Raw genomic sequence first — 288,358 nt, 5'->3', positions numbered from 1 at the left:
TATTATGGGTGATCTAAGGCTTATCCCTATGTGTTTAAGGCTGGAACACTTAAATTTTAGGGTTCCGGGGACCTTAATTCTTCAGAATAGTGGCAGCTTGATGTTTCCACATGGATGTTCAGTGGAATCAGTGCAAGAAGGTCCAAGTTATTCAATCAATCACAGTTACTGAGCACCTACTGTGTGCATAACACTTGGGAGAGTACATTAGAATTACTGTACTTGATCCATGCTCTCATAAAGTTTATAATTTAGCAGGGAAGAATTATGGTTAAAAGCAAGTAGTAAAGTATATATGTACAAAAGTAATAATTATGTTATTTGTTAAGCACTTACTATGTGTCAGGCCCTGTGGGGTTATGATTACTAAATGCTTAGGTGGAACAGAAGGTCTGAAAGCAGAGAGATTAAAAATTAACGGAGGGCAGGAGCAGGACAGGACAGGACAGGGCTCTCCTGGGGGCTCCTGTTTGAGGAGATGTTCTGTTGGTAAATCTATATCTCCTATGCTAAGATTCACTGTTCAGTAAGTAAGGGCAACACCATGGCCTTGTAAAAGCCAGGTAGTTAAGAGGACCTGGATTCTAATCCCAGTTCTGCCACTTGTCTGCTGTGTGACCTTGGGGAAATCACTGCACTTATCTGTGCCTCCATTATCTCATCTGTAAAATGGGGATTCAATCCTACTCCGTTTTTCTTAGACTGTGAACCCCATGTGCTTGGCACATAAGCATTTAAGAAATACGATGAAAAAAAGCAAATTTACGAACCCTACAACTGTTTATTGCACACAGCAAGTGCTCAATAAATATGGTTGATTGAATGATTGATTGATAGGGGATTGTTCGCTGATGTTAGGAGAGTCCTTCACATAAAAAATTGTTTTTGTTATAGTTCTGAATTAGCTCATCTGAATATATTTGATGTTAAAAGCAACTCTGATATCTCTACAGAAACCTCACTACTGCAAAGAAAACAGTGAGGGGAAAGTCTAAATAGAATGATCAATTCACTAAGTCTTTCCGGGAGTTTTCAGTAATTCATTCTTTACATATTTATTTGACAAGACGTTGGTCAATGAGGAGTTCTAGGGCATCTTTTTTTGAAGGGAGTGTTCCATTAGTTATGACAATTCTCTCTTAGTTGGCACCTGTATGTAGAACAAAAGCAAACATAAAATTTTAAACATTTAATTTTCTATATATGGATAATTTTGTTTCATGCCATATTAATTTGTCCCCAAAAAATTACTAAGTCCTTCTTTCTAATTCAGTTTACCTTACTGAGACCCTTCTTTGGCACCTAACCAAAAGAGGTTCTTGAATGTTTACCTGGACTGTTGACCCTAGGCTAATGGATTTTTCAAATGCCCTTCAGAGGATTTTTAACCAATAGTATTTTTGAGCACTTACTGTGTGCATAGCACTGTACTAAACGCTTGAGAGAGTAAAATATAACAGAGGTGGTAGACATGTACCCTGACCACAGCAGGCTTGTAGTCTAGAGAGAGAGACAGACATTAATATAAATAAATTACAGATATGTACATACATGCTTGTGGGACTGAGGGAGGAGTAAATAAAGGGTGCAAATCAAAGTGCAAGTGTGACCCAGAAGGGAGTGGGAGAAGAATAAATAAGGGCTTAGTCAGAGAAGGCCTCTTGGAGGAAATGTACTTTTAATAAGGCTTTGAAATTATATGTTTTGGCAAAAGAAAGCATAAAGGAATATATTAATAAATTATTGTTAATTAATTAGTCATATATCACATATAGTATTATGTTATTAATATATTTGAAGAAAGAGTTCCAAATATGTTCTACCTTTCGTAGTCATAAAAATTTAGTCTTTTAGGAAAAATAAAACCTTTTTAAAAGCTATGAACTCCAAGAAAGCAGTTTTTGTAAATATCCAAATAGAAAGCTATCAAATCATATTCTTTGGCTCAGTGGAAAGATACCAGGCTTGGGAGTCAGAGGTCATGGGTTCGAATTCCAACTCTGCCACTTGGCAGCTGTGTGACTGTGGGCAAGTCATTTAACTTCTCTGTGCCTCAGTTCCCTCATCTGTAAAATGGGGATGAAGACTGTGAGCCTCAAGTGGGACTACCTGATTACCCTGCATCTACCCCAGCGCTTAGAATAGTGCTCTGCACATAGTAAGTGCTTAACAAATACCAACATTATTATATTCTTAGAACTTAGAAAAGTGTTACTAGAACTGGGCCCAGAATTTTAAAAATGAGGATATTTGGGGGGGGTTCAAAGTAATTATTATTATGGTATTTGTTAAGTGCTTACTATGTGCCAAGCACTGTTCTGTTTATTACTGTTTTATGTATAGTTGATGTTAATAATTACGGCAGCTGAAAATATTCCAAAATAGCAGTGAAGAAGGGCCAGAGCACACATTGTCCATTTTTCTAAATTTAAAGACAAGAAAAAAAGGCCCTCTGGAACCATTTAAACCTGAAATATTTTTTAAATTATTCCTTATTTGTGTGTATCCACTTGAAGGAAAATAATGATTTAAATCTGTTGTTTCTGTAGAGGATAAGGTGCTTATCCTATTATATGCTGGGCAATCTGACTTCATTTTGGATGCTGAGAGTTATAGTTTTTATAACACTATAACAAAGCATTTATGACCTAAGCGCACAGAATTTGGTTTTTGCTTGGCAAAAAGATCAAATGGCTGTTGAGATGATTTCATTGTTAGAACATTCAAAATTTTTAAAGCAATTTTTCATCATCTAAGCAGTAAAAGTTTTCCATTATAATGAGTGCCTGGGTTAGATTAGAACACGCTTCTTGTTTCTAGAAGGACATAGAAGGAATTTACTTTGTTACAGATTAATTTCTTTGCCATTTATGTGATTGATTTATTCTGTTAGTAGCAGAATTTTATTTAACTAGCTGATCTGAGATATCGTATTTTTAGCTCCTTTATCCCCACATGAGCTTAATTGTTATTAAATAGAATTAAAACTCAGAAAAAATGAGGATTTAGTCTAAAATCTGCTATGCCTTCATTGCTTCATATGTTTAAGTTTCTTTTCCTATCAGCACCACTGTGTGCCAACAGATGGAGCACATTTTATCCCTTTCTCAGGTCAGGATTTTACTCTGCTGAAGCTATGACTGAATCAATCAATCAGTTGTATTTTTTGAGTGCTTATTGTGTGCAGAGCCCTGTACTAAGAGTTTGGGAAAGTGCAATCCAACAGAGTCGGTTGGCATGTTCCCTGCCCACAACAAGTTTACACACTGACTCTAATGCCTGCACTATGAGTCGAAATTCTTTGTAATTCATTTTGTCAGGTGCATATCAGCAATATGTGGATTGCATTTTTTCTAAATGGATAAAAGATTATGGTCTTTTTTTTTCTGTTTTTAAACCTTTCCTTAACAAGAGCTTGCTTTTACATTTACAGAGGAGACCAGTATTTTTATTAGTTATTTATGTTAATGTCTGTCTTCCCCTCAATTCATGCAGTCATATACTGAGTGCTTACTGTGTGCAGAACACTGTACAATGCCCTTGAGACTGTAAACTCATTATGGGCAGGAAACCTGTCCACTAATTCAGTTGTATTATACTCTCCCAAGTGCTTGGTACAGTGCTCTGCACATAGTAAGCACTTAAATACCATTAGTTAATTGAGTGATTACATCTTTAAACTAAAAACATAACCTGGAGTCTCACTGACAATTTTTTATCATAGACAATTGAAAAGATTGATATTGAATGTACAATTATAAGTATATCCTAATTGAGATTATTATTTAACCATTATTAAATTCCAGTGAGAGGTGACTATTTACTGTTAGTCTTCATTTATAGTAATAAGCAAATATCAATTAAGCAATCAGTGGTACTTATTAAGTCCTGTGTGTAGAACACTGTATTAAGCACTTGAAAGAATATATCAGAGGTGAAAGACAAGGGAGTGCAATCTAATGGGAGAGACTGGCAAATTATTGACAAAGATCAATAAATAATTGATATCTGTATATATATAAGCATTTGAGGGTGGGTATAAATTCATATATGCTATGAATGGCTGTTGGCTTGATGCTGGGGAATCTACTAGTGGAGGAGGTATTTTTTGGAAGACCCTAACGATGGGAGAGCTATGTGGCCTGGAGAATTTGGAAGAGAGAGTGTTCCAGACATGGAGAACTGCATGAATTGAGAGCAAGGTTTGTTTAGAGGAACAAAGATCACGAGCGGGGAAGTAGGAGGTGAAAGGGTGGAAGAAGAACCAGTAGGATTTAGCACTTGGTTGAATATGATTTGAAAGACTTTGATTCCCATAAATTATTTTAAAATATTCATTAAAATGTTTTGGATGGTTAATTCATTACAACAGACTTTTGATTTCAAGAAAAAAGAAAACTATTGTTAATCCCATTTGACTCCCTTGGCCAATTTGAGCATGGCATTAAGACAAGGTTTCAGTCTGTGTTTTCCTTGCTGAAGTAAGTTTAGTCTATATTTTCTTTGCAGCAAAGGCTGACAGCTATAAGAATAAATGCTTTGTAAAATTTGCTTTGCTGTGACATATAGTATTGCATGTTTTTGGAGGACATTGCATCAAAAGCATATAAAATTTGGAAAGCTGATGTTTGGAAATCCACCCAAGGAGTCAAAAAATACCATTGATTGATTTATCGATATCCCATGTAGATGCAGAAAATGGAAAATAACTATACTGTACTTTCTTGTAGTATCCTTATTCACTCCCAAGGTGATATTATATGATATCTTATTCTAAAACAAAAGCAATTGTATTCCAAAACATCAGCAATGTTGGTATATTTTAAAGAGAACATGCAGACTTGCTATCCTACCATAAACAGGACAACTTTATAAGAGTATAAGAAATGCCACAATTGGCCAAAACAGCGGTCCCTCGGCCCAGTGTTTTGCTCTGACAATGGCAGTGAGCTAGTTGCCCCCTTTGACATCTGACACTGTGGTTAGAAATACACCATCTAAAATCCCTACTATGTTCCTGTAATAGATTTTAACATCCCTAAATTAACCTTTTAATAATCTATATTGAGCCTCTATTTAATGAACTTATCTAAATCCTTCTTAAACTCCTTATTCTTACTATCCACTGGGTAGAAAGATATTTCCTTTTCTTTGTTTAGAATCCACATTGAACTTCACTGATTACCACTCTGCCTTGATGTTGCAGTATTACCCCTCTCTTCCTTTCTAGCTCTGTTTTGTCGTTACAAGGATATAGTAATTAAACTTGCCCACAGAATGCCAGGTGCAGATGTACTTGACAGAACCATGTTTTTTGTTGGGTTTTCTGTGTATTTTATGATGATGTCCAGCATTTTGAAGGCCTTTTGCTGTTTTCGCTTCAAAAGTATCTGATGCTAGCCAGCTCTGTGTAAATTTGTATGTTGCTACCAGTTTGTTTTTTTTCGATATTTGTTAAGCACTTACTGTGTGCCAGGCATTATAATAAGCACTGGGGTAGATACAAGTTAATCAGGTTGGACACAGTCCTTGTCTCACATAAGGCTCACAGTCTTAATTCCCATTTAACAAAAGAGGGAACTGACAGAAATTAAGTGACTTGCCCAAAGACACACAGCAGGGAAATAAACCAGTCATTTTTAGGAGTGAGCTGCCCTGTGTGAAGTAAAATATGTGCCAAAATGATTGGGGAAATAATAATGTTGGTATTTGTTAAGTGCTTACTATGTGCAGAGCACTGTTCTAAGCGCTAAGGTAGATACAGGGTAATCAGGCTGTCCCTTGTGAGGCTCACAGTCTTAATCCCCATTTTCCACATGAGGGACTGAGGCACAGAGAAGTGAAGTGACTTGCCCACAGTCACACAGCTGACAAGTGGAAGATCAGGGACTCAAACCCATGACCTCTGCCTCCCAAGTCCATGCTCTTTCCACTGAGCCACACTGCAAATGACAAAGTAACACCATGTTAGACATACTGGTTGGGTTTATTTTATAAGAGAGAATCAGGTAGCCATAATTCAACTTCTAAGTGCAGCCAGACCTGAACTCCTAACCTTACCTCCAATTCCCAACTAAAGCACACATCTTTGGAATATGAAAAGCAGGACTGTCCAGGAAGCAAATACATAAACTGTTTTATAACCAGTTGTATAACTAGTACTTACAAAACAGCCAGAGTCGTTACAAAACAAGTTCAATAGTCCTGGGGGAAAAAAAACCTGGGTGGAGTACAATATGATTAATAAACCCGTAAAAAAAAACAGTGTTCTTTTAGGATATCTCTTCAAAAGCACAAGGCTACTCGGGCGTGTTGTAATTGGGATTTACAGCATCAGTGCACCACCTACTGTTCAAAGGCCAAATTAAATTCTTGTTATTTGGAGCATAATAAAAATGAATTTATTGATTTATTCCTTCATTCATATTTAATAGGTTCCTACTGTGTGCAGGGCACTGTACTAAGCGCTTGCGAAAGAACAATACAACAATAAACAGTGACAATCCTTGCCCACAACGAGCTCAGAGTCTAGAGTGAGGAGACAGACATCAGTGAATAAATAAAATTACAGATTTTATATATACATAAATGCTGTGCGGCTGGGGGAGGAAAAGGAATGGGCTAGGGTGATGCAGAAGAGAGTGGGAGATGAGGAAAAGTCAGGCTTAGTTTGGGAAGGCCTCTTGGAGGAGATGTGCCTTCAGTAAGGCTTTGAAGGGCAGGGAGATGGAGGCCCAGGGAGAAGGCTAGCACCAGAGGAGAGAGATGTGTGGCTGGGTTGTAGAAGGAGAGAATCGAGGTAATGGACTGCTTTAAAGCCAACTGGTGAGGAGTGTTTGTTTGATATGGAGGTGGATATGCGACCACTGGAGATTTTTGAAGAGGGAGAGTGACATGTCCTAAACATTTTTGTAGAAAGATGATCCAGACAGCAGCCTGAAGTATGGACTGGAGTGGGGAGAGAGAGGATGTTGGGAGGTCAGCTAAAAGGCTGATGCATTAATCTAGGCAGGATAGGATGAGTGATTCTATTTACCTGTTTTTACTACTTTTAGAGTATATTTTTATAGACCCTTTACTCTATGAAGATTTCATCTCTGTCCAACTAAGTCCCCTTTTTTCTGTTTTTTAAAAAAAGAGAATGTTGTCCTTTGAATTCAAAGGTGGATGGTGGGATTTTAAGTGAGTAGAGCCGGAAAGATTGACACCTGACGGAAAAACCGATATAGACAATATGTAATTAAAGATTGTCTGTGTACATACTGTTGCATTTATCACTTGCTGTGACTGGTATACATTTCTATTTTACTTCATGGTGCCATAATCTTCAAGCCTCTATTCTAAGAAGGTCACTGCATTCTTAACTGCTGCATGCCTAATTGATAAGCTGGATTGTCTTTAAACAATGATCCAAATCTCTTTTTGGAGAAGGGAATAAGAAACTACTGGGAAAAGAATCTCTTTGAGCAGTAAATGTGCCTACCAACTTCATTGTATTGTACTCTCCCAATAATAATAATAATGTTGGTATTTATTAAGCGCTTACTATGTGCAGAGCACTGTTCTAAGCTATGGGGTAAACAAGGTAATCAGGTTGTCCCACATGAGGCTCACAGTCTTCATCCCCATTTTACAGATGAGGTAACTGAGGCACAGAGAAGTTAAGTGACTTGCCCACAGCCACACAGCTGACAAGTGGCAGAGCTGGGATTCAAACCCATGACCTCTGGCTCCCAAGCCCATGCTCGCACTTCATACAGTGCTCTGCACACAGTAAGTGCTCAATAAGTATTACTGATTGATTGATGACATTTTCCAAAAAACAAAGGGGCTGTTTCCTGTCCTTAAAGAGAAACTAGAAATAGAAAAGCCTCCCAGAATGGTTTGGAAACTTTTGCTGGAAGCCCAATCATTCATTCCCTTCTCTGTTTTCTCTTTGTGTTACTGATAGCTTGACTATTTCCTATTGCTTAGTTTGTCACTGGAATAGACTTTACTAGGCCCATATCATGGTAACTTTGTCTTTAACCCTTTTGAAAATGCTCTGTGAGAAAGCTTGAGCCAGAGAAAACCAGAATTTTTTTCCATTGGCATTTATTCAGAGCATATACTACTTGCCAGGCACTGTACTAAACTCTGGGGTAGGTGCATGATAATCAGGTTGGTCATAGTCCATGTTCCACATGAGCTGGTATTCTTAATCCCCACTTTACAAATGAGGTAACTAAGGCACAGAAAAGTGAAGTGATTTGCCCAAGGTCATACAGCAGAGAAGTGGCAGAGGAGGGATTAGAACCCAGGTTCTCTGACTCCCAGGCCCATGCTCTTTCCACTGTGCCACGCTGCTTAAACTTTGGGCTAATTTCCTCCTTTTGTTTTTTGTTGATGTATATTGAACATTGTATTTGTTGACCTCCTCTGCGAAAATGTATACTGGTAGTTTCACAGCTGCTCCAGAGCCACTTACAGAGCTATTTTCAGAGTCTTAGAAAGACTGAACAATGCAATTCTTCCGCATATATCTCGGTGAAGTTAAATTTTGATGTATAAGACTTTTTAACATGATTATCCAAGTCTCATCATAGCTCATTGCTGGAATTTCCTAGCTATTCACAGCTATCCCATTTCACCTAACGTTTTGCTTTTTTTTAGTGATTCTTTGTTTACCTCACACATAGAAATAACCATCCACAATTACTAAAAACACCACCAGTAGAGAAATTGAGGCAAACCAGGGACAAACCAAACGACCTCAGCCCAAATGGGTTGACTTACTGCCAGCATTATCCAGGCACAATATCTCAAAACCAGAGGGCCACACCAAACTTGTGGAGGACTGAAATAGAAAGCCTCTCTTCCTCTGTCAAAGGAATCTAGTAGAAAGAACATTACACAAGTAATCAGAATACCTAGATCTTCAATCAAATATCTTTATTGAATGCTTTTCTGTATGCAGAGCACTATACTAAGTGTTAGGGAGAGTATAATAGAATTGGAAACACGTTCGCTGCACACTAGAAATTTACAGTCTAGAGAATTTTAGTGACTAATTCCTTTTTTTCTTAGTTCTTTAAATTTATGAAATGACACAATTAAGGAACGTCGTTCCACCAGAGCACATCTTTCTGGATACTACCTGACATGGTATTGGAAGAAACCGTTGTGCATGAGCATTTATCAGCGCTTAGTACCGTGCTCTGCACATGGTAAGCGCTCAATAAATACTATTGAATGAATGAATGAATGAATGAATGAATGAATGAATGAATGAATTTTTCAGCTTTAACCACGGGAAGGCAAAGGACATTTGATTGAAAGAAAATTAGTTTATACTGCACTCCGGCCAGGATATTGCAGGGGCTTAAAGGATTTAAACCCAGTGGCTTCCGCGAACCCACAAAACCGTGCCCCCTCTCGACCTCACCAACATAGTCGCTACTCGAGCTATTTTGAAGATTATCTTCTTTTTAAAGTGATTACCCCCAAGGCAGTCTGGCTATAAATTGCTGGGAATCGGGCAGTGAGAGAGAGGAATCTGCTTGTCCCCAGGAGTTCCTTTACAAATCTCCCTAATTAGTCCCCTGTCATGGCTAGTGATTAACACAAAGAGGTGCTAATACCGGTGTTAATCACTGTCACCCCACTCCAGCTCTTCTTCTTAACTAGAAATCTTGTTGATTCCTTCGTGGGAGAGGTCATTAAGAGAATAATGGATAGAAAGGGGAAAAGTGGGTTTGATGTTTAATCTGATTAGCGGTGTGGTGCAGGCCCTGTTTTTCTGTGTGTAAACCTGTGTTTGTATGCCTGTGTTTTCTCATTAGAAGCAGAGGCAGGAACACGGGTTTGGAAGTCAGAGGACATGGGTTCATTCATTCAGTAGTATTTATTAAGCACTTACTATGTGCAGAGCACTGTACTAAGCGCTTGGAATGTCCAATTCGGCAACAGATAGAGACAATCCCTGCCCAATGACGGGCTCACAGTCTAATCATAGTTCTGCCATTTGTCTACTGTGAGACCTTGGGCAAATCATTTAATTCCTTTATGCCTCAGTTATCTCATTTGTGAAATGAAGATTAAGCCTGTGAACCCCATGTGAGACAGGGACTGTGCCCAACCTAATTACCTTGTATCTACCCCAGTGCCTAGAACAGTGCTTGGCACATAGTAAGTGTTTAACAAATACACAAATACCATAATTATTACTATTATTAGAACTCTGACCCTGCTGAGGGTGTCACTATGACTGGAGGGGAAGAGGGGTAGCAGTAGAGGAGAAAGAGGGGACACTATCCACCCCCTTCTTCCTCCCTCAGGCTTGCAGCTGCCTGGTTTTCAGAAGGGCAAGCCACAAAAGTGAAACGTGGAGAGAGAGAGGGGAAAGAGGCTTTTCAGGAAAGCCATTCCATGATGGTGGGGGTCCTCCTGACTTCAGTCTCCTTCCCTTCTCCTCCATGCTCTTTCTACTAGGCCATGCTGTTTCTCTGGAAGTGAATAATTGGTACAGAAGTGCTGAGGTGTTAGGGGGAATACAGCCAGGGGGAAAACAGAAATAAAGTGAGAAGGCCTCTGGGAGATGTCATTTCAGAAGGGCTTTGAAAATGAGGAGAGCTGTGGCTTGGTGGATATGAAGTGAATGTGCCAGGCAGGAACAAGTGGGTGACCAGGGGGTCAGATGTGGAAAGACAAGAATTCATTCTTTCAATAGTATTTATTGAGAGCTTACTATGTGCAGGGACTGTATTAAGTGCTTGGAATGTACAATTCAGCAACATATAGAGACCATCCCTGCCCAATGACGGGTTCACAGTCTAAACGGGGGAGACAGAAAGCAGAGCAAAACAGAACAAAACAAAAACAAGACAACATTATCAAGATAAATAAAATCAAGGGGATGTACACCTCATTAACAAAATAAATAATATATACAAATGAGCACAGTGCTGAGGGGAAGAGGGAAGGGGGGGAGCAGAGGGTGGGGGGAAGGGAGGGGGAATGAAACAAGTAGGTTAACCTAAAATGAACAAAGAGTGAAAGTTTGAGTATAATGGGAGAAAAGAGTGGAAAAGTAGTGGGAGAGAGCTGAGTGCTTTAAAGCCAATGGTAAGGACTGTCTGCTGTGTGACCTTGGGCAAGTCACTTAACATCTCTGTGCCTCTGGATGGAGAGAGAGGAGGGATCTTGGAAATATGGTTGGAAATTGACAGAAAAGAGTGACACGACCGAATTTCGGGTCGGAAGAGGGAGCAGCCACCGTTAGACTTGAGAGATGGGAAAGATGGTGGTGTTATCTGCTTTGAGAATGTCCTGTTATGGGAAAGTTGGTGCTTGAAGACATTTCCCCCTTCACCCCTTTCTAGAAAATCTCGCCGTTACCCGCCTAAAAGGAAGAAAGTTCATTTTAAAATGTGGCGTTTGATCGTAACGATCTGTAGATACTGCGAGTTACACTCAGCCCCAAGACGACGCCTCCCCAGGGCCATGGCAAAGGTCCCAATTCCCCGGCTGGGCCGCCGCCCCCGGGCTTGGCGCGCTTTGGGGCGAGTGCGCCTGCGCACTGCGGACTCCCGCACCGCCCTGAAAAGGCACCTCAGAGGAAAGAACCCAGAACGCGCGCAGAACGCTGGGAGCTTGGGCTGCCGGATGTGACGTCATGAGGCAGCGTCCGGGCCGTCTCCGCAGGGTGGTTTTGGCGCCTGCGCAGTAGTCTGCCGGTCGAGGCAAAGTGGCGGCGGTAGTGGCGGCGGCGGCGGCGGCGGCGCTGTTTTTCTTCCCTAGGTCTTCCCAGTGCCCGCCGGCCGCCGCTTATCGGCGTCATGAAGATCTGGACGTCGGAACACATCTTCGAGTACGTTCTCGCTGAAATCCTGGGGTCGGGGGGGGTGGGAGGCGAAGGGAGGGGAGGGCAAAGAAGGAACCCAGATACCTGACCCGACGACCTCACCGTCTTCCCTGTCGGCGGACACGGGAGCGCGCGGGAGCGGGCGCCCTGGCGGGAGCGCGCCGCGCGCCCCGGGGGGGGGGGCAGAAGGACCAGCCTGCCAGCCTCCCGTGGGCAGCGGAGCCCGGCCCAGGCCATGATGAGAATGATAATAATACTAATAATCATATTGGTATTTGTTAAGCGCTTACTGTGTACCGAGCACTGTTCTGAGCGCTGGGGTACATAGAGGGCCATCAGGTTGGCCCACAGGCTTCATCCCCATTTTCCAGATGAGGGAACAGGCACCGAGAAAAGTGACGTGACTTGCCCAGCTGACGGGGGGGCGGAGCCGGGATTAGAACCCATGACCTGGGACTCCTAAACCCGGGCTCTTCCCACTCAGCCACGCTGCAATGTGTATAATAGTATAATTATTCTGTTTATTGTGTTAATAAGGTGTCTCCTTGGTTCTCTTGATGATGTCTTGTGTTTGTCTTGCCCTGTTTGGCCTTGCTGCCTCCCCCGTTTCGACTGTGAGCCCGTCATGGGGCAGGGATGGTCTCTGCTGCCGAATTGGCCATTCCAAACGCTTAGTCCAGTGCTCCGCACATAGGAAGCGCTCAATAAATACGATTGCATGAATGAGGACAGACAGAGGCGAGCAAACGGCGACGTCAAGGTCACCGTCAAGGTTTCTCCAGCTCCAGGCCTACCTGTGCGCCCACGGCCCTCCTTAATGGTGGTATTGGTTGAGCGCTTACTCTGTGCAAAACACTGTCCTTGCCCCTCTTCCCGGCCCATCGCCCGACTCGTGAAGGAACCCGGGCCTACCCAGACACCGCCCCCGCAGTTCACTGATTCATTCAGTTGTATTTAATAAGAATAATTGCGGTATTTATTAAGAATTAACCATGTGCCAAGCACTGTTCTAAGCGCTGGGGTGGATTCAGGTTGTCCCACATGGGGCTCGCACTTTTAATCCCCATTTTATAGGTGAGGTGACTGAGGCACAGAGAAGTGACTTGCCCAAGGTCACATAGCAGACAAGTGGCGGAGCCGGGATTAGAACCCACATCCTCTGACTCCCAAGCCTGTGCTCTTTCCACTGAGCCACACTGCTCTTCTTGAGCACTCGTGTGCAGAGCACTGTACTAAACTCTCGGGAAATGCAGTACAGCAACGAATAATAATAACGAGGGCATTTGTTAAGCGCTTACTATGGGCCGAGCGCCGTTCTAAGCGCTGGGGTAGGTACAAGGTAATGAGGTTGTCCCACGTGGGGCTCACAGTCTCTTCATCCCCATTTGGCAGATAAGGTAACTGAGGCACAGAGAAGTCAAGTGACTTGCCCAAGGTCACACAGGTCATCAGTGGCAGATCCGGGATTGGAACGCACGACCTTTGATTCCCAAGCCTGGGTTCTTTCCACTAAGCCACGACAATCCCTGCCCACACGGGCTCACAGTCTGGAAAGGGGGAGACAGACATCAAAACAAGTATATGGGCATCAGTAGCATCTTTATAAGTAAATAGAATTATAGATGTAAATACATCATTAATAATAGAATTGTAATTATAAATTAAAAATATGTACAAATATATACAAGTGCTGTGGGGTGGGGAGGGGGGGTAGAGCAAAGGGAGTGAGTGGGGTCGACAGGGGAGGGGAAGGGGAGTGCAGTCTTCATTCCCATTTTACAGATGAGGGAGTTGATGCCCGGGTGAAGTGACTTGCCCGAGGTCACAAAGTAGACAAGTGGCAGAGGCGGGATTCGAACTCAGGTCTTTCTGACTCCAAGGCCCGGATTCTTTCCACCACCTCCAAACCCGGCGCTCGGGACGTCCAGGAAGTTCATCTGAACTAATAATAATGGTATTTGTTAAGCGCTTACTATGTGTCAGGTACTGTGCTAAGCGCTGGGGGGGATACAAGCAAATCAGAGTGGACACAGTCCCTGTCCCATGTGGGACTCACAGTCTCAACCTCCGTTTGATGGATGAGGGAACTGAGGCCCAGAGAAGTGAAGCGACTTGCTCAAGGTCACACAGCAGACAAGGGGAAGAGCTGGAATTAGAACCCACGCCCTCCTGACTCCCAATCTCTACTCTAAACTTTTGAGGGAGTACAATTCAGAGTTGGTAAACACGTTCCCAACCCAGAATGAACTCATAGTCTAGAGTCCAGGACAGACTCTAAATCTAATGAAAAAAACTGGCCATTTTAGCAGCTGCTCATCTAGGGTCCCATGGCAGGGTCTTGAAAAGGATGTTCTGTTTGATAAATTAGTGAAAGTTATTTCTCTGCATAAAGTTACAGCTGCATACAGTTTTTTTGTTTGTTTGTTTACAAAACCCGATGCTTATATGCCTTCAGCTTTCTGAATGAGAGATTATGGTGGACCCTTTCTTGCAGAACTACTCTAGCAAGATCGTTTAATGGAGAGTTGGGCTTTTAAAATTTTCAGTTTCGCCCTATCTCAGTGTGCCCTGACAATTTTGTAGATTTCCTTTTAGGCAGTAAATTCTTAAAATCTAGGTAAATTCAGTAGGTGGGGGAGTGGTTAGGTAATTAATTTAGGAAAACAGTTCTAGCCTTCTGTTGAATAGTTTAGAGTTAAGGAGCAAAATTATATTTTTAGTATGCTTCCTGACTATTAATAATTGTAGTATTAAGTGCTTACCATGTGCCAAGCTAAGAAAGTCAGCTTTTAAAATTTGTTTGCAAACAACTGAAACTTATGCAGCAGTTAGTACATTCTTTGAGAAAACAGCCATTTTTCCACTTGACCAGTATGAAAATGTAATTTACTGGAAAATTAAAGAACTGTAATTATAGTAATCAGTTTTGTGGAGACACAGCTAAATAATGTCCTGCAGACTTCCAATCATGTTCATATCTAGACCGATGGGAGTAACATCATAAGGCTATTTGAGTTTTGAAGGCTAATTTAGAACACAGTTTTTGTCATTTTTGCTTTACATGTTAGAATTAGGAATGAATGCTGGGTGGGACAGAGTGATGTTTAATACTGGGTACACTTGACCTTACTGTGTTCAAAATTGGTTGGCAACCCTGAGTGTACTGAGCATTATATAATTTCTAAAAACTTCCCTCTTCATCGTCACCCTAACGCTTCTATACACATACAGTTTCATTAATAAAAGAAATCTTCAAAGCCCAGGTAACCCAGAACCTTAGAGGAAATGCCCAGTCTCCCACCACCAGAAGAGAGGGGTTGCCCAAAATCTCAGGCCGTCCCCATCCTTCCCCACTGCCACTCTGAAGGGGAGGCTTTAAATTAGTAAGGCTCACACCTTGGAGAAACCTCATCAGTTAAACTATTGCCACTGCACACCCTGGAGAAAAAGCCAACAGCATCCTGATGTCTAGAATGTTTGGGAATTTGTGACAGTTTGAATAGGACAGCCTGGACTGGAGCAGGGAGGGGACAAAGAGTGACCTCTCTTTTTTATTTTCACTTTTGATTTTGCGTAACTTGTAACTTTTAGACCCTATGCTTACCTTTCAGTTGAGCCTTCTATGGACCAGGGGCCATAGGTTTAGGAAACTGACTTCTTAATAAATATTGACTGTTTAACTTACTCCCTGGGTAGATTACCGAGCATCCAGGATTCATGGCTTTTTTTAGGGGGAAAGGAAATTTGGACATGAGGTCTATGATGATGATGGAGTCCCATATTGAAATCCACAGCTGGTTATTAAAGGAAAAGTTAGGGATATTGGGGGGTGAGTGTGGTTTTAGGTGGTGTGGCCCTAACCATTAGATGAATGTCATGGAGGGCAAATAATTCCTTGTCTCTCTTTCAGGAGGATTGTATAATTTGCAGGTCTAAATTCTAGCAATTAGCATCTTTGTTTCCTTGTTTGGTTCACAAATAGAATTAGAATATGAAAATTTGGTGTGATAAAGTGTGAATGTTTATATTTATGAAGTTCAATAGGAATTATCATTTAAAAGTGCATTAGGGTATGCTTTTCCCCCATAAAGAATATATGATAACCACAAACAACTTTTTGTGTTTATTTTGCAGCCACCCTTGGGAAACAGTCACAACAGCTGCTATGCAAAAATATCCAAATCCTATGAATCCGAGTGTAGTTGGAGTAGATGTATTGGACAGGCACGTAGATCCTAATGGGAAGTTGCATAGTCACAGACTTCTCAGCACAGAATGGGGAATGCCTTCCATTGTAAAATCGGTAAGTAGGCCTCCTTGGAGGTGATGGACACTTCCCAGTGAGCTGTATTTCTTTTGGTTAAACACAGATTGTTTGTTGATTATTGTTGGTGATTGAGGAGCACTGTGGTCTAATGGAAAGAGCCTGGGCCTGGGATCACAGGACCTGGGTTCTAATCCCAGCACTGCCACGTTTCTGCTGTCAATTTCTCGGTGTCTGTTACCTCATCTGCATAATGGCGATTAAGACTACGATCCCTGCATAAGGCATAAATTGTGTCCAACCTGATTAGCTTGTATCTACCCTAGCAATTAGTTTAGTGTCTGGCACATTTCATTCATTTATTGATCATATTTATTCTAAATGCTTAACAAATATCATTTTTTTAAAAAAATCTAATTTTAACAGCTGCTCAGTATCATAGTTTATGAAAGACAGAGTTTTTCCAGCCTGGAAGATCCATGGTCTTTATTTTTGTTAGGCATCTTTAAGACAAAATATCTTAATACATTTCAGTCCTAAGATGTAATGAATTGGGAATGTTATTGCAATTTTCATGATGACTGCTATACCTTCTATAAAAAAAGGAATAAAGCCAAATACAGAACTTACTGTTAAGTAAACTCTAAGGCACCAGATTTTGATATATAGTATTGACACTGGAATGAGTTCAGTCTTAGGCAGGAAATAGAACAATTTAGGAATAATGGGTTGATTATGGCTGTTTTTTGAGGCAGGCAGAAGGCTTTCTTTCATTAAGAAACTAAAGTAATCATAGGTTTTAGATGGTATATATTTGCAAAATTTTTAGCCTGTACAAATTTTGAATTCCTCATATAAAGCAACACATTTGGTTTATTTTTAAATAATTACAGCTTTTGTTATTGTGAATGTTTCCCATAGCTAATTGGTTCATCAAGAACAAAAACATATGTTCAAGAACACTCTGTAGTTGATCCTGTGGAGAAAACAATGGAACTTAAATCTACCAATGTAAGTTTTGAGTATTGTTTTTATTTCCAGCACAGTCTCCCACTTATATTTTTTTCCATTTTTCTTTTGCAAATACTTTCATGACTCTTTAATGTAGAAAATGAACGCTTGTGACAGTAATACTTTGACATATTTCCCATTTCCCTTTGCCCTTTCCTTTATGTTGTTAGAACTTTGCATCAACAATATCCTTTGCTTCTGAAATTTGACAATCTAGGTAATTGAGAGTGACCCAGAAAGATTAAATTGAGTACTTTCAACTTCTTAGAGCTGTTTAGCTAATTCTGAATTAATCAAAGTGAATTTGAGTTAAAGATGAAAATAGCATTCTTAAGGAACAGAATGTTTCATTTCATTTTAGAATACAACTTTGAGAATTTTCTCATTGCTTATGATTGGGATTTTTTTTAATTTCATTTATAGATTTCATTTACAAATATGGTTTCAGTAGATGAGAGGCTTGTATACAAACCACACCCACAAGAACCAGGAAAGTAAGTACAGTTTTGTCTTTTTCTAAACCAAAGATTTTTTTTTAGTGTTTAAGGTTCTGATTTTTCTAAGGATTCAAAAGTGGTTAATCTTGATCAAACTACAAAATTTATTTTTGTTTAGAACTGTTCTGACTCAGGAAGCAATAATCACCGTGAAAGGAGTCAGCCTTAGCAGTTATCTAGAAGGATTGATGGAAAGCACTATATCTTCAAACGCTAATAAAGTAAGTTGTATTTGCACAGTACATTCTTTATTGGCTTGAAGAATATTGGGAAAACTTTAAAATATGATTGTCCTGTATTTATTCCAGTACGTAGCACCTAATAAATTCATAATAAATAGCACATTTATTTGACTCTCCCATTTTCGAAGGACCCGAGGATTCAACTCCCTTAAAATTTCTTGGGATAAGGATGGTAAAATACAAAATATCAGTATATCGTAGCCCATAATACCTTGTGAACATAAAATTTTTGCTGCTAAACGTGAGACGTACATACCAGCTCTTGACCTAAACCCTCCCCACCTGCAGGTCCTGCGGCTAAATTTTGCAAGTCAAGCTGAATAATTTTTCCTTTTTGTGGGATCTGGATGGATTTGGTTGCTCTGTGGACACAAGACAAGCCTAAATTCTTGTACAGCTTGTGCTAGTGTAAATTAAGAATCAAGATCATGTACTTTTTTAGAAATGCATTATTTGTCTGACTAAAGTTAATTCAGTTTTTTTTTTTAAAGTATAGTGTAAAATAAAAGCAAAATAGCTTTAACTTTTTTGGGGAAAATGTCGGCTTAGCTACGTGGGTAATTTCAACGTAGATTCAGTCAATCATATTCACTGAATACTTACTGTGTGCAAAGCACTGTACTAAGCACTTAGCACTGTACTAAGTTTCATCTTTGTAAAAATAGGCTACCTTGATTTTTCAGTCTAATAGGTGCTCTCTGGGTTCTTCTGGATTTGTAAATGTATTTTTTTTTTTTTTTTGCATATTGCAGATAAGAACTATGTTTAGTCCTAGAAACTGAGGTCATCACATGACCTAGCAAAATCCAAAAAAGTCACCTCTCCCACACCTGTTCTTGGAACCAAAGTTGGTCCTTGCAAAAAGTGGTTTTGAGTCTTCCACAACAAAACTGGATCCATTATCCAATAGAGAGGCCCATTCAGTTCCTGGCAGTATCCAGGCTCACATGAGTGATCTCTAAGCTTTTAAACCATGCCCTTTTACCCTGAGAGTGGTAAATTTGGGTCCTCATATGCCTATTTAAAAATCTAGATGTGTCCTCCTCTAGAACTGTGCAGCAGTGTATGTAGAGTGGGTGACAATCTAATAGAAATAGTGAAAGCAATGAAGAGAATGTGCTGCATTTTAGTGGGAGTGGTGGAGATAGGTGTTCCATGGTGGATTAGGCAAAATTTGAATTATCAGTATTCAGAAATTATATTAGGTGAACATGAATTTTAATTTAGTGGGTGTTTCCTCTGTACAGTAATTTTTACATTAAGGAAGATATTGAGACCCTTTAAATCCAAAATAATCTTCATAGGGAACAATACAGTAAATATAAATGGGTAATATGTTCTTATATTAAAATCCAAGCCACTTAATAAAAGCATTTTGTGTAGTAAATAACTGAGATAAGCTCACAGTCTATTCCATTTGTCCTTTTCCACTCTGGGAATGCAAAATGCCATTAATTTGTTGTGTAATGATTTTCAAGGGCCGTGAAGCAATGGAATGGGTAATACATAAACTGAATGCTGAGATTGAAGAATTGGCTGCTTCGGCAAGAGGGAGCATAAGGACCCCAATGGCAGCGGCGGCATTTGTGGAGAAATGAAAAAACGTTATCAGTGTAAAAATTTATAGCTAGGTCTACCAGGGTCTCTCCAAGCTGGTATTGTATTTATTCATATTTGTTATTTAAAAGGCATATCTGTATATTAGGTAGGTTTTGAATTGGAGCTTGGAGAGAGGCTGCAATTTTTTATTAAAAATGAAATGGGCTTCCCTCACACATGGGATCACTTGGAATAAATGTTAGTTGAGAAATAACATCTAATGTTGCGAGGTCCAGTAATTATATGACCAATTAGGAATACCTTAAAAGTATAACTTGAAATTGATTTTGGCCTGCAGAATTCCACTTAGTGGAATTTTATGGCATTTGATTCATGAAACCCCACCGGTTTTGGACCAACTCTAAAGTGAAGATCACCTCCTTTTATAACACGGATTGCCTTGTTGCATTTGGTTTGAGCTGTTTGTGTGATTGTAACTTTTTTTTAATAGAAGGAAAGTGTTATTTGAAATCTGAGATGAAAAGTTATTTATTCGTGCAAAGAATTTTGCTGTGATAAACCACCATAAAAAAGTATGGCGTTTTGATTTGGTTGCAGACCCTAAAATGGTACTCTAGGATTAAACACTATGCTTAAAGCAGTATAATGGCTCGTACTTAAATGACATTTTATTGTAGAACAGTCTACTGTACCATTTGCCAAAGTATAATTTGAACTGATACTTTCTTTATGGGATTAGTACTTCCAAAGAACTTGATATTTTAGAATTCACAAATTGGGGCTGGATAAGAGAATGTTAAAAATTTTGGAGAGAAACCTTGGAAGCAAAGCAGTTATCTGAACTGGTAGCACTATATAAAGTTATAAACCACGACAATGGTGCATATTTTAAAACTTTTTTTATTGCGTAGTTTATACAAAAAATGCCATGTGACTAAATCATAGTTCCGATCTCTAGCATGACATCTCAAACTAATCGAACGTATTTTAAATCGAATAACACTTAATTGCTTGCAACATCGTCCTATTTAAGTAATTACCCTCGAACAAGTTTCTATTTTCATGAAGATGCTTGAATTTTTGACTAAAATTGTGTCATGCTGTGACAGATTTTTGGTACTTAGCTCTCTCTAACTTTTGGTGCCAACTACAAAGGGATGTTGCACTTCAGCTTTTATTAGTGGGAAATCCTTCTTTCTGGGGCCAGATGGCCAGTGGAATTGGGGAAATCTAATCCTATAAATACTATATTTAATTTTTTAAAGGCAGGTGAATATCACCTGTGTAAAAAGTATTTTCTGATACTTGATTTTTTTAATATTGAAGCTGTGTATTGAGTGTTAAAAGGCAACTAGATTGTCTTGTTAACCTTAATATGTGATAACACCCTCTTCAGAAATGGTTTAAGTTCAAGTTGTATGTGTACGTACATAAAGCAAAAGTGGAAGTTTACCAAACTATAAAAATTAATATTTTTTCTACTTTACAAAAATTTTTGTTTGGTCTGGGATTTTAGTACATTTGTAAAAAGCAACTAATATCCATTAAAATTATTGAAATTTTTTTTGTAACCTCAAGATTGTTTTTAAAAGAATAACATTTCAACTAAACAAAATGGTAAATGTTAACACTTGAAAAATATTTGCCTCTGAATAATTTCTGTCATTTGCGCTTGTTGGGAAAAAGGTACAATGCTCAAACTAATGATAAAATATTTCTGAACTGTGGTATTCTGGACTTGTTCATTTTTTAAATCTAACTTAATTTTTTCCTTTTAAAATACCAGCTCTGAACATTTTTCTTTAGAAAATTTTGGTTTTGTCCCAGGTCAGCAAGCAGCAAACCTCATGTTTAGTTCCAACCTATTATTTCACCATTCAATAATTATCAAGATTTTGGAGTCAAATACCCACTTCTGCCAAGGATGGGAAACCTGTATCAATGGCAGCATCAGTTAGTGAACTCCTACTGTGAGCTGAGCACTTTACTGCACACTAGAAAAAAAAAGGCAGAAAAAGTTCTGCTAAAGAGCTTGCAAGGGAGACAGCTGCCTAATGTGCCATGGTTAAAAGTTAACAAAGGTATGTGAATAAATAAACACATCTGAGATGAATGAAGGGGTAGCCTTCCTTGGAAAGTCACTGCCTGATTGACAGTCTGCATTTCTGGCCACCTTTTATGCTGTTTTTGTTTAATGGACCTCTTGAACACTTCCTAACTCCGCAGTCCAAGCTGCCCAGTTAGAGGATTGCTGTACCAGTACCTGTATATTGCAACCCAGTAATTTAATTCCTTTTGTGTTGAACTGCTGTAAAAGTAAATTCCAACCCCACCCCCTTCTAGTTTTACTTGGCCAGGCCTCCTCAGTAGCCTCTGGTGTGGGGAAAATGAGGAGGCCTGAGGGATTGGATTGATGTCTTGGGGGTGGGGATGAGAGGGAAAGCTGCTGGATTACTCTTGCTTGTAAATGCTGGGGTGGGGTTTGACTCATTTTTACAATTGAGATAGGCTCAATGTGGGCAGGGAATGTGACTAATTCTGTTTTATTCTCCCAAGTGCTTAGAACAGTGCTCTACACAAAGTAAGCACTCAATTGAATAAAAAGTGCTCAATAAGTACTATTGATTGAGTTGGGGAGGTAAGGGGAAAAGGGATCAACTGCCCAAATCTGGACCCATCCCTAGGGAACTAGGACAGTCCTGGGTTGGGGAGTTAGGTTGCTCTGTCATGGCTCCTCTAATACAGCTGTAAGAGTCAGGAATGGACAGGTTACAGGCTGCACCCCAGTGTCTTCCAAATACAGAGAGAAAAAAACTCAACTTTGTCACAGTCGAGCCAAACCAGGCATGATTGTGAAGCATTTGACTGAAGTTCTAGGAAAGTAGGTATGGTAAAGTTAACATCTGACCAGCAATTGAAAAGATTCTAAGGTTTCATGTTTTTTCTCCCCTCTAGAATCACTTTGCTGGAGTCTCATTGTGCATTATAACACTGGCAAAATCCTCAAAGACCCATCCTCTGAAATGTGGCTTTACTCACAGTCAAAAAACAACATTTCAATTTGTGGAAGTTAACTATTAGAAATAGGTCATAGACGATCCATTTCATTTATGCTACATTTGGCAAATATGCTCAAGAGGATGGTTTAGTTGAGAAAGCTTCAGTAGTGAGCCGTGTTAACTAGCTCTATTTTGAATAGGGGTCTATACTTCAGAAACCTTAGGGTTTTAATGTAGACTTGACTAAACAGGATTTCGGTGTGTTAAAATGTTGAGTAATAGGGTATTTTTGAAGGGCCTACTGAGTGATGGTATTCATCAATAGAGTATAAACTGGATCAGAACAACAGGAAACAGGATAAGTTGTTTTTAGTTTTTGTTTTATTTCACTGGCCTGATCCAGAAAAGAAGACTTCTAGGGAGTCAGTTTCCTCTCGCTTTGGTTTTTTTTTTCCCATCCTATTTCTTCATTTACTACACGTGTCGCTTCCATATTGCATACCCCATGACTGGGACAGTGCGTCATCCAGAAAGGTTGACTTAGTTTATAGCACTGAACTGACTGAACGTGCAGGTGACAACTGAACATTGGGCGAGACTGGATAGCCTGGTGAAGGTTGGACTCTAATCCCACCTCTGCCACTTGCCTGCTGTGGGATTTTGATGCAAGTCACCTGACTTCTCTGTGTGTGTTTCCTCATCAGTAAAGTGGGGATTTAATAACAACTGTTCTCTTTCTTATTTAGACTGTGAGCCCCTTATGAGTCAGGGACAAGTGTTTGAAATAACCAGGGTTTAGTGGTAAATGCTTAGCAAATACCATGATTTCATAACTCATGAATGGAGTCTAGCGCACCTTGGTCCGGGGAGGTTCTTCCTCTTGGGAGTGGTAGCCGATGAAGGCAGAGAGTGTTTGCGGACACAGTTGTGTGGATCGGGCCTTTCAGGGAAGCAGCGTGCCCTAGTGGAAAGAGTGTGGGCTTGAGTTCTGATCCTGACTCTGCCACTTGCTTGCTGTGTGATCTTGGGCAAATCACTTAATTTCTCTATGCTTCAGTTTCTTCATTTGTAAAAGGGGGATTAAATAGCAGTTCTCTGTAAGCCACAGATGGGCCAGGGCTATGTTTAACCTGGTAATCATTTACCTACCGAAGCACTCAGTACTTACACTTAGTAAGTACTTAAATACAATTCCAAACCTGCTAAAAAGGTACAAGGGACTGGAAGCTCTTCACTTCCCTCAATAAAGCAACAATCCTTGTTTGCCTAAATCCTGCTCAGCCTGTTTTTTTTTATGGTATTTGTTAAACACTATGCGCCAATCACTTTAGTAAGCATTGGGGTAGATAGAAGGCAATCAGGTTGGTCACAGTCCATGTTCCACGTGGAATGGTATTTTAATCCCCATTTTACAGGTGAAGTTCCTGAGGCACAAAGTTAAGTGACTTGCCCAAGATCACTCAACAGAGAAGTGGCGGAGCTAGATTTAGAACCAGGTCCCTTTATTAACTCACTCTGGGTGAAGGTACTGTGGTGTCACCCAATGTTGCAGTCTTAAACCTACTTCTTCAGTAATCAGCCACTACAGTTGCTCTCCTCCCCTACCAGTCAACTCATGACTCACGTGTCGTGACTCATGAGGGAGTCAGAAGATCATGGGTTGTAATCCTGGCTCTGCAACATTCATTCAATAGTATTTATTGAGTGCTTACTCTGTGCAGAGCACTGTACTAAGAGCTTGGAGTGGACAAATTGGCAACAGATAAAGACAGACCCTGCCCATTGACAGGCTTACAGTCTAATTGGGGGAGACAAAAACAATAGCAATAAATAGAATCAAGGGGATGTACATCTCATTCAGGTCATGGGTTCGAATCCTGGCTCCGCCACTTGTCAGCTGTGTTACTGTGGGCAAGTCACTTAACTTCTCTGTGCCTCAGTTACCTCATCTGTAAAATGGGGATTAACTGGGAGCCTCACAGGGACAACCTGATGACCCTGTATGTACCCCAGCGCTTAGAACAGTGCTCTGCACATAGTAAGCGCTTAAATACCAACATTATTATTAACAAAATAAATAGGGTAATAAAAAATATATACAATTGAGTGGATGAGCACAGTGCTAAGGGGAAGGGAAGGGAGAGGGGGAGGAGCAGAGGGAAAGGGGGGGAAGGGGGCTTAGCTGAGGGGAGGTGAAGGGGGGGTAGAGGAGCAGCAGAGGGAAAATAATAATGTTGGTATTTGTTAAGCACTTACTATGTGCAGAGCACTGTTCTAAGTGCTGGGGGAGATACGGGGGAATCAGGTTGTCCCACATGAGGCTCACAATCCCCATTTTACAGATGAGGTAACTGAGGCACAGAGAAGTGAAGTGACTTGCCCACGGTCACACAGCTGACAAGTGGCAGAACCGGGAGTCGAACTCATGACCTCTGACTCCGAAGCCCGGGCTCTTTCCACTGAGCCACAATGCTTCCTGAAAAGGGGAAGCTCAGTCTGGGAAGGCCTCTTGGAGGAGGTGAGCTCTAAGTAGGTCATGGGTTCGAATCCCCCCCCCACCACCACCACTTGTCAGCTGGGTGACTGTGGGCAAGTCACTTGACTTCTCGGGGGCCTCAGTTCCCTCATCTGTCAAATGGGGATGAAGACCGTGAGCCTCACGTGGGACCACCTGATGACCCTGTATCTCCCCCAGCGCTTAGCACAGCGCTCTGCACATAATAAGCGCTTAAATTCATTCATTCAATAGTATTTATGGAGCGCTTACTATGTGCAGAGCGCTGGACAAAGCACTTGGAGTGGACGAATCGGTAACAGAGACCGTCCCTGCCCTTCGACTGGCTCACAGTCTAATCGGGGGGGACAGACAAAAACAATAGCAATAAAACATTATTGTGTGTGTAGAGGAGACGGACTTTTTAATGACAAATTGAGGCTACTCGAGTGTCAAGGGCGGGTCAGTGGTTTTGAGTCAAGGCCGGTCCCTCGTGGCTGTGAGGGTTTGGGGCTTCGCGGGCCCCGGCGGCCGACGGTTGGGTGACGAAGCGCTTCGGCGGCGCCAAGTCTCGCGATGCTTCCGGCTGAGCTTCCCCCCCCCAGCCCCACCATTGGGCGCCGAGAAGGTTCGCTGGGTGGGCGGGGAAACCTTGCGGCGAGAGACGGGGATTGGCCGCGGGAGGGAGGGACGTGATTGGCGGAGGGGGGCGTGATTGGCAGGCGGAGGGCGCTGCCCGCCCCTTCCCTTTCCGGCCGCTGACCGAGCTCGGGGAGGCTGAGGGCGGCCCGCACTGCCAACATGGTGGCCTACTGGCGGCAGGCCGGACTCAGGTAGGCCTCGGGGGGCCGGGGGTGGGGGGGCCCTGCCTCAGCTTCCCCTCCCAAGGGCCCTGTGCCCCCCCCCCCCCAACCCAGACACCCCGGGTCTGGGCGTCGGAAGGTCGTGGGTTCCAATCCCGCCTGTGTGTGACCTTGGAGAAGTCACTTCCCCCAGCCCCCCTTTCCTCCCCTGTAAAATGGGGATTAGTCCTTCGAGCCCCACGTGGGGCAGGCGCTGCCTCCAACCCCATTTTACTGTGTGCCAAGCGCTGGGGTAAGTACAAGCTCACACAGTGGACGAGTGGAGAAGCAGCGTGGTTTTAATGGCAAGAGCCCGGGCTTGGGAGTCAGAGGTCATGGGTTCTAATTCCGGCTCTGCCACTTAGCTGTGTGACCTTGGGCAAGTTACTTAATAATGATGGTGTTTGTTAAGCGCTTACTATGTGCAGAGCACTGTTCTAAGCGCTGGGGGAGATCCAGGGTCATCAGGCTGTCCCACGTGAGGCTCACAGTCTTCATCCCCATTTGACAGATAAAGTTACTGAGGCACAGAGAAGAAATAATAATAATGTTGGTATTTGTTAAGCGCTTACTATGTGCAGAGCACTGTTCTAAGCGCTGGGGGAGATCCAGGGTCATCAGGCTGTCCCACGTGAGACTCACAGTCTTCATCCCCATTTGACAGATAAGGTTACTGAGGCACAGAGAAGTGAAGTGACTTGCCCCCAGGCACACAACTGACCTGTGGTAGAGCCGGGATTCGAACCCATGACCTCTGACACCCAAGCCCGGGCTCTTTCCACTGATCTTGGGCAAGTCACTTAAGAATGATAATGTTGGTATTTGTTAAGCGCTGACTATGTGGAGAGCACTGTTCTAAGCGCTGGGGGAGATACAGGATCATCAGGTTGTCCCACGTGAGGCTCACAGTCTTCATCCCCATTTTCCAGATGAGGTAACTGAGGCCCAGAGAAGTGAAGTGACTTGCCCACAGTCGCCAAGCTGCCAAGTGGCAGAGCCGGAATTCGAACCCGTGATCCCTGACTCCCAAGCCCAGGCTCTTGCCACTGAGCCACATTGCTTCCCTGCGAAGTGCTTCACTTCACTTCTCTGTGCCTCAGTTCCCTCATCTGTGAAACGGGAATTAAGATTGTGAGCCCCACGTGGGACCACCCGATTACCTTGTAACAGTCATCCCCAACGCTTAGAACAGTGCTTGGCACATAGTAAGGGTTTAACAAATACCATAATTATTCATTATTAAGTGGAGGAGGCAGGATTAGAACCTATGTCCTCGGGCGCCCGACCCCACGCTCTTTCCACTAAGCCAGGATGCTTTGCTTAGTACAGTGCCTAGCACAGGGTAAGCACTTAAATACCAGAATTATTATTATCCTGAGGGCCGGGCAGCGAGGCCCTGGGGAAGGCATCCGCCTGAGGGGCTGGGCTTTCAACGCCCTGCCCCTTTCGAGGAAAAGGTTATAAAAATCAAAATCTCAATTAACCCCGTCTCTTCATTCTCCTGCCTGGCAGGGAATCAACCTTCTCATCCTGGGGTTGTATGTTCATTCAGTCGTATGTATTGAGCGCTTACTGTGTGCAGAGCACTGAACCAAAATGTCACGTGATTCGAATGTGGTGGTGGGGTAGGCAAATAATGCTAGAGACTGAGACTGCAGAATTATTCTCAAGTCATCTGTATCTGTTTCCCTCAAAAGACGCCACATGATAATCTGAAGTGGAGAGCCTTGTATTTTGTCCACAGAAGTAAATGATTTGATTTCACTTCTTTATATTCTGTTTTTTTAAGCTACATCCGTTATTCTCAAATCTGCGCTAAGGCAGTAAGAGATGCATTGAAGAATGAATTTAAAGCAAATGCCGAAAAAGTGTCTGGTGCCAGCGTAAAAATAGTAAAAGTGAAAAAGGAGTAACAAGTAAGTATTTGGTTAAAGTATTTTAAATACTTTACAGTGCTTTAAGTTATTTGCATTTTTGGTGTATTTTCCTACCTAAACATTTGAAGTATCTTCAATTCTAGACTTTCACTCAGTGTTTAGGTAACTGAAATGAATTTAAGAATTCTTTGCTGCATATCACTTGGACACAGCAGTTCAGGATCTCATACAAATTATTTTTTAGGAGAAAGAAACGGCAGTTCAGGACCAGTAGGCTATGTTTATCTAGCCTCCTATCAATCAATTGTAGTGACTGAACATTTCCTGTATGCAGAGCACTGTACTCAGTGCTTGGGAGAGCACATTACAGCAGAGTTGGTAGATAGATTCCTTGCCCACAGCAAACTAACAGTCTTATTCTTCCTCATATTCTTCGTTTGTTGTGCAGAAAACACATGCTCCGAGAATACCGTGGACCAATTCCCACATCCTCCCCGTGCCCTCACCTACCATCTCTCAGTAGTAACAAAGCAGTGTGGTGTAGGTAAAAGAGCCTAGGGCAGGATCAGGGACCTTTGGGTTCCCAGCTCTGCTACCTGCTGTGAGACTTAAAGCAAGTCATATAGCCTCTCTATTCCTCATTTGTAAACTGGAGAGATAGTACCTTCCTCTCCCTACCTCACAGTGTTGATGTGAGAATGAAATGAAATAGTTGATGTGAATAAAAGCACCATTATCTTGTTTTCAGCAGTGGGATGCAAACGCTCGGAGTCTGTGAGCCCAAGCTCCAGAGTGAGCCCCTTCCTTTGTCCCTCTGGGATCCAGGAGATCAGACCATCCTTATTTGGAGTGCTCCTCCTCTGTGCCTCCAAGTATCAGGAAATTAATTTACATAGTCTCTTGTTTGCTGCAAATCTGTATTTGTAAATACTACCGAAGAAAATTTGTAAATCTCCCTGGATTTACCCAGCAGTGCAGAGTGTAGGAGGTGTGCTCCCTTCCGTGCCTTGGTAAGAGGCCCTTGGCTGTGGAGGTTAGGTGTGTGGTTGCGGCATATGCCCCTGCCATTATTACTTTTTTGCTGGCTTTCTGTAGAGACGACAGCCTCAAGGAATCCAGCAAGAAGTAGAGAATGGAGGTAGGTGCCGTAAAAAGAGAATCTGCTGCTGCTGCAATCCTCATCCTTATACAATCAATCCATCTTCACCCCCAAGTCACAGAGCTTGTCAGTAATTGAGTCCAAATGAGAAGCCAACCCCCAATCATATGCTTTTAATAGTTATGAACCAACACTTCTATAAGGTGTGAAATTGCGTTGGTGGAGTTTATGTATTTTAGTTTGCCAAAAATGAAAGAAAGCAGCAGTGGCAGGAGCAGATGCTGTGACTACCACCCTAACCCCTACATTCAGGTCGGACTTTCCACATTGCTGCAGTAAAATTTGGCCTTATTGTATGAGCCCCATCAAATGACATGGAAGGACAGCTTTGCTGGCTTTCCCAACCAGGTCTCTTCTGCTTCCTACTATTCCATTCCAGAGCAGAGTTCTTCCCTCTCATACTTCGGTTGCTGTTTGAGAATTTCAGGGTGGATGTTGACTTGTCAGAAATACCTGATACGTGCAGCCGGGTTCCTTTTAACAACTTAATAGTGAAATCCAGAACTAGAGACTTGTTTCAAGCCCGGGGTTTAACTATGGAATATAGCTGAACTTCTGCAGGATATGAATTGAGATAATATGGTATGTTGGCCAGAGTAAGAAATTTGTATTATAATGCAAAGAGATTGATTTTTAAGGAAATGTGAGGAACTTTAAGCAACTTGCATTCTCTCTTTTTTCCTAGGACTTGGCTTGTCCTTGAAAACTTTCTTTTTGAAGTGAAGATGTGTTGGGCCTGTGATGTGGTAGTTTGGAAATGGTTTTGATATGTATTTGCTGAAGAAAAAATGCCTGCTATGTATAAATTGATGTCAATAAACTGACTCTTGAAAAAAATGTCCATGGTTTCCAACTCAGTTTTTATTTTACAGTACCTGGGATTTCTGCACAATTATGAATGAGGTGACCACTTAAGAAATACTCATAATTTAATCCAAAGTTTGTAGTGATGGGTAATACAAAGATGTGTAGAAGTATCTCAAAATAGCCAGTTTGGTTTTTCTTGAAGTTTATCTGTGTATGAAATTTTACATTGTCATTGAGGCTTCACAGTTGTCTTTTATCTTTCTGTAGCAGAAGCTCTTTTGCAGCTAAAGAAAAAGCTTTGTCACTCCCCAAATTTTTGTGTGGAAAAGTTGTATTGCTAGGTGTAGTGGACTGGCCAGTGATTAAAGCAGTTCAAGACATGTTTGAACTAGAGTTCAATGTTGTAGTAGCCTAATATATACCACATGCTTCCTGGATTTTTTTTCTGAGGGGAGATAAGGAATGTGGGAAGTAAAGAAGAATTTAAAAAGTTAAGAGTCTGGTACTGAACTCCTGTATGTTAGGAAATAAACCAGAATCTGTCTCAAGGATCACATGGGCTCATTTTTGCTTACCTCCCATTGAGATGCCTGGCCTATCTGGAGCCCTGAGTCTATGGTGGACTCAAACCCCACTCCAGGGTTAAAAACTGGATTTTCAGATACCAAACGTCTTGTTTTTTGTTCTGTTTTTAAAAAGCAAAGTGTGAAGTGTTCAATTAAGTAATATTAATTTTGAGGCCCTTTAAAAAATGCACCCTGTGAAGCAGAGTATCACTACATACAGTGACAGATTTGAGACAAGATGTTGATGTCCCAATTTTTTTTTTTAATAGCCTTTGTTAAGTTTTTACTGTGTACCAGGCACTGGCTTAGGTATAAGATAATCAGGTTGGACATAGCACTGTCCCAGTCTCCCTTGTAAAGATGAGGTAAGGGAAACACAGAGAAAATGACTTACCCAAAGTTACAGCAGACAAGTGGCAGAGCTGAAATTAGAACCCAGATTCTGTGACTCCCAGGCCTACTGTCTTTCATCTTAACCATTTTAATTTATGCCAAGCAGCTAAAGAGAAATAGTGCAGCTGGAATCTTAACTATTTAAAAGAATAAGCCACTTAAGAGAAAACAATATGAACTTTTGACTTGGCCAGGTTTCAGTGTCATGTGGGAAAGGGAATGTGTCTGACCCGATTGTATCCTGGCGCTTAGTACAGTGCTTGGCACATAGTAAGTACTTAAAATTATTTTTAAAATCCCATTACATTACAAATTCAGAGCTGTCAGGACACGAAAACTATCTTCAAGTAAAGAAAAAGTTCTTGTCTAATTTAAAAGCATTTATTTCCTTTAATCTTTATTAATGCAAAAAAAGTTCTACAGCAATTTAAAAGTTGTCATGAGTCATAGCAAGTATATAGACACACACACACACACAGCCCAATATCTTGTGTAGTTGTGGAGTTTAAAAGGTTTTTCTCATGTTCAAGGAAAATGGATAGAAAAATACCAGCATTTGGACTCTGGGGGCAAGTTTGCAGTAGAATAAATTATGTATATATTTCAAGTGCATCTTGTCCCCATACATTCAAAGTAAATTCTTAAAGCCATTAAATTTCTGCACTTAAAGAGTAGGCAGTGATGATGATGGGTTCCTTCACTTCCTCAGTACATTTTATCCGCCTTTTCTTTCTCTTCAAGGTTTTCCTGCCAGCTCTGTGGATGTTGTCTATGTGTGATAAAAGTGAATATAGGTTCTGGAAAACTACCACTCCCCCACCTTCATGTCTTCTGCCATTCGTGCCACTTTTTCTATTAGTGCAAATAGAAATTGGCAAATGAAAATCCAGTTGCCCTCCCCAAAAGCTAAATGAATTCAACTTGCACAACTAAGAGGTAATGTGAGAAAATTTAAATCTTTCCATAACTAAAAGCAGTAGTAGTGGTGTATGGCAGATAAACTCGAACTATAGAATTGTACTGTTGGTGAAGGGCACAGTGATTTGTTTTATGTTCTAGAATGTTTATTCTTGCTAAACTATTACCAGGATGAATATAGAACAATTTATAGTTATTTGGGTAAAAATATAAATAGTTAAGATTTATGCAGGAAGCATAATAGTTCCCTGGAGAACATTTCCTCTGTAACAGCTTTATATAAGTACTACTTTCCTTATCAGTACATTTGGGATTGCTGTTTTTCCTTTCGCAGCAAGTAAAGTAGCTTATGGTGTATGCTTCCAATTTGGATACTGAATTGAGTACAAAAAAACCCAACCCTGTATAAATAGTCTTTCCTAAACCACAGAAACCCCTTAAAAATTTTTCCTAAAAGTAAAAAAAGTTTCTCAGAAATGTCAACTTCAGAATTTTTGAATTACTCTTTGAACCTTTAAAATTTTCTGGAAATCCTGCCCAACTTTTTCTGAATTGCTTTTCCAGCTAACGTAGTGATTTGCTGAAGCGACATTTGCCGTTGAACATCCCTTCTCTCCATAAATGTTTCAGTAGAGACAAAGGCACACAGCATTTAAGAGCTCCAAATCCCTGGTGTTTTTGGCCATTATTATCATAGGATTTATCAAGTGCCTGCTTCCTTAAAGACCCTTCTAGCCTGAAATATCCAAAAGATACACAAAAGATTACATTTCAGTAGGTATGTTGGGGTAATCTGAGAAATAGAACATCAGTGAAGTGTGCTACTCTTTTGAAGAAAGGAGGGAGGTAGGCAGGCAGGCAGATCACCTGAATATGAGTCCTGCTGAGGGGATCCCAGTGCATCACTGGACCAGGACCATGCCCCAGAGCAATCTTTGTGTTGGTGCTCCCCCTGGGACTCCTTGCAAACCCATGGCCCTAACAGTATAGCATTATTCAACGCTGCAGTAGATTACTAATTCAGGAAAGGAATTGACATTGAAATACTAATCCAAGCTATTCCATTAGAAGCTCTTAAAATTAGCAAGTTCCATGCAAAGCCCATATACTATTGCAAACTTAATGCTTTTTCAAAAACCTTCCCATTTTCACCCTCTAATCTCCTATGCCACATAGAGAGGAAGATTAGAATATTCATTTCAGCTATTCACTGTACTGAGAGGTAGGGAAGGCTTTGACTTGGCAGAGAGGAAAAAAATTAGAGGTAAATCACCCACAGGTGAATGCCTTCACCCTTTTTTAATGAGATTCACCCTAAATACTGTTCTTATGTTTACTGTTCTTTCTCCTTTTCTCGTTCAACTTCCACTTCTCCCTCTATCTCTTCGTATTCCTCTAGATCCACTTTGGCTTCTTGATACTGTTGATATTCAGAAACCAAGTCGTGGGTGTTACTTTCAGCTTCCACAAACTCATTTATATCCATCCCTTCCCCGGTGTACCAGTGGATGAAAGCTTTTCTTTTGAACATAGCTGAAAACTGATCAGAAACCCTAGTGAAGAGCTCCTGAATGGCGGTGTTGTTGCCTATGAAGGTGGCGGCCATATTGAGCCCCCGTGGAGGTATGTCACACACGGCCACCTTGACGTTGTTGGGGATCCACTCCACGAAGTAGCTACTGTTTCTGGTCTGCACGGCCAGGAGCTGTTCGTCCACTTCCCTGGTTGACATCTTGCCCCGGAAGATGCAGGCTACTGTCAGGTAGCGACCCCGGCGAGGGTCGCAAGCAGCCATCATGTTGCGCGCGTCGAACATTTGCTGAGTGAGCTCTGAGACAGAGAGAGCTCTGTATTGCTGACTGCCTCGGGCTGTGAGTGGGGCAAAGCCAGGCATGAAGAAGTGCAGGCGGGGGAAAGGAACCATGTTCACGGCCAGTTTCCTCAGGTCGGCATTGAGTTGACCAGGAAACCGCAGGGAGGTGGTGATGCCACTCATGGTCAAGGACACTAAGTGGTTTAGATCTCCATAGGTGGGAGTCGTCAGCTTTAAGGTTCTAAAGCATATATCATAGAGCGCTTCATTATCGATACAGAAGCAGGCGTCAGAGTTCTCAATGAGCTGATGGATGGAAAGCACAGCATTATATGGTTCTACCACTGTGTCAGAAACCTTGGGGGAAGGCATGATACTGAAGGAGTTCAGGATACGGTCCGGATACTCCTCTCTAATTTTGTTCATGAGGAGCGTGCCCATACCCGATCCCGTCCCTCCGCCCAGAGAATGGACTATCTGAAATCCCTGCAGGCAGTCACAGCTCTCACTCTCGGTCTGGACCACATCCATCACATTTTCAATCAGTTCCGCCCCTTCGGTATAATGGCCCTTAGCCCAGTTGTTGCCGGCTCCCGAATTACCTGCAGACAAGGGACAGTGCGCAAGGTCAGCGTAAGCAGGGTGGGGAAGACAAGTGACCCACAGAGAAAGAGCAGGCCTCCAGTATCTGTTGGTCACATTTTGACGGTGCCTACCGTGGATAAAGCTGTCGGGTTGAAAGAGCGTTCCCATTTTGCTAGACCGGAGGCTGTCCATTGTTCCAGGTTCCAGATCCACCAAGACTGCTCGAGGCACATACTTCTTGGCTGCTGAAAACAGAAAAAGGTTAGCAACTTGTGTTTCCTTTATGGTTGTTGCTCAAATCGAAACTATTATCGTGGATATTCATGCAGATTCCACTGGGGATCACCAAAAATAGTCCTCCGAAGGGACTTCAGAATTCTATCCTCAGTGTGTTGGAGAAACGTTTAGTATCCAAGTCAAATTTCTCATGTGTCCTTAACCAATTCCTAATTCAAAGAAGGGCATTCCAGTACTTCCCTGTGGGGATTGTTCAAGTTTTGATCTGCCCCCCCAAAAGATGGACCAGCGTTTGATTAAGCTGTTTTTTGGCTGGAAATTTGGGCCTAGTTTCAGCTACTCTCTATCCCCATCCTCTTTTATCTGGAAGCTGGCTAGTTTCTCTGAGCATTTTTGAAACTGCTGCCCTTCTATTCATTCATTCAGCCTGTGGGATTAGGTCTAGCCGTCCTTTGCCTTTTCCTGGTCATGCCTCAGCTTGTCTCCTGGAACCAAGACAAGGTCCCAGGAGATAACGTACAGTAGGCTTCGTTGTAATAGACGTTGATCCTCTCAAGCTGCAGGGCAGAGTCTCCATGATAGTTTCCATTGGTGTCTATTCCGTGCTCATCACCTATCACTTCCCAGAACTGAAAGAAACAGGAAAAATTGGGGGGTGAAACCAAGGGACAGTGGAGAGAGTGGTTTAAGCCTGGATTTGGTAATTGAGACGTTCAATTGGTGTATTTACTGAGCAATTTCTCTCTGCCGAGCACTGTATTCAGTGCTTGGGAGAGTAGAGTTGCTTGACACACTACCTGCCCATAAAGTGCTTACAATGTAATGGGAGTTTTTAGCAGAGGACCCTTAAGGTTCTTTTCATCTGTTTCTAAATTCCTTCCACTTCAACCAAACGTGGATATGCATCATTCTTTTAATACCATTTTGAGTTTTAGAGATAAAACTGGTGTTATGTATAAAATATGTCTCATCAAATTCTGGGAAATAGACACTATTAATTTTAGTTTTAAGTTTTAGAACTTAATATTAGAAGTAGGCGTCAATCAACATTTATGCTTGTATAATGTAGAAAATAGCAAAAATAATTATTTTGCTAGAGTCAAATTCTCATAGGATTTCTCTGTAGTAAATACTCTTGCTTGTGTGCAGAAATCTGCATTACTGTGCTTGTATCCTAAATGGTATGTATGTTTCTTTTAAAGGCAATACATATGATTCACGTCACTCAATCGATGGCATTTTTTAAGCACTTACTGAGTGCAGAGCACTGTGTTGAGTACAACACTGTACAGTACAACAGAGTTGACATACCCATTCCCTGTGCACAGTGAGCTGTAGAGTCTAGAGGGGGGTATTAATATAAATAAATAATTTATAATACATATACTATATGTAATATAATACACTATTATAATACATGATACTGATAGCTCTGTACCGTAGTGCTGTGGGGCTGAGAATGGGACAAATACCAAATACCCAGAGGTCACAGATCCAAGTGTATAGACGAACGGAAGGCAGAGGGAGCCTGGCTTATTTGGGGAAGGCCTCTTGGAGGAAATGTGACTTTAATATTTTCTAAAGTACATGAGCTATGTGTGAAACCACCAGTTGAAGAGAGGTGCACATGCTCTACGCTGATCATTATGGGCAATATATATATTTTTTCCCTCTAGCAATGCTCTGACTGAAAAGACATTTTCTTCATTAAAGTTCACATTTTTAAAAATTCTTTTTCATATTTTATAGACTGTAGTATGGCAATTTTGATATACCAATTGCAGGATGTTATTTTTTCAAAAACTGAAGAGGAACACTACTCTTCCTGGGAGATAGACATACCACAAATAAAAGTGCAGAGCAATAGCCAGTCCAACGCTCTAACCACTAGACACACTAATGTCAAAAAAGGAACAGACCTATCTTTACTCTACAGTCTCATTTCCAGTCCTGTGTTCTTTTATCTATAGGCCACACAACAATGAGTTTAAGGAAGTCATACCCCCTGAGTGTCTATATACAAGTCATTTAACCTGAATTCTCTCATGATTTTGGCTGAAACATTGAACAATTTTACAGCAAACATATGATATGTTTTTCATTTAGAAAAGTCTGTCAACAGGAGGCCACATTAAGAATCCTTTAAAAATCCCAATTCTAACACTTATGTTAGTTTTAAATTAGCAGTGAAATAATTAACAGTAGCCTCTGCAGTTTTGGGTGATTCTCTTTAGGTTTGCTCATCTTCTAAATGGGCATTTGTCATCTTCAGCCCATAGCCTGTTTGCTATTTTGTCAGTTAAATGGCCATTTTTTGATGAACTTGACATGTTAAACAAGGGAAGAAAGTTTGGTTTTCAGGGAGTTTTTTTTGGGGGGGGGGCTAAAAATGTGCTATTTCAGGTGATCCTGCCATAAAACAGAAATTTCAAATTTCCCATGGAATTCTCAGTTGGACAGTAATAGGAAAGTATAATTTATTTTACTTTATAATTTTAAAAATAAATACATGAAGAAAAAATGCTTTTAAGAAATTTAGTGCAACTTTATCACTGTCCTTAGAAACTCGTTTTTGTAGATGATATTCCTTCACAAAGGATCAGTTATCAGTTCAAAGCAAAACTGACTGAATATTTGATTTGAGGGTGTGTTGTGAAAATTTAATTATGAACGAGATTATCTCTAAGTGCCACATTTCTTCTGAACCCAACCATGTCAACTGTTGATCATTTTTTTACCTCTTTCTAATCATTCATCTCTCCTACATACTAAAGATGCAAACTTTCACATCAATTTATACTTTTCCTATTGATAGATTCTACATCAATGGTTACTGTATAAGTAATCAAGCTCTTCTTACCTTGGCTCCAATCTGATTGCCACACTGGCCAATCTGAATGTGCACAATTTCACGCATTTTTACTTCAGACTGTAGTCAGGAGACCCAAACTTGTATTTTTCAGATTCTGGAAGCTTGCACATCCACCCTCATCAGCTGGCAACAACTAGAGTCATTTCAAGGGCAGGCTTTATATTGACAGTTGCCTGTCAGAGAATAGCACCATGGGCGTGTCCTTATCCAACCCTCTTCCTCCCTCAGCTATTCCTCCTCCCCCCACAATTTTCTGCCTATCTTACCCCTAAAGAGACTGGGTAATTTTTTTTTTCCTTTTTGGCTTTTACTGTTGCATGAAATAACTATCCAGTCATTTCTGAGGCTGAACCGAAAAAGCTACAGTGGATGGGTCTAGTATGTGCTCAATAAGTACGATTGATTGATTTGATTGATTGGTGGGCCTGATGTTCATTCAATCGTATTTATTGAGTGCTTACTGTGTGCAAATTGTACTGAGCATTTGGAAAGTACAATTCAGCAAAGGATAGAGACAATTCCTACCTAACAAGGGGCTCACAGGCTAGAAGGGAGAGACAGCCAATGAAACAAAACAAGTAGGCAGGCATAATAATAATAATGACATTTGTTATTGTTGTTGGCATTGTTGTTTGGCATTTGTTGTTGAAAAGGAGGCTGCTTTTGATGGAGATGCTTTCCCCACACAAGGTGCAAGTGCAAAGGGATCTTCATCTACCCAAGAAGAGGTTCTTTCCCAGCTAAGGAAGTCTGCTAAATTCAGCGCCTTAGCTGCCAGAAACTCAGTTCTTAGCTCCCACAGTGGTCTTGCTATCATGAGGCCAGTGCTTTACTCACAACTTTCTCAGCCCCAAAAGGGAGTTTTTCATATGTGATGGTTTGATGGTCAGGAGCTGAGAAAACACATTTTGTAGGTGGAATAGCCAGTCTTGGGTAGTAAAAATCTACATGCTTTGACAATGGAGAAGAAGGTAGGGAACAGAGCTAACAATGAATTTTTGACTTACTTGAGAGGTCCCAGATGTGTAGGGAAATGAATCAAGAGCAGCACCCAGTCCTTCTCTAGAGTCTTTTCTTAACGTTTGAAAGAAGAGAGGAAATGTGTTGACAAGCACCCACAATGTGTGAGGATAACAGTACAATGATTCTCCAAAATCTCAAAGGAAAAGCAGCACAGCACACCGGGTATGCAACTAAAATGCTTCTTTTTCTCTACTTTTTTCTTCTTCCCCACTGAGAAACTTGTGACCTCAGTGGTGTTTGAATACTAGACCTCTATGTTCATTTTGAGCAGTTTTCAAGAGAACAGTTTAGGAGAGCTACCAAGCAGCTCCTATTGTTGATAGCAATTTTGTTTTTCCTTTGCAATCCACTAGGCTACATAAACCAGCCTCTGCTTCCCTGAGGCTGACAACAAAACTTTTTCCTTTATACTTTTAGCCTTTCATCACTGCCAGGGTCAGTTGTGACTGAGGAATCTTGGCTACTGTGCAAGGATGACTGTTTTAGAACGTTTGTTAATAAAAAAGAATCTCATGTTCACAAACTAACCCCAGGCAATTTAATCTTATCTGCATCAGAAGGAAACTGAAATAGAGAAGGGAAGAATTATGACCAAATATTGACCTGAAAATCAGGCCCTTTTTTCCCTGTTAGGGGATTACAAAGAAAGCAGCCATAAGCTTGGTTTGAAAAGCTTCAGGAATTGAAAATGCACTGCACACTGTGACCTTTCTGAGATTCATGCACTCAGTATTTACTGAGTACCTGCTCTCTGCAGACCATTTGACTAAGTGTTTGGGGGAAAAAAACAAAAGTAAAACACACAGTCCTTTCTCTGGAGGAGTTTGCAATCTAGTGGAGATTTGAGTGAATCCTGGGAAGCAGATGCTGTGTGGGTCTGTGACATTTTCTTGAAAGCAACAGCATCTTTATTCAAGGTTTCAAAGGCCACATTGCTATGGGGTTGGTGATGGGGGGTCTTTACCCCCAAACAGCTTCACAGAAAGCTCACAAGACTGTAGAAAGCCTTCTGGACTGTAAGCTCCTTGTGGGCAGGGACTGTGTCTTCACCTCTGTAATATTGTACTCTCCCAAGCACTTAGTGCAGTGCTTTGTGCTCAATAAATACCACTGATTCATTGATTGCTTTGAAAGCTTTGAGCAGGGGCACATGGAAACTTCCATTCTCTCATCTAGCTTGGGTTCCGGGCCACACATCCCTCTGAACATATCCCATTTGGTCTGTCTCACAGTCCAATTAGGGCTTCGAAGGGTCCTTTTGAAGAAGGAATGCTGTGTGAGAAGTGGCTTTAATAGTTGTGTGGGCTGTTGGTCACCCCCACAGCACAAGAAATGGGTATGTGGTTTTGGAGCAGGTGAAACTTGCAAGTGTAGACCCCTCACTGGGTCCATGTACATTAATTAGATACTGCTAGTTGTGATCAGCAAGAGGGCACCTGGAAAAAAGCGGAAATATTAACCAAGGAAGGAAGACTAAGTCCAGGAAAACTCAATAGAAACCTCTGTTTTCAGGCAGGGCACTGAAGATGTTTTTCCACTTGTCTAGTTTTGGTTTTTTATGAGATTTTTCTTTAGCCATGTGGCTCCTCAATCTCCAAGGAAGGGCCACCTCCAGGAACGGGCCACACCAGACACAGCTCGGCCAGCAGCAAGTATGCTTAGTTCACAAGCAAGGCCTTTGGTCAGTCAGTCGATTGTATTTTTTGAGTGTTTACTGTGTGCAGAACACCATACTAAGCTCTTGGGAGAGTATAATACAACGCTAAACAGACACATTTCCTAGTTCAGCGGCAGGTGGCCCTGGGTCCAGGCAGGGGATGGCTCAAACTCTCTGTGTAAGGGGGGGAGCGCTTCCCCCCCACAGGACACCGGGACGCTGGCTCCCAGAGGAAGCACCAAAGTCCCCATAGCCTTGTTTTCTAGTTGCAAAAGCGGTCCTCAAGGTGACCCTCAGGACTGAGCTGCAGCAATTGATGAGGTCATGCTCTCGTTTTATGTTGCAAGGCTGTTTTCACCCTACAATTGCAAATAGCTCCAAGGGACCCACTTCTAGCTCCCGGGGCAGAGTTTAGAGTGGAAATATTACACTAAATGATAAAGTCCAGGTGTCCCATTTCAGCTTTAACTGAGATAGGGGCTTGTTTACTTAAAGATACTGAGATTGTTCTTTGAGTAGTAACTGAGATCCAATGACCAGAAGAATGATGGAGTGCTGGAATCAAGTGAAATACGTTGTTTGGGTAAACCTTTTGATGGGTCTTATGTGAAAATGGTATAAAATTAAAAGACTAAAAAATTGTAAATTCGTGAAATCAAAAATAAGCTTATTCTAGATTTCCCCTTTGGACTTTCCCCTACTAAAAATATAAGATCAGAGAATTCCATCCAGAAATGCTTACCGTGACATTACCTGCCCCTAATTTTCCTCTTTTAAGAGTATCAAAATTCATTAATAACTCTGATGATGATTACTCAAGTATGGTATTTTCTTAAGGCCTTTAAGCAGAGATTTTTTCCGTGTGCTTTAGCAAGATGATGTCCCTTCCCATGTGACTGGATCAACTGAACACACGCAGGATTACCCACCAACTCTTCACAGGATCTTTAGTTTGCTTCCATTGAATGTGAGTACACTACAGTAATATTACCAACAAGATGGTAATATTGGTAACAACACTCTGCCCAAGCTACCAATGATCTAGACAAGAGCCCAGGACATCCTTTCTATAGGAGCACTTTGCTTATTGAATATCATGGATTGAAAAAATCAAATTTGTTCATGTTTATTTTGACATTTGATGAGAACTTTGCAAATTGTACACAATAGACAATATTTACTTGCACCTTTGGGCTGGCCTTGGGTATTACTACTTTGTACTATTCCTTGGATTTTTAAAAAATGCCTTTCCCCATAGCTTCTGAAATTATAATCTAGGCTTTTTTAATATTTCCTTGCTCTGAACTGCCCTGTCTGTAAGCTATTGCCCAGCCCAATGAGTTTAAATGATTTGCTATTTAACTGAACTAATGTTTCCATGACTATGGTTTTACATGTCTGTCTTTCAGTCAATCAGTAGTATTTACTGAACAGAGCACTGTAGTAATCTCTTGGAAAAGAACAATCAGAGCAGAGTTGGTAGATGTGATCCCTGCACTGTGACTTTGTTCTCAGGGTCTCTCCATTGTCTGATTCCCTTTATTCCAAATCCAGTGTTTGGCCTTGTGACAGCATGGCCTTGTGGCAAGAGCATAGGCTTGGGAGTCAGAGGTCATAGGTTCTAATCCTGGCTCTGCCACTCCTTGTCTGTTGTGTGACCTTGGGCAAGTTACTTCTCTGTGCCTCAGTTACTTCATCTGTAAAATGGGGATTAAAAGTGTGAGCCTCATGTGGGGCAGGGACCAAGTCCAACCAGATTACCTTGATCTACCCCAGTATTTAGAACAGTGCTTGGCACATAGTAAGCACTTGAATACCATGTTTATTATTATTTTACACTGAGAAGGTGATGTGAGTTCATGGACCATTTGCCTTTAGGCCAGTGCCTCTTTGCCTTCTGATAAGCATTTTGTTTTGACTTTGTGCTAGTAACCTGATTAGGTTTCTGTCAACATCAGTGGTATTTATTGAATGCTTAGTATGTGCAGAGCACTGTACTAAGCATTTGGGAGAGTACATTTATATAACAACAAACAGACTCATTCCTGCTCATAGTCTAGAGGGGCAGATACGTTTCCTGTCCACAGTGAGCTTACAGTCTAAAGATCTGAAGCAAATTCAGTGCACATTTTTTCCCGCATCATGTATTTAGTTGACTGAAGGAACCAAACGATCCTGTCAGCCGATGGAGGAGGTGGTCGCCAGGCTAGGGGAGTTTGGAGAAAGTATGGCAAGGGGCTGGGGAGGGACCCAGCCTCCCTGCTGAGCAACTCTGCCACTTCCCCAACCCCATCAGATCAGTGGCTGTCTTGGTTCTGGGAACATCAGAGGATTGCTCACAACCTCTTCCTTGTTGATCGATGTAAAGTTAGCCCTCTTCCCTCTGAAGGATGTAAACCAAGCCTTGCCTGTCTCCATCTCCATGGCTTTCTGGGTCTGTGCCCTTCTCTAACTGGATTCTTGTCATTTATTCATTTTTTCCACAGCATCAATGCTATTAGATCCCACTCTGTTCCACACTGCTTCGGTTGCTACTTTTCCTAACCCAGATGCTTCTGCAGCTGGCAGCCCCTGCTTCTGGGGTTGCAGAGCCAGGGCTACAGGGCTGTACTGGGGTAGGAGAGGGCGGGGTTACTTCCTGATGAATTTGCAGGAGTAGAGATCTGGGCAGCCTGCAATCGTTTTTGAGGGGGAATGATTTTTGTCAGAATGATGTGGAGCTGGTCAGACTATTGAATGGCCTAAAATTTGCATCTCATGCCTTGTCTGGATTGTGAGCACTTCAAGGCCAAGACTACTATCTTCCCTGTGTTCTTTGAACCCATTCTCTTCCTGATGTGTATCTAGCCTTGCAAGAAAATTAAATATTTATTGGGAAAGTCAGACCTGTAGAATTTGCACAGGTAATTGAGGGGAAAATCCACTATTGCTGAAATTATCTGAGTAGTTCAAAAAAAGTAGGAAGGTTTTTTTTTATTTGTTTTTGTTGGCCCATTTTTTTTTTGTATTTAAGCACTTAATGTTTCAAGCACCATTCTAAGTGCTGGGGAAGGTACAAGTTAATCAGGCCAGATACAGTCCCTGTCCCACATGGGACTCTCAGTCTAGGTAGGAGGGAGAACAGGTATTGGATCCCCTTTTTGCATTAAGGAAACTAAGGCACAGAGAAGTTAAGTGACTTGCACAAGGTCACACAGCAGGCAAGTGTCAGATCCAGGATAGAACCCAGGTCCTTACACTCTCAGACCCATGTTCTTCCACTAGGCCACGTTGCTTTTTGTCTCAAATACTCAGATAATTGTGACTGACCTAAAAAAATCCTTGTCTAAGCTTAAAGATAATATGGTCTGATGGAAGACTTGACTCTCTAGTCTTAGCCAAGCCCTTGATTCACTGGGTGACCTTGTGCAAGTTACCAATTTCAGGGGTCAGTTTCCCCATTTATAAAATAAGAATCCCTTCCCCTCCCTACCTCACAGGGATGAAACCAGGATAAAATGAGATGATAGATGCAAAAGTCCTTTGAATTCTTAAGAAGAAAGGGTGCTCTATAAATACATGGCATTGTTATTAACTCATTGCAACATGGAATACCCTGGAGGGTTGTGTAGCAAGAGTGATTATCCTCACTTTCTGCTGCAGGAAACTGAGCCTGTGTTACCTAGTGCTTCAGTTATAGCAATAACAGAATTTCCTGCACACCCACTCTGCTAAAAAGAGAACACATGTGGTCTGTGTTATCCAAAATAATACTAGAGTTAATTCAACCTCAGAGAATGTTAAAAGTTCATCTTCCCCTTTTCTTGGCCTTCCCTGTCTTCCTCCCCCAGTCGAAATTCTTTTTTAAAGTCATTGGCTCTTTTTGGCACTGTCTAATGATTAACTCTTTTCTGGAGCCCAAAGTGAGCTAATTATCTAAATAAAACAAAGTAAAAAGGAGGCATAAAAAGATTGTCTATCTTGTCTCTAAGATGTCAACAAGGACTGTGGCTTTAGCGCAATGCCTGGTACGGTCTAGTAACACCTTAAATTCTGTGAGTTCCGTACAGCCAACTCACAGTTTCTCAGGAACAGATTATACAGGCCCCTTCCCTTCTTTTCCTCCCACTCTTCTTCACTGTCCTATCTATGGTTACCAAATCCCATTGGTTCTAACTTCCATCGGCCCTTCCCTCTCCATCCAAACTGCTATCAAGCTGATCCCAGAATTAGTCATATCCCACCTTGACTACTATAACCTCATTGCAGACCTCTTTCTCCTGTCTTTTCCCACTTCAGTCCTTTTTTCACTCTGTTGCCCAGATTATTTTTCTAAAAAAATGTTCAGTCCCTGTTGCCCCACTCCTCAAGAAGCCCCAGTAATTGCCCATCCATTTCCATATCAAACATAAACTCCTTACCATTGACTTTAGAGTACTCAATCAGCCTTCCCTTTCTACCTTACCTCATTGATTTCCTACTACAACCCAGCTCGCACACTTCGCTCCTCCAACACCAACCCTGTATCTCGATTTCATCTACCTTGCCCACATCCTTCTTCTGTCTTGGAGCTTCCTCCCCCTTCGTATATGCCAGACCACCACTCTCCCCACCTTCAGAGCCTTATTTAAAATCACATCTCAAGGAGGTCTTCCCCAAGTAAACCCTCATTTTTGCTTATTCTCTCTCTCTGCATTGCCTATGCACTTGGATCTCTACCCTTTTAAGCACTTAATATTCACCATACCCTAAGCCCCACAACACTTATGTACAGATCCATAATTTATTTTAATGTCTGTCTCTCCCTCTAGAATGTAAGCTTCTTCTGGACAGGGAATATGTCTATAAAATCTTGTTACATTGGACCTCTCCCAACTGCTTGTTTTAGCACCTTACACACTGTAAGCCCTTGATACATATCACTCATTTATTGATTGATTGCTTGAAAGTGCTGTGGATGAGAAGGGGGTGAAAGTCCCCAGTGAGGAGATTAGCTAGTGAGGAAAGACCTGAACTGAGGTGCAGGCAATGCAGAAGGGAGATAGAGTAGGGAAAATGAGGACTTAGTTGGGGAAGGCCTTCTGGAGGAGATAGGATTTTTATAATTCATACATTAATTTGTATTTATTGAACACTTACTGTGTGCAAAGCACTGTACTAACTGCTTGGGAAATTACAATATAATAAACAGATACATTCAAGCTTTGAAGGTGGAGGGAGTGGTGGTCTATCATATATGAAGGGGGAGGGAGTTTCAGGCAAGGAAAGACTTAGATAAAGGGTTGGCAGCAAGATAGATGAGAATGAGGTACAGTGAGTAGGTTAGTGCTGGAGGAGCAAAATGTGTGTGCTGGGTTATGTTAGGAAATCCGCAAGGTAAAATAGGAGGCAAGTTGATTGAGTGCCTGAAAGTAAACATTAAAGAATTTCTGTTTGATGTGGAGTTGAATGGGCAACATGAGAGGGAAAACATGAACTGAATTTTTTTTAGAAAAATGATTTGGGCATCAGAGTGAAGAATGGACTGGAATGGGGAGGTCAGCAAATCAAGGTGGGATATGAAAAGCGCTTGGATCAGCACAGTTGCAGTTTGAATGGAGAGGAAAGAGTAGAATTTAGCAACATGAAGGTAGAACTGACAGGATTTGGTGAATACATGGGTTGAATGAAAGAGCCGAGTTGAGGATACTGCCAAGATTATGGGCTTGTGAGACAGAGAGACTGGTGGTGCTGTCTATGTACAGTGAGGGAGAATAGGAAGTTTAACATGCAAATACAAAGAGATATAAATGAAATTACCTTGAATTCTATTCTGGTTGGCAGTCTGAGCATAGAAGAACTTATCAGTGAATGTGTGGTTTTTATTGAGCTAAAGAACTGTTAGCTCCTTCTGTCATAATGTTAGCCATAGATGAATGGGAAAGTTGAGTGCTGTTTCCTTCTGCTAGGTCAGTGCCTGTTTGGAGGAAGAAGGTCTGGGGAGGGGACAGTGGCCTCTAGCCATTTCTTAGCAACAGCAAAGCCTCAAGGTCAGATAGATCGCAAATGGGTCTGGATGGAATTCAGCACTGCCGCTGGATAATTCCAAGCACTATTGATATTTTTGGGTTCTGGTCTGGAAACACATTTATCTAAGTGAAAAATTTTGAAATGAATTTTGGCTTCCCTTTCTTCAGTTCCTCAGTTCTGCTTTTAAGGAGCCCTGTCAGCGGAAAAAATGTTTAAAGAAGCAGCAAGACTCAGTTAATGATTGATAAACAGAAACCTACAAGAACATTTGAGGATGTTAACTCCTTATGGTCTGGGTCCATCCAACAACTCTGTACACTCCCAAGTGCTCTGCCCACAGTAAGTGTTCAATACCATCGATTGATGGATCGGGGCCATACCCAGGTGGCCTTTTCTGAGATGGTGGTGTCCCGCTGGCTCGGCGGAGGGCCCTCACTAATATCAAAGGAGTGGACACACCCAGAAATGGGGATCATGCCATGGGCACTCCCTTCGGTTCCCTGCAGGGCCCTCAACCCAAGCTGACCAGAGACCAAAACCCAAGCGTAGAGGCAGTCTCACACCACAGGTGATGTCTCTGAAGACTGTCCCCAACACATCCTAGCTCAGCACCGGGGCGGATGGAACATGGGTTGATCGCATGCGGGCCTAGGCCAGCGCCCAAGTCCTGGGTCCCTAAGATGCTCTCCGGGCTCCCCCGCCTGGGTTTTAGGGAGGTTAATCACCTGCCAGGGAGAGACAGTGTGGAGAGGCACAGCCAACCATGCTTAATGGGGTCGTCTACCCCTACATGAGATCCCCCTCCTGCAGGCAGTGGCAGTAAGGGCCTCCTGAGAGCCCATCTCCTCCGGGAGGCCTTCCCAGACTGAGACCCCCCCTTTCCCTCGGCTCTCCTCCTCCCACCCTCTCCTCTTCCCCTTTCCCTTCCCCTCATTACTGTGCTCATTTGTACGTATTATTTATTACCATGTTTATTTTGTTAATGAGGTGTATATCTCCTTGATTCAATTTATCTTGATGATGTTTTGTTTTGTTCTGTTTCGCTTTGCTCTCCGTCTCCCCCGTTTAGGCTCCGAGCCCGTCACTGGGCAGGGATGGTCTCTATCTGTTGCCGAATTGTACATTCCAAGCGCTCAGCACAGCGCTCTGCACACAGGAAGCGCTCAATAAATACTACTGAACGAATAAGGGCCCCGCCTAAGGATTGCAGTCGGGGAAATCCGGCCTCTTCCTGCGGGAAACCCTGACTGGGCCGGCGTTTGCCTCGGCGGCGACTTGAGGCCGTCCCAGGCTGGCTACTCGGCGGTGAGCAGAGGCCCGGGGCTACCCCCCGGGCTGGGGTCGGGGGGTCCGGGGTCCGGGGGGCGGGGTCAGCAGAGGGTCCCGCCCCCTCCCCGCCCTTAAGTAGCGGGGCCGCCGAGGCAGGGCAGCTGGCTAGACGGGCGGCGGCATGGGCTGTGTCGGTGCGGTGTTGCGGCTGCTCCTGCTGTGCGGATGCTGCTCCCTGGGCTCGGCCGGTCTCTACTACCGGGCGGGCCAGTCCTGCTTCAACCCGCTGGCGGGACACCGGCTCCTGCAGGGCCGCAGGTAAGGCCGGTGCGGAGGGACCCGGGGGCTGCGGCTGCGATTCCATGGCTCCCCCTCCGCTCCTCTCCCAACTCCGGCTCCCTCCCCGAGCCCCGGGGACGGCGAGCGTCTCCCCGCTCCCGGCGGCAACCCCTGGCCCGACCCTGCTCTGCTGGTCCCCTTTTGCCCCTCGTCCCCTTCACCCCCCCCCCCCCCGCTTTCTTCCCCCGCAAAACGAGCGAGGGAGCTCCCCCCACCCCGGGACCTCCCGCCCCGCAACCTCCATTTCCCCGCAGCCCCCGCCTCTCGTCGCTGCGCCAGGGTTGCAACACCGCTGATCCCAGTGGGGTGGGTGGGCAGAAGGGGGGAGGGGTGGGGCCTGGTGGGGGCTGCTGAGCCACTCTTCTGTGACCTCGGACGGAAATTGAAACTTGAATTCTCATCATCTCATTCACTCATTCATTCATTCAACAGTATTTATTGAGCACTTACTTTGTGCAGAGCGCTGTACTAAGCGCTTGGAATGTACAAATCGGTAACAGATAGAGGCAGTCCCTGCCCATTGATGGGCTTACAGTCTAAGCGGGGGAGACAGGCAGACAAGAACAATAGCACTAAATAGAATCAAGGGGATGAACATCTCATTAAAACAATAGCAAATAAATAGAATCTCGGCTGTGGGAAGGCAAAAGACTGTGTGTGTGTGCGGGTGGGTGGCCTGCCTTCGGGGCCCTAGGCCCTGCTGGGGCCGGGGAGTGAGCCCACTTTGTGCTGCCCCCGGTCCAGGACCTACCCCAGGCCCCATGAGTACCTGGATGTGGCCCAGCTACCCAAGAGCTGGGACTGGCGGAACGTCAACGGAGTCAACTACGCCAGCAACACCAGGAACCAACACATCCCTCAGTACTGCGGCTCTTGCTGGGCTCATGGAAGCACCAGTGCTCTGGCAGGTAGGACCTGGACGAAAGTGGGAAGGAGGGGCGAGGACGTGGGTTTGCTCTGAATGTGCAAATTCAGCCCTCTTTCAACCATCACGGGTTAGAGAGGGCAAAGAGGGCGTCGATGGTTGAAATGTAGAAATAATCCCAAACTTCCATATAGCTAAGACCTATCCCCTGCTAGGGGTGGAACGAAGTTGTTTCTAACTGGAACACCCCCGACACCACCCATGTTAGGCTGGACACACAGCATAATGGTTGAACCGGGGCCCCGTGCCCCAGCACCAGCTTTGCTGGTCAAACTGGGATCAGAAGCCCTCGGGGAAAAGGGCCGTCTCTAAAGGAAGGGCTGTACCCCAGTCCACTGCCATCTCCCGTGTACCCTGCCCCAAGCCTGGTTTCTGGCAGCAGGGAGAGGATGTTGCAGAGTGGGGAGTTTGTGGGAGTAGAGATGTTGGCCACGAGGTCCACCTCCAACGCTGACCGTAGGACCTCTCTGCTCCAAGCAACCATATGATGAGAGGTCTTCGGGGGTGGGACTAGGTACAGTATCCCCTCCCTGGGCCCCCAGACCTCCTTGCTGACCTCAAGGCCCATCACAGTAGAACCATTTTCAAACCAGAACTGTCATTCTGGGATTTTTTTCATAAATCAGAGTCAGAATGTGGCCTGCCCCCTACTGATCCTCTTAATATTTATTGAGCACTTGCTTCTTGCAGATAACCGTATTAACTGCTTGGGAGAGTACATTTGAGTACTGAGTCCCTGCCCTCAAGAACCTTACAGTCCTAGCTCTGATAACCCACTTGTGGGTCTTCAGGATTTGACCAAATGTGAGGGGTCGGGTCACCAGTGGCCACCGTGAGCTGTTGGACATATGCGAGTCAGCTCCCTGGCCCGAGTTTAGATCCTTCACTGCACCATATAAAGCTCGGGCCAGAGCATTTTGTTCACGGACTGTGAGTGATCGAGGGCCCTGGTAGTGGCCCTGGTTGTTGGCCACTGGCTTTGAGGACCTGGGGCGTGGCCATTCTCTTTTACAAATAGGCTGAGTCTCGCCCAGTCTGATTGAATCCTGAATTGTTTAGGGCAGTCTTGACAATCGGGATTAATATGAACTGCAGTTAACCTTTTGTTGGCCAAGAATCTCCAGTTTTTAGTGCTTTCCCTCCGGGCTAGTGAAGCAGATGATTCTTAAACAGATTTATTGTTCTAAATCTAATGCAGCCCTCTTACTAAGCCAAAAATGCAGTGTAACTGCCCTTACTGCTTTTGGGATGTTGTTTTGGGGACTCCTTACTAAACAAATGAACCACCTGTGTAAACTAAAACTTTTAATTTCAACTTTTAAATATTTGAAGACCCTCAACCCTTACTGTTGCTACATTTCGATGATTGAATGCGGCGGACACTTTGCTCACCTAGTGCCTTGGTCAGATTGCAAGCCTTCTCTATGATACAGCCACCCACCATACATGCCGAACACTCATGAAGCCTGTCCTCAGCATTCATTCCATCGCTGCCTGTAAATCAGTTCCTCCTCCCTGGTCCCTACAGTTTTCCTTTCCCACCTCCCTGGTGTGGAGCAAAGGAGCTGGGCAGCTGCTTCTTGAAAATGTTAGAGCAGACACCTCAGCCTGGAGACAGATTGGCATCATTAGCCACAGAGACTGAAATCTTAAAGATTCCTCTGAACAGAAGGCACTTAATGAGCTGTTTTGAGGTTCTAGGAGTAGTAGCAGACACTCACTCTTGGTGAACAGAGTGAGGCTAAGTGGAAATACAACCATTGCGTATTTGGCCTGGGAAGTAGAGTGGGTGTAGCTTTTTCTGTTTAGCACCGAACCTGCTAGTGGCCTATCCCTTACAGTGTCTACATTGACCTTTAGCCTTTGAATTCTGATTTGGTGGTTTAATTTTTTCTCCCAACATCCAGACAACAGTTCGGCAGATCTTATTCCCTAAATTGTTTGCTTTATAATTCAGGCTGCCAAGTGCTAGGGCTGGATGATTGGAAATGTTCTGTTTCAATGAGGTTAGTTTCTTTTGGAAATGGCTGGCATTTGGTTGCAGATCGGATCAACATCAAGAGGAAAGGGGCGTGGCCATCTGCCTTCCTGTCTGTGCAGCACGTGATTGACTGTGGCAATGCAGGCTCATGTGAAGGGGGAGATGACATGGCCGTCTGGGAGTATGCTCACCAACACGGGATTCCCGACGAGACCTGCAACAACTACCAGGCAAAGGACCAGCGTACGCAGAACAACTTTCTAACTGTTCATGGTCACACTGTTAATTAGCACTCCTTTTTTAATGTGTATGTTCCTCCCGGCCCTGGGTCACCATGCTTCACTTAATCTTAAACTCAATTGCTAGAGTGATGTTTTTGGGTGGTTCTAGGAAGGTGACTTGAAAATGTGCCCTCAAAACTTTTCTACATTTTGAAGGGATGTAGCTTTTCTCCAAGGCTGTAGAACGTTTTAAAATAGGCATGCAGACAAGAAAACTTGGGTGAAGATCGGTGCTGTTCATTTGATAATAATAATAATGGTATTTGTTAAACTCTATGTGCAGAGCACTGTTCTAAGCGCTGGGGTAGATACAGGGTAATCAGGTTGTCCCACGTGAGGCTCACAGTTAATCCCCATTTTACAGATGAGGTAACTGAGGCACAGAGAAGTTAAGTGACGTGACCACAGTCACACAGCTGACAAGTGGCAGAGCTGGGAGTCGAACCCATGACCTCTGACTCCGAAGCCCAGCCATCCAACGTACAGCCAATTTGGTGGCTGTGCCACAGCCCAGCTTAAGTCTTATTTTTTCGGTTGACATGAAAGTAAGCACTCCAGTCTCTTGCTAGGGTTGTGGGAGTGTCTGACCTTTCTCTGGGGGGAGGGCTTGCTTTAATGCAACTCATCTACACTTCACCCCTGTGTGCAGACTATGATTAGAGTCTTCTCTGATACAAATGCAGAGGAGTTCTTTATTTGCACTCTGTAAAGTTTTGGTTGCATCCTTTGTGTCTCGGGGTGGCAGTGAGAATGTTAAAACTCCCTTATGAGTTCTTTGGGTTTGTAGGTTGAAGTGTAGAAACCCTTGCCCTGGCCCATCTGGGTTTGAGAATCTGTTTTAAAAAGATACAGGAGCAGAGGGAAATGGGGAAGGAGGTATTAGTTTGAGGGCCTCTTTTCTAATAGTCCATCTTGGATTAGGTGCTGTGTATAAGGACTGCAGTCACCTTTTGCATAGAGTATCAGTGTTGGACAAAGGGCCACATAAAATCCCCTCCGCCCCCCATTTACCCAGACCCCAGAAAATAAAAATTTGGTCCTTCCAGATTTTCCACCATTAATGATTGCTGTTGTTTACAGAGTGTAACAAGTTCAATGAATGTGGAACGTGCACTGAGTTCAAGGTGTGTCATGTCATACAAAATTACACCCTTTGGAAAGTTGGAGACCATGGCTCTGTTGCTGGAAGGGATAAAATGAAGGCAGAAATCTATACAAATGGTCCAATCAGGTAAAGAAAAATCTTTGGATTATTCCTAACCGTTCCCTTTCCTCCTCCTTCGGCAAAGGTTGGTGCAGGGTCAGCAAGTGTATAGCCATGTCATGACTATCGGGGCCCAGCTGAGAGACAGACACACACACACACACACTCACCGCCCCCCGCCCCCCCCCCCCCCCCCCCCGGTGCTTGAGCACATGGATGGGCTTCCTACTGCCCTGTGAAGATGGAGGGAAATTCTAACCTGCCTGGTGACTAGCCATCCATTTGTGTGGCTCTGTCTTCCAGACAAGCAGAGGGATTCCTAGTTGCTAAAACCTTTGTTGACGATTTTGAATGTAGATCATCTGAATGACTTTTTTTTTAAAAAAAAGTTTGTGTGCTTTCTTTCAGCTGTGGCATAATGGCGACAGAAGGCCTGGATGCTTACACTGGAGGAATCTATTCTGAATATAATCAGAATCCCCTTATTAACCACATTGTATCTGTGGCTGGTTGGGATGTAGACAGTGATGGAACAGAATACTGGATTGTTCGGAATTCTTGGGGCGAACCATGGGTAAGTTCTATTCACTTATTTTAAATACTTACAGTTAAAAACCCAGAGCTGGCTAACCAAGGGACAAGAGTAATTGGACCGAGGCCTTGAATGTTCTGTAAGAGCCTTGAAAAGTGTAGTCTCATCTGGAGTGGGCTGTGAGAGGAAAGGGAATGATGTTTCCTTTGTAATAGGTCAAGCCAGTGACTCAGCAATATCTCTGGTTTAAGTCCTATGGTGGAGGAAAAAATGTAGATGTAAACAATTTTAACTATAATTACATTGCTAGGGCCTGATCCTTAGAAAGAAATAACTCCCTTAATCTCTTTCAAGGGATTTGTAGGTGAACAAATAGTTTGGGAGGGGTCAGATTTTAAAATAGCCAATCCACAAAATAGTCTTCAAGGTTAGGAAGGTCATAATTTTCTATTACAATTGAGTTGACTTGCACAATGGAAACTAGTTTGGCTTGTTCTACCAAATTAGATGGAATTTAATGGAATATATAAGATTTATGTTGTAGACTGGATGGAAAGGGAAACTCGAAATGCTATGGAAAGAAAGCATGTGGTGGGCACAAGAAGTGTGGAGGAGGGAGAGAGGCAATGGCCCAGGTTGGGAGGCTTGAAAATGCTGCTCCTTTCCTTTAGCCACACTAATGTCTACCATTTTCCACAGGGAGAGAGAGGCTGGCTGAGAATTGTGACCAGTACGTATAAAGGTGGAAAAGGAAGTGACTACAATCTTGCCATTGAAGAAAGATGCTCCTTTGGAGATCCTATAGTTTAGTCGGGAATGTTAAAGAAACTTCCCTTGCAGTTATATGGTCCCAACTTGATGCATTCTTCCTATTCACATTCCCTTCCTCAAATGCTGAATTGCTCCAATTCTACTTGAGATGAGCTGCTCTTGTTGGGTGGCTCTTTTCAGACATTTAGCTCAGCACTTCCAAAAATGGAAATGAGTCAGCTTTTTCTTGGAAGTCAGAATAAGGAGTATTATTACCCAAGGCTACTGTGCTGAACTGTGGAGGAGCCCAAAAACTTGAAATATGATCTATAGCTAATGTGCTATTTCTGTCTGGGCAGTATGTATTCTGTATGTTATATCACACAATGCTTAAGGCATAAGAAAGTTTAGTCACATTAAGCTTTTGTACTTCTTGCACTTCAAGAAGGATGTAAATGTGATACTTTGAGGAAGAGTATTTTCTACTTTTGCACAAAATTTTCATACAGGAGTGGCCTTTTACATGTGCTAAAAATGAGACACTGACTGTGAAAGTGATTGCTGGATCACTACACCAGGAGCCATAACATTTCAAAACTAAAGATTCTCCCCAGAACCATTTCAACTCTCACTGTTTTTAATTAAAAAATTAAATACAAGAAAGTCTCCGACAGTATACTAGCAGTTAGGTTGCAGGGAGACTAGGGTGCAAGAAGAAAACGAACATTCAAGGAGTTGGGATGTTTGTTTTCAGGCTTATGTGACATTCAGTTTCTTCTGCGGCAGCAGCCTCTCTGGTCTAATTTACCATAATGAAGTTCGATTTACAGTGAGCTTAAAAACAAAGAAAGATTGTTATTCCATTTTGTCAAATAAATAATATAAGATGGTGAAAGCTAGTCACATTAACTTTACCTATAAACTCTGTAACTGGGTCATGTTCACCTTCAGTCTTAATAGTGCCCACAATGCTGTCATTTTCCAGGATTGGAAGGAAAAGCTGCACAAAGTCAGAGGTGTAGGGAGGAGCGATCACATCCAGCACCTGCAGGGAGAGTCCATTATAATAATGATGATGATGGTATTTGTTAAGTGCTCTATGTGCCAACCACTGTTCTAAGCACTGGGGGGGATACAAGGTAATGAGGTTGTCCCATGCGGGGCTCACAGTCTTCATTCCCATTTTAGAGATGAGGGAACTGAGACACAGAGAAGTTAAGTGACTTGCCAATGGTCACACAGCTGACAAGTGGCAGAGCAGGGATTAGAACCCATGACTTCTGACTCCCAAGTCCATGCTCTTGCCACTAAGCCACGCTGGAGCTGATCTAATTAACTTTTGTTCATCCCAGTGGTTAACACAAAGTGCTTAATAAATACCAATTAAATTCCAAGGGGAAAATGTTGAAAGTGGTAGTATTCACACAGATTTAAAAGCCAAATTCCATCCCTGACAACAAGCCAACTGCAACCTCATCTTTACATCTGCTATTGACACCTAGCTTTTGCTAGTTTACCATTCAGCTAGTGAACCCTGGGTGAGGTATAAATTGCTAAAAGGATAAAAAAGACATGCACTGACCTCTGTGACAAAGTACCTAATGAGAGAAATGTCAGTATCCAGCTTCTCCAGGCACTTGCGGATATAACTTACAACAGGCAGCACATAACCTCGACTGAGTAGGTGAACCATCCTGTCCAGCAGTGTTTTTTTCAGCTCAAGCTGAAAAGAGGAGGGGACAAAAAAACCCAACAAAAAACAAGTAGTTCCAACTATAATGCAACACTGGGCTGGATTAGTTCCTTGTCAACAATAGGGATAAAAGAGGACAAACCTGTTCCATTACATCCAGCTGGGAATGCTCAGTCTCAAAGAGTTTTACTAGGAGCTGTAGAACCTGAGGATGGAGAAGCTGGTGGCAGGTGCTAATCTGCAAACAAGTGAGCAAAGAGCTTCATTTTTATTTTATTTTTAACTCTCCCCGGGTGTAATTTCTAGGGTAACCTTGATAGGGTAGGAGGATGGATGGAACGTTTCCCCCAGACAGAACTAATGAGAGGGAACTTTTGAATTCAGTTCTTAACACTGCCAAAGACCAGGGCATGTAGCATAATTTTGGGGTACTTTTACAGGTGATCTGGCAAATGAATAAACTCTCTAAAGGAGAGCTTCTTATTACCTTACCTCATCTAGTAATGCCAAATGCACTGGTGTGTGGTCCGTCTGAAGCTGAAAATAGCGGGGTTCTGACACAGTCCAGTCCACCCACTTGAGCACACCCATAGCTACCACAGGAAATCTAGAAGCCAATAACACATCGATACCTAACGCTTTCCAAATAATAATCTGAAAGTTCTCAAAATAGTATTTGGCCTGGTATTAAATAACACAAGACAGAAAGGGTTTTTTCTTTCCATTTGTTTGGCAAGTATAAAGACCTAGAATGGTGCTCCCAGATTAATACTCTGAAAAAGGTAATGCAAATTCCTGACTTCATGTTTCAGTAATCCTCTGGTTATAAGACCTGAAAGAACTTGCTCTCAGCATCAGATGACTGGACTGGTAGAGAACATTCGAATATTCCTCTTTTGACAATATGGATGGTCTAAGAGACATTTATCCAAAGATTATTCTGAAAATGTCATGAACAATTGTTGCTATAATCAAAATCCATTCTGTGCTCCACTATTTAATTCAGTTAAGTAGGCAAATTCAAGCTGTTTCCTCCAAAGGATTGTCTATCAGAAATAAGTTGTTCTGCTTACCTGATGCACTGATAAAGAGTGCTTAACTCTGCCACCAGTTCCGAAGCCCCCTTGTTCTCATTGCAACACAGATTGTGAACAGTTTCAACGGCTTTAGAGGTTGACTTCAACTCGTCTTTATTAATGCTCACTCTCTTGTTCTTTAACAAAAAACACACACAGCTGTGTCCTTAATTCTAGAGGCATGATGCCTTAGTATTTTTAGATTGAGAGACTCAACTTAGATTATCTAATAAACTGAGATAAACCACTTCTGTAAAAATCAGGTTTCCCCTTCTGCCAATTACAAATGTCATCTCCGTGAAACATTTAAGATTTTTATGCTAGTTGGCACAAGTGGTACTGATATCAAGTTCCTTTTCTGAGACTTGATTTGTTCACTTTTTGCAAATTGCTACTACTCTCTCTCTTGGTCCTCCTGGCCTTAATGTTTGTGTCTGCTTGTCTCCCTCATTAGAAGATAAATGCCCCAAAAGCAAGGATCATATTTCCACTGAACCCTCCCCAAACTGTAATACAGTGCTCTGCACACAGTAGGCATTGAACCAAGATTTCTTGTGTCTGGGACAACCACCCCTACCATAGTACCACATGCATAACTTCTTTGAACATTGTGACAACTTGTATCCAAACAGGTTCATAGGGTCAGACACATGTTTCCTAACTCCCTATCACTGCTTGAGCCAAATCATATAGTGAAAATATGCATTTAGGCAGAACTGGGCATATTCTCAAACGTTTACCTTTATGATTACGTTTTTGGGTTTGTTCTCCCCAGTTAAACAGTAAATCACTTGGATATGAAAAGTAGTTCTCAGTGTTTAGTAAAATGCTTTAAAGTCCTCCATAAACCCAACTGATGGTAAGGATGGAGCAAGCAAGGTCAAGCTCCCAAACCTGACTGCTAAAGCCAAACCATGTTCGTATATTCCCCTGTGTCTACCCCAGCGCTTAGAACAGTGCTCTGCACATAGTAAGCGCTTAACAAATACCAACATTATTATTTCTACAAAACCTCAAACTCATAAAGAACATATATTACCTTCTTCCAGGTCTCCACCACACTGGCTGCATAAGCCAGTATGTGGATATACTTATGTTTGTGGTCTTGGTTTATCTTAGCACCTGGTTTAAAGAGTGACTGCATAAATAGGTCCAAGAAGGCTGGCACTCGAATCTAAGGAAAAGCAGAGTATAAATCAGTCAAAGGTACATATCAATAGCAATAATAATTATGGTATTTGTTAAGCACTTACTAAGTGCCAGGCACTGTACTAAGCCCTGGGGTGGATACGAGCAAATCGGGTTGTTCACAGTCCCTGTTCCAGGTGGGGCTCTCAGTCTCATTCCCCATTTTCCAGATGAGGTAACTGAGTCACAGAAGTTAGGTGACTTGCCCAAGGTCACAGCAGAGCTGGGATTAGAACCCATGACCTTCTGACTCCCAGGCCCTTGCTCTATACACTATGCCAATGAGTGCTTACTGTGTGCTAAGCACCGTACCAAGCGCTTGGAGGAGTAAAATACAATAGAGATGGTCGACAATAATCCCCATTTACTGTATACAGGGGAAGACAGACAATGAAATGAATTACAGATAGGGAAAATGGAAGAGACTGAGGACATGTATATAAGTGCTGTGGGACTGAGGGTGGGGTGAATATCACGTGCTTAAAGGGATACTGATCCAAGTGCATACGCCATGCAGAAGGGAGGGCAAATAGGGCATATGAAAGCGTAATCCGGGAAGACCTCTTGGAGATGTGATTTTAAGAGGGCTTTGAAGGAGGGAAGAGCAGTAGCCTGTAACATATGAAGGGGCAGGGAATTCCAGGCCAGAGGGAAGATGTGGGAAGGGGTCGGCAGCAAGACAGGAAATCGAGGTAGAGTCAGTATGAAGTTTAGTGGCAAGAGCATGGGCTTGGGAGTTAGAGGATATGGGTTCTAATCCCCGCTCCGCCACTTGTCTGCTGTGTGACCTTGGGCAAGCCACTTCTCTGTGCCTCAGTTACCTAATCCATAAATGGGGATTAAGACTCTGAGCCCCACGTGGGACAACCTGATTACCTTGTATCTACCCCAGTGCTCAGAATAGTGCTTGCACATACTATGCGCTTAACAAATACCATTATTATTATTAAAACACCTAGTAGTGTATTTCAGGGGTTGTGTTGTTGCAGAACCCCCATTAAGGACAATTCATAATGTAGTGCTCCCCATGTCTGATGACCATTTCTTCCAACCTTGTGTCACACTGACCCAGACACGCTTGCGTTGTCTGAAGGATGTTCCCTAATTCTGCTACCATGAAAACACATCTGGCAGAATAGCGTGTTCATGAAAAATATAATTAATAAATATTTGTACAAGCTTTTCTAAATACCAAAACCCCCTGTTAAGGACAAGAAGGGTATTTAGGGTAATCACCAAAAGAGTCAATAATTACCAATTCCACAGGAGGAGGGTCCATGCTTGTAAACATTTTGAAAAGGACGGTGATGTCTGCTGGATTGAGGGCTCCCTTTGACAACATGGCTCCAAGAGCTTGGCACGCTCGGGGGTATGAAGCAGCTGTTCCCAATGCTAGAGTTATCTGACTTGCATCATGACCTCTAGTTGCAAAAAAAATACAAATTTAGATACATATTTTCATCTTAATGGTGAAGTGACTATCAAAGTTGAGTTTTTTGTATTTAATGACCAAACTCGGTTGTAAGCTAGTGATATCTGGTTCTTACTTTCTTAAGCTGCTAGTCAGTGGCATATATTTATCAATAGATATGACCATTTTTAACGTAAAGTGGGTTCATTTGGAAAAATATGCAGAAGCTTTGAGGGAAAGCTCACCCAAAGCCAAAAAAAAGAAGCAAAAACAAAACAGACGTGATCCTTAATATATTAGCAGTACAAGAGAATAATGTATTCTGTTAAAGTTTGTACTGGAAGGTCACCTGAATCTGATGACCATATATTGGCAATTATCCATTTTTTAATTCAAACAGAACCACTTGGGAATTTTCTTTCTGGTACTGGAAGGCCAGGGCTTTTAGCAACAGGCATTTGGGAAGAGGGTATGTGTTGGGGAAGGGCTGTTTGGCTTACTTCTCATGGGCGAATCGTTGCACTTCCTGGGCAATTCGGCGCACCGCAGATCCACCTTGCTCTTCCTGGGCCAATATGGACATCATTGACTGGGCAAAAAGGTATGTGTGTTCTCCATGGCACACCATTTTCTGAAAGGCACACATTGGAGAAAAGGAAATCATCATGGCAAGATTTTTTAGCCAGGGGCGAGAACAACTGGTTTCCTTAGATTATGTAGCAAGAGATAGACAGAATGAGGGAAGGAGAATGCGTAAAGGCTATGAAATGTGTTGTAACACTCCTCACACTCTTGAGTGAATACAAAACAAGGGAGAAAAGGTCTTACAGCAAAAGGAAAAGGTCTTACAGCAAACTCAGGGAGATTTTTTTCAAGGTTTTCTTCTCCTCCATCTAAAATTGTAGCCAAGGAAGTTCGGAGCACTCGCGAAAACACCTCTAATTGCTGACAAGCTGTGGATACACTGGTTATTTCTCCTTGATATCCAGCATCAGAGATAAGCTAGAATGTAAAAACAACTTGTAGATGCCATAGTTTACATTAGCATTTCAAAAACTAAGCTATGCAAAACCCCGCTGCTTCTTCAGCATGAGGGCCGATGAAAGAGACAATCAATAAATCAATGGAATTAAGACAAAAGTGAGATAAAGCTTTTATTTTCTACAAAATGGAAAAAGAAAATCACTTAGCAAAAATTAGGATGTGTAATATGAACTCCTGCCATGGGTCAATCTGACCCATGACAAAGGACCAATTAATTTTCATGAAAGCAAACTTGAAAAATTACAACCAGCTCTCCTTCTTAGTCCGTGAGCCCCATGTGATACAGGATGGGTGCTCAATCAGTTATCTTGTATCTACCCCAGTGCTTAACACAGTGTTTGGCGCAAGCGCTTAAATACCATAATTATTGATAAACAAATGAAATATATCATTTCCGCTGTTACATATTTTCTTGCACTTCAGGGTTTCTTACCTTGACAGTAAAATTAAGCATCAGACAATCGGGATGTGCTTCTGCCAATTTGTAGAAGAGATCTCTCCATGTAGTATGTGCAATCATTTGTTCAAGCCAGGCTGGAGTCTATGAGAATTAAAACTAAAGTCACGATCTAACTTAAAAGATGTTACTGATTACAACTAGTAGAACAAACAAAATGTATATGGAAATTGCTTTAAAGCATTTTTAAACTTGAAAGTTATAATAGATTAGGCCCAGACTTACAAGTTGTGTGACAAACTGCTTTCCCCGATCATCAGAACCAGAGGATCAGGGGCAGATGTGCCTCCAGTGAAATTAATTTTGTAAGTGGGAGGAAAGGGAGAGGAGGAGTGGCGCAGGGACAGACATTCCCCATTTACTCTTGGTCATGCTACCTACCGATTTTCAAGCTGTTGACCCAGCTAGGTGTTTCTCAGTCTCACCTCTGCTCACAATCATTCCTGTTCATTTGTTGCCCTCGAGTGCTGCCCCAACCTGGCTATTATCACCACCCACAACTTTAAGTGACAAGCCTGATTGATTTTAGGATATTAATTATGGCAGCAGATCACCTTTACGGAGCAAGGGGCCGGGGTGCCCAGAAATATCCAGACTGCCCCACAGCCTCCTGCTTGAGGCTGTTTTTTATGGCAGGGGTCTGGCACTACCTAGTAGGATAAGCTGTGCTTTCACCCGTGTAGTGGATCCTTTGGGCTGGACCTCTGTGGGGACTGTGCACATGTCTAGATCTCCTTCTGACTGGGCTGGGGCTGGGTCACCACATGCAGGTTCTTTGCCTCACAGGGTATCAGTGGTCCATAGACCACAATTTTGAAAGTCTTTGGGTTAGGCCAAAGAACTTGAAAATACTTGTGATTAATATCTTCTCCTTACCTCTCCTTCTTCAGTAAAGATAGAATCAGCTTTTCGAGGGTCGAAGTGTTTGATCAATAAGCTCTTCAAGTGGTTTTCCACCGTTTCCTGAACCTGCACTGGCTCAACACCTGAAAGTAGACAAAATTTGTGATGTAGAAAATTTCTCTCGAGTACCTGTTATGAAGGAGTCAAATTACTCAAATTAGTCAAATACAAGGTGTAATAAAAACTAAAACAGGATTCTGGGGGAGGGAGAGGAGAAGGAAGGGAAACAAAGAAATGCACAGGAGAGAATCAGACATTTTTTATGAGATTTGATGCAGACCTAAAATACTGAAACACTTATCTGAACCGATGCTGTGACCATCTAAAGATGGCCTGGAGAAGCTACAGAAAATGTACAAACATCCATTTAAGAATCTCTTCTTATACAGAGAAAGAATACCAGAATTTTCAAAAACTTGTCAAGGATATATTTGCATTTTCAAGCTCATTAAGTAAAGACAGAGGGTCAAAGAAGCTAATAATAAAAATATTCACCCATAAGAGCAACTATTTCACAGCAATTATAACTACTTGCTGTGACAGCGTTTCAGACTAATTCGTTTCTGAATGGCAAATGATCTATTTTGCATCCAGTGTATTAATAGTATCAGCATATTCTTATTATGCAAACTCTGAATTACCCCTTATTTACCTCAGATGACAGTGTAGCTCTTTAAATGGATCATTCATTCATTCATTCAATCGCATTTACTGAGCATTTATTGGGTGCAAAGCACTATACTAAGCACTTGGGAGATTACACTACAATGACAGTCACATAGTGAGCTGCCCATAATGAGGTTGCGGACTAGAGGCTAAACATACACTGCATGTGCTACAATTCTACTATTAAAGTGCTGAGCTCAGAGGAGGCAAATTCAGAGAAAATCATGTTCATGGGCTCTTTGGGAAACCTCAGCCATAAATGGTAACTAAAAGCAGAGAAAAACAAATATGAAGCAGTTCTCATCTATGCATGGCTCAAAAAAAAAAAAAACCCGTATGTTGGAGAAAACTACTATCTTATTTTTTAACCACATTGGAATGGAGTCCACAAAATAGGGAAAGTAGTATTAACCAAGTAGATTAATTTCCCATTGCAGTTAACAATACTGCAATTAGCCTTAATGAACTCCCTTCAAGTCCTAAAATGACAATCAAGGGGCAGGGCTGCTTTAACCCCTGGGCAAACTGGAACAATGGCTCAGGTCTGGGGGCTTCAGGGATGTCTCCCCACCATGACCAACTGATCTCATCTACATCCTCCCTACTCCTACCTCTGCTGCGGACTGAGGTTTCAGGGAAGAAAGGATATGCGAAGAGCCAGGGCTGAATGGGGACTCTGGGTGGCTTGAGGAGTCTTCTAGACCCCTCATTCTGTGCTGTCAACGAGCAATGTGGGATGACCATAAGATACCTGTTTGTATGAGCCATTCGGCTAACAGGTTCACTGTCTGGGCTACAGCAGTGTAATTCTCTGATAAGAGCTGGATCACATTCTCTGGAGAGCCGCCTGCCTGAAAGTACCTGAAAAGTGTCAAAATTCAGCAATTACACAGGTTAGAATGCAGGAGAAAGGTCTCACAGATAAGATGATCAATGTCATTCCAAATGATATCCCCTTAATGTATCTATAATTTTAAAACAAAATAGTAAAAACCACTGTCTGGATCATTTACAAGAGCCCTGACTGGTCTGTTGATGGCCTAAAGAGCACCTGGCTGGAAGGCTCCAGCAGCTGTCTCCCAGCATTACAGGGCTGCAACAAAAGTGAGGTGGGGGAGAGTGGGCCTGATGGCCTGCTCTGCCTCTCCTACTCCCACCATCTGTTTTTACCATTTGACCACAGGAAACAAAGCCCCCCCCATGATGCTCCGCTGCAAGGGCCAATGCCTCCCTAGTGGGAAAACTACCATGCTTCCCTGACTCTCTGCCCAGCTCCTGTCCTAGAGAGCAAAACCCCCACAGTGGGAAATGCCCTTCCCACCCCAGGGCCCTTTACCCTCACCCCTCTGACTATCCACCGCATCCTCTCCTAGATTCCTGCGGTAGGAACCAGAATGCCAAACATTGCTTGACCAACTTCCCATTCAACCTCGCCATCCCCATCTTTCCCACTGCTTTTATGGTATTTGTTAAGCGCTTACTATGTGCCAGGCACTGTTCAATACCAGTGTTCAAACCTGCAGTGGGAAACACTCATTCCTTCCCCATCCATGACCAACTGCTTACCTAATGTCCTCTACTTTACCTTCCTAAGGTACATCCTCCACTATAAGGTGGCCCTTAAAAATTCTTCACCTCTCCCCCTCCACCCAAATCCTCACCATCTAACTTTCCTATCATCACTGACACCATTACCACCCCGCCCATCTCTGAAGCCTAAAACTTGGTACTAGCTTTGACTTCTGCCTCTTTCAACTCCCACAATCAGTCTGTCGCCAAATCCTGTTTATTTTTCCTCCACCACATTTCTAGAGTTTACTCCTTCCTCTCCAGCCAAACATCCACAATGCTGGGCCGGGAACTTGTTACATACCAGGTTGCTAATGCCATCGGCCTCCTCAATGATCTCCCTCTCCCCTCTCCAATTTATTCTTCACACTGCTGCCTGGATCATTTTTCTGAAATGCCATTCTGCATGTCTTCCCTTGCTTCAAAAATCCTTGCCTATTCCTCTCCACATCAAGCAAAAAAACTCCTAAACACTAGCTTTAAGGAAATCAATTCTCCCACTCCTATTTACCTGTTCTCTTCTCCCATTACATCCAGCACTTACTCAGTTCCTCTCAAGCTAACCTACCCACTGGGCCTCATTCTAATCTCTCCCACCACCAATCTCTTGCTCACACCCTCCCTGCTACCTGGAACTGCCTCCGCTTTCATAAATGACAGACCACAGTTTTCTCCATTTTCTGAAATTACATCTCCCCCAGGTCTTTTCTGATTAATCACACCAGTTTATGTCCCAACTGCTACTCCAACATTTCAGCACCACCTAAGTCATAAACTATCTTTGGCTCATCTCTGTCATTTGACCCATACATCAATCAGTGGTATTTATTGAGGACTTACTCTGTGCAGAACATGTACTAAGCAACTGGGAGTGTATAATACAATAGAGTTTGTAGACATGTGCCTTCCCCAATATGAGGTTACAGTCATATATTCCACCTGTTTACCAAACCCTGTCGGTTCTACCTTTACAACATTGTCACTAAATCTGCCCTTCCTTTTCCATCCAAACTGCCTCCACATTGATCCCAATACATATCTTATCTAACGTTGACTACATTAGCTTCTTGCTAACTTCCCGGCCTTATAGCTCTCCCCATTCCAGTCCAAACTTCATTCTGCTGCCTGAATCATTAAAAAAAAAAGTCAGTCCATGTTTTCCTCCTCCTCCAGAACCTGCAATGGTTGCCTACCTACCTCTGCCTCCTTACCGTAGACTTTATAGCACTCAATCACCTTGCCCCTCTTCTATCTTACCTCACTGATTTCCTACTACCACCCAGTACGCTAATTTCACTCCTCTAACACCAACCCAAATCACTGTACCTTGATCTCATCTATTTCTCTGCCAATGCCTCACCTTCATCCTGCCTCTGGCCGGAACTCTCTCCCCCTTTGTAGCCAACAGACTGTCGCTCCCCAATTTCAAGGCCTTATTATAATTACATTCATTCATTCATTCGTATTTATTGAGTACTTACTGTGTGCGGGATACTGTACTTAGTGCTTGGCAGAGTACAACAAATATAATCCACATTCTGTGCCCAGGAGCTAGCAGAGGGGACTACACTTCAACTAAACCCTCATTTCCCTTACTCCTCCTTTCTGCATCACCCTTGCACATGGATTTATACCCTTATTCACTCCAACCTCAGCCTCACAGCACTTGTGTCTTTATTTTAATGTCTATCTCCCCCTCTTGACTGTAAGCTCCTTGTGAGCATAGAACTTGTCTACCAACTCTCTCATACTGCTCTCTCTCCAGTGCTTAGTACAGTGCTCTGCATACAGTAAGCACTCAATAAATAAAATCGGTGGATGGATTTTTGAACATATTTTGCTGTAATATGCATTCCCCCTACACACTTAGGCTAGAATAATGTTAGGGAGTTAGTAAACTTTCATCTGACTCCAGGAGCCTATTTGGATACAGCAAGACAAAAACTCAGAAAATATGGTTGAGCATATGCACATGTGGCGTGCTTTGAGTACTACAATGTGAGTTGTCCTTAATGTTGAGGTTTTGCAAAAACACAACCCCCACAATATAGGAAATAGTGTATCCGCATGTCTCAGTGTAGCTGTCAGTTTGATGGGTCTCTTGCCACCTGAAAGGTTTTTTTGGGGGCATGTTAGTTTCCTTTTCCTCTTACCTTTTGAGAGTGTTAAATATGGAAGGCTCCATTATGTAGTCACGGGTGGAAAATTTATGCAAACATTCTTGCTGAACCTCTGCATCATCTTCTCCCTCTCCATAATCATCATCTTGCTGTTGGCAAAATTTACAGTCAGCGACAGACCTTCACTTTTTCATTTCATCAAATGCTTCCTTTCCACTTTGGAAACCTTCCATTCTCCTGACATACAAGCATTTACTAACGCTTGATCTGTCATTTTCCTTAGTTGTTAATCCTGGTTGCCGAATGGAGGCCCAAGATTTAGAAACTGAAGATATTTGAATCGACTATATTCACTTAAATAATAATAATAATGTTATTTGTTAAGTGCTTACGAAGTGTCAAGCACTGTTCTAAGTGCAGGGGTAGATAGAAAATAATCAAGGTGGACACAGTCCCTGTCCCACATGGGGCTCACAGTCTTAATCCTCATTTTACAGATGATGTAACTGAAACATGGGGAAGTTGAATGACTTGCCCAAGGTCAAACAGCAAATATGTGAAGGATCCGGGATTAGAACCCAGGTCCTCCTGACTCACAGGGTCAAACAGAAGAAAAGTTAGAACGGGACTCCAGGTGGAAATGGAGATGGGGCAGAAACAGTTTACAGGTTCATCTCGACCCCACTGAAATGAAAATCATTTATTGACGTATTTTAGGATAAAAATGATCTGACAGTATTTTAGGATTCCTTGGGTGCATCCTTCCATTTCTGGGGCACTTTAGGAATACCTCTAAAACTTTTAAGCTTTAACTCTCAATGGGGGATGACAAGAAATCTGCTGGCCCCCTGGGGGAATGATTTAGTGTCAATCTCCCCCATTGGACTGTGAGCTCCTGAGGGGGCAGGCCTGGGTGCCAAGGCTTGGTGGGGGAGAGGGACAAGCCTGGGTGCCAAGGCTTAGAACAGTGCTCTGCACATAGTAAGCATTTAACAAATACCAACATTATTATTATTAAGGCTGGGCGGGGGGGAACCATAGGCCTGGGTGCCAAAGCTGGGGGTGGGAGGGGGAGGGGGCAGGCCTGGGTGCCAAGCCTGGTGGTGGTGGTAGGGGGATGGAGGACATTAATCTTGACCTGTAACTGTACTGTGCTCTCCCTAGCGCTTGGTACCCAGTAGGCGCTCAATAATCCCTAGCAATTGATTGATCCATCCATGGCCCAGTGCGGGGATGGGACAGAAGCAGCGTGGCTCAGTGGAATGAGCCAGGACTTAGGAGTCAGAGGAGTTGTGGGTTCTAATCCCAGCTCCGCCGCTTGTCAGCTGGGTGACTCTGGGCAAGTCACTTTACTTCTTGGTGCCTCAGTTCCCTCATCTGTAAAATGGGGATGAAGACTGTGAGCCTCACATGGGACAACCTCATTACCCTGTATCTACCCCAATGCCTAGAACAGTGCTTGGCACAGAGTAATACCAACATTATTACTGTGCGAGAGTGGCACCGGAAGGGCTGGGAAGTGGGGGCCTGATGGGGAAAGGTGGGGCCACTCCTGCAGCGTGGCTCAGTGGAAAGAGCCCTGGCTTGAGAGAGGTCATGGGTTCAAATCCCAACTCTGCCACTTGTCAGCTGTGTGACTGTGGGCAGGTCATTTAACTTCTCTGGGCCTCAGTTACCTCATCTGTAAAATGGAGATTAAGACTGTGAGCCTCATGTGGGACAACCTGATTATCCTGTATCTATCCCAGCGCTTAGAACAGTGCTCTGCACATTCATTCATTCAATAGTATTTATTGAGCGCTTCCTATGTGCAGAGCACTGTACTAAGCGCTTGGAATGTACAAATCGGTAACAGATAGAGACAGTCCCTGCTCTTTGCCGGGCTTACAGTCTAATCGGGGGAGACAGACAGACAAGAACAATAGCAATAAATAGAATCAAGGGGATGAACAGCTCATTAAAACAATAGCAAATAAATAGAATCAAGGTGATGTACATTAACAAAATGCACATATTCATTCGATACTATTTATTGAGCACTTACAAGCGCTTAGTACAGTGCTCTGCACATAGTAAGCGCTCAATAAATACTATTGAATACTATGTGCAGAGCACTGTACTAAGCGCTTGGAATGGACAAATCGGTAACAGAGACAGTCCCTGCCCTTTGACGGGCTTACAGTCACAAAGTAAGTGCTTAACAAATACCAACATCATTATTATTACTGAGAACTCACCTCCTCCAAGAGGCCTTCCCAGACTGAGCTTCCCCTTTTCCCTCTGCTCCCTCTCTGCTCCCCCTTCACCTCCCCTCAGCTAAGCCCCTTTTCCCCCCACTCCTCCCCCTCCCCTCGGCACCGTGCTCATTTGTACATATTTTTAATACCCTATTTATTTTATTAATGAGGTGTCCATCCCCTTGATTCTATTTATCGTGCTTAAGTTGTCTTGTTTTTGCCCGTCTGTCCTCCCCCAATTAGACTGTGAGCCAGTCAATGGACAAGGACTGTCTCTCCCTGTAGCCGATTTGTCCATTCCAAGCGCTTAGTCCGGTGCTCTGTTTGTTAATGAGATGTCCATCCCCTTGAGTCTATTTATTGCTATTGTTTTAATGAGATGTCCATCCCCTTGAGTCTATTGCTATTGTTTTAACGAGATGTCCATCCCCTTGATTCTATTTATTGCTATTATTTTTGTCTGTCTCCCCGATTACACTGTAAGCCCGTCAAAGGGCAGGGACGGCCTCTATCTGTAGCCGATTTGTGCATTCCAAGCGCTTAGTCCCGTGCTCTGTTTTGTTTTAATGAGATGTCCATCCCCTTGATTCTATTAATTGCTATTGCTTTAATGAGATGTCCATCCCCTTGATTCTATTAATTGCTATTGTTTTAATGAGATGTCCATTCCCTTGATTCTATTTATTGCTATTGTTTTAATGAGTTGTCCATCCCCTTGATTCTATTTATTGCTACTGTTTTGAGATGTCCATCCCCTTGACTCTATTGATTGCTATTGTTTTAATGAGATGTCCACCCCCTTGATTCTATTGATTGCTATTGTTTTAATGAGATGTCCATCCCCTTGATTCGATTAATTGCTACTGTTTTTGTCTGTCTCCCTCGATTAGACTGTAAGCCCCTCAATGGGCAGGGACTGTCTCTACCTGTTGCCGATCTGTCCATTCCAAGCGCTCAGTACAGTGCTCCGCACATAGTAAGCGCTCAATAAATACCATTGAATGAATGAATGAATACTACTGAATGAATTTCATCCCACGGGCCGCGGCCTCGGGGGATGGAAGTGGGATGGGGGTGTCGTGTCGCCGTCCCCCCTCCACGGGGACCGCTTCTCTCCTTCCTCCTCCTCCTCCTCCTCCTCACCTGGCCGCCGTCGTTGTCGTCGCCCCACTCGGCCGCGCTGCCGAAGTAATCCTCGTCCATGGGCTGCGGGTGCCTCAGCGAGCCCGCCACGGAGCGACGCGGGGCGATGGCGATGATGGCGGGGGAGGGGGAAGGGAGGGCGCGCGCCCGAGGCCTCGGCGACGATGGCGGGTGGGGGCGCGCGCGCCCGAGGCCTCCGCGACGTCGATGGGCGGGCGCGCGCCCGAGGCTTCGGCGATGACGATGGGCGGGCGCCCGAGGCCTCGGCGTCGATGATGGGCGGGCGCGCACCCGAGGCCTCGGCGATGACGATAGGCGGGCGCGCGCCCGAGGCCTCGGCGTCGATGATGGGCGCGCGCGCGCCCGAGGCCCTCCGGCGGCTATGGCGGGCGCGCGCGCGCCCGAGGCCCTCCGGCGGCTATGGCGGGCGGGCGCGCGCCCGAGGCCCTCCGGCGGCTATGGCGGGCGAGGAGCCGGGCGATGAGACGCCGCAGCCGCGCTGTGGGCAGCCGTCTTGACCGCCCGGACGGGGAGGGGCAAGACAGAGGCGCTTCGAGGCCCGCCGGGACACCAGCCGCGGGGCCCCAGCCGGGGAGCCGAGGTTGGAGCCGTGAGGGACGAACGTGGGGGCGGCCGCGTCATGGCCGCCCTGAGGCCCGGCCCTGGGTAGGACCGGCAAGAAGCCGGGGCTGGGAGCCCGCGGGATCGGCCTTCAAATGATGCCAAACTAAGGCGATGTTAGGGGAGGAGATAGCGGAGGCAGGTCGCGCTAACTCGCTCTATTATTCATAAATTCAGTAGTCTGTATTGAGCGCTTACTATGTGCCTAGCACTGGACTAAGCGCTTGGAATGGACGACTCGGCCACAGAGACCGTCCCTGCCCCATGACGGACTCACAGTCCAATGGGGGGAGGCGGACAGCAGAGCAAAACTGAAACCAGACATCATCATCATCAAGAGGAATAGACTCAAGGGGATGGACACCTCATTAACAAAATAAATAGGGTAATTAAATAATATAAATGAGCACAGTGCCGAGGGAAAGGGCTGCTTCTCTCAGGGGAAAGAGCCCAGGCTTGGGAGTCTGAGGTCATGGGTTCGAATCCCGGCTCTGCCACTTGGCAGCTGTGTGACTGTGGGCAAGTCACTTCACGTCTCTGTGCCTCAGTTACCTCATCTGGAAAATGGGGATTAAGACTGGGAGCCTCATGTGGGACAACCTGATTATCCTGTATCTACCCCAGCGCTTAGAAGAGTGCTCTGCACATAGTAAGCGCTTAACAAATACCATCGTTATTATTATTAACAGATACGGCATTTTGGGGCACCTGAGTGCCAGACGCTAATAGACGTTTAGGAAAGTACTATTCCCAGGGCATGAGCGGCTCTCAATTTAATGGGAGACAGACCTACAAAGAATTTACAAATAATGGGAGCAGTATGAAGAACAGGGGATAGATAAGGGGTAGAACAAATATGCCAGGATGAACCGGAATAAATGAATGTACATATGAATGTAAATATACAAATATTTATAAATAAGTGCCGAGGAGGGTATAAATGAATAAGGATGGATGTAATACGTAAGTAAGGAAGAAATTCCATGGTCTAGGAAAGAGCATGGGCCTGAATATCAGAGGATCTGGGTCCTAACCCCAGTTGTACCATTTGTCTGGGGTGTGATCTTGGGCAAGTTCTTTAACGTTTGTGCCTCAGTTCCCCCATCTGTAATGCCCTTTCTCGCTCCTTCTTAGACTGTGAGCCCCATTGGGACAGGGACCAGGTGATCATTTTGTATCAACCCCAGCAAGGTACAGGGCTTGGCATGTAGTAAACCCTTAGCAAATACCATAATTATTATTCAGCACACTTTGCCAAAGATCAAATTGGTAATTGTATATGAGGGTATATAAAGTTGCACCCTGTAAACTAAGTAGTTAGTGAACGTCTATCTAGTTCATATACATATATAAATGCAAGTGAAAATTTTACATTTGCACAGCCATGGTTTAACTTAGACATTCTGTATTTATAGTACAGCGCCTAGATTCAAAATCCAGATGCTTTGGCAAATTATATGGTCCAGGCCTCAAAAAACGGTTATGGGGTTGTAGATTTCAGAAAACACTGAATGGAGCATTCCAAATTATTTGTATTAAAACAAGTGCCCTCAAATTGTATAAAAATGTGTTGTTTTTTCCTAAGGAGGAACTAAGTAATTTTAATTGATATAAAGGATTCCCATAAAATATTTGAAATGTTTTTCCGAGAGAAGTTTAAGCTTTGAATTATGCCACCATCCTTGTTACGCTGCCCAGCCTCTGACCTAGAACGCCCTCCCTCCTCAAATCCGACAGACAATTACTTTCCCCCCCCTTCATAGATTTTGTAGGCACATCTCCTCCAAGTGGCCTTCCCAGACTAAGCCCCACTTTTCCTTATCTCCCACTCCTTTCAGTGGCACCCTGACTTGATGTCTTTGCTCTTCCCCCATCCCAGCCCTCATATACATATCTGTAACTTTATTTGTGTTGATGTGTGCCTCCCCCGCCCCCACCACTGCCAAGACTGTAAGCTCGTTGTGGGCAGGGAATGTCACTGTTTATTGTATTGTACTTTCCCAAGTGCTTAGTACAGTGCTCTTCACACAGTAATTGCTCAATAAATAAGATTGAATGAACGAATGATTTTGCATTCCTAAGTTCCTTCTGAATTTTTTTCTGCACTAACCAAAGTATTACTAAAATAGGTATCCAGTGTCCTCAGGGGCACAGATTTAAACGAGACAACTAACAAATTGATATGGCCAAATAATTATCTTTTTGGTGAAATTGATGGCTATCGTTAAAATGTGCAAAAATGCAAAATGGAAGTTTACTTGGTCTGCAGAGCATCATTCTGAACTCGAATTGGCATTACGAAACATATTTAATTGCAAAATATACATTTAGAATTTGAGACCACTGTCAAAAAACCTCTCATTTCCTTTATATTTTTTACTTAAAAGGAAATTTGGACTCCTAAAATGTTTTACTTACGTGTTTGTGTCAAACATAATGAGTGTCATATCTCAAGAATGCAGTTAAAACTTGCCGAGACTTCATGTGTAGGTAGTAGACGTGTCCAGGTGGAAGATAACAGTACATCACGGATTGCATGTATTCTCCCACTCGTCTTGTGATATGTGTAGCTGGGCCTAGGGAGACTGGGCAAAGCGTACAGAGAGCTCAGTGTAAATCATTTCATGCACAGGACTTCAAAGTCAAAGAGAGGCAGAAAATTGGGGTAATGATCCAGACGACTCAGGCTACAGCAGATCACCAGACTAATTCTCTGCTTTGACCTAGCTTCAGAATAGTGTGAATTCAATGCTTAGGAGAAAACACACTTATAAAAAGGTTCCTTTCGGATGGCTTGGCATCCACAAATCATGAAAGGAAAGATCATTCAAATATTAAGTAAAATGATCTTAGTAAAGCCAGCAACATGTTTTGGGAAAAGTCTTCTGAAATAAGTGTAACAGTTAGCTCATTAAGTGATGGCACTAGAGGAGGGCCAAACTAAATGAGCACAAAAGTTATGTGAGCATGTTCCCAAAGTCACATGGGGGACACAACCTGCTGATCGTAACCATCCTGCCTTGGATTTGCACATAGAGATGGATTGGAATCAATGTAGTATTTCTGTGGCCTGTAAGTCCCGGAAATCCTTTAGGATAAATGTATTCTTAGCCAGCTCCCCCCAGCCTTCCATATCACACAAGATCCCTTTGGCTACTCTGGAAACTGCTTCCTGGCCTATGGGACTATAGCACAGCATCAACATTACACTGTGGCCGGGACCCTCGGCTGCCCCATTTGCTGTTTTCAATGGTGGGGTGAATTGTAGCGGCCAAACGGAGTCTCCCTTCCCTCTTCCTAATTCCCAGCTGTGTACTGTCTCTCAGTGCTTAGTTCAGTGCTCTGCATATGGTATTTCATAAATACTCCTACCAAATGAGTTTGTATGTCAAGTCTTCGTGTGCACTTTTTCACAATGTGATTCACTATTTCTACTTGCCCCAGCAGAAACGTGACTAACAGGGATGAGAACGTGAGAGTGATGCTGTGCAAACCACGAGCACAATAATCAGTTCCATTGTGCAGGTTCTCGGTCCTGACGTCTTCGTGACAGGGACCAAGACTCATCTGTCGGTACTGGTGGGAGATTCCATCGTCGTACATTCCTATGTTTAGGGATATACGTACACGGGTCCATTTTAATTCCACCTCTGTTTTCCTTCTAACTTTTCATTTATAAATTTAGGTACCTCTGGGGAAAAACTGGCTCTGTTCTCTTCATGTTATAATTAAATTCTGCAAGAGCAAAATGAAACTTTTGAGAAATGAGAGGTGAGCAGACTGAGTGAGGAATATGGCTGCATCAATATACAGTATTGTACTTACTTCTGATTATTTCACCAAGGATGATAAAAGATATGCAATTTGTCAATTAAATTATTCCAAATGAGATTCTCCTTTGGAAGAACACTCATTCGCTAGAATGGGAAGCAAGACACCAATGTTGAAAATATTGAGTTGCATCATCACAGGGTTTAAATCACCATATCTTAGGGAGAATTGAATTAAGAAAGTAAGGTCCACTTTGACTTACTCTGCCAGGTTTCACCAAAATACCAAACTAGTTTTTACAAGTCCATCAAGTACTGAAATCTAAAAATTAATTAAAATCCCCAACTTTGAGGGTATCGACATCCTTGAGAATTGATGGGGCCTCCTTTATAATAGTTTGGATGAACTTCAACTCTCCACTCTTAAAGGGTTACTCTGAACACCAGTTTCAGTACAGCAGAACCTCTACAGATTGACTTAGCTTTGTAGATAGGATAAAAGAAAAGCTCTATATTCAAGACTAGCCAAACCCCCCAAAATATGAAGTTATAATTCTGCATATATTCATATTTCTTTATTTGATTGTTATGGCAACATAAAATAGATTCTTTTGCTTTCTTATAGATAAAATGAACAATACTCAAAGCCTTTACTTCCTAAACAATTTCTTGGAGGAAACAGGGGAAAAAGGGTTTCACCACAGAGTTGAACCTTAGCTGAATAAACCTTCATCTTCATACACAAAAAAAGCAATTTCTAAGTTGTTTTTTTACTATTCATGAAAAGTAAAAACACTTTAAGGTAAATGCTGAAATAAGACTGCAGCTTTAATTTATTGCTTAAACTGATCTAAGAAATATCTGGAGCCTATCCTAAAAAGGTAATCTCTAGTGAAAATGTTTACAGTCTCAAGAGGAGCAATTGTGGTGTTGCAAGAGTATTCTTTTCAACAGGCTTTATTTACTGTTCATGACTTTATGGTTAAAGGCTACCTTATATGTTATGATGCATGTGCTGCTTATCTGAATTTAGCCTGTACCGTCTGTTCCTTTTTTTTTGGTTTTCAGTTACTAATTAAGGAAAGTACCTTTTGATTAAAAAAAAAATTGTAATACTAGATCACATATGTTCCAAATGACAAATAGGAATTTGTAAACATGAGGCCTCTGTATTGAAAGCAGTTCCTTTATCATGAAAAAAAGCTATCTAAAAACAACAAAATGTATCTCTTTCCTTAACTATTTCCTTAAACCTAACTCATATTTAAGCCCAGTTTTCCACTCTCCCCCAACATATTCCTGGATCTATAACATTTTAAGGCCAATACATTAGAAATATGGTACTAAATAATTTTTAGATCTGGAGTTAAAAAAAAATTAGCAGCATTTAGCCTTACAAGATCTGGTTGAAGAGTTTCTCAAGCTCCAAAAGCTTAAGATAATGCACATTTTGACCTTGAGAGCCACAACAATAGCACAGATTTGTTATTCTAGACACTGTAACATGAAGACACTGCTTGGTAACTGGGAGTTTGGGACAAAACAGAGGGAAAAATCTCGAATAGTCACTGATTACGAAACTAAATGTAACTTTAATGACTTCACACTATTGCTAAACACTATTAAATTATATTTACAAACAGTAAAATACTCAATAACATAACCTTACGTTTTTACTGATACGTTATTCTAATTTCCAAAGGCCATCTTTATGGAAACCCATATTCCCTACTGATCCACAAAATAATAAAGTACCAAATAATCAGGGACTAAATGAGAAGGTACAAAGAATACTTAACCTTTACTCCAGTGTTAACTTTATGCATGTGTGCATGTTTTCCACGATATTTCTTAGTTCACAGCAACCAAACTTAATGCAGTGTCTTTATTTTCTTTGAAATATTGATCTAAATAGGGACACTGATTTTGGAGAGTATGTCTCCATAATTATATCTCTCCTCTAGGAGGAGGGTGAAGTCTATTTTATCTCCAGTTTCCATTTAATCTTCCCCAGATTGACTTGTTCAGTATCCTAACAGCTGCTGTATTGTACCTGTGTTTCAAAACATCCATAGAAGTAGGAAAGTAGCTGGGGAAGATAAAGTAGCCTTGCCCAATATTTCTCAGAAGACCAGAGCACGGTGGTGGTTTGTAGGAATGTGGTACTGAATCCATTAAGAAAAATGGAGATTGCCACAAGTGGTCCCTCAAAGAGAGATCAGATTTTCTCGTTTTGTTAAAACCAGATGTCCAATGCCTTTTATCTCAAACCCTTATAGCTCAGCCCCACCCTTAGTGATTATTCCACAAATATAAAGAATGACTGCAATGCTTCACCACAATTTGTTCTATATTTTGGTGAAAACCCACAGTTTAAACCACTGAATCCGCTTCCTGACATAACACACATTTGTGAATATATAAAATTGTGTTCCAAAGTGTCTTCTTTTGTGTGTGTGAGGGGTGGAGTTAGAAGCAGAAAAGAGAAAAACCTATCACAATGCTTTTGATCAATCCTAAGGAATTTGGATTCTTAAAAGATATTCTGAATTAATTTTCCACAGAAATGCACCTAAAACACTGAAAATAAGAACAGCAGGAAAAATTAATGTGGCTAAACATAATGGCAGTTTTTAGAAGTGAATTTTCTTTATCAAAAAACCAAGATTAATTTGGCTGTTCAGAGTTCATAGTAATAATCGTGGTTTTCGTTAAGTGCTTATTATGTGCCAAGCACTGTAGTAAGCGCTGGGATAGATACAAGATGATCACAGTTCAGACGACAGAAATCCTCACTTATCCTGTAAGTTTACTGCAATACGTAATCATTTCAGATGGTAGAAAAACCGACCAAAGCCATTCGGAGTTAAAACTCCTACATATTTTGAAGTTCACATAGGATTCCTGTCCAAATGTACACTTCAGAGGCTTTAAGATGTGTTAGACCCATAATACTATGAACATTCAAAACAACACCTAAATGCTCTCCTCTGCTTACACTCAAGCCACTTTGCTCTATCTCATTGACAGTTGGGCCTCAAATTACTACTGTGATCTGCTTTCAAAATCAAGGCAAAATAGAGTGGATCAAAGTCACTAACTAAGCCACTAACTTTTGTCCTTTCTTACCTTCAATTGCTTGCTACCCAAGCTTGCCCCATTTTCTTTAAGGTTAGCCCCGAGTACCAAAAGTTATCAATGATAATATGTTCTTTTGAGTATGAACTAGGAAACACATTTAAAAACTACAAGGAAGTATAATATATTCCTAACTCCCAAACCGGTGAGATCTTTTTCGTGAGTTACTTAAAATGAAGTGTTGGGAGAGTCAGGTGTAAAACATTTGGGCTGCTAGATCATGCTCAGTTTTGTAGACCATCAGATTTGTTTGAGACTCCTACTGCTTTTCAGAAACTTCACATCTTCAAAAAATTTCAAAACTGGCTAGAACCTAATACCTGCTACCCTCCAAACATATATGAACTAGGCTGTCTGTGAGTTTAAGACCTTATTCTTAGCTTGCAAATTTGAAATAAAGATAACAAAAAACTTGTCTTTGAGATCAAAATTCAGCTTGATGTCACAAATTCAAGTAATTTAACTCAAAGTTCATTTTCTAAGAAATTTAATGTAAGAGGGTAAAAATTTTTTAAAAAACCTTTTGATAATTAATTTACAAAATGTTGGTTCAAAGTGGGTACTAACCACCCTATATTTTCATAGTATGTGATTATTTTTCCACACTGTCAAAGCTGTTCAGCACTAAATGTCAATTTACTCAATTCTGTATTTACACTTTGTAAATTCATTTCTGGACAGAATGGGTAGCAATATATATGAGGAAATGTATACATTTTGAAATATTTTAACATAATAGAAATGGAGTTTATCAAGCTAGTCCAGCGAATTAATATGCTTTAGGAGATTTTTTGAGGCAATCATAGCCATTTGGACCAACCTATAAAAATACTAAGGCCAAAGATCATTCTCCCTTACCACCACCCCCCCAACCCCCACCATCAGATCTTGAGGAAGTTATCTGGCTTAAAAACATGCAAACTTAAGCTTTCATTACAAAAGTCCCTTAGAATCTTTTGGCTGAAATAAGTTACTGCAATGCAGAGTAGCTGATTTTGAAACCACAACATCTCTACCATTTATTATTTTACAAAATACCCAAAAATGAGCAGACCATACTAATAGGTAACTTTCTTGCCAAATGTAAATGAAGAGATCCAAACCGTTTTTGAGTTATACAAGTGTTAAAAAAAAAGAAAAGAAAAAAAAGCAACTTGGAACCAGTATTTTTTTAAAGCTAACCCCTAAACAACAAAATAGTTGAATAACTTAAAACTGAACCAACAGTTTTTGTTGAAAATTGGCATCCATTCCCCACTCCAAAACAAAAACAAAAACAAAAAAACAGCACATCAAATGACTCCTGAGCTAAGGCCTTATATTAACTGAATTTTAATTTAGGGCAAACCATTAAGTGCCAAGATATTGAGAGACCACCTATGGATTCCAAATGGAAATGTTGACACAACTTTAGACTCTAGTGATGCAAATGTGCCCCTAGAAACACTGAATTTTTTATTATTAATAAAGTGGTAGTGTTTACATTTGCGGATATCTTACACTTCAGCATCATGAATACTGAATAAAATGAGTAAACTCTTGGCTGTTTGTTATTCTCAAACAGGGTATTGAGACACAAAAGTGAAAGTCCTTGATTTTGAAAACAAAAAGTTAAAATAAATAAATAGAAAAAAAGGACAAAAACTATGAAAATCAGAGAAAGTAGAAGATTTGGAATGGTTCAAAAACTGCAGATTATGGTCACTAAATTAGTGACAAAAAAATGACCAAGTTGCTAAAGAAAAAGCTTTGAAGCTTCACTTTTTCATAATAAAAAGGTTATCTTTAAATGACTTGGGTTTACTGGGCAATCAAACGGTATGACTAATGTAAAGACTAACCAAGAATTGAGGCAGAATACACTCAGCCTCCCAACCTTACTGTTGGGATAATGTCTTTCTCCTTCCCTCAAAAAAGTGCCTCAAACACTGAAACTTTTTATCAGATTTATCCCCCGTGTGTTTTTCTTTCCCCCAAATTTCATTATCTTGGGCATTTTTTTTTTAATGACAGGTGTTTTCCTTCACCACATCCTGGCAAGTATTCTTCTTCAGCTTAGTCTCTTTTGGTTTGTCTTTCCTTATACTTAGTGATCAGCCTTAGACACACATCCATAAATTTGGTACGTACAGCCTTAATACATGGGATAGTTTTAAAAGTTTGGCACTATAATCCAAGGTTTTTGGCTGTGGTAAAAAAAAAAAATTAAGGCTTATTTAAATTTTGCCTATTAAAGTTCCCCTATTCTGAAAACTACAGGCACTGGATACATTCTTTAGTGCAGAGCAATCCATACATCAGAATCTTCTGTCACTTTCAGAGATTCACGCAGCAGCTTTTCTTTGAATTTATAAACTACATAAACACAACTTTTCAATGCTCATTAGCAATCACAGGCATACTTGTGGGCAATTTACCAACAGCATTTTAATATTGCCCTGAAAGTTTCCAAAATTCATAATTTGAGCAAATGGGGCGCGAGACAAACATCACCAAGTTCAGACTATCTTCAGTCCTGGAAATGGGCTGGGACAGAAGGTTAGAACAAAAAGCAACATAGGCCACCCCATTTTAAGTAGCCAGAGCTTTCTGAAAATCAGTTATCTGGTACCTGTAGCGAAGCTACTCACAACAAACACTGACCAATTCCTGATTCTCATGTAACTTGGACTTCTTTCTGAGAGAAACTATCAGCAGTTTGTGAAAAAGCTAGTGTGTTGGCAAGGAGGCAAGTTTTAAAATTCAATGCATTAAAATCCAGATTGGTTGGGGTTTTTTTGAGTAATATAGGCTAACACTGTTCTAGATCTGATATTACAACTGTAATTCTTGACTTTGTACAGATTGTACACGGAAGTTTAGACACATGAAAAAGTAACACACTCACAGAGACATAAAACACCTAGGTATAAAATATAAAGCAGTGTAGTAGTTACTAAAATTACATGCTTTCTTATTGCTACAGTGATTTTTGCTCTTTTTTTCTTTTTACTGTACCACATGTTGTTCTAAGCATATAATTTGCATAAATTATTCAAGTTTAAGAAAAAAATCCACACATCTTTCACTTTTAAGCTACTTATATAGTTAATATAAAACCAAAGTTTCTAAGGTATCTCTTTATTAAAAGAGAAATAAAAATGTCATTTGCAACTGGAATTCAGTGGCCAAATACAAGGGCTGTGTACACCTGGTCATTTCCATAATATTTTGCCCATACAGTTAAGTGAAGGTTGGTGGGAATTCTGCCCAGTCTACAGATAGTCACCATACCTGCACGATGCCTACTGGTTTAAACTTTTGTCTTGTTTATTTTTTTGCAAAAAGGACTATGAATGACCAAAGACTAACATTTATAATTTGTAGCAAAATTTGGTTTATGTAGAAACAAGCCATGTTTTGCATTTGGATAGAGATTTAAATGAGTTAAAGCTAAAATTAAAAAGCATGATGCTGCGACATCTGGTCACTTGTTGAAGACCTCACTTTTAAAGTGGTTAAGTTCGCACAATTTGTACTTTTTTTTTTACTAAACAGTATTTTTCCTTCTTTTATAAACCAGAAAAACTAAACTACAGATAAATTTCCCCTACCGTGAGCTAATGCTGCTGATAGGGTTGACAAAGCTGTACAGCGCAATCAAACATACTTACATCTTAGCTCATTTTACAGGTACAGCCATAATCAAGGCACAAAGATCTTCTACAAGTTATTTTTTTCAGTAAAGTTGTACAAAATAATACATTTTACAGTCTGTACAAGAATAATAATCCAGGAGTAAAATAAAAAATGAAGGGAGGGAGAAGAGGAGAAAGAAGAAAAGAAGGGAAGAAAAACCTGTTAGGACAACTGTCCAATTAATGATTTTCTTATCAGGCAAGATCGTCAGTGGACAAACTGAAAAACAGTGTGTGGTTAACTCTTTCTGCAATCACAGGCCATATGCAGTTCAATTCTTAATGTCCGAGACTGGATTTAAAAACACCCTTGTGAAAGGTAGCGATAAGTTTTTGCATTAGGTCTGCTGTAGAACTGTCAGGATTTCCATTCAAAGCCAAATTACAGTCGAAGAGAACCAAACTCAGGGGTCTCTTCAAACGTGGTCTGTAACTTGGCACCATCTTTCATTTGATGCAGTATATGGATTCAAAGTTGAAATCATGGGTAGTATGCATTTGCCCACCACAGTGTTAAATTACCAAAAGTTTCTCTCTTCATTTTTTGTGTTAACTTTTATTATTCCCCAATCTTCTCTGGCGCGCCACACATTCAGGGCTTTTAATTTGTTATTTGTATCTGTTGCTGTTGTTAATAACATTGAAGTTAAGGAACCCACATGGAAATAGCCATTCTGTTCTGTTGGCTGTCTTAAACTGTCCCAGGGGCCGGAAGCAAGCTACAAGTCTGCTATCGTCCAGCAAGGAAAAAGGTGGGGGTGCAAACTGGAGGGAGACTGCATCAGTTCTCTTTCACCCTTTGTGGGCAAGTTTTTTTGTGTGTTTTTTTCATGAGGAATAAGGAGTCCAGAAACACAGAAAAAAGTGCTCTCCATCACAACAACTCATATTGACGAAGGTGCATCCGCTGAATAATGTCCCGACAGTCATTGAAAACCCTCCGGATATTTTCTGTATCCACCGCACATGTGAAGTGAGGATAGCAATAGTGCCTTCCATCTCCACTTGCTGTGCTGATTCTCTGGAAAAAAAAAGCACAAAAATACTTCGTGAAAGGCAAGTCAGCGCAGAAAATTCACTACCGGTGAATTTTACATTTTTTGGGTGCCTCTACTTCCTCTCCCATCTACCTTGCCCCTTCTTGTTGCCAGTTGTTAGCATGATTCAGTTCTCCCTCCACTTACCCACAAATGCCACTCCGGCCCTGGGTTTCAACCCTCTCTTCATACCTATCTGCCTGCTCACCTGCCATCACAGTCAGCAGGCTCTGGTTTTCCCCTCCCTGGGTGTGTGTCTCACCATCCGACCCTGGGTCTCATACTACTGTCACTGCAGGTCCTACCACTCTGTTATCCATCTATCCTCTACTCTACTTCCACCTACCTGGCCATGCTCATATTCTGCCCACACATGCTCACAAAACATCACTACAGTGCTCTGCACACACTAAGCGCTCAATAAATACAACTGAACAAACAAATGAATATGATACATCGTAACGGTTTATATTTTAGTCAATATTGGGCATTCCTAGATTTTCTAGATTCTACGTTTCCTGGGGTTTTGAAAGTTCCTAAGCCTTTCGATGCTGCACCATATATGTAAACAATCAAACCCCGCCCCTTTCACAGCAGCAAAATTCCAGGTACTTCATATTTTTATACTGGAATTTAGATTTATATTTTAATTTCTCCCTTCTAAGATCTAAGATTTAATCTAAATCTCTCCCTTATAAGTTTTAAAGGCACTTCACCTTTTGCTCCAAAATAATGCCTTTGGCTGGAAAACACATACTAACCTTCTAATCTATCCTAGCAACTTCTATTGCAATTCATTGCAAAAACATGATTAGAAAAATGACATATTAAAAACACATTTAGGAGTAATCAAAATCTCAGTGGGTTAAAGCTAAATGAAAATAATCTGTTGCCAAACAGTTTTTCAATTATTTTTTTCCTTCACAATACAAAATAGCTTACCAGAGGTTATTCATAGTCATGGGTCCTTCACTGCCTCTACTGAACCCAAATTGAAACTATACTCATTTGATAAACTCAAACTGTTGGAGCCCATACTAACTGTAGGTGAAATGAAATTAATGGAGTAGCAATTTTATACCAACAAATTTATTTCAAATAAATTTCCAATGGAGAATTAGGTAGGGGAATAATGAGACCCCACCAGGAAAAAAAATACTTACAAGAAATTCATCTCTAATAAAATACTTGGCCCTTGTAACTCTGGGATCCTCACCAGGTTCAGGTGTTGCTAATTAAGGAAACAACAAGCATATGGTTAAATTAGAGTAATGCAAGAGCAATGTGGTACTAGAACTTCAAATTCAAAATCTTTCTCAGACCTTAGATTCTATAAGCTATTTATTCTTTGCTTCAATTAACAAAAGATTTCTTAATCAGGTTTAGCCACAAGACATTAGGACGTTCTGTGTAAATAGAGCCACTTCTTTCTAATGAAAAAGACTGGGCTAAAGATCGTAATAAATTTACTTCAGGAAAGAAAATGAATGGGATTGAGATATCAACCAATCAACCATATATCGAGAGCCTGTGGGACAGGAACTGTACTAAGCACTTGGGAGAAGACAATAGAATGGACAATCTTGGCCCTCAAGGAGTTTAAAACTAGCAAGGGAGACAGACATAATAAATTACAGATAGAAGGAAGTAATAGAGTATAAAGATCTTTGTAAGAGTCATGGGGGTTGCACATAAGTACTTAAGTGGTATGGAAGTGTTGAAATAGCAGTTCAGGGATATGAGGTTAGAAATAACTTAGGGAAGCTCTGCTGGAGGAGTTTTGATTTCAGAAGGTCTTTGAAGATGGGGAGAATGGTGATTGCTGGGTGTAAGGGGGAGGGAATCCCAGGCAGGAGAGAGGGCATGCACAAGAGTTTGGTTTTGGGGGGGGGGGGGGGGGAGGGAGGTGGGTAAGGAGAATGAGGCACAGTAAGTAAATAAGCTTGAAAGAATGAAATGTGTGAGCTGGGATATAGATGAAGCAGAAAGTAGATAAGTAGGAGGGAGGGAACTGTCTGAGTGCCTTAAAACCAAGGGTCAGCGGTTTCCACTTGACATGGAGAGGACTAAGTAAATAGAAATGGGAAGATGATGGCAGAATGACATTTCAGAAAACGATATGGGCAGCAGAATGAAGTACTGACTGGAGAAGGGAAAAACTGGAGGATGGGAGACCCGTAAGCACCCTGATGCCGTAGTCAAGCTTAAAGTTTAGAGAACTGAGAATACAATTCTTGAAGATTTAAAAAAGTGAAGCCACATTATTACTTTGAAGTTCTCAACTGTTGATGCTAAGTAAATGAAATTCAAATGTGGACAGCAAACTTGCAATGTTAGAATTTCAGTAACTTCAGCAGCAATCAATGAGAACCCCCCAGTTTTGCCACACACATACCTTCATCAGTCATTCTGGATTGAATGCTTTTAAGGACTTGGGAAATGTGTCTCTCACCACGCAAGTTACTCTACTTACTGCATGCAGAGGACTCTCCCAAATGCTTAGTACAGTGCTCTGCACACAGTAAGTGCTCAATAAATATCACTGACTGATTGTACTAAGTGCTTGGGAAAGTACAACAGAGCTGGTAGATGCAGTCCTTCCCATAGGGAGTTTTGAGTATACAGGGGAAGAGAGTCTTTAAATGTCTTTTAAATAGAATAGAGTCGAGTAGAGTAAAAGAACATTTACATAAGTAAGGTGAGGCTGGGGTTAGTATCAAAGTGTTTAAGGAGAACACAGCCAAGTGTATAGTTGATACCGAGTAGAGGACAAATGGGAAAATAAAGGGCTTAGTCTCGGAAGGCCTCTTGGAGATGTGATTTTAGGAAGGTTTTGTATCAATCAGTGATGTTTACTGAGTGCTTACTATGTGCAGAGCACTGCACTAAGTGCTTGGGAGAGTACAATACAACAGAATTAGCAGAAACGTTCTCTGCCCAAAATGAGCTTACAAGCTGGGGAGAGTGGTGAACTGCCGAACATGAAGGGGGAGGGAGTCCCAGGCCTGAGAGACAGAGTGGTAAATGAGTTGGTGGTGGGATAGACAAGATCAAGGTACAGAGAGTAGGTTGGTGTTAGAGAAGTGTGCAGGATGGGTTTATACATTGTGTAATAAACACAAAGTACTGCAGTTCTGCCACGACACATGCCTTCATTAGACATTTTGGAAAGAACATTGTTAGGCACTTGGGAAACATCCATCTGACAACCGCAACTGGTTTGGACATAGTACACTACAGTGGTATCAGAATGCATACTACAGTGGGAGTTCTACCTCCTTCGTCTGTGTTTCTGATCCCATCCTTTCTTCCCTCCCTGACCACCATCTTCAACTGCTCACTTTCCAATAGCTCCTTCTCAGCTGCTTTCAAGCATGCCTATGTATCACCTACTCTAAAAAACCCCCCTTCCCTTGACAGTACCCCACATTTATCGCCCCATCTCCCTCCTACCATTTCTCTTCAAACACTTAGAGCGATATTTCGACATTCACTGTCTACACTTCCTCTCCTGAAACTCTCTCCTCAACTCCCTGCAATCTGGCTTCCACCTCCTTCACAACCATTGGCCACTACTCCATCCTATTTCTCCTTGATTTTTCTGTTGCCTTTGAAATTGTGGATGATCCCCTTCTCCGCTAAACTTTGCTTCACTGACAGTCACTTCCAGATTCTTCTATTTCTAGTTGCTCCTTCTAAGTCTCTTTTGTATCTAACCATGGAAGTTCCTTTAAGATGCAGTTCTGGACCCCGTTCTACTTTCCAACTACACCCACTACCAGGGAGAGCTCATTTGCGCCTCCACAGCTTCAACTATGATTTCTAAGTGAATTATTTCCACATCTACCTGTCCAGACCTAACCTCTCCTCAGCTGTCTCACATTTCCCCTTGTCTTCGGGGCATCTCTACTTGAATGTCCTGCCAAAACCTCAAACTTAACATTTCCAAAAAGAACTCATCTTCTTTAACCAAACCATGTCCTCTTATCGACCTTCCTATCACTGTAGACAGCACCAACACTCTCCCTATCATACAGGCTCATGACTTTGGCATTCCCCTAGACTCAACTCTCATTCAACCTACACATTCAATCTGTCATGAAATCCTGTTTCTACCTCAGCAACAGCTCTAAACTTTGCCCTTTCTTACCCATCCAAACTACTAGCACGCAGATCCAAGAATTCATCATTTCCCATCTTGACTACTGCATCGACCTCCTTGCTGATTTACCTGTCTCCCATCTCTCCCCTTTCCAGTCCATAATTCACTCTGCTGCTCAAATCATTTCTTCTGAAAAACCATTCAGTCCATATCTCTGCACTCTCAAAATCCTCCAGTGGATAGGCACATCCACCTCTGCAGCATGAGAAACTCCTTACCATTGACTTTAAAACACTCAATCAGCTCTAATCTTCCTACCTAACCTCTGTGACCTCCTACCGTAACTCAAACCCCACACTTCGCTCCTCTAACATCCACCTATTCCCTGTACCTTGATTTTGTCTATGCCACCACCGGACCTCTTGCCCATGTTCTTCCTAGGGCCTGGAACGTTCTCCCCTTTCCTATCTGACAGTCTTCACCTACAGAACTCTCCTAAAATCACATCCTCTCCTCCAAGAGTCCTACACGGAATAAGCCCTTTATTTGCCCTCTCTCCTCATTGTGTAAACTCTGAATTTGGCTGTGCACCCCTTAAGCACTTTGATATTCTTCCCAGCCCCACAGTACTTCTGTAAATATTCTTATACTCTATTATCTCCCCTATCTGCAACCTATCTTAATGTCTGTTTCTCCCTGTAGACTGTAAACTTCTTGTGGGCAGGAAGTGTGCCTACCAACTCTGTTGTTCTGTTCTTTGCCAAATGCTTATTAGAGTGCTTTGTCCACAGTAAGTGCTCAATTAATGCCATCGACTGAGTTTTAATTCCATCGACTGTTTTCCTTAATGGTAAATTTTACAGGAATGCAATGCCTGCATTACAGAAGGAGCTGTAAAATTATTTAAGGATTTAACAAAATTGCCTTCTCAGTGTAACAGAGTAAATGCTAATAAACACCTTCGTTTTTTTATCATTGGAATTAATTTATAACACCACTTAAAATATCCACAGAGCACTAGCAAATTTTCATTTCAAATGAATTATCTGCAAGGAAGATCACTACGGGCAGAGAATGTGTCTGCCCATTCTGTTGTATTGCACTCTCCCAAGGGCTTATTACAGTGCTCTGCAAATAGTAAAACACTCAATAAATACCACTGATTAACAATTAAAAAAATTGAAATCCTGATATTAAAACTTGAATTTCTATACAACTTTCATCAGTTCCCTCTGAATATTAACATCAGAATTTAGAAATCCTTACCATCATCTGGTGTAGTGTAGCGAGCAAATTCTGGAAAGTAGTCCTCAATTTTAGATTTCCCTGCCAAAACTTTATCTGCTAACAAATCCTGTTTATTCAGGAATAGGATTACTGAAATGGTCCGTAGCCACCTACAGAAAATTCAACACAATGGTAAAAGTTAAATGAGAGAAGAAAGACTAACATTTAAATAGTTAACTTACTGGAACAGACCTCACTTATTGAATAATAAGTTAATGCCTATATTTAAGGTTTACTGTAAGGTGGTGGTTGTTTTTTTAATGGGCACTATTAAAGTCCTTCAGATTATTGTGTATTATTCATTACAAGGTTAAGTAAAGTGATTAATAAACAATTACTGATTATTACCAGAAATAAAATGTATCACATTTTCACAAAAGTTCAATTGTATGAATGCTATTATGACACAGTAAAGAAATGAGCAAATTTCAGTTCAGACACCTGTTGTTCCAAATACTCTTGAAGAGGTTTAGTGCTTCTTGAAGCCGATTGGTCTGATTGTCCTCTCGAATAACCATATTGTAGCTACTGCTGGCCACCACAAATATGATAGCAGTCACATCTAGAAGAAGAAACATTGAGGAATTACGATCAGCACCTCTATAAGATCTCTAAGAATGTCAGAGTTCTTTGTTTAAGTGATCAGGAACAAGGATGTAGGAAGGAAGAAGCTGACCTTGTAACTATTTCCTGCTTTTAAAACTAAGAATTCAAGAAGATGTACACAAAAGTCTTGAAATAATAGCAGTGGAAATGAGAGAAAAATAGACAAAAGTAAGGTGAGAAAAAAAAACACAGGAAGAAAACTACTAGGTTTAATAGGCAATGAGAAAGAACTCTGCCTGCCATTGTTCCCTTTGCTGCTTTACTTAATTCCTGGCATAATAAAGCCTCCCCATTTAGGATTGCAAAAACTATGTAAAAAAGTGGGGCAATTATGCAAGCAAATACAATATTCTGAGTCCTCCAAAAGGCTGTACTCTCTGTTTGGAATGCCCTCTTCACAACTTATTATGCGTTTTTAGAGTCAACAGGATCTAATGTACTAAATTTCTTTTACCTTAACATGTTTATTCATCATATGATTATTTGATTCCTAGTTTACTTACCATCATTTTACAAATACCAATCAATCAATGAATGATATTTATTGAGTGCTTACTGTGTACAGAGCACTCTATTAAGCAACTGGGAGAATACAATGGAGTAGGTAGACACGTTCTCTGCCCACTTGGAGATTACAGTTCGGAGGGGAATTTACAAATACAAACTTATTCCTTGTACATAATGAGATTCTCCTTTTAAAAAAAGTTTTGTTTATTAGCATGGGGTTGGATAGAACAAAGGTGATGGAAATTGGAGATTTTTTGTGTTTCTAATCCTTTTAATTCTTTAAACTTCACAGATCTTTTTTTAGACCCCCTTTGAAACAGGCATTCCTCTATTTCTTTCCTAGACTAGGGATTTTGTCAAATTATAGAGGGGCAGGAGAGCAAAAATGTGTTGGGATACAGGTGTTACAGCTGAGGGGAGTGGTGTTGGGGTGTGTGGAGGATCCACACCTGAGACAGGTCAGTTTAGGGTGTCTGGAGAAGATACAGAAGGGGAGGGAGAGAAGTGGGGCTTCTTTCTGGCCTCTTGTGCTGCTCTTTAAGGAAGGTGGCAGGCAGATTCTGATTGTTCAGTAACTTCTGGATAATCAAAAGGAGCTTCTGATAAGCAACCCCCAGTTTTGCTTCGTTAAATTTACATTTCTGTCCACATCAATGTCTATCTTCAGTTGTTAAACTTCTAGAGACAATGACTGTACTTGTTTATTTGCTTTGTATAGTGTTTAGCACAATGTCATGGGCAGGCAGAGAATATACTCTTGTCTTGTAAAATACTTCAGAAAAGGATGCAGTCTCATTGATTTTCATGGCAAAAAAACAATAGGTCAGTTTGAGTTTCTGGTCTCTTTCCAACCCAAAATGTGTATTTAAAATAAGAGAAGATAGTGCTTCACATTACCTAGACTCCAGATCCCTTACACTGTCTTCCAAGCAGTGTGGGAGCAGCATGGCTTAGTAGAAAGAGCACCACCCTGGGAATCATGAGCCTAGATTCTAACATGGCTCTCCCACTTACCTGCTGTACGACTCTGACCAAGTCACTTAACTTCTCTGTGCCTCAGTTTCCTCATCTGTATAATGGAGACTAAATACCTGTTCTCCCTCCACCTTGGACTGTGATCTCACATGAAGCAGGGCCTGGGTTTGATCTGATTACCTTGTATCTACCCCAGCACTTAGCACATAGTAAGCACTTAACTACTACTACAACTATTATTATTATTACCATTCCTAGCCTTTGAAAGTATCCTTACAATTTATTTCCAAGAAACACTGCCCAGTCAGGCCACCTTGCCAGATCAGGTCACTAAACATTACTGCCACTGAATATAATGATGAATTTTTTACACCCAAATAATTGCCAACTTTCTGTAGTTCCCACAAATAGGTAATGGTTTCCCACTTCAGATTATATTCATGTCTGGGATGAAATTCAAAAGCTGTTCAACAACCTGCCCAACATACCTCAAACTAAATAACAATAAAGGTCACAAAAGAATCTGCAAATGTAACTGTAAATGGAAAGTTTAGGCTAGAATACAGTTATTCCAACTCAGCATACTTCAAGGACTGAAAAAATACATCTGTTAACTTCAGTGACTAAAACTGAATTTAACCCCAGAAGGCAGAAGATAAAATCGTTTTCTGAAGCACTAACTGAATGCTGATTTTGAAGAGACCTATATACTGAATTCCCAGCCTTGAGTTCCAGTAAACAGAACTGAGCTAAATCGCTGCTACTGAAGTGTTTTCCACATCCTTATTTCTGAGTATTCAAGTGGCATGCCTAATAGGTGAGATAAAACAGACTTAGTTTGGAAATGAACAATTCATCATTCGTAGATTGTAAGCTTCTTGTCAGGGATTATGCTTACCAACTCTAATGTATTGTAGTCTCTCAAATGCTTGGTATAGTGCTCTACGCATAGTAAGTGCTCAATTAATACCATTGACTGATTGGTCAGAGTTTGCAAAATTGATCCATCCATCAATCATATTTATTGAGTGCTTGCTGTGTGCAAAGAACTGTACTAAGTGCTTGGGAAAATACAACTCCATTGTTAGATACCTAACAACTCTGTTGTTAGATACATTTTCTACCAACAAGGAGCTAACAGTCTAGAGGAGGAGACAGACATTAAAATAAATTCTGAACAATCACATTTAGCGTATTTTTGTTTCACAAACTGCTCCATATTTCAACTCATCAAAAATTCAGCTGTCTGTCAAAGCTACATTCTGATTTCCTATAAAAACCACAGATGCACTGAGATGAAAGGACTAACTCTGAAACCAACTCATACTTCACACTGAATTTCTTGTTTTTAACCCCCTGCCATCAGTATTAAGCTCACCAAGGAATGGCCCATTAAATCTGCCACTGTCTGGCACTACCCATTTCAAAAGTCTCTGAAGGCAGACTAGAAAGTAAACTGATGCATAGACAATTTTATTTTGCTTCACCTTTTGCAAATGTTAAAACTGCAAGGAAGAGCTTGTTTTTCAATTTACTGTTTTAAATCGGGCTTAAAAAAAAGCAACTTTTAATGGAGATTTTCACAAGCATCGTCCTTAACCTTCAACCCTCGTCCTTAACACTCACCCTTCCTACTCAAAGCTGAGGCAAGATGGTGCTTTCTCTAGCTGATTTTCTGGGTAAAAGACTTCCTGTTCCAGCACATGACGATGCCCTTCCTTTGGAAAAAGTCATTTACAAAGGAAAAAAAAAGCAACTTAAAAGTAACCTTTTAAACAAGTGGACCAGTCTCCAAAACCCTTTCTTTTCCCACGGAAAGCATAAAAGACAAGCAAATTAAGCTGACTTGGCACTTTTCAAGTCAGTTCTCCTGAAATACCCACTACTGAGAAACTCAACAGACTTCACTCCATTAATATGATCAATCTTCTGAAATTAGAAGACAAATATCATTAATCCAAAATTAGTCAGGAAGTCTGAGGTACTGAGACCAGTTAAATTATTTCAACTACGCCTAAGGTCTATGTCCAGGCTGCCTCACATATAAAGCAACTCCAAACACTTTTATATTCATAAAATTAGATGGAGGATCCAGTTCTGAAAACTGTCATTTACTTAAGCATGAGCATTAGATTCTACACTCTTTTTTGAATTTTTTGCTATTTCCTCTTGCTATGCTCTTACGGCAGCTTTTCAATCTATGTCGGGATTCCAAACAAGGGGAACAGAGTGGGTAAAAGGAAGTAAGGTGGGAGAGTTGAGAGCAAGGTACAGCTAGAAGGCTGGCTTGAAAGGAACAAAGGGAAGAGAGTTGGGAAATAGTGTAATATAGGGTGAGTTGGGAGGGAGCCCTGAAGTCAATTCAGGACTCCAATAAAAGGTTTGGAGGAGGGGAAGAGAGACACAGGTCAAGCAACACCTCAAGAACATGATCCAGAGAGCAGCAGATTGGAGGGGGGAGAGGCTGGAAGCAGGAAGACCAGCAAGTATGTTGATGCAATAGTCACATAACCGTGGCATAATCAGAACCTATACCAGATGGTAGCAGTTTGGGTGGAGACGGAGAGGTAGATCTGGGAGATGCTATGAAGGAAGAAGCTGCAGGATTTGGCAGTATACTGAATATGAGAATTCAATAACAACATGGAATCAAGAATGACAGGTTGCAGGTTTCTGGGACAGGGAGAATCATGCTTTATCAACTCTTTCAAACTTCACTTCTCTCAAGCTATTCTCTTCACTGTGCTTCTATGTCCCTTCACATCTGACAACTTCAAAACCCTCCCCATCCTCAAAGTCCTTCTGAGATCACATTTTCTCTAAGAGGTCTTCTCTGAGTAATTTCTTATTTTCCCACCTTGTGTCCCCAAACTGTCCCTTAGGTCTTTCCACACCACAGCAACCCTCTTAGCACATATGCCAATATCATACATACTCTATTTCCCTACTATCTATAACTGATTTAAATGTCTGTCTATTCTGCTGGATCAGAAGCTTCTTGTGGATAGGGATAATAATGATTGTATTTGCTAAGCATTTATTTTATGTCAAGCACTGTACTAAACCTTGGGTACATTCAAGTCAGGTCCCACATGGGGCTCACAGGCTATATAAGAAGGCGACCAGGTACTGAATGCCCATTTTTCAGCTGATGGCACTGAGGTACAGAGAGGATGAGTGACTTGTCCAAAGTCATACATCAAACAATTGGAGGAGCCAGGATTAGAACCCAGCCCTTCGGACTCCCAGGCCCACACATTTTCCACTAGGCCATGCTGCTTCCTTAGGGATCATGTCTTCTAATTATAATTATGGTATATTTATATACCTTCCCTCACGTCTCCACCAAACACACAAACATGTCTGTTACCTCATCCATTAAACTGTAAACTTAAGAAGAGGTATTACATCTTTCATTTCTTTTTCATAGGACACAACAGATGCTCAAAAATTCGGTTGCTACTGGATATCCTTTTTAAAGACCGTGGCATATTGGGTTGAGGCTGGGCTGACCATTTACGGTACTTTTACACACAGGCATGCACTGCTTTTCCACAGTTGTCCTTGGGTGTTCTCTTGCCGTGGGAGTGAAAAACAGGTACCCGTTCAGTGTCATTTGAAGTTGGTATCCACAGTTCTGGTTTGGTGGTCTTGAGCTGGATCCAGACCAGACTGAATTTTGGGGCCATTACCATATAAGTTTAAAGGAACTATTTACACACTCATTTTGGCAAACCAGTTTTTAATCACTAATGGTTAGCTCCGGTAGATAAACTGAGCAGAAACAGCATCTCTAGGCCTCTGATTTGCTTGTTTTTGATCATGGTTTCGGATTCAAGGCATGAATGGATGTATTCTGAGTGTGGGCAAGATAAAAACCATTCAAGGGGGAGGAGGGGGGACAGAGAAGAGTTTGAGGAATTGAGGAGTGGTTTTGCTCAGGAAGACTTGAGTATAGTTGCTTCTCTCAACGTCTCCTTTCCTCCTATCACATTTTGCCTACCCTCCCAACCCATATCATTCCCCAAACAGAATCCGAGTGTTTTCTCTTTGGAAACACTAGAATCTACTCAAAACATGGCTTGCACTTTAGGTTTCTGCTTGAATCTGAAACACTTTGGATGACTTATGTTAGTAACAGAGTGAGGTTCAATGACATGTTCTTTCAGCCAAATTTTCCCTCTGACATGTATTCTTGGACTTCTGATGCAGATCAATATTAGTTTCAATTAAATAAAGTAACAATGTAAAATCTACAGAATTACATTTCAGATATAAGTGTCCCAATGACCCCAAATTTGACTATCAAAAAAAAGACAATCTAAACAGATTAAAGGAATCCTTCTCAATGCAGAAACTGGGATCACACACATGGCAATATAGTCACGTTATTTTGCACAGTCATGACGAACATCATAGCAATTACAGAAATACAAGGATACTCTAGAAAAGTTTCAAATCATACCATTGAAACACTGGATCCATTTTCTGCGTTCATCTCGTTGCCCTCCAACATCAAACATACTAACAAAGAGAGAAATATCAAGTTAGTGAAACAACACGGAGAGGAGCTGAGGAGAAGGGTAGTATTTGAACCTAAGAATGACTTGTTTTCTAGAGCTGAACAACTAAGGTCACTAAGAATTTAGGGTTTGGGAGTAATTTCTGTCGTGAAGATATAATTATGCATTTCTGAATATCTTAAGGTTTTGTTATCACCCAAATTGTTTAGTTATTTTTTACTACAAAGATGTTTAGAGCAATTCACTAGACTTCATTAGTTTCTTACTTTTTCTGAGATTCCCTCAATGAGACTATTCCTGGAATTAGTGCAGGAAGATGTCTTCTTGAAAGAACTTCTAATGTTATGACAGTTATAATTCTCATAACCATTTTCATTTCTGTATGGGATGGAATGTACCTATATTTATCAATGAAACTTGGGATAGCTTCAAGTTGATGTTGATAATTAATTCTTGGTTAAGAAGAAAATGGTAACCTGATTCCCTGGAGAAGCTGAACAAGAAAAAATGGTTCTCTAAATGACTAACAACAGAGGAACTATTTGAAGATCAAACAAGCAAACACAGAAGCACATGGAGTGCAGTGAAAATGAAAATGTGAGAGAATTCAAGGTATGTAAATGAGTTTTTGAAAATTGAAACGGGGTTATCTTCGCTCCTCTCCCACTACAACCCAAACCACATACTGTGCTCCTCTAATACCAACCTACTCACTGTACAGTGTTGAGTGTTTAATGTGTACAGAGCACTGTACTAAGGACTTGGAAGAGTACAATAGAATAAGTACACATGATCCCTGTCCTTAAAGGTCTTAGAGTATGGGGAGATGGACATTAAAATAAACTATAGAAGCCAAACATAAAGGTTTTTTAAATAAGTTCGCTGGGGTAAGAGGTAGGTGGTCGGGTGAGTATCTAACTGCTTAGTGAGTACGGACTCCAGTGCATGGGAGACGTAGTAGGGAGCGATAATAATAATAATAATGTTGGTATTTGTTAAGCGCTTACTATGTGCAGAGCACTGTTCTAAGCGCTGGGGTAGACACAGGGGAATCAGGTTGTCCCACGTAGGGCTCACAGTCTTCATCCCCATTTTACAGATGAGGTAACTGAGGCCCAGAGAAGTGAAGTGACTTGCCCAAGGTCACACAGCAGACAAGTGGCAGAGCTGGGATTCGAACTCATGACCTCTGACTCCAAAGCCCGTGCGATAGAGAACAGAAGTGAGAGTCAGAAGGGCCTGGGTTGTAATCCTAGCTCTCCAATGAGTTTTTGTCTTTTTCACCATGAACCTTTTGCTCATGTCCTCCCTCCTTCCTGGAACTCCAGCTCCATTCACATCCAACAGACCACTACTCCCACTCATCTTCAAAACCTTTCTAAAAATCACAACGCTTCCAGGATGCCTTTCCTGATTAATCTCTTATCTCCCCATCCTATTTTTTTAAAATGGCATTTGTTAGGTTCTATGTGCCAGGCACTGAATTAAGCACAGGGGTAGATATAAGCTTATAAGGTTGGACACAGTCCCTATCCCACAGGGGGCACACAGTCTTAATCTCCTTTTTACAGATGAGGTAACTGAGACACAGAGAAGTAAAGTGACTTGCCCAAGGTCACACAGCAGACAAGTGGTAGAACTGGGATTACAACCCAGGCCCTTCTGACTCCCAATCCTGTACTCTATCGCTCCCTACATCTACCGTGCACTGGAGTCTGTACTCACTAAGCAGTTAGATACTCACCCAACCGCCTACCCCCTACCCCAGATAATTTATTTAAAAACCTTTATGTTTGGCTGCTGTAGTTTATTTTAATGCCCATCTCTGTAAAATCTCTGAGGACAGGGATCATGTCTACTTTTCTGTTGTACTCTCTCAAGTGCTTAGTACAGTGCTCTGTATACATTAAAGCACTTAATAAATACATAACTCAATGTCTGAGTTAAAATAATAGCTAAAACAGGAGTTACTTACTGAAAATTTACTTTGTCCACTTGAAACTTGGTTTCAAAAATGCCTGATGTCAAAACTCTGCATCTGAGAAGGTCCTGAAGAAAATAAAAGCCACTGTTAAAGCAATACGTTCAAACACTGGAGGAGGACCCGAGGTTCCTAGCAACTCATAATACTTAAAACCTGGGGACAGGCCCAACGCTTTTCGTTGTTGTACCCCAGATTATGGAAGGTCTGCCCCTGATGTAACATCTAATCACTAAAGGGAAGTCCATTTCCCTCTCCTCACCCTGGCCTTGTCTTCGCACATCCATGCATCCACTTTTGCTGACTTGAACTAAGTGGTTTGGTTTTCTGTTTATTTATTTTGCCTTGAATTTTAACCTTAGTGGCAGCCACTTGCCCAACCCTCCAATGCTTCCCACTTGCTGGTTTTTACAACCCTGCTTCCAGTCAAGACCAGGGATTGGAAGCAGTGACTGGTTGGATGGGTTAGGATGGGATGGGAGGTGAAGATGGGAGGTGACCACTGCCACTCCCTCTCTCCCTACATCCTGCACTGAACTGTTAATGACTGTGGTATTTCGTAAGTGCCTATTATATGCCAAGCACTGTACTAAGCTGTTGGGGTAGATAGAAGATAATCAGATCCCACATGGGGCTCATAGTCTCAGTAGGAGGGAGAAAAGGTATTGAATCCCCATTCTGCAGATGAGGAACCTGTCAAATGAGAGAAGCGACTTGCCCAGGGTTACAATGCAGACTAGTGACTGAGTTGGAATTAGAACCCAGGTCGTCTGACTCCCAGGCCCCGTGCAGTTTCCGCTAGGTCACACTGCTTCCCTGTTGGGAAGTTGTTGTTGGTTCTCTTCCCATGGCCCTGGCCTTTATGGGGAATCAGCACTGCAGGGCAGAGAATGAGAAGTGATGGAGATAGCTCCTGCTTAGGTGAAAATTAAAGGTGAAAGAACCCCCAAACACTATATAGCACAGTTTAGCATAAAGGAAGTGAGAGGTGGGGGGGAGGGGGCCAGGGAGGAGGAAGGGAGGGGTGGTAGAAAAGTAGCTAGGGATAAAGGGGTGGAGCAGGGCAGCACCATTCATCTAGTCTGTAAATACATCCAAAAACAGCACAAAAATAATCACTGAGTTATGGCATGTCATCTTAGTCTTAGGAGACTGCATCTCATTATTTTGCTATATATTTAAATGAATACTGGACAATAATCTGATGCTGAATATTAAGTATACAGCAGCTATATTTCGTATGATTTTTCTAGAGGTTCTAGAAAATTTGTAACATACATGTATGCAGGAAAACATCCCCCATTTAAAAAATGTGGCTATCATGGTTTATGACTGTACTTCAAATGTAGATGTGTTATAAAGGAAAAAAAATATTATGTGCTATGCATAATACTTATTTTTTCCTAGGGGATAGTGACAAATTGAAATCCGTCACAAAATGAACTGATTAAATGAGTTGACGGGGCATATTTATTGGACTAATGAAAGCAAAATCAGTCAGGTCATGGAAGAGGCTTGGTGGATTGAATGACTTGAAGGTTGACTGAGAAGTTTAAGTGCCAATTTATGATATATGGGGCCTAGGTCTTTGCCACCCTAAGTTGGAGTTTGAAGAAATGATGAACAAGTTTTGGAAGTCATAATTTTTAAAGACTTAACAGTTCATGAATTCAGAAAAGCCTGCAACAAGGACTATTTGTTGGGCTTTTTTAATGGCATTTGTTAAGCACTCTCTATGAATCGGGTACTGAACTAAACACTGGGGCAGATACAGATTAATCAGGTCTGACACAGTCCATGTCCCACATGGGGCTCACAGTCTTAATCCCCATTTTACAGAAGACGTAACTGAAGCCCACAGAAATTAAGTGACTTGCCCAAGGCCACACAGCAGACAAGGGGCAGAAATGGAATTAGAAACCAGGATCTTCTGACTTCCAGGCCTGTGCTCTAGCTACTGGGCTACACTGCTTCTTAGAATCAATAAACATTCAGTCAATCAATCGTATTTACGGAGTATTTACTGTGTGCAGAGCACTGAAGTAAGCACTTGGAGAGTTGGTAGACACATGACTTCCTGTTTTAAAAGGGTAACTAAGGACAGAAAAGTAGAACCCAGTCTAGGCTAATGGTCCCAGTTGAATTCCAAAATGATGGGGCCTAGAAATACCCTGGCTCTCGGTGGGGACCATAGGCAACCTTACCTCACTTCCTAAACTGGAGAAGTGGTGGAAGGGAAAGAGAATAAAGCACTATGCCTGCCCAGCAGCCAGACAGAACTACCGCCCACCCTTTCAGAAATAGAGAGGGGGAATGATAATATTTTTTAACAAACGTATAAGCTTTCAAAATAATCTGGAATTGTCATGCATTAACTAACCAAACACAATGATTTCGGGTTGGCTGGATTTGGTAGGTACAAGGCAAGCTGAGTAGTGTGGACATTACTGAGTATATGGGGTTCCCTGGACCTCCTAAGGCTTAGCACCATAACCAGATGTAGATAATCTACTCACAGTAAAAACAATTTCATTATAATTCCACAATCAAAGTTATGTTGCTGAAAACCATACTGAATGAGAAGTGACTTAACTGTACGCTACGGTTGGGTAAGGAGTTAGGGCTACCTACCTATTATTTCTGAATTCCCTTAAATTGTCCCAAATTTGAGGTATAGTAAATCTTTGGGTGACACCTTGCCTTTCTCCTCACTGTACATTTTAATTCAACTGTGATAAAGCTAAATCAAACTCCAGGGATTTGGGACACTCCCCAGGACTCTCGACTGACTCTGCTGCTCCTTGGGCTCTAGGAGCACCAGAAGAGGTTTTGGGGAGATTTCAGGGAGTATCTGCATCAAAGGGGGCAGTTTCCAGGGAACCCAAAACTTCCTTCCCTCAGGCAGGCCTTCTACACAATACCGCCAGCTGGAAATGGACCAGAAGCACAACTTCATGGAGTCATGCCACTCTCCTGTTCCTCACCACCACTAACCCATGCCTGGGTCACTTTTGTTGGGCAGGGCTATCATAAAAATACACAACAGCATAACTGGAATTTATGATATTTTAAAAGTATTCCCCAATATTCACTTTTTCATTTTCATCTCTTAAAAGTGACCACTTTAGTTAAAATAACTAAGAAGTTTCTTCTCGATACATTCGGATACAGCATCATATAAAGAAAAACAGTATTTTCACAGGAACATATTGAGCATTTTTAACACTGAGTTAAGATGAAGCCAAGTATACCTTTTATAATTTATCTTTGGTTGCATGAGGTAATTGTATATTATTTTTAATCACAGTGGTTTACAATAAGAGTTACAAAATAACAGAGAAGTAGAAGACAACTATGCAGAATTTGCTCTTGAATCACATTTATGGTTAACCTTCCTCATTTTCCTCAAGTTAGGCAAACAAAACAATTGAGATTTTCTTTGGCTCTCACACATTATGTAAGAGTCACAAGCTAATACCTGAACTGAATGTTTGGCTGCCAAGTATATTTTCATAGTTTCATACTTTTTGGAAACAATGACTTAAGCCATGTAGATTTTCATTTCCAAATAAAATTTCGAATAAATACAATATTCTGAGAGGATTGGTGACATTTTGGAAATTTCAAAGTCAAAACAAAATTAGCCTAGATGTCATTGCAGATTTGAAAAATATTGCTGAAAAACCTTGACCTTCAGAAGCCAACTAATTCTAATTTCTAATGAACTAATTCAAATTAAAAAATATGTACAACTCAAGAAACCTTGATAATCCTATAGTATTTAATTACAAAGTCTTAAAGATTTATTACTAGGCTCAAATCCATTATTATCTATGCATTAAATACACTTTGTGAAATAGAGTAAATGTCAGGTATTGGTTCTGGGGTCCAGTGCCACCATGAGTAGGGATTTAAGTGATTTAAGGAGTAGAATTACTGTAGTGGGTAGATTCACTCCTTAAATTCCAGTCAGCACAGGACTGTGAAGAGCCTGTTTGACAAACTGTGCTGAGGAGGGGCAAATGAAACAGACAGAAGAGAGGGCACTGCTTCTTAGAGAAGGGTAGGACCCAGAAAACATGACCTCAGGCAACTGTCTATTTCTATTTCCATCAGTCCTGCTGGGACTTAACAGTATTCCCATATATTTCTACAGAAAAAAGGAAATTTTTGCCAATCTGGGTCACTGCGGCCAAGTACCGCAGTTGACTTACAGTTCACTCCCAAGAAGAACTGTTGGTTCCTAGTTACTGTATGGTGAAGATGAGAGTTAGGATGTGGAGAGCATACAAGTAGTTCCCATGCTCCAGCGCTTAGAACAGTGCTTGGCAAATGGTGAGTGCTTAACAGATACCATCATTATTATTATAACTCTTTCCAACAGCCCTGCTTCCCAGAGGAGGGAGGTCATGCACACAGAATGACTCTGTGACAGGAGACCATCACCAGCCCCCTTTTCCTCCAAGTGTTGGCTACCACCATATCCCCAGACCTGGCTCCTGCAAAAGTGGACCTGGGTACTGGTCAAAAAGGGTGGGACTCGAAAAGGTAATGCTTTTAGCTAGGAAGACTTGATGAAGGTAAAAGCAGTGGGAAGCCCATTACCTTATGGAGTTGCAGAGGTAACGCAAGATAAATCTCTCCCTCCATAAGTCCATCTTCTCTCAGAGTGTCAAATTCCTCTTTTCTCTCCTCCCCAAATCCCTCTCTCTCTGAGCTGATTGCCACCTTTCCCTAAAAATATTTGCTGAAACACTAAACATTGCCAATTGTCCCCAGGAAGAAAGAAGACTTGAGGCCATTATATATAATCCCAGATGATTTTAAGAGAGTTTGTAAAGCTTTATGTTTTTTAAAATGGGTTTTACTCACTTGGTCAGATGGCGTGTATTCATTTTGCTTGACTATGTCAATCTTGTCTAAAAAGCTGAAACAGAAACGAAGTCATTTAATTTTGTATGCAGTTCATATCAATTTGCTTTTCTATATTATAACCATTTAAAAGTTTCTGAAAAAAAACTGCCAGAGTGCCAGGGATTTTTTTTTGCAGTTATAGTGTACAATCAATTAATGTTATTTACTGAACACCTGGCTGGCCAACAGAAATTTTGTCTAACAGCAATTACTCTAGCTGTGTGCCTTAAAAATGCTACAGTGAACAAAGGACAATTGTTGAAACAAAAAAAAACAACTTTCAAGAATATACTTCCAATCCAGAGATAACTCCTCCAAAATGAAGTGGACACCTACACCACCATGTTTTGGGGCACAATGGATAGCTGAATTTAGCCCACTCTGCCCCTTGGAGATGCAAAGGGATCAGAGGAGGAGCCAAGATAAGGAGGATTTCATGCTTAACCCCTGCTGGCAGGACATGGCCCCTGGACTTGAGGGGTTCCAGTCTCCCTCAACGGGTTGTGGGGCTTGATGAGAGGCCAACCACCCCCTGCCCCAGCTCCCAACTCCGATACTGGCAGGGAAGGGGAGGTGAGGGAGGAGGGTAATACATCATGGGGCTGTCCACCAAGTAGAGGCAAAGGATGGGATGGAGACAATAAAACAGGGAGAATACATTATTTACTGAACATCTAACTCTATACTAAAAGCTAGGAAGAGTTCAAAGAAAATGCTATCCTCTATCTTCTCCCCCTCCTCTTCTCTTTTGTAACTCCCTTTCTTCTTCCTCATTCCCTCTTTTTTTCCTCTCCTCTTTCTCCCCATATTTTTCCTTCCTCAGCCCCTCAAAGTTCCATCCTAACTTTGGCTCCATGTTCAAAAACCATTGAGGAGCCCAATTCTAACACCATTTTTAAACAAAATAATTTTAAATGCATAATTTTGCTTTGACCCAGACCCAAGAGACCAAGAATACTACAAGTATACATATGCATGCAATATATATGTAATATAATTCTTGTTCTGAGAAACATTTAAATGTAATAGTAATGATTTTATATAGTGTTTTGTATTTCAAAGTGTTTTCACGTAATCAGTTTTCATATCTTTCATAGCATCCCTGTGGGTTACGAAGAAATAAGCATTTGCAGTATTTTAAGTTGTGCTTAACTAATGCTGTTAACTAGAATACCTTTAACTACCTTGCAAATGATCCTATATAGTACATTTTAGAAGGTTATACCTCATGCTGTTGAGACACAAGGAGGTTAAATGCTTTGCTCAAGGGACCACTAATCGTCTCCTCCGTTTCCTACTCTAGAAGGACCATTTAAAAAGTAATTTCATGTTCTATGACTATTATACAAATACTTTGTGATTTGAAAAAACAATTCAAATTGGAATGTTTTCACTTTGCAGCACGGGTATGACATATAATGCATAGTCTACAAAATCTACATAGTAGACAAATGCTAAGGCAAATTCTAGCAAGATAAGTCAATGCTCCAGGAAAGACATATTTCACAAATCTTGATTTTCTACAAAGGACACCTATTAACTGTTGGGCTTTTTCAGGTATATTATCATACTTATTGAAAAAATAGATTCTTAGGAGACAGTTATGAGTTGTAGGTGAACTACAGATGAGTGGCAATGTGTCCATGAACTCAATACCCCCACTTTTGACCTTTAGTAAAAAAAAAAGGGAAAAATGTTTTGTTATGGTAATGCAATTTTTCAACGAATATTTCGTATCGAACCATTTTATAAAGTTACTTCTATTTTACACAACTTTATTTCAAATGAATTCTATTTAGTATAACTACTTTTGCAGATACACACTAATCCAGAGTACCAGGGATAAATATTAGAAGTGATTTCTAAGTCAGATATTCAGTAAACTATGACATTTCAGTAAACTTCGATTGAGGCTATTCCCATAGCCTATCAAACACATTTTCTTTTCAGGTTGTTCAGTCTTTGCTTCTCTCTGGGACTACACAGATGGGTGTGCTACCTGGGTCCCCAAAAGCTTCTGCAGGCTGACACTTTAAAAGCTCTGTCTATAGCTTAAAATAGTACATGAATGGTAGGATCAGTGCTTTTTCAGATCTTTGGTCAGTGTAGCTTCAATGATGTCCAAGGCAGGAACTGAGTGGGTGGCTGAAGAGAGACCTATTTTCCTGGTACCCTTTGCTGAACCAGAGAAATTCAACCTCAGGGAGTTTGGCCTTTGTGGGCCCCCATTCATTTGAGGTCTTTTCCTGAATTCCTCGCTACCCTCTTCTAGCTCTACAGGTAGAAAGACAGGACAGAGATAATAAATAATAATGACTGTGGTATTTGTTAAGCGCTTACTATGTGCCTAGCGCTATACTAAGCTCTGGGGTACAGTATATGCAGATGGAACATAGTCCCGGTCCCACATGAGGCTCATGGTTTAAGTAGGAGGGAGACCAGATATTGAATCCCCATTTTGCAGATAAGGAAACTAAGGCGCAGAGGTGGTCATACAGTAGGCAAGTGGCAGTCAGGATTAGAACTCAGGTCCTGTGACTCTCAGGCCCATGCACTTTACACCAGGCCAGGTAAGTAACATCTTTTCTGCATTAAAATAGTAAATAATTAGTCTCTATATGACTTTAAAACTCAGAATACCAGATTCACTCAACATTTACAGTACATTTATACGAGCAACAGTTTTATACTAATAATAAATTCACTGGCTTTTGGATACTCTGACAACCATGAAATAAAAAGATTTTAAAACCCAGAACTGAAAGTACAAACCTCTTAGGCTTGTTTATGTAGACTATTTTTAGACCTCTAATTTCCTTGAAAAACACCAGCTACATACTGCAGGAGGAGCCGTTCCGTACCAGAGAATTATTCCAATAGCAAATAGATCTGGACAAAGCAATCAGGTTTGGACTTCTATATGCTATAGGGGCAGAGCCTCTCGAGGACAGGGCCAAATCATGACAGATGCAGACACACTGAGGCAGCCACTATTAGAGTCAGATACAAAGATTTGTAGGCGGGGACACACACAACCAGAACCGAAGCATGAGCCAGGGCCCGAGCCAAAGCCAGAGGCTACAGTCCAAGACCAAGTCGGTGCCGGGGCGACAGCCCTGAGCCAGAACCAGAGCCACGCCTTAAAACCGAGCCAAAGCTGAAGCCACAGCCTGAAACTGAGACGGAATCACTGCTTGAGACCAAGCCAGTACCACCAATTGAGCCAGAGCCACAGACCAAGAGTGGATCAAAACCAGTTCCAGAGGCTGAGCAAACACCTAACAAGACTGAAATGGAGTTTGAGAGAAATCCACTAAAACACTGAGCTAATCAGAAGCTGGAGGAGCGGGCAAGAAACTGCAGACACTGAGGAAGGCCATTTGGCTCCTGGTTTTCTGGAGTTCTTGTCGTGTCTGCCAGCATGGGAGCTGGTCAGGAGAGGCAAATACCGGCAGTGAATGCTTAGGAGAGCTGGTGACTGCCTCACTTACCTGCTGCTGCAAGGCTCCATGATGCCCACTGCACCCTGAAACTCCTACTTTTGCTGCTTCTAGATAGTCAAAAATAGAATGTTTGACCATGCTATAAGATGTAAGTGTCTTGTCATCAGTCAGAATGGGCATATTTGTGCTCCCTGTATAACTGTCCCAGCTACTGTGGGGTGAATGCCCGAGTTTGGGGCTAAGCAGTGTCCTCCATCCTTTCGTAGAAATGGGGAAATTCCAGCATACTTACTGTTAATAGTAAAGCTGTAATCATTTCATAGTTGCCAAAAACTCAATGGTTGTTGAAACATTATTTTGAGAAAAGCAAGAAATAACAGGTGTTAAAATTCAGAGCTTTTCTGTCCAAGTCTTAGTCTTGTTACAGAACAACCAAAGCCTAAAATCATACACATAATTAGGCATATTTTAAGGATTCAAGATAAAGTGATTAGAGTGGTGGGTAGTTTCAGCTTGAAAAAAGGCAAAAATATAGAGGAAAAGTTGATCCACCAGTCCTCTAGCTTGCTGGAAGAACCGATCTGTAAAGGTGGAGAGAAAAGAGTTTAAAGATAGCTTGAGTTAAAGGAGTGCCCTTAGGGGGCTTGAGGACAAAGCAAAGGGGTGGGGATTAGATGTGCAAAATCAAACTGAGATGGCTGTGATGTGACTTTTGGGAAGCAGCAGGGTCTAGTGGAAACAGCATGGGCCTGGATTCTAATCCCAACTCCACCACTTGCCTACTGTGTGATCTTGGGTAAATCACACCTCCTCTGTGTCTCAGTTTCCTCATCAGTAAATTGGGAATTCAAGTCCGGTTCTCCTTCCCACTTAGGCTGGGAACCCCATGTGAGACATGGGACTGTGTCCATCCTGATTATCTTGTATCTACCCCAGTGCTTAGTACAGGGCTGGGCACATAGTAAGTGCTTAACAAATACCATTATTATTATTATTTGTGCTCACTCTTCCTTCCCTGACTGCCATCTTCATCTGCTCACTCTCTTACAGCTCTCTCTCCAGTGCTTTTAAACATGCCCACAACTCCTCACGTCGTTCTGACATCACTCAGCTACCTCCGATCTCTCCTACTATTTCTGTCCAAGCGCCTCAAATGGGTTGTTACTCCCGTTACTCCATTTTCTCTCCTCCAACTCAACAACCTTCTACGATTCAATTTTCGCCCCATTCACTTCACTGAAATGGCTCTCTCCAAGGATACCAATGACCTCCTCTTCACTAAACTTAGATGGCTTTACTCGGTTCTAATCCTCCTTAGCCCCTCAACTGGTTTAGACACTGTGGGATTCCCCTTTCTCCTGAAAACACTATCTAAACTTAGCTTCTCTGATATAGCCCTCTCCTGGTTCTTCTCTTTCTTTGATGATTCCTTCTCACGACTCTCTCCTCAGACTTCCTCTGCCTTTCACCCTCTAACTGTGGGTGTCCCTCAAGGTTCAGTTATGGGTCCCCTTCAATTCTCAATCTACATTCACTCCCGTGGGGAGCACATCTGTTCTTAAAATTACAACTACCATCTTTAAGCAGAAGACTTCCAAATCAACCTAACCAGTCCCAATCTCTCCTCTGCAACTTCACATAACCTCCTGCCTCCACATGGATGTCCTGTCAGCAAAGCAACTCAACCTAAATATGCCCAAAACAGAATTCCTCATCTTCTCTCCCAAATCTTCTCAACCTTTCTCATCCCAGGTGTCAACATCACCATCCTGCCTGCCTCAAACCTACAGTCGGGGGGGGGGCGGGGGGCATTTTTCTTGATTACTCTCTTTCTTTTTCAACCCTATATTTAGTCTGTCACTAAATCCTGTTGGTGGTTTTTCACAATATCTTCAAAGTCTGCCACTCTCTCTGTATCCCAACTGACACCACCATACTGGTCCCAACACTTGTAAGAGATACGACTGTATCGGCTTCTTCATAGACCTCTCTGAATCCAGTCGTTCCCCACTACTTACTGCTAAATTTTTTTTCTAAAACATTGTGCTGCACAAAACCTCAGAAATCTCCAGTGATTGCTCATTCTTCCCTGCATCAAGCAGTAACTCGACCACTGGCTTTAAGGCATCAATTAAGCAATTTCTTCCTTATTTATGTTTGCTCTCCTCCACTATACCCCAGTTTACATGCTTTACTCCTCTTAAATCAATCTACTCATTGTGCCCTGTTTTGTCTGTCTAACCTCTTGGTCACACCCTTCTTTCAGTTTGAAACTTTCTTCCCCTTCACATCTGGTAGAGAACTGCTCTCTCACCTTCAAGGCCCTTCGAAAATCACCTCTCCTCCAGGAAGCTTTCCGTGATTCATTTTTCACCTTCCCACACTATTTCCATCTCTATTACTACATAAACACTTCTGCATCCCTAAACTCTTGGGCACTCAATCCCATCTCCTATCCTCCCCATCCTTGGCATCCGACACCCCCCTGGCCCCGGGACTTACATACATATGTCTGTACTCTACTGCTTCCTCCCACCTATAATTCACTTTAATGTTTGTTTCCCGTTAGATTGTAAGCCCTTTGAAGGTATAGATCATGTCTACTAAATGTACTGAACTCTCCCAAATGCTAAACATAGTGAACTGCACAAAATAAATGGTCAGTCAATTAATTACTGGCATTTATTGAGTGCTTAATGTATACAAAACACTATACTAAGCATTTGGGAGAGTAGAATACAACAGAGTTGGTAGACACAAGGAGTTTACAATCTAGCTCAATAAATGCTATTGATTGATGACTAATTTCCCTACTTTCTATATACCTTAGAATTCTTTTGCACTTATCCATTGTTCATTTACACTATTTTCTATTAATTTAACTACCAATGTTTATTACTGTACAATGCTCCTGTCTATATCACCCTGAATTTCTCCCTTTATTCACCCCTCCCCATGCTCAGCCCTACAGCACTTATATACATACCTGCAATTTACTTATTTATATTAATACCTGTCTCCCCCTACCTCACACATACCACCCTCCTCCAGACTGTCAGCTTGTTGTGGGCAGGGAATGAGCCTGTTTGTTGTTACACTGTATTCTCCAAAGGGCTTAGTTCAGTGCTCTGCACACAATAAGCACTCAATAAATACATTTGACTGACCTTTCATTCTTAACTACCATATACTTTATGGTTCTAGGACAGTGCTCTGCATATAATGAATACTCAGTGCATGCAAAGTGTTATTAAAATCGCATCTCCTCCAAGTGGCCTTCCCTGATTAAGTTCTCAAATTCCCCTACTACCTCTCCCTTCTGTCACCCTTGCATCTTGGATTTGTACCATTTATTCACCTCACCCTCAGTCCCACAGCAACTACGTACACATTCAAAATTTATTTTAATGTCTATCTTTCCCTTTAGACTATAAGCTCCTTTTGGGAAGGAAATGTGTCTACTCTCCCAAGTGCTTAGTAACACTACTCTGCACCCAGAAAGCACTCAGTTAATACGATTGATTGATTGATTGTTGATAAAATAATGTTAACGGTTGCCGACCCCGGGTTACCTGAATGGTCCTGAAAAGTAGTGAGAAAACTGCAGAGCTCCAAACAATTGATGTCATGTCTTTGTTTCACACTTAGTACAGTGCACTACATTAAGCAGCCGCACAATAAAAACTACTATTAAAATTTTTAAATGAAGTAAGGATTATGAGGTGAAAATTTGAGTACTGTACTAACTCAATATATTTCCCCTAAACTCGGAACAACAGAATTGTTAGACATGTTCCCTACCAATAGAGCTTATAGGGTAGAGGATCAATAGTATTTATAGAGCACTTACTCTGTACTGAGCCCTATAGTAAGCCCTAGGGAGAGTACAACAGAGTTAGGAGACATGATACCTGACCCCAAGTGGCTTACTATATCCTAACATTTTCTTTAAAATAAAAATTGTAAAAAATTAATGAAAGGGCAATTTGTTATAAACTCAGGTGTGAAGCATTCCGTTGATGAAATAATCTTTAATGTTTCAAATACTTAATAAAACAAATGGAGCTCGGGCCTAAAACTCTTTTTTTTTTTTAAAAAAAAGAGACACCCTGTTGTGTATTAATTACAGGAAAAAAATTATAATTCCTAAAATTTCAAAGGGAAAAAAGTGCTTAGCCTAGCCAGGAAACAGAAATTTATAATGGAAAAATCAGTAAAGGTGTAATTTTAAATGAGATTTATTTTTAAAAGGAAAACAGCCTCACTAAAACATATATTTAAGATAATGTTAGAAAAATTAAAAATATACCTTTTAAAATACAACTAACTATATCCTTCCACAACTTGACATCACAAGATGCATGGACGGAAGATGAATTTGTGAGTCAGTTTCAACTGAAGAATAACCTTAGAACATTCTCACCACGTGGAGGCAGAGGGGCACCACTAGGCAAATTTCAATCAAATAATGTGAAAGCTAAAAAAGTATGACTCCGTATATTTGGAATCAACTTGCGGTAATCAAGGTTACAATTCCTTATATGGAATGGAGAACTTCAAGCACGAACAAAAATGGAGAATATTAAAACCACGAGCTATGAAGAAATACAGCTATCATTAATAAAAGTGTTGCTGTTTAAAAAATTTCACTGTAAGAATCTTTCTTTCCATAAATAAAGGATATTCTGTTAGCACAGGGAGCTAATTCGACTATATTATTAGGGATACAAATTTGAAGCACTAGACAATCCTAACAAATTTAAACATCATTGAATGTGAAATATGCTGGGACCACAGACTATATAGCGCCAGAAAGAGCAATTATGAAAAAACAAGAATAAATAAAATCTATTTAAAGAAATACTTTAAGTCTTTTTTCTTCCCTCTACTAGTCTAAAGTTAGTCTAGCTTAAAGAATACACTCACTTTCCCAATCAGCTTTACATTACAGCAGAGGGACAGAAATAGCTCCCAGCCGCCTTGGCCTCTAGCATGGTTGTCATGACAATGGAACCACAGTTCTATAAATAGATCATCAACACCAAATCTTGAGAGAGAGAGAGAGGAAGGAGAGGGAAAGAGAGAGAGAAATGGAGAGAGAGGGAGGGAGAGGGACAGAGGGGGGCGGAGGGGGGAGAGAGATAGAAAGACATCTGGAATGGGGCCAGTCAAACCCAGTTGCAAGTAAAAATAGACACTGGCAGTTTTGAAACTGAAAGGTACAATGCAGCTCTCAACCCTTAAGCAAAGCTAACCAGAATTAAAAGAGAAATAAGTTCCTTCTCTTGCAATGCAGGATCACATTTTGGCAAATAGTTGTAAAGTATGTTTAAAGGTCATTTTAATAAAGTAAAGCAGTTGAGATTTTGCTGTTCCGTATCTCAGTTGTTTTCACAGATTATTTAAACATTCCTCTTCAAATCAATACATAAAAACTGCGGATTTTTACATTTGGGTAGAATATAAACTTAGTGTTAAAAAAGTGAAACTTGACAGATCAAGAATGAGTCAGGTGGACATATGATGTTTGCTAATCCATTTTAATCACATTAACTGCATCTCTGAAGCATCCACTATGCTTGCTAGATTACTGCGAACACCATAAAGGTTCTATGAAATGGCCAAATGTACAACAAGAAAATTCCAAACACTATAAAACTTCTATAAGGGCAAATAAAGTACAGAAAATATCTAGATAATGACCTAAAAATTAATCTTCCTTATGACAAGTCAAATCTAAACTTCCCTCTAGAGTTAACAATTCTATTAAAATTCATTGCATTACTTGATTCCACTTCCTCTATTACTGCTATGTAATAATAATTTTCTTTCCCTTCAGTGCCTGGAAGACTATTCTATTCTAACATTATGCTTTTCCTCAATCCATTGAATTATGTCCAAAATAATCAATGTAGATAGGACTGTTAAACAACCGTATAGTATTTGTCAATACTACTGAACCAACATTTTTCATAAAAATGTATGTTTATTTGAGCATTTTATTGCTAATGAGTATTGTAACTTGAAATGTTCAATTCACAATTATCAGCTCTTTGGAGGCAAGGTCAACTTGAAAATTACTAAACTTCAATTTTTTTTCAGATTATATAATGCCTTTGAACAATCATATGAGCTAGAATTTGACTCTTTCTTAGAAGAGTGAAAAATGTAATTTGACGATATTGAAGTGAGTGCTTAACAAATCACCAATGTTAGAAATAGTAAATTGAGGTGCAATAACCTTTAAAGATGTATCTATTTTAAAGCCAAAAAAGAAAAATAGATGTAAAGGAACCATAGACACCATTTTACAAATCCATAAAACTAATTAAATTGTTCTATATTGCACAAGTGCCAGTAGTGCATTAATACACAGATTCAAACTGCACTGCACCATCGGTCCCTAGGATTCCTTCAGGTTTCACTGATATCTCATTCCTTTCTCACCATCTAGTCTGTAAACTTCTTGTAGGCATGGATCAGATTTACCTACTCTATTGCAATGTACTTCCCCAAGTGTTTAGTACAGTGTTCTGCACACAGTAAGCATTTATTAAATACCACTGACTGACTGATTACAATTGCAGTTTCTCTTCAGCCAGACAAATGGCATGCTTTGCTTTCACTTGGTAGAAACTGCTGTTCAAAAGTAAACTTCTGAGGAATATAAAGTTCCTCATAGTACACACATTATCTGAAATTCATAATTATAATTTTCAACTAAGGCATTGGACCAAATGCCTCCTTGTTTAATGACATAAAATAGGTGAGGCTGATTGTCCCTCTTTATGTACTTGGGAAAACCCTTTCAGATGCCTTGGTAAAAGGTGAGAAGATTAAAATGCCTCAGGGAACTCTGTGTCTTGTTTCTTTTTTCTTAACAATGATAATACAGCATGGCTCAGGGGAAAGAGCACAGGCTTAGAAGTCAGAGGCTGTGGGTTCTAATTCCAGCTCTGCCACTTGTCTGCTGTGTGACCTTAGGCAAGTCACATAACTTCTCTGTGCCTTTCAGTTACCTCATCTGTAAAATGGGGATTAAGACAGAGCCCCATGTGGGACAACCTGATTACCTTGTTGCTATCCCAGGGCTTAGAACAGTGCTTGGCACACAGTAAGCTCTTAAGAAATACCAACATTATCATTATTATTATTATTATTTTTCTAACACTGACAATGGTCTGTGCTAAGTGCTTACTATGTGCCAAGTACTGAAGATACGGGATAATCAAATTGGAAACAGTCACTGCCCCACATGGGGCTCACAGTCTAAAGGAAAAAGGACAGATATTGAATTCCTACTTTACAGATGAAGAAACTGAGGCACAGAGAAGTGACTTGCCAAGAAGTCAAATGACAACTGATGGATCTGGGATTAGAACCCAGGTCCTTTGACTCATTTTTCCCCCAGGCACATCTGGGATACCCTAACCCCTAGGCCACGTCTGTCAGAGATGAAGCAGTTAACAGTATCCAGTACGGTAATTCTTAGCGGGCCTTGTCCACATAAAGGATCCTGGGTAATTGATCATTGGGGAAGAAGTTCCAAATGTCACTGCTGATTTTTATATTTGTGAACAGAAGTTCCGGTGCACTTGATCTTCTGGTCTACCATGTCTTCTTGAAGCATGGAATCTGACTGAGGGCCCAGAGTGGGCGCCATTGAAGTCAGCAAATTCCTCTTGCTGATGTTTTCACAAGTTAGAAACTTGATTACTGCCTGCTTGATTCTGGGAGTGGGTAAGAATGCTTTCATTTATCTGGCATGGATAAGGGCTCCAATGAATATCATGGTTCGATTGAGTAATAGGATTTCACGATGAGAATTAAGACTCCTCTGAGCTGCTGATTAATCAGCTCTTTATGAGGCAATCATCCAGACATGAGAAGATGTGCAGTTCCTTCCAACATAATCACGCTACCAGAGCAACAGAGTACTCTGTAAATTATCTGAAAGGCTAAAGTTAACCCGAGGGCTAGCACTCTGAACTATATACGCCTGAGGTCGTCATGGAACCAACCAAATCATCTTCAATTGACTGTCCATCAATGAAAGTAAAATTCTTCACCTGGAGAGTGCACAGCCAGTCTTCTGGCCAAATTAGTGGGAAGATCTTTTGAAATGATACTATTTGAACTCTGTCCAATCCTGTTGCCAGTCACAATATGAAGCCATTTCTATGAAAACTGTTATGGACAGTGCCCTATTTGCTGATTTGCTAAGATAATGAAAGCTGCCAATTTTGGATGGATAAACGCCTTTTGTGGGGGCAATGATCTCTTCATTACAGCAAGAAAACTAACAATTTAGCAAGTACTGATATTATTTAGTTCTAAAGTACTCCAACTAGCCTTCCAAATCTTGCACCTGTACTAAACTTTTGACTTTGATCCAGAATGTGAGAGGCGAACAATTCCAGGATTTCCATTTGTTTTCCATTGCTATAATTAGTGCTTCCAGCTTTCAGTTTAAACTTCGGAGAAAATCTAATACATTGGGGAACAAGGAGTCATGTGAACTTAAGATGGAGAATTGTTTTTGGCTTACTGCTATCTTCACCCTGAATATTAAATTATACATGGAGAGAGGCTCTCCCAAGTTTAACACTACTTACATTTACGTTAAGTCCTTTTTTCTACCTAAATAAACAGCCTATCTTATTACAAGGTTCTGACGGACTTGAAATTCTTCAGTCAATACCCTTGTTCTTCCATCTGTGCATTAATGCCAGATGTATGTCTGAAATGCCCCTGAATCTGAAGCAGCAGTTGTATTTATTGTCCTTAACTACCCTATGGATCTCATTCTATGGATCCTAACTTTTTCCCATTATCCAGCATGCTTCCCCTACATTCATATTTATAAAGAAATACAAACACATATATGTATATATAAAAATGCTCCACACCCATATCTGGGCATCATCCCTGCAGTGATTCTGCTACTTAGCTTCTGAACAAGCATAGGCAAATGGACTTTGTAATGGAGGAGGTCCAAGTGGGGTGAGCTGTATTTCTTCCTTCCAGGAAAATATGACCACATTTTCAAAATGAATGTTTAAATCCCAAACTAAAGAACTCTGAACTTTGCTTAAATGACTCTGTATTTGCAGCACACTTGGTGGAGAGACTTAAGTAAATTTTGTCTCCTCTTATGCTGTAATATGGATTTTAACTGAAAAACCTGATTTGACCATGTTTGAAAGATTTTGCTAACAAGTCTACCTGAACATTTTTTATCTTTGTTTTCTTCTGAGTAAAATCATGCCTAACTGATGTTTACTACTGCCCTTAAGTGGAAGATCTTCATCCCAATGTCAGTTATTAAAGTAAATAACTGCTTCAGGACATATTTTCACTAAAGAATCTTGTTCATTTGGAAGAATGAAATAAGAATAATAGCTGATTTCTCACTCATAAATGAGCTCCAGGACCTTTAGGGACAAAGTAGCATTTCAGAAGCTATGAAAGTACTAAATATAAAATACGAGTGAAATGAAACAAACTTTTCAATACCCATGTACATATGTTTTAAGCTTCTATTTCAAACTTAGATAGACACTTATTGCCAGATTAGGGATAATTTAAGATCTTTAAATTAATATGATAGCTGTTAATGGCTACCCTTTTTCAAATGATAAAATACTTCCCTTTTGTTGTTGAGTCAAACACTACCAAATTTAAATCTGGAAAAATAAAATTAAGTTAAGAACAGATAGCTGGGATGGCTAATTATTTAATTCTGTTAATTTAATTCTTTAATTCTGTTAATTCTTTTTGGAGATCAGGGTAACTTGGTAACATCTAAATGGAGTGAACCAAGTATTTGATTTCATGAAACAGCAACGAGGCACCATCTCCAGTTTTCTTCCATGCATAATTTCACTCAAACTACCATTATTTTGGGTCATTTTCATTAATCAATAGTCACTGTGTACCTCAAAAATTGTCTTTCATTTTAATGATTGCATCTATAGATATGCTGATATAATAGACAGCATAAGGATATAAAGAAATTGTAAAAAATACAGTTTCAACTGTGACATCAATTACTAGTGAAAGCAGAGGCAGAAGGGGTAGAGGAAATGGAAAGTAATACAAGTATGAGTAGGGTGGCCACTGATGGCCTTCATAAATACTTGAGAAGGAAACGTACAGAACGTCTCAAGGGCTATGCCAGGCACACTGCAAAAACAACGATATCATAAAGTGCCATTTTGTGGAACTCTATCGGGGGCCACCTGAACCCAGGGGGACCTCAAATACTTTCACTTATTTCAGTGCCCTTGAGTTCCTTTCCCAGATTCCCTCGAACAAGAGTGCCTCAGCCCAGCTGTGAAACTCGGCTGCAGGGGCCAAGGCAGAGGAAGGATACATGCCGAAAACAAAAAGAAAAGGTGTTTGGTGCCAAATCTGTATCAGAGAGGGCACAGACCAACTGAAAACCAGAATATCCAGCATAAAATTTGGTATCTGGCCATACTGAAGACAGATGAGGGAGCCAAGCATGCTGATTTGGTAGGCAAGCAAAGTGATTAATCTATACTATGAAAATAATAGAACAAAGTATTTGTAAAGTTATCTGTAATATAGTAACATGTAAGAGAAGATTTCATGGCACTTTAGAATAAAGCCTTTGAAAAAATGTTTTTAACTTTACAAATATAAGATGTGGCAAAGCTGCTCTTAGACCAATGAATTCTGATTTTTCTTTCGTATTTTAACCACAAATCATGCTTCCACCATAAGAGTATCTTTCTAATAGCCAGAGGAAATCTCTACCTGCTGTTAATAAAAGATCCCCAGAAAGAAGGAGCTTATTTTGCATCATAACATCCTTTCACTTGACTATTGCATCTACCTTGACTACTGCATCTGACTTCTCGCTGACCTCCTGGCCTCCTGTCTCTCCCCACTCCAATCTGTATTTCACTCTGCTGCGCAGATCATTTATCAACAGAAACCTTGTCTATGCCTCCCCATTCCCCAAGAACCTCCACCAGCTGCCCATCCATCTCCACATCAGACAGAACTTCCTTACCTATGGCTTTCAAGCACTCAATCAGCTTGCCCAATCCTACCCCACCTCACTAGTCTCCTACCAATGGCCCAGCCCACACACTCCTCTACGCAGAACCCGTTTACTTACTGTGCCCCAATCTTTTCAATCTCACCACTGATCCCTTTCTCACATCCTCCCCTAGCCTGGAACTCTCTCCCCTCTGCATATGCCACTCTGTTCACCCTCAAAGCATCAAAAAGGTCATATCTTCTTCAAGACGCTTTCTCCGATAAAACCCTCTTTTCTCCTGCTCACTCTCCCTTCCATGTCGTCTATGCACTTGGATCCTGACCTTTGGAAATTAGATATTTGCCCCACTCCCATCCCACAGCACTTATGTACAGATCTTTAAATTAATTATACACTATACATTATTTATTCATTCATATTAATATCTGTCTGCTCCCTAGACTGCAAGCTCATTAAGGGCAGGGAACGTTTCTGCTAAGTCTGTTGTATTGTACTCTCCCAAGTACTTCATACAGTGCTCTGCACATAGTAAGTGCTCAATAAATACCATTGATGGATTGATTTCACTTGCAAACTAATAAAAAGATCTTTCATTTTTAAAATATTTGACATGTTCCTGACCTGAATAAAATATTCAAGTTGTTGTTTTAAGAGCAAGTTTGTTACTACTTAGCAGTAATCAAATCAAACCCCTAGCATCTAGTTTTAACATAATGAATAATTTATATTTATTCAAGACTCATGAGCAATCACGTATAGAGCAATCAACTTTCACCTCTTCTAAATGGGCTTGAAAACAGACTAAATCAGACAGTCTATACAATCCTTAGGACAGAAACACGTGCAGAATAGGTTTAAAAATCATTTTAATAATGGTAATTTCAATGACTTAAAATGCCCATTTAAACAAAATGTGTCTCTCTTTCATAAAATAGAACAAGTTAGTATGAACTCTTATGGCTAAACACATTAGCACACTCAAGTCTTCCATTCAGCTAGAGGAAAAACTTATCACTTATTCCGATCATGAATTTGGATGCAAGTCAGTTTTTGTTTAGAGTGAAAGCAGTTTTGTGGTTATAAAGTCCTGCTTTTTACATGGTTTTCCTTCTCTCTATCCCTAAAACCATTTCCACAGACAACTAAGAATGCTCCAGAGTTTTCAACCAATGTATTCAGATTGTGGGTAGCTAATGAAGAACGGAATGGTAGTATACTTAGCAAACTACTTCTGGAGACTGCTTAAGATGAAAATATTTTTGGGACCCAAAATAATTATTCCCCAGTGGATCAGAGTTAAAAACAAAGTTGTCTAGGAAATGGTGACATGAGAAGAATTTTACTGTAATATACCCCCTAAAAAAATAAATGTGACTATGCAATTCAGAGTCCATGAATTTAAAGTCCATGTTACATTCATTTGGAGACAAGCAAATGCCATTAATCATTTGTGATTTTCAATATTGCAAATGATAGAATTAGGTCTTTTGTCAAATATAATTAGCATATATTTAGTATTTAAATTTATGCTATCTACCCTTCCCCTGATTTTACTACATATACTTAATATTAAAACAAAATTTTATTTACAATTTAAATAAGGCCATTCCATCCAACTAGTGTGCTCCAGGATAGATTTTTCCTCTCAAAAATAACTGTACTATGAATAAACACATCATACTCCTGATGAAATGTAACCGTCATTATTCTGGTCAATTTACTGTAAATTAAAGGCAGAAAAAATCCAAAATGTCTATGTCTGGGGTATGAATTTTTGAGGGGGGAAAAGCCTCCCAGAGTTCAAGGGATCATTGTTTATTTTTTTTTACAAATTTGTGCAAAAAATGATTCAAATTTTGCTTTTAGCTTTAAAATTCACATATAGGACCTTACTAGAAAGAAATATTTCTCTTCAGTGGAATTTATAAATGTCTGAATGAACACCTCTCACAGCTATATGTTGTTATGCCTGGCACTGTTATTGGGCTTCGCATCAACCTCAAATTAACTGGTACAGTGTGCAGGAATGGGGCAAAAGAAGTTATTACATTTCCATAAGGGATAAGGAAAAACTGCCCAAGTATTTCAGTTGCACAAGAAACACCAATATTTTTGGAGTGGGGAAAGGGAAATTCCTCAGGGGGGGAAAAAGATATCAATCAATGGCATTTATTGAGTTACTATGTGCAAAGTACAATGCTTTAGTGGATACATTCCCTGCCCATAATCAGTTTACAGCCTAGAGGGAGAGATGCATTTAAAAGTAAGCATATCTTTTATTATTTTTATGGCATTTGTTAAGTGCTTAATATGTGCTAAGCACTATTCTAAGAGCTGGGGTAGATACAAGGTAATCAGGTTGGAAACAGTCCCTGTCCCACATAGGGTTCATAGTCTCAATCCTGATTTTCCAGATGAGGTAACTGAGGTCCAGAGAAGTGAATCCCAGTGCAAAATAACACCTGAGTCTTAGCTACAGTGATACTGTTGCAATTCAAATCAATTTTGCATGAAAGTGTTAAGAAATACTTGGACAAAAAAAATTTACTTCTTTAGAAATTAAATTTTTTAAATGACTTGTGGATAGAAATTGATGTAATCAAGTAAAACCTCAAATATCCCTACCCTAGGTATGGTGCACATGTCTTGCAGGTTCCTGTTAACCTTGAGGGGTTTGGAAAATTCCAGAATTATTTTAATGGCTTCATTCAAAAAGAATTTCATGTTCAAGAAAAATGGTTACAGAGCTACGGTTGTTGCGAGGTTCTGATACTTGAATTTCTGATACTTGAATATCTGAATACTACCCTATAGACAGTATGTTAAACAAAAAAACTATATTACCTTCGATTGTCAAATTTTAAACAAAGAATATGGCTCTACAGCTAGCACTTTAATTCCAAATCTTAACGACTCCATTTTTAGCATTTTAAAATGCTCACAGACACACTGCAGCCCTCTCAGTTCTGTAACAGCTGGTTACAGCCCTAGCAGGGACTCTCCTATTTGAATTGCCTTCCTGCATACCCAGAGTCTTTCCCTTCCCCCAAGGCAGCCGCTTTGTTAAAAATAGCTCTTTGCTGGCTTTTGCTGTGTTGGTAGTTTACATAAGCTCTTAATGGGGAAGGGATCCTTGCAGTGGCTCCAAGGTACTCCGACTAATAGAAAGTTTCTGGATATGAGATATACTTCAGGAACAAGCTAGGAGTATAGATATAAAGTAGAAGGGATTGTGTATTGTGTCCACCAAATGTATACCTCCATTATTTGTATGGCATCTTATTTGTGATGGCAATGGAAAAAAAAAGAGTTCTCAACACCAAAATAAAGTCCAAAAAACAAAAGGTTAAATCCCTATGCTGTTTCTCGGATAGTGGGGTATTTTTTACTCAACTAATTGTACTTGTATTCAATCATACTTTTCATACAAAGACAACCTGAAGGGAACAATATTTTTTCAGAAAATAAGATTAGGGGATGGAGAGAGCCATGGACAACGAGCAGAGTGCTGGAAGGGCAAAGGGAATGAGTATGGAAGGAGCGAGGGAAAGAGAAATGGGATGAAGCAGGAAGGGGATAAAGAGAGGAGTGAAAGGGAAAGATTGAAAAAGGAAAGGGGGGGGGGGGGGGAGGCCCCAAAGAGAAAGAGATAGAAAGAGAAAGCAGAGAAGGGAAAAGAAATGAGGTGGGAAAGGGGAAAGGATAGAAGGGGACAAGAGTTAGGAGGGAACTATTTTTTCTGCAGTTCTCTGCCAACCACTTCCATCAATGCTGTACAAGCTGGAGTCCCAGTTACTTTCCAGATGACTGGGGCCTGCCAGCAAGCCACTGTGTTCCAGGCAAGGGAGGATTTGTTGCCCAGGCCATGGCCTGGATGGAGTTGGGGGTTCCCAGAATGTGTTGGGTAAAGCTCTTATGGGAAGTGACATCACTTCTAGATTGGCATTGGTTGGAAAGAGTTCCATGTGGCTGGGGTGAGAGTTCAGTAGACATGGCTGCTGGCACTAAGGCTTTGGGGTCCATTTCTGCCACCTAATCAATTGTGGGTTTTCTCGTGGGCACTTATTGCCAGAGGCTTTTCAAGTGGCAGGATGGAACTCTAAAATTTGGTGCTGTTTCCACCAAATGCGGCTTGTCTGACAATACCATAGCACATGAGCTTATAAATAAAAGTACAATAATTCTTGTAAATTATGATATATCCCTACTTTCACTTATCTCTATGTCCATATATAGGGATTTTCTGTGGGTTTCCTAATGTGTTTGTTTTACACAAAGGCAACAAATTTTAAAAAGATTGAGGTCTACCGAAATCCCATGGCTCTACTGTGTCTGCTTTCAACGACAATTTTCTCTTGTTCCAATTCAGAGCTTTTCTGTCCCACAGTCATACTGTTTCCAACTGTACACAACTAATTTACAACACCTTGAGAGTATATTTACAATGTATGTAAAAAATGAAGGTGGGAAGGGGATGTAAGATGAATGCAAACACAACTGAGTCAAAATGATGAAAACATGCCATAATATATTTTCTTTTTTACTATAGGTTCAAATTAAGAATTTATTGGACCTATTCTTACTTCAGACATTAATTTCTCAAAACTCTTACAAAAATACTCTTGATATATTTTCATGGTGATATTGTTGTGAATTCTATTTATTTGCTATTGTTTTAATGAGATGTTCATCCCCTAGATTCTATTTATTGCTATTGTTCTTGTCTGTCTGTCTCCCCCAATTAGACTGTAAGCCCATCAAAGGGCAGGGACTGTCTCTGTTACCGATTTGCACATTCCAAGTGCTTAGTACAGTGCTCTGCACATAGTAAGCGCTCAATAAATACTATTGAATGAATGTTTTATATATAAATCAGCTGTCATTACCTACTACAAATTCAAAATACAACAAGGATCTCACAAAATGTTTCCTCTTTTGTAGAAAAGGTGGGGTAAGGCAGAAAGTATGATAAAACTTCAAGATGTTTTCGTGGCATTTGTCAAATGCTTATTATGTGTCAAGCACTACTCTAAGTGCTGAGGTAGATACAATTTTCTCAGGTTGGACACAGTCCCTACACCATATGGGGGACACAGTTTAAATAGGTGGAAGGAGAATTTAATCTCCTTTTTACAGATAAGGTAACCGAGTCATAGAGAACTCAAGTGACTTGTCCAAGGTCATATGGCAGAAACGTGCACAGCTGGAATTAGAACTCAGGTCCTCTGACTACCAGGCTCTTGCTCTTTCCACTAGGCCATGCTACTTCCCATGAAATTATGAAATAAAGTTAAAATTTTGACATTGAATAACTTTTTAAAATTCCAACAGACATTTTTTCAAACTGCATATTGTTTTATAGTACTGGCAAAAGGCTCAAAAATCTTCTAAAGAAATGTTATTTCTTCATTAGATGAAAATATATTTCATTTCTCAATAAAAATGAAGCGATACTAAAAGCAAATAATAAAATTCATGGTACATATTTTAGCAAGGTGTTTCCCAATATTTTTTAAAATGTGAGTTTCAAAGGGAAAGTAGACTCTTCCAAGTGCTTAGTACAGTGCTCTGCATACAATAAGTGCTCAATACAATTGATTAACAAAAACCCCATGGATGCCTGAACAAATGCTATTCCTTATATAATCCTTGTGGGCAGGGAACATGTCTATAAGATGCTATATTTCATTCTCCCAAGTGCTTAGCATTGAGCTTTTCACACAGTGAGTGTTCTACAAATACTACGTGTAGTGGATACAGCATGGGCCTGGGAGTCAGAAGGTTGTGAGTTCTAATCCCAGCTCTGCCATTTGTCTGCTATGTGACCTTGGGCAAGTCACTTCATTTCTGTGTGCTTCAGTTTTCTCATCTGTAAAATGGGGATTGAGACTGTGAGCCCCACGTGCTACAGGGACTGTGTCCAACCCAATTTGCTTGTATCCACCCCAGTGCTTAGTACTGTCGCACAGTACATGCTTAACAAATGGCAGATTTACAATTATTACTGTGGTTTGAGTGATATTTCTTTGAAAAAGAGAGGGAGGGGATAATGGGGGAGTTTATACTCACGGCTGCTCAAGCTGTACTCCCGGACCTGTTCATCCTAGTTTTCAATCTGTGTCAAAATCGTAAATTTGGGGCCTGTTTTTTCTTTAAAACTGTTCCCTCCCAGTCCTCATCCCTCCCCTTTCTCTCAAAAATCCTGTCCCCTTATCACCCCTGCACTCACAATGAAAGGTTGGTAGCAATGACCTGAAATAACATTGAAATATTATTGCAAGCTAGCACTTGGTACAGTGCTCTGCACACAGTAAGTGCTCAACAAATATGATTGAATGAAATATTCCTATTGGGCAAAATGTATTTTAATACCTTATTTTTCAATTGGGAATGATGTTATATCAGCCACATCATTTAGAACAATGATCATCAAAATCTTCATCAAAATCTATAACTGCTTATGGAAAATGGGTCTTTCATTATATTATCTAAAGAAAGGGTGTGAGGTTATGCAATTATTTGTTTTCTACAATTAACAACATTTTTTAGGATTCATCAAAATTTGTAATAATTTTATTGCATATAGTTAGCTTTAGGCTGAAAGGTTAATGAGAAATTTTAAAATGCCAAACATTCATTTTCACCCCCAAAATATTTCAGACACCCCTCCTCTTTTACATATCTGGTATTTGAAACATTGGGACAGTAATTCAGAGATTCAGCATTAATTGGCTACAGAGTTTCAGATCACATCAAACTGAGTCCCTACAAATCTTGGTGTGTTTTTTTTAAAACAGTTAGCGATTATACTAGCACATTTTATTTATCCTACGATATTAATGTTAACTAACTGGTAAAATGAAAAATGCAACTGCTGCCTATTTTCTAACTTCTCCATGAAGTTTTCCCTAATTAATTCTCAATAATAACAGATATTTCTACCATCTGTTTCAAAAACTTATTGCTGACAGTCAGAAAAATAACATTCTAGCTTGAATGACAATTTTATTTTAAGAAAGTTTTGAAATGAACAGTTCTTTCTCAGTGTTGATTGGCTAGTTGGATGTCACTGATGCCTGGACTAACCTCGCTATTGCTCTAAGTCTTCATAGCACTGGCAGCCAGACATCCACATTCATGCCTATCCCGCCGTCGACCCCTGGGTCACGTCCTCCCGCGGTCCTGGAACGCCCTCCCTCCTCACCTCCGCCAAACTGATTCTCTTTCCCTCTTCAAAACCCTACTTAAAAATCACCTCCTCCAAGAGGCGTTTGAGCTCCTCTTCCCCCTCTACTCCCTCTGCCATCCCCCCTTCACCTCTCCGCAGCTAAAGCCTCATTTTCCCCTTTTCCCTCTGCTCCTCCACCTCTCCCTTCCCATCCCCACAGCACTGTACTCGTCCGCTCAACTGTATATATTTTCATTACCCTATTTATTTTGTTAATGAATTGTACATCGCCTTGATTCTATTTAGTTGCCATTGTTTTTACGAGATGTTCTTCCCCTTGACGCTGTTTATTGCCATCGTTCTTGTCTGTCCGTCTCCCCCGATTAGACTGTAAGCCCGTCAAACGGCAGGGACTGTCTCTATCTGTTGCCGACTTGTTCATCCCAAGCGCTTAGTACAGTGCTCTGCACATAGTAAGCGCTCAATAAATATTATTGAATGAATGAATGAATGCCAGCAACATGAGAAGCAGCATGGCTTAGTGCAAGTCAGAGGACCTGGGTTCAAATTCTGGCTCTACCAAGTGCTTGCTGTGAGACTCTGGGCAAGTCACTTAACATCTCTGTACCTCCGTTTCCTCATCTACAGAATGGGGATTAAACACCAGTTCTCCTTCTTTCTTAGGCTGTGAACCTCATGACAGGGACTGTGTCCACCCTGTTTAATCTGTATTTCCCCAGCATTTAGAAAAGTGGTTGACACATAGGAGTCCTTTAACAAACAATACTTTTTAAAAAATGTTCATTCTTGAGGCAATTCTCGTCCAATCTCTGATTACCAACCAATGGACCAACTAGTTTGAAAGAACAAGTTGGACCAGAAAACATTTTGTCTGCACAAAATGGATATCATAAAGACCTGTTTTTCCTTTAGCATGGCTTTTGCCAATTTTGCTCCCCTTGCCATCAGTCCTACCTACAGTCTGGGTATAGGAGGGCACATGAAAATTCCAAACAGCTCCTTGTGGGCTACTGTGCTCTCCTTTAGAGTTTAGTACAGTGCTTTGCACATAGCACTCAATAAGTACCACTGATTGATTTAGATTGAAATGGATCACCTTTCTTTTGAAACTTCCTTTCCATTAGAAGTACTTTTAAAATGAATGTCCCTAATTGAAGAATGGATATATGCAAAAATTGCATTATCCTTGCCTCCTGAAAATGTCTTGATGAATAAAATAATTTACAGTGTACAGGAGTTTTATGTATAATTTTTTTCTCTCCAAATGGGATGTAAACTGCAACCAAGTTTTGACCCATTTTTCAATTCCACCAAACACTAAATTTTCTCAAAATAGTAATTGGAACCAGCAAATCTAAACATCGACTTTGCCATCTCAACTCCAATAACACCCAGTTTAAATAAAAATGCCTGGAATCACCTTGTCTACTTCAGGCTTTCCTGTCTCCATGTAATTAATTCCTTTTAAAGGGAAAACACTTTAGCCCTGAAATAATTTTTTCTTAAAGAGAAAAGGCTTTATTCAAGCATTAGTCATCCATGCTCAACTTTAGAACAATGATGTAAATACCTTCTATTAAATACTAACGGTCTTCTAATTATGTCATAACTAGTTGATGAAATTTTTCTTTATTATTAATTCACATGGGGATCTTCTATATTTCTAATGCCAAACATGTTTTCATGGGAAACAGCATGGCCTAGTGGATAGAGTACGGGCCTAGAAGTCAGAAGGACTGGGTTCTAATTCCGACTACACCCCTTGACTGCTCTATGACTTTGGGTGAGTCACTTAACTTCTCTGTATCTCAGTTACCTCATCTGTAAAGTGGGGATTAAGACTGTGAGCCCCATGTGGGACGGAAACTGTGTCCGACCTGATTAGTTTGTATCAACCCTAGGTCTTAGAGCAGTGCTTGACACATAGTAAGTGCTTAAATACCATCATCATCATTTTCAAATCAATAGTAAATTAAAAATTATATAGCAGCATCAGAGAAATGCTCCCCAATGTTTTGACTCAATGCATAGAATTTTAGGGCCAAATCCCTATGGCAGTTTTGAACAAGGTTCCACCCTTTGTAATGTAACTTCGATTCATGTAATGACTTAACTGCAAGTGCTGAGTTGAACGTTCAATGTACATGACTAAGCAGCGTTTCATTTGTGCACACAAAAAATTGGTTTTCTGTATAGATTCTTCATGAGTCAGAATCTCTGTATTTATCAATTTATCTTGACTTTCAAAAACCAAACACAATTGCCTTAGAAATATGTTACAATTTAAGTTATGTGCTAGGCAGCAAGGTCACAGCCCTGGTAGGACAAATTTCCCCACAGGGTGCCGCCTGAATCATTTGGAACATTCCGGGAGAAGGTTGGCTTCTCTGCCAATAGTGGGAGAGCTCCTCTCCCTGGGGGATGGGGCCTTTAAGGAAAAATCAGAGTTGGGAGCTTCCTGTTGGCTGGAAGGTGTGCTCCTCTCCTAGTTATCTTAAGAAACAGACAGAAGAGTGGTAAAGATGGGATTTTACTTCTCTCTACCCTAAGCTACTGTTGGGGTAAAAAGGAAGGTAGAGTAGGTTCACTACATCATGACCTTACTTTGGGGGTTATCTCTAATTAAACCCTATTTCCCATCCGTTTCTTCAAGCCTAGTTCTTAGTCCAACCCATGGCATCTGACTTCTACCAATCGAATCCTCATCAGCTTTGTATATTACCTTAATTTCAGTATTTTTCTGGGCTCACCATTGGGATCAGTGTTTCCCGAGCAATGGAATATGAAGACAGGAACTTGGGAAGGAGGAAGAGGTTTAGAAGTAGGGAGATGGGCTGTGCAGCATAACTTTCCAAAGGCAAGAATGTTTCCTGGTCTTCCGCAGTAAGGGTTCATGCTTTATAAAAGGAGGGGAGTCAGGTTGGTGACAAACTGCTTTACACGCTCAACTCCAACCCCATCTGCTCACTCTTCTCTGTCTCTTTAAAATTTCCTTTTCAACTATGCCAGAGCAAGCCTGCAAACACAAAATCTCTGTACCTGGATCCTTTTCATTAATTCCTCTATCCCGAACATACTATCAGAAGCTGACCAAGGAGTTTTATCAGTTACCCTGGCCAGTACATAATCAGCAACTGTGCACGCATTTTTCTTGCTTGGGATTCAGAAGGTTAGGTGGGAGAGCTTTCTCTTCCTGCTAATCCACATATCTATAAATATCTATATCTATATATATGTCTGAAGTGGTGCTGCCTATCTATAGTTAACTGTGTAAAATAATCATAATGACTATTTCTCAGATTAATTTTACTGCAAGTTCAATATCCAACATTCTTCTACAAATCTTATTCTATACTGGCACTTTTATATTGGCTTATATGTCCTTTCATTCAATAGTATTTATTTATTGAGCACTTACTATGTGCAGAGCACTGTACTAAGCACTTGGAATGTACAAATCGGTAACAGATAGAGACAGACAAGAACAATGGCAATAAACAGAATCGAAGGGAAGAGCATCTCATTAAAACAATAGCAAATAAACAGAATCAAGGTGATGTACATCTCATTAACAAAATGAATAGGGTAATGAAGATATGTACAATTGAGCGGACGAGTACAGTGCTGAGGGGATGGGAGGGGGGAGGAGAAGAGGGAAAGGGGGAGAAGAGGGTTTAGCTGGAGAGAGGTAAGGGGGGGATAGAGGGAGCAGAGGGAAAAGGGGAGCTCAGTCTGCAAAGCCTCTTGGCGGAGGTGAGGTCTTCTTGGACAGTGACAAATTTTAACTTCATTCACAGCAACTGCTAGTCTGAATTGCTGTGAGTGATAACTTTCCTACTTTCAAGACCTCAGTAACGGTTTCATCATTAGTATTTTTTAAAAAGACTGAGAGCCCTACATGGGACAAGGTCAGGGAATATGGTCCACAGAGGCTTGCTGTTCTCAAGATGTACAGGAATTCTCTTCTGACACTTCTCTGAGATACCACCAATGAGCTTTTAAACTGGTATTCCTTAGGGCAGTCCCACTGCCTGTGAAAGCACTTCGATTTTGCTGGGCACACGGGGTGAGCAGTGTATATGTGCTCTGTATGTTGGACTTACAAAGGCCCCTTGCCCAATACTAACGCACAGCTGTCTTGCATTGTAGGTACAAGGAGTTATCCTAGAAAATGTGAGGGTTGTATTTTTGATGAAACTTGTTTTATGAGAAAATCACTTTAGAGTAACGGTCACTGATTTAATGGGAATTAGATGGTTTGAAGATACTTTGATTGACTTCTTTGATACACACTCCCATATTATTATTTCCACCACCAGCAGGAAGAATTGAGGAACGCTCCTCCCACAACATGAGTCTGTTTAGTTATACCACAATCCACAAGTTGGTGCAAATAGATTTAGTGTACCATTTGTGACATTGGTCGAGGTGTGATGTGGCTACATTTCCATATTTTCCTGCCTCTGCCACAGTTTCATTATGCATACCTTACAGTATCTTGTTTTTTAATATTACTTTATGGACGATAATCCTCAAATAATGCAACATAGTAGCACTCTACAGGGGAACCATGCCCGGCATGGAGCAATCAGATGGCTCCTGGATTACTGCCAGATGTTGCAAATGACAAATATTGCAGTAACTTAAGACTGGCACTCGTCTGGTTATTTAATAGCTTGTTCTTGTTTTTTAATCATTTCTATTTTTGCTCTTAAATGTAAGCGTATTATCGATTTGGCAATTTGTTTCCACTAGAGGTTCTTCTTAGATTTTGAACTCCCCAGTGACAGGGACCATAAAACAGTGAAAGTTTCTCCAATGCTTATAAAGTGTTCCGAATGTAGAAAAGACTCAATAAATGCTAATCAGAGTGTTGATGCTTGAACCCCCATAAGCTTGAGATCCCATATCACCATACTTGAGTGACTTTAAGCTCTACAGTGTCAAATTCTCTAAGGCATTTGAGGCACATACCATAGTGATGATTTGGTATGGCTCTTCTTATATTTACACATACACAGAGAGACTCAACACCCACCCATGATGTAAATCCTGATATTCAGTTTTTTTAAAAAATTCCTTCTCCTACTCAGAGACTGGATTAGGAACCAGGCAATCTCTCCTGCCCGGCAGCCCTGGGCTCTGTGCAAGGTAATGGGATAAAACAGAAGTGTGAGTATCCCATCTGGTGTAACAGAAAGCCTCTTTCATCACTGGATAGTCAACCATCATATTCCAAGATGACACCACTGATGGTGAACTTTACCCATGTGTAAGTATGGTTGAATAGCCCAACACATGCCTGAAAATCTTCTACATCATGTCCTGTACTGGCTGTCCCAATTTGGAATGATATTTTTGCTATTTTTAGCACATGTTGCTGTTCTTGGTTTTGCCTGTTAGTCTTGTGATTCTCCCAAACCCTCTGTTCAAATCAGTCTGGTATGTCTGCTGTTGTATCTCAACAGTCTGCCATGCTGCAGGGACCGAAGCTGTACTTCTCCGCATCCTTGAGGATTTTTCCCTATTTCAGGCTGCCAAATAAAAGCTATTTAGGGACCCCCAAAGTCACCTATTCTAAGCACATATCCCATCTAATGAGGTTATGTTTCAATGGGAAGCAGCTTGGCAGGCCTGGGAGTTTAGAGGACCTGGGTTCTGGTCCGGGTTTCACCACATCATAATAATGTTCACTTACTATGTGCCAAGCACTCTACTAAGCGCTGGGGTAGATACAAGATAATCAGGACCCAAATAGAGCTTACAGTCTAAGTCAGAGGGAGAGCAGATATTAAATTCTTGTTCTGTAGATGAAGGTACTGAGGTACAGAAAAGTTAGGCGAATATGCCAGAGGTCACACAGCAGACAAGTGGTGGAGCTACGATTATGTAACCCCCAGTGTAACTCCCAGGCCAATGCTTTTTCCACTAGGCCATGCTGCTTCTCACAGGTCTGCAGTGTGACCTCGGGCAAGTCACTCAACTTCCTGGTGCCTCAATTCCCTCATCTGTAAAATGGGGATCAAGACTGTGAGCCCCACTTGGGACATGGACTGCGTCCAACCTGATTTACTTGTACCTGCCCCAGTGTATAGTGCCTGGCACATAGGAAGCACTTAAGTACCATTAAGAAAAAAAAAGAGCTTAATACTCGGCATTAGACTCTCCATTAACCTGTAAACTTGTTGAGGGCAGGAATTATGTCTACCACCTGTACTGTACTCTCCCAAACAGCTCAGTGCTCTGAACAAAGTGCTCAATAAATACCACCAATTGATTGGTAGGTCATGCGTGCACCAGGTTCGTTGTATATGCACAGGCCCTTGAGCAACATACGGTCCTCTCCTGTCACTTGTGGAAGTCAATCATCTCTCCTAACTCAACCTCTCCTTCTCCCTCGCATTCCCTTCTTCCCTCCCAGCATCACGCCATGGAGAGAAAGATATTTGGCTGCAATCTCCATGTCACTCCTGGCACTAAGAGCATCTGGAGGATACTGTTACACCTGCTTTTAGCAGGCATATGGGGTATTAATCGGGCAGGACGTGAGCCAGGTTCCTGGTGTAACTCTAGCAGTTAATACTGCTTTTAGGTTTGAGCTACTACAGTTGCTCTGGAGTTTCTACACCGACATTCTGGAACTTGCACAGTGCTTGCAAGACTCTACAGTGGTAGCACTGCAGCGGAGGCAGACACTTACATGACAGAAGACAAGATGATGGACACCCTTCCTTCCCCATAAGATGATGGACACCCTTCCTTCCCCATCTGATGTCAGTTCCTCTAGAGAAGGGTCTATATCTTCTTACTTTAAGTATATACTTCTAAGCGGTCTTCCCATAGAGGGTACTCAGTTAATACTGCTCCTGCTGATGATAATGACTTTGAATGGCTAAAGGCACACTGACCCTCATGCTGGGAACTGCTGTCACCTGGGTTACAGGCTACCTCACATTCAAAATACACAGTCATCACAAGGATTCTTCCTTGTTCGTAAGTTCCCAAAGGGCACTGGAAGCAGTGTGGCCTAGTGGAAAGAGCACAGGCTTGGGAGTCAGAAAACTTGGGTTCCAACCCCAGCTCCGTCACTTGTCTGCCATGTGACCTAGGGCAACTCCTCTGACTTCTTTGTGCTTCAGTTACTTCATCTGTAAAATGGAGATTGGGACTGTGAGTCCCATGTGGGGGACAGACTGCTTCCAAAATGGCTGTCTTTAACCTAAGTTCACATCTTCTCCAAGTGGCCTTCTCCAATTAAGCCCTCATTTCCCCGGCTCCCTTTCCCTTCTCAGTCATCAACGCACTTGGATCTGTGACCTTTGGACATTTGATACTTGCCCGATAGTACTTATGTACATATCTGTAAATTATGTTTAAAAATTATTTATTTATATGAATGTCTATCCCCCCACTCTAGTCTGAAAACTCATTTTGGGCAAGGAACTTGTCAATTAACTCTGTTGTACTGTATTTTCCCAAGTGCTTAGTATAGGGCTCTGCACATAGTAAGCACACAAATACCAATGATGATGACCTCCCCCAGCGTTTAGTACACCCCCTGACACATAGTAAGTGCTGAACAAATACCATTAAAGAAAAAGTTGAGTCACTAAGTAGCAGGAAGAAGCCTTTTATTGTTAATACCCAAATGTGAAACATGCTCAAAGCTGCTGAGAGGCAAAGCAGGAGGCTTCTTCCTAATAAGGCTACGGCTCATCCCTCGAAGCTGCCCATCCTGTACCTAGTCTCAGAAAGCAAGCCAGAATTGGGATGAAGCAAATGTAAATCTACCCAAGGGTGTTTCATTAGACAACATCTTCAGCGTTACCTGGTAAAATCCTTATTCAAAAAGTTAAGGATCCTGACTTTCGAAAGCTAAAACAGAAGTAACTGTCTTATACCATCTCCCTGGTCACCAATGAAAAGGTAATAACACATTCCTAATGAATTTACTTTTGAGTAATATGTTGCGTTGTAGAAACATAGGAACATGGGCAACCCAAACAACAGCACCTAAGAACATATACCTTGTATTAAGAAATTTTTTTAAATATTGAATTTATATTCTAAAAATACGTGGTCACGATATGACCTTACTTTTAAACTGCACCTCTTGTATCAGGAGTGCTTAGCGGGAACAGAAGTTAATTTAACCTGATTTGGATGTATCCACGGAGCTACTTACATTTAACATCTCACATTTAACAACTAAACCCTAACAAAATAAAATGTTTTAGGCTCTTTAGGTCTAACTACACAGATCTTTAAAAAGAAGTTTCCACCTCCATTAATGGTACAGATAGAGACCAGCCCAAATTAGCCAGAAGGCTAGATCAGTCATCTAATAACCTGAATTTGGAATCAATCACGAGAAACACAATGAGGTTATAAGGATCTGAGTGGGCTGTGCCTTCAAAGCCAGAACAAAGTAAATCACTGGGGCAACTCTGGCAAAAATATACATTCGTCTGAAAATTGTAGATAAGCTATTAATGCAGTATGACCAGTTTCTAAGCAAGTTTAGTTTATCATTTGAAGAGCTGAACATATTTTTCTCAAACTCTCTAAAGTTATAAATTTAAAAAAAAATCTAGCAACAAAAATCAGAACATACCTCACTTTAAATGTACAAAACATTTTGGGAGATAAATCAATCAACGGTACTTATTGAGCACGTACTATGTGCAGAGCACTGTACTAAACTCTTGGAAAGAGGTACAATATAATCCAAGTAGATAAACGTCCCATATTAATACAATCTCAATTCTCAATGGACATTAACTTGGGACTATAGTAAAACTTAAGTAGGTCAAGATTTGAAAATAAGGTCGTTGGGAAAAAAGGTTCCACTAAATGATCAAATAAGAAAATTTTTTTTGGTTAAAAAGCAAATATTACAAAAAACAATATTCCACTAGATGGAGCATGATGGTAAAATCATCACCGAGACAACTCAGTTTGATTTCCACAAAATCAATGACCAGAGACTGTATTAACTAAAAAAGTACAACAGAATTGGGGACTGGGTTTTTGTTTCTTTTTAAGTGGGTCGATCTGACAACTACGTATAATAATAGTGCTGTATTACCATCATGACATACAAAAGGAATAAAATACTTTAGGAAAAACATCACTTGGCTCCTATTATCAACAAAATAAGGCAAAAGCAATCAAAATGAATTTTTTATACCATCTAAGATCTTTAAATGCCTCAAGATCAATTCAACCAGTTGTCCAACCAGGATGATGCATTTCGATTTATTTTACACCAAGACATAATGTTAAACCAATTTTAAATGATCCAGCTACAGTTATATTTTCATTATGTGCCGAAAAGAAAAGAGTGCATTTCACTTACGTAATATACCTCACTCAAAACACAAAAGGATTACAGAAACAAACTTAATTCTAAGAGGTAATAATTACTTTAGGTCTAAGAAAAAAAAATAACAAATCATACTTATGAGCATGAACTGAACACCTATTACTTTGGTCAAAATAAATCTTTTCATACCTTTATGAAATCATTTGGAAAATTAGATTTTGCTGAAGAAATAAAAGAGCTACTTACTATTGGGCACAATCAATCAACTGATATTCATTAGATCTCTCGTAGCAGGCTCTCACACCTTCATCCTGCCAAAGTGTTTTGGTATGTTCATAGAACTCCTAAAAGTGAAACACACAAATATAATTTCAATAAAAAAGTGACAATAAAGTGTCAACAAAATGATAGAGCTGACTTACCATTCCTTTAGGCCTACCAAAAAAAAGCATGTGGAAAGAAGGATCACATGCTCTTTTTCATCTTGATTTAATGCTATTTTCACCACTTCACCTTAACTTTGTCGCCATTACAGTTGCACCATGCCAATGGTGATTTGGATGCCTAGGCAATTTATTATTTTTTATGGCATTTAAGCGCTTATTACTCGCCAGGCAACTAAAATGTACTATTGCAGGTTCTACTACCAATTTATTAGGCAATCTTATGGAAGCAACACATTCTGAAATGAATATAATTCTGTGCCTTACAAGTATGTTATTAGGATTAATAAATTACGTTTTACAAAGCAGTTTGTGATTGCTAGAGCTAATACTTTATAAATACAAAATATTATAAAGAAAGTGTACCTACAAGCAACTTCTCTGAAGGTACTGATTATAATGGACTCACACTTTTGGTTTAAGTTTTAGGCACAGGATTCAGAAGCTAACAGGATAAAAATAATTCAGAACTCTTAGGGGGATTACTCGCCATATGAACTGAAGAATGCATAGAACATTAAACCCTCTTATTTCTACTTCCTTTCTAATTAAAGAAAAGCCAGCCTAGAGAAATCAAAACTCAACAAACACAGGAAGGGGCGGGAGGATGAAATCCTTTAAGAATTATACCCCAAGGCAATTAAGATCAAGCCCTGAATATAGAAAATATGCAGAAGAACCAAAAATTAAAACTACTTGTTGAAGGAGATGAAATTTGAGTTGAAAAGAGGTATAAGTGTGAGTCCAGTTCAATCAATTGGATTTACTATGCACTATGTACTATAGTAAATGCACTGTAGTAAATTCTTGGGAGTACAATACAACAGGATTAACAGAAACATCCAAAGATTATGCCTTTGCTATTTCAAAGAAACTATATGGAAGAATGAGCGACCAGATATGAACAATTTAGGGGGTCCCAAATGGGATCAGATAGCCAGAGCCTTGAATTTTAATCCCACTTTGTCTCAAATGGCGACAAGCCAGTTCGGTTTGACCAGGCCCCATTCCCTCTTCCCATTCGGCTCCCCAGAAGTACTCTACCCTTCGTTACCTGCCTTTCAGGTTTCCGAGCTTCCAAATAGCCAGGAGCATCCCCAGCTGTGATGAGACAGCGATTGCCCCCTAAGTCTTGTGGCTGCAGTTGATGATTGGGGAAATGGGGAAAATGGAGGTGCCGAATTGATCTTATCTCGCTCTATGCAAGGCGGCAAAAAATCAGGACAGTGCCTCATCCGGGCTACCTCCTTCCCACTTGAAGAACCTCATCTACAAGTCACTGATTTGAAAAAGGCACATCGAGGCAGGGGAAGGGAGGGAGCTGTCCTCCCTTCAGTGATTGAATGTTAGTAACACTGGGCTGGGGGCTTACAAATTCTGGGCTTTGCCAGCAATTAGGACATGGTACATCTCCAGATTTTATATACTGTGATTGATACTGATAATTTAGTTGGAGAAGATTTGTGGGAGGTGGGATTTTCAAAGAGCTTTGAATAAAAATATGGAATGCTTCATGAATTTGCATGTCAAGAAGTCCTCTCTGGGTATGACTTTTCATATTTTGGTTTGTACAATGTTTCTGGCTCCTCAGGGATTCACGGTTCATCAGGGCACATTAGTGACATAAAAATTGATGGTTTCAAGTTCATATTTTTAATATAGATTCTGAAACACAAGACCAGGTACCAATTGTCAAAGACATTTGAGGCAATCCTCAAAAATAATGGGTTTCCAGAGAAACAGATTTAGTATTCTGTCAGACATGCACTAGATCACAATGAAAATATATTTTTAGAAATAAAATGCAATTTTGCCCATTAACTGACACAGGGAATTTGGGATGGTTTCAGGCTTTTACTAGATAAAGAATTTCCCTATTCAATAAGGCGGTGATGGTAGAGCTTCCCATAAAAAACTACAGGACTAGCTCAGTCCTTAAGCTCAGGACTGAGAACCTGTGCCATGAAACTAAGCTATGTTCTGATTTTTGTGATTTTCATTGCTAGATGTTTTCTTGAAATGTACAGTGGTGTTGGCAACTAGATAAACAAGATCGAGGTACAGTGGGATGGTTAGCATTAAAGGAACAAAGTGTGTGGGCTGCTATCTGTGAAGTGCTTACTATGTGCCAGGCACTGTACTAAATTCTGGGATAAAATTTCCCAGAAGTAAAAGTCAGGCAGTTAATTCCTGCATGTCACCATAAATGAATTTCTTGCTTCCATAACACTGATTCATTTGCTGGCATATGCTAACAAAGCACCCTGGTATAGGCTCTTCCTATATGAATGTTTCCAGGAAGAAACAAATCACTCATTTTATCTGTGGAAAAAATATTGGAACAAATAATCCCAAAATCAATTTTTAGGCATCAAGGACAAGAGTGGTTCTGATTTTCCACATCTCAGACAGACAAATCAGTTGAAATACTGAACTGAAGGTTTTCCAAATATCAGAACCATGATTGGGGGAGCCCTGTCCCCCCAATTACTCTTGTTTTTTCCTTTATTATCTCTGAAGACTTTGCTGCTACTCCCTGGCTAAATAATAGAGGCGATCAGACATGAACTACCCAGGGTGCCATTCTTAACCCCAATCCACAATCTCCTTTGAGAGAAATCTGGGAAAGAGTCCAATTAACTATTTCTTTTATTTTGACTCTGGGCACTATCCCATCTTGCCTATTAAAAACAATTGCTTCTACATTTCTTCCTTCTCTTGCTGTTCATATATAACCTTTCAATCTCTGCTGGCTCCTTCCTTTCTTTTTTACTTTCAAACCCTCTCCCATATTAAATAAGCTTCTAAATCCCACTTCACCCTCCAGTTATCACCCCATCTCCCTGCTCCTATTCTTGCCCAAGGTCCTTGAATGGGCTGAATACACCCACAGCCTTCATTACCTCTCTACCAATTTTCAGTGATTAACCACATTTACAGTTAAGAAGTTATTCTGCCTAATCAAGCTCTTGTTATAAACTTGGAGGCCATTTCTTTTCTGTCCCTTGAAACAGCTCATGATGTTCCTCATTTTTAATTCTTAAGTCATTACTTAGTCATCTGTTCTTTGATGGATTAAGCGGCACTAGCTCATTTAAGTCATCTAATTTTTTTTGTTTTAATCTTGTTGCTTTTTTCTGGATCCTATCTCGTCTTTCCCATACTGCTCAGAGAATCAAAATGGGAAACAATCTTAAAAAGGATCAAATCCACAGCTTAGTTTTGAATGATAGTATGGATCATACAGAAGTAGAGTGGGTCTTTTGGTTCAGGGGTGACACAAAGTGAGATTTCATTCATGAGGGTGTGCCTTTTAAAGTGTTTCTTCTTTTCTGGCCCCTAGAAATTAGGATAAATTCCTAATAATTCTTGACACATCACAACCACTTAAATGCCACTATTACTATTATTCGTTAAATGGTTTATCCTGTTTGCTGCCAGGCCCCAAAGATTAAGCAGCGTGGCCTAGTGGAGAGAGCACAGGCCTGGGAGTCAGAATGATCTGGGTTCTAATCCCAGGTCTGCCATTTGTCGCCGTATGACCTTGGGCCAGTCACAACTTCTCTGTGCCTAAATTACTTCATCTGTAAAATGGGGATTAAGACTTGGAGCCTCATGTGGGACATGGACTGTGTCCAACCTGATAGAAAGAGAGAGAGAGGAGAGAGAAGACTAGAAAAGAGCAGGTTATATAGCCCTACTGCCAGGTAGGAAATGTACTTGTAGTCCTGATGTTGGTGTGTGCTCATGAATTCACATCCCCCATATCCAGAGGTACACACTGCAACATGACTGTCAGGAGAAGCTTGACCTGTGGTCACAGAATATGTCTGACATCTCAACAGCAGGGGATGCCACTGTGGTCTCATTCACTTGGTAAGACATCACTGTGTAGGCACCTTGTGGGCAGGGATCACGCTTACCAACTCTACAGTGTTGTACTCTCCTAAATGTGAGAAACAGCCTGACCTAGTAGAAAGAACATGGGCCTGGGAATCAGAGGACCTAGGTTCTAATAGCACTGTCATGTGTCTGCTCAGAGACCGTGGGCAAGTCATTTAACTTCTCTGTGCCTCAGTTACCTCATCTACAACACGGGGGATTGAATACCTGTCTTCCCTTCTACTTAGATTGTGAGTTTCATGTGGAACCTGACTGTCCTGTTTCTACCCTAGCACTCAGAACAATGCCTGGAAAAGAGTAAAACAATTTTAACATATACCCTAATTATTAATATAAGGGCTTAATACAGTGCTCTTTATACAGTAAATTCTCAATGAATACACACTGATTGGTTGATATTCTGAGCAGATTAGTAACAATTTAGAGGTAGAAATGGCCTTTTCTACTTTCTCCCAGAAAGCTAGGGAAAAACAACAAAACTATAGCAAAAAAATAAATACAGTTGTCCTTCACCCACTTAGACCTGTGAAACAGTAGAACCATCAGAGCAAGGTATATGCATATAAGAGTGGTTGTGTTAAAGGGCAGTGAAGCACTACTTGACAGTAATTTCTAGCTTGAGACAGTTTTGGAAGACCTGATTTTAGGAACTGTCTGACCGTGAAACCATCCCCCACCCTCAGCTCCTACTCCAACAAGGAAAGCCCTCCACGGCAAGGAGCACCCAGTTCCATCTCCACGAGCCATCCGCATCAGGCTGCCCAGTCTTCCCCAATGCTGTGATATTGACTCTATACCCTTAGAGGCCATGAGCTACAATGTGCTGATGACGAATGCCGTTTTACCATCCCAGAACCCTGGTCAGGTGGAATAAATATGGAAGCGACACTTGCAGAAAGTAAAAGAGTAGGGTGGAAAACACTTAAAACCCACTCTGCACCCCACTAACCAGCAAGGCAGGAGTTGGGGAACCACAATTTTCTAGAGCCCCTTCACCGGACCAATTGAAAGACACAAGGAGAAATGAAAAAAGTCAGCTCAGCACAGTCAAGGTGAGCAGGCATGTGTTAAAAATGAGGTAGTGAGGTGTGAAATAGGATGAAGTGAAATACTATACTATATTTATATACAAACAGCTCCCAAAAACTAGGTATATCTTCTGGTACATTTTGGTGGATTTTTCATTTATTATAGCCCATCTTAACTACTGCATCAGCCTCCTTGCTGACCTCCCATTCTCCAGTCTCTCCTCTCTCTAATCAACACTTCACTTTTCTGAAACATCAACTCTACATACTTCTCTCCATTCCTCCAAACCTCCAGTTGTCCATTTCTCTCTGCATCAAACAGAAACTCCTAACCCTTGGCTTAAAGACACTCAATCAACTCTTTTCCCCTCACCTATCCTCTCTTCTCCCTCTACACCCAAACTTGCACACTTCATTCCTCCCAAGCCAACCCACTCATTGTGCCTCATTCTTATCTTTCACACTGCTGCCCTCTTTCTCAGGCCCTCCCTTCTTCCTGAAACTCCCTTCCCCTTCATATCCTGCTCCCCTCTATCTTCAAAGACCATTTGAAATCACATCTTCTCCAGGAGGTTCTCCATGATTAATCTCTTGTTTATTAACTCCAGTTAATCCTACTAGGGTGATTTTTACAGTCCACAGTTGGGATCTGCATATCTCAAATAATTAACATTCCCCCCCCCCTTTTTTTTTAAAGCCTGAGGTTTTATGAAATGCTGAATTTATAACTTAATTGATGTGTGTTCTAGGGTAGGGATGAAGAGTGCAGTACCAGAGGATGGAGTTTTGGAGAGCCTAAAGAGTAGAGAAGCAGCATGGCTTAGTGGAAAGGACATGGGCTTGGGAGTCAGAGGTCGTGGGTTCTAATCCTGGCACAGCCACTTGTCAGCTGTGTGACTCTGGACATGTCACAACTTCTCTGTGTCTCCTTTACCTCATCTGTAAAATGGGGAGTAAGACTGTGAGCCCCACATGGGGCAACCTGATAAGCTTGTATCTATCCCAGCACTTAAAACAGTGCTTGACACATAGTAAGCACTTAACAAATACCATCATCATTATTATTATTAGTGCTAAGTGTGAGTCAGTCCAGAATACTTCGGGGCTAAAACTATTTTATGAGTTTATGGATTATTAAAAATATATTTGTCATGCAGTTAGCTTTTGCATCCTTGTCATATGTTGACCTCAAACCTAATAATTAATGTTTATAACTACAGAGTATTGAGAAACTGAGGTACAGAGAAAGGGTTTTGTTTTTAATTTTTTTAAAAGTTGAAGATTCCCAAGGAATAACAGTATTATAATGAGGTAAGCTTTATTAACTTTATTAAAGGATAATAATACCCCAAAACTTAAAACAGGAAGTCATTTAAGTGATAATGAAGTTCAGCATTTCAAGGCATTTCAGCATTTCAATATTGCCCACAATGGTAAATTACCATAAAATAAACAAGAAGCCCAGAGAAGGAGAAATATAGCTTACCAGATTTATTTTTAAACCTATGCCTGATTTCTTTGAAGCACAAGGTGTGGGGACATGTCTTGATTTTCATGGTTATTTTTACTCTTTAATTGTTTTAACAGTGGAAATCATTTCCTTATAAATCTTGTAAACATTCAGCTCTTTTTTCCCCTCTTTGCAAACTACTCCCTATAAACTTGATGGAATGTATGCTACACTGCTTAGTCATGGGTTTCCTCTGGTACTGTAAAAATAGCTCTATGAAGTTGAGAAACCAGGACTAAACAGTGCCTGGCTCTCTAAGACAGCGGTGCAAATAGAGTACCAACTTTTCATTTTGAACACTGGGGCAAACATGGGAAGAACATTCAGCGGGAGAAGGTGGAAGAAGCTGTAACTGTGGAGTGAGTAGGTGGGGACAGAGACAGACCAGATTTCCAGGATTTTACCAGACCAATCAAATCGACAGAATTTAGTGCCGCCGAGAAATGGTGGAAAAAGAGCCTGGCCTCTTTCTTCTGTTGAAGCCTTCGTTTCTTCGCACACTCACCTGCATTTCCTAACTTACCTTCCCCTAACCCCGTATCAGGGGAGTTGAGAGTTGAATGAAGTTCAGAAATTCTATCTCCCTTCTCTGCTCTGCTTTGCTCCAAAGCTCTTTCAACTTCATTGTGGGCAGGGAATGTGTCTTACTGTTCTATTATATTCTAATATAAGCGCTCAACAAATGTGCTTCAATCAAATGAGTGAATGAACATCTGAACCCTCGCCCTCCCATCCTTTTCACTCAACTTTGCCGCATCTCTTCAAACTCCTTATGGCAGTCAATTTCTCTATCCAATTTTAAAATACTGCATTCATTGTTTTGAACAATAAAATTTCAATATAAATGATTATACACTGAATTAGTGAGGTTCAAATCCACAAACTTTTACTGCATCTCTTTTATAAGACCAGATTTTCCTTTCTATGTGGCTCACAAAAGATAAAACAATTCCATAAAAGCTCACCAGTAATTACACTATATCATCATTTTTAAGCATAACAAGTACTGTTTTGAGTTCCTTAAATGAATCTGAAAGTAACTGTGCTTTATTTCTAAGATACTTCCATCTACTGTAAATTCAACAGTTTCCAGCTCAACTTCCAATGGAGGTAAGCCAGAAAACTTAAAGGTAGTAAAAGTGAAAAATACTTCTCAGGGAGAAGGTTGGTGGATTTCTGGCACAGGCTAGCTGCCGTAACAGTGGACACATTTATACTGAACCAGACTGGACATCCCAAGTCCTGGGTACTGCACAAATCTGTGACTAGTGTCTAAAGCTGAAGCCTTTCAGCTCAGGTGGACCACCACTCCTGCTCTCCTGCTCATATCAGTAAGGGCACAGGTAAGCTAAGGATTAACAATGATTGAAAAATTGAGTATCCTATAGTTAGAATTTTTAGGGACTATCATTTCAATAGGATAAAAGGTAATTCTTCTAGCAACCTGTAAATTGAGAAATCATGGACATTCCTGGTTTCTTGGACCACAAATAAAATAACCTGTCCACTTAGGTAATTCTCCACTCACCCACTAAAACATTATACTGTTGCTAAAGGAGACACACACCTACGACCCTACTCTAAGAAAAGCAGTAAGGGTAAGACAAACACTCAGTTGTTGAACAAAATTATCACTATACATTATGCTACATTATCATAACAGTGATTTGTGGTGACAGATATGGATTGAAATACCAGTTGGATTATTCTGCAAAATCATCATTCTTGCTTTTCTAGTACTGTAGGTTTTGGAAGGAACAAAGAAAGTGAGCTGGGGAATAGTGGGTGAAGAGGGCTAATAATACATAAGGTGGGCCAGTTGGTAGAAAGCCTTGAAGCAGATCATGAGGAGTTTTTGCTATTTGTGGAGGGAAAGAGGAAGCAATTGGAGGTTTTTAAAGAGAAGGAAACTTGACATGAAGAATGCTTCAAAAAGATAACCCACATAAGCAGTGTAAATTGGAGGGGAGAGGAGGCTGGTGATAGAGAAACCTACAAGGAACCCCTCATGATGCTAACAAGAGTTTTTCAGAAGCCGATCTATGCTGTACCCTGCAAATCAATTAAATAAAGGAACAGGCAAGACAAATGGTGGGCTGCCAGACTGAAAAAGCTACCACTAAGCAAACTGCCACCAAACTAAGGCTTTCCAAGGATATAACTAAGGATCCTAAATGGCTTAGAACAGATCATTACAACACGGCTGAAGAATGAAAGTGATTTTACTACCATCTCACACAAAGATCCTGACCTTGCATCATGATGCCAAGCTCGGTCAGTCAGTAGGTCCTCAGTTCAATATGTTTCCTAGAGCCAATGGGATAAGCAAGACTGTATAATAGATCCTGCCCAATTTGCAGGGATATTCCTGCTTCAACCACTCAAGGGGTATAATATAACTTGTATTTTGGGGATGCCTTACCCTAAATTTTGGCCTGACTGCCCCCTTACATTTCAGCCAGAGAGTAAGGGTAAATAAATCCCTCCTCACCTGGGTATGCAATCTGTAACAGAGAGATCTTGGGGAAAATTCCACTCTCAGTATGTGTGAGATTTTCAAAGCACAACAGATCCCTGGGCTAATGATGATGATGATGGTATTTGTTAAGCGCTTACTATGTGCCAGGCACTGTACTAAGCACTGGGGAGGATATAAACAAATTGAGTTAGACACAATAATCAATCAATCCCCATTTTACAGATGAGGTAACCGAGGCATGCAGAAGTGAAGTGGCTTGCTCAGCAGACAAGTGGCCAAGTTGGAATTAGAACCCTTTACCTTCTGACTCCGGGGCCCCTGCTCTAACCACTAGGCCATGCAGCAGTGACAAGAATGATGACAGACACAAAGAAAATCAAGATAACGTAACCTCTTGCACAAGGGATATCCGACCCACAATCGAAGATATATACATTAGATTGTGGCCCTCAAGTGGAACAGGGACTGTGTTCAACCTGATTATCTATCTAATTTAGCCTTTAATATAGTGCTTTGGTGCATAGCAAGCACTTAAAATTCCACAATTACTATTATTACTGTTGTTATTAAGAAGAACTGGATGCTATTGCAGAACTCTGTTTCCTATGCAGCACACCATCTGATACCATGATAGATAAGGAAGTAAGAAGGCCAGCATATCCTTTGTGAGATGATCACAGAGTAGGACAACAAAGCTCTACGGTGCTGCAGGGCGAACCAGCGCCTACATGGGATGAGTCCTGGACCACCACAAACACCATTTATGGCTTTCTTAAACAGTTTCATCGATATCACCTAACCACCATACTCATCTTCAAATGGCCAGGAAGTGTCAAAAACATTAAAATACTGGAACGTCAGTCCACTAAAATTGAAAATAGGCTCACCACAACCTCTGGTGGATTTGTAAGAAAAGTGAATAACGTAGGATACCTAAGCACCCCTTTTTGTAATAAGTTGAAATGAAGGATTATCTTGAAAAATCCTCCTTTTCCCTTTCCTAGTTCTGCAAGTTTTGGGAGGAACAAAGAGATCTAGCTGGGGAATCGTGGGTAAAGAAGGCTAATATGTAAGATGGACCAGCTGGTAGAGAAGAAACTCCTTAAACAGGCCGAAAACTGAGGAATTCATTCAATCGTATTAATTGAGCACTTACAGTGTGCAGAGCACTACACTAAGAGCCCGGAAAGTACAATTCAGCAACAGATAGAGACAATCCCTATCCAAAAACGGGGTGAACGGTGAGCTAAAGCAGACAGACCAACCTGATGGCCTTCATCAAAAAATGAGTAGCTCCTTTTAAGTAGAACTTTGAGAATTGTGAGGAGAGAGGGCAAAAATAGAAAGAGTGCCAGCTGCTGCAAAAAGCAAGCATGCTAGTCCAAAAGGGGAAAATTTGGTTTGTACATCGTGTGGTCTGGAAGGTCAGCCCCGCGGTGGCCCTGAAACAGTGCATCAAGTGAGGACGGCTAGGGACCTCGCTGTTGCTGTCTGGATCCAGCTAAATAAACACTTGGCATCACAAATATCTGTTGGCATACACGGGAACGTAAAGGCCACCTTGCTTAGTTTTGGCTGAGTCCAACAATACCCAAATCTTGACACTGAGGTAACCCCTTTTCCACGGTAACTCCATGGAAAAGATCAGCAAAAACGAAAACTGAGTGTCAATTACCCAATCAGGATCAGTGCAAACATTTCAGCAGCACCAGGCGAACTGCCATGCCATCTTGTGATCCCAGAATGGGGATCACATTCTTCTTCTACACATTCTACAGTCTTTTACACTTAAAGCTCATTATGGGCAGGTAAATGTTCAGCTTATTGTTGTATTTTACTCTCCCGAGCGCTTAGTTCAGTGCTCTGCACAGAGTAAGCGCTCAACAACTATGACTGAATGAAAGACAGAAGGTACGGCTAAAGAACAGAAATAATGTTTTCTAGTAGTTTCACATTTTAAAGTACTACCTTCGCAAATTAAGTCTAAGAGGCTTTGGTTTAAGTGTAACCATCGGGATAGCAGATAATTCCACTCTTAAATACTCCCCATTCCAACCTAGGGCTTTAATGCAGTGAGGCTTAATGGAAAGAGCGTGGGCTGGGGAGTCAGAGGACTTGGGTTCTAATCCTGCCGCCGCCACTTGTCCACCGTGTGATCTTGGGCAAGTCATTTAACTTCTCTGTGCCTCAGTTACCTCATCTGTAAAATGGGGATTAAAAGTGGGACACTCTGATTAGCCTGTATCTACCCCAGCGCTTAGAACAGTGCTTTGCACATACTAAGTGCTTAACAAATACCATTATTATTACATTATTATTATTTGAAATACCAACTGGCCTGGAGCCACTGAACATCACCTTAGTTGGGGAAAAGGAAGAGTAAGGCAACTCAGGGCGTTCCCTCTCAAGTACCACTTTTGGCAAAAGAGTCCACTATTACAACCTAAGAGGTAAGGAAAGCAGACATCTTATCTCCAACTTTACAGGTGAAACAGTCACAGAAAGATCAAATGACTTTCCCAAAGGTCTCCCAAACAGCCAGTGGCAAAGTTGAGGCGATCAGAACCCAGATCTCCTGATTCTCAGTCCCAATCACTTTCCGCAAGATCACTTTCCATCTTCCCCACTGATGTAATTCAAAGGTCAAGTAAGAACCAATTCACTTGTTTCCAGGGCCTACTGCAGTTCTCAAATATATCCAAGAAATTTGGTCTTCCCTACCTATGCCCCAGAATCCTCAGATGCCCTCCAACCACCTAGATGCATCTAGACAGAGACATATAAGTGACTTAATTTCAGAGGCTGAACACGGTATACATGATTTCATTTAAGGTGATCCTTAGATCATAGGCTCAAATGTTCTTCCTTTATGAAGAAATGAAGGAGAGGGAAATAGGGTAGAGGAGAGAAGATTAAAAGAGACCAACCCCTGCTTCAGGTCCTGAAATACCCAGCTGGAATTTTTCTATTTTTAACAATTGGCGGGGATGGCTTCAAAGTCCCAAATATCAGGAGTTTTCCATCCAAATCAAATAGTCACTTTAACTTCACCTCATAACAAGACAGAAAAAGAACCACATGTTTTAGAATGAAAAAGTATCTCTACATATGTCTAAAAAAAGTAAATGAGCCCCAATGAGCTTCCGTGCAAGGCTCTGAGCCAACTAATTAGAATGGGTCAAACTGAAGGGGGAAAAAAATATCAATCAATCAAGTAATCACATTTATTGAGCCCTACTGTGTGTAGAGCACTTTACTAAGCTCTTTGGGAGAGTACAATTTAATGGAGTTGGTAGACAAGTTACCTGCCCACAAGGAGCTTGCAGTTTAGAGGGGGAAACAACATTAAAAAATATTATGGATATGTACATAAGTGCAGAGAGGCTGAGGTTGGGGTGATTAAAGGGCACACTTCTGAGTGCAAGTGTAATGCAGAAGAGAGAGGGAGTAGGGGAAATGAGGACTTAATCAGGGAGGCCTCTTGGAAGAGCTGTGATTTTAATAAGGCTCTGAAGTTAGGGAGAGTGATGGACGGTCCAATATGAAGGAGGAGAGAGTTTCATACCAGAGACAAGATGTGGGCAGGAAGAGGCTGAATTGTACTTTCCAAGAGCTTAGTACAGTGCTTTGCACACAGTCAGCGCTCAGTAAATACAACTGAATGAATAAGTGAATGAAGGTATAGACGAGATCAAGGTAAAATGAATAGGTTGGTGTTAGAAGGGCAAAGTAAGCATACTAGCTTGTAGTAGGAAATCAGAGAGGCAATACAGGTAGGGGAAAAGTGATTGAGTACTTTGAAGTCAATAGCAAGGAGTCTCTGAAGCAGAAGGGGGTTGCAACCACTGGAAGATCCTGAGGAGTGGGGAGACACAGTCTGAATTTTTTTTAGAAAAATGATCCGGGCAGCAGAGTAAAGTATGGACTAGAGTGGGGAGAGACAGGAGGCAGGGTGATCAGGAAGGAGGCTGATGCAGCAGTCAAGGTGGGATAAGATTGGTATCAAGTGGGCTAAGGTGGGATAGTCAAGACTGCAGAGAAGGCGGCGGCTTAGGGCTGGAGATATAGATTTGGGAATTATCCTCATGGAGATATCTGAAGCCATGGGAGTGAATGAAGAGAGTGGGTGTAGATGGAGAATACGAAAAGACCCAGAACTGAGCCTTAAGGAACTTCCTGAGTTAAGGGATGGGAGGGCAGTTAGGGCCCAGCTGCACCTTCTCACCCCATGCACCTCAAGTGCTCACCCTTAGACCACCCTCCATAAAAAGGGCTTGTTTTCCATCTCATTCAGAATTATAACCACAATCTTGACCTGGATTGGGCCACACTTGAGATTCTGGCCACCCTGGGTGGGAATGCAAAATTTTTATTTGTATAATGATCTAATCCGTCTAGTTCAATGCTTAGTGCAGTGTTTGGCACATAGTATGCATCTTTTAAATGGTATTTTGTTCAGTGCTTACTATGCAACAGACACAGTGTACTAGGAGCTGGGGTTCCTACAAGCTAATGAGGTTGGTCAGAGTCTATGACCTATGTGGGGCTCACAGTCTTAATTCCCATTTTATAGAGGAGGTTACTGAGGCACAGAGAAGTTAAGTGACTTGTCCAAAGGTCCTACAGCAGACAAGGCAGAGCTGGGATTAGAATTCAGGTCCTTTTGATTCCCAGGCCCATGTTCTTTCCACTAGGTCACGCTGTTTCTCAAATACCATTTAACAAATATCACAATTATTATACTAGAAGGGAATTTGTTTGAGAGAGTGCAATTTTTTCTGTGGCAAGGATTTACAAATAAATCAACTGTATATATAAATCTACTTCAAACAAGTTCTTTCCTCAATCAACAGCATTTACTGAGCATCTGAGCGCTAGACACTTGTACTAAGCGCTTGGGAGAGTGTGACAACAATAACACACATGTTCCCTGTCTTCAAAGAGCTAACAATCTAATGTAGCAGAGTATTATAACAGGTGATGAATTTAGACAATATTTCTTTGTTACATTAAACAAGTGATAATGGAGCCAGAAGTCATGGGAGTACAATAAAGACAGTAAAATCCTAGTCACCCAAGGTAGCATCAGGGAGTAAAAGGTGCAGGGATAGAGAAAGAGAGTGGAGAAAGAGGGAAAAAAAGCAAGGAAAAATGGAGAAGCGCCTAAGGTCAGAAACAAAAAAGTCAGGCAGAAGGAAAAGAAAGGGTCCTGCCACAGAAGATCCAGGGCAGGTTTGTTGTCTTGAGTGATTTGTTGTCTTGAGTGACCTGGACCCCAAAAACCTGGTTTTCTGTGCAACTGACAAGTCAGATTCTGTGGGCCAAGTTGGTAGGGCACAGTCCTGTGACTCGGCCCACTGGGTTCATAAGGCCGCAATCACTGTCCCTTATCTCCTCCTCTTTCACCCTCTCAGAAGGGAGGACACTATGCTGGTGTGGGCATGCAGTCCCCTCTCCTCATCACCCCCTTCTAAAATGGATGACAGTATCCCTCCTAAGTTTTACAGTTGAGGGGTGGGGGCGGTGGATAAGAAGTTCCTGTAAAGCTAAAACAGGCAGCAGGAGATATTTACAATTCTAGAACTGCCTTACTGAAATCAGGACAGCTAGTCATCTTTCAGTAGGCGGCAGGTAAACATGGCCAGTGCAGATTTGACTGGCTACTAAGAAATGTTTGAGGGTCAAAAAATTTTGGGAAATCACAAACAAGGCTTTTTAAATGAGAAAACTGGAAAAGCATTCACCACAAATGAAATCTAACACATAAAAGGGTCGATTTGGTATATTTAAATCAATTCCAATTTGGCTATCAATCTGCCAACACTGCTACAGAAAATGTAATAGGCATCAACCTATCGAACAAATATATCTAAAGTTAAATATTCCTATTGAACTGTAATACATCTTCTGGCTGGGCATTGATCATTCTGGTAAACATTTAAAGTTTTATTTCATGTCTATCTTGACAGTACTTTTTATAGTTAAAAACTTGATTTATCAAGGAAAATAAGCATTGAGGTCCTTAGGACTTCTGCATTTGAAGGAGATTAACAGGACATGGACATATTTGAAAATATATACTTAATTATCTGCACTTTTGGTGCAGGTTAATAGCAATAACAATGGAGAGAAGTGGTAATTTTTAGAGTACAGTAAAAAACACTCCAATAAAAAATAGCATGAACAGCTAACCCTAATCCAACCACTTAACCTCCTGGAAGCCAGCTAGGATTATGAAGGATGAGGAAGAGTCTCTGGAATGTTCTGTGAAATACAAGCAGCTACCCAGGAATTGGACAGGGAAGGTCAAAAGCAATTTCAGGAGAATGTGGATAAATAAATGTGGGTAAACATGAATGCGGATAATTAAACACTCTAACACCGAACAGTCCAAAAGTGAAAAAGATGAAAATATACAACCATATCTATACCACTACAAGCTTTAAAACATTTGGTCATCTAAGGTCTTGATTTTGCTATACAGGTTTATAGGGAAAGAATAAAATAACATAGCTCAGCAAATCCAGATTTGAAGATAAACTTCAGATTAAAATTTCACTTCAAAATGCCAGGGTCAAAAATGAAACAAGTTACATGGATCTTTTAATGCCAAAGAAAGGGGAAAAAAGGAGTAAAAGTTGTGATTAATGCTTAATATCACATCAGTTGATTGTGAAAAAGTGGGACTGGATAAAAAACCTTCCAACTGTAATATGGCCAAAGGGGAAAAAAACATTTCAATGATTCAAAGAAGAACAGTACCAAACAGTTCTCACTTTAAAAGGTATGATTTGAATATTTCACCTAGGCTTGGCAAAGTATGTTTGTTTTTTTTAGGATCTTTATACTACACCTAAGCTATTCATAGAAGCTACTTGGCAACAAAAGGGAAAACTTCCTTCACATACTGAGACTGCTTCCATTCCAAAAGATCATGCCAAATTATAAAGGGCCAATAATGAGAACAAAAAACAAAGACGGTTTTCTTTAATGCACCGGCCATTACCGAAGATCTACAAAAAGTGATTCCTATTTCAAGGAGTCACTGAAAGGGACTATTTCCAGTGGGAAAATCTATGTAGTCTGATTAACTGGTCCTTTGGGAATGACAGTCACTAAATTCTGACAATAAAAGTCAAGAGTAGGTTCCTTCTCAACTAATAAAGTGAATATGACAAAATATTTTTATAATTATGGTATTCATTAACCTCTTACTATGTGCCATGCACTGTATTAAGTGCTGGGGTGGATACAAGCAAATTGGGTTGGCTGTAATCGCTGTCCCACATGGGGCTCAACCTCAACCTTCATTTTACAGATGAGGTAACTGAGGCACAGCGAAGTGAAGTGACTTGCCCAATATCACACAGCAGACAAGTAGTGGAACCACCATTAGAATCCATTACCTAACTCCCAGGCCATGAAGTGTTCTCATGAAGTGTTGAGGCCCTCACCCCTCCACAAAAATCAAGTTAAAAAAAATTGCTTAGGCGTTCATTGTAATCTCTAGCTATTTATTATTATTATTAACAATAATAATAGTATTAATAATGGTGGTATTTGTTAAAAGCTTACTACGTGCCAAACACTGTTCTAGGCACTGGGGTAGATACAAGGTAATCAGGGTAATCACAGTCTTCATCTCCATTTTACGAGATGAGGTAACTGAGGTGCAGAGAAATTAAGTGACTTGCCCAAGGTCACAGAGCTGACAAGTGGCAGAGCCAGGATTAGAACCCACTACCTCTGACTCCCAAGCCCATGCTCTTTCCACTAAGCCACGCTGCTTCACGATGTTTACTGAACATCTTTAGGTGCAGAACACTAGAATAGGCACTTAGGAGCTATAAAAAAATGCATAAAACGGAGTCTCTATCCTCCAAATGGTAAGCACTTAAATACCATTAAGAAAACAAACAAACAAGACAAAAAACACAAATGGTTCCCTGGGCTATCCTGAATCCCATCCAAACTTCCATGGACGACTGATAGTACCACAGAGCTACAGTAACCCTTCAATGCTATTCGTAACTTTCAATAATGACAGCCAGTTGTTCACCTTCAGGCCTCCAGCACTGTATTAATAATAATTATGCTATTTGTTAAGCGCTTACTATGTGCCAAGCATTGTACTATGTGCTGGGGTAGATACAAGATCATCAGGTCGGACTCAGCCCCTGTCCCACATGGGGCTCACAGTCTTGAGTCCCATTTTGACAGATGAGGTAACTGAGGCACAGAGAAGTGAAGTGATGCCACCCAGCAGACAAGTGGAGGAGCCGGGACTAGGACCCAGACCTTCTGACTGCCAGGTCTGGCTCTACTGACTAGGCCATGATGCTACTGCTGTGATGCTGGAAATAATGACAAAACAACAAAAAAAAAACCCACCACCAACCAAGCTATTCACCCTGGACTTTAAACATGACAACCTAGATTGAAAGCATTTACACTGGGCCTAAACCAAATCAACTATGAGATAGATCAGAAGTTTGACACTCAAACTCAGGTTGTCCTTTAGATTGCTAATGCTTATCACTGGTAGCGGTGAGAAAGCCTGGGGAAAATTTTACATGCTCATAAAACATTTTGCAGTTGGATTTTTGGTAACATTTAAAATGTGCACTGATTTGGTCAGATTCCAAAGAACAGAAGACAGAGATGTATAATTTGCAAAATCAGCCTTGGTTCAAGCATTACTTCCCATTAGGGGACCTAGAGTCTAAAGTGAGATAGCAAGGTTATGGAGACAACAGGGAGAAACCTAGAACAGCTGCTTAGATAGTGATGGGACAAGTAAAAGCAAAAGCTTATCCATGCACTACAGCCAACATGCCAGGTTGTGGTCACAGATTGAGGACCAAGACATTATGCACCAATGTATGATATAGGTTAGGAGTTGCAGGCATCGGATGCTCGCAAAGTTTTAAGTAAGAGGTTGACCCCCAGACTCTTACTGTTCTAATTACACAGAAAAAGCATTGATATGATCGATCTTGAATAAACTACTTGGTAGAAAAATAGCAGTAGAGCAACAGGGCTGGGGAAGCAAGAGCAGAACAAGTGCAAACTCAGCAAGATCAGTTCTTACTGAGTTTCTTTGCGGAAACCACAAACCAAACACTCCATTAGCCAACGCAGCACAGTCATCTGAATTATTAACACTTGTACAGTAGTTGAGCCTAATTCTCTTAGCATCAAACTCAAATTTGTCACCATGCTTTATTTCAAACTCTACTTTATCTAAAGGGCCTTTTGTTTCAGTGACAAAAAAATGTTACTTGTGAGGAAGAGGAAGTAGTAGCGATTTCAAACAAGAAATAAACTTGGAAATGATCTGGGCAGTTAAAAAGATGGCTTCTCTATACAGGGATATTTACTACCTATAATGTGATGTATGCCCAGATGAGAAAATTGCCAACTCTAAGTATAAGAAAAAGTTATTCAAAATACAAGTAACTTATGTATCTGTCCATTATTACATTGTGGCCTTAAATGCAAACACCCATTTTCACAAAATATTAAAACACCTATACATGGTATCTAACAACTAAAATATTGTTTTTCTCACATACAATCTGAATGCAAACAGCCTACTTTTAAAAATAAAATCGAAACTAATGTCAAAAATGTTGTTCGACCCAAGTATCTCACGTGAGCACACAAGATCGTATGTGTTAAAATGGCAAGGAGAGTATACAATTTGTTGCATTATTACTGGAGATCAATTAATTTTTCATTCTTCTATTCTTTCCAAGGTTACATTATCTGAGACATTAAGTATTTAAAAAAAATAAATTTCTACATTACCAATTTTTCTTCTCTCACCATAAAAAACTCAGAGTAGCCATTATATTTGAATATAATATAAAACACAGAGAATAGGATCTTTGGGGAAGCTGCCACTTGAGGCTGTAATATCTTCACTGTAAGTTTCCCAACCTAATATTTCATTTGGCCAATTCAGGAACCATTCAATTCCTCCTGACAAGGGTTACAGCTTCACATTTATTGATACTATCTTACCATTTAAATTTGATGGCACATATCTTTTGGTTTATAATGTTTTCAGGAACTGATCCTAAATTTGTGGGCAGATAAATATCCACAATTTATTCATATTAATGTCTATATCCCTTTAGACTGTAAGCTCATTGTAGAAAGAGAATATGTCTACCAACTCTGTTATATTGTACTCTACCAAGCACTTACAGTGCACTTTACACGGTAAGCACTCAATAAATGATCAATTGATATACAAATATGGAAATTACCATTTTCTACATCTGCAATCCAGAAAGCTGGAACATTAGGCTCACACCAAAAGAAACTTTACTCAAATTTCCATTCATACCTTTTAATTTCTTGTGTTCTTATAGCATAACAATAACCTAGTTTGCTATATGTCATGATTCTAAATAGTCCTGTTAAACAAGAGGGAGGCAAGAAAGATACACTGCTCCACATCCTCACAGTGTAAGTGCCTTTAAAATCTCCTTAAGGCAGCAAAGCAAGCATATAGGACATGTTGAATTGGGCTGTTAAACTTTCAAAATAAAGCAAGTTCCTTCTCTTTCCCTTCCACTGAAAATCTACCATAGAGATTTATCATGCCAAGCAGCTGAAATCTGCACAGTTCCCACAGAATGTACATTTAAATGAAAATATACAGTCATCCTGATTGTATTTTTCCCACTATGTGCTTTTATAGAATGCTACTGGTGAATTCGGAAAAATTCCTCTAACAATGCACACTTATCTGATACAATGTGATTGCCATTTCGTAAGAAATGGCTCTGTGCCTGTGAGAGTCAATGCACGCAAACTGGAATGCCAATTTTCCTTACCACAAGGTTCCTTGAGAACCTAACCCTTGTAGTACAGAAGAACTGAGTGTAATGTAGTTGATAAATGTGAGCCTATGCACCTTTAATTTAATGCAAATAATTAATGATCAACCTGATTAACTTGTATAATAATAATACTACTACTAATGTTGGTATTTGTTATGTGCTTACTATGTGCCGTGCACTGTTCTAAGCACTAGGATAGACAAAGGGGAATCAGGTTGTCCCATGTGAGGTTCATAGTCTTAATCCCCATTTTACAGATGAGGTAACTGAGGCACCGAGAAGTTAGGTGACTTGCCCAAAGTCACACAGCTGACAGGTGGCGGAGCCGGCTTTAGAAGCCATGACCTCAGACTCCTAAGCCCGTGCTCTTTCCACTAAGCCATGTTGTATCTACTCCAGTGCTTAGCATAATGCCTGGCACATAGTAAGTGCTTAAATACCATGAAAAAAAATCAAGCTTTTACATATCAAAGGAATAGACTTGAATTCAAAAAACAAATGAAGCTCCAGGCAGTTTAGTTCACAGATCAATTACCAGGTACAGAAGTCTTCAATTCCTTTTTATGTCAATAATTTTGCAAAGGGAAGTCTACATGTAGGAATATAATACTTCACATTTCTTGAACATATAAAAGAAATGAGACATTTAAAAATACATCAATGTCTAATCATTACTGGCACCCACAGGTAGCCAGAATACAGTAAAGTCTCATTTATACATCTATGGTTCATCTGTGCTGTGGATAAGGGGAAGGTGAAGAGGAATAGTGGGGGCCGAGGAGGTGGCATGCCTGACTCAAGAGGTTTTAGGCTTCTGCTACTAGAATCATGGTATTGACCGGGGCTTGGAACAACCAGGCCTGCTCAGCATAAGCACCGGGATCTTTGTGGAGGAGGTTGGAGGCTCTTTATATTGGGTAAGACTCTCTGTCCTGCCTAGGTTGCATGCCTGACCTAAGAGGTTTCATGTGAGACAGATAATGTGTTGAAACTGAATCTCTTGTATCTACCCCAGTGCTCAGGACAGTGCTTGGCACATAGTAAGTGCTTAACAAACACCGTAACACATTTAGTAAGCATATGAAATTTACCACAGGACATTATATAAGCAGGAAGGGTAAATGGGTCCAAGAAGAGGCTAGGACATCCTGAGCCATGTGGTTTGAAGTCAAAGAGAACAGTAATATACTGTTCTTCAGAGCTTCTTTAGTGCCACCGTCAGAGAATGGAACATGGATCTGACCTTGCATTACATTGCCAGGGTTCTTAGGTTATGTTTTTGGAGTTAATAAAGCATTAAAAGCTATGCTATTAACCCCAGCTTTTAAAGAAATGCTTTTATTTACCTTCTTCTGGACATTCATTTTCTTCCTCCCACACTTATCCTTATCTGAGTCCCATACCCTTTTTTTAAAAAAATGGTATCTGTTAAGCACTTACTATGTGTCAAGCACTACAGAAAGCAATTTGTTTTGGACAATGATTACATGATTTAGGGAACTCTTAAGAATATAAAAACATACAATCTCTAGATTTATCAGATGGTCCATTGTGGAAGCTTGAAAATATCGTGGGGAAAGAGGCTTATTCCTTCTCCATCTTAGACTGTAAGCCCTGAATAAGACAGAGACTGTTTTGGACCTGCCTATCTGGTACCTACACTAGTGTTTAATTGGGTGTTTGGCACACACTAAATGCTTAATAGAACATCGTTGTTATCAGAACAAGATTTTAATAATGGCACCAGAAGCATGCACACAGCCACTTTCACTTTCTCCAAATGAGAGGTATCAGAGTGTTCCTAGGGTCAATTTTTAAATCTTTTAGAGGTTCAAAGGAGCAAGGTGAGGCACAGATGCTACCACAGATTCAGATCTTTAAGGGGCCAGAGCAGCAGGGCTCACGACACTAGAGGAGGCTGAATGGGGGCACTGCTGGTCCTCATTCTTTTTTCTTTTTTTTTTTTACCACACGGAACAATATAACAAAAGAGATATATGCTCACGCAGAAGACCGAGAATTCTCTATGATGAAAAACAGCAGTTGTAAGTTCAATCAAGTGAGGATGTACGGACGCCCCTCAGTAAACAGTAAATTTTTTTATAGTTGGCTAATTTAACTATCCACGTGCCAATTCTTCAGTTACAGCTAAATTGATGAATAGAGAAACTTAATTAAGAAAAGGGAAAACCCACCCAATCACATTTAAACTATAAAAATTCTCCACCAAAAAAAAAACCAAAACCAACAACAAAAAACCCCCAAAAGACAGACATGGCTGCTCTGTAGAGACTGGAAACTTGGATTTTAGCCAAAAATGCAGCACAAACTTCTATAGCTTCAATTCAGAGGATTTGACACCTTTCACGATGGCCAAGTGATCTTGTGAAGAATAAGTCCTAAAGCAGGAGCAGCAGCTCCAGTGGCAAATAAGAGGGGCCATCACCTCATGTAACCCCCTTGGCCCTATATGCCTGTGTACAGTCTTCTTCCTCACCCGTTTGTGTGTCGCTGGCTCCACTTCTCTGGCCCTCTGGGTTTGTGTCTGCAAGCCCACCTTCCAGGCTCAGATCTGCACATCCACTCGGCCACCATCCAGGGACTGGATATGTCTTTGCCCCTTACTCTTACCTTAATCCCATCCTGACTCTGCCCCACTGGGAGCCCCTATCTAAACTAACCCTGGTCACCTAAATGAAACACTCACACCCTGTTTCAGAGTACTTTACTATCCATTCAGAAAGCCTCTGGCAACAAATCAAGTCCTTCTTAAGATTTATTACCCCAAGCCACAAATAGATGCGGAAATGTACTGGGAATAAGTTAGTCCCCTCCAGATAAAACTGAGAATTCACTGCATATCTGACTTATAAAAGAACTACTGCCTCTTGGGAATTAGAAGCCAAGGGAAAAATACCAGAAGAGAAATGACCAATTTACATAGACTTCTAAAAAAACCAAAAACACAAAACTAAAAAAAATCCCATTATGGACTCTAAAAATGAAACAGAATTCCTGCAGGCTATTCACACCTAGAAAACCTACCTAAACTTGATGGCTTGCTCTTCAAATGTCCTGCTTCCTCCGTGTCAAATAACATAGACATACCAGGTGCAATCAAATTATCAACAGTAATGGTAATACTAATTAACTGTGGGCTGAATTTACTAAATAAATTGTGCTCAGAAAGATGAGATGGTGTCAGTATATTTTGAGCTAAAATCTAAAAGAAATATGCGGCAGAAAAGTGAACCAAATATTATAAACCAGACTTAATACCTTGGCTGCACTTGGCCAACTTACTCATTCCATACTCTGCCTCAGCAGAAAAACGACTGGCAAAGAAAGTGTCAAAGTGAGACTGCGCAAATCACTAGTGCTACTATTCCTCCTCACAGGCTGTTGGTTTTGAAGTCTCAGGAGCAACATTCGTCATTTATTCTCAAATAGGAGTTTCCATCTCAATGCAAATTTACCTCTATACCAAATCACTCCCTGTTTCTAAAATTAATCTGGGGAGAGTGTTTTTCTAGCTTTCCTACTGTACAATCACGAAGATAATTTCAAAGAAATCTTGAGACCTTCGAATATCCCTTACTCGCCAGGGAAAACCACACTCTTATACTTTTGGTTTTCAAGAGTGGCCTCTCCACCTGGTACCTTAAAATAACCAGATGTCCCATCTTCATGGACCATTGGACCATGGACCACGGACCATATCTAATCGTTCAGCTTGTGATTATCCCCAAATCACAACTATTAGAAGGAAAGAATGAATATCCCTCCCTCCACCCAGAGTCACTCTTGTAGGCTGATTAGAGGTGGTTGGCAGGAGATCTGCTACACAGACAGAGAAAATAGTGTGTGCAAGCCCTCTTTTGCGTCGGTAACCTGCCTGTACCCACTTCAGCCAAGCACAAAAATCGAAATCATGTAATTTAACAACAGGGAAAATGGTTAAGAAGATGAAATATCAAATACCTAAGTATATAAGAAAAATAAATCTTTACTTACCGATGGAAAATCAAAGTCTATCTGGTTAGCTAAATTCAAGATATAGTCAATTCGAAACTGGTTCTCTGGATTTGCTAGTTCAACAGGAGGGGCCAAATTACCCATTGCTGTTACTATTGTCTGTAAAAAAAAAAAAAAAAACAGAGACTTTTCTTAGTAAGGAATCAGTAAAATATGATTGCTTTAAATGCTAAAAAAGCCGTGCATTCTTTTACCTCAATAGCTTCTTTAATATTATTTTTAATATCTTGAATTTTCATTTTTTTCTCCCTGTAAACAAAAGATAAAAGATGTTAGGCTTCAAAATGTTTGTGGCTTACTAATAAACAACTAAAATTTATATCAACAGTAAAAAGTAAAAGCAACTGATGGAAAAGGCTGCTTTATAATGCTAGGCTACCAATTTTTCCTAATAGGAAAACATGAACAAATAAGAAAGCATTCTTAATAATTTTAGGATTTAAATAATCACATAAAATTAATCATTAAGAAATTAAGAAATCATTAATTAATTAAGAAATCATTAAGAAATGCTGTTTCACTACCATGGTGAAACAGCAGTGTCTTGCTAGAACAAATCTGGATTCATTTGGGCAGAGACAAACTAACGGGAGACTGCTTTGCAATCCAAAACAAGATGTAATGAAATAAAATGGAAAAGTGAAAGTTAAGACTTGGAAATACCATTCAAAATACCATTAGTGGGAGAAAGCAACTTCAAGTATCAGTAAACAAAATCAATTAAACAAAGGGGTAGAATCACAGACTGAAAATGACAACCTATCCTATGAGACTCAAAGTCAATCACACACACGCACACAAAATACATATGAAACTTCATATCACCCCAACAAATTTGCTAATTTATCCTATCCCCTCCATAATGCAGATTATAAAGTAATCCCCAAATTCATTCTAAATTACAACAATATAAAAATTAAGGTTTCATCACAACTAAAGGACGAACATTACCTATTTTTAACAAATTTAGTTTTTATTTGCAGAAACACATCCTAGAGTAACAAAATCCGCAATAATTTTAGAAATATCAGTGTTTATACTGGCTACCACAAAAGGAACACAACTAAATTGTGGGGTGGTGTGATGGGATGTTTTAGACCAGTGGAAAGATTCTGAGGTGGGAATTATTTGAGAATCGTTGTTTGTGGATTAGTTCACTGGGCGTGAGTCAGGTTTTATTATGCTACTGAATGATATTTCTGGCATTTTTCAATTCCTCCTTTGGGGATATATATGGTAAAGAAGAAAAACTGGTTGCTTTCAATCTCAAAATAGCTAAATTCAAGGTTGCTGAGCCAACTGTTTTATAAGCACTTCAAATAATATAACCTAGCTAGTTTACTGAAGAGAAAGATGTCCCATATGGAATTAGAAACCCAGATCAGGTAAGCAGTAAACTAAAAACTACCTCTCAATATCACGATTCTCCTCATAGGTGAATACAGTGCATTTAATACTATACTTTAGGTCTGATAATTACATATATGCTTACTAAATATTAAGTCATAAGCTATCTTTGACTCAGGACAATTCCAGTTTTTAAAATTATATTTTACCGTCTAACAAGTTAAGTGGTTTCAGAAAACAAATGTAAACATATAACTGCAGTAAATAATTATTGCAGTAAACCAGAAAATTGTCAATGGAGAGCAAGTCAGAGCCCTCATTTCAGTGCCTTTTAAATTAGAGTTCTGTGACTACAAAGAAAGTTATTTTAAACAAGTTACTTCACTGTTCAAGAGGTAATTAAATTTTGGGGGGCAGAGGGGGTTATTTTGGCATTAAAATAAAATTATCTCCTAATAGACTTACCTTTTAATAACTGTTTACAATTATTGGAATGATCATCACTAGTTATTATTCTATGCAATTACAAAAATCTAAGAAAGGAAAGAATAACATTAAAGGAATAAAAATGAGTGCTACATCCTTGAAAAAGGAGGTGGCAAGTCTTTATGTGTAAGAAAATTGATTTTGCTGGAAATTACAAATGACCTGCTTGTACAGAAATTATACGTTTGGTCACAGCTCTCTGGCTCTTATAGAAGCAAAAGGTGCTGCTGGCATCACAAACCTATGGTTCAAAGGTCAGATACAGATCCTTTTGGAATCTAGTTTGGCTAGGGTGAATAGAGACACCCGTTCCACAGTTAGCTTCACAGGAAACTGGGCAGGGATATAGCTGGTCTGTCCTGCCTTCGTAAAACAGAAAGGGGCTGTGCAAGAGTCATGATGCCAGCTCTATGGCTTACCAAGAGCAGGGTGCCCTGGAGTGGCTCTTGTCCCCATTAACGCCCTGCATGCACTACTCACCCACAGCAAAAACTGCCCCAAAACAGAGGCACCAAGGAGAAACCAGTCAAGCCAGGTAAAGAAAGCGCTCAACTCCCTCGCCAGACAGGGAAAAGATCAGTCCCTCAGCCAGGCATATGGCACCACACACATCCAGAGAAGCACTGGTGAGCCACAAGCCTTCCGAGAAAGCAACAGGGACTGGAGGCAAGTTTGGCTACTGTGAAGGTTTCATGAACACTTACTACAGGCCTCCACAAGTGTCAAGTCTGGAAGCAGATTAGCGGTGGCTGCGCCTCCTAACTTTGCTGTTGCTATTGACGATACCACCCTCCTCCCAGTCTCTTAAGCCTGCAACCTTCACTATATCCTTGACTTCTCCTCTCTTTCATCCCGCGTGTTCCGTCACTAAGTCCTGCTGTTCCTTTTTTCACAACATCTTCAAAACCCACCCCTTCCCCCTCCATCTAACCTGCCACCATGCCGGCCCAAGCATTTGTCATATCCTGACTTGACTACGGCATTACATCTTTCTGCCTCCACCATCTCCAGTCCATACTTCACTCTGCTACCCATATCATCTTTCTAAAACATCGTTCTGCCCATTTCTCCCCACTCCTAAAATCCTTCAATGTTTTCCCATTCACCTTCGCATCAAGCAGCGACTTCTGAGCATTGGCTTTTAAAGGCATCCAATCAGTTCCTTCCCACTTATCTTCTTAATTCTCCCTCTACAACCAAGCTAGCACGCTTCACTTCTCCCAAGTCAATCTACTCACTGTGCCTTATTCTCATCTCTCTCACCACTGATCTCTTGGCTTAGCCTCTTCCTCCTCCCTGGACCGCCCTCTCCTTTCACTCACTGTTCTCCCTACCTCAACTTCAATTCTCACGCCTTAGTCTGTCGTCTACCTAGGGCTTCCTCCCACCCACTTTATATATCTATTAGATCATTACTCTCCCAACTTCAAAGCCCTTCTAAAACCCCACTATCTCCAACGAACCTTCCCCAATTAATTCCAATACTCTCAAGCACTACACTGATTTGCACACAGTTGTAACTTCAAGATTCTATACCAGAGGGCCATAGCTGGAACCAACAGATAGGGTCAAAAAGTAGCTCCCGTGTTATGGAGCCAAGAAACCCGATGGGCTAAATACCGAAGCCCTGAGGTGTACACTGCTCAGGTGAACATTCTTCCGAATGCTAGAGAGAAAAATGCCACACGACTGTAAATGGCAAGTCCAAGAGAACAAAGGCTTCAGAGATCCAAAAACCGCTCAAGGTGTAGAGACCAACACTCACTTCCCAAGAATCAGTGCCAACACCTAGAAAGCCTGGTCCACAGTTAACCTGGCGGTAAGGAAAATCTCTATACCAATGGAAAATTTTAAGAAGGAAATATCGGACCACCTAAAAACACTGCTCCACCATTAATTCCAAGACTCTATTCAGAAGCAAGAAATAGTGACCAAATTGCAAGTGGAGATGCATGAGTTCAATAAGATCAAGCATTTGTACTGGAAGTCAGCAAACCCTAGCATCCCATCTGATCACCTACAGACATGACAACTGACTTGTGGTATTGAGATACAGGCCAGAATACAGAACGTTAAGTTGAAAAACAATAATGAATAACCAACGAGGCAATTAACAGGCACAAGAATCTCAGTCTCTCTCTCCCAACCCACCAAAAGGCAACAGATCCAGACGACTTATCATGTTTGACTCCTGGCCTTCCAAGAAGTCAGAATGGTGTATTGTGTCCATTTTTCTTCACTACCACCACCTGGTAAACCCCCACTCTTTCTCTAGAGGATCCAAGACCTCTTTCTGGCCTATCCAGAACCCGAACATGACTTGGAGAACTGGAACTAACCAGGTAATATGGGATACAACAGGATTTCAGGAGGGCTTTTGAAGATGGAGAGAGTTATGTTCTGATGAGCGTGACGGGGCAATTTTCAAAGATCAGGCATTACTTTAGGAAGTGTATCCCAGTGACCTTATGCTTTAAGAAGGCATCACAATAGTGGAAAAAATAATTTCCCTGACTGCTATAGACCATCCATCTGATGTGTTAGTAACCACAAACGCATCAGCCGTGGACTGGGCAACCATACAGGAACTTCAAAGCTCTGAGCCTTTGGTCTCTGCCAGACACCTGGCTGCTAATCAACAGTCTAGATGTGAGAAAAGTCCATCTAGCCTGCTACCCTTCCTAGGCAGGTTACAAAAGGAAGAAGGCCAAGATGCAGCTGACAATCAAGTGACCACATTTTCTACCTCACCAAGCAGCAGAGACCTGCTCTGATGCAATGTGGGAAGAAATTCTCAGTATAATCATGGGCCAGACAACAAAAGTACTTCATAGCCACAAACCTAGTGCCCTTGGAGAACAAACTGGCTGACGTTATACATAGACATAGAGTTGACCTACAAGAGAAAGAGCTCTGATACGATGACTCTCCCTTTTTTGAGATGAGGTAGTACAAAAGATTTTTTTTTTTCCCAAAAAGGAAGAGTGATGGTGGTAGTAATAGTAGCAGCAACAGCAAGGCCTCATGAGTACAGGGAAACAACATGTTCCCTGCCCATAAGGAATTTACATCCTAAGAGGGGCTAGGACAAACATAAAATGAGTCACACCCAGAGGGTCAAAATAAATAATTTATTGTATAAATGCAAATGAATGCTAAAGACTACGTAAATAAGTTCATAAGTGCTAAAGGATGATATGACTCAGGGTGCGGGGAAATTAATTAGGGATAGATTGGTGGATAAAGGGGGATTTTAGGAGGGCCTTAAATATACACAGAGAGCTGTGGTCTGACTTATGCAGGGAGGGAAAGATATCCAAAGCAGGGGAAAAACGTAAGTGAGGATATGGAGGTGGAAGAGTTGAGAATGAGGTATAGAGAATTGAGAGTGAAGGATAGTGTACTGTACTCTCCCTAGCATTTAATACAGTGGTCTGTACATGGTAAGCACTCAAACACCATCAATGGTGATGATATTCTTAGAACAACACACAAAACTTTCTTTAACTTAATAATAACTGTGGTATTTTAAGCACTTACTGTGTGGGTAGACACAATACAATCACATTGGACACTGTCCATGGCCTACATGAGGTTCAAGTCTAAGTGGGAGAGAGAACAGGTATTTAATACCCACTTTGCAATGAGGAAATGGAGGCAAAGACAAGTTATATGACTTGCCTAATATGACACAGAAGACAAGTGGTGGGAATACTTGATGGGCACACTGGGTTGGGGAAAGCTCTAATATACCACTCTCCATTCCACTCATCCCAGAGCTCAGGCACAAATGGGGGACTGTTAACCTAGTTCAGCATTCTCACCATGTCAATAATGCCTCCCCAAAATTTCAGAAATGGCCACCAACCAATCGTATTTATCAAACACTTATAGGGTACAGAACACTGTACTAAGTGCTGGGGAGAGTACAATATAACAGAATTAGTAGATGTGTTTCCTGCCCTCGAAGAGTTTACTATCCAGAGGGGGCCATAGTTGAATCCCCTTCCACTGGGTATCAGAGCTGCTTTCAGAGTACAATGGACCCCTGCACTCCCAACCGGAAGGGCTTATCCTTCTCGGCATGACAGCTGAAAGGATTGAGATTGACAAACCCAAACACAAAGGAGGTGACAAGTGCTACTAGCAACCTGCAAAATTGTTAGAAGTTTATAATCTGATGCCCAACCACACACTTGGATCCTGAGTGCTGTCACCACCAAAGAAGCCTTATCCTGTCATCTCTGGCTAAACCCATCTGGCCTCCACTCATCACCCAGCCTCATCCATAGGCTCATGCCTCCTATGATAAGCTCACAAACCTTGAACTCCTAGGTTTGTCCCATCTTTGGTCTATGAACGAGTGCTAATGCAATTTCCAAACTCTGCTCTGAATGCTCACAAAACAACTTCCCTGGAAGTCAACCTTCCTAGTGGCAGTTACCTCAGCCTGTTAGAGCCAAACACTCACATCAGACCTAGCGTGCCTTAGTACCCTAGATGATAACGTCATCCACTAACCCAATTAGACGTTCTTCCTTAAGAAGGAATCAGAATGTCACTTAGAACATGGTGCTTCCCAACTTTTCCCCGAACCCCAGAGGCTAATTAGGAACTCTACCCACTTCCTGGATAGGTCACACCTCCTTAGGCAATCCAGCCAACTCGTCACATCTTCAGCACTCTTTCCTTGACAGCATCAATTCTGGGAAAAGAACCATCTTCCACTGGCTCTCAGATTTGTATCTTCTAATGATGGAAGCACTTACTACGTGCTCCACACTGGGCAAGATCGGCCCCCATCCTTGTCCCACACAAGGATCACAGTCTAAGACAAACAGGTATTTTATCCCTGTTTTATTGAGGAAATGGAGGCACAGAGAGGTTGGTTAAATGACTTGCCCATGGTTACAAAGCAGGCAAGTGGCAGAGCCAGTCCTAGAGTCTGGGTTTCCTGTTTCCCAGTCTGGTGATTTTGTTGCTTATTGCTCCAATCTACAGCCATGGCTCCAGGCTCATTCCTGGCATTGAAGGTGTGTCATTCATTGAGCAGTACTGCCTACATGCAGCCTCTGGGCATGAGAATCATTTTGGACTGTATTCCATTACCTGTTCCACTGTGAGAGTAATTTTTCGTAAGCATAAAGCACACCATATCAGGATCACAACCTAACTTCTCCACTGATAGAGAATAAGAGCCACTATCGTGGAAACAGTATACTAGGCTTTAATTTCTTGGAATTACATTGTGGACAGCATAGCCTGGTGTCGGCTGGGAATGTGACTATTTATTACTGTATCGTACTCACTCAAGCTCTCGATACGATGTTCTTCACACAGTAAGTGCTTAATAAATACTAAATACTATTTATTGAATTCAAAAAAATTATTGAATTAATGAAGTGGGTGCCTGCTGGCTGGAGGCCGGGTAAAGCTTTGGTTGTTGGGAGACATAATCTAGCTTTTTTTTTCCCCTCTTCCTATGGTATTTATTAAGTGGTTAGTATGTACCAGGCACTGTACTATGTGCTGGGATAGATACAAGCTAATCAGGTTAAACGTAGTCCAGGTCCCAAATCTCCATTTTCAGCTGAGGTAACTGAGAAGTGACTTGCCCAAGGTCACACAGTAGATAAATGGCAGAGCCAGGATTAGAACCTAGGTCCTTCTGACTCCCAGACCCATGCTCTATCCACTAGACCACACTGCTTCTCTAGCTAGATAGGAATGGACTACATAGGCTGTAGTCAACAGAGAAGTTGTAAAAGGGCCTGTTACCCAAGGCTGAAAAGGAGGGCATCTTCTTCATGGTCCAATTTTGTGAGCTACGCACTCTTTTAGAGAATACTACAAGTGAGAATGCTGCTTTCTTCACTTTGAATTAAACCAAGTAGAGACTGAAACCAAATGGAAGAATTACTAAATACAAAGCTGGTTAAAGCAGTCTGCTAAAAAGAGAATCTGAAAAAGTAGACATTCAAGTAACAATGGATCAACTAAACAGAAGATAAAAATTACTTTCAATGACTGGACACAAAATGGTAGAATACCCTTCAGATAGGTTTATATCCTGAGGATATTACTCATTCAAGTACCCCAAGAGTTCCAACCATTTAAAGATTAAGTCCTGTTAGTACAAGTACTGATTTTTCTTACTTAGTGTCATATTTTTCATTTATTTGTCTTTTGTAAAATCTTTGCCACCTAAACAGAGACAACACAAACCAGCTTCCAGATCCTGGATTCCGAAACACAGGCATTATCCATTCTTAAGAGAAATTACAGCAATTAATTTTTCCCCGCATTACCATGAGTAGAAAAATTACATATTAATGAATGCACTGAAAATTTTAATATGGAAAAGAATCATCTCAATAACAGTCAGTGCATTTTCTATGGCTATAAAATTTTTGTTCCAACAAAATACCTCAAAAATTGAAAGTAGATGAAAATGAAATGCTGGTAATACAAAATAGCTAAGGAATAATACAAACCTTTGCACCCACCCAACATGAGGAAATGAAGTGTAATCTACCCTCAGGAAACTCAATTAACAAGCTTTGTGGCTTATTCTTCATCCCTTACTGACTTTCTAGCCTTAGTCTAGGTTTAAAGACCTTGGGCTCTCTGAATAAGTTTCCTAATCAATGCAATAGTGGAGTATAATAGATCCCAAAACGCTTGTTTCTGGGAAGCACATCTTATCAAACTTTATATTTCTATCCACAAAGGACCAAACTGCTGTTGAGGATCCAAAAATTAAACTTAGCAGATTAGTTTTCATAGTTCCAGAGGAACTGTAATAACAGAGTCCTGCACAGGTTGGATTTAAAGAAGCCCCTTCAACCCTAACCATGGGTTTCTCTGGCTCAAGTCTGACAGGCAGAGCAAAACTCCAAATGTTTAAATAAAGTTTTGCTGGCAAGGCAAGATCAACATATTAGTCAGCAGTCCCTTTAAAGACCCAGGGGCTCTGTCCGTACAGTCAGCATGCACCAAAGTTGGCCCAGCTCTCGGAACAAGTGCCAGCGCTCATCAGGAAATGGAAGCAAAACTTAAATGTATTTTGCTCAGGCTTTACTTCTTGCTAAAGCATAAAACCAAAACAAAAGACGGCTTAAAAGTTTTCATCCTGTTTTCCTCTTTTCTTCCTCCTGACAACCTAGTTGACTACTCTGTGGGATCAAGGTAACAGGAGGATGAGGAAGTTCAAGCTGAGTGGTTTCAACTCTGTGCTAATCTGATCTAGGCCCACACTTATTAACAAGAATGTTGTATACTTATGCTATTGACAGCTTAGAAAAATTATTTTGGACCAAAACTAATAAATCTTGAAAAAGAAAAAAAAATATCTACTCTTTGAGCAAAGAATCTGAACACTTTCCACTTCTGGGAAAAAGAAGTCAAGTGAAGAAAGTATTTTTTAATTACAGTCATTTCCACTATACTTTCATTACGCAACTTGTATAGAACATAATGAAACATAGAAAAGTTACCATAATGTGGTAAATTGGTTAAAACACAATGTTGCTATTCCTGGAATACTTATTTTGAGCAAAATGGCAGGATCTGTGGCAACTCCGTTACCAGCTTTTCTTTGGCATAAACCAATCACACCTATTTAAATTATTTACTAGAAACTGATTGGTTCTTGAAACTATCTTCAAGAGCTAAAGATGACATCTATCCAGTTCTGCTATACCTCTTCAGTATAAATTGAGGAAGAATCTTTGTAGCTAACTCACAGCATAACCCCTCCTTACTTGTAGAACTCGGCTGATATACCATGATATCTGGGAGTTCTGCCAATCTTCCCGACTTTAACTACAGTGGTGACTTCATTAAGTGGTAGCAGACATCATCTTCAAAGGTGAAAATTGTGTTAGGAAGATCACTGAACAGTTGTTACCATCTCGCCCAAAGTTTCCCCCTCTGTTTCTTTTATTCTTTATGGTGGTGTGGTAGCGCATAGGATTCCACAGAGTACCCCCTTCAGTTTTTGTAGAAGTCCTTGATTAATTTCAGTCTGTGTAGCCTTGAATCTCTTTAGATTTGGCATCTCTCCACTTATTAGACTGTTTTATATTCTACACCTGGGCTTTATAAGCATCCTTCGTATCAGCGTCATGAGGATTATGCAAGTTTGCTGATGATCCATTGCCTGCTTTGTTTTATGTAGCTTTTGATCTCATTAAACCAGTCCAGGTGTTTCTTCGGCCTAGAAGAGTACCCCATAAGGGCAGTTTCTTCCCATAATAGAGTCAGCTAAATGTTGTTTCAAAGTTTCTGACATGTCTTCATCCTAAGAGAGTTAGCTATTCTGCCTTGGTTTGTATGCTATATTGGCTTCAGTGACAGTGCAAATTTGGTACGTCACCAGCCTTGGTCAATCTTGCATGACACCAAACGTAGGAAGACTAACCTGAACATTTTTCAGATCTCACTATCAGATAGTGGTGATGATATAATCAATAAAGTGTAATTGATTAAATCTCAAGATGCATCCAAACTACCTTCCTCTTGCACAGTGATTTCTGTAAGGTCTCCTTCATTACAATTTAGGTTTCTTATAGCAGGGAACATGTCCTGTTTTTGTTGTACTTTCCTAAGCACTTAAATTAGCACACTGCCCTCAGTGGGCACTCATTAAATACCACTAGTAATAATACTAATAATGATTATAATAATGCTGGTTTTTGTAAAGGTCTTACCATGTGCCATCCACTGTTCTAAGTGCTGAGTTAGATACAAGGTAATCAGGTTGTCCCACATGGGGCTCACAGTCTTAGTCCCCATTTTACAGATGAGGTAATTGAGGCACAGAGATGTTAAGTGACTTGCCCAAGTCACACAGCTGACAAGTGGCGGAGCCAGGATTGTAACCCACGACCTCTGACTCCCAAGCCTGCGCTCTTTGCTAAACCACGCTGCTAATACTAGGTGTACAGTAATAGTACATCTCCCCATTACCGACTTAGCTACAACTGACTCAGCAAGGAACTAGTCTTGGAAAACTTTATACTGAGTTATCTCTGGGTTATAGGGACAAAGAAAATATTAACCAGTTAATTGGATTCTGTACCCCCTGTTATATTTAGCTTCCTCTTCAACCAATCAGTGGTATTTATTGAACACATATGAAAATTATGGTAAGAAGCATTTGAATTAGGATAACAAAACCAAGACATTTTCTCTGCCTTCGAGGAGCTAACAATCTAATGGGGGTGAAAGACTAAATTTATTCACAAAGAGTAGGAGGAGGAAGGTCACAAATGTTACAGTTAGGGTATTTATTAAGCACTTACTATGCGCCAGGTATAGGTAACAATACAAATATATCAAGATGAAATAAATAACTGAATATGCAAATATAAAATCGCACAAAAATGCTGAGGGCAGAAACTGAAGAAAGACTAAGGATAACTTGTATTGCTGTTCCTAGGATGTTTGGAATAAAATGGGGAAGGCCTCCAGGAGAGGTAAGACCTCGGGATGGGACAGAGGTTTAGGGAAAGAGTGTGAGAGGCTAGAGGAAGGAAAGCTGAAAGTGAGATACAGTTGAAAGTTTGGTAGCAGGCAAAAAAGAGTTAATATGTGAGATGTAGAAAGTATGTGGAAAGTCCTGAAGCCAACTATGAGGAGTTGTGAGGGGAAAACAACTGCCAGGCTCTTCACTGGCACTGAGTATTTTCCCTAACTGCTACGGCCTTCAGAGTGTCAAAAAAAAATTATGAAGGCTGCTGTCTTCTTCAATCCTGCAGTAAGTGGGGAGGAGTTTGGAGGTTGTAGCAGTTCAGGCAATGGACTTTTGGGGGTGACTGCCATGAGGCGATCCAGTGGACTGGGTTTCTGACAGCCATGTGCCATCTCTGAGTCTTTTTCCCTGCTTCCTGAGAACAGAGAAACACTGTTCCTAAAAGTTGAGGGAATTCCTCTTTGTAGATGGACTGAGAAGGCCAATTTCATATGTAAGGCCCGAAAAACAGACTGACCATACCCTAGGGTCAGGCAGATCATGCATTAAAGGGGCTGTGACCAAATCAAGCATCCAGTACTCAGCAAATTATCCTCAGTGGTAGATGGCAGCAGTGGTGAGGCTGACTAAGCCTGAGGTTCCCAGGTTCCCACTATCTTTAGAGTACTGATAGTCTTACTCCCATCTACGCACCAACTGGATCATTATTCACACTGAGAAAGCAAGTCTTGTTTGTTTTGGTTTATGGTAGTTAAGTGCTATGTGTCAAGCACTGTTCTAAGTGCTGGGGTACATACAAGGTAATCATGTTGGACACAGTTCCCGTCCCACATTGGACTCACAGTTTAATTAGGGAGGGAGTAAGAAAAGAAAGCTTTTTCTTTCTCTTCCGGCCAGTAACCCACATGGCCAGCTGATCAACTACAAGGATGAGACGCTGCCTTCTGATTAGAGTCTAGGGCTCAGAAAAGCCCTGCCACTGTCCCTAATGATACAGGCTAAACCAAATCTTTCAGTGCTATTACCCTCTAAAGAAGAATAACTTCTTAGAACACCGTAAAACTACACCTTGGTTAGTATTACAGCCTCACTCACCAAAAGACAGCATGAGCCTATCTATCCCAGAGGACAATATATGCTTTTCTTCAGATGGGATCAGTCACTGGGATTCCTGAGTGACATTTCAGGTTCATTCATCTGGTTTCAGCAGCCAGACCTGAGAACTGTTCTAGGTGAGCCAAAAACACCTATTATTCAAGTAACCTTGCTTCATTCCTCCAGGGACATTCCAAAATCTTCCATTATTAACCGTACGTGTTACAACACATTTGTACAAATCTGTATTTCACATGCTTGTATTAATTTATCTAAAGCTGCTCTTCATCACAAAATATTAACCATCAGTGTATGTTTTCTTTAGTGATAAAGACCTTCCTAAATCCATGCTCTTTAAGGAATAATAAGGCTTACTTTCAAATTTCAAATGGGTAGTATCCAACTGCGTGAAGGGCCGAAAAGGGATTAAGCCTTGGCAGAAATGCATTAATCGAGCAATCTCGGTTTTCGTACAGTTTGGTTCCAAGTCAGAAAATCATTAGATTAAGGCATCTCACATGCCAATTTAAAAACGCATAATGATTTAATGAGAGCAGGGAATAAGAAAGCTGGATGTTCTCTAATGAACAGGGCCTAATGATATGCGTTCTTGGATATTTAAGGAATTGGCAGAGATTATTTGAAGAAACACAAGTGAGGTTTTTGAAAACTCACGGGCAAGTCCCTCTAGTGTGGAAAAAAGGCAAACGTAAATAAAGCTTAGGATCCCCATCATCATACCATATTACAATCTCATCTACAAGCCAGAAAGTTCTACTAGCATACTGCAGAATACAGCTGGTTATATTCCTCGAAAATCTGGCTGCATAGTAAATGGCTGTTTCGTGGCGTATGCTTTCCTATATATAGACTTACACACAATTAGACTTTACATGACGGCCAGGTCCTACAGAGAGTAAGAATTACACTATAAATTCCTCTACATCCCCAATCTCTCTTCCTCTTTCTCTCCCCTGTCCCTAAAAGATGTCCTGACCCCTCAATCCTGAGCTCAGTTCCTTGCTTCCCCATAGTCCTTCTTCAACCTTCCAGTGTTTTTTTTTTGGGGGGGGGGGGGGGAAGAAGCCAGTGATATATGTGGTATCCGGCTCAAATCATATATTGCTTGCAGAGGGAGGAGGCGGCCGGAAAAACATTACTGGGACCCTTGCAATGACTGACTGTCTGAGACCTAGCCCAACTCTTTGCCCCAAGCAGTTAATTCCGAGGCACCAGTCTCCACTGGGCTCCAACCTAATACCCCCACCTGCCACCAAGCGCAGGTTCCATGGTCTCAGCAGCTACCTCACTCCCTGGGACCCCACTTGGACTAGTGCAGCCGTTCCTGGCTTCTGGAGTAGGGCCCAGGGCCGGAAGTAGTCACAGCAGCCCAACTGTAGCCACAGCAGAAGAGGGAGATCAGGGAAAGTTGCTGACACTGCAAAGCTCAGGCCAGTTCAGCCAGAGAGAAGGTTGAGCCAGCACACAGATCAAAGAGAGAAAAGTACTCGTCAACCTAAACTGACTCCTTACTACTTGGAGCACGGAGCCAGGAGTCGGACCCAGGCGATTGGCCATCGGGGGAATCCCAACTAGAACCCAGTAACAATTTTCTGCTGGCAAGAGAATTTCTGCCTGACCTGAACACTGTGTGTCAATAGCTTTTTTTTGGTTTGTTGTTGTTTTTTTAAAAAAGGCTGGACATGAAAGGGGCTACAATTGCTTGGAACAGGAAAGAATGAGAAAATGGGAATGGAGCAGCAGGATGGGAGGAGGGAGTGAGGAACTAATTAACAACCTGTGGGGTGAGGCTTATGGATCCTGGGGAATACTGGCAATCAGTCAATTGTATTTATTGAGTACTACTATGCGCAGAGCACTTGGGAGAGTACAACAGAATTAGCAGGTACATTTCCTGCCCATAATGAGCTTACAATCTAGAGGGACACACATTAATATGAATAAGGAACTTTTAATATATAATTAATGCATAACTTATTGTAGAGTTGCAAGCATTTTAGGGTGTCCATAAGATGTCTCACAAGCCTGTAACCTTGGCATTAGAAGCTGTCTCTTCACCCCATTCACATTTCAGTCTGCTTCATAGGTCACTGTTCGAAAAACTTTTTCAAGCAAGTCTCCCCATGCCTCAGAAAATCTCCAACTGTTACCCATCCCTCTCTGCATCAAACATTTTACCACTGGTTTTGAGAAATCCAATCAGCTTTCATTCATTCATTCATACATTCATTCAAAAGTATTTATTGAGCGCTTACTATGAGCAGAGCACTGTACTAAGTGCTTGGAATGTTCAAATTGGTAACAGATAGAGACAGTCCCTGCCCTTTGATGGGCTTACAGTCTAATGGGGGAGACGGACAGACATGAACAATAACAATAAATAGAATCAAGGGGATGAACATCTCATTAAAAACAATAGCAAATAAATAGAATCAAGGCAATGTACATTTCATTAACAAAATAATTTTTGTTTTCCTCTTTCCCTCTCCTACCTAATCTCTCTCATCTCCCACTGCAACCCAACCCACACACTTCACTTCTCTAACACCAACCTACTTACTGTTCTTCAATCTCATCTCTCTCACTGTTGACCTCTTGCTCACATCATCCTTACCTGGAACTTCTTCCCCCATCATATAATAATGTTGGTATTTGTTAAGCGCTTACTATGTGCAGATCACTGTTCTAAGCACTGGGGTAGATATAGGGTAATCAGGTTGTCCCACGTGAGGCTCACAATTAATCCCCATTTTACAGATGAGGAAACTGAGGCACAGAGAAGTTAAGTGACTTGCCCACAGTCACAGACCTGACAAGTGGCAGAGCCGGGACTCAAACCCATGACCTCTGACTCCCAAACCCAGGCTCTTTCCACTGAGCCACACTGCTTCTCATCATATCTGAAAGACCACCATCTTCAAATCCCTACTAAAATCAAAGGCTTCCTTGATCTCTTACTTCCCCAGCCTATTCCCCTTTCCTTCTGTGTCACCTATGTATTTGGGTCTGTACCCCTTTAATACTTTGCTACTCATCCCACCCCAAGCTCCACAGAACTTAGGTGTGTTTGTATTTACCTATCTATATATCGATGTAGATATATATCCTTATACCCTGAGGCTTCCCTTATGTAGTTTACTAGATGTCTGCCTCCCAACTAGACTGCAAACTATTTCTGGGCAGGAATCTGGTCTACCAACTTTATTGTATGGTACTCACCCACATAAATGCTCAGTAAATACCACTGACTGACTGGTAGATTAAAACACTTACTGAGCTTCTGGGTTGTTTCCTTGTTTTGCCCTGGCTCTTGTTACTTACTCCCTTATTCCTGTGCGTACTTTTATGCAATATAACCAAGTGTCCACTAGTGACATTTCAATAAATACTAACTGAAGAAGAATTAAATCATACTTTCTGAAAGGCTCTTTATACAATTCAAAAAACACAATTAATGTTGGAAGAATGTGCCTAAAAGACAAGATTTTTGGCAAATTCTTAAAAACTCATTTTATTTTAAAGTTTTTAAAGCTTCCAGATTTTGAACAGTGGCCACAGCTAGTGCCCCAAGAGTGTACCTTTTAAAGGGCTAAGGATGAGACTGGAAAAAGGATCTGAAAGAATTTTCTATTTAAGATATTCTCAAGTCAAGAGCTTAGAAGTAATAAACTGAAAAGAAGCAGCGCCGCAGTGGAAAGAGCATAGGCCTGGGAGTCAAAGGCCATGGTCTGTAATCCCAGCTCTGCCACTTGCCCACTGTGTGACCTTGGGCAAGACACTTAACTTCATTATCAAAGGTATTTATTGAGCGCTTAGTAGTAAATGTACTGTGCCAGTGTGAAATAAAACATATTGTGCACATGTTCCATGAAATGGCCTGTGCCTCTGCATAAAACTAGAAATTCACAGACACTTGAGATTGTGAATATGACGTTATTTCTTTCACAAAGATAGACATATAAAAGATGCATTCCCTCAATCTGGGGGCTGAATTGTTTCCAGTATTTCAAAAATTTCTACCAAAAATACTTAAGCAACTTCCTGCTACCTTTTAAACTCTAGTGAATAAAAAATACAGTGCATCAAGAAAAGTAACCTGCCAGATCTTGAGAAATGGCTTCTTTCTTAATGCGAGTAAAAAGACCCAAATAGTCAAAACGTCCAGAAAAGCCAATACAAAAAAAAGGCTACCAATCACATTTCCTGAAAAAAGAAGATTGTCTTGTATTTACTGAGTTCTTCTTGAGTGCAGAGCATTGTACTAAGCAGTTGGGAGAATTCAGAAGAAGCTCTGAAGCACCAGAAGTGCATTTTGGCACCTTCCTTTCATTCGTTCAATTCATTCCTTCAATTGTATTTTCTGAGCACTTACTGTGGGCAGAACACCGGTACTAAGATGTACAATTTAGCAGTAGAGACAATTCCTGTCTACAATGAGCTCACAGTCTGGGGGAGTGTGTGCGTGGGGCGGGGGGGGGGGGGGGGGGGGGGGAGAGAAGAGACAGACATCAATGCAAATAAATAAAATAAAATTACAGATAAATACATAAGTGCTGTGGGATGGGGAGATGGGGGAAGAGCAAAGGGAGCAAGTTAGGGCGACACATAAGGGAGCGGCAGATGAGGAAAAATGGGGCTTAGTCTTGGAAGGCTTTGGAGGAGCTGTGCCTTCAGTAAGGCTTTAAAGTGGGGGAGAGTAATAGTCTGGCAAATTTGAGGAGGGAGGGCGTTCCAGGACAGAAGTAGGACATGGGCCAGGGGGCGGTGAGACAGCTGAGATCGAGGCACAGTGAGGTTAGCCCCGAGGAGCAAAATGTGTGGGCTAGATTATAGAAGGAGAGAAGTGGGTGAAGTAGGAGGGGACGAGGTGATGGACTGCTTTAAAGCCAACAGAGTTTTTGTTTGCTTTTTTTTGTTCCTGTTCAATAAAATGTAGTGCAAAGTTTTGTCAAATAATGGGCAGTCAGGACTGGATCCACAGGAAGACTGTCCAGGAATTCATCAGTCCTAAAAAAAAAACCTTCTTTATCATTCTAATCCAAGGTGGATTTTCCACCCTTTCCTTTTCACCCCCACTTCAAATTCAGGCAGTTAAACTATGGGATGGAATAACTGGGACAGAGCTATGTTCTCTCTGATTGCTTTCACCTTAAAGCAAAAGTGAAACTCTTCAGGTCACTGTGGCTCCACCTGCTCTGCTTTCCCTCCTGCTGAGGAAGGAATCCCTTCCTTCATCATATGGTCCCAATTTGCCCGTCACCTCAACCACTCCAGGAGGCTTTGCTGTTGCATCATCTTGCTAGGTCAGAAAGAATCAGTTCCATGAGATGTCTTAAAGAGTCATCAATATAAATACAATTGATTTTAACTTAGAAAAGGTACCTGGCTCACAATCTCAAGATGAAAGGGAGAAGGGGGAATGAGGGATAGACGCACAGGCAAAGCCAAAACAAAAACTGTAAGAGGAAAGATCTAAGATATTCGTGGCTTGGGGTTTCAGAGGGAATGTCCTCAATCTCCTTGGCTCTTCACAGCTCCAGTCAGGCCAACACTACCACCCTCCCTTCTTCCCAACATTCCAATGGAGGACCTATAAGCAGATCCTGAACAAAATAGGTCATCATCTCATTACTCTTCCTTTATTTGCAATTTCCATGCCTTCACTTCACCCCCACTCCAGGTCTATCTAGCCCACCCCATATCATAATGGAGGGCTGAAGCAGCCCAAAGTAGAGAAATGCCAGCTAAGGATTTTAGAAGTTTAAAATCAAAGGAACATGTAAAATATCTCACTTAGTGGACTGGCTGGGAAGCCAGCAACCAGTCCAGTAGGTCTCTGACCCTGTTAACCTTAGCTTTTACTCCTGACTGCAAGTCTGGGTGTCACCAAAAGAGGTGATTTAGAGATACAGGACATTGACACACATTACTGTGAAGGGAAAGGTAATGAAGGGATGACTTGTTTTTCTTATCAGAATCATCTAGCTTTAAGGGAGGAGAGAGGATCATGTTAAAGTCACAAACTCTACTAAGTCATTTCCCGAAGGCACAAGCACCCTCACTTAGGATAAATTTACTTTAGGGTATTTCGACATTCATCACAAGGCAGAGGGAACTCTTTCAGGTACAGCCTCCATGATTACCTGAATTACTTCACTAAATACCACACAGAACCAGCCCCTATCACAACAGACTCAAGGATCTGATTGGCCAACTAATGGCAAAAGGGATCACTGCCCATCCCTTATAACCTGCTCTCTGAACTCTTCAAACTAACTCATCCATAGTCCACCACTTGATAACCTGAAACCTTTCTCCACTTCCTGTTTCCAATATTTTATTTGAATATTTGTTCTCACCAGCTAGATCTGCACTTGCAGCATCCCCATCCAAGGCATACAATATCTAATCTCAATCTTTTTCCTGATCTACTTCCTGGGAAGAAACTCAGTTTTTGTCTTTTCCATCTCTAGATTTCTAGAATTATTTCTTGGCTTATCACGGAAAAAAACTCAGAGAAATATAGATGTGCTCTCTTGCTTAAACTCAATCACAATAAAATCAATGCATATTAATCAAGCAACTGATTAGATAACCTACCTGGTTTATACATGCCTTTTGTACCTTCCCTTCCCAACTGCTACCCTCTTTATTGCTTTAGTTACTTTTATTTTTTTGTTAAGCGCTTACTAGGGGCCAGGCACTGCTCTAACCGCTGGGGTAGATATGAGTTTCTCAGGTTGGACACAGTCCACTTTCTACATGGGGCTTACAGTCTTAACCCCCATTTTACAAATGAGGTAACTGAGGCACAGAGAAGTTACTGACTTGCGCAAAGCTACACAGCAGGAAGTGGCAGATATGGGATTAGTTGCTTACTAACACTGATACCAAAAAGTGTAAAAGAAAGGGAGAGTTCAGGGGAGGAGTCTGTCTAATCTTAATATCTGTTAGAATCTTTTGTAAAAGTTAAGTGGAAGAGGAGGTTGAAACTATAGTTAAAATGTTGGGATTATCTTTTGATTGCATTTTCTTTTTTTTCTCTCCCTCACAAATGATCAAAGCGTTGGCTGTACTACTGGAAAACTGAGCCAGTTGAACTGAACCAATCATTGAACTGAGCCAGTGGTATCCCATTTGTGAAAATACGACGAAGTTTTAAAAGTTACTTATAGTTTTTCTCCATGAAATACTTTTAAAATGATCATGACCTAGCAAGGAGAATATGAAACTGGGAATAGGAAGTTGAATTTCACTTTGAAAAATTACAAACCAAACCCATCACTAATTTGGAAATGGGTAATTCATTTCTTTCTATCTGTAAAAAAAAGATTCAGGAAAGGATCTCAAAGAATGATAAAAATACTCCAGTAGTTTTTGTTCATGCTACTTTATGAATAGCTACTGTAAAAACGATAATTTTAATGTAAATCACTCATTTCATAATTACCACCCCTCTGTACTAACCAAGTTTACAATTATCCATGGTGCTCTTGGACCCATTTGCTTAGGAATTCCAAATACCATTTGCCAGAATGATGAAAAAATAATTATTTATACCAATACAATTATAGAATAATCTATGTTCTTTAGATTTAAAAAAAACCCTGGGTAAATCAGGTTAACTGTCATTGAGGACCAATCTTCCCATATGATACAACTTCTTGACATCAAAACTGCTATTAGAGCAGTTCATGACAATTCTTGTGACTGAATCACTATAGAATACTCTTGCTAAAGCAAAGACAGACTTCTTATAATGGGAATCAGATGCTATGGACTGTTTTAACATATTGCTGCAATGGACAAAACCTGAAAATAATAACTTTAAATATAACTGTCAGGTGAAAAATTACAACAGGCAACTATCTTAAAGCCTTCACTGAAGATGTTCAAAATCTTGACTTGAGAGTTAAGTTATCTTAAAAGGCTTAAAAAAAGCTCAAGCCACATGATTTTCTTGGGAAAGATTTTGCTTTAAGAGTCATGATTTTAAAACAATCTCATTTCCTTTAGAAAATACCCTTGGCGACCTCTTTTTTGACTTATTTCTTGGGAAGATATTTAGTTGGTGTCTTTTTCCTTCTTGCATTACTGGAATCATTGCTTGGCTTGTGACAAAAAAGAAAAATTAAATATGAAACCTGAGATTTATGCTGAAAATGGCCTAAAGTTGAATAAGATTATTTTCATACTGGTAAAGCACCAAGAGCAATTTTTCTGGAACCCGATCATCTTTTTACCTTAAAGCAATACTGAATACCAAAGATAATTAGAAACAATATCCTATTCTTCATTTAGGCTATAATTGTCCATAGAAGAATGAGGAAATTCTATCCCTTTGTGTAGGTGTTACTGGAGAGACCAAAGTATAATCGAAAGTTTCATCTGCATTGTGGAGACAAAGACTGCCCTTTGCTGAGCTTTGTATTTGATTTTACTATTGGTTTTTGATCTACAAGGTTCTGTGGAGCACCTGACTGAGGAAGAGAAGCAATTTAAGATACATTTTCAAGTCACTTCTCCATTCCAGTTTCTTAAGCAGAAGTACCAGACACCAAGAATGCTGTCTAACGATGTTGCTGCCCATCTATCGAGCAATCAGTACCACAGGTCTCCTGCATGAGTAATCAATCTATGGTATTTATTGAGCACTTACTGTGTGCAGAGCATTGAATTAAGAGCTTGAGGGAGTACCCTACAGAGTCGGAAGGCACGTCCCCTGCCCTCCAGGAACTTACAGTCTAGAAGGGGAGACAGACATTACAATACATTATGAATATAAAACATAGGGTAACACATAAAAGATATGTTGAGTTTATCAGACTCTCACCTGACCTCTCTAAGGCCAATACCATGCATGTGACACAACTTCTCAAGATTAGGGATCAGTCTATGGCACTTCCACCTTATAAACCGTTGGATTCTTCACTGGTCCAGTCAGTTCTCTTTTAACATGGAAGTAAGTGTGAAGAAGAAATTGTAGTGCCTACACCACAGAAGTAGGTGTGAAGATGAAATTGTAGTGCCTACACCTTGGCTAACATTGCACACACACCACGACTGCTTCTTTATTCTATATAGACTGACATGAGGAAGTGGGAGGCCAGTCCCTAATTCCTCAACTTGTCTACCCAAAATGTGAAATGAAAAAACACGTTTTGATAGCACTGACTACATTTTAAAGGTTCTTTCAGGACCATGAGGCAGCAGTGATTAGGTCCCTAGAATTTTTAAATGCAAAAAACTTCCCTTGAGGACTCTAATAAACATGAAAGTCAGTCATATAATGAAGTTAAGTGACTAGGTTTCTGGGAAGACTGATGGAATAACTAGGGCATTTGAATATTCAACAGTCCTTCTACACAACTGAAAAGGAAATATAAAAGTTATGGGAAGACAACCAGAGGCTACCATGCCACAACAACGCCTCTCCAAGTCAAAGAACTTAGAACAGAATTCTCTGAAGAAAGTGGAATCACTATCTTCTGTACCTTCAACTAATACTGTAGAATCAAGGCTTTGTGTTTTTACTCTTCCATAGGGCAATTTGATTATGACAGGCCTTGGGACCGTTTCTTTCTTCAAAAGAGTCACTAAATCTATCTTTCTTTTATTATGCATCGATAAAATTTTAATTTCAATTCAGCTATAGTCTTCAGACTGTTTTCAAAATATTTACTATTAAAACTCAATGCCAAATGAGATTTGAAGACAATAACATGTACACGTGAACTTTTTACCTTAACATATAGAAGAGGGTAGAGACACCCATATAATGAAGTGTGCAAAGGAGCAGAAAACCCTGCTTTTGACATAATAATAAAAACAGTGCCTGTTCTGGCCTACATTCACTTTATTCATGACAGCTGTCACTAAAATTTATATGCTAAATGTCATTTTGGCAAAACCCTTATTGACCTTTGTAATATCTTTAGCTTAATCCTGCCCTCTCCTGTAATTTTTTAATCTACTTTACTAAATCCTAGAAACCATTCTCTTCGAAGGTAGGGAAAGTGGTGGTCTGGCACACGATGGGGAAGGGAGATCCAGCTTCTGGTCATTCATCCATTTCTGACCAATCGACATCTGCCTGCCCCTCCTTTGGTGGGCATATAAAAGGACCACAAGGTAAGTAGGTGTGAGGGAGTTATGAAAACCTATGAGGGTTAAGGAAGAAAGGGAGCAGAGGAGCCAAAGAGATCCAGCTCAGTAATGGGGTCAGTGCTTCTGCTTCGGGTCTCCCTGGGCTGACTTCATCACCGTTGCTTTGTTCTACTGCTGCTCTTCATCACCACGTGACATGCTTACATTAATCCTGATCTCCTAACACACCCAGTTAGATAGTAAGCTCTTGGAAAACAAGGAGAATGTCTTCTCCTTTGTACCTCCTCAAAACAATGATTCAGAGCTCTGTCACAGTATGAATCAATCAACCATTGTATTTAATCGAGCACTTACTTTGTGCGGAGAAATACGAAAAATAATGACGATATTTGTTAAGCGCTTATAATGTGTCAAGCACTGTTCTGAGCTCCGGGGTAGGTTGGACACAGTGACAGACCTCTTGGAGGAGGTGATTTTTAAGTAAGGTTTTGAAGAGGGAAAGAGAATCAGTTTGGCGGAGGTGAGGAGGGAGGGCGTTCCAGGACCGCGGGAGGACGTGACCCAGGGGTCGACGGCGGGATAGGTGAGACCGAGGGACGGCGAGGAGGTGGGCGGCAGAGGAGCGGAGCGTGCGGGGTGGGCGGTAGAAAGAGAGAAGGGAGGAGAGGTAGGAAGGGGCAAGGTGATGGAGAGCCTTGAAGCCTAGAGTGAGGAGTTTTTGTTTGGAGCGGAGGTCGATAGGCAACCACTGGAGTTGTTTAAGAAGGGGAGTGACATGCCCAGATCGTTTCTGCAGGAAGATGAGCCGGGCAGCGAAGTGAAGAATAGACCGGAGCGGGGCGAGAGAGGAGGAAGGGAGGTCAGAGAGAAGGCTGAGACAGTAGTCTAGCCGGGATATAACGAGAGCCCGTAATAGTAAGGTAGCCGTTTGGGTGGAGAGGAAAGGGCGGATCTTGGCGATATTGTAGAGGTGAAACCGGCAGGTCTTGGTAACGGATAGGATGTGTGGGGTGAACGAGAGGGGTTTGAAGCAGAGATGGATGTGCCACCACTGGAGGCTCCTGAGGACTAAGGAAACATGAACTGAATTCTTTTTTTTTAGAAAAGTATATGATTATTCAGTGGAATTTACTGAGCACTTATTGTGGGCAGAGCACTGTACAAAGCACTGGGGAGAGAATAATACCACAGGGATGGTAGACCCATGCCCTGCCCACAATGAGTTTACAGCTTTTAGGGGATGATATGGGTAAAAGAGTGAAGAAAGGACTAGAGTGGGGAGAAACAGGAGGCAGGATGATCAGGGAGAAGGTTGATGCAGTATTCCAGGAAGGATATAAGTGCTTGGATCAATGTAGAAGCACTGGATGGAGAGAGGATGGCAAATTTTAGAGATGTTGTGAAAGCAGATGTTGTGATAGACTGAATATGGGGGTTGAATAAGAGAGATGAGTAGAGGATCATGCCAAGGTTACGGGCTTGGGTGACAGGAAGGATGGTGGCATGATCTACAATGTTGAGAAAATCTCAGGAAGGACAGGTTTTTGGTGGGAAGATGAGGACTTCTGTTTTGGACATGTTAAGTTCAATGCGCGGGCATCCATTTACAGATGTCCCGAAGGCAGGAGGAAATGTGAAACTGCAGAGGAGAGAGATAAGAGCTGGAGAGGTAGATTTGGAAATCATCCATGTAGAAATGGTAGTTGAACCCATGGAAGTGAATGAGTTCTCCAATGGAGTGAGTTTATATAGAAAATAGAAGGGGACCCAGAACTGAGCCTTAAGGGATCCCTGCCAGAGTTAGAGGGTGAGAGGGAGAGGAGCATCCTGTGAAAGACACAGAGAGGGAGCGGCCTGAGAGAAAGCAGAACCAGCGGTGTACAGTGTCAGTGAAGCCAATGTTAGATAATGTTTTCAGAAGAAGGGGGAGGTCCATAATAATGATAATAATAATAATAGCATTGGTTAAGCACTTACTATGTACCAGGCACTTTATGAAGCGCTGGGGTGGATACAAGCAACTCAGGTTGGACACAGCCCCCATCTCACGTGGGGCTCACAGTCTTAATCCCCATTTTACAGATGAGGTAACTGAGGCCCAGAGAAGTGAAGTGACTTGCCCAAGGTCACATAGCAGAAAGTGTAAAATCTGGGATTAGAACTCATGACCTCCTGACCTCCAGGCCCGTGTTCTTGTAGAAAGGCAGCTGAAAGATCAAGGAGGATTAGGATCGAGTAGAAGTTGTTGGATTTGGCAAGAATGAGGTCATTGGTGACCTTAGAAAGAGCAGTTTCTGTGGAGTGAAGGAGGTGGAAGCAATACAATTTTTCACTTTTATAGTTGCTAGGCTCACAATCCTACACATCCCACATCACAAATTCCCACAAGGGCTAATGAAAGGATAGCTAGAAAGAACTTCATTAGTCCATTCATCTCCTATTGCTTTATCTTCAATTAAAAAAAAACTTTACTGCTTAAACAGCAATACAGTGAAGATTACTGTAGACTGCTTTTTATCCGGATAAGGTAACTTTGAGTTTATACAGTAACATAACATTATAAATAATTCATAAAAACAAAATTTTGGCAATGACAAAAATAATCTGATAGGGGAATTTATCAAGCCAATAGAATAATCATATACCGTACAATAAATATGGCCAAAAATACACCTTCAATATTAATTTATTCTAGTCTTTTAAAAAAATATTTTTATTTTAAAGCATAAACCACTCAATATGGTTATGTTTCATGTTTATATTAATAGAATTATTCCTCTGAGTAACTGTCCTAAAATAATTCTGCTGAAAATTATCCATTCTATTTTAAAATGGCAATTCCAAAGGCAGAGTGACAACATATTTTCTATTAAGTGTATTAAAATAGACACAATCCCTGTCCTTATGGAACTTAAATCTAGCAGGACATGAAGCTATCAGAGTGTGCAGTTTTTCACTCAACTTTTCAAATACATTTCAGCCATGACTTTATTATTATAACTTAAATCATCTTGTAAGTAAATAAAATCCCAAACCTTAAGATAGATTTATTTCCATGATACTTAGAAACAATGTACCGTAGTGCAGAGAGCATGGGCTTGGAAGTCAGAAAGACCTGGGCTCTAATCCCGGGTCTGCCACTTGTCTGCTCTGTGACCTTGGGCAAGTCACTTAACCTCTCGGTGCCTCAGTTACCCCATCTGTAAAATGGGACAGGGACTGTGTCCAACCTGACAATCCTGTATCTAAGCCAGTGCTTAATACAGCCTGGCACAAAGCAAGCACTTAACAAATACCATAAAAAATAAAAATAATATAGAAGCACATATAAGTGCAGGCACTGTGAAAATTGTGAATACATTCAGTCAGGCTCAATTTCAAATGATTTCATATGAATGCTTCCAGTCATATCTTCTCAGTAAATGAGTCAAATAACTTGCTCAAAACCAAAACTGAACAAGAACACATACAGGATCAGTAAAAATGAAAAAAAAAAAAAGGGTAAAATTAGAAGCTGTTTTTTTTAAACACACTAAACTGCGGTAGGAAAAAAAGAACACTTAAATCCCAATACAGATATACTCCATGACACAACTGGGTTATATTCCTTGAAAATGTAGTTCTATCAGGCATGGGTATGATTTTCCATAACTTATGTTCCCATAACTTGTGTTATAAATTAATATCTGTTGCAGAAACTCTAGAAAATATGAAAATCCTTTTACAGGGAATCAAAATGGTCCCACGATAAACATCCCTAAACTATTATCTAACCTTTAATTCGAAGAATAACATCACAATATGAAATGAGTTGCAATATAATTATAAATCTTTGAAGGAAGCTGCAAAGTAAAAGCTTATTTTGCTGACAATTTTCCAACATTAATGAAGAATTGTTCAATTCAGGTTGAATAGTATAGCTTTGTTTTGTCCTTATATCCAGTAGACTTGCAAGCTCCTTATGGGAAGGGACTGGGTATTCTGGTACTATTCGAAGTGTTAATATGGTGGTATAATAATTATGATGTTTGTTAAGTGCTTACTCTGTGCCAGGCATGGTATAGTCTGCACCGAGTAGGCATTTAATCAATAACCCTGATTAAAGCAATTTATAGCATGAATCTTAATGCAAATGCCAATAGCTAATAATTTGGAAATCATTTGGGAGAATATAAATCCCACCGTTATTCTGTTATTCAGAAGTAAACTTTTTGTCTTTCAATGAGATTTTCTGAGGAACAACTGTAGACACAGCACTGCCTAGGTTCTAAGGGGATTAGAGAGAATAAGAAACACAGGCCTGTCCTTAAGAATTTTACAGCCCAATCGGGAATATATAAACACGGTTATACAATAAAGCAATAATAACAGAAGCATAACCAATGTAATTTGCTCACGTGCTTTTTTAAAGGTAAAATACCAGGACAACTGATCCACAGCATGATATTACTGTAACTTCTATCCATATTAGAAGTCTCCACTGAGATAATACATTTCTTTTCCCTCCCTCCCTTCTTTTCACTGTGTCCCCATCATCTTCTTCCTCTTACTTACTTCCTCATTCCTCTTCTCTTTGTTCTTCCTTTCACCTCTCTTCTATCACTTTCTCTCCTGGCTTTCCCTTACATATCTTCCTGCACACTCAATCACTTACTCAAATGCACCCGCACGCACATACATTCATTATTAGGAACTAAACTACTTCCTTACCCTCAGAGATATCTCAGTGCTCAGAAAACCGGAGCTGGGCAAGCTACAGAAGAATAGGATAATGGCTGCCAGATCAGGAGGCTTAAGAGGATCTACAGTTGCAGATATGTTTTCTTATTGATGCTGCATTCTGTTTTGGGCACTTTACCACCATCTGCCCCTGGCTGACGATTTCCAAGCCAATGCCTGAAAGCAGCAGATTTCCTCCCAGTTTCAATCCCAACAACCATTGACTGCCTAGGTCATCCCCAAAACCTGAAGGGGTTGGGAAATCTCAAACAATTACAGAGCTTTGAGGCAATTCAGAGAGTCCCATATTCCTCTTTTCATAAACTGATTAAAATAGTATTTAAATGACTAAAAAGCCTGTTATTCAACGTCCAACCTAAATAAATGGTTAAACAACAAAAACATACTTATATGAGCAACCCCCAAATCAGTCCCTTGGTTGCTACTATAAGGCTAAACCAGAATGCCTATTGAGACGATCTACAGCCTCAGTGGGAAGAATTCCATATGTCTGCCTGCTCCATTAGCTCAGCACTCCTGGGAGTCTAAACAGGTGCAGCAGGGAGAGATAATTATTTTCTGGTGCTTGACTAAAAGTACATTCAGCAGGGAGTTAGCACAATGACTTATTTCATAACCCTTTTGAGAATATGGTAGGCAACAGGTAGCTAACTCACCAGGGCACAATCTTTACAACATGTTTTATAGTTCTAAGTAAGGCAGATGACAAAAATAGAAGACCAGGCTGAACTTTGCTTGTCATTTCCTGAGACAAACTCTCATGTCTTTCAGAAAAATGTCTTTAAACTATTTTACCAATTAAATACCAACATTTTCAATGAAAAGCCCTCAAAATCCAAACCGTGAATTAAAGGCAAAACCTCATAAGTAGTTAATGGGAATGGTCCTGTGAATATTGGAACATGGTTGTGCTTTTTCAATTCAAACTGCATTTCTAAGCTCTAGTCCTGTACTACAAATAGTTGATTATCGCTACTCTCTAGAACTGTGGTCAGAGATCTGGTTTGGGTAAGCTCAGAGAACAAAATATAAAATCAAAATAATTATTTAAACATTTCTGATATTTCAACATATGATCTCAAAATGATACCACATTTTTAATAAATTTAGCATTAAGCAGAGAGATAAAGACATTACTTTAACAGTGACTTTGCTATCTAATAAAGTTAGAACATGAACACAGAAATCCTCATTTCTTCATTTCTTGCTCTGCCTACTGGATTTCAATCTGAAGATACATAATGCATTGGACTAATTATTTGATAATGCATGGGAACCTACATTCCTTCCCCAGATGTCCTAAAAAATCAAATAAAGAAATTAAATGTCATAGAGCAGAGCTCTGTATAGTCATCATCATCATCTTTCATCCATCACAATCATTACAGAATAAATACACATCAGGGAAGCTCAATCCCTTGAATGCATCTGAAACTAAACGGGACAAAAAAACTAGAAATTGGAGATGTCTATATGTCCCTTTACCCATATATCAGCATATTATTTTTTCTTTCCATATTCAAAAATGTCAGAGTTGAGGTTTTAATTGCAAATACAAAGAATCAGGGGTAAAGAAATTTATGGGAGCACTCTTACAATACACTAAGATTAAAAACAATGTTTTTGGAATGGTATTTCTTAGTTAAGTATTTACTGTGTGCAGAGTATTCTACTAAGCCCTGGAGGACAAAGTAAGAATATTGTTACCCTCTCAATATCTTTAAGGAGAGAAGAAGGTGAACAATCTCTTCCAAATTTTCAAGTGGAAATTCCACTTTATTGTACATATGTAAACTGCCATTTTAAAACAATACCTTTTTTATGGTACTTGTCAAGTATTTACTATGTGTCAAACACTGTTCTAAGTACAGGGGCAGGTTGGATACAGTCCCTGTCCCACATGGTGCTGACAGTCTAAGTGGGAGGGAGAACAAGTATTTAATCTTCACTTGAGACGTGAGGAAGCCGAAGCACAGAGAAGGTATGTTACTTGCCCATGAACACACAGCAAGCAATTAGCAGACTCAGGATTAGAACCCAGGTCTTCTGACTCACAGGCCTGAGCCTTTTCCACAAGACTATGCTACTTCTCAAATCTCAGCTTTTCTGTTCCATTCAAGGAACAGAGGCAAAAAAAAAACCAAAAACCCTAACAAGCATATTGCTATATGTGGTTTGGGTAAGTGAACAAACTGATAAAAATACCCTAACTCACACCCATAAATATCAATGCTAGGATTTCCTCAGAGTTAGATCTCCATTCAGACATTCTCTGCAATGTAAAGCATCTTCAGGATAAGATTCTGTCACTAGCAATTTTTTTTTTAAAGGAATCCTTGCTTTGATGGATTAGAGAGCTGAGGAAAAATTCTGCTCACATATCTCAGTAGTTTAAAAACAATTCCAGAATTCTAACCCAACAGCTTTCCTGAGAGAATTGAGGAGAGACAGAAAAACAAACTCTAAAACACAAATTATGTTGGTTTAAAAACGTACAGACACTTGAAGTGAGAGAAATTGATGGCTATGGCAGGAAGATTTCTGTAATGGGCAAAACAGTAGAAGAGATGACCATGGATGCATAACACTTACCATTTTTATGAAAATGGAAACAAGAAATGTTAATATTTTTAGAGGGTGAGAATGTGAAACAGCCACATAGTAAACAAAATCAGAGCTTCTCTTCTTTTTAACGGGATTAAGCACCACCAAATGTAATTCAGACACTTAATATTATCAGTCATGCTTATTTCCCTCTTGGAAGGCAGCTGCACTGAAATCACACATTTGAAGTACTGTGAAATACCTTTCTAATAAATTCATTATAACAAAATCAAGCCTTTCTGAGCCCCATCCTTATTATATACCTCACTCTTTTGCTAAAAGCTAATAAGAAAAAGCTACTGAGTGTAAAAAACATGCACATTGGGTCCCAGCTGCCCTTTGCAGGTCAGAGTCTTATACAATGAAGAAAAAAAAAGCTCCAGTCATTCCAAAACATGTTCATATTATGATCAGTTGCAGTAACTCTATACTAATCCAGTAAATCACTTCTGGACCTCAGAAATCAACTGTTATTCATAAGCAGGGCTTTTCATTGGTATTTGTAAAAAATACCAATAACCCACAGACTGGTGGCATTTTTTTTCATTTATATCCAAATAATGGGATTAATATGGATGCAACTTCCTTCAATGTATTTGGACTAAGAGTAAAATGCAGCCAAACGGATTCAGTCTGAGCAAACTGGTCACATAAGATCAAAATACTAAGTTAAAAAATAAATATCGTGCACCTCTAACATGTTTTCAACCAAGAGCCTTATGAAAAATGAATTCTTTAGTTTTCCAACCTAAGAAGTGTTATTAATACCCTCAAAATAAGGAAAAATGTGGATCAGGTAAAATGAAATGCTTAGGTTCAAATTAACTTGAGAATGGTGGCTGATGCCTGGTAATAGAAGCTCAGATTGGAATAATCTTACTAGCCATATACCCCAAGATAAACCATGTTAATGTTCTTTGAAAAACAAGTTGCACATTGAATGCATCAAAACTCACCAAATTCCACAAACAAAAATTCCTCACCATTGGCTTTAAAGCACTCAAACACATTGCCCCTTCCTACCTCACCTCGCCACCCTCCTACTACAACCCAGCCTGTACACTTCACTCCTCTACTGGTAACTTTCTCACTGTGCCTTGATCTTGCCCATTTTGCCACCGACCCCTTGCCCACATCCAGCCTCTGGCTTGTAACACCCTCCCTCCTCAAATAATGATGGCATTTGTTAAGCGCTTACTATGTGCCAGGCCCCGTACTAAGCACAGGGGTGGATACAAGCAAATCGAGCTGGACACAGTCCCTGTCCCACGTAGGTCTCACAGTCTCAATCCCCATTTTACAGACAAGGTAACTGGGGCACAGAGAAGTGAAGTGACTTGTCCAAGGTCACACAGCAGACAAATGGCATCCCTGGGATTAGAACCCTTGACCTTCTGATTCCCAGGCCCATGCTCTATCCACTTCGCCATGCTGTTTCTCATTACGCCATGCTGCTTCTCAAATCCAACAGTCAATTACTCTCTCCCTCTTCAAACCCTTATTGAGAGCACATCTCATCCAAAAGGCCTATGTCTTCCAAGAGGATTCCTGATTAAGCCCCCCTTTCCTCTTCTCCCACTTCCTTCTGCATCACCCTGACTTGCTTCCTTTGTTCATGCCCCAACCCAGCCTCACAGCCCTTATGTACAGCATGGCTTAGTGGAAAGAGCACAGGCTAGGGAGTCAGCGGACATGGATTTTAATCCCGGCTCTGCCATTTGTCTGCTGTGTGACCCTGGGCAAGCCATTTGACCTCCCTGTGCCTCAGTTACCTCATCTGTAAAATGGGGATTAAGACTGTGAGCCCCACGTGGGACAACCTGATTATCTTATATCTATCCCAGCGCTTAGAACAGTGCTTGGCACATAGTAAGTGCTTAAATACCATCATCATTATTATTACATGTTATTTATTTTAATTTCTGTCTCACCCCCACCATAGACTGTATGTTCATTGTGGGCAGAGACTATGTCTGCTTATTGTTGTAGTGTACTCTCTCAAGCACTTAGTACAGTGTTCTGCACACTGTAAGCGCTCGATAAATACGACTGAAAGAATGAATCATTGTACTGTGGTATGTTGTCCTGTATGTTCACAGGCACTTATAGTCTCCAAGCCAAAACTAAGCCCAATGTGACAGTGAAGCAATTGCAGTAAGTAAAAATTACACTGTAAATACCTCCCTGCCCCCTCCGACACCTTCTCTTATTTCCTGCAGCTTTCCTATCCTAAGACGCCTGCTCCTACAGTCTCCCTCCTCACAGTCGTGGGTGGGTTTTTTCCCCCATTTTAACTTTAACCGTAACAACAGCTGTTGCTGCTGTGAACGTGGTCACTGCCACCTCCCAACCCTCTCCCACTTCTCAGATTGTAGTCTCATTCCACTCAAAACTACAGGTATAGGGTAGGGACACACTGGAATGGAATGAGCAAGAGGAGAAAAAGGAGGCCGAATCCTTCCAGACCTCTGCCGCCTCATCCCAGTCAATTCCTGTCCCTACGCTTTGGCTGGGGTGGCCAAGTAGTCGGGGGGACTGGGAACCGCAGCTGTACCTGTCATTAGAATTAAAGTTAGACCAAGACAAAGACAGAACCAGGGATATGGGGAGAGATGAACCTGGGGTGCAGAGATCCCCCCTTCAATCTATACTTCAATCGGATTATTTTTCTACAGAAATGCTCTGGCCATGTCACTCCCCTCCTCAAAAATCTCCAGTGGTTGCCTATCAAGCTTTGCATGAAGCAAAAACTCCTCACTATTGGTTTCAAAGCTGTCCATCACCTTGCCCCCTACCTTACCTCCCTTCTCTCCATCTAGAGCCCAACCCACACACTCCGCTCCTCTGCTGCTAACCTCCTCACTTGTGTCTCATTCTCGCCTATCCCGCCATCAACCCCTGGCTCACATCCTACCTTCGTCCTGGAATGCCCTTCCTCCTCACATCTGCCAAACTAGTTCTTTTCCCCTCTTCAAAGCCCTATTGAGAGCTCACCTCCTACAGGAGGCCTGCCCAGACTAAGCCCCCCCCCCTTTTCCTCTGCTCCTCCTCCTCTCCCCATTGCCCTTACTCCCTCCCTCTGCTCTACCCCCTTCCTCTCCCCAAAGCATTTGTGTATATTTGTACATATTTATTACTCTATTTTATTAATGATGTATATATCTATAATTCTTTTTTTCGATTTTGATGGTATTGATGCCTGTCTACTTTTTTTGTTTTGTTGTCTGTCTCTCCCTCCTCTAGACTGGAGCCCCTTGATGGGTAGGGATTGTCACTGTTGCTGAATTGTATTTTCCAAATGCTTAGTACAGTGCTCTTCACAGAGTAAGCCCTCAGTAAATACTATTGAATGAATGAATGAATGCAGGGATGGGGGAGGGGGAGGAGTCAAGAAAGTTGCATGAGCAGGGATGATGGAGGAGGGGAGGAGGCGCCAGGGAAGGAATGGTTTACCTTGGATGACTGAACGAACCCTTGGGGCTGGATGTACAGCAGATCTGTACTGCAGATGGTAACCCCAGGGTGCAAGTATTTGGGGGTTATTTTAACCCTATGAACCTGCCTATATTTCCAATTTAGTTATTGATAGAGGCATGGAGAGAAAAAAATGGATAAAGATTGAATGTGTCTACATACTTCTGAAAACATATTTCTGCCATCTGTATAACTGAGTAAGCATGCAACTAACATTAGCAATTCCAATTGGCACAGACCAGGGGCCTTCAGTCTTTCTCCACTCCCCTCTCCCCACCTCCCCACCCTCACACACTTAAAACATACCTAGATTCTTTCATTTCAGGCATTCCTGTGAGAATACCCAGGTTCCTGACCTGTCATTCTCAGCAAGCAATTTGAATACATGCAAACTAGAGCAGAGACTAGAATGATCAAAGCTGTGTGCCGTAGAGGAAAGAGTATGGGCATGGGAGGAAGAGAACCTGGGTTTTTATCCCAGCTCTGCTGCTGGTCTTTGTGACCTTGAGTAAGCCATTTAGCATCTCTAAGCCTCAGTCACCTCATCTGTAAAATGGGGATTAAGACTGCAAGCTCAATGTGAGACATGGGTTTTGGCTAACCTGATTAACTGTATCCACCCCAGCGTTTAATATAGTGCCTGCCACGTAGTGCTAAACAAATACCTTTTTTTTCAAAAAAGGGTAGGAGATGACAGAGAGAGAGAGGTGACCTCTGACCCATCACCATGTCTATGGACCCATCTCTTCCTGTCCCATCTAAATGCAGTCACTCAGCCACGCTCTACTGCGGTCTCCTGTCTTTGCTTATGCCCTTGAATCTCAAATCCTGAGGGGTGCTATACTTCTCTCAAATTTCCACAGGTCTTCTCTCCTTCCAGCAGTTTCAATAAGTCAATAGTACTTACTAAATAATAATGATGGTATTTGTTAAGCGCCTACTATGTGCAAAGCACTCTAATGTATAATGTGTGTGGAGCACTAGCATATATTAGTACATTAACAATTCAAGATTTTCAAAACAAAAATTCCACGATTTCCAGATGACTCTGCATTTGAAAAGTTTCAACCCATGTTAATATATTTCTCCTGCCATTAAATTTTAAGAATTGAACAGATCAAGCTAATTAAATGGGATTCCTAAAAAGGTGCCTTTCAACCACTCTTTTCAAAGTCAAATTAATACAGAACCACCATACGGGGGAAAAAAAATAAATGAAACCATCAGTGAGGCAACAGGCTGAGCGTTCACATTTAAGGAAATCTGACTATTCAAAAATAACACCTGGTCAAGCTCACCAAGTTCTTTGAATAGAAAAAGAGCAATTTGATGAAGCTGTGCCACACTCTCTCTCAAGTGATCCCTTTGGCACCATTCCATAGGGAATCTTAAACTTAGAGCTCAAGAACCATAAAAGTTCTTGAAGTGAAACCTTTGTTTCCGATACTGCTAGAAGAGACTGAAAAGATTGAATCAGAAATAAAATAAGACCCCATGTGGATATTTCCTAGCATGTCACTCAAAGGCTAAATATAAAATCCTCTGAGGTTACCTACATCTTCCTCCACAAAAGGAATCAGACTGGGAACTTCTCTTCCTCTTTTTATAAGAAAGGAGAAGTTATGGCTTAAATGTATTGTCTGTAGTACAAAATAGCATTTATTTTTGGTTAAGCCCTTCCTCACAACTTTCAATGTTTTGTGTATGTGGGGGGCGGGGGGCTCCTTCTGTTAGAAAATGTAGCATTTTAACAATTCCATCAATTCACAATTTTATCCCATCAGATTTGAGAGAAAAACATCTAATTTTAGTAAACAGTGGTTGCAGCCATTTAAAAATGTATGCAGTGCCCAGTTTTAATCATAATATTTACCCAACTGGTACACTGTCAGCTTATTATTGTGTAACCATCCTTGTAAAGATACACTGCCTTGTCAATTCTTGAGACAAAACACATTACAGAACCTTTTCTCTAAATTAAAATCACTGTCAGAGCATCAGTGCTTAGTGTAGCATCCAAACATAGTAAGCACTTAAATACCATAATTATTATCAGAAGATTAGCTCAGCATTTTCTCCTACATGATTTCATTCGGCTAGTACACTAACACTTTCCCCATATTTTTTAAACAGAAATTTTTTTTAAAGAATTTTGTGGGTAAAAAAAAGTTTTCATATTCCTGGGAAACATACTTTTATGGACTTTAATATCTAAACTGACAGACCCCACCCCCACCCCCAACAACCCAATATATTTTTTCCCCCTCAAGATAGTTTATCTGTTTATTGCTAGAGGGGAAAAAAACTATTCTGAAAGGGTTTATTTCATATACAGAAATAAATGAATTGCCAGAATATCTGAATCCTTAGTCTGTAAAGAGTAGTTATGAATGGGATCAGAGAAATGGAGTTATTATAAATAATGCTGAAGAATACTATAAGAAGCAGAATATAATCATACGAAGATACAGTATTTGTTAGTACCCTGGGTAGAGTACTTTAGGACACATCACCGGATGGTCTTCCTTCATTGGATCATGCTCATATGATAACTGCCTTCTTTCACACTCTACACTCCCATTTTGGTTAAATCTATAGAAACTGAAAAAGAAATTAAATGCCTTGGTTCTTCCAGAGAGGAGATGATTGTTTCATAGTGTTTTGGTAAATGACTTTAAAATGTAATTTTTTTTCCCCCCAAAATACTAAATGGGATGTTTTGTTTGCAGATGGACAGAGACAGCTGTGAAGTTTTAGTGACCGCTGTATCAGAAATTGTGACAAGGTAATATTAATGGCAGAGATGCACACATTCACACATTACTCAGGAAAAATTAAGTTTATGACTCATTCTAAGTCATTCATAAAATGAAAAAAAAAACCTAAAATTTATTCTGACACTTCTGATTTCAGGATTCAAAATTATTAAAACATTTTGAAGTTTTTAGTCAGTAAATGCCAAATTATTTGCTTTGATATACACATTTTTCACTTAATGGATTCTCCAGTTTTCAATAAAAGAGTTTTGTCAGTGGATTTTAGTACTATTTTTATCATATCTACTGAAGTTAACACATTTCCATTCCTTAAATGCACTACTCCACTATACTAAAAAAAAAGAGAAAATTTGTTCCTTCTAATTCTAGACATCTCATATGCACAATTTAGAGTACGTCACTCTTCACTATAAGTAAACTTTTGATAACATCTTTAACCATCCTCCTCTTCTCTATAATCTATATACTCCCTGACTACATACTTTGACCATCCAATTTCTCACAATCACAAAACCAAATCACATTTTGACTTAGAGAAACCAAATGACCAATTTATAACACTGTCAGATTGTTGCTTTGAAATATTCAAATGCAATGCACTCCTGACATCAATCCAATTATAAAATTAAGTATCTTGGGCAGAGTTGGATCATCAATTTACTGGTTTATTCGATTTTGAAACTTGCATCCTTCCCCTACCAAAATCTTGTGGCACAATGAAATAATTCATCAAGATATTTAAATTAACTGTATGTAAAGTCTGTGTTTTTATTTTTAAACAGAACAACATGCATCTTAGAAGTTGCACTGTGTTAATACTAATACAAAAATATCACAGAGGTGACCAATCAAGGGCATCCAAGTTTTCAACAGAGTTTCTACACTAATCCTTAATGTGAACAACAGAGATAATCTGTGCCATGTAAAAGGGATTCTGGGTCAAATACCTTAGCTGCACTTCACCTACTATTCTAGAGGTACATCAGAGCTGCACCATGTGAGCGTGCATCCTTGCAAGACCCCACATTAAGGAAACCCGCCCCCCCTTCACTGCAGTACTCAGTGTTCAACAGCACACAATTGTTTCTCTTTAACGCTGCATCACAGTGAATCCAGATACACATGCATTGTCATAAAAAAAGTTCCTCTAATTCTAACCAAAATGCAGGGAAAACCTATGAGTGAGGCTTTTAGGATGGAGGGGTTGAGGTACTAAGTTCTCTTGACTGCAGCCCAGGGAATCCAGACCCGAAAAACTGTGTAATAATTCTCCATCTATTACTATATGTTGCATTCAAACAAACACCAAACATAACAACCCAGGATATTTATTGTTTTCTCTTGTTTTGTTACCCAGGCTAGTTTCACCGAGAAGCTCGTTCTTTATTTAAGGCGTTTTCTAACAAGAAAAAATAATAGGCAACCATCTTATTAGCCATCAAGGATAATCATAACACCTTTTAAATTTGTGTAATTTTGAAAATATTGTTCAAGCAGAGGCACCTAGTGAGTCAAGAGTCCAAAGAATTCTAGTCCCAAATCCGACACTGACTTGATGTCGGGCAGTACGATATACCACCTCTGTGAAAAATGAGATTACACACATACAATAATTTAGAACTGCTAAGAGAAAAGATACATGACTCCAAGACAGTAATATGTTACTACTATTTTAACTGCTCTCCTGTAATTTTGTTTTTGTTTTCTCCAGACAAGGAGAGGAATTTAAATCAAGTGGTATTCCTTTCATTACATGTGTATCTTGCCAAATTTGTATTTCCATTAGTTTTGGGGCAACTTGGCATCTTAACATAAAACTAACACTGGAAGGACTGTATCTAATTTTAAATATCATCATAAATTTTAATCTTGTTGAGGGTAAATTTAGGCAGGAAATGTTACCCAAGCCAAGAAATTAACCCAACCTATAAACAGTAGCAAAAAACATGTTACCCTAGACTTCTCTAAGTTTATTAAGAGAAAGCTTAATCTTCTTCCAGACAGCTACATATTGAATCTAAAACCGTGGGTTGAGAAAAACGCTCTAGCTATATATTGCCTCAAACCTTTTGGCACAGCTATCATATACTGAGCAACCAGCACACCCTTCTCAAATATGCTCTAACCAGCAAAAAAGTGAAAGAATCATTCTAAATTTTACTGCAATTGACCAAGTAGAAGCGCATTCATTTCAGAAGTTTCGAACATTTCAGAAAACTGCTGGGGGTTTTTTCTGATGAAAACAGAGCAATATAAAGGATGCAAAGTAAGGAAACAATTGGCTCTCAAAATATCAAATTACTTAGAGGTAAGTGAAGGGTCTAACATTTACTGTCATCCCTTTAAATTGTTTTCAAAAACCTACCAACTGTAATAACACAGTAAGGATACTGGCTGTTTATCAGAAACTCCTGTGCTTTGTCAGGGATTTGACCAAGAAGAAATGATCAAACTCTGGGGAGCCTGTGAAAAGCACAACTCAGCCTCTCCTTAGTCAGATGGCGAGCCAGGCAATTGGAGTGGAGAAAGGTGTATGCGGGACAGGGGAAGAGAGAGGTCTGCTTCCCCAACGATTTCACCAGTCTTCCGGCTCTGTCCCCCATGTCTCCCTGGGCTGGCTCTCTCTGGAGCAATTCTGGCCCTCTCCCAATCCTGTACCTCAACCGCTATATATATATATATATACATATATATATATATATATACACACACACACATATATATACACATATATACACCCCCTGTATGACTCCTGCTGTAGTTCTTCCCCACTCTCCTTCTACGGCTGCTCTCTTCCAATAGACCAGCTATCACGTGTCATTTGAAAAGATAAACAAGATATTATTCCCCTTGCAAAAAAATGTAGCCAAAAACTAACGCAATGAAATATCCTGTGCAGAAATGGACACTCCCGGTCATCTTTCTGTCCAACTGATAGCAGAAGAAATCAGATAAAAAAAGTAAATCACTTTGAACGATCATAACATACAGTGACTATTCAAATGGCCAACAGTTGAGAAGGTTTTCAGGCTTAAAATGATTTGCTCACTTAAACTTGCAAAGGATTCAAATGAACTAGCAAAATAACACATAAAAAGTTCTTAAAATTAAGTAGCTTTATACCAACAAATTATTTCTGGCACTAAATATGACAAATTCCCTAAACCAAAATGTAAAGCAACTAATTGAAATGAAGCTTCCTTGCTGGGAAAAGAAAACCAAATTTGCTCAGGACTGACAGGACTACCAGTACAAATTAATGTTTATAACTGTATGAATCAATGTTTCATAGCAGAGGGTTAATGAGACTCTGCCATTGATATGAAAGAAACTGCAACAAAAACTTACTCTCTGGTCCGCTTTGCAGAATCTTCATACAGTGAAGGCAGCAGGACAGAATTCTGCCTAACTAGTCAGTGTCTAATACTTTCCTTCAAATAAATCTTCTTTTACCTGAACAGTAAAGATGTTATGTTTTTTCCCCCACATTTGGTCCATTAAAAACTAACACATAAAAATACTTCTTTATTTTTTCCAAATGTAGACTGATAGGCAGAATTCTAACTGGAAAATCCACAATAACACTCATCTTTATCAATTATAAAAGTTCAAAATATAAAACATCCACAAAGGACTAAAACATAAAGGCACTCACTCAGCATTGAATCCATTGACATGCAAGATCCTCATCTGCTTCACAATTGTGCTTTTACCAGATTCACCAGCACCTAGAAAATGAAAGTAAGTCAGTTTCTAAAAGGAAACATGAACAGACACTTGGGCACATGGGGTTGTTCTTTCCAGGGGTACAAGGCACATGAAAGAAGAAACAAACTGTAAGCTTGTTGAAACTGCAATCACTGCTAAAAATAAATGTCCAGCTGAAGTCATTTGCCAGCTCGGGGGTCCTTAAGTGTTTCACCATCTATTTCTCCCAGAGTAATGACAAGATTTATTTTAATTGAGGAATGAGGAAGAGAGGCAGAGGGAAAAGAAGTAATGCTTCAATTTTGCCATTTGGGGAAAAAAAAAAATCAATTGAACTCCCCAGCAATCCCCTGGGCCCATCACCACTTTCTGGAATAGAAAGAAAGGCATGTCCATGGAGTCCACGTCCCCACTGAACCAACTGGGAAATTTACAAGTCGCTTCACACAGTCCCACCAAGCCTATGATCATAAATGTGCTCAGAAAGCAATTTCCTTCTGTTGATTTTTCCTACCTTGGACTGCAGAAGTCACCTTTCCCACACCCCTCAAGTGGACCTTCTAACCCTATCCATACTGTCCACAGCTTTTAGTCAGTCTTTCTAGAGAATCCAACCTAATTATGTTTCACAAACAGGTGAAAGGGATATCTAGTAAGCCATCAATTATCTCCCTCCTAAATACCCTTTCCAAGACCCAAATCCAGGAATTTTTTTTCCCCCCAGTTACACTGTATCCTCAGCAGCCTGGAGCGCTGCTAGGGAAAAGTGCCTAGGGTCAAGCAGGCATATTGCTTGGAGTCTTTCACCTTAACTTCATAGAAACCAGTCCAGAATTGGAAGATTCCAAACTCTACCCTTCAACTGCTACAGTAGATGCCTCCATTTTGGTTCACCTTTAAATTTTTATTTTGAAGTTCATTCTATATGAAAACACTTTCCTATTATCTTTTATTGGGAATTGAAAGTTCTTGCTTTGGGAAGTGGGTGCGTGCTCTCACCTAAGTCTTGACAGTCTTTCGGTTGACAGTTTTTTTCAACCCTCCTCAAACACAAACAAACCTGTTGGGAATTTAATGCCCTCTGTCCTTTTTTCTTCCCCTCTCACTGATCATTTATGGGTTAAAAATGTTTATTTTATTTTCTGGCCCACAACCCAACTTCATAGGTTTGTCTTTTCAATTATCTCATATTGAAACATGAAAAATACTAACAAGAACAGACCCGAGACAGTCAAAATGGGGAATACTATAATCCAAGATATACTAGGAGCTTCCATGTTCACAGTTAGGAGATCTACGGGAATATCACAGATTAAGATAAATACATTTTTTGGTGGGGGTAAACAGAGTTGCAAGGAAGAAAATAACTCAGCTTCTGAATTCCCAAGCTACTATAATACATATTCTAAGCAGGCATTTTCTGGCATTTTCCTTTTGCTTTCCTTCTTTTACATGTCATTCCTTAAATCTAGTGTAATGAAATTTAAAATAACGTGCAAGGATTCCACCTTCTCGAATCAAATACATTAAGAAACCATAGTAAAATTTAGACAAATGGAATTTTTTAAAAATAAAAATCACCTAATTTTTAATAATAAATAATAATAATAACCAATAATTCACCTGAAGGGACAATTTTAAAGCACGTATGTAAAATTAGCAGCATAGGCGCCATAAATTCAAGGTGTCGTTTTTGTTTTCTTATTAAGCATTCGTAACAATCACGTCCCAGTATTCTATGGTTTGCAATGATGTTGTTGGTACACAGTCTAATACAGCCCTACATGTGATAGCTCCAGATTTACAAACAATTCAGCTATTTATGGCACAACTAATGAAATGTTTCCATTTTTTTATAATTCTAGATTGATGCCAACAGGACTGTTCGCTGGAGAAATAGTAATAGTATTTAAATGCCTAGTGAATGCAAATAGATATTGCTATAAAATAATGGACATGAGAAAGAAATCTAAATTCTTAATTTTTAAAACCACGCCTCTTCATCAGCCTGATTTTCTACATGGGATCAGAGGTATAATTATAAGAATGTACCACGTTAGATCTGATTCTGGTGAATTACCACCCTAAGACCAAATTATGGGAAAAAAAATGGGTATTTTAAAATAGAACTGGAAAATCTTTCACTCTCATGGTCTGTATTTTCTCCCAGTCATTTGTACAGTTCTTAAGGCCTCCCTTTTTTTCTTTAAAAGTAAGCATTTGAACAAGTGATGGAATTTTCCTAATACCTCAAACTACAAACCCTTTTAATCAAAAAAAAAGTCAAAAGGGGTAAATATTGCTTCTAGCTTGCCCTCCAAAAAAAAGTTTGACAGGGGCATAAATCTAAACATCTGCATTTTTTTAAACTGATTTTAACACACTCAACGAACCCATGAGCATCACTATTGTGACTGTGACACTTCTGGGGGTGGGCGGGCGCCGGCCAAACAAGTGCTAGGTTTTAAAATATCTTCGGGGGAAGGGGTTTGGATTTCTCAACGTATGACCTAGCATTTAATTATGCTTTCCCCGTCTCGAGACCGCTTCCACTCCCTCCAGTCGCCACCACTAAACAGCTCTTCCCCACGTCCCACTTGAGTCCATAGTGTGTGTCTGGGGGGGGCGGGGGACCCGCTCCTAGCCACCACCCTCCAGTAAATCGCCCCCATTTTAGTCCAAGCCGCCCCCGGACCCCCTTCCCCACCTCTACCACACTTGGCCTTTATTTTTTTCCCTCCTATGTCTCCCCCCGCCCCCCTCCCCGCCAATACCAGCCTCTTTAGGCCTCTTCTTTCCCCCTTCCACAACAGCCATTTCTCTTGCCCAACGCTACCCTTGCTAGGGGCCCCCTCTTTATGGAATCCCGCAAGCGACACCCCTTTCCCCACCAATCGCTTTCCTCGACGCCGCCCCCCCTTTTCCCCACCTCCAGCCCCCCCCCCGTCCTGGTCACCCCCCATTTCCTGCCCCCTCACCCCCGTCCCTACTTGGAGCCTCCCTTCTCCCCCCTCCGCCGCCGCCGGCTGCAATCACCCAGACCTCAGGCTCCCCCGCTCCGCCTAGGCCCCTCGGCCGGTCCTGCCCTCTAATGTCGCCCTCCCCCCGGGCCGCGGCCCCCCCCAAAGACCCCTCCCACATGCCCTTCTCCCACCGTCGCCCCCTCCCCAGTTTGTCCTTCCAGGCCCCTCCCTCCCTCCCTCCCCGCTTTCCCCTCCTGCCTGGCCGCTCCCTCCCTCGCCCCCCCGCCGGCCCCCTGGACATAACCGTCCCCCCCGAGTCCGGGCCCGGGCCCGGGCCCGGCGGGGGAGGGAAGGCCAAGGGAAATCATGAAATGCAATGAAATGAGCGGAGGGGAGAGGCGAGGGGGGCGGAGGGGGGGGCCCCGCCGTGGCCCCGGCCGGTCCGGCTCTCTCTCCCTCTCCCCGCCTTACCCAGCAGCAGGAGGCGGTGGGTGGCCCGGTAGACCTGCTTGTCCTTCTGCAGTTGTTTCTCGATCTTCTTGTTGGCCTCTCTTTGCGCCTTCTCCTCATTCCTCTGATCCTCCGTCTTGCTGTTCCCCAAGCACCCCATGGCGGCGGCGGCTACCACCACCGCGGCCTCGGCTGGTCAGCCCGTTCGCCGCCGGCCGGGTCGGGCCCCCCCGCCCCAAAAAGGGTGGGGGCGAATGAGGAAAAAAGACGGGAGGTGGGAGGCTTGAAAGAGGAAAAAAAAATCCCAACCTCCCGGTCGGCCTGTCTTTCCCCCAAGGACTGTCCCTCAGGCTGGAGGAGCGGCCCCCTCCCCCGCCCGGGTGGAAGCCCCGCCGAGACGAAGGGGGTGATGGCGCCGCCGCCGCCGCCGCAGCTGCCGTTCCTCAGCCGCGGGCCCCGCCGCCGCCCTCGCCCCAAAGCGGCGCTCGCTTGGCCCCTTCTTCAGCCGGCAGGAGCGATGGCCGAGGCCGCCCGAGGGGGAGTCTTCTCCCGTAGGAGAGGCGGGCGGGCGGGCGGGAGGGCGGCCGGCCGAGCCCCCCCTTCTCCTCAACGCCCCCCCCACACAACACCCTCCCCCCCACCCCAAGCCCCAGGTCCGCAGCGGCCCCCCCCCACGGCTCTTGGCGGGGGGCTTGGGGGGGGGGCTGGTGGGTGGGAAAAAAAAAAAATCAATCTCCTCACGCCCCCGGACCCATCCGACACATCCAACTCCGGCCGCCGCTTCCTCTTCGGTGGCAATTTCTCTTCCTTTCCTTTTTCGCTTAAGAAAAAAAAAAAAAAAAGAAACCACGCCAAAAAAAAAAAAAAAAGCGCCCACAACACTCCTCAAAAATACCCAAACAAGGCCCCCAGATCCACCGCCACTCCTAAGCAAAAAGGACGGGTGGGGGGAGGGGGGGTTGAAAAGCCGAGAAAAAAAGGAAAATTCCCCTTCCCAGGCCGGGCTCCAGCTGCCCCAGGCTCTGCCCCCCCCGCCCCCTCCCCGGGCGCAGCAGGGTCTCCTCCTCCTCCTCTTCTCCGCCTCCTCCCTCTGAATGTGTGTTTGTGTGTCTATGTGAATTTTTTCCTCCCCTGGCTCTGGTTTCTTCTTCTTCCCCCTCCTCCTCCTAATGGTGTTTTTTTTTTCCCAACCCAAGGTCTCTCTTCGCGCCCCCTCTTTCCCCTCCTCCCCTTTTTCCCCTCCTCTTTTTTTTTTCACGATTAATTTCCAGGCTCGTACTCCTTCCTGGGGCTTCTGCACACACAGACACACACACACACACACACGGGGAAGACCGACTGCCAGCAGCGAGGCCCCCGGAGGGTCTCCCAAAGCAGAGTCTTTTTCCCCGCCCCTTCCCCTGCCGCCCTTCACTCGGCAGGGTTTGCCTTTAAAAAAATTATTGTAAAAATACTGGCATTATTTTCTTTTCCCCGTTCTCGGCCTATTTTCTCCAAAAAAATCCGCATACATATAGGCGCACATACATCTAACTATATATATATATATATACACATATATATAAAAATATATATTTGCATTAAGGGAGAGAAATGGGTGGGGCAAGCAGCACACACTGAACCATGGGAACGGAGCATTCACATGATATCCAAACGTCAGGACTAAGAGGCGCCCTCTTCAAACCCAGCCTCCAAACCGACCCAGAAAAACGCAGATTCATACACACATGTACGCACTCAAAATTGGTGGTTGAAGACCAGGGTCTGCAGGGCCTTTACTGAATCACCTCCACCCACCCAATTTATTACACGTGTCCCATTCTCAAGTGCCACTCTCACATACGTGGGGCTTTCGAGTGCCCCTGACACCCCAACCTTTACAAAAGGAAAAAAAGCACACTCCGACTCCCAGAAGGGGAGAAGTGGAAAAAACAGAGCTAGTTCACCAGAAGCTACGTGGCACAGAACAATGCTTGACACACAGCAAGCGCTTAGCAAACACCATCATTATTATTATGAAAAGAGCAAGGGCCTGGGAATCAGAGGACCTGGGTTCTAATCCCAGTTCTGTCGCTTACTGGCTGCACAACCTGGGGCAAAATAGCTAATAATGATAATTCTGGCATTTGTTAAGCACTTACTATATGCCAGGCACCGCACTAAGCGCCGAACTTCTCTGTGCCTCAGTTTCCTCACCTGTAAAATAGGGATTCAAATTCTGTTTTCCCTCCCACGTAGACTGTGAGTCCCATGTGGAACGGGAACTGTGTCCAACCTGCCTATCTTGTATTTACTGAAGTGCTTGGCCCACAGTAAAGCTTTTAACAAATACCACCATCATTTGCATTTGGGGAAGGAAAGTGTTCAACCGGGGCACAGCCATCTATTTTGTTTTGGTCTCACAATTCAGTGTATTCTAACCCACATTATTTGGTGCCAGACGTGAACACCATGAAAGCAGAACAGGGTGGACCATTCGTCAAGTCCAGTTTTCAGCTGATCTGACCCCACCCTCCATCATCCAACACTGAAATGTCATCAGACAACTTTATGTCCAAAATTTTTATTTTAAACCTACAGCCGCCCACCACCTCAGGCCCTGTTGCTGCTTTCCACAGCTTGGCTTGGCAGTGGTGCCTGGGAAGGGAACGCACTAACTGAAGCAAGGGAGAGGAGACAGAGGGGACATCTCCCGGAAAGATGCTCTAGCTTCTCAGGTTTCCACAGACATCGTTACTTTAAGTGGCATAACTGCATCTGACTTCTGGGTCAGCGGAGAGATGTTTGATATCCTCAAGGGCCATCGGTGACCAGTCTAAAGCAGGGTTTAGAGTAGTCAGGGCAGGATACCTGAGGCTTTCTTCCCAGTTTTGATACTGATTCACAGGCGTAGCCTTGGGCGAGTCACTTAACCTTTCCATGCCTCTATTATAAAATGGTTATAATTACACCCACCTACCTCACATGGTTATAGTGAAGCTTAATTAATTAATTACTTTGCTTGTAAAATGCTTTGACATCATCTGATGAAAGGTGCTCTATGGGTGCAAAGTATTATTCATATGAGAATAGTAGTAAATTAGATGGTAAAATGAGAATGGTTGTAAATTAGATAGTAAATGAGAGATGTGTTACGACAGGAAGGGAGAAATAGGTCATTGTGAGATAGATTTCACATAATCGTGGCTTATGTTATACCCAATTTACTTTCAGACACTTTTAAAAATAATCTTATAACAATTTTAATGCTAGCCTAAAATAAATCACATAACCAGAAGGGGACATTTATGTCTGATACTACTGTGCATCAATAATGAAGATGGCTCTAAGGAGCATGGCAGTAGGCCCCAACCAAACTAAAAGTTGACAGAACTATAGTGTTTTCCCAACTTCACGATGACTGTGAGGCCTGCATTCCCTTTAGATGCCAATCTACTCCAAGTTTTAGAATGAGGTCAGTCTCCTAGCATTGAGCTAGGCTTTCCTCAATACAGCAGTGCTGGGTGAACTATGTGAGGTGAATAGGTGATAGTAGGATACCCAGATAGCTGCTGTATAATGAGCTGCAATTGGGAAACTAAAAGTAACACTCTCAGGGTGCAGTTAAACAAAGCTAACTATGATTAACAAGTAGGGAAGTACAGGAAGTGACCTTGTAAATATATGACAGCAAGTGGAACTGTTCATTTAAAGGGAAACAAATCCCAAGAGTTCTAAAAAGTGAGCTAGTTGGTCAACTGGCTTGGAACTTCTTTCCTCGTCATGTTTATAGACCACTCCTCTCACCACCTTCAAAGCCCTACCAAAATCACATCTCCTCCAAGAGGGCTTCCTCAACTAAGCCCTCATTTCCCCTACTCCCTCTCCATTCTTGTGGCGGCCAAACACTAGGATCTGTACCCTTTTAGCACCCCACCTAAGCCCCAACTGTACACTCAGGGACACAGTCATAATTTAACATCTGTCTCCTCCACTAGACTGTTGGTTCCCCCTGGGCAGCGATCAAGTCTACCAGCTCCGTTTTACTGTACTCGCCAAAGCATTCATTCATTCAATAGTATTTATTGAGCACTTACTATGTGCAGAGCACTGTACTAAGCGCTTGGAATGTACAAATCGGCAACAGATAGCGACAGTGCCTCCCCTTTGACGGGCTTACAGTCTAATCGGGGGAGACAGACAGACAAGAACAAAAGCACTGAGAATAGCGCTGCACACATAGGAAGTGCTCATTAAATACCACTGAATGAGTGATTGAATGATTTTCTGATCTCCCAACCTCCTGTCTCTCCCCACTTTATTCTGCTGCCCGGATTATCTTTCTACAAAAATGCTCTGGACACGTCACCCCCTCCTCAAATATCTCCAGTGGTTTCCTATCAACCTTCACATGAAACAAAAACTCCTCACTCTTGGCTTCAAAGCTGTCCGTCACCTTGCCCCCTCCTACCTCACCTCCCTTCTACATCCCAACCCGTACAATCCGCTCCTCTGCCGCAAACCTTCTCACCATGCCTTGTTCTCGCCTATCCCGTCGTCGATCCCTGGCCCACGTCCTACCTCTGGCCTGGAATGCCCTCCCTCCACATATCTGCTAAAGTAGCTCACTTCCCCCCGTAGCTCACTTCCCCCCTTCAAAGCCCTACTGAAAGCTCACCTCCTCCAGGAGGCCTTCCTAGACTGAGCCCCCCTTTTCCTCTGCTCCATCTCCCCTCCCCATCGCCCCAACTCCCTCCCTCTGCTCCCCACCACACAGCACTTGTGTATATTTGTATATAATTATTATTCTATTTATTTTAGTAACGACATGTTTATAGCTATAATTTTATGTATTTATTTTGATGCTCTTGATGCCTGTGTACTTGTTTTGCTTTGTTGGCTGTCTCCCCCCTTCTAGGCTGTGAACCCATTGTTGGGTAGGGACTGTATCTGTTGCCCAATTGTACTTTCCAAGCACTTAGTACAGTGCTCTGCACACATTAAGCACTCAATAAATACGATTGAATGAGTGAAGATGTACCACATGCCTACTTTAAATACAACAAAATTAAAGAAATGCTGAAGCCAACCCAGAATATCAAGTTTTTCAACATATTCCAAAACAATGATGCTGATGATAAAGTTTACCCGTGGGTGAGAATGTGGCCCAAAAGGCCGATACATACTGACAGTCCCAACCACAACATGCCCACCCCAAAATAGCCTCTTGTGCTGACAGGTCTGCTGTTGAAGTACCTAGCACTACTTTCATTTTACTTGTCTTATAATCCTCTTGATGTTTCTGCTCAAAAAAGTTCACTCCCTCTTGATTGTAGCAGGTCAAGCTGCTGCAGTTGCCCCCCAGCTTTCACCTATGATGCCACTTTGTCTATGGTAACTCCAGAATAAAAGCATGAAAAACTTATTTGAAATGGATTGAAAAATTTGCAAAGCTACCCTAGAGACTTCAAGTGGAAGCAGCACAGCCTAGCAGAAAGAGCATGGGTTTGGGAGTCAGAGGACCTGGGTTCCAATCCCAACTCTGCCACTCGTCTGCTGTGTAACCTTGGGCAAATCACTTACCTTCTCTGTGCCTCACTTCCCTCCTCTCCAAAATAGGGGCATTTAGTATCTGTTCTCCCTCCTACTTACACCGGGAGCCCCATGTAGGACTTGATTATCTCGTACCTATCCCAGTACAGTGTACAGTACAGTGCAAGACACATAGAAGGGCCTAACAAATGCTACTATACTACTATTATTATTTATTCTTAAATGAATTGGAATGGGACAGAGCTTGGTCTGATTTTTATCAAAAGATCTGAGAAAGCCATACTGATTTGAAAATTGCTTCACCACCTCTGATTCCACCTAAACACGGTTCCAGAATATCGAAAGAAGGAAAAAAGAATTAAAGTTGTGGAGCAAGTGAATAACACCCACTTTCACTAATTTCAAAACTGCATGTTTAACAATTTTCATTTTAAGTTTGGCTTTAAAAGCCTCACAATTAAAATGAGGATATTCCCCTAATTAAAATATCCTAAAATGAAAATATAAAATAATCCAACAAATACAATATAATAAATACTATATGTCCAAATGTTTACAGAAGTGTTAGATAGGATTACAAAGGTCAGGGAAAGGTGTAGCTCAGGATTTCGAAAATGTGAGAATGGAGTTAACAAACTAAGAATCAAGTGTGGCTCCAGAAAATGCTTCTCAAATTTGACAGTCTCAATAAGCTAGACAAGCAGACCAGTTTAGATGACTTATCATTTGTAACAAATGATCCTGTTGTCACTCATGTATGGTCTTTTGTGCACTTTCTGAAACAAAAAGGCCTGCTTCTGCCCCTTAAGTAGCTCACAAGAAAATACCCTGCCTCTAACAAAGCTGTATTTATTCCTGATTTTTAAAAGTTTTGTTACTGGCAAATTAGGGAATAGTTACTTCGGTAATGGTAGTTGGAAATTAAAGGTTTCCATTAAGCTTATGAATGTCATGATTTCCTTTCCCTGAATGACTTCTATGCTTGAAGAAAACAGATAGATACCTGCAATCACTGCTATGGCTGTATCTCCTGTCTGCCCGACTTGGGTGATAAATATTGCCTACTCCTGACTGAAACAGACAAGGCAGATTGAACAGAACACAGTACTTAGACATAGTGAATGCTTAGTAAATATCATAACTAATTAACCCTATGTTCCTTGGACAGATAGCAATCATGGTAAATAGTACATCTATTTCCCTGTTTCTGTCAGTCAGGCCAGGCAGAGTGGGCCACTGTAAAGGGGAAGGAGAAAGTAGGCCTATTTACTAAACAGCAAAATGGGGAGGAACTGGAGACAGTGTAATGGGACCTGAATATAAGCCCTTCAACAAAAGCTGCGGAGCAGCCACAGAGAAAAGACTACGGGAGAGGAGAAAACAGCAATTTCTGTTATAACATGGGGGTTGTGTGCTTGGAAAAACCTTGTGTTATGGGAAAATCACATTTATGGTATCCATTGATTCAGTGGGAATTAATGGGTTAGGAGGGAGATGATTCAAAGACACCACCACAACTGACAATTTTCTATGAAAATTCTTCTGTTGCTGTTGATGACGGCTACTAGCAGAGTGGTTGCATACCCTGCCACTCATCGTTAGTTTACTGCACTGACTATGGTAGCACTGCAAAAACCTACAACACTGAATGGTACTGTAAAGTTAAGGCGGAGGTCGAGGCTAGGATGTAAAGCAGCATCACGCCTTGACCACGCATGTGCGCATAACCATTTCTTCCTATACCAAATGCCATCTCGTTGATTGTGTTCTACCCAGAAAACATTTGTGCTGTGAGAAGTATATTCTCCAATACTCCCACCACGTTCTAAGCAAATTGCATAATAATAATAATGTTGGTATTTTATTTATTATAATAAAAACACATGTTGTAGCAGAACACTAATCTTTGTATCCTGCAGTTTGAAATGTAATGGTAGCCCACTCCACGGTCTCCAGTGGACGTAATTTAGCATTTAATGATTGTACATAATGTTCTAGGGGCGCAACAGAATTTACTCCACCTTCCCTATGTTTAAAATATGGTAAACAGCCATGCAGTTTGTTCATTTTAAAAATTAATTAACAATGCCATTTATTAAGTCCTTATTCCATGCCAAACATTCACTAGATGCTGCTGTAGATACAAGGTAATCAGATCGTACATAGTTCTTATTATGTTTATTACTATTATTATTGTCATTAAGCATTTACTATATGCCGAGCACTGTGCTAAGTAGGTACAAGACAATTGGATCAGACAACTGGATCAGACACAGTTCTGACCCTACTCACAGACTCACTGACTCAGAGACTCAGGGTGAGGGAGAACATGTATTTAATCCTCATCTGTGGAAACACAGAAGTTAAATGTTACACAGAAGACAAGTAACAGAGCTTGTCTCTTTCCTAAATGGGACTCACAGAACAAGAGGTAGGGCAGGCAGGTATTTTATCCCCATTTTACAGATGAGGAAACTGAGACACAGAGAATGAAGTGATTTGTCCATGGTCACAGAGTAGATCGATGGCAGAATCAGGACTAGAACTTAAGTCTCTTTACTCCTACTATAGTGCTCTGTCCACTAGGCCACTTTTCCTTCCTCTGGTTGATGGGTTGATTGGTTAGGTCATGTCATGTCCACAGATGAGGGAGCTACCTCATTCAGCTCAGTGAAGTACATATATAATGAAAATAACGGTAATTCACCATCTAAGAGGGGGAAGGGGGACATTCAAAACAGAGATGCTTCTTCTGGTAGGCATGCTTGAAGAATGGAAAGTTCACAAACCTCAGGAGATCTGTTCTACTTGGAAACTGGAAAGCTGGTTTAAAAGATCTATAGCCTCAGCCCAACCAGAAGGACCTCTTGCTAAGAGGGATGAAGAACAGCCCTGACAGCACTTTTCTTAGGACTTGTACAAGAAACAAGGCTTTGGTAGTAAACAATTCCCTTCAATATTTTCACATTGGCTTTCTTGGGATCAAGGCTCATCTGTCAATCCTGAAGGAAGACTCCATATTGTGGGCAGCAGTTCTCAGAGAACAAAGTTGCTGTCACTAGACATCCCATCTTTAACAACATCCCCAACACATATTAAAGTGAGATGGATCCTGCAGTAACACTTTACTGTACTTTACTGAAGAGAGATGGATCTGAAAGTAGGCCCAGAAAGAGGATATTATTATAAAAAATGATAACTCTATTGACACATCAGACATTAAATAAGCAATCTATCTATCAATAATCAGTCAGTCAGTAGTGGTATTTGCTGACCTCTGATTGTGTGCAGAGCACTGTTCTAAGCACTTGGGAGAGTACAATACAATAGAGTTGGTAGACACAAGCCCTGCCTAGAAGGAGCTTATAGTCTAGAGGAGGAAGCAGACATTAAAATAAATTACGGAAAGGGGAAATGGAAAGTGTAAGGATATGCACAAAAGTGCTTTGGGGCTGGGGGAGTAGTAAATAACAAGTGCTTAGGGGATGCAGATTTGAATGCATAAGCAATGTAGAGGGGAGGATGGTTGGGGGTAAATGAAGGCTTTTAGAGACTGTAGAAAAAAGTTCAAGTAGTATACTCCTCTGAGTTTAAAACTCATTTCAATGCAAATTCTCCAGAAAAAGAGGGAATGTGTTTCCTAGGGAGGAGATCAAGATTGTCTACTCAAAATTCTCCACAGTCTAAGAAAACAGATTCACTAGCACTCACAGATCAAATGGTCATTGATATGCTTCGTTCTTGCTAAATGAGAAAGTTCTAGGGAACTAAGGTCAAAGCTTCTGAAAAGTCCATTTTTTACATATATGGACTGATTTGAGGACCTCTTGAAAGTCTGTTAATAATCACTGAATATTAATAATCACTGAATACATTATTACATTCAAAAGGAGGAAAAGTTGATCATACACACCAATTACACTTATGGACTCTAATCATGATGGTGATAAACTGTCGCCTACTCTTATAGAGATGTTGTTTTACACTTTTTAAGTATGTTTATAGCAATGATTTTACATTTCATGATGATTATACTTTTCTGAGTGTTTTCATAAGCCTAAAGCTATCTTATTTAAAGAAAAATGTCGAATTTGTTCTTCCTTCGCACTCTTATTTATTCTTTTGTTGGGAAGAATGGCCTCTGGAATAGAAGCAGATGACTTGTTAGAGTTTAGTCTACTTAAAGCATGCAGAAACTCAATGGTGAAACACAATCCATGCCAATGAGAGCTTTACCCATCATTTTTTATTAGATGGGATTAATGTAATTTTTTTCCAAGAGCTAAAAATAATGTAGCTATAGTAACAATTTAATAGTACAGGAAACACTAAATAGATTTCCACTGAGGACAGATCCTTATTCTGTATGATTTAAATAGAAATATTGTTCTTAAGACACGTAATACTTTCAGTCTTCAAGCGATTCCTGCACTTTAATTAAACTAGAATGACGGTTACTATCTTTATGAAGATTTTTACATGAACAGAATTTCACAGCAGATGATGAAAGTAACCTTTTTCCAGGAATCAGTCAATCTCTAGAGATATGTGAAGGTCTATAACACTTTTATTTTCCAAAGTGATTCCACACCAGTTATCTCATTTTAAACTTGAAGGTAGGAAGGGGCTGCATCATTATCCTCAGCATGCAGGAGAAGAACAAGAAATCAATACAGGCAAAGAATGTTTACAGTCACATCACAGGTTAACGGCAGAACCAGGTCTCCTGACTCTTAGATATGTAAGCCTTCCTATTAGGCCATGATGCCTCTCAGCTCAAATTAATTTTTATGCACATTTCCTTCTTCAATCAAGTGTTTTCACTACATATTTTGGATAGAACACAGTTAAGGAATCGGGGAATATTCTTCCAATGATACAAATACACACCTAATAATAATAATGATAATGGTATTTACTAAGCACTTATTATGTGCCAGGCACCGTACTGAGTGCTGGGGTGGATACAAGCACATTGACTTGGACATAGTCCCTGTCCCACATGGGGCTCACAGTCTCAATCCCCATTTTACAGAAGAGAACTGAGGCACAGAGAAGTGAAGTGACTTGCTCAAGGTCACACAGCAGACAAGTGGAGGAGCTGGGATTAGAACCTATGACCTTCTGATTCCCAGGCCCGTGCTCTATCACGAGGCCACACTGCTTCTCCAGAGAACACAGTACAGTTTCGTATACAGTGGCTGCGCCCTTGTATAATCTGTCCGTGTCACAGGGCAAGGTGCAACTCTCATAACCCCAGTTTTCCTCACTGCACGGTTCGGCGAGTACTCCGAGAATCGCACTCAAGATTAGTTTATGAAGCTGCTGATGAGGTGTCAGAAATACTTCGCTCCATGACCACAGTCTACCTCTACCCCTCCCAGCCATCTTGCAAGATGTGCACAGGTGAACTGCGAAAACCAAGCCAGAGAGTGCAGATGGTTCAGTGTAAACCATCATTACCAAGGCAAAAATAACTCAAGTGCTTGTCCTGCTGGCAGTAGGTAATACCTTTTTCTTCATCACCTCCCAAACCCTGAAACTAAAATCAGAGGAAACATGTGGCCCCAGTCTGACCTCTTGCTGAGGGAGTGGCAGCAACGTCAATCACCAGTATTCTTAGTGACTGAGCAGCACTTTCTCGAAACGGCAAAGTACTTTACCACTTTTTCATGGGCACAATGTGCAAGTATGCAAGATTTCTCTCCTAATAACACACATTCATGTATATAATCTCGCAATCAGTAGCATTATATTTGAATCAAAAGACATGTGTTTTAGTAAGTATACTATGGGTTGTATTTAGGTCTTGTTCTGGTATTTTGGATGGGGATATTATGTTCTTCAAAACTCACAGTCTTAAATGCACAGAAGTAATCCAGGGGCATGCAGCTCTCTGTTTTTTAAACAGCTTTTCTCCGCCACACTTGGGATCTTGAAAATGACAGGTTGGGCTGGACCCATAGGCCTATCACCTTTACGTTGATCACTTCGGTTTTTGAAAACGTCTTGCCTTTATTAAGTACTGGCCTCTTTTAGGAGTGAGCCTGGGAGGCCTTGGTTCTAGTATCCAACACTGTCCTGGGTTTGGTCCAGGAAGGGAGCCATTTAAGGAGTGGAAATACTGTAACGGCAGAAAGTTCCACTATTTAACCACCTCCTTCCCCTGCTTCCCCGTTTCCTTTTCCTTCTCAATCTAAGGGTGTGAAATTCCAACTGGAGGATCTCTGAACACCTGCACCATAAGAGCTGGAGCTGGGACAACAGAGGCAAAGAGGAGATCCTTGGGAGGCCTTACCACTCTTGGGGAAGGGAGGAGGCCCAGAAACAAAATGGAACCTGCTTTACCCATCCCTAAAAAGAGGACTCAATGAAGGGTGGGCAGGCTACCTAAAGGTGAGACTCCAAATGTGGTAACCTAACCACAGGTCTAACCAAACGGCGACAGACCACCTACCAATCTTCCCACCTTCAAAGCCTTATTAAAAGCACATTTCCTCCAAAAGGCCTTTCTCAATTAAGCCCTCTTTTCCCCTATTCCCTTTATCTTCTGCTTTGCCAATGTACTGGATCTGTACCTTTTTAACACTTGCTATTCACCCCACCATCGGCCTGAAGCAGTTATGTACATATCTGTAATTTATTTATGTTAATATTTGTCTCCGCCTCGAGTCTGAAAGTTCCTTACGGACAGGGAATGTGTCTACCAACTCCATTCATTCATTCATTTAATTGTATTTATTGAGAGCTTACTATGTGCAGAGCACTGTATTAAGTGCTTGGAATGTACAATTTGGCAACTGATAGGGACAATCCCTGCCCAACAAAGGGCTTCTCTCCCAAGTGCTTAGTACAGTGCTCTGCACCCAGCAAGAACTCCACAAAACAATCACGACTGATTGATTAAAAGTACTGTTTTCTACGAGAATCTTATGTGGAGAACTCCCAAACAGTATTGATGATGCTGATCTTCAATGAATATTTCATTCATTCATTCATTCATTCAATCATATTTATTGAGCACTTACTGAGTGCATTGTACTAAGCGCTTGGAAAATACAATTCAACACCACCCTGTATAAGATGCTTCCTCTTAATCAATTGTAAATGGTATTTATTGAGCATGACCTGAGTGTTAATCAATCAAACAATGGTATTTTTGAGCACTTACTGTGTGCTGAGCACTGTACTATGCTCTTGGGGGAGGACAATATAAAAGATTTGGCAGACACAGTACTCTCCCAAGTGCTTAATACAGTACTTTGCATACATAAGCATTAAATAAATATGATTGAATGAATGAATGAATTCCTTGCCCATGAGATCGTGGAGAGAGAACTGTTCTGAGCGCTTCCAAGCACTTCATTCAATGTTTTGCACACAGTTGGCACTCAATCAGTACCCTCATTTAACTGACTGTGTGTTTTTGTACGCTGATGCGGACGAAATGGCAGGCAGCTTGCATTGCTAGGCAAAGTCTGATTCTTGCTCTTGTTGGGGATGGCAAGGCTTTGGTTGGGGAAATGGAAATCTCTGGCTGGGACCTTAAGAAAAGAATCCAATGTGTTGAATCCAAATTTTCTCTTTTTTATGTTTTTGTCTTATATCTATGACTGGGTGGTGTTAGCCAAGGAACCGGCAACACGAATTGAGGGATCTGTAGCGAATGCCAAAATGAGTCTCTAGGATGTTCAACCACTGTTCTTTTTAAAATGACATTATTAGAGAATTTGATACCAAGTCTTTTTTCTTGGGATAAGCAGTTTTTGTTTCTTAAGGACTTTCCAGACACTTCCTGTTGAAACTCTCTCTTCAAGCTAATCCATCCAGTTAGACTTTATCCCAGCATTGAAACAAACTGATCCACCCTTCCCATTACATTTGATTCTATACTTCCTCTTTCTGCAAAAACATAAATCCCTTCTTTCTTTCCTATGAAGTTCCTCATTCACTGTACTGGCATGTGAGTCAAAGGCCAATCAATCATCCCAAGAAGTAATGCCTTTCACATGCTTTACCTCCTGCTAATGCACTAGGCCAGTGGAGGGGGAAAAAGGGCATCCATTTATTAAACATTACTTAAATTTGATACAGATATTTAAAGCAATTCTTTTCCCTTGGGAATTTACTGGCAGGACTAAGAAAGTCATTTTTCCAACCATATACTAAACACTCCACTGATTCTGAAGCCACCTTTGGATCCTATATTATACTCAAATCCCTATCAGAAACCTCTCAGCAGCTCACTCTGTTTAAATTTCAATTACAAATACATGGGTTTTCCTAGTTTGGTTTTCCTTTAATTCACTGCTGTCAAGTTTTCTAAAGTTTCTAAACAAACTAATTTTTTCTCTTCCTGAATTTCTCCATGCTTCGCCATAAATATGAAAATTAAGTTCTGTTATACATGTAAGGCAGATAATAATGGCTGTAAGCTCTTTTAAGGCAGAGAATGTGTCTACCGTTTCTCCCAAGCACTTAATACAGTGGTCTGCACACAATAAACGTTCAATAAATACAATTAATTGATAGACTGTATGTGTCACTCATTAAGCACTTATTATGGGCTAAGCAATGGGCTAGACAATATAAGGTGATCAGATCAGAACAAGTCTCTCCATTTTATATTTACTAAATTTCTCTGATCCAACGAAGAATTGTATACAAAAGTTGTGCTCACATTTTTCTATACCCAAGACTTACCGTGCAACTTTTCCCTAAATAGTTACAGCATGATCCGTTTTTTATGTATTTTGTTTAAATGTTGTGTAGTTGCTTTACCAAATGTGTTGACTGGATGACTATTAGCATCCTGAGTATACAGAGATAATTTCTTGCAAATGCAGGTGAATGTGTCCACAGTTAACTCCAGACTGTGATCCCCATGTGGGACAGGGACTGTGACCAACCCGATTATCTTTTATCTACCCCAGTGCTTAGAACAGTGCTTGGGCACATAGTAAGTATTCAACAGATATCACAATTATTATTATTACTGTTGATAATAATAATAATAATAATGAAAATATTTCCCCAAATGTCCCTAATCCTAGTCAAATACCATTTAAATTATCAAATCATTTAATATTTACTGCATGAACATTAGGGGCCAATACCATAGTGAATGCTACGTAATTGAGGGAACAAATAACCAAGAGTATCAGTTCCCACTCCCACATATCTCACAATCTGGTCTAGACAAGATAGAAAAGTAGCCCAAAATAACTTGATATTTAAGAAGTTAAACTTGGAAGTTTATTGGGTGCAAGTCCAACACCAAATGTGATCACTACAGACTGCTCAAAGTCCATAACGTCCACAACAGTACTTCCCTCTTGCCAAATCTAATTTGAGGAACTGTGCTTTAGTAGGTGATAGTGGCAACACTTTTTGGACATTTGCCCAAGTTTATTCTCAGTACAGATATGGCTATGGTAAAAATTTCCTTGAAATGCTTGATATACTTTTTAGTATGTCATTTTCTTCTGAAAAACAAAATAGAACCCTAATTTAATATGAAATCAGTACAAATGATTATAAATGGAACATGGCTTAGTGGAAAGAGCATGAATCTGGGAGTCCGAGGAGCTGGGTTCTAATCCCAGCTCTGCCCTGTATCTTCTGTGTGACCTCTGGCAAGCCACTTAACTTCTCTATGCCTCAGTTCCCTCATTGGCAAAATGGGGATTCAATACCTGTTCTCCCTCCTACTTAGAATATGAAGTCCATATGGGACTTGTATCTATCCCAGGGCTTGGGAGTCAGCGGTCATGGGTTCGAATCCCAGCTTTGCCACTTGTCAGTTGTGTGACTATGGGCAAGTCACTTAGCTTCTCTGTGCCTCAGTTACCTCACCTGTAAAATGGGGATTAACTGTGAGCCTCACGTGTGACAACCCGATTACCCTGTATCTACCCCAGCGCTTAGAACAGTGCTCTGCACATAGTAAGCGCTTAACAAATACCAACATTATTATTACTTAGTACAGTGCTTAGCACAAAGTAAACACAATAACACAATTACTATTAATAATAATGTTATTCATCATTATTATCAACATTCTAAAAGTATTTTATTTTAAAATGTTAAGTTTTTTAAAAAGCATGTAGTTTGAGAAATCAAGCACTGCATAATAAATAAACAACGGAAAATGTGCCTGAATGGTGGTATTAGCACTTATTCTATAAGAAACACTATGCTAAATACTAGATTTAAAAAATATTCAAAGCGGACCCAGTCTCCACAGTCTTTAACCTCACTGATTTCTAGACACATCCTTGGCTTCTCTAGTGCCAGTCCCTACTCCTCCATCTCATCTCTTGCCATGGACCCTGCCCAAGTCATCTCTCTGACCTGAAACTTCCTCCAGCTTCCAATCTGATAAACCACTCTCCCTAACTTCAAAGCCCTACTAAAATCACATTTCCTCCAAAAGGCCTTCTCTTCTAAACCCGTTTTTCCCTTTTCACTCTTCCTTCTGCATTGTCTGTGCATTTGGATGAGTTCCCCATAACCACTTGATATTCACCTCATCCACAGTCCCACACAGCACTTATGTGGGACTCTATTTCCCCTTTTGGTAATTTGGTATAATTTCTGCCTCCCCCTCTAGACTGGAAGGTCCTTGGTAGCAGGAATCATGCCTACCCTGATTGTACTGCTGCCACTTGTCAGCTGTGTGACTTTAGGCAAGTCACTTAACTTCTCTGTGCCTCAGTTACCTCATCTGTAAAATTGGAATTGAGACTGAGAGCTCCACGTGGGACAACCTGATGACCTTGTATCTACTCTAGCGCTTAGAACGGTGCTTGGCACACAGTAAGCGCTTAATAAATACCATTATTAGTATATTACTGTACTCCCCCAAGTACTTAGTTCAGTGCTAAATACTATTGATTTATCTGATTCCCTGCTAGGGCCAGTTGTATTCTGAGGGACAAAGGCAATCTAACAGTGGTCAAGGTGGCTGACATTCCTCCCTTGGAGAGCATCACCATTCCCGCTAAAACTAAAACTGAAGCAGAATTGCTTGGCATTCTCCTCTAAGGTATATTACTCTCTAAAGTATAAACTTGTCTAGCTATATATTTTTCAGACTAATTTGGGTTACATTTAAAGATTATTTTAAAGAAACTACAGTAAGAGCTTTCCTAAAATGTCTGCTTGGGAAATGGAAGGTGCCAAATTTTAAAACGGCAGTTGACTACAAGTTAGGGCTGTCCAACAGGGGCTTTGTGTAGACACACAGAGAGTTCAATCAGGTTCCTCTGTAGATCCCAGGACAGTCTATTAAAGGGTGGAGGAGATGATTTGCTAATCACATTAGCAGAAGAGCAAATCCTTCTTGGACTCAAAGAACTTTGTACAATGACAGAGGATTCAAATAAAGTCTCAGAAATCCTAGGAAGGGGTGTGAGGAGCCAACATCCCAGTGAACCTTGGCTATGCTACGTTCAGGTATTACAGCAGGACTGTTTGTTCATTAGATCAGTAGATAATGTAGCTGCTAAATCTAGAAGAGGAAAAGTACTGTTTGCTAATCATATTAGCAGAACAGCAAGTCAGAGCATATACAACTTGAAACTGGATGACCAGACATCAGTGGAGAGAAAGAGAACTCTGACTGAAGGGGAGCTGAAGCTGTTTGCTGGGTGTATTCTCTCACAGGAGGACTCAAACATTGTGAACTCTTTCTCCATAAGGGAATGAATTAATCAGGTTTGCTTACACTTTTTATTATGGTATTTGTTAAGTTGTTAAGTGCTTACTAGGTGTCAAGCACTGCTCTAAACACTGGGGTAAATATAAGATAGTCAGGTCAGACACAGTCCCAGGATACAGGTGTGAATCCCCGTTTTGTTATTATTATTATTATTATTACCATCATTAACAACAATCATCATCATCATCATCATAACGGCATTCATTAAGTGCTTACTATATGTCAAGCACTATTCTAAGCGATAGGGTTGATATAAGTTAATCAGGTTGGACACAGTCCCTGCCCCACAGTCTTAATCCCCATTTTACAGATGAGGTAACTGATACACAGAGAAGTTAAGTGACTTGCCCAAGGTCACACAGCAGACAAGTGGCAGAGCCAGAATTAGAATTCAGATCCTTCTGGCTCCCAGGCCTGTGTGCTCCATTGAGTAGGCCATGCTGCTTCTACAGTTGAGGACCCTGAGGCATAAAGAAGTTAAGTGACTTGCCTAAGGCCAGAGAGCAAGCAAGTGACATTGCTGTGGCTAGACGCAGTTCTTCTGACTCCCAGGCCCGTGCTCTTGCCACTAGGCCACGTTTTCCAAAGTAGCAATTTAGAGTACTTGTCCTTGGGTTCTAAGATGTCTCAGCCAGCAGTGAGATTGCATACATATGATCCCATATCAGTCAGTTAACTGAGAATTTCAATGGATTAACTGCTGGATAATAAAGTTTTTACTGTAAATTCTAAAACTACTTCAAGTTTTACCATAATTTATTTTTTCTAAATTGAACCAATTGATACAAATGATCAGGCTTAAAATATTTTTAATCTATACTATCCTTACAAAAAACTGAATACTCCAAAGACATCCTAGCATTATTTAATGATGCCACTATCTAAGTATCAATTTTATAGTGATCAGGTTACCTCAACAGCAGACAGTACCCTATGTTTCCAGATCATCTAGGGGAAAAAAAATCCCTTAAAACATGTTTTTGTTATTAACATTTTGGACATATCTGCACCAGGCAAGCCTGCTTTTTTGTAGATTTTTCAAGGGGAAATTTTGGTTTTGCCCCAAATTTACAATAGGCAAGTTTCATACTGTGCCTAACCAAAAATAGCAGTAATTGAGTAGAGTAGATAAAACAAACATTATTGACTGGAATTTCATGTCACCAGCTCTATCCCAGAAACTATGACATCTTTGTGCCCACTAGGTTGACACAGAGAACATTTCAGCATTTGTGAACTTGCAGAGGATTAAAGAGCCAGCAAGAAAGCCTGGGTCTTTACATGGAGAGCTGAAAAACAGGAATCCCAGGCCAAAAAAGATGCAGCAAAATTAAAATTTCTAAACAAACAGTGCGCTGAAACAGGACCAGAAGTAACAATAGTAGTAGTAATAGTAGTAAGAGTATGTATTAAGTGCTTACTGTATGCAGAGCATTGTATTAAGCTCTGGGAAAGAATAGACAGGTAAGAATTAGACATGGTACCTGTCTCCTGTGGAAACGCACAATGTAAGTATATAAGAAGGAGACTGGTGATGAAACAATAGAACACTAAAAGGTATAAAAACAGGATCAAATTCACAAAATAAAAACAAAAATCAGCAGGATGCTTGTGACTAGAGGAGAAGAAATTCAGGCTCCTAGTGGCTCAGAGTCAAAGCCACACCCACAGCCACGGCAATCATTACAGTATCTATCAGTCTTTCCTTAGGTCTTGTGGGGCTTCATGCTGTGGGTGCTTTTATTTTTCCAGTCTCAGTGATGGAAGGCAGGAATGGGGGGGAGGCTCCTCAACGGCACTGAGGAGAGCAAGTGCCAGTTCCCAAAGAAGCATCCTGGCTGACTGTCCAGTGGGGGGAAAGCTTAGGGCATGCAGCAGGCAGCTTTTATCCTCAGCCTGGCACACACAGAGCAGGTCAGGAGAGGAGGAGGTAGTTACTAGTTGCCTCAAAGGAGAGGGACCAAAAGCACAGAGCAGGCAGCTTTGAGGGAGAGGAAATGAAGGAGAGGAATCCATCAATCAATCATATTTATTGAGCACTTACTATGTGCAGAGCACTGTACTAAGCATTTGGTAAGTATAACAGAGTTGATAGACACTTTCTGTGCCCATGCAAGCTTAGATTAGTTTCTGAACCCTGGAGACTGTTTAGTTTTGGTTGGGGTTACGTCTAGTGAATAGAAAGATTATATTTTGAAACAAATTTTATTTTTAAGCTCCTTTAGTCCATGACTGATGTTTAGTGTAAATGTTGGAATATCGTTTCAACTCTGTCGATCTTACTTCTATTCCCTGTTGTTTTCCTATTCCTTAATGATTTTATCCTAGTAAACTATTTTATGTTTTTTTATAAATAAAAGCTAACTGTGCTCTTAATCACCACTCTACCAAAAATAGGGGTTCATACAGTCCATATTTCAGCTACAGGAGATGAATTACATATTGAATCTCAACTGTTTCCAGTATTGGTTTTGGCATAATTTTTTCAGATCGCTACATAACTGCAGTAGTTTAGATGGTAAAATCTATAGTAATGTGGGGTCCTTGATGGGAAATGCTCTGTATTCTCTACAGCTGAATGTAAGACTAGGAACACTGATCGACAAAATCCAACCAGGCCAAACCTAGGAAAAAAGCCCTGGGGTGTGAAGACTAAGAACCTGGCCCGGCACAGGCCTAGACCGTACAGTGGTACAGGGTGTTGCAGCAAAGACAATCCCTGGGTGTATCTACCTGAAGTGTGACACCCACAGAGCCATCATACCTGCCCAGCATTGGCAGATTGATTCCAGTAAAATGGGCTCAACGGATTGCAACGGCAAATATCCCAGAGCTTTTAAAAAAAGGCTCGAGTGCATTTTCAAAGATGTTACACACAGTGTTAATCTCTGGCATTTGAGTTCTAGTTGAAGATTTTGGATTACATAGCCCAGGCCTTAAAAGACTTGCTGTTCTTAGTTACCAGTGGAAAAAACAAGCTGCATAAAAGGGAAGGCCCATTTACTGAGAACAGGCAGAGGCATGAATAGTTAATTACAATGGATTCCTCCCAACTCAAAATTAAAATCAGGGAGAGAACTGTGTAAACTCCGTTACTTAGGAATATACCGACAGCAGGAACAAGCCAGTAGAAGCCCAAACTGATCGTATGGGCTTAGATTTAAAAGGCAAAAGAGTTATTCAACTTTCCAGCAGTAACATGAAGGGTTTAAGATCATCAGATAATGTCAAATGCAACTTGCATTAAGGGATCATCAACTAAACTTAATCCCATTCTGTTTTCTGTTTTCAAGGCAGATTATTAAAAAAGGAGATAAAGGTACCATTGTTATACAGGAGAAAAGATATCCATCGTTATAAAGGACAATTTACTTTTTACTATTTGTGGTAGTTTTATTTTTGGCTCAGCATGAGTGGGGGTGTGGAGGACCCATAGCCCATGTCCTGCCTCCTCAAATCTGACAATTACTCTCCCCGCTTTCAAAGCCTTACTGAAGGCACATCTCCTCCAAGAGGCCTTCTCAGACTCAGCTCCACTTTTCCTCATCTCCCACTCCCTTCTGTGTCACCCTGACTTGCTCCCTTAGCTCTTCCCCCCATTCCAGCCCCACAGCACTTATGTACATATCTGTAATTTTATTTATTTGTACTGTCTGTCTCCCCGACTTTAGACTGTAAGCCCCTTGTGGACAGGGAATGTGACTGTTTACTGTTGTACTGTACTCTCCCAAGGGCTTAGTACAGTGCTCGGCACACAATAAGTACTCAGTAAATACAAATGAATGAAAATGAAGAGGACCAACTTATATTTTCATGTTCTGGCAACTTTCAATCCAGCCTTATATTCTTTCATATCAGAGTGTTTCACCTAAGGTTGTCCTCTTCTCCTTGTTAATTTGAAATAACACATGAAAGACCTATAGTCCATTCCTGACTCTGAAAGCAAATGTGAAAGAATCTAAGAAAATATATTCAACAAATGTGGTTTGTTGTCAGAGTGAAAAGAGTATCTACAAAACTGATAGAAGTGTAATCTGCCAACAAAACCTACTACTGCAGTATGGGCATGTGGGAGTAGTGTTGAAACTAAAGCACTAGTAGCTCAGTGCAGTTTTTCAATAGAAAAATCTATTTTCATACTAAATAGACACAAAATGCTTAGCCCAACCAAAACACTGATGGGACTGTCCTATGCACCCCCAAAAAATCTTTTTGGCTACTTGCACTGGTAACTAGTCTTACTTCCAAGGTTGGTGCATGAATGCTGAGGGGAGCAGTGTGGCCCAGTGGAAAAAGCATGGGCCTGGGAGTCAGAAGACCTGGGTTCCAATCCTGGACCTGCCACTTGCCAGTTGTTTGCCCTTGGGCAAGTCAGTTAACTTCTCTGTGCCTCAGTTTCCTCAAATGTAAATTGGGGATACAATACCTCTTTCCCTCCTACTTTGACTGTGAGTCCCATTTGGGCCAGGAGCTGTGTCCCACCTGATTACCTTGTATCAACCCCAATGTTTAGAATGGCGCTTGACACATAATAAACACTTACCATGCTCACCTACCTAATATATATATATTGAAATCTAAAACCAATTCAGGCTTTTCATCACAGCAACCCTTTCCTCTACCCTGGCATAGTGGATAGAGCACAGGCTTGGAGTCAGAAGGTCATGGGTTATATTCCATCTCTGCCACTTGTCAGCTGTGTGACTGTGGGCAAGTCACTTAACTTCTCTGTGCCTCAGTTACCTCATCTGTAAAATGGGGATTAAGATTGTGAGCCTCATGAGGGACAATGTGATTACCCTGTATCTACCCCAGCTCTTAGAACAGAGCTCTGTTTAACAAATACCAACATTATTATTATTATTACCCTGCTGCTGCCATGAGGTTCTTGAAGGTTCCAGAGAAGGGAGAAGCTGACCAACAGAAGGAATGCAGACCTATCAGCATCCTAGGGCAGCAGCTGCCTATCAAGTGAATTAGAAGATACACACAAGGAAAAGATCCTGTGCCAAAGCTGACCTAACTCTATAACTCCAACCTATTCTTTTCATCTCTACCACGATGAATGTTAATTAAACAGTACTTCAGAAGCAGCAAATCCACCTATCATTAACTGGCAAATGAATCAGACACTGTTAGTGCCAAGCTTCTATGAAATTTTTCAATCATCTGTATAGTTGCCCTATAATAATGGTGTCTTATGCAAAGCGCTAGGATAGAAACAAGTCAATCAGATTGGAAACAGTCCCTGTCCCACAGAGGGCTCATGTCAATTTGTGCTTTTGTATTACTATCCTTTAGTCATGGTTTACAAGGAAGCAAATCAAGTTGAGAAAATAAACATTTGTGCTTTTGGAGGAGTTGGGGAAGAGTTTTAACAAATGAAAAGGATGAGAAAAAATGGAATATGGAAATCAGAGAAAACATCAGTCCAGATTCACTGAATCTAAATGGAGATCATTGTTATCAAAATCACCGTAGTTAAGGTCAATATTGCCAGGCTGAGAGGTCAAAATTCATGCAGGAGATGTAGGATTGGCTCAGAAGGTGAAAATGAGGACCCGGGAGCATGGAGGGAAGACTTTACTAGCCCAAAGGAATCAACTTGGAGTAACAGAATCAGAAGCCTCAGTTTCCAGGATTGCTCAACCCAGAAACTCTGGAAGAGAAGGAAATGACAGACATACTAAAGCATGGGCCCCATTTCTGCTGCTTCCACACTGTGGGGGTAAAACAGGGCCCCATCTTGTGTAGACAAATTTCCTCAAAAGAGTGGGAGAGGCCATGCCACAGTGAGGAAATTTTTGGAGGCTGAGGCATGGGGCTGATGCAACTCTGGAGCCAACTTCAAACACACTAAACTCCCTTTGTGGTGACCTTACATCACGGATTAAAATTGAATGAAGGGTCAGGTTTAAATATAATACCTCAAGATATTTTAACACATCTAAATGAATTTTAAAACCTAAACTTCAGGGGTTTATTTGCAATCAGAAACACAGCTCAGGAGACTTAACAAAAGGGCTAACGAGGAGAGAGAATGCTGACAAATTAATTTTTCTCCCTCTTTCTCTTTATAGAGAGGTCAGGATGATTTTTAAAAAAACCAAAAAACTGAACCCAAAAAGTAGTGGGAAGTAATAAGCTGCTGTGATTATTTACAAGAGTGCTTTAATGTCCCATTTCAAGCATTGGATTCCATTTTCCCATTCCAGCTAAGGTTATAATTCCTTAAACTCCCAGATGGAAAACATATGAAAAGATAATTTGTTCAAAATACATTTTATCACCTTGATGCAATGCAGCCACCTCTGGAGTGGAATCTAACAGTTATTCACCAGCAGACAGCATCACATCAGAAAATGAAGAACTCATTCACAAAGGAGTACTATGATTGCCTGATTCAAATAACACTACTCTAAATAACACTATGAATGCAAATATACCAGAGCTCTTTAGAAAACGCAGATATTTGGGCTACCCACTTCCAGACTAGGCAATCCTAGCCCAGAAGGCATATCTGCAGGAGTATTAATAATTTCATCTTAAAATTGCAAATTACTTCTGAGAACAGAAGTTGACAGGCTAAGTGTAAATGTAGGGATAATGGCATGCAAGCTAAATCAAAAGCCTACATAAAGAATGTATATATAATAAGAAGATTTCAAGTCAGTCACAATAGATTTTCACGTTGATAAAGCTGCTTCACTGAATCAATTATTCATCACTGCCACATTTTAAAAGAACTCCTCCGCTCTCCAAATATTTCTAGAAAATTAAATGATTCATTCAGAATGTGAATTCCTCTTAGTGTAGAAGCACCCTGATCTTCAGTGGGCTAGATTTGGAATTGGAACTGGGGAACCTGATTCAAGTCCCGACAAAGAATGGCCAATTTTTGTGGCTCTTGGGCCATTTGAGACTCTACTGTAATCCAGCTTTGGTTTTTGGAGTGACCCCCAACAAGTGTCTCTTTTGTGGCTCTAAGGGCTCCTGGTCAGGTTGCAACTCCATTCATCACCCTCAGTGGCTGTCCCAGCATAATTCATTTCTCATCCACTTCTGAGAAACACATTCCGCCCCCACCCACACATGTAAACTATAGGCGGTGCATTGGTGGCTTAAAAAGCAAAACTGTGAACTTTTACTGTTAGGGACAGAAGGGAAGGGGACAGTGAAAACTGTTGCTTCTGTGAGCCTCCCCTCATCCCTTTGGTTGTTGGATCGTAAAGCTCTCAACCACCTGAAGATGATTTTAGGTAGTTCCCAGGGCCAGAAAGCTTCGTTATCTCTGTTCTGGGACTTCTATTACACTGCTGTGAACTTTTAGTCTTTCAGACCCCTATTTCTCCATTTGCAAAAAAAGGGTTCTGAATATCTGTTTTGTTATTTTAACTTTTGAGAGTTAATTAAGGCCTGAGTTAATCAGGAAGTCTCCAATACGATAGAAATAATATTTCAATAAAATTACCAGGTCATAGAGGCAAACATAAGATGCCAGAAGGGGGCAAAATGCTACTTTGAAATGATTTTTTTTTAGTTCAATTCATGTCTTTTGAATTCCAAATCATGACTTTTTGACTGTTTCCAAAAATCAGAAATCCCTTAGAACTATCATTCCATTCTTCCTCTACCTCCACCTCAAACTATTTACTATCTTCTCTTATGACACAATAAAGTATACTCTTCCAGTAACCATGAATTAAGCAATACATCTGATATAATTAGTTACAGATTTAATTCATCTAGAAATGAAGGAACATTTTTGCATTTGCCCACACATGTCTAAGTTGAAAATGATAAATATGCAACTACATTGTAGTGCCTCCCATTCTCCTATGATTTCTTTAAATATTGATAAACATGGGCTTAAGGTGCCCAACCCCTAGGTGAAAAATATTATTCCTAATCTGTGGGTGTTGCTGCCTTATTTTTCTTTGGATCAGTGTTTGCCCTTTATAAAATCCTGTCTGTTAAACTAGTCATGATGAGGATTTAGTGTTGACTAAAGAGTTCTAAGGACTGAGTTGAACATTGGGAATTCTGAACAGTGAGGAAATTTCAGTTTGTTTCGCTGGGTGATTTGGACATACTATCAGCATCTTTGTGGCTACCATTCCTCACCTGTATTATGCAGATAATTACATGGTATCTAAAACGCTTTGAGATCTGTGAAAGGAAGTATTTCAAGGGACGAGCAAGAGGAAATGGACTCAAATTACAGAGTTGGACATAAGGATGAGTGTAACTGTGATTAAACACTGGAACAGGCTATCGAAAGAGACGGAAGAATTTCTCCCTGGAGATCTTTAAAACAACCCACTAAAAATAAAGTAAACCACAGTCATCTGTTCTGGATGGTTTAGCTATTCACTTGCCTAAAGGCAGGGGGCTATACCAGTTTAAGTCCTTGAGATCCCTTTCCACAATGTGACATTATAATATGCTTGACACTATAATATGCTACTCTACAGAGGGAGATTTTCAGTTGCATCCTAAATTGGGAAATGTAACACATAAATTAGACGTTTTGAATTCTACACAGTACCAAAGCTATTAGGGCTTTTTCCTGTCAGAGACTCATAGCAGGAGAGCTGCCATCTCCTACTTTCTTGTAAATTCCTGGGTTTCAGTTATTCCGGTTTCTACTACCTCCTCAGATTACAGTTTCTTTTGTGCTAATTACACAGAAAAAATTGAAAGAATGTCGCTGACTATACAAAGAACACAAAGCAGACTTACTTTAAAACCTAAAAATAGACCATTTGCTTCAGAAGGCAGACTACTTAGTCTTCAAACTATTTGTACAATGCGGATTAATCGCAGATGGCCAATTCATTTATTTATACCTGGGTGACAGAAGTGAATGTGCTACTGTGATGGATTAAAAATATACAGTGCTTTCAGGTGCTGTTTAAATGAAGTGAGAAGATTTGTGTTTTTAACTCTCAGCCCTCCAAGTAAACAAAGCTTGTCAAAGTTAGATACTATGGCTACCTTGGAAAAAAAGAAAACTGCTACTCTGTTAAACACATCGTCAAGGACACAAACAACCGCTCCACCTCACGAGGTTCTAGCTGCATGTTGCTTCTCTTGAGCATGGGGTGTGCCCTCTGGAGCCATTTCTCTTGTTATATAAGAAATTCACATTTTAAATGAGTGTGTTTGTCTCAGTGTTACACAGTGAAATATAAGCTCGTGGAAATCCAAGGGGTTTCCTGTTGGATAAAGAGGGCTTTTCTTCCATTTTGTTTTGGGCTTTTAATGGTATTTGCTAAGCGCTTACTATGTGCCAGGCACCGTACAAGCTAATCAGGTTGGACGTAGTTCATGTCCCACATGGCGTTCTCAGTCTTAATCCAAATGTTACAGATGAGGTAACTGAGGCCCAGAGAAGTAAAGTGATTTGTCCAAGGTTACATAGCGGACAAGTGGTGGAGCTAAGATTAGAAGACAAGTCCTTCTGTGCTTAGAACAATGCCTGGCACATAGTTAGCACTTAACAAATATCATCATCATTATTATTACTCTGACTCCCACATCTGTGCTCTATCCACTAGACCGTGTTACTTTTCCACTAGGCTACATGACTTCTCCACTAGGCCCTGGATGCTGTAAGATTACTTTTCTTATTAAAACAAGAGAGTACTGCATAATAAATTGCTGACACTGAACTAATACTATAGCTGAGACTACCAGGGTCTAAGTTTGACCAACCAATTTACTGACAGGTGCACCCCTGAAAATCACCAAGCATGCTCAGGGCCAACACAGCTCAGATAGTCTATGTCCAACTACAGCCTTCACCAAAATGGCCTGGGTAGCAAGTGAGAAGCAGCATGGCCTAGTAGAAACAGCACAGGCCTAAAAAGCAAGGACACCTAGGTTCTAATCCCCACTCTGTCACTTGTCTGTTGAGTGACACTGGACAAGTCACTTAAGTTTTCTGTGCCCTGATTTCATCTATAAAAAATAGGGAAAAAATACCTTTTCTCCTCTTTATATTGTTAGCCTCATGTGGGACAGGGCCTGTCGGATCATCTTGCAACTACTCTAGGGTTAAGTACAACGCTTGGAACAGGGTAAGTGCTTAACAAATATTATAATTATTATTATCATTAGGGTGGTCAGTTCAATGGTCGCCTTGCAGGCAGAGATGTTGAATTCTTGTGGGAACAGTGGGTTCTCTGGAGGGTGATTAGATCTGCAAATTTAGGAAAGGTGACATACCTGTTGCTCCTGAAGGACTTGGGGCCCAAAATTTGGTAGGCAGAATATTTCCTCCACTTTACTACTTCAACAGCATTTATTCCTAGCCTACTGTGCAGGCACTGTACTAGTATTTGGGAGACATTAAAAAAAATGTATGAAGTAATCCCTGCCCTTTAAGAACTTCCAATCAAACAAAGGGATACATTTTCAAAACTAAAAATGATGATGATGGAATTTCCCATGAGGGACAACAGACAAACCTCTGTCATGAAAAGTCAGGATTGAGGACTAGTGTGAAAGAGCTGATAACAGTGAGAGTGGTTTGTGCAAGCATACTCAATTAACCATTTTTACTGAGTGCTTACTGTGTGCAGAGCACTGTACTAAGCACTACTTTCACTCTCCACTGTCAGTCATGTTCTTATTGGGGCATGAGGTGAAATATTTATTTATATTAATGTCTGTCTCCCCATCAAGACTGTAAATTCACTGTGGGCAGGGAATGTGTCTCCTTATTGTTATATTGTACTCTCCCAAGTGCTTAGAACACTGCTCTGCTCACAATAAGTGCTCAATAAACATGATTGATTGGAGGAAGGAAGGAAGGAAGGAAGGAAGGAAGGAAGGAAGGAAGGAAGGAAGGAAGGAAGGAAGGAAGGAAGGAAGGAAGGAAGGAAGGAAGGAAGGAAGGAAGGAAGGAAGGAAGGAAGGAAGGAAGGAAGGAAGGAAGGAAATGAGCAAGTGGGCAGGCAAGTTTACAGCACACTGTGGACGGCATATGAAGGTTTTGTTTGTACAAGACCCATTTACAGCTGAAGTGATCGCAATATAGTATGGCTACTTTGTTGCAGAGTCACTTTTAATTTTTCATGTCTTCTTTTAATTTCTTAAAGGGGAAAGATGTGAAGGTGTTTCCCAGGATTGCATTTCCATCTAATGGATACAGAAGAGTCTATTTAGGCTGAGCTCAGAAAGCTCAATCCCAGAAGAAATAGAGAGACAGAAGAGATTTCCAATTCCCAACCTTGTAAAAAACTTTGTTGTCCCCAAAGGGCTTCATAGGACTTGAGGAGAAAATGTTAATACTGGACCACTCTAAAGTGGCAGTTGTTCAGCAGTCTGACTTCTGTCCTCTCTGAGGTTACCAATGACCTCTTTTTTGCAAAATCCAAAGGCTCCACTCTAATCTTTCTTGACCTCTCAGCTGCCTTTGACACTGTCGACCAGCCCCTTCATCTGGAAACTAACTTTGACTTCACTGAAACTTCTTCTGGTTCTCCTGCTATTTCTCTGGCCGTTCCTTGTCAGTCTCCTTCTCAGGCTCCTCCTCTCCCACCCACCCTCTAACTGTGGTAGTTCCTCAAGGCTCAGTTCTGGGTCTTCTTCTAATTCTCCACTTAAACCCACTCCCTCAGAGAACTCATTTGTTCCCAGGTATTCAACTTCAACTACTCTACACAAGATGATTCTCAAATCTACCTCTTTACCTCAGACTTCTCTCCTTTTCTGCGGTCTTATATTTCCTCCTGCTTTCAGGACAACTCTACTTGGATGTCCCACCAACACCTTCAACTTACATACCTAAAATGGAACTTTCGAACCAAACACTGACCACCCTCAGACTTTTCCATCACTTTAGGCATCACCACATCTCACAAACCCACAAACTTGACTCATCTTTCTCATTCAACATGCATAGTCAGTCTGTCATCAAATCCTGTCAGTTCTCCCTTCACATTTCTAGAATCCACTCCTTCCTCTCCATCCAAACTGCAACCAAGCTGGACCAAGCACATGTCATAACCTAATTCAACTGCTGCATCAGTCTTCTCGTTGACCTCCTTACCTCCTGTCTCTCCATTCTCCAGTGCATACTTCATTCTGCTGCCAGGATCATTTTTCTAAAAAATCATTTAGTCCATATCTTCCCATTCCTCATAAACCTCTAATGGTTGCCTATCCATCTCCACATCAAATAGAGGCACTTGATCAACTCTTCCCCTCCTAACTTACCCATTGATCAGTCCCTCACACACAGTAAGCACTTAACAAATACCATAATTATCATCTCCTACTATAACCTAGTCCTAGACTGTAAGCTCTTTATGAGTAGAATCACATCTATCAACTCTATTGAAGTGTACTCTCCAAAGCATTTAGTACTGTTTTCTGCACATCGAAAGCATTTAATTCCATTGGTTAATTGATTATCATAGCAATAGCAATAATTGCAAATTGCAATAATCACCTGATTGATTCACTGGTAGTATTATGGATAGATATCTCATATCAAGATAATAATGCAGTTAGGGAAGCAGCATAGCCTAATGGAAAGAACATGGGCCTGGGAGTCAGAAGACTTCGATTCTAATCTCAGTTCCATCACTTGTCTCTTAGGTGATCCTAGGCAAGTCACTTCATTTCCCTGTGCTTCACAGTTTCCTCATCTGAAACATGGTCTTTAAAAACATGTTCTCCCTACTACTTAGACTGTGAGCCATATGTGGCTGGGGATTGTGTCCAACCTGATTGTTTTATATCAACTCTAGTGCTCAGTACAGTGCTTGGCACACAATAAGCACTTCACATACCACTATTCTTAATCTTATTATTAGGTTTACCTTGGTTTAAAAGCACTTCCCTTCCACTCTCTTTGAACAGAGTGCTTATAGCCCACTTCATTTAGCCAAGAAAATGGATGATCTATTTAGCATAGAAAATGATATCCCTAGTATGTTAGCATAAAGTGCCTTCTTGTGGAATGGAAATTAAAGCACAACACCTTGAAAATTATGTATTTATTTGTGTATACACAAAAACTGATTGAAATTCGTTATTATTGATATTTAAATTGATATTTGACCTGGTAACTACTTTTATTGTGTTTTGTCACTTTTTCAATATATTCATATTGTTTTAATCCTTTTTTGTACTTTGGGAATGCAATAACATTCATTATATTAAATAATATAAAGGAAATACTATAAAACAAGGAATACTACAAAAAGAGGAAATACTATAGTAGTAGTAGTAGCATTTATTGAACATCCACTTGGGGCAGTGCCTTGTACTATTCATTCATTCATTCAATAGTACTTATTGAGCGCTTACTATGTGCAGAGCACTGTACTAAGCGCTTGGAATGTACAATTCGGCAACAGAGACAATCCCTGCCTAATAATGGGTTCACAGTCTAAATGGGGTACATTCCCTGTTCTCAAGGAGTTTACCCTCAAGAAAATTATACTTGATTTAATACTCTTTAGTTCTCTTCAAGGAACCAACTAAAAGCCATGCAGGGCATAATATTATGAGCATCATATACGATCCTTTTCTTACGAAACAATGAGGGAACGATAACTTTTGGCTCCCACTAAGCTGAGGTTCCTTTTAATGAGACAAAATAATAATGATTATAGTGGTATGTAAGCGCTTACTCTGTATGTACCAAGCCCTGTACTAAGCATAGGGTACATACAAGGTAATTGAGTCGCACACAGTTCCTGACCCATGTGGAGCTCACAGTCTTAATCTCCATTTTACAGATGAGGGAAGTCACAGAGAAGTAAAGTTCACACAGCAGACAAGTGGTGGAGACATGATTAGAACCCGAGTCCTTCTGACTCCCAGGCCCATATTCTATCCACTAAGCCATGTTGCTTCTCTAACTTCTCTAATAGTGTTAAGCCCTTAGTACAGTGCTTTCCAGACGGTAAGCGCGCAATAAATCCAAATGAATGAATGAATGAATAACTTGACTACACACCCTGCTCTGTTGGTAGCCAGAGTTTTCTAGGGTAATCCACTTCCTTTAAGTGTCAGTGATATGAAAGTGAGGCCATTTTGTGATAGAGAAAGGTACACTGATCAGAGTTAAAGAAGAAATCCTAACATTCAGGAAACAAGTGGTTAAAAGAGGCAATAGTGACAGTAAACCACTTTGGGTTGGAACAGGAAAATTTAAATTATTAAATTATTTTGTTTGGAATCATATACACAGGCATTCATCCCATGCCCAAAAAATCCTATATCTCTCACTTCTTTTTTGTGATTTCACTATTTTACGTTCTCCAAATTATTCCTTATTTTTCCTCCATATTCTCCCACCGCAAAAGGCAAAAAGAAAGAAAACTAATAATAATTTTGGAAAAACCATAAAATAAACTCCTCTGCCTACCAAGGGTTCAAATTACCTTCCAAGTACTTACATACCCCCAGGTTTTGCCACTCTCCAACTCTCCAAATAGATACAATCTGGGGATTCGGCCATTCTTATTTAATGTTTTACTCCAGATTATAACTACTTCACAGTACATGCAACTCAAGCATACATCTGATATTGTTTGATTCAATGTTTCAGTCACTCATTCAATCAATCAATGGTAGTTACTGAACACTTACTGTGTGTAGAGTTTGGGAAAGTACAATACAATGGAGATTATAGACATGATCCCTGCGCACAATGAGCTTACAATCTACAGGGGAAGACAGATATTAAAATAAATTACATATAGGGGAAATAGTACAGCATAAGGACTGTTGGGATGGGGTGGGTATGAAAGTATTTAAGAGGTGCAGGTGGGTAGGGGAAATAATAATAACAATAATAATAATAAATAAATATTGTGGTATTTGTTAACTCCTTACTATGTGTGAGGCACTGTACTACGCACTGGGGTAGACACAAGCAAATTGGGTTGGATACATTCCCTGTTCCATGTGGGGCTCACAGTCTCATTCCCCATTTTACATATGAGGTAACTGAGACACAGAGATGTAAAGTGACTTGCCCAAGGTCATTCAGCAGATAAGTGGCAGAGCTGAGATTAGAACCCGTGATCTACCAACTCCCAGGCCCGAGTTCTATCACCTCAGCCATGTTGCTTCTTCACGACACTATGACGACTTAGTCAAGTAAGGTCTCTTGGAGAAGAAAGCAAAATATCATCACCACCACTAGTTAAGGACATAAGATACTTTATGAAGACAAGAACAAGACTGTTATTCAACTTTAGTTGATTAGGTTGGTTGAATTATTCATCAATATTGAAAGACCACTAAGTAAGCAAAACAAATTTTTACTTCTACAGCCTCCTGCAGGCTCATAATCATACTGCAACTCTTATTTTAGTTGATGTGATCTTGTCCTCTTAATTACTCTTAACAGTAATTAAGCAAGTTTTTTTTAATATAACAACATTTTCTATTAATTTTCTAGTAACTTGGGAATGGATCTCAATTTATAACATGTACATCTATGGGAAAATTTACCTCATGATACATGTGCATTTTTAGGGAACAAAACCAGACTGAATTGGGTAAACCTAAACCTCAATTTGGAGTTTATGAAGGTCTGAGAAAGTTAGAAATGAATTTTTAAAACATAAAAAGTGAATATGCTATTTTGGGAACCCTCAGCCGGATGGACCAATGTGTTTCTAATTGGATATCCTTTATCAGGATTTTTTTTTCTTACATAAACAGCAAACCCTTAATCCTCACAATTACTTTCATTTACATAGTATATGGGAAATAACTAGTAAATCTATTTTACAAATGAGAAAGCAAAGAGAAAAAGAGTGGGTGAACTTTATCAAGGCATGGAAAGTCTCATGTCTCTGATGGAATATCTTAGATTCCTTGGTCTAATTTAAATTAAAAAATTCAAAATGAGTTCTAAGAATTTACAAAAGACCCAAACACCAGTGCCCAAAAAAAGGGGGAGTTTCACATCAGTTAATAAAAGAACCATATTTCCAAATCTACTAGGACCCTACTGACTCTGAAAAAACATTTCACATTCCCAAGAATAAACCAAATGTTTGGTGGTTGAATTGAAGGTTGTGTCTCTTTCCATTTGGCATCTTTGAGCCTTCCCAGATCTGAGCAGGGATGGGTGTTCTGGAGTCCCAGAAGATAACAACTGTATGATCTATATCCAATCTGGTTGCACCCTAATAAGTGAAGTGGTTGGCAGGTTTGGAAAAAAGCAACCAGGCCTCTGAATTGTCTTTCTCCAGCAAGGAAAGAGAAATCTAAGACAGAATGGGTGTGATTCTTCAGATTCCTTGAGTCCCAGCTTGGGAATTAAAGTTACTCAAGGAAGTGATTGCACACAGAGGGAGGAAAGATGGACCTAAACTACAGGGTCCTGTTGGGTGATGATTTTGGAGGAAGATGGCATAAAAGATATCAGGGGTTCATGGGGGTTATCCAAAGTTGTTTGAGTTGATTTGAACTCCCTGACTCTCTGCCTATCAATAACCATAAAGCACACTAATGGAACTTGGCTGGTTATAATTTTGTCAAAGAGCCAGGGAGCCAGAAGTCCAATCCCATCCCACCCCAGGCTTTGAGCCAGCCTGGCCAGGCTACGGAACAGGCAGAGGGGGTTTACTTTTCTGTAGACCCAGTGTTAAGCTAATCACTTTTGGCCTTTCTTATAACCACTGTTAATTGCTTTGGCAGACCGCACAAAGCTTTCACTTTTCAAATGCAGGTTTATTAGGTGAATAGGTTGGGCAGAGTCCTCTGCACTTCAATAACACCTTCCCATCCCCAGTCCTTTCTCTAGAACAATTTTCTGATAATGGAAACATTCCACTTTTGGATCCCACACTTTATTTTTTTTAAATCAGAGAGAGTGAAACGCAATTGTAAAACAAATTTATTGCCTTGTGGCATCTGGAATGAGTTGGCACAAGCACTGGAGGGTTACATTTTACCTTCTCTTTGAGTTTTTACTAAACAATCAATGGTAATCACACCAGAAACTGACCATAGAGAGAAGAAATCCTGGGTGTTCTTCATTAATTACTTTACTGTAGCTACATGGTACTTATACTAATGAGATCACAAGTAAAAAATATTTTCTCACTCGGATTACAAGAAAATGTTTTTAAGTTACTTAAAATATTTCTTCTCCATGGTAAGGCAGTAAGTGTAATTCTTTTGCATCAAAAACGCAAACACTAATGGTCTACTGCTCATTCTCACAAGTTTATGAGCTAGATAAGATGTTTTTAACCATGTTGCCAGGGCACTGAATTACAGGTTTTTATACTTAAACAACTCTTTTCATCCACTGATTTTAAAATTTTGGGCAAACTTGTACTTTATTTGTCACTACTTGGCAAAATTTATTTTCCACCCTGTAATCTGGCACCCATTTCAACCCTAAAAGAAATTGGGCAGGGTAAACTAGATTGTAAACTCCATTAGGGCAGGGATCGTGTATTCTTACTCTATTTGTACTCTCTCAAGCGCTTACTGTAGTGCTCTACACACAATAAGCACTCAATAAATATGACTAATTGATTGATTGAAAGAGGCTACATGAGTGGGATGATAAAGGAGAGGTTGTACCAAGGTTAATCCAGCAGAATAGTGCACATTTTGTACTGGCCAGGAATGTTTTAGAATCTATGTCTAAGACTATTATAGTGCCCATTGCACATATTGAGAAAGAGGTTAAGTGGCTCAGGGCAAAATAATGAGTTCAAGGCAGATCTGGCAAGTTGAACCTTAGGGGCTTTTATCTGGCTATGTAACCAATTCACTACTCCTTACATTTTTCTTCCACTAAATTTTATTTAATACCTCTAGCATTGTAGGAAGCATTTTAAAATGAAGTGACAGGTTATACAGCTGTGTATACTTAATTAGCAAGAAGCTGGCTCCTGCTCAGATGGAAATAGAGGCATAGTAGGAATCTGCCACTATGGGGATGGCCTGTGGAGGACAAAAGCAGAGGCAGAGAGAGAAGGTTAGGTTTACGGGCAACAATGCTCAGGTTTATTACAGAAAAGAACTGGGTCTAAAGTAATTCCTTCATTATTTGGCATGTGCTTTTGGTTTATTCATTATTTATTCATTTTGTGACAAAGTGTTCAGATCCAATTCCTTTCCCTCATCTCTCCACCTCGGTGCAGAGCACTCTACTAAGTGCTTGAAAGTGCACAATACCATTAGAAGACACAATTCCTGCCCTTAAAAAAGTATACGGCCTAGTGAGTTTACAACTGAGAAAATTTATGATTTTATGATCTACAATCCCTCCCTCATTCTGCCTTTCCACCCACCATTTCCCTGAAAAACATTGTTGTTCCCAGTCCCTACAGTATATGAATAAATGGGACCAATTTGGATAAAATTACAAGATGGGTATGCCTAAACTCAACTGTTGCATGGCCCAGCTCGTCTACCTCATTTGTCCACTAACAAGTACTTCCTGATTCCTATGAGGTTAGTATAGGGAAAGGAGCAATTACCCCTCTCTCCCCTCCTCCTACAAGTCCTTCTGAGAGAGCTCCATCCATGAACACAATCAATGGTACTTATTAAGCACTGACTGTGCACAACACTGGTCTCAGTGCTTGGATGAGTACAGAACAACAGAGTTTTTCAAGGGAGACATTAAAGAAATCAGTTAAATTGAGAAGGACAGCCTTTTTTTAATTTTTAAATGGTATTTGTTAAGCTCTTACTACGTGCCAGGCACTGTTGTAAGCACTGGGGTAGATACAAGGTAATCAGGTTGGACACAGTCCCTGTCCCATGTAGGGCTCACAGGCTTAAACTCCCCTTTTACAGATAAGGTAGCTGAGGCACAAAGAAGTGACTTGCCCAAGGTCACACAGCAGACAAGTGGCAGAGGCAGGATTAGAACCCAGGTCCTCCTGACTCCCAGGCCTGTGCCCTATCCACTGGGCCACGCCTTCACCCTGGGACTGAGAGCAGAGCTATTCACCCAACCTTTCACCGAAGGTCATTCATTCAATCATATTTATTAAGTGCTCACTATGTACAGAGCACTGCACTAAGCACTTAAGGAAGTCATAGGTCATAGACATTATGAGGTCATAAGAAGGTCCTAGTCATTATGACTAGGGTCATAATGCCATAATCAAAATACATTGTGTGGGCAGCATATTAACTAAAAAACAACTGCTCCAGGGCTTTGGAAAATATGAAGTGTGCTAAAGAAAGGCTCAATCAATTCCTCAGATTGCATAACATAACTAATACCTACCATGTTCCACTATGGGGGGTGTTTCTTGAAAGATCCTTGAAATGGCATTAACACTATTCTCCTCTTGCATCATAACTCTCTATGCTTCCAGAATAATTTTTATTTAAGACATTTGCTTGAAATATGAAAAATATTATGTTATGAAAAATAACTACATTTTGGAATGTGATGCTGGACCCTAAAAAGAGGGTTTTTTTTGTTTAAGATAATCAGGTAGGACAAAGTCCATGTCTCACATGGGGCTCACAGTTTTAAACCTCATTTTACAGGTGAAGTAACTGAGGCCCAGAGAAGTGAAATGATTCACCCAAGCTCACACAGCAGACAAGTGGCAGAACCTAGGTCCTCTTTCCACTAGGACACACTGCTTTTCCAGAAGATCCTTGAGATGAGACTGACAGATGAAATTTACTTCTGTCAGCAATATGAAGAAATTGTATATGGATCCAGTTTTTCCTGAAATTGTTCGTACTTTAAAGGAGTGACAAAAATGAGACAAACAAATCCTAAACCATGTCTCTACAAATCTCCAATGCGGAAAGATAAAAGAGAAGGAAAGGAAGCGCATTAAGAAAATAAGCTGGATATTCACTAGAATGGACAACACAACCCATCACATGATGAGAGTGGTCTTGTGTTGGCAAATGATGAAGTCCGATTTTTAAGACTCTCATATTAGAGAACAAAATGTGTTTGTTTTTTTTTGCCAGGGAGTATTTCAAAAATGTCCTTTTAATTTTATAATCAATTTTACTTGGCTGAGAATAATCTATATTTGTTTCTGTTAAGCAACTACCACAGGGAAAATTTTTATTGTCAAAGGTTATGGTTGAAAGACTCAAATGTCCTTGCTAGAACCCCTGAAATGTATGTTAAAATTCCAGGAAGCATACAGTGTACTAACTATGCACTCATATATGCACTCATATATATATGCAGACTTTATTTTAGTAGTTATCTGACATTCAATTATTTTTTCAGTTCCTTCACTGTGATCTGTTTGTACTGCTTCCTGCTTGTACTTTTTCTTCCTTAGGCTTTCACTGCCTTTAAATAATTTTTGACTGCCTCCCCATTTAGACTGTAAGCTTGAGGGTATGGAATTTTTTTTTAAATGGTATTTGTAAAGTGTTTAGCATGTGCTGGGCATTCTACTAAGTGCTGAGATAGGTTCAAGCTAATCAAGTTGGACATAGTCCATGTCCCAAGTGGGGCTCGCAGTCTTAATCCACATTTTACAGATGAGGTAACTGAGGCACAGAGAAGTGACTTGCCCAAGGTTACAGAGTAAGCAAGTGGAGGACCGGACTAGAACCCAGGTCCTCTAACTCTCAGGCCTACACTTCAACCACTAGATCACGCTGCCTTGCTGTGGTTGTACTTTCCCAGGCACTTAATACAACTCCTAATAAGCATTGGGGCTCAATAACGGTCATTGATTAACTGGTTGATAGGCAGAGTGAAACTACTCAGTGACTAACACTTTCTGAGGGAAAGTCCTGGAACGTAAAACACGAGAACCTATCTGCTACTGATGCCACGAGAAGAACTACAGTGAAGAAATAAGTCAATCGTGGAGTCACGGAGCCTTCATGTTCAGAGGTGATGTTGACCACACTGATGAAGATGCTCCCTGTGGGCAGGGAATGTGTGTATTTTCTACTACAGGATCTTCTTGCTACATTTTCATATGAATTAGTGTTTGAGGGAGTTCTCTGGGTTTATGTGCTATGGGCAGGTATCTGAATTCCTTTAAACTACTGATTCGAAGTTGACCTAAAATCTAGTGGTCTAATAGGAGGAGATTGCTGGGGAATTCCAGTAAATTTATTCATATAAATAAATAAATGTCTGCCTCCCCCTCTAGAGTGTAGGCTCGTTGTGGGCAGGGAAAATGCCTACCAACTGTTATATTGTTGAATTGATTGATGATGACTGGCCCCATAGGTCCTAAAGATTCAACAGTAGGACTATATTCCTTGCTCAATCAATCAACTTATCACATTTATTGAGCATTTACTGAGTGCAGAGCACTATATTAAGCGCTTCCACACAACAACATTCACAACTGGATTCCCGGTTCTAAATTCCCTAGTCAGTATTACCACTGAAATTATACAGAAAGGATTATTTAAATGGGTATTTAGACTGAGTGTGGAACACCATTTACCCCAGCTTCCGCACTGGCTCCTCTTCAATACAGAAAATGCCTCACAATTTCAGACATGACTGATGCAACTAATTCTGATTGATGCAACCACTGAGGCATCTCATGACTCTGTTTCTGGCAAGATCCTGACTAGAGGTCCCTTGGATCAATTATGCAACAGGGTCAAAAACACACTTCGTCTATCATAGCCCAAGTTTGGTAATGCAGACATTATTTTACAGCATATTGGAATTAGAGAAAGTAAAGAGAAAGTGCAAGGTTGCTCCAAGACCTCTGCATGGTCTTCACCAACCTCAGTCAAGTATTTTATATTGGCGCCAGCAGGCTTCACATCTGGCAGTTTACTCAGTAGGTGTGGTTGCTGAGAGAAGTTTCCCAAAACCTTAAGACTAGTACCCTCAGTTTGGATGCTTGAATATTGATTACTTTTTTTAATGGTATTTGTGAAGTGCTTACTATGTGTCAAACACTGTTCTAAGCACTAGGGTACATATAAGATAATCAGATCCCACATGGGGCTCAATCTAAGTAGAAGGGAGAACTGGCATTGAATCCTCATTTTGCAAGTGAAGGAACTCAGGCACAGAGAGGTTATTTGTCCTTCCCTAAGTCACACTGCAGAAAAATGGTAGAGCCATGATTAGAACCCAGTTTTTCTGTCTCTCAGGCCTTTGCTCTTTCCACTAAACCATGCTACTTCTCTGGTATTAAGGATAAAGAGAGCAAATTCTTACTGGATGTTTTCACTATTCCTTTTTCTGAATTAGAAAATGTACACTTAGGTCTTTATTTTTTTTCCCAACTGAGTCAGGAGAAAATGACACCAGCAGCACCCATGACTGCAAAACCAGCAACAGGGAAGCAACCTTCTTTCAGTTGGTCAATCAATAAATCAATCAATTGAATTTGTTGAGCACTTACTATGTGCAGAGCACTTTACTAAGCATTTGGGAAAGGATAAAAGAGTCAGTAGACACTATCCCTGCTCTTGAAGAGATTACAATATTTCACTCCAGATCTATAGCTTAGCAGGATTCATATAAAGGAAATTCAAAGTTTTTGGGAGATTTGACAAATTACCTTTGTATTTTTTTAATGGTACATATTAAGCACTTACCTTATGCCAAGTCCTATACTAAGCACTGGGGTAGAAACAAGACAATCAAGTTGGACACAAACTCTGTTCCACATTGGGCTCAGTCTTAGTAGTAGGGTGTAGGATTTAATTTCTATTTTAGAGGTAAAGAAACTGCAACACAGATTAGTTAAATGACTTACTTGCCCAAGGTCACACAGCAGACAACTGGGGGAGCCAGGATTAGAACCTAAGTTCTATTTCTTAGCAGGGAGATCACAAATTTGTGGGTGTGTGATTCATGTTTCTGAGTCCACACAAAATTGCAATTGAGTTCAATTCAACTTGGGACCACTTGCTTGAGCTACTAGAGACAAAGCATCTGGGATGAGTGTTTTTATAGGTTTCCTGATTGTCAGGGTCGTCATCCTCCTCCTCATCATTATCAGTAGTAGTGATATCACAGTAATGGATAGAGCTTTAATGGCCTCAAGAGATCATTCTTTCTTTGGCTCTAAGTGAGAGTATGCATGATTGGAAACTAATGTTGGAAATGCAGATTTTTTTCTCTCACTTCACCCCAATGCCAGTCTGAATGGGCATAGGGACTGCTCTGAAGTCACTCAGGCTAACAGTGGGTTTGAGGACAACAGGAGGAAGAGGCAGGTTGTCATGATGATATTTATTTAAATGAACTAGTAACATGGCTGTTAGCTTCTCATTTACTTGGTTACTTTCCTGTTGGTTCTCACAGTGCTTCTTGACCCTCTCTGATGGTTTTCTTTAAAATTAAAGTATCATTTAAATTAAGACAATTAATTCTCTCTTACTCTAGCTGACTTTGTAAAAGTATCTTACTTTCTTCACCTTCAATATTAGTGTCATTCCCTATGTCTTCACAAATTCCAAACTAATCAATCAATACTATTAATCGAGGGCTTACTTTGCAGAGTGATGTACTAAGCACTAGGGAGTGTCCTTCTTGAGTCTAATTTAGTTAAAACCAGGTTGTCCATTCTCACTATTCTACTCTTCTCAAATAGAAATAATTGGAAATACTTCCCATTCCTTCGTTAGTTCTGTTCTTTTTTTTTTAAGTGGTATTTGTTTAGCGCTTAATGGGTACCTCACTGCTGTAGGTACAAATTAGGTCAGGCACAATCCCCTTTCCAATTTAACTTTTAAATTCTTGGTGCTATTTCTCAAAAAACCTATACACCCTCCTCCCAATATTTTCCATAGAAAAAGGGTTCCCTTGTTCTTCTTTCTCTGAGCTATGACAGGAGCGAAGCAGAAAATGAGGACTCCTCTTGGTCTCCCTTAAGGATGCTTACTTCCTTTTAATGATATTTATTATGTGTCAAATGCAGTTCTATGCACTGGGATAGATACAAGTTAATTAGGTCATACAAAGTCCCTGTCCCGCATGGAGCTCACAGTCTAAAAAGGAGGGAGAACAGGTATTTAATTCCCATTCTACAATTGAGGAAACTGAGGTCCAGAGAAGTTAAGCGACTCCCATGGTCACACAGCAAGGAATTGACAGAGCCAGGATTAGAATCCAGGTCCTCTGTCAGGCCCACATTCTTTCCACTAGGCCATGCTGCTTATGTTGAGGTTGCTGTGTTCTCCATCTTTATAGATCGTGGAACGGTCTCCTGAGATCATTAATCTGTCTCCCTCTGTTTTCCTCACTGGATTAAGATCTTTTTCAATTCATTCCTGGAACCATAAGGTGTGTCTTTATTTAAAACAAATCCATTTACTGCATACTTTATTAATAAGTTACTTAAATGATTTAAATTCTGGTCAAGTAACCTTCTATGGTGTTTTCTGGTGGCTCCTCCAAGCATTTCTAGAATGTTCCTTCCTAAAATATTCTACCCCAACATTAGTTAGAAAGACATGTTTCTAGAGGGAATGAATTGTTTGTATATAAGGAGGAAAAGCCTGAGTTTCAGCTAAGATGTCATCTCATTCAATCTCACAGATGCTTTTATTTTTTTTAAAAAAACAAACACCTTAGAAGGGGATCTGTGGAACTCCTGGGCTGGGTATAGTTCAATCTATTGTTGCAAATAACCATTAGACTTGGAGAGCTAGTGATTCACTGAAGAAACCTGAATACATACTTATAAAAAGGGCACAAAAGAAGCAGTGTGGTCTAGTGGATAGAGCACAGGCCTGGGAGTCAGAAGGACCTGGGTTCTAATCCTGGCTCCTCCACTTTTCTTTGTGTGACCTTGGGCAAGTCACTTCACTTCTCTGAGCCTCAATTACCTCATCTGTACAATGGGAATTAAGACTGTGAGCCCCATATAGGACAGGGATGGATCTAACCTGATTACCCTGTATCTAGCCCAGCACTTACTGCACTGCCTGACACACAGAAAATGCTTAACAAATGCCATTAAACGAAGTGTTCCTGGGAATTATAGGCCACTGAGTCTCAATTCTATACCTGCCAATTAAGTTGAGAATATGTGAATATTTAGAAAAACACAACTATGAGGAAAGACAATGTGATTTCTGCAAGGGAAAATCATGTTGATCTGTTGGATCATGTGAATAAAGAGGAACCAGTGGATGTGACATATTTAGCTTTTGACAAGATGCTACACCAGTAGTTTTTAAAGACCTGAGTAATCAGTGGGTTGGAGGGAAAGCAACAGATAGAAACTGGCTAAAAGAAAGGAAACAATGGGTAGGGATAAATGGATACTGTCTGGATTGGAGATGGTTAAATAATGGGTCCCCTTATTTATGAGTTTGGAATGGATACAGGTAGATAATAATAAAATGGCATTTGTTAAGCGCTAACAATGTGCAAAGCACTATTCTAAGTGCTGGATGGTGTATGGATGTTAGATGTCCATGCCTGATCTGATTATCTTGTATTTATCCTCAAGATTAACACAAAGCAAACACTCAATAAACACCATTACTACTATTACATGTGCTAAATATAAAGCTTCTACAAGTCGTCGCCAGGAAGGCCAATTGGGCATTATCACAAACAAAGAGCATAATTGTGCCATTACATAAAAAGTTGGTATGCTTTGATTGCTGCATCTTAGAAAGGACAGAGAGAGAAAGTGCAGAGAACAGCAATAAAGATAATCCTAAGTATGGAACACCTCCTTAATGAGGATAGATGGTAAAGATTCAAAATCCAGTTTGGGGCCCGGTGGGGGTGGTAAGCTCTGGAGATGCTGCCATGTAAGCCCCATAGGGTTAGAAAATCACTGTGCCCCCATTTTCTTGGCAGCCACGGCCATTCTGGGCTTGGTAGATTTGCAAGACAGCTTCGGGGACTGGGCAAGAAAGAAGGAGGTGGAAAGCTCTTGGGGGCTTTGGAACCAAATGCAAGAGGAACTGCCTACACCCAGCCCTGATGTGGACTGGAAAAGAAGTGTAAGTAGTGTCCTCCTCCTCCCTTTTCTACCAGCAGAAGGACAAGAGATGGAGCCACTTATTGTTATATAGAGAAGCAGCGTGGCTCAGTGGAAAGAGCACGGGCTTTGGATTCGGAGGTCATGAGTTCGAATCCCAGCTCTGCCACTTGTCAGCTGTGTGACTGTGGGCAAGTCACTTAACTTCTCTGGGCCTCAGTTACCTCATCTGTAAAATGGGGATTAAGACTGTGAGCCCCATGTGGGACAACCTGATTCCCCTATGTCTACCCCAGCGCTTAGAACAGTGCTCTGCACATAGTAAGCACTTAACAAATACCAACATTATTATTATTATTATATTGGATTCTCCTATGTGCTTAGTACAGTGATCGGCACACAGTAAGTGCTCAATAAATATGACTGAATGAATGAATGAACTACACTTCTGGTCCAGCTTACGTGACTCCTGAATCTCCCCATCTACGCTCTCATTTCCCCTACTACCTCTTCCCTTCTGCATCACCAGGCACTTGAATCTGTACCCTTTAAACACTGGACATTCAACCCACCCTCAGTCCCACAGCACTTTTGTACTTTTGTACATATCCATAATTTATTTTAATGTCTGACTTCCCTTCTAGATTGTAAACTCCTTGTGGGCAGGGAATGTGTCTATCACCTCTGTTGTACTGAACTCTCCCAAGCACAGTAAAGGTTTAATCAATGCCATTGATTGATTGATGATTCCAAGGACTGGGACAGAGTTAGGTAGGTTTGGCTGCCTGCCCTGCCCAAAAGCTTTCAGTGAAGCTACTTGCAATTTGTTTCACCCCATCAGTGCTAACCCCATGGGGGTGATGGTCTCCTTACCCACTTGGAGAGAGTCTATGATTACGACAATAACTCTTTCGTCACTGCAGATAGCATGCAGACATGGGATTGTTAATGATCATGTCACAGCTCTAAGGAAGATGTTTATGCTTGAAACTGTTAAGCTTTAGGATAGCAATGATATAGGAAATAAACATTTTATTTTAAAATTATTTTCATTCAACTTTTAATCTTATGGGGAGTTTATGTGACATATTACCTTGATCTCATCTATCTTACCACCATCCTCTCGCCCACATCATGCCTCTGAACTGGAATGCCCTCCCTTTTCATGTCCAACAGACAATTACGGTTCCCAGCTTCTAAAGTCTTATTGAAGGCCAAAGCCTTATTGAAGGCACATCCCCTCCAAGAGGTCTTCCCTGACTAAGCCCCCATGTCCTCTTTACCCACTCTCTTCTGCATTGCCCTGACTTGCTCCCTTTATTCATCCAACCCCAGCCCCTCAGCATTTATGTGCATATCCATAATTTATATATAATAATGTCTGTCTCCATCTCTAGATTGTAAGCACGTGGTGGGCAGGGAAGGTGTCTGTTATATTGTTGCGTTATACTCTTCCAAGTGCTTAGAACAGTGCTCTACATAGTAAGCAGTCAATAAATATGATTGATTGATATCATTCCAATGAACTCAAGTAACCTTTTGGTCTAATCACAATTACCCTTAGAGTTGGAAGAGAATAAGATAGACATTATTAAATTTTGAGCATCTAAACACTAGGGATTGTCTTCTACTTTTCTTGGGTGCTTCCAAACTGCAAATACAGTGCTCTTCACACAGTAGGCCCTCCATAAAAATGGTATCCTCCCTTGGGAAAGATGGATGTACCTTGTTCCTGTGACTTCAGGACTGAGAACCTGTGCAGAAGAATTGATTACAGTTCAAATGACTGGGCAGCACCATTTGTACTCTCTCTGCTCAGCCAGAGAGACTGAAAAGAATGAAATGAAATGAAATGAAAGAGACTTCCTATGTCCAGGGCAGGATAAATGTAGAGGTGTTTGACTCTTAAGGAGGAAACTAAAGATGTGGACTTCAACTATCAATGTGTCAGATGGTAATTATCCATTCTATGCATTACATGAGTCTTTTGCTTTGTCTCTTTCCTCCTGTTGCTCTCCTTCTGGCCATTTCATCATTTTCGTGAACTTTCACCAAAGGATGGGGAGGAGAAATAAAAGCTGTTGCAACTCAAACCATTCAGCTCTCTTACTTCTTGCACAGTGCATAAAGGTTTGATAGAGGAGCTTCAGACTGTCATTTTAAAATACATTTTAACTATGATCTATGAATTTCAATTTTCAATCCTTTCCCTGCCTCCCATTACCAAGTACTATTGAGAGTGGGTCTTCTCAACAACAAGGTATTACTATCTTGTGGTTACTGGTAGGGATTTTAGTGTTGAAAGAGTTGATGAATTATTTTTCCTGACAGGGAGCAAGGATTTCTGGAGAAGATCGGGCATTGTAGTCATCTATTAAGAACATGTTTAATGGAAAATTGAGAACGATGAGTAACGTTTTGGAATCCTATCCCTTCCTCTTTGCTGCAAAGGCTGAGGTAAGTACTGTAGTTTATGTCTTAATATACCCAGCAGTATGTATGGCGTGATGACAGTGGCTCCTATTTGGAGGGAGAAATTGGTCTGGCAGCAGATTTTCCTATTACAATCAAAGCTGGCAAAAGCCGCCCCTTGCTTTCAACAGTGAATCATGCATCAGATAGAAAGGACCTTCAGGCCCCAAAGGAACCTGCATCTTTCTCTTCTTTTAAGAAACATCCTCTAGGAGCCTGAAAATTCATCCTCCTCCTCTAATATACTTGGGAAAATATCAACATACCTAGAATTCTAAAATACTCCTTCCAGGTGTGCCAGAAAATAGGTTCTACTGTTGTCTAAGGTGTGCTGGTGGAGGATTCTAGCTATATGAGCAAACCCTGAATTCTAGGAAATGTGTCACCAAAACTGTTATTATTAGCAAAGATTCACTGACTCTGATCTGTAGCACACTAATTACAACTATTTTTATACCAGGGTTGCAATGACCTAACACCAAAAAAAAAAGGGAGAAAAAAACAAACCAAGGCTTTAAGAAAAATCTCCAGAAAAGATTATTCAGACCCCCTCAATTAGATCTAAGATCAGCTATCCACAAAGGTCACTGACTTTAAATCTAAGGGGACATAGCAGGCACCAATTTTAAATGAAATATGGCAACAGGGATGAGATGAAGAAAGAACAAAAGGATTTCCTTAAAAAGAGGGCTTGTGGGCTGGGAATACTGTGGACTGCTATCCCTGTGTGCTCCCTAAATGCTTCTGAGACATTTAATTTAGTGAAAAAACAACACCAGACTCAGACAGAGAGATACTGCATCAGTTTCTACAGATACTGAGCTCTTGGTGCCAGGATATGCTATTGATACTGGCTGCAGATTTGGGAAAGTCATTTGGTGTTAAAATATCCCAAAGCAAATTACAAGCTACATGGGACTTTTGCAGTTTTACTGGCTAAAGCATTGGGATGGCACATCTTTAAATGGTCAAGCTTGTAGCTGGATGGAAAAGCACACAACAGGACTCCTCAATTTTTTTTTTTAGTACAGCCTCACCACTGAGGAGTAAGATGTATCTCTAGCTTCTGTAGTCTGAGCTTTCATCTTTCTTTTTGAAGATGGTTGTTGCCTCTGAGATCCGTGACACTGCCTCAGTCTTCCCTGAGGGAAAGCGTCCATATATGTTTAAGTAGTGTGTTTCATCCATTTTTGTAGACAGTAAGCTATCAGTTTCATTCATTCATTCAATCATATTTATTGAGTGCTTAGTGTGTGCAGAGCACTGTACTAAGTGCTTGGGAGAGCACAATATAACAATAAACAGACACAATCCCAATAAACAGACACAATCCCTGCCCACAACAAACCTACAGTCTAGGTGGAGGGGGCCTGCCATGGTTTACCATTTTTTAGTGGCAGGTGAGGCAGTAAGGATAAGGATGAAGGAAGCAACCAGGAAAATTAGTAATGAATGAAAATAAGACACCAGTAGGAAAAACGATCATTTTTGGACCATAAATAATGATGATGGCTGCTGCTACGGGCAGTCCATTTTCATTCCCTACTAATGGGTGTTCTCTGAAAGCCAGAAAAACCTCTGAGATAGGTTATATTTGGGTTTTTTTTTCATGGCATAGGACATGACTGATGCTGCTTTGACTGCATGCTTTGTTTTGAAATCCACTACCCACTACTAAATTCAATGGCACTAAATTCAACTAAAGATCTTTGGAGAAAAAGGAGAGGAAAAAAGCTCCTACATTTAAGCTCTTCATATCTTGGAGCAATTACAGAAAGAGCAGCTATAGAATACTTTAATCAGCTTGGATCTATGTAGCATAAAGTAAAATGAAAAGCACTTAGGACAATGCTCTGCACAGAGTAAGCACTCAATACATGCTCCTGAAGGACTGATAGCTGGCTGTTACCCAGTTTATTTGATTCATGTAGATAGAAAGTGTCAAATATTTAGGAACCGATTTTTTTTTATTCTTGAGTTTATCAAGAAGAGATCAAATTAGCCAGCAAGTCAAATATTCAAATCATTTCTGGGTGTTCTGTCCTCTGCTGGTGTGCAATTATCCAGTGGAATTCCCTCTACGATCTAGCGGGGTTGCAGTGGTACAAGGAGAGAGGGACCTCAGTTTGGATTAGAAGCACAAATTATTGGTTGATACATTGTGACATTTCAGAAGCAGCAGCCTCACCATCAATTGAGTGCTTACTGCAAGAGGAGCACTCTTACTTGGTGCTTGTGATTGCCCTGGACCATTTTCTAAAGTTTATGGATTTGTATCTCTGAAAATCCTGGAAACATGGGAGTTGAATCAGATTGAGAACTTTAAAGTTTTGGAGTTATTTTCTTGTTACTGTTTTAAGAACATCTCTCTCTCTCCCTTTTCCATTTCCATCTTCATCCAAATAAGCCAAAACCATACATCCTTAAACTCTTCAGATATATATTCAGAAATCTTGCGAGATGTACTTAGTTTAACCTTGCTTGTATTGATTCATAATGCTTCAGCCCAACAACTAAACCACACAAGGCAGCAAAGGGTGTTTCATAAAGATTAGCCTTGATACATGACTTTTTTTTAATTTTTTTTAGAAACTGTCATTTTAATCACTCGTCCAGATTTGTTTATAGTTTTCAAATCCTCGGGCTCTGGACATTGTAATAAATGGGTTAGTTCAAACAGCTCAACACGTTTGCATTGTCTCATAACTAATGTGCTAAGAAGCTACACATAGAAACCCAAGACAAGAAAGTCAACAGAAGGAGTGCCTGAAGTTTCTGCAGGCACCAAATAATCACGAAGGGTCTGGTCTTCTTGGAGAGCCATATAATGCCTGCTTTTAAACAAGCTCATTATAAAAATAGGTTCTCGTTCTGCTCATGCTAGCACTTCTGCTGCTGAGTTTCTGAGCCAACTTCGCATAAAAGGCCTGTTTTCATTGCAACCCCAAATCAATGGATAAACATCAGGATAGCCACTAACAGCACCACAAGGTACTTCTGAACACTTGGCTTAAAAGTAGTGTAGGCGGGTTACAGGCCAATGACAGCAAAACGAGTGTTCGAAAAAGTTTCAGAATAGCAGCTACTGTAGTATTTAATTAAACTTCTAGGCTTAGGCTGCTGGGCCAAGTAAACCCTTTGTTTTTCCAGAGTGTTATTTTTTTTCCTAAAGGGGAATTTGGTATGGGGAGTGTAGGGTTGGCACATTACTGGTTTCCTCCACCTCTTTCCAATGCACATCAGTTCTGAACTGTGGCTCTCTGGCTGCAGCCTTATGGATGGAAGGCCAACTACCACACCAAGAGGCCTGGAAGCTTGAAAACATAAACCAATCTCTTCTATATCCATATTCCTCAGAGGCCGGGGGGAGGGGGATCTTTGTTCTGAAAAGATAGATGGTTATAGGGCAGATAAATGGTAAGTAGATATTTCAGTAAAATCAAATTCAGTTAAAAAGTGAGCAGCAATTTGGTGGAGGATGAAATTTTGGGGGACTTCAAATATAAAGATATCTTATCTGAGGTAAGGGAAAGGAATAAATATAAAAAGGATATCTGTGAAATTTTGTGGAGTTGGGGAAAAATTTGGTGGTTTGAAAGAATACAGTGAGCCTGCCCTGATGTTCTGTTGGTACCATCAGTGTGGATACTAAAACACTAATTTTGACCAAAGTTGCCTTTGGAGTGTTACACTCTATCTTCTCCTTTGTACTTGACATTTTCTAAAATGTGCCTAGGTATTATTAATTTTAACTGTGACCCCTGAATTATATCTATGCTATCTTCTGTTTCTTTTCCCAAACTAGGAGCACTCAATAGAAACTGAACTGAGTGACAAAATGTACTTCATTTCAAGTTGGAAAAAATATGGCACCTCAGTTCAGATTTTAAATAGGGTGCAATTTCCTGGCACTTTTTCAGATCCATTTCTACATATCCATTTTTTCTGGATGCAGAGAAAAAAACTTGGAGAAAGTGAGAAGTTTAATTTTTAGTCCCCCAAACCCAGTTCCTAGCCCTGGTGTCTATACCCGTATGAACCCATACGTCCATGTGCACAGCACAGTATCCAGCCCTACTACTGCCACCAGCTTGATTACATTTTGGAGACCACAAACCAAGAGCACACTAGAGCCTCAAAACATTCTCACAAACTAATTCTACCCTGCCCCTACCATGCTAATACATATTGAAGTATACAGGGAAACTCCACCTTAAAAACTGGGTGAATCTGCTACAGTCTTTATGTGAAACCTGTACAGACATACCTCGTGACCTAGACAAGATGTGTTCCTTGAAAATATGGATACAATGAATGGTTATATCTTGGGGAGGGCAGCAGGCCTAGTTGGAGTCAGAGGACATGAGTTCTAATCCCAGTTCTGCAATTTGCCTCGTGGGTCACCTTGGGCAAGACACCTAATTTCTCAGTCCCTTAATTTCCTCATCTGTAAAATGGAGATAAAATACTTGTTTCTCCCTCCTCCTTTTCTGTGTGCCCAATGTGGGACATGGACTGTGCTAGACCTGATTAGCACTTAGAACAGGTATGGCACCCAGAAAGTACTTAACAAATACCATAGTTGTTATTTTCTCAGGGACATAAATGCAATTTGTTAGGTTCTACTTCAGAACCAGCCCCTTTGTGATGGCCAGACTCTATAGATCAAATGTACAAGGTACTTCTTCCCCGCTGCCCCACTCTAATTTATTTCCCTTCCATGTCCTTAGAGGCTTTCTCACCTCATTTTACCCTAAAATTAGACTTCCCCTTCCCTAGCTCCTTACCACATGCTCCAGTATTTTTTTAAAGCTTTGCTCCTAGTGCCTGCTGCTGCTGCCAACTTGGCTTGCTAAATCACATTGTCCCACCCTCTACCCTCCTCCCAGCCCCAGGACCAGCCAGAAGATGGAGAAGGGAAATGTGCCTACATCCTATCTCTGTCTGCCTGTCTCCATTTCCATGGCTGGAGCTGAAGTGGGGAATTGAGGGGTGGTACCCTGCAGGGACATAATGGCACTCTTTGTTGCCATTAGATTGAATTATTCCCTGCAGCGACTGGGTGTAACACTGAAGGCGGGTTTTACAGATCCAGGAGTACATCAGCAGTCGATGCATGGTTTATCCCTAGATTTTAAGGACTGTGAAAAGTTCAGGGTCCAGTGTGTGCACATGCTGACAATCTTTCCAACATTTTGATAGTACGCAACAGTGATGGAAAAAACATTATAACGGCACTGCCAGATTGGCAACTTTGAACACAATTTGCCTGGTGAAGTCACAACCCTTCAAGTCTGAGCAAGGGTTCCTAATTTGTCAGCTCTGTGTGACAAACATGGTAGAGGAGTCACATACTAAACACACTATTATTATTTACTTTGCCTGAAATCTAATGGTATTTAACAGTTGCTTCCATACTGGCAGAGTAAAGCATAATATCTCCCAAAATGCCAGAGAGCACCACGTTTCCTTCCTAGCACCCTGGATTATTTTCCAAAATACCATTTTCAAAAGCATTTAATACCTTACAAGTAACCAAATAGAAAGTGCTATCCCCTTGTTCCCAGTTTATCACAGTGCTGTTATTAGACCAATTCAAAAAGGTCCCCCAAAAGGGTAAATTCTCAAACTAAAGGTGGGAGTGCCAAGTTTCAACTTTTAATTACATTTTTAAAGGGTATAAGAATGTTCTTAAAGGTGATAATTAATAATAAGGCTTTCAGTCCCTGCCAGAAGAGAAATGCTTATAGAATAACCTTTGACATGTATTATTTCCATTGGCTTTACAGCCCATCGTTAATTAACTAGCTTGTTACCCCTGGGAAGTATAGCAGTGTAGATGGGGAAATTGTCCAGAATGACTTATCAAAGACTTTGGAACAAGTAAGAAGCAGAGTCAAGATTATTTATGTTTTGAAGAATCCCTAACTCCTCATTTAGGGTTGTCTAATGTTCTGTATATTCACCATTTGTAAATATTGATTATTTTACATAATGCTACAGTAAGGGATGGCATTATTCCTAAAGGCAAACTGGGGGTGTTCATGCTTGGTGGGTGAGAGATACGTTCTCTTTTCTCATGGACTATTTTGTAGCAATTGCAAGACATAAATAACACTTAGCAGCAGTACAGCCCTTTTTTAATCTTCAGAGCAATTCATAAATAATAAATAGTTCATCTTCACCATCTTCCCAGGCCAGTGAAGTCAGTATTTCTATTCCTGCTTAAAATTAAAAGACTGAAAGAGGAGCGTCAATTCACCATTTTTTTAACTCATATCACTTTTACTTTCTAAAGTCCTTTAACCTCAGTGATCTCATATGATCCCACAACAGTCTCGCGGAGGACGGACAGGCAAATATTTCCATTTTCAGATAGGAAACCTGTGCCTACCAACTCTGTTATACTGTATTCTCCCAAGTGCTTAGTACAGTGCTCTGCACACAGTAAGTACTCAATAAATGATTATGAAATGGAACAGTGATGCTCATTGTGAGCAGGGAATGTCACTGCTTATCGTTGTATTTTACTTTCCCAAGTGCTTAGGATAATTTTCTGTACACAGCAGGCGCTCAATAAATATGACAGAATGAATGAATGAATGAACCATAACTGCCTCCCTTCCTGTGTGAGTTGCTTCGGCTCCTGTGTTCTCCACTTCAAAGTTCAAGTTTTTAGGGGCATAGCTGAGGTAGCAATGTTTTGAACAGAGATTTGGGGTGTGTAAAGATAACTCCTTGTGGTGCAGCCATGTTTTCTGCTTGGGGCTGTTTTCAAAATGGACTTTGGGCATCCCAGACTTTTTCTCAAGGAGGGCAACCTCTGTTACGTACAGTGATCTACAGGGTGCTCAAGCTGTTGTCTTCCACTGCTTGCCACTCTATCGCAATGTTTAAGACTACACTTCACTGGGCCTTTGAAATATTTGTTTCACCTTCCCTGTTTACATGTACCCCGATGTGAGTCACCATACAGTAACTGCCTAGGTAACTTGCTATTATTCATTGTCTTCATATGGGGAAGCTTTATGGCGATGAGCATTCCTCAGTGCTGACTGTGCTTGGGAACTGACAGTGTCCGAAGACTGCCTGTTGGTCACCTACTCTTGCTATTTGATTATGAAAATGGCAGTAGGAAGCAATGACATTGTTGTTTTGTATGGGGAGGTCTGAGTCTCCAACCATAGAGTAATGTGGACACCTCTAAAACTCTAAATACTTTCAGATCCGAATGAAGTTTGACATTCCACTGCTTCCTCTGTCAATGTCCCAAACACCACTAACTTCTTGATCGCCAACTCTACATCTCTAGCCCTGATCTCTTGGCTGCTCTACATCTCATTCCTCCTGCCACCTGAACATCTTTAGCAGTGTGATTCACCAGCATTTTAAATGTCAAAGAGCCAAAACTGAACTTAACATTCCACTATAGACCTCCTAACTTTTCCATCATTTATCAACACCAGCCTTTCCCCATCCCGTAAGATCACAAATTCAGTGCCATCTTCTTCTCTTATCTCAATATTCTCTCATACTCAGGGGATTGATATTTAATGGATATTGATCCCTTGATATTTAATGGGATATAAAAATATCCCTTGATATTTAATGGATGACAGCCTATTGGAGAGCTTAGGCCTGGAAGTCAGGAGACTTGGTTTTAATCACAGCTCTTCAAATGGACTGTTATGTGGTCTTGGGCAAGTCACTTAACTTCCCTACACCTCAATTACCTCATCTTTAAAATGAGGAGAAGATACCTGTTCTTGCTGCCTGTGGGTGAACTGATTATCTTATACCCACCATAATGTTCAGCAAAGTGTTTGTCACATACTAAATGTTTAATAAATACCACAATAATTATTATATATATTTTCAATCAATCGGTGGTATCTATTGAGTGCTTACTGTGTGCAGAGTACAGTACTGGGAAGAGTACACTACAACAGAGTTAGCAGACACACTCCCTGCCTACCACAACCTTACATTTTCCTTTTCATCCATAAATTCTCATCCCTATCTGGATATACTACTATAACATCCTACTTACTTGCTGTCTGGGTATTTACTGAGTGCTTATTGTATGTGGAGAACTTATTTATATTAATTTCTGTCTCCCTCTCTAAATTGTAAGCTCATTGTGGGCAGGGAACATTTCTGCTATTGTAGTGTACTCTCCCAAGCACTTAGTACAGTGCTCTGAAAACAGTAAGTGAAAAATATCATTGATTGATCAATTTGCTTGGTGACGCTTTGTTCTGAAGCTACAGTGATATTCAGTGAATGCATGGTTGACTAACTTAACTTTCATGAAGAAAGTATGCAAGAGATTCTCTTTCAAAGACACTCCAATTCCTGGGTGCAGTCTCACTTTCGGCAGTGTCATCTTCAAACCATAGCACAATTCTCCAGCAGCACAACAAGAAGGATCTTGGCTAGAAGCTAGTCAGAAATGAAAGATAGAGATGTACCCTGATGGTTTCCAAAGTCAGCATTCTACTTCCTTGAAGATGATTAGAGTAGCACCTGAAGATGCACAACCACTTTTCCTTCCTCCTCCTATCTATGAATGATTTCAGTGTCTGTTTCCCCCTCTAAAATGGAGGCTCTTTGAGCATAGGGATTGTCTTATTCCACTGTGCTTAATACAATGCTGTGCAAGCACTAAGTGCTCAATAAAGACTATTGAGAGATCAATGAAGTTTTGAGGCACTTCTTCTGGATTATATACGATGAAGAAGAATTTATGCATGAGCCTATTAAGTTTCATCTCTGCTTGAGGAGCAGTGTAGCCTAGTGCAAAAAGCACGGGCCTGGGAATCAGAGGACCTGAGTTGTAATTCCAGTTCTGCCATAGGCCTGCTGTGTGACCATAGGCAAGTCATTTACCTTCTCTGTGCCTCAGTTACCTCATCTGTAAAATGTGGATTCGATACCTGTTCTCTCTCCTACTTAAATTGTAAGCCCTGTGTAGCCCTGGGTGGGACAGGTACTGTGTCTGACCTGATTAACATGTATCTTCCCCAGTGCTTAGAACAGAGAAGGACTTAACAAACACCTCAATTATGACTATTATTCACAGAGATCTGCAGGGGTGTCATCAGATTCAGGTGTTGACCTATTTTTCATGGCACTGATTGAGGTAGAGATTTTCTCAACAGCAGTTCATTCACTTTTGGGGACTTCAGTGAGAATTTATAGTGCAAAAGCTTTATGCTTTCCAGATCCAGAAGAACTGATGTATCTGTGATCTAGAAACACTAAGCTCGTACTGGTTAATTTAATTTAAGAAACAAAAGTAAAGAAAATGAGTACCATGAGTCGCTCCTCTTTTGGACATCCAAGTTACAGGCTCTCCCAGGATGACTACCTACCTTTTCCAGGGCCTGCTTGGAGGCATCCACATAAGGATGACTCAGTGAACTCAGTTTCTGCCTTTGAGATTCCAGAGGTTACTGTAGATTCCAGAGTTCACCGTATTGGGTTCCCCAGTGGTGTCACCTGAACAGCAGGCTTGTTAAAAATAACCCTCAGGAAATTAGCATAATCATACAAGGAATCCAGATGGATCCCAAAGGAACCAGATCAAAACACTCTCAAGCTAAGACAGGCACTTAAATCTTAATGATCTCATGGTGCCAAAATTCCAGAGGAGTTTTATTGATTCTTCGGTTTAAATCTAACATGTGATTCAATTGGGTATGAAAAGCGAAGAGATTTAAGGATACCCTTCTGGACAGTCTGGATTTCCTTGTTCAAGCTGGGATGTGTAACTATCACCATGTAACCTTCAGAATTTTCTGTGTGCTATTTACCAAAATATTGATTATTTTAATGTGATTCGCTATAAGTTTTATTTCTTTTCAGCTCACAAAAGTTATAGCCAGGACACAAAGTACAACTTTTTAACAATGAGTTGCAAAATGCCTACGAGAGAAACACATAACTTTATTCTGATTAGCTGCCATAAATTCCCAAACCCAGCTGCTGTTTTTTTAATAAGCATCATCTCCTTTAAATGGTGAAACAATTAAATGCCACTCCTGTTTCTGAAGCATTTCAACTTCCCCCAAAGCTGTGTTTGTGTGTTGGAGGGAGAATATCAGATCATTCTGAAAGGTTTAATTAATAAATTTTGCAAACAAACATAGTGTTTACTGATTTAAAATGTTACCTTAAGAAAAAGAAAGCAAACTGTGAGGAAGTTAAAATGTTACAAATACATAAAAATCTGGTAAATCATAAGGTAGTCTGATTTCTCAAGTAAAATAAACTTTGTATCTTTCATAAATTAGGTATCTTTAGAACTTAACTTTAACATTAAAATCTATTTTGTCTCATTTGCTTCAAATTCCAAGATCCAATGCAATTAGCAATTTTAAAAAGTGGTTTTATAAGTTAAACCTATTTTTGATATTTAGGTTGTTTACTAAAATGTATATTGTTTTACATTTTATGGACTTCTTCCCAATTCATTTAAAATTGTTTCTATTCAATTAAAATGATGGCAATTTTCAATCAATAGGTATTAATTAGTACAGCTTATTTATTGGAATGGTGGAGAATGTTTTGAAAGTCCTGTTCAACAAGTTAACCCTCGGTCACCCTCAACAGTACCGGTTTGCAACTTATTGAGATTTAATTGGCCGTCATCATTTCACTTCAGGAAATCAGGGTTTGAATTATTTGTTATGAAAACAAATGGAAAGGGTAAGATGTTCTCTCATAAATATTCGAAGACTAATATGCTCATCGACACTTGAAATTTTCCTTTTCTCAAATACTCAATATGGTCAGTTCCTTAAAATAAATTTTTAAAGTTAAGACCAAACATAGAAAAGGAATCAGTGCAATGCTATGACCATATTTGTGCTGTGCCCTGGCCTGGCTTCACAGAAGAAATAGCTTCTATTGATACTGGAAGGATAAAAAGCACCACACAGTTTAGACTATAACCTTTTTCACTTGTGTAGTATCTTTCAGCTTTTATGTTGTAGCAGAGAACTGACGAAAGAGTCTGGGAATCCTATCTAGCGATCTTCTAACCATTCACACTATTCCAGACTTCATTAATTGACCATTCGACCCAGGCAGCTCCACAGTTAAGAAACTGATAAGGATTTTCAAATTAAGTCATGGAGTGGAAAAAGTAGAAAGAAATTTACAAGGAAGAACAGAATTTACCGAGAACTTTCTGAATGTTTTGGACTCATGTTTCTTTCAGACACCACAGTTTGTATTTTTCCTGTTCTAACTCAGAGTAAACGCTATGTAATTGCACATCAGAAAGAGCATTGATGGCTACATTCTGTACTGCGTTGTGAACAATAAATACGTTAGATAAACATGACCACAGTAAGAATGTCGAAGGTACTGAAGCACTGACCTAGATGGTACAACTACACTGTAAATTTGATTTTTTCTATACACCCAGTAAGTGCTCAATAAATGCAATTGATGGATTCTATCAAACTCCGCACAACTCCTAAGAATACTAGTAAGTGGCATGTCTATGGAGAAAAAAATACTTCCTGAAATCTAAGTGTTGGATCTAGTAGGAAAAGAGAATGAAAAGCTGTCTGTTTAAACAAAACTTTCCCTGGCCCTCAGTCAAAGAAAGGATTAAGAAAAACAAGAAAAATGAACATTTTGTGTGATAATGAAAATACTATTTAGGGTTGGGCTAAAGTCTCAAAGTGTACCTAATTAACTCCACAGGAAGGCCAGATCATTTCTCTTTATGGTGTTCTTATTCATTTATCTTAACTGCTGTCAGGAATTTTGCTCAAAATGAGCCAGTCACTTTAAATGAAAATAGCCTACAAAAGCAATCTAATTTCACCAGGTATTGTTTCTGATAGGAATGTGAGAACTATACAGAAAAGATTTATAATAGTTATTAATGAAAAATGCAATTCAGTTGGCTTATACAACTTCCTAACATGTTTCGCAACCAACTAAAACTGTCCTTTTCAAATAGGCTGTTCCCAAGAAAATACTACTTGTTCTCAAACACTTTCACTATTACGACATGAGAAAAATAATACTTTTCCTAAATTACTCTTGGTTTGGGGGGAAAAAAAATCTAACACTAGCCCCATAAATCTGAAATCTGAAAAATATTAAGACAACCTGAAAGTCGTGTGGCCGGAACTGGCCTTCTTTGACTCTGTCCACGTAAATCTGTTCGGCTTATTCTTATTCTGCTTGAAAATGGAAAACATTATCGATAGAAATATCTCAGGTATGCTTTCAAGTGTATTCCAAATGAACAAGACTGCTGTTCTTTACCTCCTAAAACTCCATAAAAATACATGATTATCAGGATAAAAACTGGTTTTTAGACTGGGTTCAGAAAACGACATTTAAATTTGGATTCAAGTATATTTCAAAAAATGATCTTGTTTCAAAACATTGTTAACTACACAAATATGCACACAAAAGATGAGATTTTTTACTTAAAAATTATTTGAAAAAATGCAAATTCAATTTTCTTGATAAAAAAATTATCATAAAGCAGCAGTTACATGCAACAACGCCCTTTGGCCCCTATTATTTATCAGCTGCCTTTTAACAAAAATAAGAGGATTGAGTAGCCTGTCCAGTTTAATTAAACAAAAAAAAACTAAAAAAAGATTTAGTGTTTTAGGCAGGAATATGTAGGATAACTAAGTACGGGGGTATAAAACACTGGGCATCTTCCATTACTCTTAAGATTGTGAAAAAACATTCCTCCCATATAAGCTCTAAAAGACCCATTCTGTTATTAGGCAAAAGCACCAGAGAACAACAGATTTAAACTTAATCTGATGCAATCAGATTAAATGATTTGAATTTAATTTAATTTAAGAGAAACCTCAACGTAATTCCATATTGGAGACATTTTAAATTTTTCACATTTTAGGCTAGGTGTTAGTGACAAGCAATAAAACGGACAGAAGTGGAGTTCGTGGGTAGAAAAATCTAAGTAAAAGTGCGATGACCTCTTATTTCAGGAACTGAAAATGCATTTCTTTCACTTGGTTTAGTCTACAGCTACCGAGGAGATCCCCCCGCTGGATCTTCACACTTTTACACTTTCTCATCTCCAAAGAGATTTTCAGTCCTTTGGATAGATAAGCTCTCGATCTGCTGATTATTTATGGCCACCGGTCCTGAAGCCCCCCATCCTAGCCAGGCTTCTGCTGCGAGTTGGACGATGGAAAAAAATAATCCAAAGAAAGCGACAGCGACTACTCCACAAATGTATTTTTTATGAACATCCCAACCCCTGCTAGGGGGAGAGGCAGAGAAAAAGGTTGGATGATTGGGAGGGGGAACACCCCATTATTTAGGCATTTAGCAATTCATCGACTATTGTGCTGCAATGAAGGGTGAAATGATTTCCTAGTCCAGTGATTAATATGCAAATTCGCTTTTTTTCTCTTACTTATACATCGCCTCCGTTTCTTTGGTTTCTAATAGATTAAGAGGTCCGGGTTTTCGTTGTTTGGCTTACTTTGGCCTTTTGAAGGCTGGAGGGGGGCGAGGAGCTGGAGCCACCCTCCCCTGCAGCCCGCCCGACTTGCGACCCCGCGGTCCCTATGGGCGGGCGAGCTCCGGGACCCGGGCAGGGAAGCCCACCTCCCTTTTGGCTTTTGCGCTAAAAAGGGAGACATGGAGGGAGGGTGAGGGACACGGGACGAGCCTTGGCACAGGGCGATCCGGAGCTACCTGGATGCCCGGGGCGAGGTGGTGGTGGTGGTGGTGGTGGTGGGGTCCTCCAGGACCAACCACCTGGGGGGCAACTGGTCCTCGGCTGCAGGGCTGGAGAGGACTCCCCTTCCCCTTTCCCTTGTGTCGGTGGCGGGGACCGGGAGGAGGCGGGAGAGGCAATTGTCTCTTTGGAAAGGCTGCTTTGCGCTGCTCCCGGCCGGCTCGCCGGGATGGAGGGGAGAGGGGACCGGGACCAGACAGGCAAGGCCCGGCCAGGCCTCTTCGCCGGCTATTTTTAAACCAGTTACTGCTATTTTTATAAATGTTCGTGCTTTTCATTTGCTGAACTTTATCCTCTAACAGCGCCCCCTCTCACTGCAATGCACGAGCACACACACACTCTTGTCTCTTCCCCACCCTTAGGTCTACACACATTGACAAAAACACATTCACACAATCTTTAAATCTCTCTATGCGTTATTCAAACTGTGCCTTACTCCCTACGACGCCAACACACACTCCCTTGCACGTAATCGTTATCCCCCCAACACCTACTTCCACTCGATCCTTTCTCCTTGGACATTCCCATCCCGCTACATTTTCTCGTGCACACACAATTCTCTCCTCGATGCCGTAAATTCCCTCCATCGCCACCTTCCGAGTGATATTCCGTGTACCCCCTTATCCCTCTGCGGTGTCTCCTCGATTTCATACACCCACCTTTATATTTAGTCACTCTAGGAGAAAGTGGGCCTCCACTACTCCCCTCTCCCTCCAGACACACTCCCTCACACAACACCTTTCTTATCCGTCCTAAATATCCACTCGACCCGATTTTCCGAAGTGCTGGGCAGATCTATCAGGCCTCAAAAGATCTGAATTCGACAGAGGGAGAGTCTACAGATAATCTTTTCTGTCTCCTGCAGTCCATAATGAAAGAGTAGGGAAACCCCCCATGTTTCTTTTTTACCCCCGTCCTCCGAAACCAGGCTATTCAGCACCCACTCCTTTTCTCCAGTTCTTGCATATAGATATTCACACACACACACACACACACTCTCTCTCTCTCTCTCTCTCTCTCTCTCTCTCTCTCTCACACTATTCTTCCCAAACATTTGGCCCCACATTTTCTTCCTTCGCCAAGACATTCTCCCACTCCCACTTGGCCAATAAATCCTTTGAAACAAAAAGGTCTCTCTCCTTTCTTTCCTTCTCTATCTTCTCCCTTAACTTTCCAACTTTCCAGTTTTACGGTATCTCTGATTTAACAAAATTACTCTTGATAATAATAAATCATTTAGACAATAGTCTGTATCATCTGATCCCTTAGCTCTCTGAAACACAGCTTTGCAGAATTCAAACGGCAAGCCAGAAAATCCCCCAACGGGTGAAATTCATTCCTCTCCAAGCACATTCCTGTGCAGGGAAAAAAGCAAACAACACCACTGTTGCTAAGTTTTGCACTTTAAACCCTTTTATATTTACAATCCACCCTGAGCTAAAAATAGCAACACATGATCCATTTATAACTGGCCGGAGGTGCCCTGGAGCTGCTTGTGGGGCCCTAGCTGCTGGGAGTTTTCTGCATACTTTCTACCTGAGCTCATTCTAAATTTAAAGGAGCCCCAGCCCAGGCTTCTTCCATCCTTCTCCCACAAACCCAATCCCCTTCCAGGCAGCTGGGCCTTCCTGTGCACTGCACTTTTAAAGGCTGACACGGGGTATAAATGACCAACACTAAATGCATTCACTGTGACTGTGGCAAAGCCAGCTTTCCCAAAAGGATTCCTTCTGGATGTTCAGTATACGAGCAGGAGTTTCTAGTGACACCCAATTTACCTAACCACAGGGATAAATAGTGTCTTAAGTCCCGAATCACTAAACATTCCTGCCAGTTCTTAGCCATTACATTTGTTTCCTCTACAGAAAATAAATTCACAAGAGCCATGTACATGAACTCAAACCCAAAATGCAAGGAAAAGTTTGGATTAAAAAATGAAAATTTAGACTCTCTCCACATTACCCTCTTTTTCCAGCATGGGTATTTTTTACATTTCTCTCCTTCAAGCTTCTAAGTTTAGATATATATTTAAATATAGATAGATATAGAAAGATAGATATCAAGTTTACATAGATATCTGTGTGTTTGTGTCTGTTTATGTTGTCCACAACAATTTTTTTCCAGTGGTATTCATTACATGCTTACTGATTACGGAATGCCTGTAAGAATGCAATACAATAGAATTAGTAGACAAGTTCCCTGCCCATAAGAATCTTGCAGTCTCCAGGGAGACAGGCATTAAAACAAATTACAGATATGTCCAAAAGGGCTATGGGTCGGAGGGTGGGGTGAATGACAAGTGCTTAAATGGTACAGATCCAAGTGCAGAGGCTACACAGAAGGGAGAGGGGGTGCCGGAAATGAGGGCTTAGTCAGGGAAGGCCTCTTTTCTGCCCTGGGCATGGTAGGTATCCAGAGGGCAAGGATCTACAAAGCACCACACCCAGGTAGTTGCTGAATAATGCTTTTTGATGATGATGATGATGATGATGATGATTCTTATTATCATCAGATTCTCCTGAAAGGGCAGTCTTAAAAAAGGAAGGTGTGGGGTACTGTAAACTCTTTGTAGGCAAGGAACATGTCTACCAACTCTGTTATACTGTACTCTCCCAAGTGCTTAGTGCAGTATCTGCACATAGTAAGCACTCATTAAATACAATTGATTGGTTGAAATGCATTTGCAAGCTGATAAAATGCAAGTTTCATTTAGATGAGCTTCCGTCAAGGTTTCACTACAAATTCACACTACAAATGACCCCCACCTTCCTTGATGAAATTATCTCAGTGCATTGGCCAGTATGTTAAGAGATGGCCAAACATTACTTAATTAGCATGAGGTCCTAATTCTAGGATGATTTGAAGATAATTAGAACTTGTGGCCCAAACTCTACCAGCCACAGCATGTAAAAGGAATTCTGAGGGAATCAGCCTGGTCACAAAAGTGAACTATGTGGCCTACTGGAAAGAGCACAGTACTGGGAGTTAGTACAACTGGGTTTTAAATCCAGTTCTGCCACTTGCCTGCCGTGTGTGACCTTGGGTAAGTCACAACTCTCTGCTTCAGTTTCCTCAGCTGTAAAATGGGGTTTAAATACCTGTTCTCCCTTCCTTTCATACTGTGAACCCCAAGCAGTACAGGGGCTGTATGGAGGTGGCCCCTTCATCCAGCTGGTCACAGAGCCCTACGGACTTGAAACTGCGTTTGCCTGGCAAGGGAATTGGAGCCTGCCCCTTAATCAATCAATCAATCGCATTTATTGAGCAATTATTATGCACAGGGCACTGTACTAAGCGTTTGGGCTACACCACTCTGAACGCGCTCGATCTCGTCTGATCTCAGAAGATAGGCAGGGTCAGTCCAGGTTAGTATTTGGATTGGAGACTGCCTGGGAATATAGGATGCTATAAGCTTTGAAGCAGCCTGGCGTAGTGGATAGACCACAGGCCTGGGAGTCAGAAGGTCATAAGGTTCTAATCCCGCATCCACCACTTGTCTGCTGTGTGACCTTAGGATTGTGTCTCTTTCTTGCTAAATTGTACTTTCCAAGCACTTAGTACAGTGCTCTGCACAGAGTAAATGCTCAATAAATACGATTGAATGAATGAATGAATGATTTAATTGCACTGTTTCTACCCCAGTGCTTGGCACATAATATCAATCAATGCTATTTACTGAGTGCTATTACTGTGTAAAGACTATTGTACTACGATCTGGGGAAAGTACTATATTACGGAGTTGGTAGAGAAAGTACTATATTACGGAGTTGGAAGACATGTTCCCTGCCCACAAGGAGCTTTACAGTCTAGAGGGGAAATAATGACATAAGAAAAATGATTATTAAGAATCAGATGTAATTATGTACAACCCCTCAGCAATCCCTCAGCAATCCCTGAGTCACCATCCTTTTTATGCAACTGTAACATTTGATGCTGAAATTTCCCTGATCCATCTGCAATCTGAAAGGTAGGCAGAGCGACACTCAGCCCATATCTCCTCCATGCTGTCATGGATCTTTCGGGTTAGTGAACTACCTCAGCCCTTGGGCCAAATGAACCCTAGGGCAATGAAGCCAGCACTCCAGACCCTGCATCTCTAGAAGGCCTCTGGGCCAGGAAAATCCCCAGAGCTGCACTGGGCTTCCCCTCCCCTCCGTGTGGCCCCAACTCACCCCTCTCCCCTCCCCTCAGCACTTGTGTATATACGTACATATCTATAACTCTCTTTGGTTATACTGATGCCTGTTTACTTGTTTTGATGTCTGCCTCGCCCCTTCTAGACTATAAGCCCCGTGTGGGCAGGGACTGTCTTTATTGCTGAACTGTACTTTCCAAGCACTCAGTACAGTGCTCTGCACACAGTAAGCACTTCAATAAATACGACTGAATGAATGAATTGGGCCAAGCAGTTCACGGAAGTTTGTTTTCTTTCGCTATGCCACTCTGACTGACTCTAAGCCAAGGAGCTTCTTTGAGCCAGGCAGGAGAGCAGACGTGTAAATAAAAGAACTTCCGTGGCTCACAGCTTCCCACCCTCGAATTCCAGTTTTCAAATCCCTCTCTAGTCCAGCCCTGCTCCAGTCCATTGGCATATTAATCTGGCCCTGCTACCAGCTACCCCACCCTCAGATGTCTCCAGATCCTGTTGTCTTATTTTCTTCTGTTTCAACTGCTGCCTTAGCTGAAACCCACCTTTGCTGCAGGCACAATCGACTCCTGTGCCAAATAATGAACATTCATAACACTCTGCAGTGGGAATCGAACCAAAAAATGGTTACCAGGCCAATCTGTGGGGGGCTGCTGCTGTCACTGCTTCCACGTTCAGACTGCTTTTGTTCCAGAAACACCACAGCATCCCTGCCAGCTGAGAGACGAGAGAACAGGCAAAAGGAGGGAAATAGCAAGGAATCTGGGACACCTACACTGGTCTCACATGTGGCAACTTAAACCTGGAATCAGTAGCAGTCACGACATGAACAGTAAGTGATCGGGAAATATTTTTAATCAATGTCCAGCCACAAAGTCTGAGAATCGTGAGGCCTGGGAATCGGGAGAACTGGGTTTTAAATCCCTATTCTGCTGCTTATTTACCGAATGACCTTGGGCAAGTCATTTCTCTGTGCCTGTTTCTTTGCCTACAAAATGGGGATTAAATGCTTACTCTCCCTCCCCGTTCTCTATCAGCCTAAATGTGGGACACAGACTATGTTGGACCCGATTAGCTTGTATCTACCCTTGCATTTAATACAGTGCTTGGCACAGAGTAAGCGCTCAACAGGTACTACAATTATTAGCCAAGGTATATGGTGAATTACCCAAGGAGGATAGTTGCTCCCTGCTCTGTAGTTGCTAATTAGTCATTCTACAAATCCCTCCTCTTCTCAGCAGGTTCCCATTTTTCAGAGAAGAAAACTAAGGCTTAGGCATTAAATAAGTGAGGCAGGGTTGGAAGTAAAGCTCCTGATAGCAGACTCAGCCTGGCTCCTTTTTTTTTGCCAGTGACTGCCTTCCTGTTCAAATATTCTGGCTCAAATGATAAAATTAGAGCTCTTTTATGGAACTACAGGAGCAATACTGTATTTGTTGACCACCTACCTCCTGTGTATGTTATGAGGACAAACTTAGATTCATATTATTTACTAAGCACCCCACAAAACACTATTTTGGGCTCTAGACATGCACAAAGGACAAACACGGACTCTCTCAACCAGGATCATATAGTCTAAATGAAGCACTCCTCATCTTCCCACACAAACTCTGTCCTCCCTATGACTTTCCTATCACTGTCGACAACACCACCATCCTCGCTGTTTCACAATCCTGTAACCTTGGCATTGTCCTTAACTCATCTCTCTCTTTCGACCCACACATTCAATCTGCCATCAAATCCTGTTGGTTATACCTCATAACACCTCTAGAATCCACCTTTGCCTTTCCACCCAAACTACTACCGTGCTCATCTAATCATTTATTTCCCGGATTGACTGCTGCATCAGCCTCCTAACTGCCCTCTTTACCTCCTCCTTGCCTCTCTTCTCTCTCCAGTCCATACTTCACTTTGCTGCCCAATAGATTTTTTTCTGAAAAAGCAATCAATCCATATCTCTCCATTACTGAAAAACCTCCAATGGTTGACCATACCTCTCCACATCAGACAGAAACTCCTTACCGTCAGCTTTAAGGCACTAAATTAGTTTTCTTCCCTTCTACCTGGGAAACAGAGTAGTCTAGAGAAAAAGGCACCTGGCTCTGCCACTTGCCTGCTATGTGACTGTGGGCATGCCACAACTTCTCTGTGATTCATTTTCCTTATTTTTACAATGGGGATTCAATACCTGTTCTCTGTCCAATTAGACTGTGACTCCCATGGGGGACAGGGAGTGTGTCCAGCCTGATTATCTTGTATCTAACCCAGTGCTAAGTACAGCTCTTGGCACATATTAAGCAATTACAAGATACAGTCACAGACAAATACCATCTTGTCTTACTTCACTGATCTCCTACTGCAACCAAATCCACACACTTCACTCCTCTAACGCCCACCTACTTTCTGTACCTGTACTCTTCCTCAGACCTAACATGCTCTCTTCTTCCATAAACAACAGCCCACCACTCTCCCCACTTTCAAACTCCTCTAAAGTCACATCTCCTCCAAGGGGTCTTCCCTGATTAAGCCCTCATTACCCTTACCCACCCTTCCCTCTGCTTACCATATACTTGGTTCCATACAGCGTAATCAATCTTATTTATTGAGTGCTTACTGTGTGCATTGCACTGTACTAAGCGCTTAAGCATTTTAAGCATTTTGATACTCACCTGACACCACATATCTGTTTACATATCTGTACCTATCTTTATACTCTATTTTCCCTATCTATCTGTCTGCCCCTCTAGACTGTAAGCTCCTTGACAGCAGGGATCGAGTGTACCAACTCAAAAGTACTGCACTTTCCCCAAGTGCTTAGTACAGCACTCTGCATAGTACAGCACTCTGCACCTAGTAAACACTCAGTAAGTACCACTGATTGAATGAAGCAGTGGCAAGAACCTTATCTTGCCATTCCTTCTTGAGGGGCATATGGGAATTAAAGGAATTTTTGTTGGCCACTCAGGTTGATGTGACTAACACCAGCCTTCCGGGCCCTAGAAATGGAGTAGGTCTCCAAGGCACCAGGGCTAATCTGATCCTGGGGTTTGATGGGCTTGGTTCCTAATCAGTGGACCTCCGCTTCCTTTTTTATCAGTTTGGCCTGGATTCAGACCAATCTAGGTAAACCACAAGGCAGATGGAGCAGGGCTGCACATGTATAATGAGTTCTGCACATGTAGTGGGCTCTATATACCACTGAGCTATTTGCTACAAGCCCATGTAACATGGAGAGTCACTGAGTGCATTAACTGAAGCAGCGTGGCTCAGTGGAAAGAGCCCGAGCTTGGGAGTCAGAGGTCATGGGTTCGAATCCTGGCTATGCCACTTGTCAGCTGTGTGACTGTGGGCAAGTCACTTCACTTCTCTGTGCCTCAATTACCTCATCTGTAAAATGGGGGATGAAGACTGTGACCCCTACATGGGACAACCTGATTACCCTGTATCTACCCCAGCGCTTAGAAAAGTGCTCTGCACATAGTAAGTGCTTAACAAATACCAACATTATTATTATTAAATAATAATTGTGGTAATCAGTAGACACTTGCTATGTGCCAAACATTACATGAAGTACTGGGGTAGATACCGTATAACATTGTTCTCTCTCTCTCTCTCTTTCTATATATATATGAAAACTTAACCCTAACCTTACCTCTCTCTATATATACATATATGTATATACATGTATCCATATATATGAGAGGGAGAGAGAGATTGGACATAATTCCTGTCCCACATGGAGTTCATGGTCTGAGGGAGAACAGGTATTTTATCTCTATTTTACAAATGACGTAACAGACAGAGACAGGTTAAGTGGCTTGCCCATGGTCACAGAGCACTCCTATTCTCTGTCTTCTAGGTCACGCTGCTTCTGTGCATGGGCGTGGCTGCTAGAGGTACAGGCTGGGCTCTAGGATGTGGAAGTAGCAGTGCAGGTGTTCTGGAGTCAGGTGGCATCCCCAGATTGGGAGAGAAATGAATACCTTTGGCACCCAGGCCAAAGGCCAGTGTTTCAGGCACAACAGCCTGGCTCGTTACCCTCTGGAGTACGGGTTGGAAGTTGCAAATGCCAGACTAACCTCATCAGGTATCATAAAGTAGTCTCCTTGCTGGATATTTCCATGCAGTCACCCTTCACGATTCAAGATCAACCATCTAGATCGTAAAACTGTCCTGCTTCAAGGACTGGTGTGAGGGAGCCATTTATTGCAATTATTAAATGTCTATTGTGTGCAGAGTACTGTACTGAGCACTTGGGAATAAAAAGTGCACATCTCAGCAAACGACTTGGTTCTGTAGAAGTAATGTACAGATAAAGACCACAACAAACAATAACAACAAGGCAAGTGGCCAGGAACTGCAAACAAAGGTTTGGTCCAAAAATCTGCTGACCAAGTTACCAGTTACAGAGACTGTTCCAAAAATTAAGTCACTCATCATTCATTTAGACATCTGAGACCATGAGTGTAGGGTGTGATCTGCCGTGATCTTGGGTCCCTAGAGACTGGGAATGGAGCAGAGGGTTCCAAAGAATGTGCCAGGATATAAGAGCTCCTCACCACTCTCCTTCTATGGCAGAGGGCAAAACTCTCAGCACTCCTGAAAGTCAGCTGCAGCTGATTAGAAATGAGAGAATATGGTGGTCAGAAACCCAGGGAGTGGGGAAAAATATGTCCATGCTCCATATGGACATCCTCAACTTCAAATACTCTCGTTGGAGTTTCTTCACGGGCTAGTTATGTTTTTAGCCACATAAATTCATTCTCCCTTTCCAAAAACGCTCCTCTAAATCACCAAAAATTTCCCACATTTGTACCATATGTAGTTAAACTATCAGTGAAAATTATCTTTTCCCTTTCCTCTTCCCTCTCTCCAGTTGGTGAAATGACCTTCCTATTTCTGAGCTCAAGGGTGCACCAGACAAAAATTTCAGCATGTAGTGGCATTTTCTTGTAAAATCCTAAATTTTAGAAAATCACTTTCTCCTTCAACACAAGGGTGCTGCCAAAATCAGTTTGTTCCAGCAGAAATCAGCCTAGCAGTCTTTTTTCTTACTTTCTCAGCAATAGTCTCCTTTTGGTCTCAGCTTTGTTGTTACGAGACAAATTACTTTATCAGTTACCAGTATTAGCAGTCTCCATTTCACTCCCCAACCCCAGCTATTGTGGTAAACAGTTAGCTAAAGTTTGTACTTACATTAAACATTCAAGGTTAATACCAGCTATCACTGAAAATATTTACAAGAATGAGTGATACATGGAGTGGAACAGAAAACAATTTAGCTAAGTTTGTATTAACAATTTCTGTCAATTTATCTTTGTCAAGGGGAGTGTTTTAGAGACAACTCAAAAGTTTCTGTCCAATTCTGAATTTATCAAATCAAAATCCTATAGCCTTGCTGCATCAAAGGGAAATACAACTTTGAATCAGTTATCAATGGACTTTTTTGTTGTTTGAAATACAGCTATAACTTGTGTGCCTAGTAAAATGCGCTATTCAAAAGCAGTGGCAATGACAAAGCTACATTTGATAACATTCCTTGTTTATCGCAGAACATGTTTAGCGCCATTTCTAAATGCCTGGCTGCTAAGTCTCAAGCTTCATTTTATAAAAATGTCATTAAAATCGTAATACCTATTGCATGACTGTCAAGCACAGGTGCCATGTTGCTGATGAAAAATAAAGACATGGAAGCCCAAATTTGGTATTTTAACAAACTTCCCTATTAGCAAACAAGGTAGTACAGTGCCTGGCACATAGTAAGCACTTAAATACCATTAAAAAACCCCAAAATAACCAAGATGATCGGATTACATGTGGATATGACATTTTGAGTCACATGAAGATATTTAATGTAGCTTTTACACATCTCTGTGCGTCAAGATGTCTCAGAGATTAGAAAAATTTAATGATTAGATCTTAATGTATTCCCAACAATGAAGTAGCATGGCCTGGTGGGAAAAACCTAGGCCTAGGACTAGTTTTTATGAAATGCCAATCATGACTATTTTGCTGTTTCTTTAAGTGCAGTCCTAAAATAGGAGTTCAAGCCCCAACAATGTGTTTTCTGGGCTACTGGAAAGGTTCATGGTAAGAGGTATCACAGAACCATCCAGAGTGAGATAACTGCTGACCTGAGCAAGAGTGAATCATATTGCCATTGTGATTACTATCTGACTTTACAAATCACATGGCTGAGTTGCAGAGTTAGCCTTGCCAGGACTAAGTCTCACTGCTATGGCTCACAGTGGCCACTGGACCGAACAAAAGAGGCCTGGATGTTCTAAGAGGAGTCCAATCCTAGAAGCGGCTATATTAGCTACATGAAAAGCAGGCCTGCCTGGTTTTGGCTACATCTCCATGGGACTGCCACTTCCCTTTCGTTAGGAAAAATTTCCTGAGTATTCTTAAAACTAGAGTTTCGCATCAGGATTGGAGAACTGGGATCCCTCTGCATATTTATCCAGTAATCTATAAGTACTCTGAGACCCAATCCAATAACTTGTAACTAACTCATTTACAGCACTGGAATTTGCAGTAGATAACTTTTTTAAAGTCACTCAGGCCTATATCCTAGGTGTTGGTGAGAGAAGCAGCTTTCCTAGGTAATTAAAATGCTTCTGTTCACGTCCTGAGAAGAGCTTACCAAAGATTGCTCTTTCATGTGTGGACATCTGGTCCAATCACTCAGGTTGTGCAAAGATGATACGGCTTTTAGAGTAAAAGGGGTCTGAAACCTGACATTATCATCTGACCTGGCAGCAGTCTTGGGAGCAGGGGCCCATCAATGGAAATCCATAAAAAGCTTGAGCTATCATTGACTGCACTGCAGTGGGTCCTGGGGTGCCATGTTCTGAAAGAATGCCAGACAGTGAAAACCCCTGGTGGTAGTTGCGGGAAATCATTTCAGAATTGTTTCTGTCCAGGAAGAGATGTGCCAGTCAGCTAGAAAACCAAACTTTTTAGTCTTATCAGGGAAAACAAAGAAGCCAAAAACTTCCATTTTAAAACCAACATTAAATCCCAAGCATAGTAATAGATGGAAACCATCTCAAGGAATCTAGTTCAAAAAGGGATAAGGCCTTACTTGGCAGTACACTTTTAGTCACATGTTTATTAGTCTTGCAATATGAGATGATAGAGCCCCCAAATTTGCAAAAAAGTGTCCTACCCTTGTTCAAAGCTCTCCCGAAAACTCACCTCTTCCAGGAAGCCTTCTCAGACTAACCTTTGGAAGACATACCACACCATTCATTCACCTTCAGCAGCTATGTTGCTGTACTAATTATCTGCATCCATCATTTCTGTCATTTTTCTCCATAAATGTTCCTGTCATTTATCCCAATTCTTCCATTATATTTCAAATTCTTCAAGGTAGAGATTGTGCTTTGCAATACTCTTGGCTGCTAGAGCAGGACATTGCACAGAATGGATTTTCAGCAAGTACTACTGACTTGTCACCTACTGTTTCCAAACTTATATTTGCTTCTTGTGTGGCCTTTTTATGACTGAGTTTCGTGTCAAACCAAAAAGTGAGGAAAAACCTGAACCTCCAACTCTCTGAATCCCCCATGTCATTAAAACTTGATTGGGACTCCAGGTGGATCCACATGGCCTCTACATCAGGCCATCCTCCTCCACAGAAGCGAAGCCTACCTTCCCAACCTTTCCTGTGTTGGGAAAGTTATAGTAGTTTGTGAGCAAGGACTATTCTCTTGGAACTAGTGGTCAAAGTATTACTACTACTACTAACAACAACAATAATAATATTAATAATAGTATTTGTTAAGCACTTACTATGTGCCAAGCATTGTTCTAAATGCTAGGGTAGATGCACTGTCATCAGGTTGGACACATTCCCAATCCTACAATTCACAGTTCAGGTAGGAGGGAGTAAGATTTAATCCCATTTTACAGATGAGGAAACTGAGGTGCCAAGAAATGACATGACTTGCCCAAGGTCACGCAGCAGGCAAGTGGCAGAGTTGGGATTAGAACCCAGGTCCTCTGACTCCCAGGCTGTGCTCTTTCTACTAAGCCACGCTATTCCTAACATCCTAACCAGAAAGCCCAGGCCCTAGGGAGGCCACTGACAAGAAGACATGACCTCATAAGACAGCACATATGACGTTATGCTTGTCAGAGAGCAGAATGTCACATCATTAAAGGTACCATTTTCTGGAGGAATGCAGAGTTTTCAAATTATAGTGCAATTCTCCAGACTGGGACTCTTGAACTCCTCTCCACCTTGCTCAGCATTCTCCTCGCAGGTCGGTGTGAAGCTCGGTGCAACATCTGAGCTGAGGAGCTAGAAGTCACTGGGCAGGAGGTCTGGTGCAGAAGATTTGAAAAAATGGACCAAAAAGTCTGGCTGATTCTCTACTAGATAGGGGCAGGCCAGATGAAAACTAGACACGCTTGTGTAACACCAGACCTCTGGCCAGCCTACCAGACACTGACAAGTCTGAACTCTGCATTTTGTCTTCCAACCATGCGCAATGACCGCTTGCTCAAAAATCAGAAAAGATTCAGAGACGCCATGCCTCTGATGCGCCTTAAACTCATAAATCACCTTAAGTGTATTGCAGGATAATCTAAACAAAAATATCTGGAGATTAATGTTTTATGCTGCAGCTGAAGTTATTATAATTGGAAAAAAATCTGTGTCTCTGTGCTTCAAGCCTCAACTACTTAAAACTAGTAGACTGGACCAGCATTTACCATTTTACTGTACAGTCCCACATATCAGACCGTATTGGTTGATTTCCACCACTGCCAGGAGCAGTAAGTTACTCCCAGACTGGATTTTCCAAAAACGCCTAGTTCTGAAAGAACCTGTGTAGTCTTTACATGAGCAGCGTGGCTCAGTGGAAAGAGCACGGGCTTTGGAGTCAGGGCTCATGAGTTCGAATCCCAGCTCTGCCACTTGTTGGCTGTGTGACTGTGGGCAAGTCACTTAACTTCTCTGTGCCTCAGTTCCCTCATCTGTAAAATGGGGATTAAGACTGTGAGCCCCATGTGGGACAACCTGATTCCCCTATGTCTACCCCAGCGTTTAGAACAGTGCTCGGCACATAGTAAGCGCTTAACAAATACCAACATTATTATTATTATTATTATTATTATTATTCTAGCAATTTGGATAGAGGATGCCACAGTGTCAGAAAAAATGGCTTGTAGGTTTGTGCATGCTTTGAACAGCATTAGACACAGTGAGTGCTCAAGCACAAGTATTTCCTTAATGCAGAGTTTTGCAAGAATGAAACATCTGCTCTTTAAAACTTGGCACAGATCTTAGTAATTGTATTCAATTCAGTCTCTGTTTTCATTGTTTTATACTACTTGTTTCCAACACATTCTTGCCCAACTTAGATTGTAAGCATGACAATCATGTCGTCTAACTCTATTATACTCTTCCACAGTAATGGACCCAATAGGCCCCCAATAAATATCATAGATTGATTAATCGATTTCTCACCTACACTTACCTGAGGAGATATATCACCAGCTCGATGAAATTCAAATACTAAACCAAATCTTGGTGAAATTTTCAACCTAGCACATAGAGTAAAAGTTTCACAGTACAGGCCAGTGTATTAGGTAGAGACACTGCATTTGTTCTTCTTTGTTCATTTTGAAGTATTCCAAGCCTAAACTGGCACTAGGAAGCACAGCACTGTGGGAAACAACCTAACAAGAGATGCAGGATAGGCCTGGGAGTCAGAAGGACCTGAGTTCTAATCCCAGCTCTGCTACATCTGCTGTGTGATCTTGGCCAAGTCACTTCATGTCTCTGAGCCTCAGTTACCTCAGTTGTAGAATGGGGATTACGATTGTGAGAACCGTGAGGGACAGGGATTGTGTCCAACCTGACAGTTTTGTATTAGTCCAGTGTTTATTATAATGCCTGGCACATAATAAGCACCTGACAAAAAAAAGGACACCAAACTGTTCAGTTACATAATAAACTTGATTTGAAGAAGTCTTGCTATTTGCATGCTTGTAAGTTTATCATCATCATCATCAACAATGGTATTTATTGATTGCTTACTGTGTGAAGAGCACTGTACTTGAGAGAGTACAGTACAATAGAGTTGGTAGGTAGCCATGTTCCCTGCCCACAACAAGCTTATAGTCTAGGGCTTACTGGGATTACTCCATTAGATTTTTTCTGGGCACTCAGAAAATAGAAATCCAAAAATAACTGATATAATCTTATTGATGAAACAAAAAACATTCTTGGTTTGCCAGCCTATATTCTGATGTGCTCGGGTTGTAGCCAACAACAGATATAAATAAGATCATTACACTTCTATTATACTGTTTCCTCTTACTAGATATCTAAAGTCCCATGGGCAACAAAATTCAATTTGGGATACATATTTGTATTGGAACTGTTTCTGGACAGCAGATCATATGCTCTGTGTTGTATCATTCATTCTTCATAAGTTATGGCAGTCCTTGGATGGTGCCCCATGTGGGACAGGGACTGTGTCTGACCTAATTAACTTGTATCTGATCAGGGCTTAGAACAGTACATGACATAGAGAAAGTTCTTGATAAATATCATAATAATACTAAATAAGAAGCCAAAAATATCAAAGTTATGAAGTGACTTGTACCCCTAAGTTCCAACATAATGGAATTCAGGAAGCTCACCCAGCCCAACTGACCGACCAAGCTAATGAGCCTGTGAGCTGGTTTGAGTTGCTCTGGGCTGCAACTGACTACGAGCTGCTTCTCAGTGGGTTCTTGAAGCAGGCGAGGAGCTGCTCAGAGTCAATTAGGAGTAGGAGAGAGGTGGACAAAAAGATATTTTGCTCCTCAAACCTCCCCTCTACCTTTCCGCGTCTCCCACTCCAGCTTGGGTCTCAAGTGTTCATTCCGGAATATTGCTGAAATAAGTTCAGAGTCAGTTCATCCCTAAAATTGCCATTTGTTTGACCAGCTTACATATACAACATCCTTCACTAGAGCAGTTCGTAAGAGAACCTTAGCTGCGAGAGTTCTGCACAGGGCTTTGACAATAGATATCCTAGTTCTCTGGACATTCTACTATATTAAGTATTGTTTATTACCATAAATGGCCAAGTTACAAAGAAATATTTATATTCTGTGTCTCAAATAACTAGCTTTTATTCTATTTTCAGCTTGACACTTAAGGCTGGAATCAAGCAGCAAGCTGGTTGATGTTTTTTGGTTCCAAATGAAGACTTTTGATTTAATTGTAAGGGTTCACTATAATTTTATGGAAGCTCTGACTCAGTTCTCCCCTAATACATTCAGTTCTTCTATAATGTGGGAGTCATACTCTTGACAAGTCCCATGTTAAGGCAAACTCATGTTATAATACTCAGACCTTGACCAACATCAATGTCACGGACATGCACACACCACTTTCTTCCAACATTCTGTCACGTTACATCCCGACAAACGTGTTAATGAAAGGACATTCTCTAAAGGCATTCTCTCCTAACTCATGGTGAAAGCACAGAAAACTGATAAAAGTCGCCACCCTCAAATAAGGCACTTTATTAGCCGTAAAGATAAGGTCAGGTCTTCTCACTGCATCAAGATTCAAATTAAATACTGTGTCCAATCACTCAATCAATGATATTTACTGAGTATTTATTGTGTGCAGAGAGCTATACTAAGAGCTTGGGAGAATACAACAGAGTTAGCAGACATATTCCCTGACCACAAGCTTACAATTTAATCTACAACATGGATCGGGGCCAATATCATCACTCAACTTCTGGACCAATCGCTTCTAGAAGTAATAGTAGTAGAGGTCTTTATTGAGCAAAACGTGATGCACAAGATTATGTGCTTGGAAACTACAACAAGGACCACAAAAAACATTCGACACCCACATGGAGTTTACACTCCAATGTGATAGGAGGATGTTGAAAAATACACAAGCCGCAGTGAATTAATTCGTTCGCTAGAAGACTACAAGCAGTGTCCTTTATCCTAAAAGAGGTAAACAGTGTCCCTAGATTCTCTTTGTCAAGGTACCTCTGGTTATTTTAAGGTATGATGTAGTTTTCTAAGTGGTTCCCTCATGGTTCCCTGTCTCCCAGTTAGAGCATTAGGTTGAAAGGATGCATATTGAAACTAATTTATCAGTTGAGAGCCACAATCTCCACTTTTCCTATGAACTAGACTTAGTAAAAGACTTACTTTTTCGTTCATTTGACCTGATAATCCAAGCTGACACTCATATCCCTGCAACCAGAATAAATGTCATTTATTCTGAAAGATCCAGGATTGTGGCTGTGGCTGTTGTGACAAGGTACTCTCGGAACAATGCCAGAAGATGTCACTGTATAGGTCAGAGGAGAATGGATGGTTCCTAAGCCTGTGTCTATGTAGAAAAAATGCAGAGTGGATGTGATTACCCAAAGAGTCAGTCAAACAATCCTACATCAGAAGAAAAAGAAGAATTTTGATGGTGGAACTCAGTAAACCCAACTGGTATTCTATATTGTTCAGATTCACAAGAGAGTCACACAACTATCCACTTCCCTTTACTGCTGTAGCCATCGCCCAGTAGCACATCTACATCAGCGAATTGTGTTTTTCTTGTACACATTTTTCAGTAGGAAGTTCCATTTTAGCATTAATGCTAACCAGCAAGTCTGACATTCATTCATTAACAGAGGTGGAAAGGGTTTGGTATCTATACCAAGAAAACTCTATGGAAACCCATACCAGAATGACTTCAAGACAGAAGATGGAACGTTCTGAAGAGGTGTGTCCATGGAGTCCCTATCGGTCGGAAACGACTCAACGGCATTTGACGAAAAGGGCTTGGGTAGCTGCAATGAATGCTAACAGAGGAGAGCACCACAAATCCTACCTCACAGCCAGCCACAAGAATCCTAAGAACAGCATGATCATGTATGCTTACAGAGAGCATCGCGGACTTCACTATCCCCTCAAGCCTTTCCCTCACCCACTGTGTGTCTGGCTGGCTTCAGAGCACTACCAGGAGTTCAGACCACTTTGTGGAAGGGTGTGAGGGGAGAAGGTAGAGCCGCCAGCCTCTCTAAGCAAGAGCCAACAATCAGGCTTATTTCTAAACCAATCAGGAGCCTCTACTGTAAGGAGAAGCTCAACCATGTTTTTGCGGCAGTATCTCCAAGAGCTCAATTTAGTGTTCTCAAGGCAAACCAGGCTCAACCGAGCCAAAAAACACCAGTTGCCAATCCCTTTTGTAATTATACTGAAATCGAGGTCGGGAACATTACAGTTGTTAAATAGCAGGCAAGATCTACAAAGATTTCTTTCCCCCTTTTTTGCCCCTTTTCCAAACTGCCTAGTGATTTGCCTTCTGAAGATGCGATACACATGGAAGAAGTCAACAAGTTAGGGGAACAGTGGAAAAATGAAAAGGAGCTGATCTGCTTCACTTTTATTCAGCATGGTTTTCATCAGAAATTTGAAATAAAAATTGATTTGCTATTTTCCTAAGTTTGCCTTGGAGTTTTTTTATGACAAATAGAAATGTCATTTCTTAACCACCCATGATAAAGTCATTTTCCAATTATCCCAGATAGTTTTTTGTACCAAAACAAAGTTTTTTAATCCATCCCAGAAACCTCTCTTGTAGACAAGTTTATGACAAATTCCTCCTGGATATTCAGGGAAGAAATTATTTTTTAGAGGCCCTTCAAATACTATTTTGCTTAGCTCAAGGAATACAAATTTACTTTAAATCACTTGGCAACACCTTTCTAAATCGTGGCACTTTGTAAAAGCATGAATTCCTCCCACATTATTTTCTAATTGAGGCCAAACCAGAAATGGATTAGCACATCATAGTTTTAAAGTGCCTCAGTCTCATCCCTTTAAATTGGTCCTGCGGTTCATAGTTATGAAAAGATGCCAAATTGAAGAAACTACTTGTATACCAGATTCTTTTCATTAAGCTGATAACAAAGAGCAGAACTCTGCAAGTCCAAAACAAGCATTTTTTCTTCTCAATGCCAGTAATTCTATAATATTGGGGATTTATTTGGTTTGACTTTATCAGTCCTGTCAGTTGGATGGCATATTATATAGCACTCATGTCACTGTACATTATTTTCTGTGCCATTTCTTTCCCAAATCCTTCTTCCTTATGGGATTTTTGAGGGAAGTTTTCTTGGAACTCTGGTTGTAGAAAGCTTGAATGAGGATATACTCAAAGGTATACATACAGAGAGCTCTGCAGAAAAGTAAAATACATTAGCATGCAAGGAACAAACCCCTAAGGAATCAACTCCTGAACAGCTGGCATTTATATGGAATACTGGTGAGTCTCTGGAAGTTGTTTTTTATCCACACAAATTAGACTCCCCATTTCTCATGAATTCAAAAGAAAGTAACCAAAAAACAAAAATTGGACGTGGGGGTTTAAAGGAAAAATGAACTCACCACAATGTTAAGATGTAGACTACTTGAATGATGTGAGGTATACAGCAGAAAGGCCAGCAATGAATATTAACCAAACCAAACAAGCACTTACAGAATGCACAGTGCTGGCCCTGGAGATTTCTGAACTCAGGGGCTGATAACGAGTCCTTTCTGCGTCCCCTGCAAAATGGACTTCTACTTAGCTCCTCTGGGGAGATCAGCAGAGTGCCCTAAATAGCTAGAACATTTGGACCAAGAGGCTGTAAGTGGAATAACTAATAAAACACTCTGGAGATACGAAGTGCTTTATAAGTGCAAAACAATTAAAATGTTAAAAGGCCAAACGAAGCTACAAAAAAGTGATAAAGGGAGTTGAATTTTTCTCTTTCTGGCTACAGCCAACCGAGCAAGCTTTCAACATTCAAGTATTTAAAGAGATTAACTGGACAGGCTACTCAGCTGAAAGACTGCCAAAAAAGGTGGGAAGGGAAAAGGGCAGCAACAGTTATCTCTGGTATGGCCATTTTTTTTTTTCCAAAATGCAGTGCTGAGAATTTCAAGTTTGAAGGAATAGAGATTAAGATGGGACTCCTGTGGTTATAAAAATGTGTGCCCTCCAAATATAAAAGGATTAAAGGGCGTGGCCAAAGGAAACCCAGGAAGATGGCATTAAGCCAAACAAAAAGGGAAATCTCAACAGAAAGGGCCTTGCCCACTTCATAAAAATCTCTGTTTCATGTATTTGAGTGAACTCTGAAGTCCTATTTCCTCTGAGCAATATTACTGTCATGAACTCCGTACTGCCCTCTTGTGGTTTTTTGCTTTCTTTGCTTCCCAAATGTTCAAAAATATACATTGTACTGTTCTCCAAACCATTAATATTATACCCTGGAAGCTGCAGAGTAACTCAAATCCTAGACTGTTAGGCCGTATTAACAGAGTCTATGCCAATTTGAATGTCTAAAAATAGAGAAAATCAGAAAGAAAACCAGCAAGGAATGTTGTTGCAGTATGAGAGCAGAAGAGGGGCTTCCTTCTGGAAATGCAAAGTAGGGATTTTCTTTTTTAAATAGGGACTGTTCTCAGGAACAGAATGGTTTGTGTAAATTTAACACGTTTTTGTATTTAATGTCCTCGGTACTTCTGAAAAGAAAGAGAATAGGAGAAAAAAAGCACTAATTGATTTAAATAGAATTTTCACAAAATTTTGCTCTTCGTAACTTCTCTCATTCAAGGACTTCACAGATCTTTCCAAAATGAGCTCTTGATCCGAGAGTTTTGAAGAGGAAATGCAGGAGGCTTCTTATCCCTGGGGGCGGGAAAGGGGGACAAGGAAAGGAAGGAGGAAAGAGAAACGTTCTGGAGCAAAACAAGGGCAAAGTGACTGACCAAGGTCATAGCGAGTTCTCTAACCATTCTCAGAATAGAGATATAGTTTCTGAATTTTTTGGTGCCCCTCCCTTCAGAATTTAGGAAGAGGAGTGCAGGATAATGGGAAAGCTCTGGAAAAAATGTAAAAGGAAACAAGTACTGGAGTCTCAGGAGCAGTAGGTAGCACGTTGACACGCTGCCTGGGAATGCCAACTGATAAGGGGGTTTCCAGTAGGATGTGAGCGCTGTCTGTAGCTGACTTGTTACAGTGGGCCAGGGTGGAGCCGGCTCCAAACCTTCCATGAAATCTGCTTCCTAGTCCTGGCCGGTAGACACTAGAGCAGAGCACTGGACTGAGAAGAAGGAAATCTGAATTCTATTCCTAGCTCAGGTCTTATCTCACTGTGCTAGGTTGAGCAAATGACAACCTCTCTAGGCCTCAGTTTCCCCTCTAAACCACATAGAGAATAATCCTTGGGGCTCGGTCTGATTCACTGGGCTGTTACGAAGAGAAGTGAGATCAATATACATGGGTTTTGAGGTTTCGGGGGAAAATCCACCTAATTAAAGATGGCATTATCCTAAGGAAGGGAATTGATTTTATTTTTGTGGGGAGGGAGGAATGGGAAGAGGGGACTTACTGAACTTCAACAACGCAGTGGGGCTTCCACACAAAATTTCAATAATCAAAATAATAATATTTGTTAAGCATTTATTATGTGTCAAGCACTGTTCTAAGTGCTGGGGTAGACACAATTTACTCAGGTTGGACATAGTTCCTGTCTTACAGGGGACTCACTTTCTAAGTAGGAGGGAGTAGCATTTATTCCCCGTTTTACAGATGAGGGAACAGGCAGAGGCAAGTTAAGTGACTCATCAAGGTCACACAGCAGACACGTAGAGGAGCCAGAATTAGAACCCAGGTCCTCTGACTCCCAGGCCCATGCCCTTTCCACTTAGCCACACTGCTTCTCTAGCTCCAGGGATTACAGCTTCACCACTTTAGCACTTTGGAGATGTCTAGGGGTCCGTAATGAGTTTCCCCACAGCACTTATGTGCACATCCTAAATTTATTTATATTAATGTCTGCCTCCCCCTCTGGACTGTAAGCTTGTTGTGGGCAGGGAATATGTCTACTACCTCTCTTATATTGTTATATTGTATTCTCCCAAGCACTTAGTACAATGCAGTGCACACAGTAAGTATTCAATAAAGACAATTGATCGATTGATGGAAGATCCCATGCTCTGATCATTACTTCCCTTACTCCAAATCTCAGCCACAATAGACTGTGTTTATATGTAGCATGGCTCAGTGGAAAGAGTCCGGGCTTGGGAGTCAGAGATCATGGGTTCAAATCCCGGCTCTGCCACGTCAGCTGTGTGACTGTGGGCAAGTCACTTAACTTCTCTGTGCCTCAGTTCCCTCATCTGTAAAATGGGGATTAACTGTGAGCCTCAAGTGGGACAACCTGATTACCCTGTATCTACCCTGGTGCTTAGAACAGTGCTCTGCACTTAGTAAGCGCTTAACAAATACCAACATTATTATATGTGTTGCACTTTGGAGGCGGGGTGATATTTTAAGAATTCTACAGTTTAGATGTCAAGTGAAAGCCAATTATATATTTACAGAATCTCCCTTAATCATTTATAGTAGGGAGGGAATCTGGCAGTCCAAAATAATATCACGTTTAGCTGAGAACCTCTGCCATTACACTGATCCTTTAAAAAAAAAAACCTCTCTGTTCCAACTGCCCTGATGTTTTTGTACAGAAAATTTCATTTTGAAAAATGGTTTGAAAGATAACATAACACTTTATAGCCTTTCAGACCCATCCCCCAGTGGCCCTGGTGCTATGAGTGTTTCAGAAATATTTCACTCCAGAGAAAGGAACAGAGTAGGTGGAGTCCAGTTGAGGGCTTTGTTAAAACCATCTCTCTGCCAACATTAACACACCACCCAGGTCTGGCAGTGACATTCCAAGTTGGCATCCCACCCTGAGGTCTGTCACTTGGGAATCTGCTGCACTGCTTAGGGATTGTAGACATTCAGCTTTCTTGACAGAGCTGGCCTCTTCCCCTCAGTTCTGCCTAAAATAGTATCTAGCACCGTCATGAGAGTAGATCCTAGTGGCACGGACTGAAAGTGAGGGGCAGCTTGAGGCTCATTCAGTCAATCAGTTGTATTGACTGAGCACTCACTGTGTGCACTGCACTGTACTAAGCACTTGGGGGAGAATAATATAACAATAAAACAGAAACATTCCCTGCCCTCGATGAACTTAGAGTCTAAAGGAGGAGACAGACCGTAATAGAAATAATAAATTATGGATACGTACCTAAGTGACATGGGGCTGGGCTGTCAAGTCATAGTTCTGACCTGTCACTGCAGACCCCCCCTAAAGGGGGGCTTTTTGAGTGATTCCACTAAACCTGGCTGCACCATCCTTCTGCACTCCAGGGACTGCTTGAGGGACTACAGCACCTGATCTTGGAGATGACAATCTTTGAAACGATGCTGACAATACTGCTCCTCTGCCTAATACAGTGTCATGGACTCTCTGCACCAGAGGAAGCATGTCTGGCAGAGAAGAGGGAGTGTGAACAGTGCTTCATAAATCCCCTTCATTGTAATCCATTTCTTTGCACAGGTCCAGTCCAGAAGTCGAGAAGTTGTAGGCCCAAGATTCGTCTATCATTCCCCAAGGGAGATTCCAGCATCACCACTCCAGTCAAACTCATTCATGGTTGTAGCAGTATCACCCTTAAATCACATTCCCCTGGTATTTGGTACCAACACACAGCGGGATCATAAAATCAATTATCTGGAAGAGACTTCGAGGGGATTTTGTTCAGTCCCTTGCCTCCATGCTGGTGAATGACAGAACTTTTATGGTCAGACACCTCACTATTTTATTTTTTAAGCTCTCCAGGGATTAAAAACCCCATAATCTCACTTGCTAAACCACTGGAGATAATTAATCTACCAGCACAGGACATTTTTTCAGTAACATCACTCTATGACCTCCACCCAAATCTGTTGCCATGGTTTTTCTCCAATTCCAGATACCCAACAGATGGGTACTTTGGCCATAATACTACCACTAATTTTGATATTTGTTAAACTCTTACTGTGTGACCGGCACTGAACTAAACGCTGGGGAGGATACAAGCAAATCGGGTTGGACACAGTCCCTGTCCCTCATGGGACTCAATGAGGTCACTGAGGCACAGAGAAGCGAAGTGCCTTGCCCAAGGTCACACAGCAAACAAGTGGAAGAGGTGGGATTCGAACCCATGTCACTGTCTCCCAGGCCCATGGTCTATCCACAATGCCATGCTGCTATCCCATTGCACTAGAGTGAGAAAAGGAACGAATACCTTAACTGCTCCAAGAGGTTACCCAGGTATCTTAGGATGAAAAATTTACTCGGGACTGTTGGTAGCTGGATCCCTGCTGAGCAAATTCAGTAAGGATCACTGCTTTGAAAATGGGGCCACGTTCTTGTCTGTCCGTCTTAAAACGGACCCTGTCATTTGGTTTGCAGATCCAAAATAGCCAGCATGTTCGCTTTTTAGCAGCAAAAAAGGAAAGAAAGAAAACCACATAAGTATGATGTAAAATGATCACTTTTCTAAGAGTATGATTATCACACACAAAATAAGTGGATTTAATTACCAATGCCTGGAACTTTTCTAACAGTCCAGTAGTTTTATTTAATTTTATTTTATTTTGTATTTTCAAAAACTAAGGTCTGGCACCAGCAGTTGGGTTCCACTATAAGTCTTCTAAGCATTTCCTTGGAGAGATGTTTCACTTGGTCCCAGGCAAAAAGTCAAAATCAACATTCAAAAAACATGCCCTGTATAATTTCCAGGATTCTGCAGCATGGAGGTATACTTAGAGGGAGCTCAGCAAAACTGACTCTTGTGCTATTTGACTTGCTGCATAAAGCTGGTTTTCAGAGAAGGAAGTTTATATTTCAAATAATATTTTTAACTACATGTGGTCAAGTGCCTAACTTATTACACTACCATGCTATTTTCCCCCCAAAGTAGCCCTAATGGTTTTACTCTTAAATACATATTTGTGCCCTCTTTTTTTTCCACTTGGAATTAAGTTAAAAGCCACAGGTTGCCGAGCTTTCAAAAATATATATTTTTTTAGAATCATAAACCCCAAAGTACAGAAGTTAGACAGAATTAAAGGAAGAAAATAAATTCCACAATTAACCATGAAAAAATACATTCTTTATATTCCCTAGAATGTTTGCTTCTCTGTAGCTTTCTAAAATCATCCAAGAGCAAAGGACTGTGGGGGATCTGAAACTTCAGTAGCAGCAGAACCAGACTCCACCTTCAACTACTTTGACACAGATGAGCTGAAAGGTGTCACTTCGGGACTCCCTGGAGCCCTCAGCCAGGAGCTCCACCACCCAAAACCTTGCCTTTCAGTTACTTAGACGGAACTGGCAAAGTGTTAGGAATGCTAAGGGAGATCAGAGGTCAAGTAAGCAAAATGCTAAAAATGAACTTTGCCTAAGAAAGAGTATAGGTTCCAGAAAAGGTGTACACAAGATGGCTTTGCAATCTTTATAAGTAAAAGAAAGCTTTTTACACACCTTCATGGCCTTACAATCTTTATGTAAAAGAAAGCTTTCAACCCACATCTTTGGTCAGTCACCAAATTCTATTGGTTCTATCTTCACCACAGAATCCATCCCTTCTTCTCCATTCAAACTGCTACCAAATTGGTTCAAGCACGTCTTATCCTGATTCAACCACTGCAACAGCCTCCTCACTGATCTTCCTGCCTCTAGACTTTTTCCTCTCCAGGCTATACTTTACTCTGTTGCCCAAATCATTTTGTTTTGTGCCCATCTCTGTACGCCTAAAACCCTCCGAGTGTTGCCTGCTCCCCTCCACATCCTGCAGAAACCACTAGCTTTAAGACATTCAATCAGATCTCTTTGCCAATCCTATTTATTCTCCCACTGTAACCCAGCTCACATTCTTTGCGCCTCCCAAGCTATCCTACTCACCATGGCTTTTACTCATCTCTCTCACTGCTCACCTCTAGTTCCCCACCTCTCGCCTGGAAATTCCTCCCTCTTCCCATCTGGCAGACACATGCTCTTCAAACGACTTCTAAAATCATATCTCCTCCGAGGGGGCCTTCCCTGATTAATCTCTCATTTCTCCTCCCTATTTCCACTACTGCCACTTCAGCACTTTCATGTCACCTTAGCACTTGGGTACCTAACTCCTCCACCTCCTGCTCCACAGCCTTTAGGTTAATATCTTTGTACCACTTTCTTTCCCTCCACCTGTAATTTACTTTAGTATCTATTTCCCGGGCTACATTGTAAATTCTCTGGAGGCAAGAATTGCATCTACTAATTCGGTTGTACTCTCCCAAGCATTTAATACAGTGCTCTGTGTAGAATAAGTACTCGATAAATATTATCAATTGATTGTCACTAGTAGGCTTTTATATGTTGTTACTGCTATTATTACCATTTGCACAATGTGCTACTTCCATGTTGTGCGACTGCAAAGGTCCTGCTCAAGGGTACTCACTTGCCATAGACTATAAGCTCCAAAAGGATGGGGACTTCGCTGTTAGTTTCTCCTGTTCAGCAACTGGTACATTGTGATGGTTAACATTTGTTAAATGAGAAGCAAAACTACAGTACCTCATGCAAGCACAAGACTTAACCTGAAAACTGTCCTTTCTTAATGCAGAAGCACACGATTGCAGGGATTACCTATTACAAAGGATTAGTGGCCCCAGAATATTCAGTATAAGGTAGAACATAAGGAAGCCAGGGCAAAAGCTTTTAAAGGTGAAGGGACAAAAGGCGCAGTGCTATATAAATGCAATGGGAACCCTCCAACCTGTTTTCTACCTCTTACTGAAAATTCAGGGCTAATGCCTCAGAGGTAGAGGCATTACCTAATGCCCCATGGATAGAAATAATAGATAATAGAGGGAGGGGAACATCCTGACCTGCAACTAAGTCAATGAAGAACCAGTAAGTTAAAGAGGCCAAAACAACATTGGAATTCTGGCTTCTTGTCTCCCTCTGCATCAGGCAAAACCTCTTCACAATTGTGGTTCAAGCCCCACTGAAATCATATCTCCTCCAGGAGGCCTTCCCTCATTATAATCACTCATCTTCTGACCTCTATCTTTTTTTACTGCCACTCTATCAATTCTCTATTACCCCAGAACTTAGGTGCCTACCTTTATCTCAACTGCTTCTTCCTATCTGTAATTATTTAAATGATAGTCTCTCCAATTACACTGTAAACTTCTTGACAGCAAGGATCAGTGTCATTTTCCCCCCATAGGGGAAAGGTCTCTGGTTTGAAAACAGGCAAAAACACTACAACTTTATCTAGACTGTAAGCTCACGTGGGCAGGGACTGTGTCTGTTTATTGTTATACTGTACTCTCCAAGTGCTTGGTACAATGCTCTGCACACAGTAAGCGCTCAATAAATATGATTGAATTAAATGAATGCATGAATAAATACTAATTTAACTGTACTCTCATAAGCACTTAGTACAATGTTCTTCACACAGTAGGTGCTCAATAAATATAAGATTGTTTGAGTGATTTATGCTCCCCCATCTTACAAATCAGCTCTCTTTCCCACTAGTCCTTAGCTTTCATTCTTTGCTCCTAAACTGTACCGACCTCTTGACTCTCTAGGTTCCATTTCTTTGCACACAGTAAGCACTCAATAAATACCACTGAGTGAATTTCTTATGCTGTTCCCCCTGCCTGGAACTCTCTCTCCCCCAAAACCACAATTCCCCACATTCACAGTCCTCATCTCCTTGAGGAAATGTCCCCAGTTAATTAACAGCATCTTAATTAAATCAACCATCCTTAGCCCTTCTGAATTTAAATCCAACCCTCGGCAGTTCTCCACATATGTATAATAATAGTAATAGTAATAATAGTATTTAGTGAGCACCCAGTGAGTGCAGTGCACGATACTGAGGGCTTGGGAATTGGCCTCCTGGATGGAGTACAGGCCTGGGAGTCAGCAAGACCTGTGTACTAATCCTAGGCTCCTCCACTTGTCTACTGAAAAACCTTGGGCAAATTACTTCACTTCTCTGTGCCTCAATTACCTCATCTGTAAAATGGGGATTAGTACTGTGAGCCCTATGTGGGGCATGGACTGTGTCCAACCTGATTACTTTGTACCTACCTCAGTGCTTAGAACAGTCCCTGGCACATAGTAAGCACTTAAATAGATAAAAAAATAAAAACAAAAAGCCAAGCAGCAGAAACCCTGCCCAACTACACTTTTATGGCTGAGACAGACATACAATTATTTACAATAGATCTAGATTGTAAATTCATTAAGAGCAGGGAACATGTCTACCAACTTTGTTGTACTATAGTGTCCCAAGCGCCTAGTACATTGCTCTGCACACAGTAAGCATTTAATAAAAAGTAGATTTTGATGGATTCAAAAGGAATTGATTGTACAGTTGAATAGGCATGTAATTCATAAATGCTGAGGATTACAGTCTACTTGCATTAATTGAATAATTATTTATTCAACCAGTTTATCCTGACATATTTGTATTTTCACCTGCAATAACCTTGTTTTTCTTTTAATCACACAGTTCATAAATAATTCTGGCATGGCTGTCAGCTCCATTAGATTGTAAAATCCTTGAGGGCAAGTAGCATGCATCTTGCTTCTGCTCTGTGTTCTCAAGTGTTTAGCAGTGTATTCTGCACTCAGCAGGTGTCCAATAAACAATATTATTGATATTACCAATAATGATCTCATCTCTAACTCTTCCCCTCCGTCAGCTCTAATTCTAACTTAATTCATTCAATTATTCATTCAATCATATTTATTGAGCACTTACTATGTGCAGAGCACTCTACTAAGCTCTTGGGAGAGCACAAAATAACAATAAACAGACACATACCCTGCCCACAGTGGTCTGTTTATAACATTCCAAGGCCACCTCATTGTTTAACTTTACATGGAATTTCTTATCCACAGAGAGTCCTGAAACTTACTTTGTCTTGACAGAGATATGGGAAGTTTAGCATTTAAATCAACCAATCATATTTACTAAACACTTACTGTATGCAGAGCACAGTACTACGCACTTGGGAGAGTACAACAGGACAGAGTTGATGCATACCTTCTCTACCCACAATGAGCTTACAGTCTAGAGACTGTAAAATGTGCACTTTCATTTGCCCATCAATAATTCAAATAAAAATGAAGCTATCCTTATTATTTTAAAATGTCCAAAACCAACAAGCAATGTCTAGTTTTATGGAATCATAAAAACACAGAACTGGAAGGGACCTTGAGAAACCATCTGATCTAGTCTCCTTCCTCCAGGCAGACAACTAAATCTACAGGAATGATGGTGGTCTATTTTTACCTTAAAGATCTTCAAGGAGCCCATTTCAGCCTTTTCTCATCACAACAATAAGACATTCTCAGTTAAGCCTAACTGAAACCTCTCCTGCTTTATACAAACACATTTCTTTTTTTATCAGGTTCCTAGTGAAACAGAACTGGTCAGCATTCTCCTCATAAAAATCCTCCTATACATTTAGTGACAATTAGTCTTTTCTTTCAGCTACACAACCTCAATTCCTTTGACCTGTCTTCATAGGACCTTTTTTTCAAACTAATCATTTTGGTTGCCGTTCCTGTTTCTCCACCTTCTTTTTATAGGCTGGAAACCAAGACTGAACCCAATATTTTAATGAGGATTCAATCAGAACAGAGTTTAGGAGAAATATTCATATTTGGGTCTCACAGGTCAGCTTCTCAAAACAGTACTTTACTGACTCAGTTTCTGGCCAATTAAGATCCCTCAAGTCTTTTTTTCCTGGATTTATGCCTAACCCATCTCCCCACCTTTATTTTGGTTGTATAAGCTTTTCTTCAAGTATGCTATCTGGCACATGCACTTGCTCCATTTCATATTGTTTTTATAGGTCTACTTTTACAATTTGCTTAAGTCACCTCAATTGTTGCCTTGCAAAGTTTTGTTCTTCTGCAATTTAGTAACCTCTGCAAATTTGATTAATGTGACACCTTTAAATTTCATCATCTGGTTGGTTGCTGCACCTAATATTTTCAATTATATTTATTAGATTCTACATGCCAATCACTGTGTTAAGTGCTGCCTTAGATATAATCAGATACAATCACCCACACAGGGTTCACTGTCTGGGACATGGAAACCAAAGCCTACCGAGGCTAAATGACTTGTCCGAGGTGACACTGCAGGCAGGTGGCAGAGTCAAGCCTAGAATCCCAGTCTCCTGACTCCCAATCCAACGTTTTTTCCACTAAACCATGCTACCCTTTAGCCATTTTTGAGAGATACAGTCCTTAGGTTGGACTCCAGGTTGCTCTTTAGGATTGGTAATTTCACTGCTGCCAGACTGGTTGGGGCAAAAAAGCAATTAACCTAACCTGTTTGGGGAACAGTTGGAGTGCGAAGATTTCCAAAGTATTTTGCTGTTACCCTGCTGTGTTTTCTTAGGACTTAGTCCCCTGAGGAGTCCTGCTAGCCATCTCTAAAATCAAATAACGAGATGAAGATTATTTACCTGGTTGAAAAATGCCTAAATATGGCAATTAACACTAGTCACATAGGTTATGCCAATCAATTGTATTAACTGACAACTTACTGTGTGCAGAGCACTGTATGAAGCACTTGGGAAAGTACAATATAACAGAGTTGTAGACATATTCCCCTGCCCACAGCAAGATTAAATCCAACAGAAAATGCTCCACTGGATCACAAACAAGACCCTAACTGGGGTTCCATTTCCCTGAAATTATTCTATAAGTCAATTAGTTATTTGAGGGAGAGAGAGTGAGAAAGAGAGAGAGAAAAGGTTAGCTTCCAGCTGCTGTCATCAGGTGAGACATTAATATCTGTTGATCAGAGGATATGTAAATTTTTTCCCCTCAAAAGTCTGCAGCTGAGCTGGCAGTTTAAGCTACACTTCATCTGTGGTGGCCCTGGCAGTCTGAGTTGATCATCACAACCTTTCTGGGGGGCTAGAAAGAGGGAGTCTTGAGTTAGGAAATATCTCCTGCCAGCAGCAGCACAGAGTTGAGGGTCTAGTTTGAGGAAGTAAATTGTAGTAAGTTCCCTCTGGTGTTCCCAGCCTCTAGCAGGCCAAGAGAAAGGCTGCTTATTGTATTCGTGTTAAGCAGCAGTGGTGAGAATTCTAGGAAGCCAGCAGTGGATGAGCTGAATTCAGCAGCTACAATAATTTCCTTTTATTGCTCTTGTTCATATCTGTTCCTATTAACTCTGTGTCTGCATGTGTATATCCATATGAATGTGCTTGTTCTAAGTTTTTACCCAGCCAATGGGTCTCTTACCTCTAACCTCACATCACACCATCTCCCTCTTTTTGTTCTTCTTTATGTATCTTGTCTTCTCTCTGCTCTCAGCCTTCTCCTCCTCCAGACATGCTTGGACAATGATCCTCCTTCCTAACCATTTTGGATAGACTTATAAAAAGACTTCTCGACTACCAATCCCTGAAACACCATCTAAAAAATTTTCATTTCAAGAACACCCAATTTAAAGAAACTCCAAGTGCTTTAATTAAGAATGCAAATTATTAATAGTTTTACTGAACAGTCTTGTCTGTTTCACAGTTGAGGTCTGAAGAGTTGAGCTGGTTTGAATAGAGGGAGGCTCTAAAACAGCTGAGGAAGAATAAGTTATCTGGCCTCCCAGTTCCTCTGCCCACATTTCAGGCCAAATCTCCTCCCTAGGCTCCCAAAGTGTTGCAATAATTTATTGGATTCAATTCTTGAATATGAACCAAAAGCATCCTCTAGGAATAAGAGTTCTGCCCCACCCCTCTACTCTCTGCACAAACACTGTGTCCAAATCTGAATATTTAAGGAAATATTTTTTTTGCTCCAAGAGGCCTAAAGTGATAAGTGATGAACCAGGTGCCGGACAACCGACCAAATG

At 40.9% G+C, this 288,358-nt stretch overlaps 6 protein-coding genes and 1 long non-coding RNA gene across 9 annotated transcripts; 4 read left to right on the top strand and 3 right to left on the bottom strand.

Annotated features, from left to right (window-relative positions):
• The first annotated feature begins 11,710 nt into the window (after window positions 1-11,710).
• Window positions 11,711-21,146, top strand: PRELID3B (PRELI domain containing 3B). Its single transcript, XM_007671430.3, has 6 exons — window positions 11,711-11,848; window positions 15,977-16,145; window positions 17,028-17,117; window positions 17,541-17,611; window positions 17,733-17,835; window positions 19,335-21,146. Exons 1-6 carry the CDS (start codon window positions 11,817-11,819, stop codon window positions 19,452-19,454), a joined length of 585 nt encoding a protein of 194 aa, XP_007669620.1. The 5' UTR covers window positions 11,711-11,816; the 3' UTR covers window positions 19,455-21,146.
• Window positions 21,147-25,639: 4,493 nt separating this feature from the next.
• On the top strand, window positions 25,640-29,628 carry ATP5F1E (ATP synthase F1 subunit epsilon). The gene is made up of 3 exons (XM_029071153.1): window positions 25,640-25,742; window positions 27,541-27,667; window positions 29,473-29,628. The coding sequence occupies exons 1-2, from the start codon at window positions 25,711-25,713 to the stop codon at window positions 27,662-27,664; spliced, it is 156 nt and encodes a 51-aa protein (XP_028926986.1). The 5' UTR covers window positions 25,640-25,710; the 3' UTR covers window positions 27,665-27,667; window positions 29,473-29,628.
• Window positions 29,629-30,918: 1,290 nt separating this feature from the next.
• TUBB1 (tubulin beta 1 class VI) lies at window positions 30,919-37,125 on the bottom strand. Of its 2 annotated transcripts, none has more exons than XM_007671429.4 (4): window positions 36,967-37,125; window positions 34,627-34,735; window positions 34,001-34,111; window positions 30,919-33,886 (listed from the first exon to the last, which is right to left on the bottom strand). In XM_007671429.4, exons 1-4 carry the CDS (start codon window positions 37,021-37,023, stop codon window positions 32,805-32,807), a joined length of 1,359 nt encoding a protein of 452 aa, XP_007669619.2. In that variant the 5' UTR covers window positions 37,024-37,125; the 3' UTR covers window positions 30,919-32,804. The 2 variants fall into 2 exon arrangements, with proteins under 2 accessions (XP_007669619.2, XP_007669618.2); XM_007671428.4 differs by having other exon boundaries at window positions 34,001-34,114; window positions 36,967-37,124.
• On the top strand, window positions 34,056-45,977 carry LOC114813831. The gene is made up of 3 exons (XR_003761590.1): window positions 34,056-34,130; window positions 40,530-40,625; window positions 45,814-45,977. It is a non-coding gene; the product is annotated as an uncharacterized LOC114813831 (long non-coding RNA).
• A 1,090-nt stretch (window positions 45,978-47,067) lies between these two features.
• Window positions 47,068-53,822, top strand: CTSZ (cathepsin Z). Its single transcript, XM_029070259.2, has 6 exons — window positions 47,068-47,233; window positions 47,999-48,162; window positions 50,224-50,403; window positions 51,522-51,672; window positions 52,054-52,219; window positions 52,877-53,822. Exons 1-6 carry the CDS (start codon window positions 47,097-47,099, stop codon window positions 52,985-52,987), a joined length of 909 nt encoding a protein of 302 aa, XP_028926092.1. The 5' UTR covers window positions 47,068-47,096; the 3' UTR covers window positions 52,988-53,822.
• NELFCD (negative elongation factor complex member C/D) lies at window positions 53,547-68,590 on the bottom strand. The gene is made up of 15 exons (XM_029070258.2): window positions 68,435-68,590; window positions 65,088-65,203; window positions 62,117-62,226; window positions 60,673-60,782; window positions 59,773-59,880; window positions 59,145-59,297; window positions 58,796-58,926; window positions 58,140-58,305; window positions 56,736-56,870; window positions 55,694-55,833; window positions 55,113-55,227; window positions 54,763-54,858; window positions 54,510-54,650; window positions 53,843-53,972; window positions 53,547-53,761 (listed from the first exon to the last, which is right to left on the bottom strand). Exons 1-15 carry the CDS (start codon window positions 68,492-68,494, stop codon window positions 53,727-53,729), a joined length of 1,746 nt encoding a protein of 581 aa, XP_028926091.1. The 5' UTR covers window positions 68,495-68,590; the 3' UTR covers window positions 53,547-53,726.
• Window positions 68,591-73,385: 4,795 nt separating this feature from the next.
• GNAS (GNAS complex locus) lies at window positions 73,386-198,623 on the bottom strand. Of its 2 annotated transcripts, XM_029070346.2 has the most exons (12): window positions 198,081-198,623; window positions 194,594-194,666; window positions 155,007-155,061; window positions 154,792-154,911; window positions 130,808-130,905; window positions 99,531-99,585; window positions 94,653-94,726; window positions 92,620-92,678; window positions 86,508-86,628; window positions 86,046-86,176; window positions 81,841-81,908; window positions 73,386-80,661 (listed from the first exon to the last, which is right to left on the bottom strand). In XM_029070346.2, exons 1-12 carry the CDS (start codon window positions 198,217-198,219, stop codon window positions 80,515-80,517), a joined length of 1,140 nt encoding a protein of 379 aa, XP_028926179.1. In that variant the 5' UTR covers window positions 198,220-198,623; the 3' UTR covers window positions 73,386-80,514. The 2 variants fall into 2 exon arrangements, with proteins under 2 accessions (XP_028926179.1, XP_007669615.1); XM_007671425.3 differs by lacking the exons at window positions 130,808-130,905; window positions 154,792-154,911; window positions 155,007-155,061; window positions 194,594-194,666; window positions 198,081-198,623 and adding an exon at window positions 107,942-108,012.
• Window positions 198,624-288,358: the final 89,735 nt, after the last annotated feature.

The sequence above is a fragment of the Ornithorhynchus anatinus genome, chromosome 8 (genome assembly GCF_004115215.2).
Source record: "Ornithorhynchus anatinus isolate Pmale09 chromosome 8, mOrnAna1.pri.v4, whole genome shotgun sequence".
Classification (NCBI taxonomy): domain Eukaryota; kingdom Metazoa; phylum Chordata; class Mammalia; order Monotremata; family Ornithorhynchidae; genus Ornithorhynchus; species Ornithorhynchus anatinus.
Note: the sequence above shows the minus strand (reverse complement) of the source record. Positions and strands in the feature narration are given on the sequence as shown.

Excerpts from the sequence above, each read along its gene's own strand:
- PRELID3B (XM_007671430.3), top strand. The coding sequence starts at position 11,817 with ATGAAGATCTGGACGTCGGAACACATCTTCGA. Across the intron at positions 16,146-17,027 it reads TGCCTTCCATTGTAAAATCG|CTAATTGGTTCATCAAGAAC; the intron begins GTAAGTAGGCCT and ends TGTTTCCCATAG. Across the intron at positions 17,836-19,334 it reads TATCTTCAAACGCTAATAAA|GGCCGTGAAGCAATGGAATG; the intron begins GTAAGTTGTATT and ends ATGATTTTCAAG.
- ATP5F1E (XM_029071153.1), top strand. The coding sequence starts at position 25,711 with ATGGTGGCCTACTGGCGGCAGGCCGGACTCAG. Across the intron at positions 25,743-27,540 it reads TGGCGGCAGGCCGGACTCAG|CTACATCCGTTATTCTCAAA; the intron begins GTAGGCCTCGGG and ends TGTTTTTTTAAG.
- TUBB1 (XM_007671428.4), bottom strand. The coding sequence starts at position 37,023 with ATGCGTGAAATTGTGCACATTCAGATTGGCCAGTGTGGCAATCAGATT. Across the intron at positions 34,115-34,626 it reads CTATTACAACGAAGCCTACT|CAGCCAAGAAGTATGTGCCT; the intron begins GTACGTTATCTC and ends TTCTGTTTTCAG. Across the intron at positions 33,887-34,000 it reads ACCCGACAGCTTTATCCACG|GTAATTCGGGAGCCGGCAAC; the intron begins GTAGGCACCGTC and ends CCTTGTCTGCAG.
- CTSZ (XM_029070259.2), top strand. The coding sequence starts at position 47,097 with ATGGGCTGTGTCGGTGCGGTGTTGCGGCTGCTCCTGCTGTGCGGATGC. Across the intron at positions 47,234-47,998 it reads CGGCTCCTGCAGGGCCGCAG|GACCTACCCCAGGCCCCATG; the intron begins GTAAGGCCGGTG and ends CCCCCGGTCCAG. Across the intron at positions 51,673-52,053 it reads TATACAAATGGTCCAATCAG|CTGTGGCATAATGGCGACAG; the intron begins GTAAAGAAAAAT and ends GCTTTCTTTCAG.
- NELFCD (XM_029070258.2), bottom strand. The coding sequence starts at position 68,494 with ATGGACGAGGATTACTTCGGCAGCGCGGCCGAGTGGGGCGACGACAAC. Across the intron at positions 60,783-62,116 it reads CGAATGGCTCATACAAACAG|GTGTTGAGCCAGTGCAGGTT; the intron begins GTATCTTATGGT and ends GTCTACTTTCAG. Across the intron at positions 59,298-59,772 it reads TGCTTAATTTTACTGTCAAG|CTTATCTCTGATGCTGGATA; the intron begins GTAAGAAACCCT and ends TTTACATTCTAG.
- GNAS (XM_029070346.2), bottom strand. The coding sequence starts at position 198,219 with ATGGGGTGCTTGGGGAACAGCAAGACGGAGGATCAGAGGAATGAGGAG. Across the intron at positions 194,667-198,080 it reads CCACCGCCTCCTGCTGCTGG|GTGCTGGTGAATCTGGTAAA; the intron begins GTAAGGCGGGGA and ends TTCATTTTCTAG. Across the intron at positions 94,727-99,530 it reads AATACACGCCATCTGACCAA|GACCTTCTCAGATGCAGAGT; the intron begins GTGAGTAAAACC and ends TATTTTCTTCAG.